This window comes from Schistocerca piceifrons, chromosome 2, assembly GCF_021461385.2.
Source record: "Schistocerca piceifrons isolate TAMUIC-IGC-003096 chromosome 2, iqSchPice1.1, whole genome shotgun sequence".
NCBI lineage: Eukaryota > Metazoa > Arthropoda > Insecta > Orthoptera > Acrididae > Schistocerca > Schistocerca piceifrons.
Genome location: NC_060139.1, coordinates 929,028,976 through 929,277,731, shown reverse-complemented (window position 1 = coordinate 929,277,731; position 248,756 = coordinate 929,028,976). Strand labels below are relative to the sequence as shown.

At 42.3% G+C, this 248,756-nt stretch overlaps 1 protein-coding gene across 2 annotated transcripts; it reads left to right on the top strand.

Moving 5' to 3' along the window:
* The first annotated feature begins 106,487 nt into the window (after positions 1–106,487).
* Positions 106,488–247,453, top strand: LOC124776843. 2 transcript variants are annotated; one of them, XM_047252007.1, is made up of 9 exons: positions 106,488–106,581; positions 154,696–154,815; positions 165,289–165,463; positions 202,616–202,735; positions 202,817–202,961; positions 241,734–241,841; positions 242,077–242,227; positions 242,316–242,440; positions 245,892–247,453. In XM_047252007.1, exons 1-8 carry the CDS (start codon positions 106,577–106,579, stop codon positions 242,425–242,427), a joined length of 936 nt encoding a protein of 311 aa, XP_047107963.1. In that variant the 5' UTR covers positions 106,488–106,576; the 3' UTR covers positions 242,428–242,440; positions 245,892–247,453. The 2 variants fall into 2 exon arrangements, with proteins under 2 accessions (XP_047107963.1, XP_047107962.1); XM_047252006.1 differs by lacking the exon at positions 106,488–106,581 and adding an exon at positions 149,586–149,608.
* Positions 247,454–248,756: the final 1,303 nt, after the last annotated feature.

Genomic DNA, 248,756 nt, shown 5'->3' with positions numbered 1-248,756 from the left:
CTGCTTTATCTACTGTGCTGAACAGCGTATTTCAGAATGACGATACGAAGAATGAGCTGGTAGCTCAAACCTATGATGGTGCTTTGATTCTGATAGAATTAAATGGCCTGCAAGCTAAGGTTCAAAAAATTGTCCCTTCCCAAAATGTTTTTACTCATTGTTCTGCACATTGTTTAAAATTGGTTTTGTAATAGAACTGTTCTTGTATTTTTTCCACACTTCGGAGTATTCTTGCTTTCTTCCAAGAGTGTTCCAAACACACAGTAATATTATTGGTACACACATTTGTCAGAATATCTGCTATTTATGAAAACTGTCTGGGGGCTAACTGACATTTTAAGTGAAATACACAGTCCAGACTTTACTGCAATGACTATGAGGATTGTGGCTTCAAGACATCTCTCCTAGACTCTGACTTTGTATCTCTTATGTTTTTCAAAGCATATGGTCTTACTGTTAAAGACTGAACTGCTTTTTAACATTCTTCAGAAAAAACCAGTGATGTACTGTTTTGCAGCAATGCTGTCTCAGAATGCATGGCTTACATGAAAATCTTAAGAAATGAAGATGAATTAACTTTTAAATCGCATGAAATACAAAAACTGAATCTTCCCTGAAGAGTTGAAATGATGGATCAGTGCATCAGCAACCCATTTACACAGAAGTGACAAAAGCCACGGGATACCTCATAATATAGTGTTGGATTTCATTTTGCTCGGCATATTGCAACAACTCAATGTGGCATGGACTCGACAAGTCATTTAAAGTCCCCTGTAGAAATACTGAGCCACATTGCTTCTGTAGCTGTCCATAATTGTGGAAGTGCTGCCAGTGCAGGATTTTGTGTATGAAATGACCTCTTTCTTATGTCCCATAAATGTTAGGTGGATCCATGTTGGGAGATCTTGGCAGCCAAACATTTGCTTGAACTGACCAGAATGTTGTTCAAACAAATTGTGCAAAATTCTGGCCTGGTGACATGGTGCATTGCCATTCATAGAAATTCCATCATTATTTGGTAACACGAGGTCCATGAGTGGCTGATAACGGTGGCAAATGTATAACTAGCAAAGGCACTCATGTTGGTCATCTGTTGTCATAGTCCATCAACACTAAATTTTGCGACTCTACCCTAATGTGTATGTTCATCGTACATCCCACATTGATTTCTGTGGTTATTTTATGCAGAGTTGTGTTTCTGTTAGTACTGAGTAATCTATGCAAATGCTGCTGCTGTTGGTCGTTAAGTGAAGGCCACTGGCCCCTGCATTGTCCATGGCGAAAGATAATGCCTGGACTTTGGTATTCTTGGCACTCTCTTGACACCGTGGATCTTGAAATATTGAATTCCATAATAATTTCTGCAATGTGTCTCCCATGTATCTAACTCCAAATACCATTCTGCATTCCAAATCTTTTAATTCCTGTGAGGACTTTCTAATTCATGCTGTTTTTAATTTGTTCTGTGAGACATTGCACCTGGTTTGGGTACTACTGTAAATTACTCTTCAAAACACAGTTTAAATAAAGTTGAGAAATTACATAATTTTAGATTTATATTTGTTACTTTAAACACTTCATCAGAACATTGGTTTATTTGTTCCCTTGAAAAATCTCGCATTTGTGCTTTTGATACGACTTTTAGGCCTGGAATTAGGAATTTTTTTCATGTCTTATTGTACTGTTGTTTAGCAGAAATTATCTAACGGACAAAAAACTATTCCCTGTCACCAATGTTCTCAATCGGATGATTGTATAAAAACATGTTATGTGACAATAAAGTATCTTATCTAATCTAATATGGTTGATTACCAGTTGTCATAATTATCTTTGTTGTACTGTTAATCAATAGAGATGTACTGAAGCTTTAAGGATATTTGTGGGTTGTTACTCACTGCACCTGTGATAAATTTGTTCATCGCTATATAAAACTGATAACTTTTGTGGTAGAGAATGCATTCAGAACTTGTTTATTCTTTAAAAATGTATCCATATTACCACTAGATTACTGGCAAACACACAATGATATTTTCTTGTCGATTCCAAGCCCTGTTAAGGTGTCTGCCACACACATAGTGGTGGATATTTCACCACCAGGCAATGCACTGAGCGAGGTGGCGCAATGGTTAGCACACTGGACTCTCATTCGGGAGGACGACGGTTCAATCCAGTCTCCAGCCATCCTGATTTAGGTTTTCCGTGATTTCCCTAAATCGTTTCAGGCAAATGCCGGGATGGTTCCTTTGAACGGGCACAGCTGATTTCCTTCCCCATCCTTCCCTAACCCGAGCTTGTGCTCCGTCTCTAATGACCTCGTTGTCGATGGGACGTTAAACAACACTAACCTAACCTAACCACCAGGCAATCGGTTACACGGTACCTCACAAGGGGCTCTGCAATGGCCTCTGGCACCTTCATGGCAGTTAACATTTTAAATCAATAGCTGATGTTTCCAAATGATTGTGTTAACTGTACTAGAATCTAATCTCAGTTAAATTGTGCCCTTTCCTGGCTTAAATGTCAAAACTAGTAAGTTACATTTTATGATAGTTAAAAAATTAAAATATATAAATGCAACATTTGTCTGTCAAAACAAGTGTTAAGTGGCACTCATTATTGTGCAGTGCAAAGGTTCAAGCTCAACTTCAAGTTGCAGTTGTATATTTTCTGTTCATTGCAAATTTTGGTGAAAAATTAAATACCTATAATGTCCCAACAATTTCTATTTCTATTAATTTATTTTTATTTATGACAACTGTTTCATGGTGTGCAAGTGTGTCAGGTGCAATCTTGCTGTGTATTTGTTAAACTGATGGAGACAGTCTTTATCACATTGACTGCCATGAGGTGGTCAGCTGCCACAGCAGTGGCTGACAGATGGGATTGGGATTTGGATTGGATTTAATCGAAACAATCATCACTATGCATTTGGCAGTCAACAAAGTAAGCACTGGCACCTGTTGTCATACTTTACTGTAAAAAAAGGCCTTCTCCTCAAACCTACACCTTGCTGCGTCAACTACAATAAGTGTCATGATAAAGAAATTGACCAACTTCGCAATCTTCTGACTGTATGTGCATTTGCATAATCAATACATATTGTATGAGCAAGTGCAGACAGAATAAGCAAAGTTTATTATTTCTACTTTACTTTGTGGTCATCGTAATTGTCATTTGACTGTTTGTCTAGATAGTAGATTCTTCTTCCTGCAAGATAATAGTTGGGTTGTTATTTGGAAATGTGTACACTGAAATATTATCTTCAGATGATCTTTTTAATGAACATCAAACATGTTTTAACACCATGTAACACATACTAGCTTTAAAATACCTGGTTTGCAACAGTAGCTGAGTTACAAGATTCTCCCACCACTTCTTGACAATTACAAAGGTGTGCAAAGCTTATGTGTAAAGACACGTGAAGTTGATGTAGCCAATGTTTCTTAACCAGACAAACGGTTAATTAATGCTTCATAAACAAAAGCATTTTCCATCACTTATCTTTCTCAATAATTATGAGAAATAGTAAGTATTATTTTAATACTGAATTTAAATATTTGTAACTTGAAATTATAGTGCACTGCTGACTTCTAACTTCACAAAAGAAAGTATGTTGACTGAATCCCTTACACTGATGACTAGAACACTTGTTTGACCATGTTTCAGTAATGAATTGTACCAGTCACTACAATCCCTGCCCTACTGAGGCTTATGTTAACCAGTGAAACATCACCTATCAACAGACCCAAAGGGTGCCAGCTGAGTATGTGTGAAGGCATTAGTGCCATTAATCAGCCCACAGTTTATCTGCCAATAATAAATGCAAAATTGATAATCTTATAATAATTAATCCTTATGATCATTTGCAGTACATTGTACTACACAGTGGGTATTTGACTTAAATCAAGTGGTTGAAAGGACAGGTACTTAGGTTCAAATGTATATGTACTACAAATAATACATCAGTTTATTTGACAGAAGTGAAGTTATGTGCTGTTGAGTTCAGGTAGCTCTTGGATGGGTCACTGTTGGGTGTGCCAAGCACTGTTGGCAACTGGGGTGCAAACAGCCCTTATGAGGCCAACGGAGGAGCTACTTGACTCAGAAGTTGTGGCTCTGGTCACCGAAACTGACAGTGGCCAGGAGAGTAGTGCACTGATCACATGTCCTCCATCTCCACATCCAGTGACACCTATTGGATGAGGATGACACGGCAGTCAGTTGGTGACAGTTAGCCTACCTAGGCCTGTTAGGATGGAGTTCAGTATTGGATAGAAGCAATGGTGCTCACCATATTCCATAATAGATTTCTCCAATGCATTACTTACTATTAGTTTCGTATACTGTAGGAATTTATGAAATTAAATTCCTGTACACAATTTTCAGGAACATCCTTGCATTGGCTGAAATAATAATAAACTTTTTTATTTATGTTTTGTGATAATTATTGTGTGTTCTCATTCTACCACACCTGTTAAATTTTTTATTTAAATTGATGTGAACAATGAGTGGCAATTGTAGCAGATTCAGGGCTTTAAACAAAGGTTACTTTGTCACATCATCTGATAACACTGGCAATGTAATTGCAGGATAAGGAAAGCAGTGCTTAGTGGAGGGATACATGTGAAACATTGAATAGGCATCAAATAAGTGCATTCATTAATGAATAGAATAATTAGATAAGTGGTAACTAGATCCAAGAAGCAAGTAATTAATGATTTTTTTTCACATAATTCATTCTCAAGAAGCTACTAAACTATTAATTACTATGGATCTGCTATTTAGGGACCAAACTACTAGGTCATCAGTTCCTTTTTCCTACGAAAGACAGGTCTACATGACAGTATCAGAGATGGCCTATTATGCAAAACCCAGGGGAAGAAATCCCCAAGGTCTACCATAGGTCAAAGAAGGCTAGATAAGGGACAAAAAGAAGGGAGATCTATGAAGAAAGCCAGGTTATGTGCTCCATCTAGGGTGCAGCCAGAAGCCCCAAAAGCAGAGCGCAATGAGGGGACATACATCCCCTACACCCCCTCTCCATTCTCCACCACTTACCAGAGATACCGCACTCAGAAATTTCCTATGAAACACTAGTAACAGACCATGCAAGAGGTAGGGTGAAGGCAGAGATGGACCACAAAGTGCAGACAGTCACAGCCCAGTCTAGGCAGATGAGGCTACAGAGTATTCCAGCATCCCCTAATGGGCAGTTAAGGTTATGTGGCCCTCTCTTAAAGACAGTGTTAAAACCTCCATTCACAAATATAACATAAAACATTCAGTTGATTAAGCATCATCTCCTAACACAAGAGGGTAGTGAGTCGGGGAGATTGAGAGTCCCCCACAGGGAGGGTGGATTAAGTTGGGACAGTACAGCAAAGTCTGGACCACCATCAAACAGAAACCATGACAGTGAAATTAGTCCTTCCGACAGAGCAGATGACTATAAGTCAGCCAAGTAATCCCCCCCCCCCCTCCCCTCTAGGGGCTCGCCACGCTTTGGTGGGTTCATGATTGGCTACCATGGTGTCCCAGCCTTTGCAGCATCTTTCCCCTTCCGTGCTGCACGTCTATCCTCTTGTTGTTCTTTTTCCTCTCCCTCGGGGAACTTGTCTGTATTGTGTTATTGGAATGATCTTTATTGTCTGTCACTGACATAAGAACAGTCTCACCTGTGGTTTTTTTCCCCCCCCCTCCACTTTGGCATTGGAAGTTCCTCTGTTTCTTCTTCCTCCCTGTGCACTCCTGAGGGTTGGGCCATGCAACTGACACATAACAGGTGACTAGGTAATGTGTAATTCCCAGCCCCGGGTCCACAGGTAGGGTTTGCATGTACCCCTGGTATAGGTCAGGCCCAGGGAAGGGTGATTGCCTGAAATGCTACATTCCCAAATTGCCAATTGGTCCTGTCAGGTGTTTGGGAGGTGTGACCTGACGTGTGGACAGTCACCTAAGGCAGGTGCACCCCCTTGTGAAGGGAGCCCCCAGTTGGATGGAACACACCATTGGAAATGCTAGCAGTCACGGGCGATTTTCGCGCAATGAGCCAATCATCTTCACAATCAAAGACTACGAAATGCAAACATAATGAGGCTAACAATTCAAAGACCCTTCCCACTGCACCACAGTTCCTTGTGGTCTCACGTACTGAAGGCGGTCAGTCCTTTGCCACAGTAAATCCATTTACTATTCAGAAAGGTGTTGATGCGGTTGCCGGCCCTGTGAAATCCTGCTCTCGTTTATGGAAGGGCACTTTGCTTTTGGATACTACTTCTAACTCTTGAGCACAACAACTGCTTGCCACCTCACTTCTCCATGGCTACCCTGTTCGTGTCAACACCCATAGAACTTTGAATTCTTCCTGTGGTATTATTAACACTAGGCTGCTCGATGGTCTAACCAAGGCTGACATCCAGTCTTAACTCTCTGATCAGGGTGTCACTGCCATCTGTCGGGTGATGAAAAAGGTAGAGTCCTCCTTAGCGCCCACCTGCACTATTTTTCTCACCTTTGATAGAGTAGTGCATCTGTCGAAGATCAAAGCAGACTATGAAATTATCATAGTCTGGCCATACATTCCAAACCCAATGCGCTGCTACCAGTGTTATTGTTTCAACCACGCTAGAATGTCTTTTCAACACCCCCAAAGTGTAACCTGTGGTAGGGATGCGCACGAGGGTGATTGTCCGCTTCCTTCTCTCTGCTGTATCAACTGCAATGGCAACCATGCTGCCGCCTCTTGGAATTTTCCGGTGTATAAAGATGAATGGGCTGTCCAAGAGATCCAGGTCAAGGAAAAAGTGCCTTACCTTGTCGCTCGCAAGTTATTGGCTAGTTGCAAACCCTGCAATCTCCCATCTGGCACCTACCGTTCTGTTCTTGTTACCCCTCACTCCATGAAGGACATGGCCACGCAGACATGTGACCTCAAATTCAGCTCCGAGGTTGTTAAATCGCCCAGTGTCAAGGTAGCATTGCCATGCCCCCGTCCAGCTGTGCAACAAGCCACATAACTCTTGCCTCAAGGGGCAAAGCCACCAGCCACACAACCAGCAGATCGGAGAAGACAGAAGGAGTACTCCCGTGAAGACTTCCTACGTGCCTCCAGCCAAACAACACCCAAGCCTGCCTCTAAACAGAAAGGCTCAAAGAAGTCCACCAAAGGCAGTCTTCTCCTTTGCCAACTCGAAGATCCTCTTCAATGGTGTTGCCACATGATACCTTAGCAGAGCTGGAATCCGTGTCACCGGTGCACACCACCAACCATTTTTCAGTGTTGGACTCCACAGACTGACAGCACAAGCAAGCTGATGCTTCTGTGGACACCATGGAGCAGGATCCTCCTGCTTCTGTGCCCAGCAGCAGCGACTCTTCACAGGCTATCACTCGACAGCTGCCAAGGTGATACCCCTTCTCCTCTTCATCATCATGACTCTCCTCTCATGGCCTTCAGTGCCACAAAGAGGATTTGTGGCTGCTTTTAGCATCACGGTGTCCACTTGTACTCTGCCTTCAGGAAACGAAATTGCATCCTCACAACCACTTCGAGCTTTCATATTTCTTCCCGGTTTGTTTTGACCTTCCACCTGAGGTCGGCACCCAACCCCAAGGGAGTGTCACGCCACTCATAAGGGATGGCCTTCATTGTCAACCCATCTCCCTGACTATCCATTTTCAAGCTGTTGCAGTTCAGTTTTTCCTTCCGTCTGTACCATTTATGTACCTCCATCATTCAGTGTCACCTGGGCAGACTTCCTTCAGCTTATTGGGCAGCTTCCTCCCCCATTTCTGCTACTTGGTGACTTTAAAGTGCATCATCCTCTTTGAGGTTCTCCCAGAACCTGTCGGAGAGGTGCCCTCTTGGCTGATATTCTTAATGAACTTAACCTCTTCTGCCTTAACTCTGGAACACCCACATTCCTTTCTGACTCCTTGCACACCTATTCCCATTTGGACCTATTCTTCTGCACTGCCCAGCTTGCCCATCATCTTGAGTGGTCTGTTCTTTCTGACACCTACTCGAGTGACAATTTCCCATGTGCTATCTGTTTGCTGACTCCTACACCATCTGTGTGTACACCCAAATGGCAGCTTACTAAGGTTGACTGGCAGCTTTACTCCTCCCTGGCAACCTTCAAAGAACACGATTTCTCCAGTTGTAATGAGCAAGTGTTCTTGCTATAGCAAACTTGGCAATGAGTGAGGGTTATGTTTTCTCTGCCTGTTAGTGTCGGTGCCAAGTCACCTGACAAACGTCTTGATGGAAGAAATACTCCGTCTCAGTGTTCAGCAGCAAGCTTTTGCAGAACAACACCGGGATCTCATCACCACTCTAAATCAAGTGGCATCTGCATGTTTGTGGTAGGTTACTCTCCCATCAGTGCAACCATCACCCTTTCAAACATACAATCACACAGTTGTGCCAGTATTTCCAGCTTTTGTCACGTAGATGATGCAAACTTGTGTAGGGCATTCTTTCTCTGCTGACTTTTGCCATGCATTTATCAGTTGCTGTGCTAACTTGCACCTTTGCAAGAACCAGCCAGCTTATCATTTGATTAAATGTGCATGCTCCTCTCAACCTATTACTATGACAGAAACACATGTCACTGCAACACTTATAGAATTTTACCACTGTAAGAAATTCTCAAATCAACCTTAAAATGCCTGGGTTGCAGAATTATTTGGGTTGTCATTGTCATTAATTTGTCACTAGTGCCCATCGAGAACCCTGTGCTGATCACAGGGTGCATGATGTTACTATTCGTCTGTGCCCACATATGGAAGTGAGCACTTCAGTGTGAGAATCTGATGCTTATTGATGTGTTCAACATAGCCCAGTCCTTTGAAGTGTCACAGTCTACAGACAGTCGGATTGCTGCATGGGGTGAGGTATCAGAAGTTGCTCAGTCAACTCCTGTTAGGTATGCTGCAAGTATTCAGGATGAAAAGGAAGTCATTGCAGCGGTAAAACTTTCGGCTCAGCATCACATGGGACAGCATCAGTTATGGCCACAGCAGCAACAGGCCATGTCACAACAGCAGCATCATGCCCCATCCTGTCTTGCCTCTACTGCTTCAACCAACATGAGCGTGCTGCCCTAAGCATCAGGCTATGTGCAACAAGTGTCGAGAGAAAGATCACATCGCACCAGTGTGTAACTTCTCTTCAAATGTGGTGGACAAAGTAGTACTAATGGATGTAAACTGTGTCTGTACTATGGCTATCTCCCCAAACAAATCATTTATTGACTTGCATGTGGCTAAGAAACTGCTAAGAATGTAAGTGGACACAGGAGCTGCAGTCATTTTACTCAATGCACAAATGTATGTGGACTTGGACTCCCTTCCCTTCACGCAGATTTCGTGGATGGTAGTTAGCTACAATAAACAGCAGATTTTGATCCTATGTCAGTTCTCTGCTCCTGTCTCCAACAAACCTGTTGTTTGCCCTATCAATTTCCTTGTTGTGGATCATTCCCATACCACAGACCTGTTCCAGTTTAATCCTTTCAATTTCTCCATTGCCAATGAGGTAAATTTAGTGTCAGTTAAAGTTAATTATCAGTAATTGGAGTCTCTCTGCTCTGAGTTTTCATCTTTATTTTCTTGGCTCAGTTATGTTACTGGTTTTCAGGCCCACATCGCCATGAAAGAGTCCACCCGTCCTCATTGCTTTCAGGTAGCGCAGGTGCCTGTCATGTTGCGCAACTCTGTCAAGTCTGAAATGGATTACCTGACATCACTCAATGTCATTCAGCCCATTTCTTCCAGTGAATGGGCTACACCACTGGTCATCATTAAGAAGCCAAAGGGTAAGCTTCACCTCTGTGATGATTTCAGTGTCATGAGTAATGCACAGTCCATGATAGAAATATGCCCTTTGCTCCATCCTGATGAGTTGCTCACAAAATGATCAGGCAGTCATTACTTTTCTAAGATTGATTTGTCAGGAATGTACCTTCAGGTCACTGGGCTCCTTGTTGTCAATACGTCTTTCAGCCTATACCAGTATTAATGCTTACATTTTGATGTCACTAGGGAGCCCAAATTTTTTCAGCATTTGTTAGGATAACTGACAGCATCTGTGCCTGGCTTTATCGATTACCTCAATGATATCACTGTTTTGGGTTCTTCCACTGAAGACCACCTTAGCAATCTCTGACTTGTTTTCTGTTTTGCAATCTGCAGACGGTTGCCAAATCTCAATTTTTTCAGCCATCAATTGAGTATCTAGACTTAGGTTTTGAGGTTTCTCACACATAGGTCAAGCCATTGCATCATGATGTTGATACAACTGCACCTTTGCCGTGGCCAACCTCCATCAAGGAACTGCAGGCGTTTCTAGGTAATGATGTGTACTACCATAGGCTTTTGTCAGATACAGCCACTGTTGCCCAGCATGCATTTATGTAAAAGTGTGCCTTTTTCTGGTCCCCAGCTTGTGAAAGAGCATTCACCTTGCTTAAATCTAAGCTTCAATCTGCCCTGTGTCTGGCCACTTTTCAGCTGTGTTAGCATCTTGTTTGGCTACAGATGCCTCTCAGCACAGTCTTGGCATGGTGTTGGAGCACAAATATGCAATGGGTCTGAACACCCCATTGCTTATGCTTCTAAGACTAACTCCCACTCCATAGCAGTATTCTCAGATTGAAAAGGAGGTTTTAGAGACTGTGTTCACCCACAAAAAATTTGATGTCTTCTTGTAAGGTTCTAAGTTCCATTAAATCATGGATTGCAAGACATTGGTTGCTCTTTTGAACACTTCAGCTTCCGTGCCAGACAAGGCAGTACACTGTGTACAGTAGTGAGCTCTCTTCCCCCCCTGTTATCATTATTGGATTCATTACCAGCAGACAGTACAACATCCCAATGCCAGTGCATTATCTCACCTTCCAATTGGACCTGTCACTTAATCAGGATGATTTGCTTTATTTCTATTTTTATGCTGAGAACAAGAATGCGGTCAATGGTTTTCCCATCACTAAAGCCATAATAGCATCAGATGTCGCCACGAATATTGTACTTAGTCAGGTCCTCTCTTTTGTGAAGCACAGTTGATCAGAAAAACACCTGGGCCACACCTCAGATCCTTTGCATAATTATTTATCCCTCCAGCACCACTTTTCTGTCTTTGATGGAGTTCTTTTGTTAGCTATGGAAGACTCTGCTCCCCAGGTTGTGATTCCCGCTTCCTTATGCCACAAAGTACTGCGGCTTCTGCACGTCAGTCATAGGGGGATCTCTAACACTGAAGCTTTGGCCTGCTGGCATGTGTATTGGCTGTATTGCCACTTGCATTCACTGTGTTCAGCAAGAGGTGACCCTGCGGATGTCTTTTCCTCCTGGACAATGCCCCAGTGCCCGTAGGAGCATCTACATGTCAATTGTACTGAGCCCTTTCTAAATCAGTATTGGCTAATTGTAGTGGATGCCTATTCCAAGTTTCCCTATGTGGCGCATCGTCCATCCCTGTCTGCAACAACCACTATTTCAGCTCTAAGTTTTTAGCAATTGAAGGACCACCATATACCATGGTTACCAATAATGCTCTACCCCAGTTTGTTTCTTGACAATTTGCATATTTTTGTCAATTTAGTGATTTTTTTCCACCTCTTAGCCCTCCATTTCATCCTCAATCTAATGGTGAGGCCGAACACATCGTACAGATGTTTAAAACACAGTTGCAAAAGTTTGTGTCCAGAAGGTCCCCTGAAGCTGTATAGACCATTTTCTGAGTTCATACGATTTCACTCAGATGGAGGACAACAACCCAATGGAGCTGCTATGTGGATGCCAACCGTGGATTCCCCTTCACCTGCTGCATCTGACGTTGTGTCCACCAGCATCGCCAACTCCACAATGGTTCCCACTGGGTCCACCTTTCTGGACTTGTGGTTTTGCCTGTCAGCTGAACTGGGTTCCTTCCATCATCAAGTGTTGCTGGGGCCAGTGCCTGTGCATCTTCCACACTCCAGACAGGTGAACGTCTCATCACCAGCTGTGGCCAAGTGCAGTGGGGTTGGTTCTGGAGGGTCCACCACCACTTTCACAAATGCTGCCGCTGATGCCTGTTCCTGTGTCACAGACAGTTCATTTTGGCAGCACAGTGGGGGTCTCTGCCTGGCAGATCGCTGTCTGGGGTTCCTGCCTCCACCCCCATTCCTCAACTGCCGTCACCAGTGCAGCCCCCATTGCATCTGACATTGCAGCAGCTGCCACCTCCTTTGCACGGTCCTGTGTAGTGGTCATCTCTGATGCCCCCACTGACGCTTCCGGCACCAACCACTGTCCTCTACAAGGACGTCGCTATAGGGGATGACATGCCAAACTGCCCCTCATCACTTCCACCCCTACTTGTCCATGCCTGCCGCCAAATGCTGCAGCAGCCACCATGGTTGGACAATGAAATGGAGGTCAGCTCTGTCACTGGTGTTTTCTGTGACTCATAATCTCAGTGTCTTGTGAGACCAGTGCTTCATATTTGTTCATACTATAGCAAAACCATTTCTAGTGGTGTGCAAGATGTACAGACAGGCAAAATACCCTCAGACTTAAAGAAGAATGTAAGAATTTCAACTCCACAGAAAGCAAGTGTTGACAGATGTGAATATTACCTGACTCAGTTTAATAAGTCATAGTTGCAAAACACTGTCACAAATTATTTGTGGAAGAATGAAAAAACAGGTAGAAGCTGCCTTGGGGTGATCAGTTTGGATTCAAGATAAATGTAGGGACATGAGTGGCAGGACTGAACTGATGACTTATATAAGTCATAAGATAAGTTAAAGAAAGACAAACCTATGGTTACAAATTTTAGACTTGGAGAAAGTTTTTGACAATGTTTACTAGAATATACTCTTTGAAATTCTGAAGGTAGCAGGGGTAAAATACAGGCAGTGAAAGGTTATTTGCAACTTGCACAGAAACCAGATGGCAGCTATGAGTTTAGGGTCATGAAAGGAAAGCAGTGTTTGAGAAGGGAATCAAACGGGGTTGTAGCCTAGCCCCACTGTTATTCAATCTATACATCAAGTAAGCAGTAAAGGAAACCACGAGCAGAGAGAGTAAAGGACTGGGGATATCTGTTGGATGGAATGGACAGTGTCTTGAAAGGAAGATATAAGATGAACATCAAAGAAAGCAAAAATAGGATAAGGGAATGTAGTCAGACTAAATCACGTGATGCTGAGAGAAATGATGCACTAAAAGTAGTAGATTAGTTTTCTTATTTGGGCAGTAAAAACATGATGGCCAAAGTAGAGAGGATATAAAGTGTAGACTGATAGTTGCAAGAAATGAGTTTCTCAAGAAAAGAAATTTGTTAACATTGAGTATGAATTGTAGTGTTAAGAAGTATTTTGTGTAGGTATTTGTCTGTAGTGACGCTTTTGAAATGTGGTTCTACTGAAGAATGCCAAAGTTTAGAGTGGCAAATAAGTAACGAATAGAACTGGAGAGAAAAAAAATGTATGGCGTAGCTTGAGTAAGAGAACAAAACAGTTTATAGGACTCAGTTTTAGACATCAAGCAATCATCAGTTTAGTATTGGGGGGAATTGTGTGGGAAGGGGGAGGGTTGTAAAGAACGATCACGAAGGCCTGAATATAGTAAGCAGGATCAAACAGCTGTAGGTTGCAGTAGCTGCTCGGAGACGAAGAGGCTTGCACAGAATAGAGTAGCCTGGAGAGCTGCATCAAACAATCTGAAAGATTCCCTTTAAATCAGTTCTGGAGGGTGGAAGATGAAGAGTTGGAACAGCACAAGTCTTCAACAGTTCACCTTTCAAATTCCTTTCATAATCTCAATCAGTGAAATGTATTGAGGAAACATAAGCATTAGCAACCAAAAGTGAATCAGCAAATGTAAAAGCAAGTATCCGTTCATGCTTCTATCATTGTTCTCATGTGTTACCAATGATCTAGGGGTGTCCAGATGGCTTGGTGGTCAGAGCAGTTAGCCATCAGTGATGGAGCGGCGAGGACGCATGCTTGATGTCCCGCCTGTCTAGTGGCGTATGTGAGTTTGTTTACCTCGCACGAGTGCGAGGCAATTATTACAAGCTCACTGCAGTAACATGGCAAACTACTCTAGGAAGAACACTATCAAGATTATCTTCCAAGCCAAATATCTGAGAATGCGAGCATATGAAGAAGAAAACTCCTTGTGTGATGAACTACGTCTAGATCCACAGGTCATAATTGGTATTCACTTTTCGATCGTGGCCAGTGTAGTCAGTGTTAAGATGATTAATGAAGAAACATGCATGAAGGTGGTAAACCACAGTTTAGGCACTCAGATGGACATGTCAGTGATGTTACTGCAGAACATGCTGACCTAGGCATGAGAACCCTTTGGGTATATGAGCTACCTTTTGAAGTACCTGCCGAGTCTGTTATCTCCGCTCTTAAGGCATATAGGACTGTCATTAACCATGTGGCTGAGAAGAGGCAGACTCTTACAACATATCTCATGCTCAACAGAGTAAGACAGGTCAAAACAGAACTGATGAAGCATGTTCCTCCATTGATTCTACCCATTGCTTATGCACAAGTGACGGCACCAATGATGTCTGGCGCACAAGTGGCGGCACTTGCGACATCGGGCGTTGAGGATCAAGATTGGTTACTACTGCAGACAGGAGGACACATTGATGAGGCACATACTGTCCACTCTATGCAGATGGAGTCACCAGATAAAGCCAAACAGCAACTGCCACCACACAATGAGCGGATGGATGTTGATACACGAGTCGTACCAAACTGAGCTCTCCTCTCTGAAGGCACAGAGGAGTCGGATCTACACTCACATTCTGACATGGAAACACATGTCCGGAAGAAGTGTTCACCCTGCAAGCACAAGAAACAGCAACAGACACCATCTGACGACTGTCTCTTGCGGACAGATACAAATGATCATACTGATTTTGATAGTGTCGGGGATGCCCGCGCTCTGGAGATGTTGACCAACACTGCTCACTCTTTAAGAACTGAGACAATGGACTTTTCTCCTCCTGGACACCCATATGGAGATGGAGGGGACAATGGAACACCATAACAGCTGCAAGGAATCACAAGAAGGGCCTCTTTGGTAGCCGATGAACCACACAGACAACCTCTCCCCAGTAACTCATGGGCGGACGATGTGGAAGATAATTCTTTGGCGCTAACATCATATACAGAAGAGGGGGGAGTAATATAATCCTCCCCACCTCCTGCAGACAGCATGATAATGGAAATGTCAGGGTGGCGTGGGGGTGACCAAACCTGTCGCCACTGCGTACACTGATGACTGCCGCTGCCTTAAAGGGTGAATGACAGTCATATCAATTCGCGACAATTAACATCAATACCACCCGGTCGAATGAAAAGCTCTCATTACTACGCAACACACTATATGCAGCTGATACTGATGTGGCCTTATTGTATGAGGTATATGTTCTTGGCTTCCAGGACATCATGGGATACACAACATGTATATCACACATGTAGGATATGGGCAGTGGCATAGCAATACTTATCAAAGAAGGGTTAATAGTCACTGGTATTTGTTACCTACCAGATGCCAGGGGCATGGCACTTACGGTCCAAGGGATACGCCTCATAAATGTTTACACACTGTCCGGTACCAGAAAGAAGTGTGAATGTTCACTATTCTTTACTGAGGAATTAACACAATTATGCCAAGGCAGGCTAGACGACATGGTGATTGGGGGCAACTTTAATTATACACAGTCTCTCAAGGACCACATTCCTCAGCATTCACCATACCCACCACTTGGTGCTGTCATTCGCGAGCTTGGTTTGGTGGACACTTGGAACACCATCTATGCTGACAGACAGTGTTTCACGCACTTTACAGAACATTTGTCAAGCAGAATTGATAGGATATATGCCTCCCACTCTCTCAGGGATGCTGTCACAGCAGCCAAGCTGTGGCCAACAGCATTTACTGGCCACACTGCTTACATCTGTACCACCCCCCTGCGGGTCCGGGGATTAGAATAGGCCCGAGGTATTCCTGCCTGTCGTAAGAGGTGACTAAAAGGAGTCCCACCCCCTCAAGGGGGTCGTTAGCGCCTGCGTCCGGAGACGGACGGTTCCACGACCTCTATTTGCGGTCATTTTGGTTTTTCACTTCTCGTTTCTTCCTTCCTTTGGTTGGTTCCTTTCTTTGCTCTTTTCCACCTCACTGTCTTCCTTACTCTTTCCCTTGCCTTCTCCTCCTTGCCTTCTCATTGCCTTCTCCTCCTTGCCTTCTCCTTGCCTTCTTCTCCTTGCCTTCTCATTGCCTTCTCCTTGCCTTCTCATTGCCTTCTCCTTGCCTTCTCATTGCCTTCTTCTCCTTGCCTTCTCTGGTCTCCGCCTCGGCGTTTGAGACAGTCTGTCCTCTCTCTCCCTCTCTCTCCTCCTTTTCCTCTTCTTCCTTCCTCCCTGTGCGTGCCTGAAGGCCGACCCACGCGTCCGCACGCGTAGCCGGTGACGGGGTAACGCATAATTCCCCGCCCTGGGTAGACATGTAAGGCACGCGCGTACCCCCTGGTAAAGGCCAGGCCCGGGGAGGGGTGATTGCCTGAGCTGATACCTTCTGACCATGCCGATTGGTCCCTCCGTCTGGTTCTCGGGAGGTGTGACCTGAGGTGTAAACATTCACCTAAGGCGGGAGTGCCCTCTGTGAGGGTCCCCACAAGGAAGGAGCGCGCCATCGGAGACGCTGGCAATCATGGGGGATTCCTCCGCAATGGATTTCACTCCATCTGTCTCGACTTCTGCCCAAAAACAGAAACGTGACCAGCCATCAGTGACAAAAGTACTACCGCCTGCCCCACAATTCCTCGTCGTTTCTCGATCTGAAGACGGAAAGGATTTTTCCTCTGTCAACCCTTTTGTTATCCAGAAGGGTGTCGATGCCATAGCCGGATCTGTCAAATCTTGTACTAGGTTGTGTAATGGTACCTTATTACTAGAAACTGAGAGCGCCTTTCAGGCACAAAAACTGCTTCGGGCCACACTCTTGTACACGTTCCCTGTGCGAGTGGAGGCTCACCGAACCTTGAATTCGTCTCGTGGTGTGGTCTATACTAGCTCCCTCGATGGACTGACTGACGAGGAGATTCAATCTTTCCTCGCTGAGCAGGGCGTGACGGCTGTCCATAGGGTCATGAAAAAGGTCAACAATGACCTTGTACCGACCCGGACACTTTTCTTGATCTTCGATAGTGTTAAGCTGCCATCGCGCATCAAGGCGGGCTACGAGGTTATTTCTGTTCGCCCCTATGTCCCGACACCTACGCGCTGTTACCAGTGTCAGCGTTTCAATCACACTCGACAGTCTTGTTCCAATGCGGCTAAATGTGTCACTTGTGGCAGGGATGCCCATGAGGGTGACTGTCCACCTCCGTCTCCTCATTGTGTGAACTGTCAGGGTGACCATGCCGCATCCTCCCGTGACTGTCCTGTCTATAAGGAAGAACGCTGTATCCAAGAAATTCAGGTCAAAGAGAAAGTGTCCACCTCGGCTGCTCGCAAGCTATTGGCTAGTAGGAAGCCCACGCTGCTCCCAGCGGGGAAATACAGTACTGTCCTCGCCTCTCCTCGGACTACCAGGGAGGTGGCAACCCAGACATGCGATCTGACCTTCAGCACCACGGTCGTCCGTTCGGCCAGTGCTAAGATCGCGCGGTCGGCGTCTCCTCTTCCTCCCATCACCCCACAGACACCAGCCCCTTCATCAGCTTCTGCTAAGACGAAGACCCAGAAGTCAGAAGCACGGGCCTTCAAGAAGGAACCGTCCCGTGCAGACTTCCAACGTACCTCGACCACCCAGCCATTGACTGGTACTTCCACCAAACGACATTCCAAGAAGGCTCCTAGGAAGCACAGTTCTCCTTCTCCGCCACGGCGCATTTCTTCTCCTGCGCCACCCAGCGGTTGCTGCCCCAGGCCGTCATCCGTTTCGCCTGGCCGCACCGCTGGTAGCCGAACATCTGGCCGTTCCCCGGTGGAGGAAGCCCCCCCCTCCCGGCCATCCTCCCAAGATGGCCGATGAACCTATAGACCCAATGGACGAATACTGTCCGCCTACTGATAGCGGCGGCAGTGCTCGCTCGAAGCCAGGCCCTCCGCGGCCTTCGAGGTGACCCCTTCTTTTATCTTCCTTTTCTTACGATGGCACTTATTCACTGGAATATTCGCAGCATTCGCTCCAATCGAGAGGACTTGAAGTTGCTGCTCCGCTTGCACCGTCCGCTCGTCGTAGCCCTCCAGGAAACGAAGCTACGCCCATGCGATCAAATTGCCTTGGCACACTACACCTCTGTGCATTTTGACCTACCCCCTGTAGTGGGTATCCCGGCTCATGGAGGGGTTATGTTGCTGGTCCGTGATGATATTTACTATGATCCCATCACGTTGCACACCGGCCTGCAGGCAGTTGCCATCCGCATTACTCTCCCCACTTTTACATTTTCCATTTGTACCGTTTACACTCCATCGTCATCTGCCGTTACCAGGGCAGACATGATGCAACTTATTGCTCAGCTACCTGCACCATTTTTGTTAACTGGAGACTTTAATGCCCACCATCCCCTTTGGGGCTCTCCAGCATCCTGCCCGAGTGGCTCCCTGTTAGCAGACCTTTTCAACCAGCTCAACCTTGTCTGCCTCAATACTGGCGCCCCTACTTTTCTTTCGGACACATCTCACACCTATTCCCATTTAGACCTTTCTATATGTACTCCCCAACTTGCACGCCGGTTTGAATGGTATGCACTTTCTGATACATATTCGAGCGACCACTTCCCGTGTGTTATCCATCTCCTGCAGCATACCCCCTCTCCATGCTCCTCTAGTTGGACCATCTCCAAGGCAGACTGGGGGCTCTTCTCTTCCAGGGCGACCTTTCAGGATCAAACCTTCACAAGCTGCGATCGTCAGGTCACACACCTCACGGAAGTCATTCTCGCTGCTGCTGAATATTCCATCCCTCACCCTACTTCTTCTCCACGTCGCGTACCGGTCCCCTGGTGGACTGCAGCATGTAGAGACGCTTTACGTGCTCATCGACGTGCTTTACGCACCTTTAAACGCCACCCTACAGTGGCGAATTGTATCAATTATAAACGATTACGTGCTCAGTGTCGTCGTGTTATTAAAGAAAGCAAGAAAGCCAGCTGGGCTGCTTTCACAAGCACCTTCAACAGTTTTACTCCTTCTTCTGTTGTCTGGGGTAGCCTGCGCCGGCTATCTGGCACTAAGGTTCACTCACCAGTTTCTGGCTTGACGGTCGCGAATGACGTCCTTGTGGCCCCTGAGGATGTCTCCAATGCCTTCGGCCGCTTTTTCGCCGAGGTTTCGAGCTCCGCTCATTACCACCCTGCCTTCCTCCCCCGCAAACAGGCAGAGGAGGCTAGGCCACCTAACTTCCGCTCCTCGAATCGTGAAAATTATAATGCCCCATTCACCATGCGGGAACCCGAAAACGCACTTGGCCGATCACGGTCCTCCACTCCAGGGCCTGATTCTATTCATATTCAGATGCTGAAGAACCTTTCTCCTGCGGGTAAAGGTTTTCTTCTTCGTACTTACAATCGCATCTGGATTGAGGGACATGTTCCCGCATGCTGGCGCGAGTCTATTGTTGTCACGATTCCTAAGCCGGGGAAGGACAAGCACTTGCCTTCCAGTTATCGACCCATCTCGCTTACCAGCTGTGTCTGTAAAGTGATGGAGCGAATGGTTAACTCTCGATTGGTTTGGCTGCTCGAGTCTCGACGCCTACTTACCAATGTACAATGTGGATTTCGTAGGCGCCGCTCTGCTGTCGACCATCTGGTTACCTTGTCGACCTTCATTATGAATAACTTCTTGCGGAAGCGCCCGACCGCGGCTGTGTTCTTTGATTTGGAGAAGGCTTACGACACCTGTTGGAGGGTGGGCATTCTTCGCACCATGCATACATGGGGCCTTCGCGGTCGCCTCCCTGTTTTTATTCGTTCTTTTTTAATGGATCGACGGTTCAGGGTACATGTGGGTTCTGTCCTGTCAGACACCTTTCGCCAGGAGAATGGTGTGCCACAGGGCTCAGTTTTGAGCGTCGCTCTCTTCCCCATCGCGATCAATCCAATAATGGATTGCCTCCCAGCTGACGTATCAGGCTCCCTTTTCGTGGACGATTTTACCATCTATTGCAGCGCGCAGTGTACACGTGTCCTGGAGCGCTGTCTTCAGCGTTCTCTTGACCGTCTTTACTCCTGGAGTGTCGCCAATGGCTTCCGTTTTTCTGCCGAGAAGACGGTCTGTATTAACTTCTGGCGCTACAAAGAGTTTCTCCCACCGTCCTTAAGACTCGGTCCCATTGCTCTCCCATTCGTGGAGACAACAAAATTTTTAGGTCTTACATTTGACAGGAAACTTAGTTGGTCTCCACATGTGTCATATTTGGCTGCCCGTTGTACCCGTTCTCTAAATGTCCTCCGTGTTCTCAGTGGTATGTCGTGGGGAGCGGATCGAACCGTCCTGCTTCGTCTATATCGGTCGATCGTCCGCTCCAAGCTGGATTATGGGAGCTTCGTATATTCCTCTGCGCGGCCATCCATCTTACGCCGCCTCAACTCCATACAACATCGGGGTTTACGACTTGCGATCGGAGCGTTTTATACTAGTCCCGTCAAGAGTCTTCATGCTGACGCTGGTGAGTTGCCACTCACCTACCGGCGCGATATACTGCTTTGTCGGTATGCCTGTCGGCTACTGGCAATGCCTGACCACCCGTCTTATCGTTCCTTTTTTGATGACTCTCTCGACAGTCAATACGGGTTGTATGTCTCTGCCCTGCTACCCCCTGGAGTTCGCTTTCGTCGCCTCCTTCAACACCTTAATTTTTCACTCCCTGCAACCTTTCGAGTGGGCGAGAGCCACACGCCACCTTGGCTCCAGGATCAGGTTCGCGTCCACCTTGACCTCTGCTCGCTCCCGAAGGAGATTACCCCTGGTTCAGTCTACCACTCCCGTTTTATCGCACTTCGTTCGAAGTTCATTAATATGACCTTCATTTATACAGACGGCTCTAAGACCAATGACGGGGTTGGGTGTTCCTTTATTGTCGGGGCACAAAGTTTCAAATACCGGCTCCATGGCCTTTGTTCGGTCTTCACAGCTGAGCTCTTTGCCCTCTACCAGGCTGTCCTTTACATCTGCCGCCACAGACATTCTGCATATGTCATCTGCTCCGATTCCCTGAGCGCTATCCAGAGCCTCCGTGATCCGTACCTGGTTCACCCTTTCGTGCACCGGATCCAACACTCTCTTCAGCAGCTGGTGGACGTCGGTTCCCCGGTTAGCTTTATGTGGGTTCCTGGCCATGTCGGTCTCCCTGGGAACGAAGCTGCAGATGCCGCAGCCAAGGCTGCGGTCCTCCAGCCTCGGACAGCATCTTGTTGTGTCCCTTCGTCAGATTGTAGCAGGGTCATTTGTCGGCGCATTTTATCGCAGTGGCATGCCGATTGGGCTGCACTTCCGGACAACAAACTTCGGGCCCTGAAACCTCTTCCCGTGGCTTGGACGTCCTCCTCACGTCCTCCTCACGCCCTTCTCGGCGGGAGGAGGTCGTTTTGGCCCGGTTACGAATTGGCCACTGCCGGTTCAGCCATCGCCATCTGCTGACGGGTGCGCCGGCGCCGTTCTGCCCCTGTGGGCAATTGCTGACGGTCTGCCATATTTTAACGGTCTGTCCAGATTTTAACACCCTGCGTCTTGATCTTGGCCTGCCTTGTACTGTAGAATCCATTTTAGCAGATGACCCACGAGCAGCTGCTCGCGTTCTTCATTGTATCAATTTGACAACCCTCTCAAAGGACATTTGATTCTACTGTCTTCCTTTTTTAATCCTATGCCTGTTAGTCTGTCCTTTATCGTGTTTTCAGTTTCGTTGCTGTTTTAAACTTGTGACTCGCGGTGCATTCCTCACGTAGTCTGGGCGCTAATGACCGTTGAAGTTGTGCACCCTAAAACCACAAAAAAAAAAAAAAAAAAAAAAATATCTGTACCATCATGCTTCGATGCCAACAAGTGTGGTGAAGCTGCAGCCAGTGAAAACTTAACACTGTTCACTTGGCTTCACCGGAATGTCAAGTGTCAGTGGGAGACACATGGAGACTGTGCCTATTATGACAAGGAGCATATACATCTGCTTTGCAGTGGTGGCTGGACTGTGTCAAGCTGAGCCTTCAACGTACCTTGAAGATTTTTAGTAGGGCAGCTGCAGCGTGGAGGTGCAACACTACAGAGTTCTACTACAGCATCCTCAGGGAGTGTTCCATTGTGTCCCCATCACCAGACTACCAGATGACTGTCAACCAAGCAAAAGCAAAGATTTCGAAGTTTACACATCAACACCTGGAAAGGACCGTCCTTTGTACACGACAAACGGTTGGTATCGCCAATGAATGGCCCTCCATGTACCATAGCCATGGAAAGAAAGCGCAGACACAGAACATTGATCCATGAGGTGACAACAGAAGATGGCATCTGTCACATCACTCAAAGAGACATAATCAATTTGTACTTCATCCATTATTCTCAACTGTATGCGGAGAAGAGATCTGACCCAGAGATCATCACTGCTGTCACTGGTTTGATGCACACAACGGTTACTCCGACACTCCAACAGAAACTGCGAGAACTGGTGACTGAAGAAGGTGTTGGATGCCACAGAAAAAGGTGCACCCAATAAGTCACCAGGACTGGATGGGTTACCCCTGGAGTTTTATAAGATGTTCTGGTGTCTATTGGTGCTGTACTGGACTACTATATGTCAAAAGTTCATGACACCAGAGGTACAACTTCCGGCTGTATTTGTGGAAGGTATCATCATTCCAATACGTAAACCGCATGGAGGTTCACGTATTACATATTACCAGTCATTAACTTTGTTGAACTATGATATGAAAATCACACATCTACTGGCAGCTCGAATCTGGCACCCTATCAGTGGGGTTGGGTTGGGCTGGGTTGTTTGGGGGAGGAGACCAGACAGCGAGGTCATCAGTCTCATCGGATTAGGGAAGGACGAGGAAGGAAGTTGGCCGTGCCCTTTCAAAGGAACCATCCCGGCATTTGCCTGGAGTGATTTAGGGAAATCGCAGAAAAACTAAATCAGGATGGCCGGACGCGGGATTGAACTGTCGTCCTCCCGAATGCAAGTCCAGTGTTCTAGCCACTGCGCCACTCATCCTATCAGTGGATCAGGCATCGATGGGAGGGATAGATAATATCCTCTCTGCCCTGTGCCACTACAGGGACCCGATTGCTCTTGTTAATGTGCATTGTGTACCAGGAGCTCTGGCTGCGATAGACTTCAGTCAAGCATTTGATTACATCAGTCATATGTACTTAACTGCTGTTCTTCAGAATGTGCATTCCCCGGGCACTTTTGTCAACGGGGTACTCCGTCTCCTATGTGGCACAACACTAAAAGTGCTTGTCAACAGTAGATTGTCAAACAACTAAAAAATTTACCACTCCATTAGGCAGGGATGCCCATTATCAACAGTACTGTACATTTTAGCATTAGAACCTCTGTTGTGCGGGCTGCGACACCGCCCCATGGGTTTGTCTCTTGGTATTATCAAAAATACTGTACTCTTTAGCATTAGAACCTTTGTTGTGCAGGCTGCGACACTGCCTCATGGGTTTGTCTCTTGGTGGCTTTGTCTCTTGGTGGCTTTGTTTTTAGGTGCATTGCGTATGCTGATGATCTGATGTTAACGCTTCATGGTGAACATAATGTTCACAGAGCCTTGGATTTGTTAGCCACTTATGGTGAAGCTTCAGGGAGCCATATAAATGTACATAATATGTTGGATTTGAATATTGGCACTGTGATGATGCCTTCAAGTGTTGCCCCACTCAGACTGCACGACAAAATCTGCTGTCTTGGTATCAACTTCACGTACGACATCTAACGCACAATGACCATTAATTATTGGAGCCTCTTGCAACACATTCGGGCTGGACTTGTGGATCATCATCTTCATGCATTGCACCTCCATCAATGGACTGAATTTAACATCTATAGGGCATCATGAATTCTGCATACAGCGCAAAAACTATTGATGCCTAAACACATAGCTCAGAGCATCGTGGTGGGATTCAGTTCCTTTGCTGGCGCTGGAATGATATTTAAGGTTCAATAGGACTTCCTCATTCTTCCTAAAGAATGAAGTGGACTTGGCCTTGTCAATGTTAATGATTGAGCAGTATCTCTATACGTTAGTATGCACCTCAAGCTTTGGCAACGATGCCCGATGAGCCTCACTGGCCTTCTCATGGAGGCTCTGGCACCATATTCCCTTGACTCTCTTGTGGCACTTACCGAGATATTGGTGCCCTTTTCCTACTTTCGGATGTTTTATCTGGAGTAGTTACCTACGGGACGTTCTCCTGTCTCTCACTTACCAACGGCCAATGACATTTACTGCACACTAATTCGCCTAATGTCTTTGAACTGACATTTCCTACCATGCACTGGAACATAGTATGGCACACTGTCAATGTGGCACCGCTCGATTCAGATGTACGTCCAACCTGATACTTGACAGTGAACAGATAACAAATTACTCAAGAGAAACTCCATAGGATCCACTTCCAGATTCGCCTTTCTGTGTGAACTGCAACATCCAGGATACAGATGAATACCAGCTCCATTGTGGGCCAGCGGAAAAGATCTGGTATTTTGAGCATCAAATTTTGGCTCTTTTTTTACGAATGTCACCCTCTTATGTAAATTTCCACACTATACTCTAACCGGACAATGCTTATTATCTGAGGACAAAACACAAATGTCATGTGGATCATAGGTCATGTGATTCATTATTTATTTGGAGGTGGTGTCATAGAACCCATGCTTTTTGGAACTATTTAAATGATCGTCATTGGGCTATTGTGAAAACCCTAAGTACAGTCAATACTTTTCGAACTTCTTGCGGAGTATCTTCCATGATCCACCCCATTGCTGAATTGTTCATCACAGGAGATACATTTGATAAATATACACAAGGAGATGAACAGATAAGTATCTACCTGACATTACAAGAAGACATGCCACGAAAATGGGGCGGCGGCATCCGTGAAGTATCAACGCCACATATGCTTGTTACAGAAGTGTAGATTTTTGTTTATTTTTCTTTCTTTCAGAAACAAGTCATGGAAAAGGCAGATTTATTTTTTGCCCATAAATAAATGAGTATTCTCCCAAAAAAAGAAAAAAAAAGGTGTATTCTTGACTAGCAATCAAAACATACTGGGTCCCAGGTTCAAACCTAGGCATTGCTGAAATTTTGCATAAAAATCACCAACAATGGTGACTGACTGACTTCTGATATAAGAAGTCACCTTTCTTATGCCAATGGCCTTGTCAAAGGGTATGAAGGCGCAGACAAAAGTTCAGAGCCCTCTCTTGCCCTTGGGGGTGCGAAACTGCCACTAAAAGGTGGAAAGATCAGTGATGATCAATACATGAGGATACAAAAGGCAATGGAAATCACTGAACTGAAGACACACAATGTGTATCCACAGGATAGATGGTCTGTAATTGATAGTGTCATGATGATCTCTCCCTTGACAAAAGATTCTGGACTAGTCACTCATTTGGATCACCGTGAGGGGACTGCCGAGGAAGAGGTGACCATAAGAAAAGGATTGAGTAATGAGCAAAAGGAATGTTCTAAAAGTCAGGGTGTGAAACATCAGAAATTTGAATGTGGCAGGGAAACTAGAAAATCTGAAAAGGGAAAGGGTAAGGCTCAGTATAGATACAATGGGTGTCAGTGAAGTGAAATGGAAGGAAGACAAGGATTTCTGGCCAGACAACTGCAGGGGAATATCACAAGCAGCAGGAAAATATCAAAAGCAGCAGGAAAATGGTGTAATGGGAGCAGGCTTCTAGGGAAAAGGGTAAGTTACTGTGAACAGTTCAGTGGTAGGGTTGTTCTCATCAGAACCAACAGCAAACCAACACCAACAACAATAGTTCAGTTATACATGCTGATGCCACAAACAAAAGATGAAGAGACAGAGAAAGTGCATCAGGATATTGAATGGGTAATTTGGTACATAAAGGGAGATGAAAATCTAAGTCGTACGGGATTGTAGTGCGGTTGTTGGAGAAGGAGTAGAAGTAAGGGTTACAGAAGAATATGGGCTTGGTAGTAGGAATGAGAGAGGAAAATGATTAATTTTCTGCAATAAATTTCAGTTAGTAATAGTGAATACTCAGTTCAAGACCTGCAAGAGGAAGAGGTGAGCTTGGAAAAGGCTAGAAGATACAGGAAGATTCTGGTTAGGCTGGTTAGGTGTGTGTGTGTGTGTGTGTGTGTATGTGTGTGTGTGTGTGTGTCAAGCAGTTGTAAGCACAGTGGTGAAGGCTGTATGGAAAATCTAGCAACACACAGACAGAGAAGCTCGTCTCTCTCTATCACTAGAAGCACTAGAAGAGTCATGAAGTCATCTAATTGGTTGATTGGTGCCCACAGAACTGACCCACAAGAGCTATGCAATGTGACCCAATGATGGGTGATTCAGCTGTATTGTTCTTCACTGCAATCTGCAGTTTTGTTCATTTTTATATTCTTTCTCATTTCATATCTGCACACTGTGAATTATATTTCATTACATCTTCATTATAATAGGATTGTATACTTAAAATTTCAGAAGCTTTACGACTGAACTGGAGACAGTTGCTGCTGAAAAAAATGTTCAAAATTAATACTGAGATAAGTTACCTGATTTGCAGTATTTTAATTATGTATAATTGAAATGCATTATCTTTTATAACAAATTAAGCTGTGCAGCTTCTTTTCATTTATTTAAATATGATTGATGTGGCATTAACATTTGTTCTAGTGAAAGTAATTAAGAATTTTAAGGATTTTCAGAATATTTAACATGAGAAATTGACACTGAAATACTCCTCTAAATTCCTTGGCTGTTCTCCTGGATATCATGTAGGTTCAATGGAGAAAGTTAACAACAAGGATTTCTACAGGTTTCCCAAACAATCTCAAGCATTGATTCTGAACTAGGGTCTGTGCATTCTAACCTGATGTGAACGATGCTAGTGCTTTTGTTTGTGAGGACCATTTCTCTGAAGAAGACTTTATGCATGAAACTTGGCATTGGCTAAACTCAGGTGTGTTTCTAGAACATCTGACAGGTGTTCATTATGTACCTGCTAATATCAGAAGTGGATCAGGTGAAACAGGTGTTAGTGAATTACCAAGCACTAGCTGTGCTGAACAGCCTAATTTTTTGACTAATACACATCACAAATTTTTAAGTTCTCTATAAAACAATACATCCACAGAGGGTGAGTATGCATGTTTCGCTGAAACATCTTTTAATGAGGAAATTGAAGTTTTGGCTATTGGAGTTTCAAAAGCAGACTTAAATCCCAGAAAATTGAAAATATATAAGATTCATAGGAATACTTTAACAAGGCTAGCAAAACTTACAGCAAAGCTGCATAATGGGAGAAATGAGACAAAAGCACTCCAAGATTTATAGGACAGCAATACTTCCTCTTTCATAGAATTTAAGTTCTATTGCCAGAGGTTTCACAAACAGCCAGTGAAAGAGTTCCCATCAACCAGCTAATGCAAGGTATTTGCTCAGTCCTTATACAGGGAGAGCCCTTGCCTACACAGGTATTTCAGTTCATTTTTCCCAACCTTCTGTGAGGCATCTGAACTGTCGTCTGCTGTACCTTTTGAGCCAGGTTGAATCCTGCCGTGATGAATGTAATAAACACAAAAGTTGAGGCAATATTCCACAATGATAAATATTGTGCTTGTTGTTTGATGAAATGTCTTTGGAAAGAGGCTTGTGTTATGATTTGAGAAAGCAACAAATCACAGGGTGTCAGGATTTAGGACATAAATTCCAGTTGAATGCATATGTAGACCATGGTCAGAGGCATACATAAAAGTAGGAACCAGACTGTTGCATATTACTTCACTCAGAAGTTGGTTTCAACTACTACTTCAAAAACTCTGGTTACCTGTGTTATACAGCATTGGCAAAAAGCAGGACTGAGGAGAGATAGTACAGTTTGTGATCAGGGTGCAACCAAATAGAGAGCATTGAAGGAACTCTGCAGTGAGAAATCAACTGAATCTAGTCAGTTTCATTTTTTAGATAGTTATGATGCTATCGCAATGATTTATGATATCCCAAAACTATTAAAGAATATCAGAAATGTTCTACTAGGAAATAAAATACAATTTGGGTTTAAAACAGAGGCAACTTTCGAATTTATTCAGAGGGCTTTTCTTCTGGATCAGTAGATGATGTTTAAGACTTTGTCAAAATTGCAGAGGAGTCATTCTGACTTTAAGGATTCTTTTACTAAAATGAAAGTTAAGATAGCTGCAGCCCAGATTAGTCATACAGTAGCTGCAGTTATTGAGACCTACATAGCATTTAATATTTTACCTGCAGAGGCAATATGCACTGCAGAATTTGTTGGAAAAATAGACTGCTTATACAATTCACCAAACAGCTCCCATTATTATCCACAAGATGAGAAATCCTGTAAGTGTGCCCTCTCTGCAAAGTCACCACATTTTGATATGTGTTACAGTGTATTAAAGGAACTGAAAAGTGGAAAGTGTTGGAGCTAGGAACAGGGAGAGAGAACACAAAACTGTTAAATTTCATAAGTGGGTGGCAAACTAACCATAAGATTACTGATATTCATTTGGAACAGATTAGAAAAAAGCTTAAATTTTTTAGTGTGAGGACCTTCAATCAAGTCCCACAGGAAAATGTTGTTTGTTGTGTGAGGCAACATGGTGCTTCAAACACCAACCCAACCTGCTTTATGCTCAACACAGCAATGAAAACAGTTTTCAGTAACATGTCCCTACCTATAAATTCATCAGGTCATTGTGAGGATGATAAATGCATGCCCTGAAGCAATTTAAGGCAATTTCTAGGGTCTTTTAATGATAAATTTCTTGACTTTGCAAAAGATGATTTCATGGTTGATTAAAATGTTTTAGTTAGTGTCCTTGCTGATAATAAAGCTGGTGATGGTGACGGTGGTGATTAAGAAGCTGTTGTAAGGAATGACAGACAAGCATTGACATATGTAGCTGGTCACATTCTGAGAAACATGGGTGGAACACCTGAATCCAACTCTAAAGACTGTAAAATGACTCTTTTTTTTACCAATACCCACAGAGGACCATATATTTACAAGTTCCTGGAAATTTGATGCCTTAAACAATCATTGTATGCAGTTACAGCCTAATTTCCTTTTTAATAAACGTTCAGTCAGTTGTATGTATCTTTAGATAAATACGGGCAACAGAAAATATTGAATGATAAATTCTATTCTCTGTTTAGATTTCCAGAACAGATAACATTTTGCAAAGACCACTTTTCTGAACAAATAATAGAAAATTTAGGATGGAATATTGTCAGTATTATGACAAAAATAGATTGCTACTTACCATATAGCAGAGATGTTCAGCCACAGACAGGTGCAACAAAAAGACTACTTTCAGCCAGAAGGCATCCTTCTGAAACACACACACACACCAAAAAAAACCACTGTCTCTGGCTGCCGGGGCCGGACAGTGCCCGTGTGTGTGTGTGTGTGTGTGTGTGTGTGTGTGTGTGTGTGAATCTGACACTTAGTTATTTCTATTGATTGTGTCTGAATGCATTTTGCATGGCATGTAATATAGTCAATAAAATAACAGTTTCAGGCAAAGTATCATTCCTTGTTTTGGCAAAAACAGGCCATTACACATGTTGCAGCATCCTTTTTTCAGTAGAAGCTTATGGGTCATTCCATGTCAAGTCGCCCAGGCCTTGGCACCAACCATGTCAGATTTTGATGAAACTTGGTACAATTACTACTTTTATCATCCTGAAAGCACTTGTAAAAATTTTTTGCTCTATCTCTTATAGTTTTTTTTATAAATTTTTAAAGTTTTTAGATTTGGCTTTGTTTCAGCAGTCGGAAATTGTAACTTAAACGTGTCCTTACAACTAAAACAATTTGTATATTAAAGAATACTCAAGATATCAGTATGAAATTTTGGAATAAGTTTGTGTATTATATCTAAATGTTAAAAAAATTACGATAAAGATATATTAAAGTCTTCCAAATGAAAAAAAAATTATAAGTTTTTTATTTTTTTTTAGCTAATGGATGTTTAGTTTTACAAAAACTGCAATATCTAGAGTCTCAGACCTGATAGAAAGCTCAAATTTGTTTTAAAATACTCTTAATTGTATAGGCTATTAGATAAAAGAAAAATTATGTTGGCTTTTTAACCTGTTTAATAGTTATCTAATTTTTAAAATAATATTAATTATATTTTAAAAATAAAAAATGACAAGTGACTTAGACACCGAAAATAAGTTTTTGTCTTCTTGGAGTAACAATGTACACTTGGATTTTGTATTGTTACTCCCGTGTTTTGAAGTAAAAAATTATTACAGTGTTAAATAGTGCTTGGATAGTATTTTATTAAGTTTATTCGAACTCTCAGTAAGTACTGTTGCTTAGTTTACAGAGATTCTTTTCCAATATCCTACAAAAGTAACCAGAACAGTAATCAGACCAAAAGTGAAATCAGTATGTCAGATATTCAAACCTGTAGTGTAGGGTTATTTAAAAAATCTGACTGTTTCCAAACAACCTACACACCGCTTGATAGGTTCTCGGGACTTACGCCGGATAATATTGTAGAAGCCGCACAATATTTCAGCGAGACAACTGCCCGCCATCTTCAGGTGCTACTGTCGCGTCGCTGAGAAACGCGCTAATTTATATGCTGGCTTTCTAGAACAGCGCAGGCGCCAGCGGGGCATAACGTCATCAAAGACCAATCGTAGGCAGCGTCGAATACCAGAGTCCTCTGCTGGAGAAACGGGTCGCGGTCTGCGGAAGCGCGCCGCGGCGCGGGAAATGCGGCCGGGAGCGACGGACCCCGTTCGTGCGCGCGCGAGGTGTTGGCGCCCGATTTAAGCATCTGCGCTAAGGCTTCCCATCTGCGTTGACTCAGTGCGGTTGCTAATCTGTGGCTGACGGTTCCTTAGTGCCGACAAGGCTGGTTCCCAGGCTTTGCTCAGGTGAAACCCCGTGTCTCTGTTTATTAGCTCACTGCTTATACGTATTTCGACCGCCTCTTTGATGATGGAGTCCCAGTATGTGGAAGCATGCGAGAGGATCTTGGTTTCTTCGTAATTCATGCCGTGTCCCGTGTCAAGGCAATGTTCAGCAACCGCAGATTTCTCTGGCTGACCCAACCTCGTGTGACGTTTATGTTCGTCGCATCTGTCTTTGACCGTACGACACGTCTGGCCAATATAAGATTTCCCACACTGGCACGGGATTTTGTATATTCCTGGTCTCCTCAGGCCGAGGTTGTCTTTAACAGAGCCCAGCATCGATTTCACTTTTGGTGGAGGCCGGAAAACACATTTAATACGGTGTTTCTTGAAAATTCTGCCCACCTTAAAAGACACGCCACCGACATACGGTAGAAAAACCAACCCTGTGGTGTTATCTGCTTCTTCAGGTTGTTCTTGAGGTTTGGAGCGTGCTGGTCGAAAGGCGTTCCGGATCTGCTTCTCGGAGTACCCGTTCTGGGCAAATACAGAGCGGAGATGGTTGAGCTCTGCCGATAAGCTGTCCTGATCTGAGATGGCTCTAGCCCTATGCACTAGTGTCCGTAATACACCGCTGCGCTGTGAGGGGTGATGACAGCTCGTAGCTTGTAAATACAAGTCTGTGTGCGTAGGCTTCCGGAACACACTGTGACCCAAGGAGCCGTCACCTTTTCTACGCACCAAAACATCCAGAAACGGGAGCTCACCATCTTTTTCTACCTCCATGGTAAAACAGATACTTGGATGGATGGAGTTCAAATGTTCCAGGAAAGAAGGAAGCGTTGCTGTCCCATGCGGCCATACCACAAACGTATCATCTACATATCTCCAAAAACATTTGGGTTTCAGAACCGCCGTCTGAAGTGCTTTGTCCTCGAAATCTTCCATAAAAAGATTTGCTACTATAGGAGACAAAGGGCTACCCATAGCAACACCGTCAGTCTGCTCGAAATACTGGTTGTTAAATAAAAAAATAAGTAGAGGTAAGCACATGTTTGAAAAGGTGTAAGACGTCCCCTTCCAGCTTGGCTCCTATAAGTTGTAATGAGTCCATCAGAGGCACCCGTGTGAACAAGGAAACCACATCGAAACTCACTAGTAAGTCTGTAGATTCAAGACGCAAGTTCTTCATTCGCCGTATAAAATCTTCTGAGTTTCGAATATGGTGTTCACATTTCCCCATCATGGGACTCAGAAGAGAAGCCAGATGTTTAGCCAGATCAGGACAGCTTATCGGCAGAGCTCAACCATCTCCGCTCTGTATTTGCCCAGAACGGGTACTCCGAGAAGCAGATCCGGAACGCCTTTCGACCAGCACGCTCCAAACCTCAAGAACAACCTGAAGAAGCAGATAACACCACAGGGTTGGTTTTTCTACCGTATGTCGGTGGTGTGTCTTTTAAGGTGGGCAGAATTTTCAAGAAACACCGTATTAAATGTGTTTTCCGGCCTCCAGCAAAAGTGAAATCGATGCTGGGCTCTGTTAAAGACAACCTCGGCCTGAGGAGACCAGGAATATACAAAATCCCGTGCCAGTGTGGGAAATCTTATATTGGCCAGACGTGTCGTACGGTCAAAGACAGATGCGACGAACATAAACGTCACACGAGGTTGGGTCAGCCAGAGAAATCTGCGGTTGCTGAACATTGCCTTGACACGGGACACGGCATGAATTATGAAGAAACCAAGATCCTCTCGCATGCTTCCACATACTGGGACTCCATCATCAAAGAGGCGGTCGAAATACGTATAAGCAGTGAGCTAATAAACAGAGACACGGGGTTTCACCTGAGCAAAGCCTGGGAACCAGCCTTGTCGGCACTAAGGAACCGTCAGCCACAGATTAGCAACCGCACCGAGTCAACGCAGATGGGAAGCCTTAGCGCAGATGCTTAAATCGGGCGCCAACACCTCGTGCGCGCGAACGGGGTCCGTCGCTCCCGGCTGCATTTCCCGCGCCGCGGCGCGCTTCCGTAGACCACGACCCGTTTCTCCAGCAGAGGACTCTGGTATTCGACGCTGCCTACGATTGGTCTTTGATGACGTTATGCCCCGCTGGCGCCTGCGCTGTTCTAGAAAGCCAGCATATAAATTAGCGCGTTTCTCAGCGACGCGACAGTAGCACCTGAAGATGGCGGGCAGTTGTCTCGCTGAAATATTGTGCGGCTTCTACAATATTATCCGGCGTAAGTCCCGAGAACCTATCAAGCAGATGCAGCGCCGGGAAAGCCTCAAACAGCACAACCTACACACCTTCAAAAAAGTTACAACCGGTATCAGAATTGAGTGAGGAAGAAAAAGATTTGATCCACTTATGATCTGGAATTAATCTGTGTGAATTTAAGAATATATGTTCACACCACAGCTACTACTTTTTAAATGTTTTTGAAAAGTATCAAACAACATGTGTAGACCCCACTAAAAAAACACAAAAAGCCCATCAAAAAATCGTTGAGAAGTGTAGGCTTGGATCTTTCTAAACAATTACTGACAAAAAAATATTAGCATAAAACCTGGACAAAAGCTTTGCTCAACATGCCGTAACTTTTGTGAGGAAAAATTAAGAGTTGAAGTCGATGAAAGTGAAACAGATGATGAAGTCATGGTTGAATTAGAATCATTGGAATCCAGAAATGAATCCCTCGTACAAACAAACATTGCTCTTGATTATTTAGGTTTAACACCGATAAAGCTTCATGGCTTGTCAGAACAAAGTAAAGGGTCTTATTTTAAAAGGAAGGTTAGCAGTATTGAAAAGACTGCAAAAAAAGGCGGTTTCAAAAGCATTAAAATATGATGCACCAAGTTCTGATGATGACGAAGAAGATAAAAGTGTGGTTGAGAAAGCAAAGGATTTTGATGTAATGATTTCTCTTATGAAAGAGAAGATTTCATCTGTTGGAAGGTCTAGAAAAATCCAGATTCTGACCTTGGCTCCAGATTCTTGGACTCGAAATAAAGTGATGAAAGAATTTAATGTAAGTGAGTACATGGTGCGACAAGCTAGAAAGCTAAAATCTGAGAAGGGTATTTTGGAAACTCCTGGTCCAAAAAAGGTAAAACTCTTTCTGAAAATACAGTAAGACTTGTAACAGATTTTTATGAAAAGGATGAAAGTTCCAGAGTGCTACCTGGAACAAAAGACAAAGTAAGTGTTCAAAAAAATGTGTACATGCAAAAAAGACTGATTTTGTGTAACTTGAGAGAACTCTATTATTCTTTCAAATGGGAGAATCCCGAGGTAGAAGTAGGATTTTCAAAATTTTGTTTCTTGAGACCTAAATGGTGTATCCTTGCTGGTGCTGCAGGCACACACACTGTGTGTGTATGCAGTATCCACCAGAATGTTAAACTATTACTGGATGCTGTGAAAATTGAAGAATCTTATAAAGACCTAATTAAGATGCTTGTGTGCAACACAGAAAACCAAAACTGCATGCTACATCATTGCAACAGCTGTCCTGCAAATACTGCACTAACAGAGTGCTTAACTGAAAACCTAAGTGAAGATTATGATTTAGAAGAAGAAATTGTAATCAGTCAGTGGGTTAACACAGACAGGGCAGAAATGGTCAGACAGTCTATCAGTGTTGAAGACTAAATTTCTTTATTGGTTAGGTCATTGGAAAAGCTCACCCCACACTTGTTTATAGCAAAATCCCAATCAGCAGCCTTTAAAAGATTGAAAGAAGACCCACCACCCAAAACAGCAATTATTGTGATGGATTTCAGTGAAAATTATTCCTTTGTTATACAAAATGAGATCCAAAGTTACCACTGGAATAGAGGTGGTTGTACTCTACACCCAGTTGGAGTTTTTCTAAGAAATGAGGAAAACAATGTTTTTGTTTCCAACCACTGTTTTATTAGTGATGACCAAGAACATGACACTGGTTTTGTTAACTTTGTACAAAAAGAAATTACAAAGTGGCTGTCATTACATCATACTGACATTGACTCAGTTCACTACTTTACAGATGGTTGTGCTGGGCAGTACAAAAATAGAAACAGTTTTAAAAATTTGACTGAACACTTGAGAGACTTTAATTTGAAGGCCCAACACACTTTTTTTTTTGCAACAAGTCAAATAAAGTTGCAGAATTTTGTCAGATAGGCCTAAAATTAATGGACGAAGATTGTATTAGTTTAGATTTTTCATTTTTTTGTAAGTTACTTCAGGTGTCTTCTTTTTTTTAAAAAAAAAAATTCTCCTTTTCCTTTCCTTCCAGGTTCTTGGGTATATGGGGTTCCATACAGACAATAGCCTTCAGCCTTCAGAAAGGTCCCTCTACAGTGCATATGATTTTCTATGAAGTATGCCAGGCAGTTATTGATACCATGCTCAATGTTGTAATTCCCCCACCTATAAGAAAGCAGTGGCTCACAAATGCAGATGAATTTAGGAAATTATGAAATTTCCCCCATTACGTTAGTGCAGTTGATGGAAAGCATGTGCACATAGTTGCACTTCCAAATACTGGCTCCCTTTTCCATAATTACAAGCACCTCTTTTCTGTGTTGTTGCTAGCACTTGTGGATGCAAATCATAAAAATGGCTCTGAGCACTATGGGACTTAACATCTGAGGTCATCAGCCCCTAGAACTTAGAACTACTTAAACCTTACTAGCCTACGAACATAACACACATCCATGCCCAAGGCAGGATTCGAACCTGCGACCGTAGCAGTCGCGTGGTTCCAGACTGAAGTGCCTAGAACCGCTCAGCAACAGTGTGCAAATTACAAATTCATTGCAGTGGATATAGGAGTATACGGCAAAAACAATGAGGGAAGGATCTACGCTCAGTCAGATCTAGGCAAAGGAATCTGCCTGGTATAGACATACAAGCACCCTTTGTGATTGTGAGAGACAAGGCTTTCCCTCTTAAAAAATATCTGATGGGGCCATATCATCCAGTACACCTGAGTGACAGCCCAGAAAACAAAACGGTTGAGTTTCTGGAACTGTGTTTGGTCAGTTAGCATAAAAGTTCAGGATATATTTTAGGAAAATATTTTTCGTTTGCATCGGGAAGTAAACTGATTTTGTGACATATTGCAAGTTTTTTATCAGGAGCAAATTATTTAGTCTCATCTGAGTGCTTTGGTAGTTCAGTTTTTGAATCACTGTGTATTAATTGAATTTATTGAACATGCATTTTCCTCCATGACTACAGTAGAGTTATGTAGCACATGTTGATTGTCCTTGTTTGATTGTGTAGTGTAGTTTTCCAAGTCTTTAGTATGGATAGGGACTATGATTTTAGTGCGAAGATGTGAGCTGAGGTGGTGACACTTCGCTCTCAGCTCCTGGCTGTGACAGATTCACTTACCCAGTCTGAAGCTGCAGTGGACAAATATCACTGTTGTGGGCCAGCTGTGGGATCCAACAGATGTCCAGCACATCTGAGTCCATGATTGGTCCACACTGATTGACAGTGCAATTACTGCTCACACAGAGGTTGACCCCTCACCTGTGGACGAGTGGGAGGTCGCATTGGGGCGTTGCAGCCAGTGAAAGGCTTCCCAGCTGGCCATACATCAGGCCTCCCCAGTTAGTCTGACAAACAGATTCCAGGTGCTGTCTGTGGCTGACACTGTCCCTCAGCCAGATGCAGTTGCTTGTCCTGTTTCACAGGAAACCTCTCAGCCTGCAAGATCTGGGCAGTCACAGAGAGTGGGATTATTGGTAGTTGGGAGCTCCAACATTAGGTGCATTAGGGGGCCCCTTAGGGACATGGCCACCAAGGAGGGGAAGATATGCAATATGCACTCCGTGTGCATACCAGGTGGAATTGTTACAGACATGGAACGGGTCCTTCCCGAAGCCATGAAGAGCACAGGGTGCAGCCAACTGCAGGTGGTGGCTCATGTCAGTACCAGCAACGTGTTGCTCTTGATTAGAAGAGATTCTCTCTGGTTTTGAGCAGCTAATGGAAGTGGTAAAGGTTGCCATTCTTGCTTGCAAAACGAAAGAAGTGCTCACCATTTGCAACATAGTCGACAGCACCAATTGCCGACCTCTTGTACAGAGCTGACTGGAGGGTCTGAATCAGAGGCTGAGATGGTTCTGCAACCATGTAGGCTGCTGACTCCTCGACTTGCGCCATTGGGTGGTTGGGTTTCGTGTTCTGCTGATTTGGCCAAGAGTCCTTTACACACAGGATGTGGGTATGCGGGTAGCAGGTTCTATTGGCATGGCATGGCATGGCATGGCATGGACTGGTCTGTTTTTACGTTAGTGTCTCGGGGAAACACAAAAAGGGCTTCAGTCTCAATGGATGCAGGTCGGACACAAGAAGATACGGGGGCCATTGGTATAACAGTTGTAAACTGTAGTAGCTGCGTTGGGAAAGTACTAGAGCTCCAAGCACTAATACAAAGCACTGATACTCAAATCGTTATAAGCACTAAAAGCTGGCTAAAGCCAGAGATAAGTACAGTCGAAATTTTTGCGAAAAACCTAATGGTGTTCTGAAACAGGCTAAACACAGTTTCTGGCAGAATGTTTGTTGCTGTTAGAAGTAGTTAATCTTGTAGCGAAATGGAAGTAGATACCTCCTGTGAATTAGTATGGGCATTGGTCATTCTTAGTAACAGGAAAAAATAATAATTGGATCCTTTTACCGACCTCCCAGCTCAGTTGATAAATTGCTGAAAGGGTCAAAGAAAACTTGTCTAATTTCAGAGACATACCCACCTCATACAATTATAGTTGGTGGTGACTGGTATTTACTCTCGATATGTTGGCGGAAATACGTGTTTAAATCCGGGCGTATGCATAAAACATCATCCGAAACTGTGCTAAAAGAATTTTCTGAAAAATTATTTTGTGCAGTGACCCTCAAGCAAATAGCAAACGGTCGTGAAAACGCACTTGACCTCTAACACCCAAACCTCCAGACGTCAGACACTCAGATCTTCATCAAACGTTGTATATCAATACCGTAGCAACCAAAACTCTTAATTTAGTTCCTGCTGACTGCCGTCGTCCTGTACAGCACGCGTAAGCGGTAACTAAAACTAACACCAGAACTACGGAGCAAAGGAGAAGGTAATTTGTCAGAGAATAACTTGATCTCGCGTAGGTGAGTTGGTTTATTTTTATCAAAGGTACCGGGTTCAAACCTCACTGATGACGATTTTTAACTGTTTCGTGTAAAACCGTTATGGTGAAGAACATTTCCCTTACATGTAATAGGACTTTTCGGAGTTTGTAGCAATGTGTTTTTGCCAGTATGCTTTCGTTTCGTTAGCTGAAAGTGGCAAACCCATAGATCACATTTGGATCAGTATTGTTGAAAGTTTTTTAATTAAAGGGAAGCTGATATATCGATTTTTTAAAAGATAGCTTTTTCGGCTATCGATATATCGGAAAAGGTATCGATATATGGACAGAAAAATATCGACTGCACACTATAAATATACTGCAGATTTTATAGCCGTATATTTAAGCATTTATTTATTATTAAATATTCTGTAAATCAACAAGCTAGCAGCCTGCCTATTCCCCTTAGAGCAGGCTGTTCCAGCTCGTCGGCTCCGTAGTGAGCCACGGAGCGCTCCCTGCTCCAGGGAGCCGTATCACCCGCTGTGACCATTCAAGTGGGCCGGCAAGCCGGCACGTGGCACGGCTGGCTGAGGCAGGCGGCAAGGCAAGCGTTTTGATGTGCCAACTGCGTCTTACAAGATCGACAGCCTCATACTCTTAGCTGCTAAGACGTGGCGACATGCTACACCAGTAAATACGATGTTCAGGAAATAAATAAGAAACAACTATTTTACAAGAAATTGCATACTAAATTTATTGGGCCTCTGTAGCTTGACATTTTCTTTTCATTACAAGTTCGGAAATATCAGACGTCAAAGTGTTCACAGCTTTAATGAGGAGGATGGCCTTCATTGTTGCAACCTGAAGAAACGATCGTTCTGTAATTTTTACTCTTTTCATTGCTGAGAAAAGCTGCTCACAACAATACATGGATCCAAACATGCACATGATCTGAGCGGCATTGTTGTGAAGCTTGGGAAATGTTTCTTGCTGTAATGAATGACACCATCATGACAAATCCAACGTGTTGTAGTACCTCTCTTTCAACAAAGTTCGATTTTGCAAATCGATAATCTCCAATTGAAGTGACGATGACAAATCATCAGAGAAAACTAAAAAAGGAGTGCTGAACACCTTAAGTTCCATTTCCAAACTAGTGAGGTCTCGGAATCGTGTTTCAAATGACGTGATGAGCTGCTTTAACTTTGTTCGGTAATCGCCGAAAGTAGTACCTTCAGGTAGTTTTAAAGAAGCAAGACGATTGAAGAACGTTAAATGTCCATTACTCATCTGCCTCTCAAATAAACGTAACTTTTCCATGAATGCTTTGATCTGGTTGTGCATGTCAACGATTAGCTGTCCTTTGCCCTGCAATGACAGATTGAAATTATTCAGATGCATAGTTATGTCAGCTAGGAACGCCAGGACTGATATCCATTTTATATCTTTCAGACAACGCATTTCTTCCCTTTTCATTTCGAGAAAAAGGGATATTTCCTCACGAATGGCAAAGAAAACATCAAGAATTTTCCTCAACTCAGCCAACGAACTGTACTATGGTGAGGTATATCCCCATACTTCGCTTCCATATCTTTCAGGAATCCTTTGAATTGGCGATGATTCATACCGTGATGCCGCACAAAATTCACACACTTCACGACATCTTTCATTACGCCACCTAGCTCTACTGTTTCAGCACACAGTGACTCTTGGTGAATAAAACAATGAAGAGTCAAAATGTCTTTCCCGAATTCATCCCTGAGTTTTTTTAAACGAGAAACAAAACCTTGGTGACGCCCAATCATTTGTGGTGCACCATCTGTCGCTTCAGAATGGAACTTATCCCAAGGCAAATTAATATTGTCCACTGATTCACACACAGCTTAAAAAATGTCACGTCCTGTTGCGGCGTAATCAAGTGATACCACATCCAAGAGCTCTTCAGTTACTTGCAGCTCCATGTCGACACCACGCACAAAGACTGCAAGCTGAGTACAGTCCAATATGTCGGTACTTTCGTCAAGCGCTAGCGAAAATGCAACAAAGCTATCCGCCTTTTTCCCGAGCTGTGTCTCTAAATCCGCTGCCATGTCCAGGATTCGACGAGACATTGTTTGCTTCAACAGGCAAACCCCTTCAATTGGCTGCACCTCCATTGGAAACAAACATTCTGCAACTGCTACCATGTACGATTTTACGAGTGATCACACCCAAAACGGCTTGCCACTCGTCGCAATGATGTGAGCAACCCTGTAACTTGCTTGAATTGCAAATTAAGTAGTGTTTTCTCCGCTCTCATTCACTTGAAAATTATAAACGGATTACAGAACACGAACTGTGTTGCATGTTTTGATACCCTCCGTATTACGAAACCGTTTTTAAAATTACGTCTCCTGGTATGTCGTTCTTAAGCCTGGCTACCAGTTCTCTGCGTGAAACGCCTTCTACCTGATCGTAGTGCGCTGTGTGAAGACGTGTATGATGTCGTTGTATGCTGTACCTCTTCGCAGAATTAAATACTTTATGACATACAAGACACTGCGGACAACCATCCATCTCAATGAATAGAAAGGTATCCTCCAATAGAGGTAGAGGGCTCCCGCGGCTAGTCATAGCTGTCACTGAACGCGTATTATTGCGTCAGTTGCAGCTGCATGCGGCCAGGGGGCAGTGAGGTCGCTTTCCCTCTCCACACAGGCTCCGAGCTGCTGCAGTGAACGCTCCGGAGCGCTCCGGCTCCCTGGAGCTCGGTTGGAACAGCCTGCCTTAGAGCAAGAACTGAAAGTAAAACGACGCACGTTCACACTTGGCGGCAACCACTTTGCTAACAATGGTAGCTGCACGTAAGCGGCACAAAAAAAATAGGTATCCGATGAGCCAGTTCTTCGGTTTCGATATATAGCGGATTTGTCCGAAACACTTCATGTCAACTTCCCTTGTTTCTGCCAAAGCCAGCGAATTAGCAGTTGTAGTGTCAAAACAGGGTGATGAAGTTCATCGTTGCAGTTTCTATTGCTACCGCCGAGCCCCCATAACGTCACCATTCCCCATAAACGTCTGTCCGCAGCTCGTGGTATAGTGGCTAGCGTTGCTGCCTCTGGATTACGGGGTGTGGGGTTCGATTCCCAGCAGGGTGGAGGTTTTCTCTGCCCAGGGAGTGGGTGTTTGTGTTGTCGTCATCATCAACATCATCATCATCATTCGTGATAGTGGCTAGATTGGACTGCATAAAAAAATTTGAATTAGGAAAGAAATTGGGACATTGTACGGGCTCTGATGGTCGCGCAGTTGAGTGACTCACAAACCAAACATCATCATACACTTTTCTGCCCACCGCAAAGACCATTCTGGTCATTTAGATTTTTGTTCATCATTTTCAGCAATTGTTTCTGAAGAATGCCGATGTGAAGAAATAGTACACTAACTGCGTTAAAAATTGTTTGCAACAAGTGTAATATTTCTTTACATCGGGAATCTTGTTGTTCCATTCACAGCATCACACTTACTCTTCATGCCACCTATGCTTGCTTCACACAGTCAAAGAGAAACACTGGACGCGATGAAACCCCGAAAAGTGAGAAGACTCCTTCACTCAGTAAAAGTAAAATTATGTTCTACTACAATTTGCAAACAACAATTTCAAGTATTTACCGAAAATTGTGAATAAATTATATTATAAAATAATAATATCGGCACTAGATACTGCCTTTTTGGCATCGATTTATCGGTGGAAGAATATTACCTATATGTCGTCATTTTTGGCAAATATGTCGATTTTATCAACAGCCCAAATTTATATAGATAGGTGTGATGTTCTGTCGGCTGTGTGACGGAACACTACACCTCTCTATACAAATGTACTCAATATGTTTGCTACTTTCAGCTGATGAAGCGAAGACTGCCAAAAGAATATTGCTACGAACTCCGGACAGTCCTTTTACATCCAAAGAAAAAAAAGTCTGCAGCTCGTGGTCTAGTGGCTAGTGTTGCTGCCCCTGGTTCACGAGGTCCCAGGTTCGATTCCTGGCCGTGTTGGGGATTTTCTTTGTCCGGGGATGGGGTGTTTGTGTTGTCTTCATCATCATTGTAACTTCGTACGGGCACCGACGACCGCGCAGTTGAGCACCCCACAAACCAAACATCATCTGAGGAAAATGTTCCCCCATACAACTGTTTCATATTTAAAAAGGTTAAAAAATCGTCATCGGTGAGGTTTGAAAGCAAGACCTTTGGTGGATGACCTCACGCTCTACTAACTCACCTATGCGAGATCTATTTAGCATTCGCTCACAGATAAGCTTTTCCTTTGTTCCATAGTTCTGGTGTTACTTTTAATTACCGTGTGCGCATGTTCTACTGGACGACAGCACACAGCACAAAATAAATCGGTGTTTTGGTTGATACTGTATCGACATACAACGTTTGGTAACGATTTGAGTGTCTGACATCTGGAGATTTGCGTGTTAACAACAAATAATCCTGCACTAATAACCAGCACCCAAATGGATACAGGGGACACAGGGTTGTCGTAGCGAGACTGAATACTGTAACCCCAAATCCTCCAAAAATAAACGAAAAATATACCTATTCAAAAAATCAGATAAAAATTCACTTGACTCCTACCTGAGAGACAATTTCCACTACTTTCAAATTTACAAGGTAAGTGTAGACCAGATGTGGCCTGAATTCAGAGAAATAGTATCGACAACAATCGAGAGATTTATACCAAATAAGTTAACAAACAACGGATCTGATCCCCTTTTGTACGCAAAACGGTGAGAACACTGTTGCAGAAACAACGAAAAAGGCATGCCAAATTTAAACCAACGCAAAATCTCCAAGATTGGCGCTCTTTTAAAGAGGCTCTAAATTTAGTGTGGATTTCTATGAGAGATGCTTAAAAAAGTCTTCAAACCTGGCAGAAAGTCTAAAGAGGTTCAGGTCGTGTGCAAAGTATACTAGCGATAAGACATAATCACTGCCTTCTCTGCGCGATAACAATGGAAATATTGTCGATGACAGTGCTGCCAAAGCAGAGTTACTGAACGCAGCCTGTCGAAGTTTTTCACTACAGAATGCGAAGTAAATATCCCAGAATTCGTATTAAGTACACCTGCTAACGCAAGTAACTTAAAAGTGGATATCCTCGAAGTAGTGAAGAAGCCCAGATCATTTAATAAAAGCTAGTCTACTGGTCCAGACTGTATACCAACTAGGTTCCTTTCAGAGTATGTTGATGCATTAGCTCCATACCTAACAGTCATATACAACCGCTTGCTCGACGAAAGCTCTGTCCTCACAGACAGGACAGTTGCACAGGTCACACCACTATTCTGGAAAGGTAGTAGGAATAACTCACTAAATTACAGGTCCATATTACTAACGTCGATACACAGCAGGATTATGGAGCATATATTGTGTTCAAACATTATGAATTACCTCGAAAAGAACGGTCTATTGACGGACAGTTAACACTGATTTAGAAAACATCACTATTGTGAAACACAGCTAGCCCTTTACTCACACGAAGTGTTGTGCTATTCAAAAGGGATTTCAAATTGATTCCATATTTCCAGAAGACTTTTGAGACTGTTTCACACAAGTGGCTTGTAGTGAAATTGTATGCTTATGGAATATCTTCTCAATAATGTCATTGGATTCATGATTTCCTGTCACACAAGTCAGTTTGTAGTAATTGACAGGAAGTCATGGTGTAAAACAAAAGTGATTTCTGTCTTTCCTCAAGGCAATGTTATAGGCCCTCCGCTGTTCCTTACCTGTATAAATGATTTTGGAGACAATCTGAGTGTGATTTGCAGTGTAACCGTGTAGATATAGACACTTCCTGAAAATGTAGATACAATAATGTTGAATACATATATTCTGCATAATTACATTAAATATAATGTAATAGATTGCCATACTGACACACCAGATGAACACCTAATATTGCATCAAGTTTGAGGACAGGGAGGAAGTGCTTGTGATGCAGCATTTTGGGGTACGCCAAAAATTCAGACTTTCTTAATTTCCCCAATGGCTCAGTTCCATGGAGGTAATGTATAATTGTTTTTTTTTAAGCGGTTGAAAAACCACCCAACCAGTTGCAAATGAAAGGTTTATTTAGCCCTTCACCTAGATTTCGAAATATCAAAAAAATACCTTCTTCAGAAGGAGTGGACCCTAAAAATATGTATACCCAGTTACAAAAATTATCTTACATACATAAACAATATTAAAAATATTTGGGAGATAAGCGTAGCCAGAGACAAAGGCCAACTGTTCAAAGATACAGGCTCAAGCAACTAAGAAAAATTGAGCAGCAGAGGGTGCTAAATACATGGGCGTAAGGACTAGCTCTTGCTTGTGTTGAATAACTGCATTTTACATTTAAGTAATAATGAAATTTCCTGTACAGGCCTACGAAAATTCAATGAATTTACAGCTCTGAGTTGCATATAAAATTTCTAATATATTTGCTGACATAGTAATACTGTACATAAATTCAGTGTGCAGCAGCTAGTTCTGTTTACAAAAGACCACTGTGACAAGTGCATGGGGAAAGAAGAGCAAATATGAGCTAAAACAACTTCACTAAAAAGGAAAACTTCTGCTTAACACTAGAGGCTCAAGCCCCCATATAAATGAAACTAGAAAGCGGTGGGTGCTGTATACATGCCCATAAGCGCTGTGTCTTGTTGCTGTTAAGTAACGAAATTTTACTTTAAAGAAAAATGACAATCTGTTATAGAAAACCAGTAATAAATGCAATAATTTTAGAGATATACATTCAATATAAAGTCATCTGTAAGATATTTATGTAGCAGAGTGACACTGCTAATTTTAGTATACAGAACAATTCCATTACAAAAAAAGTACTTATATTACAAAAAGGTGGAGCAAAAAATAAAATGCGTAAAGTTACACCATAACGTAAAAATGAGAACATTACGCTTAACTGTAAAACTATAATTTTTTGGAAAACCAACTGTAGGAACCTGTGTTGAAAAGGCCACGAAATACGAACCCAGTGATATGAAATGTCAGTAGCTCGACAGCAGAGAGGAAATATTTTAAGGAAAATATGGCAGAGATCGCTAAACACACACATGTGGCTGTGAGCAGTGGTCTACATCTACCATGAGTTCCACCTGATCGTTCAAAATGCTATCGTGTTACAACTTTCAAGTTCTTCTAATAAATCTAATTTCCAGCCTTTTATTTCCTTACACAAAATTGCGACTCCTTTTAATTCCCTCAGAGAATGGTATGAAATAAGTAAATGTTTAGCAAAGGAAGAATTATGAACATTTTCCCCTTCCTTACCCAACAGATACCCCATATATCTGGCTTTAATAGCTTCACCATTCTGCCCTACATAATACCAAGGGCAACTTTTACAGATGATTATATAGAGGCCTGAATTTGTAAAGGATCTTGTTCAGTATTTAAAGTATGCACCAAATTTTTCTTGAAACTGTTGTTGGTAGAAAAGGTAACTTTACAACCGTACTTTCTAGTCAGAAGATGGCCAATCCTGTAGGGCATAGTACCTGAAAATTACACTGAAGTGAAATTGCCTTTCCCTCACCATTACTCTTCACTTTGTTGTCATCTAGTATTGAAAATTACCTATTTTCCCCTTTTGTTACTAAGTATCTGGTCGAAGACGTCTTGTTTATAATCATTATTGCTAGCAATAGTCTTAAACAAATTAATTTCTTTCTGAAAATCATATGGGGAAAGTGACGTTCTTAAAGTGTGATTTATTGCTGAATGGAAAAATGCAGCTTTAAGAGTGTGTGGGTGGGAAGAATCTGATGGAAAAATATTATCGTAGTAGGTGGTTTTATGATGAAAATCGAAAGTGATACTGCCATTCTGCATGCGTAATTTTGGATCAATATAATTTAGGTCACCTTTCTCATTTTGAATTTATTTTGTAAATTTAATTTCTTGTGGAAGCCCTTAAAGTTGTTAAGAAATAAGTGTAATTCTTGGTCAGTTCTGTCCAATACAAAAATTAAGTCATATACTTAAAGTGCATAAAACCACATTTCACTCACTACTTTTGATGAAGCTATCTTCAGGAGGGATAATTAAAATGTCAGTTAAGGGCTTACCCATCGCAAGACCAAAGGGTTGAACATACAATTATTTTATTTTTAACAGTAAATTGTATTTGAGCACTGCCTTCCATAACCTCATCAGTTCTGTAATTTACATCTGTTAGCTTTTTATACAGTAATAGGTTCTCTTCAACGATTTCAAGTTTCACATCAACAGGAACATTCGTGTAAAGGCTTGTAATATCAAAGGACAAAAACTTAGTACAAGGATTGCATTTGAGCATTTTATTTTACTAATCAAATCTTGCTTAGTTTTAATGTAAAAATTACACTCAAAAGTAAAAGATACCTTGAGTTGACCTTGCAAATGCCTAGCTAACTTCTGGTGAGCACTCTCTATACTATTTGCGATCTGGAGAATCAGATGCTGGTTCTTGTGAAACAAATGGGCTTCTTAAAATGGGGGGGGGGCTTTCGATTCAAGTTAGTAACGATATTTTTCTGAAATTTCCAGAACAAGTTTTGAGCATTATTTAAACAATTCCATGTTTCTTTTTGCTGGTTAACCGTGGGATTTTGTACTAATTTCAGTGATGCCAATTTTCTTAAAAAATTGTAATGTTTCATCTACATACACATTATCATAGGCTATTACAACTATATGGCCTTTATCAGCTTCAGTTATTAAAGCTTCATTATTTTCCAGTTTTCGATTAATGTTATAAACCACTTTTGTTTCTTTTGTGTAAATGCTGCTCAGTCACCATTTCTTTTTCTGTGGTGTTGTTACATGCATGAGCTATCCTAACTTGTTGGACCTTATCTACTTTGGCATTGTCCAGACCAATTTTAAAGTCAACCATAAAATCGTCCATTACTGTAGTATCAGTAAGCCTAGGGGCTACATTGTACTTTAACCTTTTTGTAAAATCGCATCTGCTTCCTCCAAAAAGTTAATTTGAGTTTTGTTTAATACTCTTTCAAAAAGTTGATGCTGCGTTATGTTATTTACTGTAACTTTAGTAATATTTATCAGTATCCTGTTCTTCAGTTTTGACAATTTCTTTTTGTGTCTAATTTCAATTTCAGATTTATCATACAACTTATCATTGATAGTGTTCCAGATAACATAAATTAGAAAAATTAAATTTTCTCTAAAACCTTTAGTTAAAACAAGATGTAAATCGTAAGCTTCTAGATTCAACCTATATTCTCTCTTATACAGCTCCACTGTTCCGTCAGCTAAAACTTGTTGCACTAATTTCTTCTTAACTGAAGGCCTTTTCTCACACTGCTTAATGTTCCTGAAAGATTTAACATAGTCTGGCAACAGGCTAAACTTTTTACATTGTTTATTAAAATGAATGGCAATATCACTTTTTAAAATTTTGAAACTAATATCCATATACTCAGTGACAACCGTTGATACCTGGCAGGCACATATTTCAAAATTTTAAATATGGATTCGAATTAGCAACTCTATAAATTTGAACAAGTTGAAAAAATCAATCAAACAATTGGAAACCAAAGGTTTATTTGGGGAGTTACCAAAGTTTTCGTATTTCTAAACATATCTTCTTCAGAACGAGTGGGCCCTTTTTTCCCTTGTAATTACAACATAGGCAGAATAGACTGGACATTGCAGTTAATACTACTCTAGAACTGCTGAACAAAACACTTTATTCATGTTTCAGAATTTTTATCTATAGTTTTATATAATTCTGATTCTATGCAGTTTTCATTAACACGGCAATTTCATGCTAGCAGATGTGACATACATATAGGCTACATTAGGACAACACACACTAGAAAACAAGGAAAGCAGGATTGCGCAGTTACAAGCATCAGATTACATGGTTGAATAAGTAGTCTGGTGTGAATGATCTGCCTGGTGATGCTTGAATGTAAACAGAAATAAGAAGTCATATCTTTAATTTTAGGTGTAATACTAACTCATCTTTCCCTTGTTCTAAAAATTAAAATATTTGTATGAAAATAAAGTTTATTACACGCAATTAAATGAACTACTAGCCAATGGTAGATATAGTTATCTATAGACCTTCAACCAAATTAAATCTGTAATCTTGAAACTTGTGGTTCTTCAGACAGCTATGTATGACACCCTATTTTCTTTCAGTATTGAAGTAGAAAGAAGGGTGATACAGAATAACAATTCAGGTAAAGAAACCTTTAACGAGTATTAGCTGTTTTTAACTGAAGCACCAACAAGTATCAGGCTGAAAACCACATAAGTTTCATGTACACCAAATATTGCAGTGTTTGATCTTGTGTATACCTCCAACAGTGTTACTGTACTGGAATGTTCTGTTTTGCTATAACACTTTCATACTTTATATTCTTGTCACACCTATCAAAGCAAATGCTCCAGGTCTACTGTTTCTGAAACCTTAATACCTGAAACATATGAGCAATCTTCTCACCCAACACTGCAGTCCTTTGCACAGCAGATATGCACAAAGGACCATTTGATGGGGCAAGATAATCCTCATGGTAATAAACTGTACTGATAAATCACATCAACACTGGCTTTCAAATATTTTGAAAATATTGCTTGCTTTCAAATAGGCCTACCATTTATTTGTACTGTAACACATGAGAAGAAAGGCAAATATGAATGTCCATCATTAAATCATTAGCAACTTCGAAGAAGTCAATGAATTTCAGTTTTTATTAGATTTTGCATCATCCCTCTCCTATTTGTACAAGTTACTAACGCACTCTTCATATGACAGAACAATAGGCCTCATAGGGCAACCACCAATTAGTTTAAAATGCAATAATTACCAAGTACATGTTTTTGTTACTTGTTAGGACAATAGCCTACCTTCATTGCTGATGGCCGGCCGAAGTGGCCGTGCGGTTAAAGGCGCTGCAGCCTGGAACCGCAAGACCGCTACGGTCACAGGTTCGAATCCTGCCTCGGGCATGGATGTTTGTGAAGTCCTTAGGTTAGTTAGGTTTAAATAGTTCTAAGTTCTAGGAGACTAATGACCTCAGCAGTTGAGTCCCATAGTGCTCAGAGCCATTTGAACCATTTTTCATTGCTGATGGCCTGGTCGTAAATGTTTTAATTTTCTTTTAGCATTGTTTACCACATCTAAATTTGAAACCTAACCTGATGTTCTCATAGGCATGTCTAACATTAAATGGGTGTGCAACGTGCCACACAGACTTCCGCAACATTTTACATAAGGTAATCCACCTACATTGAATAGAGATATTTATACAATTCTACAGCACCATGCCTCTATCAGGAATAAATTGTTGATAGTAAAAAAGGGAGACAATCACTTCTTACCATAGTGTTTAAAACTGGAGAGAAACCCTTTACATTTTGAAATTTGCCATCATAATATCTGTAACAGTCTGACCTTCTGGAACATCCTTATCAACACAGAAGTAAATCCTTTACAACTGTTAATAAATCAACCTAGATATAGTCAGAAACAAATTTCAAAACTTCACCTCCTGGTGGCACTTTATTTGAAATAACATAATAGCTGATTTTGACACTGTTCAACATAACCAATCTTAAGAACAATATCTCCCAAATTACTAATATTTCCCGCAACATTATGGCATATACATGTATACACTCAAATACAAGTAATCAAAGTAATAAACCATCAGAACAATTTTAGTGGTAAAAAATGGCAGAAAGCCTTTAAATTAGATTTGAACATCCCTCGGTAATGTACTGCAGCATAAATAATTTCCTGAAAGGTCTGCAAAACGACGAGAGAATGTACTTCATGAGGAATACATCTGAAGAGAATAATAATTTATTTACAAATATTTTTACAGTTTAAGAATACATTGTGTAACAATGATCAAAGTTATTTGGCGTGTTTGGATTCCTTCTCACTTCTTGGATTTCCAGTTCACTTATGTATGATCTGAAAAATTTTCTTTTTCTCCTCCATTTGGCACATTGACGAAAATTTTGCTGCTGTCTCTGTGACACTCAAGAAGAACTGTTTTAGTCCACCTGTGTCACTTTTTCATTTTTTTAACAAATACTGCATAAGACAACTTGAGGCACTTATTTGTTCATGTTGTTTGTCTATATTTTTCCTATGTGTGGGAGTCCCCACAATTGATTCTGAAATGTTATATAGAGGGCTATTTAAATCAAATATACAGCATTCATCATCTTCGAATGTCTCTACTTCTTGTATATATGGCACATTTGAATGTCTCACGCTCTTTGAAATATGGTTTCAGAAATCTCATCTGTTTTTTTTTTTATATTTCCATTCCTTCTCTGAAGCAGCATCCTGCCCACTCTCTATTTTGTTTCGAATGACCTTCCTGACCTGGTCTAAAGAGAGACCCTCTGGCGACTACATTTAATTCCTGTAACCATAAATAAAATATAAACGTAGATTTAATGAAGTAGAATACATGCATTTTCATTTACAAACATTGATAGCATCATAAAGGAACCACTGATGTCTGTTATAAGATAGTGTGGGTGTCTGTTGGTGTATCATACAATAGTTGTCTGTTATAAAATGCTGCAACATACAGGTTTTCTATTTGTTTCCACACAAGTACATGGAATTTGAGTTTCACTGGTAACACTATTTTATCTTCTAGGTTTTTGACTAATTGGAATACCTGTACATAATAAAGCATGTAGCTTCAGGCTGGGACATAAGAAACAGTTCAAATAGGCCTAATTATTTAATTGGACTGCCAGTGTTTCGTGTTGTGTTGAATTTTAGTTATAAACTATTCTGGTAAAGTGTGGTGAAAACTATCACACACTCAGTGATAGATATAAGGTATTATACATGAAAAAGCAGTGGTAGTAGCACTTGCACTATAAACTATCTTGCCTAAGCAAATGTAACTTGCCAGGTACTGCAGAGCCAGCTGCATAGAGTACCTGAATATGTGAGACATTGAACTTATTATTGCAATTGTATTTTAATACATAATTTCTGTACAGAATTGTGAGGGAGATGTAGTAACAGAAAGTATGTAAACAAATACTACACACAACTAAATAAATAATCAAAATGACTGTGTAGTGTACAATATTCATTTTTCCTTCCGAATGATAAGCATTACACATAAGCGTGGTTGCAATGAATGTTTATGACTTGCGAAATGAGAAAAATAATTGTGATTTTGTAAAGAAGGGAGGCTCTGCTGTCACTGTATTTTTTGTTTTATAGTGGGGTAACTGCTTCATTGTGGGGACGCTCTGTGAAGGCATCTTTCAAGTTAACTTTTGTTTCTGATGAGTACATAAACATATGCATGTGTGATATTATACATCTACATTAATTACACACCAACATTAATACAATCTGTTGTTGGCCTACTACTTTAATTAAGTTATTTACCTGAGCGACTGATAACTAGTCCAGTTTCCTTCCACATGTCTTCCTTCAGCAAGGTGTCACTGTACTTTGTCCTGCTCATATCATAGAGCTCCACCTTAACATTTCGTCGTTCATTTTTTAAAAGCTCAGTAATGATGAAGGTAATGAAAAATACTTGAAATGCAAAGAACTCAGTTGCGAATCAAACACAGGCCATGTAAGTAGCCACAAAACAAACAAAATCGTAACAACCAACCGTAATGACTGACAGGTAAATTGACAGACGTCTAGTGCTAACAGAAATTGGGATACTCGGCTACCGATCAACATGATAAATGCCTCTGCGGTCAAGCTACCATGATCGTTAGCGATTCCAGGGTACCCATTTCTAGCTAGTAGCTCTAGCTACTGTTCAACTTGGGGAGTCAAGGTGCCAATTCGAAAGAACGGGCCACTGAAGATTTGTTACAAATGCATCACCCTTTTTTACGATTTTTTATAAATACATTTTCAGTTAATGACCTATTGGTGTTAAAAAGCTTTCAGTTCATCACTTTCTAGTTGTCACTTCACTTGCTGTGCCTCTGGCATACAAACTCTTCAAAACTCAAAGCATCCATTACAAAAACTCCAGTAGTCGATTATAATATTGTAAAGAAATAGCTGCAACAATCAGCTGTATTCAAAGTGGGGTCGCAGTGATTGATTTAAGGAAGGCATTAAATGAGAGTCTATTGAGGTGTGGAAAGTCAAGTGTTATCAATAAATTATAGGCTACATAAGTGAAAGAAATGTATTTATTTGTATTCTAAATAACCTACTCTGAAAAAACTGGGTTGTTTTGGAAATAAGCCTTATGCAAACACAGTTAATTCATCTTCTGTGGCTGAATTTTTTTTTAATTTCTTAAAATTACATCGCTGACTGAACTGTATTATTATATATCGATTTTAGTGTTTGTTTTTTTTTTTTTTTTTTTTTGACAGCATGTCATCTGCAAAAAGTTCCATCCTGTTCCGTGTACCTGGTTGGTGTCTCAATCAGCTGCTATTTAGTCCATTGCTTCCACTCAGTTCTTCACAAATTTCCGCTCACTACTTCACCTCACATGCACTTACACAAAATGTGACGAAATATGATCTGAGCAGACACTTCTGACAACACGCTTTCATAAATACCTCCTTAAGTGATATACATTTTGGTTCACATGTTTCTGGGAGAAAACGTAAAATGGTACTGTGGGTTTCAAGTTCTATACTGCAAACTGGAACAGCCTTCACCTCTTGCTAAAAATCTGAACCTAACCATAAGATGATCTTAGGGAGAAATGGCGTTCATGGTTTAAAAGGGGAACCCATGACCAGTTACGTATTTTTACATGCTTAGCATGAAGCGTTTGAAGTTTTTATTCTCACAATCAAGTAAAAATATTTGCATATGTATTTTTTGTGATAAATCTATCCTGTTTTCTGGTTGCAGTAAACCATAATAAGACAACTGCAGGGCCAGAGAGGCAGAACAACACCAATACAGGGTATTACAACAAGGAACGGCCAAACTTTCAGGAAACATTCCTCACACACAAAGAAAGAAAATATGTTATGTGGACATGTGTCCGGAAACGCTTACTTTCCATGTTAGAGCTCATTTTATTACTTCTCTTCAAATCACATTAATCATGGAATGAAAACACACAGCAACAGAACGTACCAGCGTGACTTCAAACACTTTTTTACAGGAAATGTTCAAAATGTCCTCCGTTAGCGAGGATACATGCATCCACCCTCCGTCGCATGGAATCCCTGATGAGCTAATGCAGCCACAATACGAGCACGAAGAGTCTCTACATTTGGTACCGGGGTTGCGTAGACAAGAGCTTTCAAATACCCCCATAAATGAAAGTCAAGAGGGTTGAGGTCAGGAGAACGTGTAGGCCATGGAATTGGTCCGCCTCTACCAATCCATCGGTCACCGAATCTGTTGTTGAGAAGTATACGAACACTTCGACTGAAATGTGCCGTAGCTCCATCGTGCATGAACCACATGTTGTGTCGTACTTGTAAAGGCACATGTTCTAGCAGCACAGGTAGAGTATCCCGTATGAAATCATGATAACGTGCTCCATTGAGCATAGGTGGAAGAACATGGGCTCAATCAAGACATCACCAAAAATGCCTGCCCAAACGTTCACAGAAAATCTGTGTTGATGACGTGATTACACAATTGCGTGCGGATTCTCGTCAGCCCACACATGTTGATTGTGAAAATTTACAATGTGATCATGTTGGAATGAAGACTCATCCGTAAAGAGAACATTTGCACTGAAATGAGGATTGACACATTGTTGGATGAACCATTCGCAGAAGTGTACCCGTGGAGGCCAATCAGCTGCTGATAGTGCCTGCACACGCTGTACATGGTACGGAAACAACTGGTTCTCCCATAGCACTCACCATACAGTGACGTGGTCAACGTTACCTTGTACAGCAGCAACTTCTCTGACACTAACATTAGGATTATCGTAAACTGCACGAAGAATTGCCTCGTCCATTGCAGGTGTCCTCGTCGTTCTAGGTCTTCCCCAGTCGCGAGTCATAGGCTGGAATGTTCTGTGCTCCCTAAGACGCCGATCAATTGCTTCGAACGTCTTCCTGTCGGGACACCTTCGTTCTGGAAATCTGTCTCGATACAAACGTACCGCGCCACGGCTATTGCCCCGTGCTAATCCATACATCAAATGGGCATCTGCCAACTCCGCATTTGTAAACATTGCACTGACTGCAAAACCATGTTCGTGATGAACACTAACCTGTGATGCTACGTACTGATGTGCTTGATGCTAGTACTGTAGAGCAATGAGTCGCATGTCAACACAAGCACCGAAGTCAACATTACCTTCCTTCAATTGGGTCAACTGGCGGTGAATCGAGGAAGTACAGTACAGTACATACTGACAAAACTAAAATGAGCTCTAACATGGAAATTAAGCGTTTCCGGACACATGTCCACATAACATCTTTTCTTTATTTGTGTGCGAGGAATGTTTCCTGAAAGTTGGGACGTACCTTTTTGCAACACCCTGTATAAACATCACGCAAAGTACTTATGTAAATATTTGCTCTTGATAATGAGAGTAATTTCTCGGAATACGTCATGTTAAGCTTCAAATGATGAGTAATTAGTGCAGTCTTTCATTATTTAAATCATGAATGACAGTTGCAGGCCTTCCAGAAACTTTGATTATGATGAATGAAATAAAGAAATGACATTTATTAAAGGGATGCCTTGTTTGGAAATATGGGGCTACTGTCATAAGAGCAAATTGAAATGTTTATTCAGCCTTCTCAAATGATTTTGTAGTTCTTTATGTCCTCACACAGTCGTTCATGGACCTAATTCTGGTGAACATTTTGTCGTCTTCTTGATATCCATGGTTACATTCACAATTGTTTCCATTTCTCTTTCTTTTCAAGCAATGTGCTCGCCACCAACAATAAATTAATTGCTGTTGTACAGACGATTAACCATTCGGTAACCATTCCCGAGCAACTATGACGAAATACGTTATCACAGTGTAGCTCCAGGGGAGTGATTTGATAAAGTAATTTGACAAAATGTTTGACAAAGATCTCGTAAAAAAGTGTTTGTGACAAATCTTCAATGCACTGTTGGTTTTAATTGGCTGTTCCCTCCTTTCCAAGCTGAACAGCAGAAGCGAGCACCCTGTACTCGCAAAGGATCATGGTAGTGTGACTGCAGAGAAATTTATCAGATTGATTGGTAGTCGAGTGTCCCCATTTCTGTTAGCTCTAGACCTCTCTCAGTTTGACTGCTGGTCAGTATGCTTCGAAATAATCGTTTACCAGTTTACAAGTTTTCAAGATGGCAGGAATAGTGATAGATGCAGTTGCAGATAGCAGGAGAAGGAAGTTAGACGACGCCGATTCCAAATTTATATCCAGATTTCGCTTATCAAAGGGAGTTTGTACTTCATCTTTTCAATCTTGTTCGCGAGAAACTGGAACATATGAGAGACAGGTAACACTATTCCTCTGTTTCTAAAATAATACTGTTTATTTGTAGTAATATGCATTTGATTTCAGTACTCTGTGAATTCAGTCGTGATATTTATTGACACAGGCACATTACAATGACGATCGTATCTGGCGTGTGTTACAATTCCTACAGTAGTGAAAAGAAGTGTTTAGTTTTATTTACGAGTGTCTTAATAAACTTAACCAGTTGGGTGTAATATTTGTACATTACATTAGTGCTTGTTCCGTAGATCATGAATACAACATTATGTAATGACGCGGAGCATGCCAGATTAACATAAGTTTTCTTTTCACGATCTTTTTTTTTTACAGTTACTACTTCATATCAAAAACTTCTTTTAGTAAGTAGGAGGAGTTGTCATTCATAAATTCTTTTAATTTGTTTTTAAATATTTGTTAGCCATCTGTCAGACTTTTAATGCTATTTGGCAAATGACCAAGATTTTTGTGGCAGCATAATTCACCCCTTTCTGTGCCAAAGTCTGATTTAACCCAGAATAGTGAAAATCATCCATTCTTCTAATGCCATGTGAAAGCAGTGAATGAAAATAGACATAGTAGGCTAACTTACTGGTGTGCATTAACAGCTGTTCCAAATTTAGACAAAAACATTGATCTTTCATGTTGCAAAACGTTTTGATAAAACGGTAGAGTTCCACTTTCAATCAGCCTCATTATGTCAATAGCAGAAAATGTTGTTGCACTCCATTTTCTGTTGGGAATGACCATTTTTGTAAACACCACAACAGTGTCAGAACACTTTCCTTGTATCTTCCATCTGCTGTACGAATAATTGCAGCCAAACATGATGCATGTATTTGTGGAGACACAAGCTCTATGGATTTCTGTTACCAAGAATATCGCTGCAAAAACAGTATCTGTGGCACAGGGTTGCCAAATGTACGCGGTTCCTTGTACAAACACGAGATTTAGGTCTGCTGTATGAGGTACAAGGACACGTTCTGACTTGTACAGTTGTGTATGAGATTCCGACAAAGGAAATTTTATAACATGTTTTTTATTGTGGGCAACAGTTTATAGTGTAATTGGGTCTTTACCTTTGGCTACATTGGGTGTGCTACATGAAAAGTAGATGCATTGGGTATGTTTGTGGATGTTTTTTTTTTTCATTTTAATGTACCTTTTAAAGAATTCCTAGTTCCCTTAGCTTCCTCAGAGCTCGTTGGCAAAGTCCAGAACGTTCCATAGTTCTACAGACTGCTGCCATCAAATGCGATTTGCAATGTGCAGCACTACAAAGAACAGATATTCAGCATGCTATGGACATGAAAGTGTTAATGACGATGATAGTGATGATGATGATGATGACACTGAAATCTAGAGTCCAGAAGAATGCAGTGCCTGCAACTGACTTGATAGTGATTATATCTGTTCTGAGTATTAAAATAAATTTTTACATCGTTTTCAGTGTAATTCGTGTTTCGCCCATTGAATAACTGTGTCACATCCTGATTTACTGTTTTCTATATTTTATATTCATTGAAATGTAAAAGTACCATAGCTTAATATTAACTTGCATAAATACACTCTTTCAGCAACTGTGTTTACTTTTGTGCTGTTTACACCCCAATAAGCGGCCACTGCATGCCCGTTGGCAATACTGTGAAGAAGCCATTCCGCTGTTATGTGTTGGCTTCTACTTTCGTTCCTCCTTGCCGAGCGCTTCCCCCTCATCCCAGGAAACTAGAAAAACTTTTAAAGAAATAGTGGCCCATGCCTATGCATATTACAAACTGTACATCTAATTTGCATGGAAATGACACATGCGCAACAGATTGTTACTCAGCAATTAAAAACTTGTTAAATGTAATACTAAAGAAGAGTAGATCTATTCTCCATGGTAATACATTAGACTCGTACATTTCCTAAACAGTCCACAATGTTCTCTACAATTAGCGCTTCTGTTAGTAGATATTTGTACTTTTTAGTTACTATTTAAATTTCTAAAATTTTGATATAAATGCAACATGCTTCTGACTTTCCTATTACCAAAGAAATTAAATGTTTTATTGTAATAATGACATTAATCAATCTTTATTTATTTGCAATTCATAAAAAAATAGTTAGTTGATAAAGCCTATCTCTGGAAGTCATTCTAACCAAGTTTCGAAGTTGGTATACTACAGTACGTGACAATGAGCACGAGAAAGTCCAATGGACATAAAATAATTTTTTTCTCATTGATATTAATTTTCGTTTCAATGGTCTTAAGTCACACAAAAATTGATGAAACAAAATCCTGTATTGAAAGACTAGTCTAAGCTATCCCTAAATAAGCATCACTTAAAAGAAAAAACAGTCTTCTCTGTGACTGGTTAGCCAGGAATCCGCGAGGAACAAATTCCGTTCTTCATATTTGTCATCTCTATCACGAAAGTGAAAGTACTGTACGTATTTCATAATGAAGTAGCCACACATACGCAACGCTCTTTAATGAAATCAGGCGAACGTTACGCTCTCTGAACTCACAGTGCATCAATAGATCAGTGTTTCTGGCACTGGCAATAGCCCGCCTCGCCGTATTTAGTATCTGCTATTCTCTGTTCCATACGTATGGTATTGTGTCTCTAGTGTAGTTGTTTGTGCTATATATTTAGCTACAATTATGAGTGATTGTGAGGAGGACAGTGACCGTTTGTGTACTCTTACTCCATCAAGAAAAATACCCAAACAAGGCGGCTGGGTAAGAAAAAAGGAAGGTAACACACCATCACAGCATCGCTCACAAAATTTTAGACATCAGTGGCTAAAGGATCCGGTTTTTAAGGACTGACTTTTGCCAGACACCAATGACTCAACTCAAGCTAATTGTGAATTTTGCCCAAGAACATCGATGGTAGCTCAAATATCTAATTTGAAAACTCACGCAACTACCAAAAAACATAAAAATAACAAACCTGGTTGTAGTGTAAAAACGCAAACATTAACATCGCTTGGATTCCAAGAAGAGTAACTCTACAAAATAAGGAAAACGGACGTGCAGAAATTAAAGTTGCTGCTTTTTTTGTGCAGAGAATAACGTTGCATTTTCGGTTGCTGACCTTTATTAAAAGAAGTTGTGACGGATTCCAATTTAATTAAAGAAGCAGAGTTCAAACGAATTAAGGTAACAGCAGTGGTAAAGAACGTTGTTGGAGAAGGTCATAAAGCAGAATTAGCCCAACAACTACAATAAAATAAATTTTCAGTCGTGACGGGCGAGACAACCGACATTTCAACGGTCGAAAACTGCTTGCGTTGTGGTACGCTATTTTGATCAAGAAGTTCAAAAAAATATGTAGCCCATTTTGGGAGTTGCACAAAGTTTTTAAGGAAAGAAATCGATGCTGATGATATTCCCACAGCCAGTGCCGAGATTTTATACAGATATCTTACGATTCATTCATCAGCTGTAATGTCCCGCTGAAAAATGTTATAGGCTTTGGCTCAGATGGGGGTAACGTCATGACGGGTGAAAATGGCTCCGTAAAAAGTAGATTACAACGTAATTTTAAAGGAATCACAATAGTGTGCCAGCGAAGCATGTCAACAGTTTACCTGAAAATGAAGGGCAACTCTCTCGTGATATTTATAACTTTTTTAAACGCAGTGATAAGCGCCAGTTTGATTTTCGTTAACTTCCAGTCATTTGTTGAGGTGGAGCCCCACAAAATTCTTAAGCCATCTCAGACAAGAGCAGTGGCTGAAAGAATATTAGAGCAGTGAGAAGCCCAACGTCTAGTTTTTATCGATTTCACGACAAATCGAGTACATAAAGCCAAAGTCGATGTGCAAAATCGGGCAGTATTTATTTCTGAGAAACTCGGCAATCCACTCCACAAACATTATTTCTGTTTCCTTAAATGGTCCCTCCCTTTATTTAATAAATTCAATCTGGAATTTCAAAGTGAGAAAGTAGTTATTTACAATCTACGCGAGAAAATACGTGCACTCTACCAGGAAATCCTACTGCGTTATTTACAACGCGAATATGTCATGAAGCCAAAACTAGGTGAAATAGACTCTGAAAGTCAGCGACATCAACTCCATAACACCGAACTGTATCTTGGCGTCAAAGTGTACGAGCTATTAAAACATCCAGATGTGCTCAGACATACTGCAGATATTGAACAATTCTTCTCATGCTGCAAAAATTTCTACAAAGTTGCTGCCACAGAAAAAAAAAACGATACAACATGGAGGACCCTGTCTTGTCACACTTACAAGTTTTCAAACCTGAATCAGAGCTCTCTCACAATTTCAGGAGATGTTTCCCAACGCTGAACTCCTACTGAAACGGTTCCGTTTATAATTGCACTAGATGAGCAAGAGAAAAAAAAGAAAAATAGACGTCAGTGGAGACGGTTGCCAAACGCACAAGCTCGGTATCCTGAAGGATTTAATGACATTAGTGAGCCAAATACCTTTTGGGATCTTGTGCTGAAAACTGAAGCTTTTTCTGAGCTCACTCTTTTTTCTCTCACTGCACAGTCCCTACCTCATACAAATGCTGACTGCAAGCGAGTTTTCAGTAAGGTTGATTTGATAAAAACAGACATAAGAAACCGGGTAACTATGGAAAGTGTGAAAGGAACACTGCTTGCTGCAGAGAGCGTAAAATGACCAACACGTACTGGAAATTGCATCAAATTTGGTCAAACAAAAGACATGTATAGCCATATGACTAGAGAAAAATTATACAGGATCGTAAATAAGAACGATGTCAGTGAGGCTGAGGGTGTACCTGATATTTTATTTGGAGACATAAACGAAGACTAGAAAATACCACAAAAAATTTCATAGTTGTACGCAAACGTAGGTTAGATGGCGCCACAGTTGAGTAATCTGTGGCGGTGTCGTGGCCTAAATCGCACCTCTAATGGCAGACCAGGAATGAAAAACGCTTCAACATCACCAAAAACTTGCCAAAGCGACGAAGAGGCTTTTCCCGCCAATGAGGGGGGAGTATATTCCACTCAGCTAACAATACAGTTAACTAAAGTGCCTTAAAGATCGTCTAAATAATAATAATAATATATCATGTACCTGTATAATTTTATAAACTAATAAATTATCACCTAATTATTATATCTCATGGTGAAATTATTTAGTAATGTACATTGTCATTTAACCTCAATGTATAATGCGCTTTTGTGAATCCTTGTTACTTCTGACAGAGAAATAAAATTATATCATAGTTGTTAATAGATATTAAGCATTCACGCATTCCAGTCTGTCCCATCTCACAGTCTCTAATGTGTTCAAAATTTGGGTCTAGAAAATATGGCCACTGTAACGTTTTATTTGGTTAATTCAAAATTTATAAGTTAACAAATGCCTGGTAAATTCGCACTCATTTAATATGTCTTATTTTTGGTTTTATAACATTTTAAATGCTTGATAAATGTACGAGGTTTGAAAGCCAAAGTACGAGATTTTTAGTTGATTATGTACGAGGAAAAAAGTACTATGGCTGGCAACCCTGCTGTGGACCTTGGGCAGTGTGTTCTGAGACACCAAGTGTTTAAGTTGTATCTGTCCGTATAATGTTGATAAATAAATACAGTGTACGTGAATCGGTAACTTTGAGAGCCATTACACATCATGAACATCGTGTTCGTTACGCAAACTCTACATTGGTGACGCCGTTTTTTTTGACAACCGCGCGGCGACGTTTTCGTGTTACCCGTTCGTTGTTCCACCTCCACCCGACGTGAGGATCCAACATCTTACCGACGTGGATCCTACACACACAGACGTCAGCCAGCTACGGTCAACGATAGCAAGTGTTGCGAGCTTTTATCTAACGTCTTTTCACCGCTACAAGATGGAAATTGTAATACTTCTGTGTTTAATACTCGTACAACAATGCAGCCATTGTCACACTTAAGGACTAAGATATTGAACTTCCACCAACCACACTGCCTTTAACAAACAATGAAAATAGTGCTATGAGTGCTTATGTGGACACTAACCTCATCAGACTATATAACGAAGGGACGACGACGATCGCGATAATGAACAATGGCGTTATCCTGCCGCCCCCACCATCCACGAGTGCAATATTCCAATTGATATACATTCATCTAGTACTAACGCTACTCGAAAGTCTCCCTATCAGCCGAATGACTCAACCACTATTGAGATGTCAGGCATTGACGGGCTAATTACAGACACCAACCACAGTGATGTAACAAACGCCGAACAATCAGTGACAACAAACGAACTTGCAGGTCACTGTATTTGATGGTCTCAGGGACAGATAGTGCCGGTTATCAGTGATTTTGAACAGAATAACATATTTCCGCAAATCGCTTTCGCTCTCACACTCCACGCGGTTGATGTTACAACAGCTGTGCTGCCTACCATGATACACCTCGGGCGTGGCGTTACGGCCCCGCCGGTCGTACCACTCCTCATAACCCAGCTCGCACTGGAATACGCTGATGCCTGCCACATGCTGGTATGGATGCACGACACGACCGTTTCACCACGACCACACATCAACAGCTATCAGGATGCCACAACAGACGCAACAATAGCACTACGACCACAAGATATTAGAATTACAACCTGACTGCTACACCACCCGCACTGACAACGAAGGGCGTCAGGTTCGAGCCAGACATCACTGCCACGCCTACAGTGAACCCCACAACACGTGGGCCGACGATACACCACGAATTTATCCAGCCAACGATGATTACGCGACACGCCGCCGATCCTATGGGCACACCGCACGGACTTCCCGCGCCGCAATGGCCTCTGACTGACTGTGACTGCACCCTACCTACCGCGCCGCGCGTTACGACAGAAGGGTGCGGTGCCGTTAAAACGGATTTACTTGCTGCACCACTCACGCCGTGCGCTACGTTTCGCTACACCGACCTCACCACAGCAAACGCGACAGCGGCGATGCAACTAATGGAACAGTGTGCACAGTCGCCACATGCACAAACACCGCCAGAAAACAGCGATATCCAACAGAGCTACACTCCTGGAAATGGAAAAAAGAACACATTGACACCGGTGTGTCAGACCCACCATACTTGCTCCGGACACTGCGAGAGGGCTGTACAAGCAATGATCACACGCACGGCACAGCGGACACACCAGGAACCGCGGTGTTGGCCGTCGAATGGCGCTAGCTGCGCAGCATTTGTGCACCGCCGCCGTCAGTGTCAGCCAGTTTGCCGTGGCATACGGAGCTCCATCGCAGTCTTTAACACTGGTAGCATGCCGCGACAGCGTGGACGTGAACCGTATGTGCAGTTGACGGACTTTGAGCGAGGGCGTATAGTGGGCATGCGGGAGGCCGGGTGGACGTACCGCCGAATTGCTCAACACGTGGGGCGTGAGGTCTCCACAGTACATCGATGTTGTCGCCAGTGGTCGGCGGAAGGTGCACGTGCCCGTCGACCTGGGACCGGACCGCAGCGACGCACGGATGCACGCCAAGACCGTAGGATCCTACGCAGTGCCGTAGGGGACCGCACCGCCACTTCCCAGCAAATTAGGGACACTGTTGCTCCTGGGGTATCGGCGAGGACCATTCGCAACCGTCTCCATGAAGCTGGGCTACGGTCCCGCACACCGTTAGGCCGTCTTCCGCTCACGCCCCAACATCGTGCAGCCCGCCTCCAGTGGTGTCACGACAGGCGTGAATGGAGGGACGAATGGAGACGTGTCGTCTTCAGCGATGAGAGTCGCTTCTGCCTTGGTGCCAATGATGGTCGTATGCGTGTTTGGCGCCGTGCGGGTGAGCGCCACAATCAGGACTGCATACGACCGAGGCACACAGGGCCAACACTCGGCATCATGGTGTGGGGAGCGATCTCCTACACTGGCCGTACACCACTGGTGATCGTCGAGGGGACACTGAATAGTGCACGGTACATCCAAACCGTCATCGAACCCATCGTTCTACCATTCCTAGACCGGCAAGGGAACTTGCTGTTCCAACAGGACAATGCACGTCCGCATGTATCCCGTGCCACCCAACGTGCTCTAGAAGGTGTAAGTCAACTACCCTGGCCAGCAAGATCTCCGGATCTGTCCCCCATTGAGCATGTTTGGGACTGGATGAAGCGTCGTCTCACGCGGTCTGCACGTCCAGCACGAACGCTGGTCCAACTGAGGCGCCAGGTGGAAATGGCATGGCAAGCCGTTCCACAGGACTACATCCAGCATCTCTACAATCGTCTCCATGGGAGAATAGCAGCCTGCATTGCTGCGAAAGGTGGATATACACTGTACTAGTGCCGACATTGTGCATGCTCTGTTGCCTGTGTCTATGTGCCTGTGGTTCTGTCAGTGTGATCATGTGATGTATCTGACCCCAGGAATGTGTCAATAAAGTTTCCCCTTCCTGAGACAATGAATTCACGGTGTTCTTATTTCAATTTCCAGGAGTGTATATTTCTCCACTGTCCGCCAATGCCTCTGTGCGTCACAGGGATGACAGCATAGAGATATCAGCTGCGCCGCGACACTCGCCACTCATGGGCTTGATGTCACCGCCCGGCCGGCCGCGCCACACGCCGGACCACAGCCCCAACCGCAATATCACACCTCACCATGGCGACAGGTAGAACAAACGGTGGCCATACCTCACAGGCCACCACAGTCGGTCCGAGCAACACACTGCAACTACTTCACGGCGAGAACTCAGTGGGACCAACACAAAACGACCACGAAAAGAGCCACCGACGGTCTATCAAACTCCACCTGCTGCCCATTCACACAGACTCACCAGAAATGTGGTTTGCTTTATGTGAGTGTATGATGAGGACAGCAGGGATCGAGGACGGTCAGAGCAAGCTGTTAATACTTCTCAACCATCTCGGTGAACAAGCGGATCTATTGCTAAGTACTCGGACTGTGCACAAGGATGAGGTGATGTAGTCACTAATATTGCAACGATTATCACACACCCCAGAGCAACAACTGCACCTTACCATCAACGAGACGACGCTGGGCCACGATACACCATCGGCGTTATGGCACAAACTACAGCTAAAAATTGATAAGAACCTACTACCAGACTGGGCCCTATGGTCGTTGTTGCTACTCAAGCTCTAAGAGCAAATGCGGACAGTACTTCTAGTACATGCGGACACACCATTAGAAACGCACCTACAACTGGCCAATAGGATGCTGGAGCTCACACGCCACTGTACACTGAAATGAAATGAAATGATCGTATGGCACTGTTGGTCGGGAGGCCCCATGAGGGGAAGTTCGGCCGCCATATTACAAGTCCTTTTCAGCTGACGCCACTTCGGCGACTTGCGAGTCAATGATGATGAAATGATGATGAAGAACACACAACACCCAGTCATCACGAGGCAGAGAAAATCCCTGACCCACCGGGAATCGAACCCGGGACCCCGTGCGCAGGAAGCGAGAACGCTACCGCAAGACCACGAGCTGCGGACACTGTACACTGATTAGGTTAGTTAGGTTTAAGTAGTTCTAAGTCTAGGGGACTGATGACCTCAAGTATTAAGTCCCATAGTTCTTAGAGCCATTTGACCCATTTTCTGCCACTGCTGTCGTCCTTGTCTGTTGTGCTCCGTATCCATCGCAGGTGTGGTGATCGTAGATAGGTGTCCTGGCACTCATCAGTGTACAGTGCCAGGACACCTATCTACGATCACCACGCTTGCGATGGGTACGGAGCACAACAGACAAGGACGACAGCAGTGGCAGAAAATGGGTCAAATGGCTCTAAGAACTATGGGACTTAATACCCAAGGTCATCAGTCCCCGAATCTTAGAACTACTTACACCTAATAACCTAAGGACATCACACACAACCAAGCCTGAGGCAGAATTCGAACAGGCGCGCGGTTCCCGACTGAAGTGCCTAGAACCGCTCGGCCAGCAGTGGCAGACACGGCACTAAACACTGCGCGCAGATCCTGGGCAACCTCCTCCTGCCCTGCAACTGCACCCCAGTCGCCTCGCAGGCCACGACCACTGCAGCGCCGAAACAATCACGGGACACAGACTCAGCTCCTATAAGAAATAACAAACAAGGGAGATGGCCGACGCCCGGGCCGCCACAACACAGCCCAGCCAAATCAAAACGACAAGCGTCTACTGTTGGTTTCACGCGCGATTCGGCGCCGACAGCAGAGAGGCTACCCAAACTACGATGATGGACTGGCCTGGGCGCACCAGCCCACTCCCCTACAACAAGCTGCCTTTCTCCTGGAGATACCACAGCACGTAACATGCCACACACACACAGACAGATGGCATGCGACTATTTGTTTACGACCGCCGACTACACCAGTACCTGCTGGACTATATGGGCGCAGACATCAGCACGCCAAACCCACATCTCACCACCGGAGATTACAAGCCCTCAACCGTTACAGCTCCGAGCATCAAATGATTCAATAATACCGGTAATGGGGATAACCTCCGCAACGCTCTGGCTAGACGACCACACACTACATCCATGGACTTTCTTTGTGGCTGAAATGGTAGAACCAGTGCTCGGAGCAGACTTCCTCCGTCATTACCGCCTCATCCCAGATCTCAGCAGGGGTCTGTTATTACAAGGCAGTGGACTACACCCTATAGGGGGCGTCTGCAGTGACAGTCTGCCATCCACCACACACCCTCCCACTCCACCACTAGACAAGGAGACCACAGCCGATCTTGCATTACAACGTGCAAGACTGTGTGACTGACTCCACAAAAACATCTGCAAAGAGAACAACAAAACATGTACAGAGAACGAGAAGCTGTGCAGCCACCATCACGAACTGGACAGCCAACTACAACGAACCTGGCAGCCATTACAGACGGCCCAGGGCGCCCAAGAACCACAGGACAACTGTACAACACTAGCATGGATACACAGGTTAGTACGTGCCTGTTATATTTGGTGATGCAACAGACGTGAGCGTGTTGAACAGTGAAAGCGTTTACGCTCTCATGAGCGGGTTGAATAGCGACAGTGTTTCTGCTCTCACGAGTGGATTACCCAGCGACAAGGCTACCACCCTTGTGGACAGATTAGACAACAGGATTCCACCCCCTGGACCACCCTTACCAAACAAAACAGTTAGCACAGTTACAGATGGCACTGTCCACAGATGGCTCAGCGCACCTGAGAACCACAGGACAACTGTCAACTACTAGCACAAATACACAGCTTAGTACAGTGCCTATTATACTTGGAGATGCAACTGTCACAGGCATGTTGAACAGTGACAGTGTTTACCCTCTTGTGAGCAGGTCGAATAGCGACAGTGTTTCTGCTCTCACGAGCGGGCTACCCAGCGACAAGACTACCATCCCTGCAGACAGATCAGACAGCAGTATTCCAACCCCCGGACCACCCTTACCAAACAAAAGAGCATAGTTACAGATGGCACCATCCGCAGAATTAATACGAATCTGGGACCGCCCATACGCCACTGCCCCCACCACATAGCCCCCCACAAACTCAAGGCAGCCAAGGTAGTCACTGAAGAATTTCTCCAGGATGGTATAATCAGATCTTTGGAGATTGCATGGGCATCACCTATCACTATGCGACCAAAGAAAGATGGTAAATGGCGCCTCTGCAGCGACTACCGGTACCTCAACGCCAGGACGATTATAGATAGCTACTCGGTCCTGAATATACAAGATTTTGCACGTGAGTTGTCAGGGGCAACCATCTTTAGCGTACTGAACAGTAAAAGAGCGTACTCTCAAACACCTGTGGTCCTGGAAGACATTCATGAAACGACCATTATCACTCCATTCAGTTTATATGAATTCTTATTAATGCCGTTTGGGTTAGAAAACGCCTCACACAGGTGGCAAAGATTCATTGATGGATTGTTTCTCAACGTGCCCCACTGTTACTGCTATTTAGACGATTTAATTATATTCTCAAAATCCACAGAGGAACACAAACGACACCTGCGTGGGGCATACGACAAGCTGTCACAACATGGGGTGGAAATTAAGACTGACAAATGACAACTGCAACACCTTTGCATCACGTTCATTGGCCATCTAGTCAACACAACAGGCATATGGCCACATAGGACAACATTGAGCAGATTACTAACTGGTCCCCTCCCAGAAATTACCAAGAACTAGATAAATTTCTTGTCTTTGTCAATATCTACTGACGACATCTACCCCATGCAGCTGAACATTTACTTCCCATAACAGAAGCTCTACAGGGGGAGAATACGTTGGGAAAGAGGAAGTTAACATGGACAGCCGAAATGCAAACTGAATTCTACAGTATTAAAGCTCAAGTAGCCCACACCATCACACTCGCACTACCTTCACCAGATGCACATCTTATCATTACATCAGACACGAGCGACCAAGCGAGAGATGCTGTATTACAGCAGGAAGTACCAGGGATGATACAACCTCTCCGTTTTTCTCAAGGAAACTGACAAACTCTCAAAGGAAGTGGTCGACCTTTGACCACGAAGTACTGTCTGTGTACAAAGCGGTGCGACGATATTGAAGGGGGACCACTTACTATCTATACAGACTGTCGATCATTAGCTGACGCAGTAAAGAGTTCGTCTGCCAACGCCACACCACACAGGTTTAGGCACTTGGACCACATCTCACAATTCACAACAGACATTCACATGTGTGCAGAGCGGACAGTATGGTTGTCGACTACATGTCCCGCCTAGCACGCATGACCACTCAACTGGATTTCAATAACCTCATGGACACACAGGCAACAGATATGGACCTAGAACGATTCTTGCTGGGCGACGACACGGGATTGCAACTATGACAATGCCTAGTGCTGGGAACCAACAAACTAGTTTGGTGCAATGTGTCAATGGGGAGGCAACCACCTTTCATCCCTGCCTACCATCACTGAACAATGTTCGACTTCCTCCATAACTTAACTCACCCCAGAGTGTACCCCACGACGAAAATAGCTTTGGAGCATAATGTGTGGCTGAACATGAAGAGGGATTGTGCCACTTGGACATGAGCATGCATTTCTTGCCAGATGGCGAAGACAGTACGACACAACCAGCCGCCAGTAGGGAGCTTCCCTGTCCCAAAGGCCTATTTTTGCTGTGCATATATAGACTGAGCGGGGCTACTACCTGAATCTAACTGATTTCGTTATATCCTATCGGTCGTCCACCGAACGACTCGGCGGGTGGAGGCCTCTCTGCTCAGGGACCTATCAGCAGAGACAGTGGCGAGATTTGGCTTCCCTGAGTCGCTAACAATCGATCAAGGCAGACAATTCGAATCGACCCTGTTTACTGAATTGTGCCACTTCTGCAGCTGCCACCAATTCCATTCCACAGCCTCCCATCCACAGGGCCTAATGGAACAGTGGCACCACACACTGAAAACAGCGCTTGTGTGCCACCACGAATGGTCAGAGGTCCTGCCCTGGGTGCTGCTGGGTATCAGAATGGCCTCGATCCTTCACTAGCAGAGATCCTCTACGGCGAAGCAATTAGTCTCCTAGTGGAATTTGTCACACAGACAATGGACGAAGGCAATAAGGACCTCCCAGGTCTCATACAATGGGTCAGAGAATGGTTATGCAGCATCAGAGTCCCACTGCAGTCGTACCACACAACACCCACCGTATGTGTGCACAAAAACCTACAGACTTGCACTCATGTAATGCTATGCTCAGACGCCATCAAGCCAATGCTGCACCCAGCGCGCAATGGACCATATGAAGTACTAAGATGGGGACCCAACACATTCGAAATAGTGCTAGCTGGCAAACTCACTACTGTGTCCATCAATAGACTGGACTTTGGTGGAGACGCTGGGGAACAATACTGCCCCTTTGACTTCAAGCCCTAACACAACCCCCTTTTCTAACATAGTCGCTGTGAAGCACTACCTTCCAGAAGATATCACAGTATCTCTATATGACACAATGATTGTGGTATCTGCCACATTCGAAAACCGACAGGCCAGCAGCAGTATGGTGTCGTGATCACTGCACCACTCCACACTGATACCACAGCCACTCTATACAGCTGCACTGTTGTCCACGCTATCCAGTGATGGCATCCTACATGTGTCAGCCCCTGACCACAACACAGAAAACCAGACACAGGATCTGTCTACACACCCACCACAGTATCACCAACAACCACCAGCGGACGACCTAACAATGGCACCTCCAGTACCACCAACTTAGCCAGTACCGACATCACAAACAGGCAGACTGCTGCATGGACCAAGACATGTAGGCAAGTACGAGCTAGACAGCATCTCCAGAGATGACCCACAACCCACTGAAACACAACTTCAGCACTCCATGCCTTTGGGGGGGGGGGGGGGGGGGGTCGGGGAGAGCTCTGTGGGCGGACAACCTCTATGGACTTCCGTCCCCAAGAATATCGCTGCAAAAACAGTATCTCTGGACCTTGGGCAATGTGCTCTGTGACACCAAGCATTTAAGTTGTATCTGTCCGTATAATTTGTATAAATAAATATAGTGTATGTGAGTGAGTAACGTTGACAGTCATTAAACATCATGAACATCGCGTTCGTTACCCAAATCCTACATATTTAACATTATGTCGAAACCTTAAAGGTAAAGTAGATGTACCAGTTCATCCCAATGTATTACGACTGTTTTATCAGTAAACAAACTGCTGTTTACACGTCCTTTGCGTTCACCATCATGTTAAAATTCTAGGTGCTGGCTTCAGTGACACAAATGACAGTCTATACGGGATTCCCTATGGAGGAGAAAAGAGAATGGAGCTGGCACTACAGACTTACGCTGTACGTTATTTTGAAGACAGAGTGGGCTGGGCCTGGTGCCATTTTAAGTAGCCCAAAACATTACCAGATTGCTGTTTACGATTGCTTCTTGTTCATTACGTCTGCCATGAGCACGCTGAAACTGTTTTAAATACTAAAATTTATAGAGCTTACAGGAATAACATAGTGCCAGGAAGGCAATTTCGAACCTTTCTTCTGTTCTTAAATGTGTATTTGCTCTAGTAATACAACAGAGTCAGAGTGACGTATGGGGAAGTGTCACCACAGGTAACTATGGGGGAATGAATGCGGCGAACCCTAATGTTTTGGGCTAGATATGCCGGAGAACACTGGCTTCAAGTTTGTGGCGTAATGCCATCTCCCCTCTTTTTCGACCTTCATGAGTTTAGCAGTCTAGCAATGTATGTCTGTGATCTACCCGCTCTGCCGCACTGTTTTGTTTTTCAAGCGCGAACTGTTGTTAGTTTTGTTTATTGTACGTGTTTGGTGTTTTATGTGGTGATGGAGTGGTTGGATGAAAACGTACTTCTATTGATGGAAGAGTAGAGACCCCACAGGTGCTTGTGGTATCCTAAAAATCCACAGCATAAAAAAAGAAAACCAATGCTTGGTAAGAAATTACCGAAGTGCAGTCAGTGCCAGCTGAGAAAGTTAATAAGGAAATGAACTCACTACTATATTCTTTTAAGCGTGAAACCTCTAAACGCTGCGTAGTCTCGGGAATGGGTGCAGTCGAAAAGTATAATCCCAAATGGTTTGCCTTCAAATTGCTGTGTTATAACTGCCCTGAGATCAGCTTCGTTTTTCCCTGAGGAACAGTAAAACTGGCAGGCATAAAACGACTCTCTATAAACTGTTGAACATATCGAAGCTTAAGAGTACATTTCCAACGAAATACAGGTTGTTTATAAATGAATATCGAGGTCTTAAAGCCTTATAATATTTATTACATTAAACTTACAGTTATAAATGATATGTCAAATGAAAGGGCAACTCCAACAGTATTGTTTGGCACCAGTGTGCATGCGCAGCGCCCAATGTTTCCGCCGCAATCCCCTAGACACCGGTAGTAGCGAAGATGGCGACTAGTGAACAGAAAGCGTTTTGTGTTTTGCAGTTTGCAAAGACCGAATCTGTAGTTACTGTGCAACGTTCGAACCGGCTGAAGTTAGGTTGTGATCCTCCAAGTGATGAAAACATTCGTAGACGGTATCATCAATTTGAAGATACCAGCTGCCTGTGTAAAGGGAAGACCACAGGACGACCAAAAGTTAGTGAAGAGACTGTTGAGCGAGTGAGAGAGTCGTTCACTCGAAAGAAATCAGTCCGAAAGGCTGACCGTGAATTATAAGTTCCCGTGGGGGCTATTTGGAAAGTTTTAGGAAAACGTGTACCACTATGTCCTTACCGTTTACAGTTATTACAGGCTCTAAAGCCGGCAGACCATGGATTACGTGCCAACTTCGCAAACGAAATGTTGTTTCATGACGATAAAGATTTTCTGGATTATGTTGTCTTCAGTGATGAATCGACCTTTCACCTTAGTGGACATGTTAACACTCACAATGTGCGCATTTGGGGCTCAGAAAATCCTCACGAGGTGATACAAAAGTAATGAGATTCACCTAAAGTGACTGTTTCTTGTGCCGTATCCCAGCGGAAAGTTTATGGGCCTATCAATTTTGGTGAACCTGCTGAAACTGGCACTTCTTACCTTGATTCACTAGAGCAATGGCTCTTACCTCAGTTGGAAGAAGATGAGCCAGAGAACTTCATTTTCCAGCAAGATGGTGCGCCACCTCACTGTCATAGCGAAGTACACAACCGGTTGAACTTCACTGTACCCAAACGCTGGATACGCCGCAGGGGGCCCAATGACACGGCTTGCTTTGCGTGGCCTCCACGTTCACCCGCCCTAACGCCATGCGATTTTTTTCCTTTGGGGCTTCTTCAAGGATCGTGTGTATGTGCCTCCGCTACCAGCAGACCTCCCTGAATTAAGAAATCGTATTGAAGCAGCTGTTGCTACAATCACTGAAGACACAATTATCAACGTTTTGGAAGAACTCGGCTATCGACTTGATGTGTGCCATATGACAAGTGGTGCTGACATTGAACATTTATAAGGTTCTTGGCAAAACCGTTCGAATTGCTCTTTCATTTTACATATCATTTATACCTGTAAGTTTAATACAATAAATATTATAAAGCGTTAAAACCCCGATATTCATTTATAAACACCCTGTACTTAGTTAACAGAAGGAACAGAATCGTTGCCACACAAACATAGTTGAAACGTAAAACAATTTTCAAACGAAACCTATCGAACGTACAAGAAGATACACATCCAGGTACAGTATTCACCAGATATTACATTCGGATAGCTGTAACCACAAAATTACAATACCACAAACTGAATCCGGCGTCCGTGGAATACTCAGTCTTCACTATAGTGTGAAAAAGAAACTATGTTAACGAGACAACTAAAACGTACCGGTAACAAAATACTGAAGAACCAACAGGATGTCCTCTATCGATGTCCCAATTTGGAGAGCAATAACTCAATAAATATCCGCTGCCGCAGTATCCCACTTGGAGCATCCAGTGAACACTCGTTCTTTAGCTGAATAACAAAACATGAAACCAGATTAACGGTTCCATTAGGCTATATGAGCAGCTGAATATGGCATAAAATACGCGCTTGGTGCCTTCGGCTGCTTTCTTCGAAACTTAACAATTCAATAAGTATTCGGATTCGAAATATCACACTTTCAGCATCCAGAGAACACTCCTAATCGGACAGTTAATCTCTGTTCATGTTTTGTTATTTATACCGATATTTACTTAGTTATTGACCCCCGAAATTAGCGACCGAAAGCCCCATCATGTATTTTCTGCGATATTCGGTTGCTTCATGTACTGCTGTCAACTAAAGAGGAAGTACACTGTACACACCGCAAGCAGCATATTGCTACGATGGATATCAATTTAATTATGGGTTTCTGAACTTGGGAGCTGCAGTCGCGCGGCTCGGAACGCGGTCGAGAATAATCCGCGATCAGTCACTCACACGCGTTGAAACCCCTACCCCCAGGAAGCGAAAACAAATCTGAAAACAAAGCTAATTTCAGGTCAGTGTTGTTCACCTTCTTCCCCCTCCATAACTACAGATATTGCATAAGTAACAGATAATGAGGAGACGGGGGGGGGGGGGGCGATAAGGGGTTTGAACCCATCAAAAATATTGACAAAGCTACATAAAGGAGGGGGACATATGATCATAAAATAACTCCATTGTACTCAAACCGCGGCTATGATGAGCCAGTGTTGGCGACAATATTAGCACCAGTGTGTGGACTGAGATTCAAAGGAATGATGTTGTTTGTAGCACTGCCCATGCGTAAGACTACTCTGTTTATCAGTTGCTGAGGATCGGTACAGTGAGAAGACATGCATTCTCAAGTCAGAAGCTTACAGCCTTGACGTCCTGAAAATTGCGGAAATTGTTGTTATTGTCGTGGTATTGTTTATGTGTTATTTGTAGTTAGCGTTATGTAGGAGAGCGTGGCGATTGGTGTGAGCATTAGGATAATCTCTCTGGTTTTCTTTTTTTGCACTTGCTTTTCTACATTTAGATGATTAATCGAATGTCTAAGGATAGACCCCGCCCACCATGAACCATGGACCTTGCCGTTGGTGGGGAGGCTTGCGTGCCTCAGCAATACAGATAGCCGTACCGTAGGTGCAACCACAACGGAGGGGTATCTGTTGAGAGACCAGACAAACGTGTGGTTCCTGAAGAGGGGCAGCAGCCTTTTCAGTAGTTGCAGGGGCAACAGTCTGGATGATTGACTGACCTGGTCCTGTAACACTAACCAAAACGGCCTTGCTGTTGTGGTACTGCAAACGGCTGAAAGCAAGGGGAAACTACAGCCGTAATTTTTCCCGAGGGCATGCTGCTTTACTGTATGATTAAATGATGATGGCGTCCTCTTGGGTAAAACATTCCGGAGGTAAAATAGTCCCCCATTCGGACCTCCGGGCGGGGGCTACGCAGGAGGACATCGTTATCAGGAGAAAGAAAACTGGCGCATGGAATGTCAGATCCCTTAATCGGGTACGTAGGTTAGAAAATTTAAAAATGGAAATGGATAGGTTAAAGTTAGATATAGTGGGAATTAGTGAAGTTTGGTGGCAGGAGGAACAAGACTTTTGGTCAAGTAAATACAGGGTTATAAATACAAAATCAAATAGTGGTAATGTCGGAGTAGGTTTAATAATGAATAAAAAAATAGGAGTGCGGGTTAGCTACTACAAACAGCATAGTGAACGCATTATTGTGGCCAACATAGACATGAAGCCTGTAATGACACATTCCTATGCAGAGACATACAATATCTTAAAAGCTGCGCCAAAGATAAATTGAGAGGCATGTATATTATAATCTTTGTAAAGTTCACATTGGATTCTCTTTTGTTTGATACTCCAAGGAGCTAAGGGACACTTTCGATTGTTGCCTCGTGGAGGATGGACGTGATTTTTGGACTGTGCGGAAAGGCAGCCATATGGTTGGTAATTATGGTTTGTGCGACGAGCACAGCAAGTCTTATTGTGTTGTGAATAAAAAATAGTGAAAAGTATCGAAGTGTTACGAAAATTATTTAAAGCAACGTAGCATAGTATTCCTTGGTTTCCACCGTCTTCGTGAAGTGAACCGATGCCGACTCATGATGGTACACACGGTCAACAAAGAGAAGAACATCGATGGCGACTAATGAATTAATATTGTAGCAGAAGGACTAATTCTACATCTAAGGTGAGAACTCTGATTAAATCAACAATGACGTGGAATTTAAAATATAAAATGTTTTTTATTTATTTCGCCACACTGGCGACCGCTGACAGGGACAGTGCTGGTGGAACAAAGAGTAAGTACTTCATTGTTGTGCTACAAATGTACTTGTACTAATTACTGTTTCTCTGTTACATGACGCACATGGAAAATGACGGATAAAGTGAAACAATATTAACTGTATAAAAGGATGGCACAATAACCAGAAGGAACAAGGACAAGGATTTACAAAACTAACGTAATCGTGAGTGACGCAGCTCAGCCGGAATTAAGGTAGGAAAGCGCAAACGCATGCAGTGGCTGCACCTTGGCTTAGCTCCACTTAAAGCAGAACCTTTTCCTGTCCATATTAAAATCCTGGTAGTGTTTGTGGCAACACACAATTACACTTTGATAATTACTTTTTTATGTTCAACAATCGCAGAATTAGAAGACGTAGTGCGCCATCTTGTAAATTTCCGACGCGCAACAAATAACAATCGCGAGATATTTTTATTAATTCAACTGCGAGAGAATTTAAAGATTTAGATTAACAGTAAAGCACAGATAAAAATAATATCTTCACAATGGAATCGAAGAACTTTAATTTGAAAAATGTTCATGGACACGTCACCGATTCTGACAATAGTGACGTAAATGATGACGCAATTAGTTTTTCAGCACAACATAATGTAGAAGTAAATACAATTCAATTGCACTCCACAGGGATTAACAATAACGAACCACTTGCAAATGAAACCTTGTGCACAGTCGATGAAGCATCGATTACCAGATCAGATGAAAATATTTCGCGTGGAATCAGTGAACCTAGCCCGGTTTCGATTCAATCAGACCGTGACAGAGAAACAATGGCAACAAATAATGGCATAAATACAAACACACAAGCTTCGTCAGTTACGCTTGAGGCATTATATAGTCTGATGTCAAACGTGAGCGAGAAACTGGCGAATCTAGAAATCAGCCACAACATGACAAACACAAAATTGTCAAACATGGAAATTGGGTTCCAACAGCAGTTTTCAAGTGTAAACACGCAATTTGAAAACATACACAGACATTTCGATCAACGCTTAAATAAACTCAACAATGAAATCGATCAAAAGATCGAAGACAAAGTCATCAAAACCGTCAATAGTGTATACAATGTATTGGCAAATGACTTAGAAAAGAAATTGTCAGATCTTACAAACAAACAGGAACAGGAACTGTCAGAAATAGCAGAAACACACAATCAAACACAAACTGTACAAAAAGAAATACATGAAAACGTACAGGTTATTCAATTAAATTTAACAAGAGTACAGTCCGCATGTGAAGAAATACCTGACCAAGTTAATAAAGTTAACGAAGAAGTCGGTTTTCTGAAACGGGAGACTCGACGTATCAACGCGGACATTGTCAAAATAAATGAAACTTTAGAAAACGGTAATGTAAATGGACCAATAACTGACCGGGAAACAAAACTTTTTGAAAAATTAGGCAATGAAATCAAAGTAGCCGAGGACAGAATACGCAAGGAAATTGCTGGTAGACTGAATGTTTCAAATGACTTGCCTACGTCAGGCAGCGCGACACTTATTCGTCCGTGCCAGATTACGATGTCAATAACGCAGAACATCAGGAGCCCAGTCCGGCGTATGTGCACGCACCGGCACGGGCAAAACAATGGCTATTCGCCAAACGCGGTGCTGCAACAGGCAGTAGGCGTGTCGCCTTGCATCTCGACGATTCTAGTCGATGAGAGCCTGTTGAAACATAGACAGTTTCCAGTTTTCTCCACAGAATCCAGAAAAACTCATCCAGTCGTATTCGTAAGAGAATTTAAAAATGTCTTACCAAGAAACTGGACTGAGGCACAGAAGATTAGATATGTAGTAGGCTTCACACAAGGCGACGCACTTTTGTGGGCCACTGACATGGCTGAACAGTGCGTCACCTACGAACAATTTGAACGGGCTTTCTTGGAGAAATATTGGTCTGCTGGGGTCCAAGAAAGACTGCGCCGTGAGGTATTCAACCCACAACCGTTCAACCTCAAAAGCGGCGGGTTGAGAAAGTATTTCGAAAAGTACTTGAATAAGACGCGCTATTGGAACAATCCAATACCGCACGTAGATGTTCTCAAAATTCTGAAAAACAAACTACCCGCGAACTTACGCGAAAAATTGGTAACCATACCGGAGAACGACCTTGAATACTTTCTTTCCGTGCTTGACTCAATTGATCTAATATACGAAGAAGAGCCGAGCACAAGTAATCGGAATGAATATTCCGGAACCAATCAAAACAACGGTAACGGATATCATTTTAATGGCAGTGGACAAAACCCACACAGTTGGCATCCGTATGCGACAAGGCCAAATAATGGAACCTGGAATTACGGAAATCGGAGGAATTCGGCGCCACAGAGACGTGAAGACCGAAGGTATAGTACAGATTACGGTCCACGCCGGTATGGAAATGATAGAAATCACGTGAATGATTGGTCAGGCCCGCGTGATGAAAGGCGGCACACAAATGAAAATTACAATAGTTACAGTAATAGGAATGATAGACCAAGGAGGAATAGCGACGGCCGGTCGCAAGAAAATGTTGCACGCAGCAGTCCGGAAACTAATTGGCGACAGAATAACCACTCAGTACACTTTGTAGAGGTAACGGGCAGTACTGAAGCAACGCCTTTGTCTCCCCCGGTAAACAACAATCGGTCGTAATGAGCCCCCACCGGCCGACCGATTTGACAACAGGGGGCACAGACAAGCACACATTACATCTTAGACAATTATTTTTAAGATATGATCAGGATGCGACCGTAGAAGATGATCTATGTGAAGAAGAGATGAAAGCACCGGACAAGGTAAGTGACCTCGTGCAGGCTGTAATAACAGCAAAGATAGGAACTATAATTACCAACGTAATTTTAGATACAGGCGCATCTACGAATATTATTTCTAACAGTTTATTTTAAGAAGTTTCGAAAGTATTAAAAGTACCAGTGTTGCCAACGGAAAATTGTAAAATCTTGACAGCTATAGGCAACAAGTCAAAAAGTATTAAGTGGCAGACGCAAATACCTGTTACCATTAGCGATGTCACGATAAACTGTACATTCTTAATCGTTGACAAGTTAATCGTCAATTGTATTTTAGGCATGGAAGTTTTCCGGCAGTATAAAGTGAACATCGACATAGGCAGTGGACTTTGCTATTTCCGAGTGGGCAGTCGTAGTGTGAAGGTCAATCTTGTAAAGTCAACAATAGATCGTAACGGCCAATCACAGAAACAAGCTGAAGTAAAATTAGTTTACCCACAAGTTTTATGGATAGATATTCCTTTCCCCGAACAATTAGACACGGAAATAATTAACGAACAGGCCGCCCACGAGAAGGTAGGAAAATCCACTTATCTTTCAGAAACTCAACAAGATGAACTAGCAGATCTTATTTATGAATACCGAGACATTTTTAGAAAACAGCCGACAATAATCAAAAAGTATGAATACAAAATGGAAGTCTACCCACATAAAACGTACTGCCATAAATCATATGCGATACCATGGGCAAAGAAGGAAGCGGTTCACAAAGAAATAGATAGAATGGTTCTGTGGAAGGTGATAGAACCTTCACATTCACCGTACTGCAGTCCCATCCTAGCTGTTAGCAAACCTGACGGATCAGTCAGATTAGTACTTGATGCGCGGGAAATTAATAAGATCATCGTACCAATACGCGCTAGGCTGGAGAACTTAGATGAGCAATTGCTTAAATTTCATGGAGTGAAGTATTTAACATCCGTTGACATGAAGGCTTCGTATTGGCAAATAGCCCTACATAGTGATAGCAGAAAATATACTGCGTTCATTCATGCTGGCAGAAGCTATCAATTCCAAGTACTGCCATTTGGACTCAACGTGAGTGCTGGGGTGTTTATAGAGGCTTTAGACAGAGTATTGGGTCCAGAACTGATTAGCAAAGTGACGTTGTATGTAGACGATCTCTTGATAGCCACGGACACCTGGCAAGAGCATGTAGAATTGGTACACAAGGTGTTCCAAAATTTCCGAGAATATGACGTCACAGCAAATTTTAAGAAGTCCGAATTCGGAAGGGATCAAATAAAATTTTTAGGCCACATTATTTCACCAGGCGGAATTTTACCAGATCCAAAAAAGCTTGATGCCATAGAATATTTCCCCTCACCACAAACACGTAAACAATTGAAAGAGTTTCTGGGGCTCACGTCATTTTTTCGAAAATTCGTGCCCAAACAGTTACTGAATAGTGATTCCCTACTCAACCTTTTAAGGAAAAACCACACATGGTTGTGGACAGTGAAATGTGAGGAAGATTTCGTAAAAATCAAACAGGCACTCATAAACGCACCCATTTTGAAGCATCCTAACATGAACTACAACTTTTGCTTGAGCACGGACGCATCATGTCAGGGATTAGGCTCTTGTCTGTTCCAATTAGTAAATGACAATGGAGAACAGAAAGTAAACATAATTAGTTTTGCCAGTAGAACGTTAACGGAATGTGAAAGAGCCTATTCGGCAACTGAACTTGAAGCGTTAGCTGTAGTGTGGGCTTTCCGCAAGTTCCAATACTATCTCTGGGGAAGGCCTACACGAGTGTTTTGTGACCATCAAGCACTATCGTTTTTACTCACATGCAAATTGTTGCACAAACGGATTGCACGTTGGTGTTTATTCCTCCAGGAATTTTATTTCGAGATAGTTTATATCAAGGGTGAACAGAATGTAATTGCCGACGCATTATCGCGCTTGCCACAAGGTTTGAGCGAGTTCAATGAATTGATCGAACAGACTTCCAATTTTAGAGTTTTTCTGATGCATGATGGCACATTTCAACCATATTACAGAAAGATGTGTAAAGACATGAGCAAACTACAAAAGGAAGACAATAGATGGAGACAAGTTATGCAAAAACTGCAGGCAGATGACAATAGTACATTGAAACAATATTACACAATGTCAAACGATGTTCTTTTCTACAGGCGCAATCCACAATCCAACACCAGGTGTGTCTGCATACTGGAAGAATACATAGACAATTTGATAAGACACACACATAGAGTATGGGGACACTATGGGGTATCAAAATGTACAGCGAAAATATCAACGTATTGTTACTTCCCAAATCTCAGACGCAGGATTGAACAAATAATAAAAAAGTGTACAATATGTCAGAAGGTTAAACATCTTAATAGATCTTGTTTGGACGTATTACACCCTATCATTCCAACTAGACCAAGAGAACTAGTTTCCGTGGACGCAGCAGGACCATATCCACGAGCTAGGGGAGGAGTTAGATATGTGATCACATTTTATGATGTCTTTACAAAGTATTTAAAAATGTATGCTATAAAGGCAGTACTGTCGGGATCAATAATCAAACGCATGATAGAAGACTACATACCACTAGTGGGAAAACCGAAAATTATATTAACTGATAATGCAACAAACTTCACTAGTAATAAATGGAAAACATTTCTCGAATCTCAAAACATAAAACATATATTGGTATCCAAATTTCACCCAGAATCGAGCCCGATTGAGAGAAATTTTAAAGAATTTAATCGCTTTATAAGAACTTATGTACCAAATAAACAGACAAAATGGGTAGAATACATAGCTCCATTTCAGCATATTGTAAATAATTTAATTCATACTTCAACAGGCTTTACTCCTACATAGTTAATGTTTCAAGGCACGGAACTTGACGAATGGGCTAAACCTTTGCCTAAATTAGCCACAAAGGAAATAACACTAGGCGAAAAGGTACGTCAAGCATTACTACAGATGGAAGAACAAGCAGAAATAAGGAGAAAGCAGTTCAACAAAAGGATAAGAAAGGTTACAGAATTTAACATTGGACAGGAAGTACTATTACGTACCCACCCAAAATCCTCTAAAATTAAGGCATTAAACAAAAAGTGGCAGTTGTTGTATGATGGCCCTTTCATTATAATAGACAAACCTCACCCAGGGTGTTATCTGTTAGGTAACACACGAACGAGCAAGGTGAAAGGGTTATACCCTCACAAGGACATCAAGGAATTTTTTCATTAGAGGTTATATGTTATTTTAGCAAAATTGAAATTGTACAACCTTGGATCACATAGTAAAATTGCTGTCATTAACCTAAGAAACTTGCGAACAACTGGGGGCATATGCCAGCTTAAAAACGCATATTTAACCAAACCTAATGAAACATTTGTTACTGTGAGTCTTAACTTTATAAAATAAACCATACGGTACTTTTGTAGTCTAACTCAGTTATTTAAGAGAGGGGAACAAAGACAAATTAGCGCGAAGGTCAGAGTTTGTTCGCTTGAGACGAGCAACAAACCACACGTCGAAGTTGCAATCCAACGCTCAGCTCATGAGCATGCGATAGCTGCATGTCAAGACGAGGTCATTGGCCGCGCTGTAGGCAGCGAGCCGGGGAGAAATCTTCCCCCCTTCCATGTCCGATCAGCTGAGCGTATACAAAGCGCGAAGGCGCATGCACGGTCGAGTCCAGGTGTCACGTGACTATTACACGATGGTGGCTATCACGAATAATGTTCACCAACAATGCAGTTTTCCCCGCGCCTACAGTCCAGTCGTGGTACGTAAGCGCGCATGCGCGGAACGTTTAAAAGTTTTGAGACCACTCTTACTATGAGACACAGAGACGAAAGTCATTCAAAAACAAGAAATGAAAGGGTTCACAAGTCTTGTAAATAGTAACTTAGAAAATTTAATTATAAGCTGGTATTACGTAATAAAAGTGAACATACAAGTACATACTGGTCATGGACGGTATTGTAATACTATATTATACTGAGTAAAATCTTAGCCTGTACGGAAGGAGAAAGAAAATAGAAAATAAATAAATAAATAATGCAGATATTTAACCGGAAGAAAGGCTATGTACACGAGAACAACACACAATTACATATAGGGAAAAAGCAGCAAAGAGGAAATCAAAGAGATAACGCATACATTTACATTACACAGTAGCTAGCGATTTTCAGAATGAACAACAAGGTAAAAGCGGGAATTTTTGTGACTAAGGAAAAGAGTGACACAAGCTTTAAAATAGGATAATAATAAACACATCTATGCAGCGTGAGTAATGAACTGAATCGCTCTCAAAACAAATACCTAGGGTTTATAGAGAGAGAGACACACATTAACGTTAGGAAACATCTGAAGCACTCAGCAAACACATTTGTAGAATATATAAGCTATACACGAGGGTACATGTACGAAAGCTAAAGTGTAAAGGAGGAAAATAGGGAATGTTGCACATTAATGGACTGTAAGGCAGTTATGTATGTAAGAAGAAATATTTAGTTGTAAGTATTATTAGTATAGGGGACGATGCTCAGCACACCCTGAATTATTTTGGAATATTGAAGGAATGGTGCAGGGTACCGAAAAAGGGCCCCACCAGCAAAGTGTATACTATAGTGGTAGATATTTTTTTGTGTATAAACGTATGTATGAATGTGTGAAAGGCGAAAGAAGCTCTGTACATGTACGGAACTTAAACAACGTAGAAGTGTATAAGGAAAATTAAACTCTAAGACAACCTCTTATAAACATGTATACCTAACATCAAGAAACAACTTAATTAAACCGTAAGACTCGACGAGTTTACGAGAAAATACGAAAAACCTGATACAAAGTGCAACATTAGCGATGCTTCACTCATGTATGCAGAAGGAAGGTATGAATTACTTTACCCACTTGAAACATGAAAGGATAAATCATGTTAAAATTATATCTTTCATACATATAACGATTTACGGTCACAAAGAATGAAAATGACATCGCCGCTATACGAGAAACAGGTAAGTAGTGTGATCGACGGCCTGTAAGCAAAGGAATCGTCTATAAAATAAACTATGAAAAAAAAAGTCATACAGAATTTCATGCTGCACTGAAGCTATGAAAGTGTGATTATTCGTGTACATAGATTTTCATGACAACCGATGCATTAAAATGTCTATTTTTTCTCCCATGATAACACAAGACGCCTATAAGCGCACTTTAATTGAAAATGATACACGCACACAAGGGCGTGCCGCTATTATGAAACACTGTACATATTAATAGTAGCTACACCCTGAACTTCAAGATTGTATGTTTATTGTCTATGTTAATGTAGGAAATTTTATTAGAGGTAATGATTTACAAGCACACCAGAACGTGCTTAAGCACAAAACACTGTACATATTAGGGTTATGCTGCATATAAATGATTATTTCGTGCATTTTCAGATTTTAAACGTAAAAAACCGTAGCATACACGAAGTCGTTGCCACTACCCTAAGTAGAAGGTAGAAAATTCCCTTCCCAAGCTTCAGTGGAGCGGCTACAGGTGTACTCTCTGCATGCTGATGCATGTCGTTGCGTATGGAGAATACGTAACGGAGGTAACCTTAACTTATACTCGAGTTCAAGAGGGAAAACAAAGGACTTGTTCCTTCTAACAGATTAATGGAAAAAGGCGAGTGTGTGTGTCAGTAAAATCCAAGACGAAGAAGCCATTATGAGTGGTCAAAAATTTTTTCAATTTTAGTCGATAGTTTTTTCCTGTAGTTAATGTAAACAATGTATTGTATGTATTATATGTTATTCCATTGTATGTGATGTATTTTATATTTCATGCCAAGTCCCGTGACACACAAATTATGTACATTGACCAGAAGTATTGAGGGGAATGAATCTCAGTACAATAGGTAAAAGGGGTTAATGTGAAGAAAAAAAAGTGTAGTGAAAAGGAAGTTTCGATCCCAATACTCGCGGTTAAAGTGGTGTGTGTAGAAATTAAAATTGTGCAAAGTAGTGCTACGTTGCAAGTGTCAGCGAACCTAAACAAGTGACATCGAAAATTGAAGCTTGTATCGTCAAACGACCCATGGCGTCACAATAGGAAAGGACAATGCCAAACAAGTTTGACATGGTACGCTTCTTACCTGGAGTTGCATCGACGGGATCGTCCTCCGCCTCGCACATAGTGTGGTGTGTTCTTCGGGGCACATATTCCAATGTACCTCGTCGTATCCAGTCTAAGTACTGGAAGGAACTACAAAAAGCACACGCATACTGAGGTTCGGAAGTGTCGACGGTACCCGCACGTCGGTGTATATTCAGTGCACTGGCTCGCGCATTCAACCAACGTCGCCCGCTAACGGACGACCAAACAATCAGGCGCGCGTATCACCCGCCCATATTCAACACGGGCTAGCGAACAAAGCTCGTCACCCCAGAATAAATACAGAAAGCAATACAAGGACTTAATTTTCACCTCTGATGAGGAAGAAAACATTTGTATGTAACGTTGTATTCAGTGTATATTTTATTGTACAAAGTTTACTACATGATGTCATTTTCTCAGTATTAACCAGAACTTTGTATATTAGGATTAAGGTTTGTAAATATTAGCATAAGTATACCAAAAAACTGACACACACTCAGAAATACCAAAGAATTCACAGTGCCATGAAAATGAGACAATAAAAATAAAGTGTGTAAATAAAAGACCCCCAAACCTATCAATTGCAAGGTCGACTACTGTATCCTGTCAATCAAATAAAATTTTCTAGTGACAGTATACAGTATGGGGGCAGTTGTAATGACACATTCCTATGCAGAGACATACAATATCTTAAAAGCTGCGCCAAAGATAAATTGAGAGGCATGTATATTATAATCTTTGTAAAGTTCACATTGGATTCTATTTTGTTTGATACTCCAAGGAGCTAAGGAACACTTTCGATTGTTGCCTTGTGGAGGATGGACGTGATTTTTGGACTGTGTGGAAAGGCAGCCATTTGGTTGGTAATTATGGTTTGTGCGACGAGCACAGCAAGTCTTATTGTGTTGTGAATAAAAAATAGTGAAAAGTATCGAAGTGTTACGAAAATTATTTAAAGCAACGTAGCATAGTATTCCTTGGTTTCCACCGTCTTCGTGAAGTGAACCGATGCCGACTCATGATGGTACACACGGTCAACAAAGAGAAGAACATCGATGGCGACTAATGAATTAATATTGTGGCAGAAGGACTAATTCTACATCTAAGGTGAGAACTCTGATTAAATCAACAATGACGTGGAATTTAAAATATAAAATGTTTTTTATTTATTTCGCCACAAGCCCATGCCTACTACAGTAGTACAAGTTTATATGCCAACTTGCTCAGCAGATGATGAAGAAATTGAAGAAATGTAAGTACCTGTGGACTAGGGGTAGCGTCTTTGATTCATAATCAAAACGTCTTCGGTCCCGGGTTCGATCCCCGCCACTGCCTAAATTTTGATAAATAATCAGCATTGGCGGCCGAAGACTTCCGGCATAAGAAGTCAGCCTCATTATGCCAACGGCCTTGTCAAAGAGGGCGGAGGAGCGGATAGAGGTTCAGGGCACTCTCTTGTCCTAGGGGTGGGAAATTGCCCCTAAAGGTGGAAGAATCAGCAATGATCAACGACATGAGGATGCAGAAGGCAATGGAAACCACTGCATTAAAGACACGTAACGTGTATCCACAGGACATGTGGCCTGTAATTGAAGAAGTGTCATGATGATCTCTCCATTGGCAAAAGATTCCGGAATAGTCCCCCATTCGGAGCTCCGGGAGGGGACTGCCAAAGGGGAGGTTACCATGAGAAAAAGATTGAATAATCAACGAAAGGATAACGTTCTACGAGTCGGGGCGTGGAATGTCAGAAGCTTGAATGTGGTAGGGAAACTAGAAAATCTGAAAAGGGAAATGCAAAGGCTCAATCTAGATATAGCAGGGGTCAGTGAAGTGAAGTGGAAGGAAGACAAGGCTTTCTGGTCAGATGAGTATCGGGTAATATCAACAGCAGCAGAAAATGGTATAACAGGTGTAGGATTCGTTATGAATAGGAAGGTAGGGCAGAGGGTGTGTTACTGTGAACAGTTCAGTGACTGGGTTGTTCTAATCAGAATCGACAGCAGACCAACACCGACAACGATAGTTCAGGTATACATGCCGACGTCGCAAGCTGAAGATGAACAGATAGAGAAAGTGCATGAGGATATTGAAAGGGTAATGCAGTATGTAAAGGGGGACGAAAATCTAATAGTCATGGGCGACTGGAATGCAGTTGTAGGGGAAGGAGTAGAAGAAACGGTTACAGGAGAATATGGGCTTGGGACAAGGAATGAAAGAGGAGAAAGACTAACTGAGTTCTGTAACAAGTCTCAGCTAGTAATAGCGAATACCCTGTTCAAGAATCACAAGAGGAGGAGGTATACTTGGAAAAGGCCGGGAGATACGGGAAGATTTCAATTAGATTACATCATGGTCAGACAGAGATTCCGAAATCAGATACTGGATTGTAAGGCGTACCCAGGAGCAGATATAGACTCAGATCACAATATAGTAGTGATGAAGAGTAGGCTGAAGTTCAAAACATTAGTCAGGAAGAATCAATACGTAAAGAAGTGGGATACGGAAGTACTAAGGAATGACGAGATACGTTTGAAGTTCTCTAACGCTATAGATACAGCAATAAGGAACAGCGCAGTAGGCAGTACAGTTGAAGAGGAATGGACATCTCTAAAAATGGCCATCACAGAAGTTGGGAAGGAAAACATAGGTACAGAGAAGGTAGCTGCGAAGAAACCATGGGTAACAGAAGAAATACTTCAGTTGATTGATGAAAGGAGGAAGTACAAACATGTTCCAGGAAAATCAGGAATACAGAAATACAAGTCGCTGAGGAATGAAATAAATAGGAAGTGCAGGGAAGCTAAGACGAAATGGTTGCAGGAAAAATGTGAAGACATCGAAAAAGATATGATTGTCGGAAGGACAGACTCAGCATACAGGAAAATCAAAACAACCTTTGGTGACATTAAAAGCAACGGTGGTAACATTAAGAGTGCAACGGGAATTCCACTGTTAAATGCAGAGGAGAGAGCAGATAGGTGGAAAGAATACATTGAAAGTCTCAATGAGGGTGAAGATTTGTCTGATGTGATAGAAGAAGAAACAGGAGTCGGTTTAGAAGAGATAGGGGATCCAGTATCAGAATCGGAATTTAAAAGAGCTTTGGAGGACTTACGGTCAAATAAGGCTGAAGGGATAGATAACATTCCATCAGAATTTCTAAAATCATTGGGGGAAGTGGCAACAAAACGACTATTCACGTTGGTGTGTAGAATATATGAGTCTGGCGATATACCATCTGACTTTCGGAAAAGCATCATCCAGACAATTCCGAAGACGGCTAGAGCTGACAAGTGCGAGAATTATCGCACAATCAGCTTAACAGCTCATGCATCGAAGCTGCTTACAAGAATAATATACAGAAGAATGGAAAAGAAAATTGAGAATGCGCTAGGTGACGATCAGTTTGGCTTTAGGAAAAGTAAAGGGATGAGAGAGGCAATTCTGGCGTTACGGCTAATAATGGAAGTAAGGCTAAAGAAAAATCAAGACACTTTCATAGGATTTGTCGACCTGGAAAAAGCGTTCGACACTATAAAATGGTGCAAACTGTTCAAGATTCTGAAAAAAGTAGGGGTAAGCTACAGGGAGAGACGGGTCATATACAATATGTACAACAACCAAGAGGGAATAATAAGAGTGGACGATCAAGAACGAAGTGCTCGTATTAAGAAGGGTGTAAGACAAGGCTGTAGCCTTTCGCCCCTACTCTTCAATCTGTACATCGAGGAAGCAATGATGGAAATAAAAGAAAGGTTCAGGAGTGGAATTAAAATACAAGGTGGAAGGATATCAATGATACGATTCGCTGATGACATTGCTAACCTGAGTGAAAGTGTGAATGGGGGCTTAATTAAATATATGAATGCAAATACTTTTTATTTTTTTAGTAGCTGTATGTCCGATTACGAAGTCTCGTAAACGGTTGGCCCTGATTAGTATTAGTACGCAATCTGGCTGCATAGAATAACAACAAAGAATGAGAGAAAACTTCCATTAACACAATTAATTAATTAAGTCCCCAGCAACTATAAAACCTACGAAACAACAAAACACAAGTGTAGCTGTTCTGTGTGTGGAAGTGTGATTCAACGTACACATCTGGCACGGTTCTTCCTCAATAAGACCAGATATTTTAAACACCATTTATACTGAAGTAATTAAAAAAAACCAGAAATACTATAACTGCACATAGAAACCAGAAATACAGTCTAATACAAGAACACGAGCCAGATGCTTTGTTGACTGAACCTGTAACCAATAGGCATTATTGTTTAAGACATTGAAATAATACAAAAAAAGGAATTTTTTTACCTTCATATATATCGACGAAAAGCACACTCTGATCATTACAGCATCTCCAATCCAACAATATCTGGTGTCTAGCCCATCAAAACAATATGACAACATCTGAACAAGCACTCTCCATGGGAACCTCTCAACAACGACTCACCACTGCTACATCTCAATAAGCACTCTCCACCACGACTTCTCGACAAGAACTGTCAGTGGAGGCGGCTGAATAATACTCTTTGGCGCAATCTCTGGCGCTGTGGCTCAGTGTAGCCACCTTTAAAGTGAAGAAGAATCAAATGATCTGCTAAACGGAATGAACAGTCTAATGAGTACACAGTATGTTTTGAGAGTAAATCGGAGAAAGACGAAGGTAATGAGAAGTAGTAGAAATGAGAACAGCGAGAAACTTAACACCAGGATTGATGGTCACGAAGTCAATGAAGTTAAGGAATTCTGCTACCTAGGCAGTAAAATAACCAATGACGGATGGAACAAGGAGGACATCAAAAGCAGACTTGCTATGGCAAAAAAGGCATTTCTGGCCAAGAGAAGTCTACTAATATCAAATACCGGCCTTAATTTGAGGAAGAAATTTCTGAGGATGTACGTCTGGAGAACAGCATTGTATGGTAGTGAAACATGGACTGTGGGAAAACCGTAACAGAAGAGAATCGAAGCATTTGAGATGTGGTGCTATAGACGAATGTTGAAAATTAGGTGGACTGATAAGGTAAGGAATGAGGAGGTTCTACGCAGAATCGGAGAGGAAAAGAATATGTGGAAAACACTGATAAGGAGAAGGGACAGGATGATAGGACATCTGCTAAGACATGAGGGAATGACTTCCATGGTACTAGAGGGAGCTGTAGAGGGCAAAAACTGTAGAGGAAGACAGAGATTGGAATACGTCAAGCAAATAATTGAGGACGTGGGTTGCAAGTGCTACTCTGAGATGAAGAGGTTAGCACAGGAAAGGAATTCGTGGCGGGCCGCATCAAACCAGTCAGTAGACTGATGACAAAAAAAAAAAAAAAAAAAAAGATGAGATAAAACAAATTATTCAGGTAGTGAAGGGAGACGAAAATTTAATAGTCATGAGTGACTGGAATTCGAGAGTAGGAAAAGGGAGAGAAGGAAACATAGTAGGTGAATAAGGATTGGGGCTACGAAATGAAAGAGGAAGCCACCTTGTAGAATTTTGCACAGAGTATAATTTAATCATAGCTAACACTTGGTTCAAAAATCATGAAAGAAGGTTGTATACATGGAAGAACCCTGGAGATACTAGGAGGTTTCAGATAGATTATATAATGGTAACACAGAGATTTAGGAACCAGGCTTTAAATTGTAAGACATTTCCAGGGGCAGATGTGGACTCTGACCACGATTTATTGGCTATGAACTGTATATTAAAACTGAAGAAACTGCAAAAAGGTGGGAATTTAAGTAGATGGGACCTGGATAAACTGAAAGAACCAGAGGTTGTACAGAGTTTCAGGGAGAGCATAAGGGGACAATTGACAGGAATGGGGGAAAGAAATACAGTAGAAGAAGAATGGGTAGCTTTGAGGAATGAAATAGTAAAGGCAGCAGAGGATCAAGTAGGTAAAAAGACGAGGGCTAGTAGAAATCCTTGGGTAACAGAAGAGATACTGAATTTAATTGATGAAAGGAGAAGATATAAAAATGCATTAAGTGAAGCAGGCAAAAAGGAATACAAACGTCTCAAAAATGAGATCGGCAGGAAGTGCAAAATGGCTAAGCAGGGATGGCTAGAGGACAAATGTAAGGATGTAGAGGCTTGTCTCACCAGGGGTAAGATAGATACTGCCTACAGGAAAATTAAAGAGACCTTTGGAGAAAAGAGAACCACTTGCATGAATATCAAGAGCTCAGATGGACACCCAGTTGTAAGCAAAGAAGGGAAAGCAGAAAGGTGGAAGGAGTATATACAGGGTCCATACAGGGGCGATGTTCTTGAGGACAATATTATGGAAACGGTAGAGGATGTAGATGAAGATGAAATGGGAGATATGATACTGCATGAAGAGTTTGACAGAGCACTGAAAGATCTAAGGCGAAACAAGGCCCCGGGTGTAGACAACATTCCATTAGAACTACTGACAACCTTGAGAGAGCCAGTCCTGACAAAACTCTACCATCTGGTGAGCAAGATGTATGAGACAGGCGAAATTCCCTCAGACTTCAAGAAAAATATAATAATTTCAATCCCAAGAAAAGCAGGTGTTGACAGATGTGGAAATTACCGAACCATCAGTTTAATAAGTCACGGCTGCAAAATACTAACGCGAATTCTTCACAGACGAATGGAAAAACTAGTAGAAGCCAACCTCGGGGAAGATCAGTTTGGATTCTGTAGAAATATTGGAACACGTGAGGCAATATTGACCCTACGACTTATCTTAGAAGAAAGATTAAGGAAAGGCAAACGTACGCTTCTAGCATTTGTAGACTTAGAGAAAGCTTTTGACAATGTTGACTGGAATACTCTCTTTCAAATTCTGAAGGTGGCAGGGGTAAAATACAGGGAGCGAAAGGCTATTTACAATTTGTACAGAAACCAGATGGCAGTTATAAGAGTCGAGGGACATGAAAGGGGAGCAGTGGTTGGGAAGGGAGTGAGACAGGGTTGTAGCCTCTCCCCAAAGCTATTCAATCTGTATATTGAGCAAGCAGTAAAGGAAACAAAAGAAAAGTTCGGTGTAGGTATTAAAATCCATGGAGAATAAATAAAAACTTTGAGGTTCGTCTATGACATTGTAATTCTGTCAGAGACAGCAAAGAACTTGGATGAGCAGTTGAACGGAATGGACAGTGTCTTGAAAGGAGGGTATAAGATAAACATCAACAAAAGCAAAACGAAGATAATGGAATGTAGTCGAATTAAGTCAGGTGATGCTGAGGGAATTAGATTAGGAAATGAGACACTTAAAGTAGTAAAGGAGTTTTGCTATTTGGGGAGCAAAATAACTGATGATGGTAGAAGTAGAGAGGATATAAAATGTAGACTGGCATTGTCAAGGAAAGCGTTTCTGAAGAAGAGAAGTTTGTTAACATCGAGTATAGATTTCAGTGTCAGGAAGTCGTTTCTGAAAGTATTTGTATGGAGTGTAGCCATGTATGGAAGTGAAACGTGGACGATAAATAGTTTAGAGAAGAAGATAATAAAAACTTTCGAAATGTGGTGCTACAGAAGAATGCTGAAGATTAGATGGGTAGATCACGTAACTAATGAGGAGGTATTGGATAGAATTGGGGAGAAGAGAAGTTTGTGGCACAACTAGACTAGAAGAAGGGATCGGTTGGTAGGACATCTTGTGAGGCATCAAAGGATCACCAATTTAGTAATGGAGGGCAGTGTGGAGGGTAAAAATGGTAGAGGGAGACCAAGAGATGAATACACTAAGCAGATTCAGAAGGATGTAGGCTGCAGTAGGTACTGGGAGATGAAGAAGCTTGCACAGGATAGAGTAGCATGGAGAGCTGCATCAAACCAGTCTCAGGACTGAAGACCACAACAAACAACAAGAATAGACCAATTTGATGCCAAATGATGGAAGAGAAAAGTTGTAGAATATCAAACTGGCTTTTCAAAAAGCATAGGAAAGTAACAGAATATATCGCCACTGAACCGTTAAATAGAAATTGCATGCATCAAAATAGTAGTTTTGGGAACAATAAAATTAACGGAATGAGATTAAGTAAAGGGCAAAAAGTTTATTTACATCAATAGTGGAATATTTTTTATTAATTTTGACCATATGGGTGTCCACATTGTTGAACATAAACTGGATAAATGAAATGTCTTTGCAATTTTTTACTGCATTTTGGATTCTGGGTAGTTCAAAACGTCTGACATGATTATATCATTAATTCTAAAGCTGATAGTACATCTGTAGTGGTGTCCAAAATTAAAGCAACAAACCACTATCCATAACATGTAAGCTTTCATGACCGACGTCTTCATTAATTAAAACTTCTAGGCTGAATTGCCATGGTCCAAATGAAACCTCTATTTTCCCAACCTGTATCTAATTCACAATAAAATCCTACAAACTGTCAACCAGTTGTCTGTACATACTTCTTCTGCACAGAAGATGGCATTCCAGTCAACGGACAACAACGCCAACGATGACGTCAGTAGCAGGGCAATAAGGACGATGATGCCAAATTTAATCCAGATGGCGCGTCCAAGATGGCGGCCATTGATATGGCAATGTCGCAATAACGTCATGGCGGCAAGGTCGAATTTTGGCGGAAAAATAGGTCAATTGGGCTACCTCCACTAACTTAACCCCCTCTCCTCTGCCCTCCCCACTCCGCCATTCCCACCCCCAGAAAAAGGCGAGAAGTTCAAATTTTGGCAGGGGAAAAGAGCAATTGGGCTACCTCCACTAATCTAAGAAAATGGCGGGAAAATAGGTCCCTTGGGCTGCCTCCAATAACCTAAGACATCCGGCCGCCACCTCTTCCTAGGAATTGGTGGGAAAAAGACTCAGCGTGTGCTGGACTGCTGGATAGGATGGATGTAAGTCTTTATTTTGCAGGCAGTCTTTATTTAAACAATCTGAGGCAGTACTTCCATCCAGTGTGTTCACCCTAAGGTCTGGAGTCCAACTGACCTAGTACACAGTACTGCCACCAGAGAACACTGTCGTCCCATGGTGGTCTGGGGGGGGGGGGGGGGAATGGCGGAAAAGGAGTCAGCCTGTTCTCAGCTGCTGGAGAGAGAAAGGAGTGTACTTTATTTATTTTGGAACAATTTATTTAGCGATGGATTTCACGTAGTTTATTTATTATACTGATACAAAACACTCGCTCTGACATGCATGGGTCACAATACAGAGCCTAAAGACCTGCAAACTATTCATAAATTATCTAAATAATGCAGTAAACTGATGAACAGACACGCAAACAACTCGTAAATTACCGAAATAATGCAGTACACAGCATACAGACACGCAGACTACCCGTAAATCACCAAAATAATGGAGCACACTGACGTACACATTCGAAAACAACTCGTAAATTATCAATATAACGCATATAAAACGCTCTACAGACACGCTCACTAATTCTGAACTGTCCAAATAATGTATTACATAGCATACAAACCTGCAAACTACTCGTAAATCACCGAAATCATGCATATATAGCACTCTGCCAACACGCTCACAACGTTTAAACAGCCGAAAATATTGTAGTGCACAAACACTCAGTGCACATAAAAAATGCTTTCGAACTATCGTCAACCGCAGCGTATCAGAGGCTCCAATGTGCGTACATGACAATGGTGCTGCGAGCCTCCGCCGCACAGACGAGTGCAGCGGCACGAGCCATTCCTCTCAGGCCGCTATCACCTACAGGCAGCAGGTGAAAGTTTCGTCTGTTTTCGAATACACAGTTAGAGTTCTTCGAGTGTTATACTGATGTCACATGTCTATTTAAATAAGAGCCAAGTCACCCTTGAGCCACATGTGCGTATTTACCGTTGCTGGCGCGATACCTCTCTACCTGTGGATACTGCCATCACAGGCCACACTAAAGAAATCTGTTCCAATGCTTTCCAGAATAGCACAGCGTACATTGTTCCTAGCGATCCTAACGGTACATTTGAGCTGCATCTAGCCGCACACACATGTTTACCTGCCCAGTGTGGCTGGCACATCACCGCGAAATGTTAGAATAGCGACTCACCACCGCAGGTGCATCTAAAAGGGTCTCAGTGTTATACTGATGTCACATGGCTATGTAAATGAGAGCCAAGTCGACTTCATGGAAATTGTAAGGTGTCACAGAAATAGTTAACGGTCGCTTTTGTAGGAGCTTTGGTGATGTCTCAGCTTGTCTGCATGGAAATTCTTATCCTAATAGGACCTGTTAACGAAAATAGCCCAGAATAACGCCGAATCCATTCCTCCTGATGGTTCTAATGCTGCACCCCGACCATCGCATACTACCCTTCCTGCTTTCAACAAGCATCTCTGAAACACAAACATTCCCACTGCTATGTAGAGGCTCCTACACCCCAGCACAAAGGTGGTCTTGTGAATGAATGGGGTATTGTGATTGGCTCTTACTGAATTTACCAGCCAAATTTCTGTTGCTGTGTTGTGGAAGCGCTGTCTGCCTTTTTCTTTCTGCAGACGAGAGTTTCAGCAACAAAACCATTTTGTACAGACCACCCTATTGCACTGATAGTTAAACTTTGCAAAAGTGGCCTACATATCGTCAAATATAGAAAGACTCTTGCTCAATTAAACTACTGTGTCACTGATGACAGAAGCTTGAATATTAGAGTGTGAAACAAATTTCACCGCGTACCATGTCGATGTAGTAAACATACAATTTGTGTCCTGCGCCATGGCCCCTTTTGCATCATGCATATAGCTACCGACCGCCAGACACTCGTACATATACCACAAAGACTATTGTACAAAGCTGGATCGGTTCCTCTCGGCACAAAGTCATCACCGTTTCTGATCCCAAACTGCTTGCTTGTTTTCTACACCTATCTCCAGACTCTGGGCTCACAAGATCACATGTATTTTCACATGGCTTGCCAGAATATTACACCATTTACGCGATATTTCTCGATATCAAGCACATAGCAATATCGCTTGCATACCAGTATCGATCACACAACATAATTCCAAAAATATAAAGTGGAAATTATTTCTATAAAAACCCGAAAGTTTAGCGAGGTGGAGCGTGCCGTAAACCACTGGGTAACTCGAAACTTATACCGTCTGTGAAGAACTTTATGCGAAAATTCGAAAAAAATGGAGGAAGCTGATACTTCCACTCGCGAATACCATTGTCGGTGATGTAGCAGATTCCAAATCATCCCTATAATTTACAAAGGCAGCTAAGGTGTTTCTCATGTCTAGAGAACCAGCAAACATGTCTTCCACCCGTCTTTCGTCTGCTACATGCGTACACCACAGTCGATGTTCTCTCAACTAAATAAAGACGTTAAACGTGCAGAAGCAGTCAATCGGACAATTTACATGGGAGGGAATAATGGTCCAGTGCAAACGCACAGCCGTATTGAAACTTCTCAAATTTCCACCCTATGATGAAAGCTGTCCAATACATACTAAGTATTAGTTCGCTAATCGGCCGTCTAGAGGACGACACGGCTAAGTCTGCTACATTCTTGCATCCCAGCAGCTCCCTCAATTTGGACAGCTCCCACCGTTAGGCAGAAACGTGAATTATTCTCACCACAGGCAATCGGCGCTGCGCGGCATGCACCCCCACTCAGAATCATCCTATGTGACCAGTCACATATATATTTTATCACTGTACTTACAATTAAATGTTGCGATCACAGTATCAATTGGATGACATTCGAGAGTGAGTGAAGTATTGGAAATACATCCTGCTGACCACTGTGACTCTGGAAATAGAAATATCTGTACCATTCTTATGACATGACATAATCTTCCCATTGCTGTCACAGTATTCAAAATCAAATCAATACCTTCCTTACGATAGGACATAGTCACTTCGTCTGCACATGTCAGAACACACACACATACTTTGTAAGCGTGATGCTGAAGGCGAACCTATCACGTATTCCCTACTACTAAGTATAATACTTGGCAAATAACTGATTGCAGGCGATATGAAATAATACTGGCCGAAAATCAGCGATGGTTGGACATTTCTCATAAGTTTTTCTTGCGAGTGTACCACTGTGCTTTAGAAAGAGAGGCATAATTGTTTTACAAACCACCATATGTTAAAAAAACATGATCGCAATCACCATATTACTATCACAATCGGTCTTGGTTCTACAGGTGCACACAAGTACCATGTTATAAGCTATACGGGCTTTATAAATCGAGGTGTGGCTTACCTCCGAATGAAATGGTTTTTCCTGACAAATACCGCGACGCTGAATATAGATGGTGATCGCTGGAGTTTATATTATCAGACAAACAGTGTGGTTACGAGTAACAGATGGTGCAATCTCGTGATAAAATCACAGAATTTAGTAAGTGATTCAGCTAAGGAACGTGGTATGAAACTGGTATTTGTAACTCCCTCATGCCACTGCTAGATATTTCTCTAGTATTTGTAATGCATTCTGTCTCTATGCAATGTCAGAGGTTCTGTGATATATCCACTGGGTTATAGGCGAAGGTTGATTGAGAAGGATCGCAAACAGTAGATGGTGTGCTGATTGAGGTCGTAAGAAAAGTACACAGGCTTTTCAGATCTCTAGTGTTACACTCTCCGGTAGAAATGATGTCTATGATTTGGAATCCAGTCTTTCCATTCAACCATATACCTGCATTGTATCCGATGGAGAAGCCCTTTAATGATTAAAGCGACTGTGAATTATATTTCTGGCACTCTCATATCTCAAAACGAGTAACTTTTTTCGAACCTGCTTGCTATAGTAAAATGCCTAATGCAACTGCTGCCATTTCTGCAGCTTTGCACATCGTTCCACTTTAAGTAGGAACTGAGTAGAAGTCTGAGAGAGACGTCTCTACCACCTTCTGCAACCTGTGTAGACACAGAGTGATCTGAGTTAGTGCGACAGGACCATGTTTGGACAATTCTGTGGAAATGGGAACATGTTGTCGTAGCTCTGCCAACAGTCTACAATGTGTAAGGTCAGTGCCAAGTGAAGCCTGCTCCCACAACACGAGATAGTATAAAAGACAGTATGGGAACTGGGGGGAAGGACATGGATTTAGCTGCTGCATTGTGGTGTGTCCGCAAACTACATACAAGTACTGCTGTCCGAAACGGATCCAAGTCCCTCAGGGCCCATTCAAGTCTATAACCCCAACATGCTATATTCGTTACTCTGTATCATCCAACAGAGAAAAATTACGAACTATAAAAGCTCCACTAACTTCATCCGATAGGGAACTCAATAAGATTTTTACTACATCTCTTTCCTCCCATATATCGAAAACAAATACCGTCTGCGTGCCAGCATCGAGCGCACCTGACGATCCTATTAAATATATAGTTATTGATCCACTGCATGGACCAGTGTAAAGTTGTATCGTCTGTACTGTTGGAGGATGACCGAATCCCGCAAACTATACTATAAGTTGAAGATACCCTCCGTGTGACCCTGTGTCGTCGTATGAAACATTGTTTTTTTCTGCTGTAACACGCTTTGTACACTGCCATACATTTTGTTTTTCCTGCAACAACTTTGAGGTCTGTGTCAGGTTCTAAACTGACATTAACAAGTTCTGATCCATTGCTTCTCACAGAAAACTATATGTTGCACGGTATAAGTCATGTTGTTACTGCTTCTACCACAACACACCACACATACTGGATGATTTTAAATAAAAGACAGTTACAACATAAAGAAACTGGGAGTATTTGGCAGCGTTGTGGTGAGTTTCCAAACCGCTGTCTGAAGACGACTGATGACCTCTACATTTAAATTCATCTGTCAGAGTGACAGAATAGCTGATGGCTCTGCATTCCATTTCGACTGCTTCCTCATATTGCAGTCACGTACACGATAACTGTTTTGGTGCTAGCCATCCCCAGAATGTGCTGTCACACCACCAAAACTCTTTCTCCAACCCAAACAAGCGATGTCAGTCAATCATTATGTGGTAACCAACAGTGTATCAATGGATGGATGGGATGGAGAAGACACCGTCAATATACTGTAATAATAAGCATCACAGTTGAGAGTGAGAATAATTTTAGGGCAATTTTACAGTAATTTCAACATCGACCAATGATGCTACAGCATGTTTCCCAATTTCAGTATCATAGCTAAACCGCCCCTTCTCTACTTTGCGAGTATCATTTCGAATGTAAATAGATAACAATGCCGTACATCCATTCGTTGTTAGTGTTATGTGTGGTGGACCTGTCTCTGAACATCGATCTGGATATATAGTGCGTGGCAGATACACACTCAAACGCTAACTCAGATGTGGTATATTGCGGATCTGCATCCCAACATCCCTCCGTACATTGTACATGGTAGATCCACCTTCAAACTCTATCCCGGACATGGCACGTTGTGGATCCGTATCCCAACATTACTCCAGATATAAAGCTCAGCGGATTCATACTCGAACGCTAACTCGGGTCTACTGTGGGCCCTGGTAGCCATCTGCGACACATGCACATACACAGACATACAGAAAACAGAGCAGATGCTCTGCAATGTGAAATATGTTGGGCGGTGACTGGAGACAGTAGAGTACAGTGCTATACTATGCCCCCCTATCAGTGCATTTGTGCTAGATGTTGGTAGCTGTACTACATTTACAAGCAATTTTAGAACATGAAACAAGACGTTATGTCGTGATCGCATGGGTAGAACTGACATAAAAAATCGATAGAACTGCGGAAAATACGTATAAATTGAGGGAATATTCACCAAAATGCGGAGAAATTGAGGAAGTACTTGCATGTCTTCTGGTTGGTGCAGAACAGTTTGTACATGGGAACAAGCATGCATCAGAAAGAAGAATCCTAGAAAACGTCGACATGAAAGTGAAGAGAACCAGGGAAACATTCACTTTTTTCTGTCAAGGCAGCATTCTACTGTATGTCTATTGAGGTAACAGTGATACACGGAGTTGACTACAGTATTTGTGGCTTTTTAGGTAGACAGAGAACCATTTGCCTCTAAACTTACTTGCATCTGCATTAAAGGAAGACATAGAGTGGATGGAGTGGTCGGTTGAGATGGAGTTGTAACGAGGTACGATTTAATGGTTGGCTGATGATGCCTTCTAGAGAGAGAGAGAGAGGGAGAAATTGCTGCAGGTCATTTGACCATTTTTTCCTGATGCTCTGTCAGGATGCATCAGTTGTGTGTCATGGACTGCTTTCGATTCGTATACAGCCACGTGTTCTGTGTGGGTCTTAGAGCAGTGTCTACTTGCGATCATTAACAGTAAACCTCTGGGTCATCAGAGGACTTCCATCTCATGTGTGATGAAGCATGATACATTCCTCTAAACAAACGAAGATTTATGCGATGTACTCCATACCACTGTCGCATCTTGGGTGTAAAATCGATACTTTAGTTTCATAATTAAGTTAGCAATAGGTGTTTGTGAGACACTGCAATCTCCGTGCATACATCTGCTTGACAGATGTGTTGTTTACAGAGTTAGAGGCGGCATGACTTGTAATTTCACATGTTGGGCGCTGCTGCTACGCGTTTATCTGTTTCCTCATACGAGGTATTCTCCGTTACTAACGATCATTTTATATAGGACTGATGGGAACATAGTATAATTTCTGAACCGTGATAGAATGTGAACAGTTGAAGCTATACATCTCTGGAAAGCTATATTGCGCATGTATCACACAGAGCCACTGTTTTAAGAAAGTAGTTTTTCGTTTTACAATTTGTTATCATAGTTTATAGAAGAGAAACCTGCAAGAAGGATGTATGTCATGCGCTGGAAATATATTTCCTAGATTGGGATACTAATAGCGCTGCATTCCGCATGACTGATAGGTTGGAAACTCAAGTGATCTAACATTAGAGCCTGTTTTAAGTGTAGAAGCATGCAGCCTTAGGAATGCTTGTGTTTATGTTTTCTCTTACCAATAATCCGATCCCAGACACTATAACAATACTTTAAAATTGATAGCATGGTTGATTTGAGTAAAAATGCTTCGAACTCCATCAATCTGGAGCTTCAACATGCACAAAAATCACCCATTCCTTGTTCTTCTTAACTGTCTGCTATTACATCACAACACTTTCAAATCTGTTACTATACATCGATAACGCGTTCCGTTACGGTCGCTAGGCAGAAAGCAGTCGGTGTTATTCCGGCTATTTTCGTTAACAGGTCCTGTTAGGACCAGAATTTCCATGCAGACAAGCTGAGACATTACCAAAGCACCTACAAAAGCGACTGTTAACTATTTCTGTGACACCTTACAATTTCCGTGAACTCTACTTGGCTCTCATTTACCTAGCCATGTGACACCGGTATAATACTGAGACCCTTTTAGATGCACCTGCGGTGGTGAGTCGCTATTCTAACATTTCGCGGTGATGCGTCAGCCACACTGGGCAGGTAAACATGTGTGTGCGGCTATACACAGCTCGAATGTCCCGTTAGAATCTCTAGGAACAGGATACTTTTGTTTACTATTCTCTGTGCAGTTCTCCTGCCGACACACGCTTCTGCAGTACGCTCTTGTGGCTTCAGAATGTCAAGAATAGGATTCGCGCTTTCAGACCGCTAATGTTTACAGTGTATATAAATGATCCACTAGAAAGCGTCCCAAGCTCTGTTCGCAGATGATGCGGTTGTCTATAACAAAATAGCAACGCCAGAAGACAGTATTGATTTGGAGAATGACATACAGAGGATTGATGAATGGTGCAGTCGACCCTGAACGTGAATAAATGGAACATATTGCGCACACGCAGGAAAAGAAATATATTATTGTACAGCTACGCTACTGATTTGAAACTGCAGCAAACTATATCTACCGTAAAATATCTAGGAGTAATTATCCAGTGCGACTTTATGTGCAATGACCACATAGAACAAGTAGTGGGGAAAGCAGATGCCAGACTCGTGTCATAGGAAGAATCTTGAGTATAATGTAACTCATCCACCAAGAAGCGGCTTATAAGGGTCTTGCTCGACTGATCCTTGAGTATTGTTCATCAGTCTAGGATCCGTACCATGTAGGACTGACGGAAGAGATAAAGATCCAACGAAGAGCGGCGCGTTTCGTCACGGCACCGTTTAGCCGCCGCGAGAGCTAACAAAGATGCTCAACAAACTCCATTGGCAGACGTTACAAAAGAGGCGTTGTGCATCACGGAGAGATTTACAACAGAAATTTCGAGAGAACACTTCCCAGGAAGAGTCGGTAAACATATTACTTCCTCCCACACACGTCTCGTGAAAAGACCACGACGAGAACTTTTGAGAAATTAGAGCCAAAAGAGGCCAGCGGCCTTACCATCAGTTCCCTCCGGGTCATCGTAGCTATGCACTGAAACCAATATTATGAGCAAACGGAAGGTGTAGCTATGGGCAGCCCACTGTCCCCTGTGGTTGCCAACATGTTTATGGAGATTTTTGAGGAGAGGGCATTGGAGACAGCCACATTTAAACCCACATGCTTCTTTAGGTATGTGGATGACACCTTCGTGATCTGGCCACATGGGATGGACAGGCTCAATGAGTTTCTTGAACATCTTAACTCATGCCACCCTAATATCGAGTTCACCATGGAACTGGAGAAGAATGGCCAGCTGCCATTTCTGGATGTACTAGTCCAGAGGAAAGCAGATGGATCAATTGGCCACAGTGTGTACCGAAAACCAACACACACTGATTTATATCTGCAGGCCAGCAGCTGTCACCACCCTGCACAGAAGAACGGGGTTCTGAAGACTTTGGTCCACAGAGCACGGGCCCTGTCAGACCAAGAGAATCTACCTATAGAGATAGAACGTCTCAAAACAGTTTTCTCCAAGAATCGATACACGGACAGACAAATTGAGAGGGCACTCCAACCAGCCACTATACCACAGGTTCCTGAAGAAGACCAAGATGAAGCAAAGAAGGTGGCATATCTGCCCTATGCTGGCTCTATTTCTGCCAGAATCAGTAGGATCCTCCGTAAACACAATATCAAGTGTGTTTTCTGTCCATCCAACAAGGTCAGGGGACTGCTGGGAAGTGTCAAAGACGACCTGGGGTTACGAAAACCAGGGATTTACAATATACCTTGTCAATGTGGCATGTCCTACATTGGCCAGACGACGAGAATTGTGGAGATCAGGTGCAAAGAACATCAGAGGCACACTAGATTAAGACAGGTGACTAAGTCAGCCGTTGTTGAACACTGTCTAGGACTAGATCATGCCATGAAGTATGAGGATACCAAGATTCTAGCACAAACACCCAGATTTTGGGACAGTGTTATTAGAGAATCGATAGAAATTAAAATGGCTGACGATCTTATGAACTGTGACACAGGGTACCAGCTAAGCAGAGCCTGGTATCCGGCTCTGGAATTGTTAAAGGAGCAATGGGGCTAGCTGCAACACTACACAAACAGAAGAACCAGAGACATGGAGATGGAAAACGAGCCCCTGACGGACTGCCAGGCGCACCAGACCGAAGATGGAACACCCAGAAGTGGGACTGGTGGGCGCGGACCGCAGAGGGAACATCCAGAGCCGCAGCGGACGAAAAACGGAGCGGCAACGCTCCAACAGGTCGTGGTGAGCGGGCGCGGACCGCAGGGGGAACGCTTGGTACCCCAGACCGTAGATGAAACCCCCAGGAGCGGGTTTGGTGGGCGCGGACCGCAGAGGGAACACCTAGAACCGCAGCGGACGGAAAATGGAGCAGCAACGCTCCAGCAGGTCGCAGGGAATGGGTGCGGACCACAGAGGAAGCGCCTGCAGCCAGGGGGAAGGCCATAGGCATAAATACTGGACCAGGTCCACTCGAGGAGCAGCCTCAGGTCGCACCTGATGAAGGTTACGGGCTATGTGACCGAAATATCGTGCAAGTACGACGCTGATATCCGGCAGAACACCCGACAACCCAAGATGTCAATATCTTTACAAATTTTTTTCTATGTGCAAATCATATGAATCTATCTTATGTTTAATACAATATACAATTAATAAGTGTTCCTTGATGTTGTGATTTCGTTTGTCACATTTATGATATCATAAATTCTTATACAGTTGAGCAGAGCTATTCACTTATACTGTACTGACATTTGCTAATCATGTGGTTCTTAATCTTCTTATGTGCTTGATAGACATATTCATTGATGTAATTTCATTTGTCACATTAACGTAAACATATATTCTTATACAATTGCACAGAGGTATTCACTTATGCTGAAATAACATATGTCAAGCATGTCGTTTTTTACATTCTAATACAGTTGAGCCTAGAAAATCACTTACACTGTAATAACATTTGTCAAGCATGTGATTCTTTATAACAGTTTTAAATTTATCCTCATTTTCCAACTCTTTGATTTTTTTTGGTAGTGCATTAAAAAGTTTGATGCCTTGATTACATGCATGTTTCTGACTTCAGGTCCTTGTTACAACTTGTAAGTGGAGATCTGTACATTGTCGTGCATCATAATTATGGCAGTCTGTATTAGTTTTCATTTTGTTCTGATTTCTTTTGATCACCAACAGACATTTCAGAATGTATAATGATGGAATTGTTAAACTTTTCAGTACTTTAAAAAGGGGCCTACAATGTGTTTGAGGTGGGCTCTGGGTCATTATCTGAATAGTGTGTTTTTGTAATTTGAAAATCTCGTTTAGACAACAATTTGTTTTTCCCCTAAATACTATCCCATAGGATGCAATGGACTGGAAATAGCCAAAATATACTTATCTGCTACAGTCGTTACTACAAACTCTTAAAATTATTCTAAGTACAAAACATGATGAATTTAGTTTTAGTGCTAAGCTCACCACATGGTCCTTCCAGTTCATCTTCTCATCAATGTGCATACCTAGGAATTTTGCGCACTGTACTTTTTCAAGTTGCTTGCCCTCCATGGTGGCATTTAGGTCGTCATGTTCACTTATTTTTCCATCTTGCACATAATTAGTTTTTTTTTGCATTCAGTGTTAGCTTGTTTGCACTAAACCAGGGCTTCCCAATGTGTGGTCCGCGGACCCCTTAGGAGTCCGCCGGTTCTTTCTAAGGGGTCCGCGGCCACCCTTCACCAAATCGTGTAAAATAATAAGTAAAATTATTGAATGAAAATGTGAAAATCAAATTCATCACTTTTTTTCGTGTGAAAAACATGTGTTCATTTACTTCAGGTCGTATTCCCAAGCAGCCTTTGCGGTTCGTAAGTGAGAAAGCATACACAGTTTAGTGCCATAGAATGCGGCTTCTCTGATTGTTTCGCAACAATACGGGGGTCGTTTGTGCGCCGGCTCACAGCGGTAGAAGCGCTAAAACCTGTTACGCATGCGTGGAGCGAGCTTTGTTGTCGACCAATCACAGCGCTCGCTGGTACGTATGCGGCCCCAGGCATCATTAAATGTTAAACTTGCTTTGTCAGTGCACTACCTATTTCATAAGTCGATTTTTGACCTTCAAGTTGTTTTCATTCATCTCTAAACCAAAGATTTTTGATACTTCGGGGGGGGGGGGGGGGGGGGGGATCATTGGGAACATGGAACTTGCATTAAGAAGCTTTCAGTTCCCAAGAGTTTCGCTCTGAAATTTTAAGTTACTGTGCTCTTGACTGACTAGGGGTCCGCCATGGATTTTCGACTGAAGAAGGGGTCCACTTGCTGAAAAGGTTGGGAAGCCCTGCACTAAACCATTTTTGTATATCTTGTAGGACATGGTCCACAGTACTGTGCAATGACTGCTTCATATCACTAACTATTAAACTAGTATCATCAGCAATTAACACGATTCTAGCTTTTCTCTCTGACACATGAATATCATAAATGTAAATGAGGAACAGTAAGGGGCCTAATACACTTCCTTGGGGTACTCCTACTGTGACCTCCCTTGAATCTGATCTTATTTTAATTTTTTGGTTAATATTTGGTGCTGTAATTTCAACCACCTGCATCCTCTTTTCCAGATACGACTCAAACCACTTTTTTACTGGTCCTCTGCTACCTATAGCTTCAAACTTTTCCAAACGTATGCTGTGGTTAACAGTGTCAAAGGCTTTTGACAAATCTACATTTATCCCGACTACACTTTTTCCCTGTCCCAATTTATTGATTATTTCTTTTGTGTATTCCAGTACAGCTGTTTCGGCACTTCTCCCAGCTTGAAATCCATGCTGATTGTTGTTATCAGATTGTGAATATTAAGATAAAGTCTGACTCTATATTTCATTAGTATCTCTAAAACCTTAGAGAAAGTTGGGAGAAGTGAGACAGATCTGTAGGTTTCTATTTTAAGCTTATAACCCTTTTTCAACAAGGGAACGACTTTAGAAATGTTCAGTTTCTGTGGAAACACGCCCCTCAGCCATTGACAAGTATGTTACGTGCGCCAATGGTTTCGCTATTTGATTAGCTGTTTTCTTTACTAGTATTATTGGCACCTCATCTACTCCAGCTGACATCTTGGACTTCAGACTTTTAATCACTTTTAAAACTTCGTTGAGTGTTACTTTACTCTATCACACTATACTGAATGTAGCTTAAGCAACTTTACCGCGACAACGTTTTAGCTCTGCAAAACGAAACCACATTGTATGCTTTCTCTTCCGTATGCTCTAGGGTAAACGCTAATTCGCATTCCCTTACGTTCGCTCGTGTACCCTTCGGTGTAAAGGGGGCTTTTTAATACGTGATCGTTTAAATAAGTTCGAGATAGATCGTTATGCTACTCGTACAAGTACCTCAAAAGTTTAGTTACATGTTTTGCGCTGGTCTTTTCGCTGCTTGAGACATCTTTAGTTTTCTTGTTTTTACTTCGCTCTTGCACTCATTTGGAGCACTGACCACCCTCAAAGTATCCTCAAGCCTATCGCTCATGTTAAATACGCTGTTTCTACTGACGACGGTTAAATAAATGTGAAATGAAATACGCGAGAATACTCAGCGTGATCTTCATTTGTCGTCAAATTAACTAGAGGGGAACGCTACTGCAGCTATAACTAACCGGGGAAAAAAGGTGCTGTTGTACAACGCGCACACCAAGGACGTTGTGAAGCAATTCTTCGGGATCCTTCAGACGTACGTGGAAAGAATCAAAGAAAGAATGGCTTTGTTCAAAGAACAGCATCGTTTCAAATCTAGCAGCATTCCGGATTGACTGCGGGGCCCTCTAGTTGCACCAGTTGAAAATAATGCTATCGACTGAATGCCTTATCTTCGACGCGTCAAGAGATTTGATTTCTTTGACATATTGACTAAATTCGAACTTTGGGCGCCAACGTGTGTGTTTCGTCTAGAAAATGAGGTTCGTATAAACATAAAAATAAGTTGAATAATCTATATAAGTGTCCCTATTATATTTTTTGTAGAAGCGTTGTATGACGTTTTGTGAGAAAGTAGAATGGCGAATGTGAATCCTGCTCGAAACATCAGTTGCATCTACATAAATATCTGACTGGTTTTATGCTGGATGTTTACCTAAAATAGATGCAGTCTAAATGAGATACACCTGTCGGCAAAGAATCATTGAAGTCGGTAGGTACGTCGGGCAGAGCACAGTCACTACAGTTGCTCAAATTTCAGATTAATTTCCATCACTATTTTAAAAATAGATCGTTATCGCATCTGTGATATGCTGCTGCCATAAACTAGACGTTTAAATGACTCCTGTTTATAAGTTTCTGTGCTCCATTATGAGCCGCTTTCTATAGGCGATATTGTTTTATATCAGTCGTATGCCTTGATCGTAGATTTTCCAGAATTATCAAAAGAAAAAGTTCTGAAATTAGTTGGAAGAATTGTTTCCCATGTAAAGTGGTGTATCATGTTCTGTCGAAATCCCTCCTTTTCGCTGTGATAGCCCCTTTTGGCTTTGTTATTGAAATTGACTTCCGAAATATTTGTGACCCATTTGTAAATCAAGTTGTGTGACAACATTTGAGTCCTGCAGATCTAACATTGTGAAGATTTATAAATTGTTTGTTCACCTGGTAATGTGACATGCAACAATTTTTGTTAAATATCGAATTAGCAGACGTTTCGTCTGTAACAACTTCCATAACAGGCGGAATTAGCAGCACACATGACACTGGAATGGAAGCCATGCTGGACATGCCTCCCCTACACCTTTGGGTCAGGATGGAGGCAGCAGCTGGGGCATACAGACTTAAAACTCTCAAAAACTGGGTCTCATTCAGATATCCAGAATCACACACTAACATAGTGAGTGAGATAAATATAGGAATGGCTGGGGAAATGCCTGCTGACTATATAACAACTCCCAACTGCTTCAGCATGCCTTACAATATAATAATTGGAAGGAGGGAGCAGTGGGAAAAAAACAGTTCGACATCATACGGCAGACATTGTTTGGTTCACCAATGGGTTGAAATCAGACCAAGGGGCAGGGGTGTACAGGGTATAGCCAAGACTGGAGGGCATCATCTCTCAGAAAATTGGCGTCTGTATTCCAAACTGAAATTACTGCAGTCATGGTTTATTGCCACATGGCTATGGTGGAGCGAGGGGGAAGCAATAGGGTAAACCTAGTGTAGGTCCCTGGCCACTCAGGGATCTGTGGCAATGAACAAGCTGACAGATTGGACCAGAACCTGTCCTGACAATCACCAAGGCTTTGATCAAACTAGAACTATGGGGCTGACATAGGAAACAGTACGTAGAATATTGGACCAAGGTCCATAAATAAAAACATGGTGAGGTAAAAATGCCCAAGCCATGTTTTAAAAGAAGCTCTGCAATCCTGGGATTGAACAGGAAAGAGATCAAACTAATGACTGGACTGATGACAGGTCATGTGAATTTCAAAAAGCACCTTCACACAATGGGTATAATGGAAGAAGGCCCTAAATGTAGGATCTGTGAAGGGTGAAAAAACTGCATCACACCTAATATTTGAATGCATTGCATTGGAGAGCAAAAGATATCGAATCTTCGGGACAACTAGAACTCTGCAGACATATTGGAACACGGTAAAATGTCTTTGCCCACCACAGAACGTAACTAACAGTCATTTCACAGGCTGCTTCTTCAGATTCCTTCAGTATGTCAACATCATTCTAGCTATCTCATTTGCAATGCCTCAGATGTTACTGTTGATGGAATCTTCTTGTGCCTTTAGATTTTTTTCTTTGCTTTCTCAAGAATCTGGCTTGGAAGGTGATGGTAAATTAGTTTGGCAAGATATTGATATGGAAGTGCATGAAATTTTTATAGGATGACCTTCACTAGAGGATGTGTAAGTTGCCTGAAAGTGCATTAGTATAGTCCTAATCATTTGATGTTGACCTGGAAGTGTATTGAGTTACTGCCAGATGACCTTCATGAAAGGCTACTGGATCCCATGGTGTTCCTACACCTATAGGCCTATTATTTTGTGCTTCTAGAACATCATTCGGAACTTCTACTTGTAGAACTTCCTTGTGTGTAGTTGTATATAGTTCAAAAAGTTGAGTGTCTTGTAGACCATTCCGTGCAATGCAGGGTGCAATTTGTGCTTTTACCAGTGGGGGGGGGGGGGATGTCTTAGGGGGTTAGTAGTATTATATATGTTACTAGCTTGGACCGTGGCGTTACGCATGGTTAAACAGCTATTTATAAATAGATGTTAATGCCGAAACTCACTATTGACGCGCATGCACTATCAGAAAAGCCATCCCTTGTTATATCTTTAAAAGTACATTATAGGTAAAGCTTATTTACAAAATCATCTACATACGGGTACAGATATATGAGAGGAATTCAAAAAGTAGAGGCACATTTGTACTTATTCTGATGATAGAAAACTGAAACATATTAATAGTAAGACTTATTAAAAACTTTCAGTGTTCGGCTTCACAAATTTAAATTATATGTAAAGTTTTATTCCAGTGCGTGGGAAATAAACATCCCAGGTTGGGATGCATAAACTAAAACCAGAGGAGGGGATGGTCTGATGCAGAGGGGGGGGAAATCCCCCATTCGCCCCTGCAAATCGCACACTGATGCAATGTCATTCGAGTGATTTTGGGAATAAATCACTTTCTGTTCAGATATTTTTGATTCTATAAACTTAAAGCCATCTTGAGAGTTATGCACAAGACTTCTGGGTTGTGATGATACAATCGAAGGAACTATCAGCTCTCTGGGAGCTGTCTTATTGAAGTTTACATTGTCAGCATTAAACGGGCAGAGACCACTTGCTCAGAATAGATTTGTTTGAATAACATTAGTTTCCTGTAGGCCTGCTGTCAAGTTACAGTCCTATGGAGCCCAGAACTTTCCATGCTGAGTTAAGGGTTAGATCAAGTAGTGGTTTATCAATGCACTTTAGTCCAATGAGAGTTAACTGCAAGGCTCCATGAATAGACAGCAGTTAAGATGATCTATGATTATGACTGCAATGGAAGTAGTTTTTACAAAGGCAAATGCAGTTTGACATGTGCGGAAGACTGTATAAGTTATTGACTGAAAGGTTTAATGGACCCACTGTTATGTCCAAAATTCATAGAGAGAGTGGCTCAAAGACTGCTGGATGGAGGGAGTCAGCAGAATACTTTCTGATGACAAGAAACAGATGCTTAAATAAACACACACAGCTATGACATGAACTAAGTAATGAATACGACAATCAGATGTTGATGTTACCTTCCACTCAAGAGGAGCTATTGGAGTTTTCGAACTCATTACTGGTAGGGCATATATCCTGAATTTGTGTGGGTGGTAGGTCCACTGATAGTGCCTTATTTGACAGCATTACTAAATGAGGCATTGCGAATAAATAGATCCTGGCAAACTGGGAAACAGCTAGGGCAGTAGTGATGAAAAAGGAAAAGAATAAAGAGTGAAAAGCCATAAATCCATTTGCTTATTAAATGTCATTCTATATCCATACTCTACAAACCACCAAGAGGTGCATGGCAGAAGGTATGTCCCATTGTATGCTCAGAGTTCAGGAATATCTACATTGTGACTAGGTGCAGACACACATGGAGCTCTTTGGTCTGAACCAGTATAAGCATGGATTGAGAACAGGGAAGTTTATTGATAGTGCGGTTAATAGAGCTTCTCAGGTAATAGAAAATTTGAAGTATGCAGATGTGTTAATGACAGAGACTGCAGGTGCATTTGGTAGTCTTTGGTGGCCTGCACTCTTTGCACACCTCACAGACCTCGGAGTCCAAAAATGTTTGTCCAAGAGCGTTGTCAATTATTGTTGTGTGCAAAGTGTCCAGTGGCTTGCAGGACAGAGTAAGGTAATCAAGAGGATTATCAGTGGCTGTCCTCAAGGCTCCGTAAGTGAGCCATCATTCTGGGATGGTAGTATTGCACACCTATTACATCTGTAGATGGGGTAGATACATAGATGACATCCTAATAATTGTGTCCGCGGACCCTGGGAGACTTGAAGATGAATTAAGTGTTTTTACAGATGCAGCAGTGATGCACGGGCAACAGACTGACTATAGATGTTCATAAAATCATATACATATTTCTGAAGGGAAGACTTTCTCTTACCAGAAATCCTTCCTTGAGGCATGAGGGAATCGTTATAAAATGGGGCACTGTTTGTAGGTGTCTAATTACCATAGTACATAGTGCAGTCACATCGCGAAGCTATCTTCAACACTCTTGTGGGCTTCGCTGCCAACGTTTGGATGCTTTGTCTTAGACTGGAGAGCTACAGAAAAACACTGCGATGAATTTAGCAAAGCACATGTCTGAGGCTCATCAGTGCATTTTGTACTACACCTGTTGAGGGTTTACTGCTGATACTTGAGATGTGTCTAGTGGATATCATGGTATGTTACAGGGCATTTGGTAGTCTTTGGTGGCCTGCACTCTTTGCACACCTCAGAGACCTTGGAGTCCAAAAATGTTTGTACAAGAGCTTGGAAGTTAGATGAATGACAGTCTGACTGGGATACTAGAAGCAATGCAGTATATAGGTAACAGTATATTCCCAAGCATTAGGAATAGGCTCAAATTGTACCTTCCTACTGAAGGTATTGTGTACCAGGTCATGTTCCAAATTTCAAATGCATCAAGTGGAATGTAGTAACACATCAATCTGTGAATGTGAAGAGGAAGGTTCTGCCGATCATGATGTTTTCAGTTGCCCCCGTATCAGGGTAGAGAGAGAATGCAGGCAATTAAACTGTGATCCGCAAACAACTGTAAGTGACCAAACCTACTCAACTTTGTCTATATAAGGTTCGTTGCCATGCAATGTCAACAGATCACAAAGTGTTTCTACGTCTACACACACTCTGCGATCCACCCTATGGTGCACGGAGGAGTGTACCTTGTACCACTACTGGTCACTTACTTTCCTGTTCCACTTGCAAATAGAGTGAGGGAAAAATGACTGTCTATATGCTTCTATACAAGTCTTAGTTTCTCTTGCCTTGTCTTCAAGGTCCTTACAAGAAATCTACATTGGCAACAGTAGAATCGTTCTGCAGTCGACTTCAAATGCAGGGTCTCTAAGTTTCCTCAACAGTGTTCCTCGAAAAGAACTTCACCTTCTCTCCAGGAATTCCCATTTTAGTTCCCAAAGCATCTCTCTTAACAAATCTAGCTGCCTGCCTCTGAATTGCTTTGATGCCTTCCTTTAATCCGACTTTGTGAGATCCCAGATTCTCCCGCAGTACTTAAGAATGGGTTGCACTAGTGTCCTATATGGGGGTCTCCTTTACAGATGATCACACTTTCGTAAAATTCTCAGAATAAACTGAAGTCGACTATTCATGTTCCCCCCTACAATCCTTATATGCTGGTCCCATTTCATATTGCTTTTTAAAACATTTCTTCTAAGCAAGTTTTAATGGACAAAAAGCGACAGATAAATAGTGGGTATCAAATGGGATGAATTCAAAAGACAGAATTACTATATTTTCAGAACAAAACTGTGACATGTGTACTGTCACCTGGCATCAGTGAAAAAGTTTGTGGCATTGCAGTGATTTTCAGCCAGCAGTGGGAGAAACAAATTTGTTATATACCGAAAGAAAGTGGCACCACACATCCAGCCACTCTCTGAATGACCTGTACGCTACAATTTTGGAGTACTATGAGCAGCATGACCTGATATTTGCACATACTGAAAACCTGTCAACTTCAAATGCAGGGTCTCTAAGTTTCCTCAACAGTGTTCCTCGAAAAGAACTTCACCTTCTCTCCAGGAATTCCCATTTTAGTTCCCAAAGCATCTCTCTTAATAAATCTAGCTGCCTGCCTCTGAATTGCTTTGATGCCTTCCTTTAATCCGACTTTGTGAGATCCCAGACTCTCCCGCAGTACTTAAGAATGGGTTGCACTAGTGTCCTATATGGGGGTCTCCTTTACAGATGATCACACTTTCGTAAAATTCTCAGAATAAACCGAAGTCGACTATTCATGTTCCCCTCTACAATCCTTATATGCTGGTCCCATTTCATATTGCTTTGCAGCAGTATGCCTTGATATTTAATTGGCATTATTGTGTTAAGTGTCTCATTACTAATGCTGTATTTGAACATTACGGGATTGTTTTTGCTACTCATCCATATTAACTTAATTTTTTTTACATTCGGACTTGGCTGTCATTCATCACTCCAACTAGAAATTTTGTCACAATCATCTAGTGTCCTCCTACAGTCACTCAGTGACAAGGGGTAATTACCTTGATTCATAGCAAGAGGTGATTGTAATTTCTCTTCTAAAGAAAGACAAGATTTTGACATCATATTGTTAGCATGGTGTTTCTTTGATAAGAAACGTAAGGAGAACACTGAAACTAATGGGGAACCATCATGTGGTAAGTGTTCTGGAAATGGTGTTCAGAGGCTACTGTTCAACTCTTGAAAATCTGGCTCAGTTGGAGGCTGTGATACAGAAGTCAATATTTTGCTCAACATGCCATTGGGTTCTTTATTAACATTAAGAAAACTTAGATTTGTCAGAGATATAATTCTCTGAGAAAACTTCTCAGCTGGGATTCTCATGGACAGGTGCCAACATTTTAAAAATATTTCTTTCCCAATAGATTCTTCTGCTACAAAGATTGGAATTCCCTTTCAGCTGAACTGATCTAGGAAAGTAACATATCTAGGGCTGTGGTCCTTAATCTTTCATACACTGTTACACCTGAATAAGATCAGATACCAGCCAATACTTGCTTTTTACAATCTTTTCCCACTTATTTTAATTTCAAGAATGAAAATAACGTTCAGAGTTCAGTCACTTCCTCATTTTTGTGTTCATTGCTACCATAGTCGAAACTCCACTTTCACACCTACATGTTGTGGTGATTGGAAACAGTATTCTTAAGGATTTTCCTGAAAATAATGGGTGCTAGCCATGGGCCGGCCGCGGTGGTCTCGCGGTTCTAGGCGTGCAGTCCGGAACCGCGCGACTGCTACGGTCGCAGGTTCGAATCCTGCCTCGGGCATGGATGTGTGTGATGTCCTTAGGTTAGTTAGGTTTAAGTAGTTCTAAGTTCTAGGGGACTGATGACCACAGATGTTAAGTCCCATAGTGCTCAGAGCCATTTGAACCATTTTTTTGCTAGCCATGATCCTTTTGCCAAAATGTTTCCAGTTCTGTTACAGCCTACCATATGCTGTGTTCTGTATAGCTCAAGATCTTGAGCTTTGGCTTGGTTTTTGCCATATGAGAAGATTCTTCTACGTACTGAAAATTTACTTATAATCCAGGCATTTTCTTTAAATTTTCTGTATCAGCAAAGTATTTGCTAATTAGTTCATTGTTTGTGAAGCAAGTGCAGACTTAATTCATCTGTGAATAACCATTTTTTCATGCGAAGAAAACTGGAAATCTTACTTCTGTCTAAGTCTTGATTCATTGATCCTATCCTATAATGGTTGTTCCTTCACTAATTCCCTGAGCTTATCATTCTGTAGCCTGTGCCTCGTCACTTTAGTACTATTCCTCAAGAATCTCATCTCACTAGCTTGTATTTTGCTCCTCTCTTTTCCTTTTGTTATCATTATTTCTATGTTCCAGGATGGTGCCACTCTGTTCATTGTGTCATCCATTACCACAATGAAGGGCAGTGGGGAAAATGCACTTTCCTTCTACTTCTGTTGCAGTCAGTTGTATCTCCTCCCCCCCCCCCCCCCTTCTTCGACAGCTCAAACTCTGTTGTACATGTGTCTTATCCTCCATATAGTCTGATTTTGTATTCCTCCGTTCTCCAGGGACATTCGTCCCTTGTTACTGCATACAGTATCATACGCGTTTTCTGTCCCCAGAAAGGCCATCAAGTACATCTATTCCTTGTTCGTAGTGGTGTCTCTGTAACTGTCTTACAGTGAAAATTAAATGTAGTGTGCATCTTTGTACCTTTAACCCATGTTGTTCTTCCCTCATCATACCTTCTGTTTTTGTCCAAATTCACATTTTCAAAACTTCCTCATATTTTGCTCAGCGGCTCATCGATGTGATTCGCTGATAGTTTTTATACTATTTCCTATTACTTCTCTTGAAGACTGGGGCAACTATTCCTTTCTTCCAGTCTTCTGTGGTTCTTCTTTCTTTCCACGAAATTTTCATCATTCAATATGCCCGTTGTAAGCCCACATCTCCTGGTGCTCTCACCATCTATACACTTACTTCATCAAAATTTGGTGCCTTACCTCCTTTCATCTTTTTCGTTGCACCTTCCCCTTCCCACTACAATAAGTCCTTTTCTGTTTGAGCTCCTCTTCTTCCTCCTTGTACAGGTATCCATTAGGGTTTAAGAACTTGTGAAAACAATCCTTCCACATGATCTTGAGTTCCTTAGTACTTTCTATATCTTGGCCACTTCTATTTGCCATTCAAACATAGTCCATCATATCATTCTGCCTCTTACTTTTAAGCATTCCATATAAGACAATTTTTGAAACTTCACTATCGTCCTCTATCATTCTAGTCTGCTGTTTCATGCACCACTCTTTTTGTTCTATCTTGTCTGGTACTCTTCTCTCATCTGTACTTTCGTATTCTATAATCATACGATGTAGGCTCAATTCTGCTTCTGCACTGTATCTTTCATTTCTTCATTCCACCATGGTGTTTCCTTCCATCTCTTTTTGTTGCTTCTCCTACCACAAACTACTTCTGCTACACTTACTAGTATCTTCACCCCATGCAGGATTGAGGGTTAGAATAGGGCCAAGGTTTTCCTGCCTGTCGTAAGAGGCGACTAAAAGGAGTCTCTCACTTTTTGCCCTATGAGTTCAGGTCCCATTCTGTGGTTTGACCTGCCACTTTCAAAATTCTACAGAAGTGAGGGCCATATGGGGAAGGATGCCTTACGTGGCGCACAAGTTATCCATAGTGCCCTTAGATTCGATCTCCTGAATCTCTCGCCATGGCTTTGCATCTCCACCTGCGATTCAACTATTTGGGCGAGGACACTTTCCGGGGTATGTCATCTTCTTCCATTGTCTCCTGTGCTCTTTCGCCCCCATAACAATATTGGATTTCTCTGCGCCCAATATCCAGCACGCTAGCCAGTCCGTTGTGGTGGGGTTGTCATGTACCCATTTGGTGGTAGCCCCCTGACAGCACGGGGACCACACTGCTGATGCCTGAGCTGTAAACTCCCCACGTATACCAAGAAGTAGATGCCTGTCTTCCTGGGGCATCAGGACTCCCGGCAACTGCCATCATGCCAGTTGGCCTTTGCTGTGGCTGGGTGGCGCCCGTGGGGAGAGCCCCTGATCGGAGTGGGTGGCATCAGGGCGGATGACCCACAGTAAAGCGGACTAAGTCATCTCTTGCTGGTGACTGCGCGGCACCAGCAGTCTCTAAGAAGTGCAAGATAGAATAAAATGCCAATAGGTATGACCCTAAACTGTTTCCCTCCCTCGCTACACCATGAAAGAAACATAGGGCTACAGAACGGCGAGAGCCATATTCGCCTCGATTTTTAGTCTTGCGGAACTGATGAGGACTCCTTTCTACCTACGAAGCCTCAGTTTTTTGTTGAACACCTTGAGGATAAGTTTGGAGAAGTGACAGCGCTGTCCAAGATGCAAAATGGTGCAATCTTGATGCAGACAGCATCCCCAGCCCAACCCCCAGCATTACTCGCCTGCGACAAGCTGGGTGATATTCCTGGTTCCGTCACTTCCCATAAAAGCCTCAACTTGGTCCAGGGAATCATTTTCCATCGCGATCTCCTCTTGCAGTCTGACGACAAGCTCTGCGCCAATTTAGAATGGCGGGGTGTTCATTTCATCCGGCGCGTTTACAGGAGACCCAAAGGCAACAGGGTTTCTATCAGTGTCTTCATCTTGGTCTTTGAGGGTGATTCATTGCCTGAAAAGGTCAACATGATGGTTTACTGCTGTGACATTAAACCACACAAGCCTCCCCCTATGCGGTGCTTTAAGTGCTGGAAGTTTGGACACGTCTTCCCACTGCACGTCCAGCACCACACATCGAGGCTGTGGACATCCACTGCACCCAGATACTCCATGTGCACCTCCTCCCACTTGCATCAACTGTGGAGAGCACCACACCCCCTGCTCGCCAGACTGCCCAGTACTCTAAAAGGAGTGGAAAATGGAGAAAATGGAGTACAAGACCCTGAACTGGTTGACTTACACAGAGGCTAAACATAAATTTGAAAGATTACACCCCATTCAGTTGATGTCGACATATGCTGCAGCTACGTCACCATCGCTCTCCCCAGTGCCAGTGGTTCCTCACTCTGCGCCGCGAACAGTGGTCCCTCCGGTCCACCAGAATACATCCGCCCCCTTGGTAGTTGGGGCAACTCTTCCTCTGTTGCCCCCAAAGCACCTTCTTCAGGAGCAAGCACCCCCCCCCCCCCCCAACGCGGGGGAATCAGTCCCCTACCCAGTGCCAGAAAAACAACAGCCTCCTCTCCTCCGGCTCCTATCGTGTGGAAGGGGTCCTTTGGGACCCTCTCTCTCAAGGTCTCCACTAATGCCACAGCAGACACTCGCCAGTGGCTCGAGGAGCCAAAAGCTGCTGGACGAAGAGCTTCATGGTCTTACTCCATGCCTGAAGCTGCTTTGGAGAAATCTTTCCAGCAAGCCCCTAAAGAGAAGCGATAGAGCAAGCAAACTAAGAAGAAGTCTGCTAAGAAACAGGACCCTCTGGCGGCCCCAACACCACCACTCCCTATCAGTTCTGCATCTGAGGATGCGGTGGAGATCTTAGTGTCCCCTGAGGACCTGGATCTCACTGATGCCTCATCCACCATAGAAATGGCTACAAATACTCAATCGGTGGCAGCAGGTGACCCTGAGGAATAACGTGCCTCCTTGTGCGCTTCATGCCTTCCCAACCTCACAATAACATCATCCTCCAGTGGAATTGCGGCGGTTTTTTCCACCACCTGGCTGAGCTACGGCAATTCTTCAGCTTTGCACCTGCTTTCTGCATTGCCCTTCAGCACACATGGTTCCCGGAAATGCGGACTCCTGCCCTCCGTGGCTGTAGGGATATTACAAGAACCATAGTGGCTATAATTGAGTGTCAGGTGGAGTTTGTGTCTATGACCTGAACTCAGCATGCAGTGAACCTGTGCCCCTTCAAACCCCTATTGAAGCTGTGGCTGTCAGGACAAGGACGACACAGGAAATAACTGTCTGCAACGAATATCTTCCTCCAAATGGTGCAGTACCTCTGAATGCGTTGGCTGCTCTGATTGATCAATTCCCTAAACCTTTCCTACTTTTGGGAGATTTTAACACTCATAACCCCCTTTTGGGGTAGCACTGTGCTTACTGGCCGAGGCAGAGATGTCGGAAATTTACTGTCACAACTCAACCACTGCCTCTTCAATACACGTGCCCCCACACGTGGCACATGGCACATATTCGTCCATTGATCTCTCGGTCTACAGTCCTGGCCTTCTCCCATCTATCCACTGGAGAGCACATGACGACCTGTGTGGCAGTGAACACTTCTCCATCTTCCTATCACTGCCCAGGCGTCAGGCCCACGGATGCGTGCCCACATGGGCTTTAAACAAGGCAGATGCTTTCGCCTCTGCTGTCACCGTTGAATCTCCCCCACATGGTAACATCGATGTGGTGATTGAGCAGGTAACTACAGACAATCCTTTCAGCGGCTGAAAATGCCATCCCTCGTTCTTTATGGTGCCCCCAGCAAAAGACAGTCCCTTGGTGGTCACCGGAATTTGCTAAAGTAATTAAGGAGCTCTACAGCGGCATAAATGGCACCCTTCCCTGGAACACCTCATAGCCTTTAAATGGCTCGGTGCCCGTGTTCGCCAGCTAATCAAAAGATGGAAACAGGAGTGTTGGAAGAGATATGTCTCAACCATTGGGTGCCATACGTCACCTTCCCAAGCCTGGGCAAAGATCAAACGAGTTTTTGGGTACCAGACCCCAACAGGTGTTAACATAAATGGCGTGTTATCTACCGACGCAAACGCGATTGCTGAGCACTGTACTCACGCCTCTGCGTCGGAGAATTACCCCCCAGCCTTTTGCAATCTCAAACGGCGGCTGGAAAGGAAAGTCCTCTCATTTACTACATGCCACAATGAACCCTATAATGCCCCATTTATGGAGTGGGAGCTCCTCAATGCCCTTGCACATTGCCCCGACACAGCTCCTGGGCCAGATTGGATCCATGGACTGATGATTAAACATCTCTCATCTGACTACAAGTGACGTCTCCTCATCATCTTCAACCATATCTGGTGTGACGGCGTCTTTCCATCGCACTGGCGGGAGAGCACCAACATACCAGTGCTCAAACACGGCAAAAACCTGCTTGATGTTGATAGCTGTCAGCCCATCAGCCTCACCAATGTTCTTTGTAAGCTGCTGGAATGGGTGGTGTGTCAGAGGTTGGGTTAGGTCCTGGAGTCGTGGCCTACTTGTTCATGTCAGGGCAATTTCCACCTGGGTCACTCTACCACTGATAATCTTGTGTCCCTCGAGTCTGCCATCCGAATAGCCTTTACCAGATGCCGTTGCCATCTTTTTTGATTTACAAAAGTACACTACCTGGCTACATCATATCCTTGCCACATTGTATGATTTTTATCCAGAATTTCGTGTCGCTTCATGCTTTCAATGTCCAAGTTCTTGCCTCCCATAGTTCCCCCCATATCCAGGAGAATGGGGTCCTTCAGGGCTCTGTGTTGAGTGTATCTCTATTTTTAGTGGACATTAACAGTCTAGCAACAGCCTTATGGTCGTCCTTCTCACCCTCACTGTGTGCAGATGACTTCTCCATTTCTTACTGCTCCACCAGTACTGGTGTAGCTGAGCGGCACCTACAGGGAGCCATCCACAAGGCAGTCATGGGCTCTAGCCCACGGCTTCCAGTTTTCAGCTGCAAAGTCATGTGTAGTGCACTTCTGTCGGTGTCGTACATTCATCTGGAACCAGAACTTTACCTTACTGACGATCCACACACTGTAGTGGAGATACATCAATTTTTAGGACTGGTTTACGACGCCCAATTGACTTGGCTTCCTCACCTTCATCAGCTTAAGTGGAAGTGCTGGCAGCGCCTCAATGCCCTCCGCTGCCTGAGCAACACCAACTGGGGTGCAGATTGCTCTAGGCTGCTGCAGCTGTACAGAGCCCTTGTTCAATCCCACCTTGACTATGGGAATGTGGTTTAAGGTTCGGCGGCACCCTCAGCATTGCGTTTACTCGACCCAGTGCACCACTGTGGAGTTCACCTACTGACAGGAGCATTTAGGATGAGTCCAGTGACCAGCTTCCTTATGGAGGTTGGAGTCCCTCCATTGCAGGTCAGACATGCACAACTGCTCGCCAGTTACGTTGCACATGTTCGTAGTTCTGCTGCACATCCAAATTACTGTCTCCTTTTCCCACGCACGGCGGTTCACCTCCCGCATCGGCGGCCCAGGTAGTCCTTGCTTTTACCACCTGTACTCGAGGTCCATTCGCGTACACCTCCTTGGTGTACACCTAAGCCGCAGCTTCACCTGGATATTTCACATGGCCCAAAGGACTCAGTTCATCCTGCGGCTCTCCGCTGTCACTTCCTCTAGATTCTTGACATATACCAAGGCCATGAAGCGGTTTACACCGACGGCTCGATGGCTGATGGCCACGTCAGCTTTGCATATGTCTATGGAGGACATATTGAACAGCATTCCTTGCCTGATGGCTGCAGTGTTTCCACTGCAGAGCTGCTGGCTATTTCTCGTGCTCTTGAGCACATCCGTTCATGCCCTTGGGAGTCGTTTCTTCTGTGTACTGACTCCTTGAGCAGCCTACAAGCTATCGACCAGTGCTACCTTTGTCATCCTTTGGTAGCAACCATCCAGGAGTCCATCTGTGCCCTGGAATGGTCTGGTTATTCAGTGGTGTTTGTGTGGACCCATGTTGGAATCCCAGGAAACGAACTTGCTGACAGGCTGGCCAAGCAGGCTACACAGAAACTGCTTATGGAGATCGGCATTCCAGTAACTGGCCAGCGTTCGTTTTTATGCCGCCAGGTTTTTCGGCTTTGGGAGACAGAATAGCATAGTCTCAGTACGCACAACAAAATGCGTGCCATTAAGGAGACTAAAAATGTGTGGCAGTCCTCCATATGGGCCTCTCACAGGTACTTTGTGGTTCTCTGTCGGCTCCACATTGGCCACGCTTGGGCGACCTCCTCGGCCATGAAGACTCACCTCAGTGTCGATGCAGCGCCCAGTTGACAGTGGCCCATATTCTGGTGCACTGTCCCACTTTGACTGCCCTGCAATGAAATGTTTTGTTATCGGACTCGTTGCCACTACTTTTATCTGACAACACTTCATCGGCTGATTTAGTTTTACGTTTTATTCGTGAGGGTGGGTTTTATCATTTGATCTAAGTTTTAGCACATGTTCTTTGTCCTTCTGTGTCTTCCATCCTAGTGCATTTAGGGTGGAGGTTTTAATGTGTTGCAGAGTGGCTGGCTTCTCCTTTTTATTCTCATGGTCAGCCAGTCCTGGTAATCTGTTTTGTCGTTTTAATCTCTTCTACCTGTTTCTTGCGTTGCTGTGGTTTTCTTCTCCCCTTTTGTCCATTTAAGTGTTTGTTGCCCTTCCATCGTTCTTGGGGTTTTCCCTTTCTCTCCGTTTTGTGATGTCAGTCTCGCTTGATTTATTCTCAGCCTAGTGGGTTTGTTTCATTCAGAACAAGGGACCGACGACCTAGCAGTTCGGTCCCTTCCCCCTCCTCTTTTAAACAAACCAATCAACCAACTAGTGTCCTCTTAAATCTACCCCATTCCTGTCTGCCATTTTTGGTTTATCCATTGTGAGATTTTCTTCATTATTCTGAGGTAGTATACCCTGCTCTCTTCTTCTTTCAGCTTCATATCTGCATATGCCCATTCTAGTTTTCTGTCCCTTTCTTATCCTTAGCCTCTCTCAGATTCATTGTTTGCAGTCAGACGCTCCGGCTGTTTTGTGAGTTTGTGCATGCCGCACATGTGGCCCCGAGCTATTGCAGCCTTTCTTCCTTCCTGGGGTGCATTCCCTTCCCTGCATCCCTTTCTACCTGTCCTCTCTTCCATCTTTTACTCAACACCATAGTCCTATTAATGCTACATAGCCAGCACAATAGCCAGTCCAGGTGGTAGAATGATGATGTGCCCTGTGGTTGAGCCCCCTGACAACACAGGGATCACACTTCCGATATCTGAGATGCTACCTGCCTGTGTATGCCCAGGAGTGGTTGTTTATCATCATAGATCCTTGGAATGCCGGGCAATGGCCACCGTGCCACATGACCCTTGCTGTGGCTGGATGGAGCACATGAGGGGAGCCGCTGATCGGAGTGGGTGGTATCAGGTGGATGCTTTGTGTATGAAATGCACAAAGCTCCAAGAAGCTGGCTGTTCTTCTACAGCTGCGTCTTTAGTTGGAGCAGATACCTTAATCTTGCTTCTTATGATCCTATGGCAGTCTCTTCCCTGGCTACGCCATGCGAAGATAGCCAGGCTTGCCGGTTTGGGGTGAAACCCATCCCCTCTCTACCTGGTCTGCACCAGGACTGATAGAGGACTTTAATTGCTACAAAGCCATTATTTTTCATAGAAACTATCAAAGAGAAGATTGGCGAAGTGGATTGTCTGAGTAAGGTGTGGTCACGTTCACTGTTGATCAAAACTCCGGCCACCCAAAATCTGTGGCTCTTCATGGCTATGACCATCTTTGTGACATTTCAGTGTCCATTACTCCTATCAAGTCTTTGAATATGGTTTAGGGAGTCATTTTCCATACGGACTTCATCCTTCAAACACATGAGGAATGCGAGACCAATCTGGCATGGCAGGACATTCATTTTGCTCGGCATGCTCAGAAAGGCCATAAGGATGATAGCATCGATATTGTTGCCTTTTTACTGACATTGGAGGGGTATACGATTCCAGAGAAGGTTAAGATTATGGTTTGTCTGTGTGACATGAAGCTGTACGTCCTTCCACTCATGAGGTGTTTTAGTGTTTGTTTTCAGGGCACACGTCTTCCCTCTGTATAGCAGATACTCTATGCAGTGAATGTGGTAACCCTCTCCATAAGGGGAGTTCCTGTGTTTCGCTACCCGTGTGCATTAATTGTCACAAACACCACTCTTAATGCTTTTCAGGCTGCCCGCTTTACAAGAAGGAAAGGAAAATATGTAATATAAGTCCCTTGATCATTTCTCTTACACTGAGATTCATCAGAAATGAGACTGTCTGCACCCTGTGTCTGTCTGACACCTACCTTAGCTTATGTTATGTCCTTTCCCACTCTTTCCTCCATATTATCCCTGTCATGCACTGCCCCCCTCCCCCTCCGGCCTCTTACAGACAGGAGGCTTGCTGCCTCATGTCAGCTGAGGGCCCCATACTCCCTCCCTCCCTCCCTCCCTCCCTCCCTCCCTCCCTCCCTCCCTTCCTCCCTCCCTCCCTTCCTCCCTCCCCCCCCCATTCCAGATTTTGCTGAAGCTCTCCAGTCCCTGCCCTTTTTCACCTGTGAAGGAGAAGGAGAAGGAGAAGAAATGTAAGTCCCTGGGAAAGGCCTCTCCCATAGGTACTGAATCCCCCCATGCAACCTGAGCCCAACCTCTTGTTTATGGATGTCACTCTATCCTTGTTGGTGATGGTTGGTGACCTGGCAGCATGAATAGCTTCAGCCTTTTTGCCTCTTGTTTGGCTTCTTTGCTTATTCAGCAGAACTGTAACAGATACTACTGTCACCTTCTAGAGCTACAATTCCTTATATCCTTTTACTCCGCAGCGTACGTCATTCTACATGAATCTCCTTTTACTGATGCTCACTCACTGACCCTTCACGGGTTCCATAATTTTCTGGAACCGAGCAGCCCTTTGAGGGCTTCTGTTGGCATTTGCACATTGGTCAATATAGATACAGTTAGTACATGGACACCCTATGCACCACATTGGAAGTGGTTGCTGTCCTGGTCCACTTGGACTCTGTATGCAATCTCTATCTCCATCCTGACAGGCCACATATATCCACTGCCCTAACTGCCCACCTTCAGCAACTCCTCCCCCCTTCACTCCTCCTTGGGGATTTTAATGCCAATCTCCCATTCTGGGGCAGAGCGTTTTTTGCATAGTCAGGGTCTCTTCATAGATCAGTTTCTTGCAGACCATGACCTGTGCCTTCTTAATGGTGGTTTCCCTAGCTGTTTTAGTGCCACGTAGGGCATATTCCCTGCCACTGAGCTTTTGCTCACTCCCCCTCCGCTTCTCCCGTCATTACATAGTTAGCTGCACAATGGTCTTTGCGATAGTCACCATTTTCCTTTGATTCTCTCGACCCCTTTTTGCTTACTAATGGCCAGGTTACCCCACTGGGCTTTCCATCGTGTTAATTGGCCTCTATCTATCTCCCAGGTCTGTTTGCTCCATCTTTGTCAGGTAGTATTGATGAAGACATGTCCAAAATGACTATTTGTGTCAGTGGCATTGCGGTCACCTGCTCATTGGGCCCCTTTCACCACTGTCTGGTCCTGAGTTGTAGCACAGCCATTGCCATTGCCTTCCATGATCACTAACAAGCCTTGCAATGCCTTAAGCAGCATCTTGTCATCCTCTAGTCTTATTACCTTTAAATGCTTTCACGCCAAAGCCTGTTAACAAATCAAACAGAGCAAGTGCTAGTGTTAGAAACACTTTGTCTCCTCCCTAGTTTCTTCTGACCCTCCGACAGGGGTGTGGGCTAAGCTTCCACCCTCCAAGGTTGCGAACGGTCATCTTCCTTCCCGGGCCTTACCCTCCCGGGTGGCTTTTGTGTGGCCAGTTCTCGCTGAACGCCTTGTGCACCTTTTTGTGATTGCATCAGCGTCAGGTCTTACTCAGCTGCCTTCCTCCATCAGAAACAGTGGCCCGAAGCTTCCCACTTAAGTTTTACCCCTTATCAGATGGAATCCTACAATGAAATTTTTGCTGAATGCAAACTACTTATGGACCTCTCCTCTTCCAACAATTCAGCTCCTGGCCCAATTCCATCCATAACCAACTGCTTCAACACCTCAGTTCTCCCCAATGACACCGACTCTTTGGGGGGTCACCCCCCTCCCTCCCCAAATCCCCTTTCTAATAAACGTCGTGTGATTAAGGGGACTCCCACCATGTGGTATTGTTCCTTCCGTGTCTCAAGTGGGAATCTACCAACCCTGCTGTCTTTGTATTGACCATACCAGGTTGACCCATAGCCTTATGTTCCATAAAGAGCTGCCCCCCCCCATTCACCTTTGTAGTGCCCCCTCCCCCCCTCACAGTGATCCATAGTTTGCAGGACTGTCCCCAGCTTTCGGTCCTTCGCACTAATACACTCTCCTTGCCACAGGTGTTAGCGGATGACTCTGGCATTTTACATCCACCCTCGGTTTTCTTTGCAAAAGTGATTTGTCCTCCCAGATTTAAGTACTGGAATTTCCTTCTGGAAAGTCCCTCAGTTAGCATTGAGCATTGTTGATCCTCCATCCTTTTCCAGTGTTTTGTGTGGTCTTATGTGCCATTTTGTCCCCCTTTTCTTGTGCCTTCTTGTTGTCCTCACTGTCTCACAACCTTAGTATGGTATGGTATTGGTATCAGGGTGGGTCGGCAGTAGTGTCAGCGCCATGTTGTGTGTAGTTTCTGTGGGGCCTGCTGCTCTCACCCCCTCCTCCCCTCCTTTTTTTTACTTTTCCTGTCTTCCTATGTTTGCCTGTTTTCCTTTCCCATTGGCTGGACTGTCTCATTGGTGTTGTTCCTCCCTTAGTTCCTGCCACTGTGGATCATGAGACTGAAAACCGCACTGTTGGTCCCCTCTTGCCTCCCCCCTCCCTCTCCCCCCCCCCCCCCCCAACAAACTAACCATTAGCAGTTGATGGGTGCCATCCAAGGCCTTTAATGGTATTGCCTTGACATCAGTGATATTCCTATTCATTTCCTTATCACAGAAGATATAGTCAAGCTGATGTTAAGCATATTTATTTCTACAAAGGAATCCACAAGACATATCTTTTTGGAAATAAAGAGGTTTTTGTTATTGTGGCTCAGTCGGCAACTGAACAATAGACTTGCAAAACAATGAGGAACTAGTGAGACAACACCTTGGTTGCAGGTTGCAGTAATTTTTCATTGCAGACTCAGAACAAATTTTAAGTAATACTGTTCCTACATTCATTTTATAAGCTGTGGTTTTTACTGTCTCATGTCATTTGTTAGTGGTCATATTTGAAAATGTTTGATAAGCACTAGCTAATTATAAATAGTAGTCTAGTGAAATAATGGTAGTAAAAATGACTCTTTTTTATGATGATGTAACTGTCGAAATACATAATGGTAGCAATAAAGACTTGAAAGCTCTGTATTGAGGCCACTGAGAACTTATGTTCTATAATTTATCAGTGCCACGTAGATCATGCTGTTATAGTTTTATAAAAGACCTTTAAGGTTCCACCTACTATAGTTGTCAGTTACAGATCCATTGCACAGACAATATGAAAATACTATGTCTGTGTTCATCACTTAAAGTTAGTTACAGAGACCTACAAAGTAACCTCTGCACTACTACTTAGAATATACAGGGTAGTCATAATCGTGATCTATTTCTAAGAAATAATGGATTTACGTAACACGCATGTATGTTTGTTGTCAATCTAGGCATACACTTTCATCATACTTCAACATGGCCACTGTGCACTTTGAAGCATTGCCCCCATTGTTGAAGAGCAGACCTGAGTATGTCCTGAAACATATCCTGTGAAATAGCCGATGCTGGATCCCAGATTCCAGCCCTTTGATCCTGAATACCATTTACCTTTTTTTTACGCCCTAGACTTTGCGTGCCACCCCTCTCCCCCCATGAAGAAATTAAAGGGTGTCAAATGAGGCGAACATGATGGTCACAGTCTTGTTGAACCTCTGTGTACCAATCTGCTGGTGACTCTTTAATTTAGATACTTCCCTATAGCAAGCACAAAATGAAGTGGTGCTCCATTTTGTCGGAACACTAGCAATGCCTTCTTGCTGAAGCTGTGGTTCCAGAAATTTCTCCAGCATATAAATGTAAATGTTTCCGGACTGTAAATGTCTCCTCCGCAAAAATGAAGGGTGTATGTATCCTGTTGGATCGCCAAATAAGATAAACAGTGCAATCAAGCACTAACAGCTGTCACATATTTTTCTGTTGTGGGCATTTTTCTCAATTATCCTCTAAATGAAACAACATGCCACATGATCACATAATTATGCGTTATGTAGATGCACCCATGATTTCTTAGAAATGGATCGAGAATTTGTGACTGCCCTGTATTGTTACAGGTTGTGCAGTGTCCACCTTGGTAACTAGTGACCTGTAGGTTCCAGTTTGATTACCAGTACCTGTAGTACAGAAGGAAATTTTGCTATGCAGGAGAGTGTGTGCTGATGAGAAGCTTCTTGGCAGATTAAAACTGTGTGCCAGGCCGAGGCGTAAACTCGGGACCAATGCCGTTCCTTTCAAAGGCAAGGGTCCAGAGTTCGGGTCTTGGTCTGGTACACAGTTTTTATCTGTCAGGAAGTTTCAGCACATGCATTATTTATAACTTAAAATTTGTGATTTTTGGAGATTCTGTGACTTTCTTATTTATGGAATAATGGATATCACTATTCTACAGTGATAAACATTTCAACTCTTTGTTTATGCAGTAAACATGGTTTCATGTGAAGTGTTAATTGTTGTTGATGATGGTTTCATTAATTTTTAGTTCTGGGTTCTGTGTGAAATAATCAGGTGGAGACGCCACATCTGTCACATAACTAACAGAGTGGCTCCAATAAGGCTGTTACACAGCCTTTGCCTTCTTGGGTAGCATCCTGAGTACAATAAATAGATTTCTCTGATCTGCGTTGCCTAGGTACCAATGGATACAAAAGCATCAATGAGTCAGATGCACTTTTGGCATCCAGCATTTATTGACATCTACTTTTACTTGGATGGTGCAGAGATTAAGGAAAAGTTCAATAGTTGGGACAGATTTCAGCTGGAAATGAAGTAGGAATTTGGCTACAATCCAACAACCTGGCCACATAAATGAAGAACTGTAGCACAGAGGCCAATGCCAGGAGGAGACAACAGTCATATAGTGTTGTAAAGTTGTCAATTGAATGTGATGGAAGCCAACAAAGTTTCACACGTAACAGAAGGCATGGAAGAGGATATCTGTAAAGCACAGCACTTCCTTTAATTCAAGAGTAACTGTAGTAGGGACAGTGCTTGTCACATGTTTTATTGTTGTACGGTATTGTTGTTCTGTGCTGCTTCTGGTTCACTCTTGTGGTGAGTTATGTTTTGTATCAGGTGTGGTTCGAGTGACACACATTTTGCTATGGCTCTGTCAAGAAAAACAACAGTCAGTATGTGCAAACGCAGCTAATTTTGAAAGTTTTGTCACTCAGTGATATGAAGAAGCTGATTTTTCAAAGAAGGAAGTATCTTTAAAGACAGAAATATTGAATCGAAATGTTCTGGAAGATTACAGTACTTCAGATAATACTACTTCATCAGAGTCTGAAAATGAAGGTTTACATCAGCTACTCAGAGATGACAATACATATTACATTAATCACAATGGAGCCATTTGGAATTCAGATCCTCCTTCAACTTCTTGTTCGCCTATTCACAATAACATAAAGAAGGCAGTCGATTCAGCTTGTGAATTGAAAATTTGTAAACTTAAGGGTGCCTGGACTGTTTCCTCTTCAGCAAAATAGTACATGAAGTCACCAACTGCACAAATGTAAAAGGCAGAAGAATGGCTGCTTTAGCTGGTGAAACTTGGAAAAACATTTCACTTGTTGAGATGGAGAATTTTCTTGGTCTTTTCCTACTTGCTGGTGTTGAGAAGAGCTGGGTTATGCCTGTAAGATAATTATTCATGGGTGAAAAAGCAAATCCTACATATAAGGCCTCATTGTCAGTAAATAGATTTGAGAATATAAGGAGAATAATAAGATTCAATGACTGGTGCACATGTAAAGCTCAGTCTGCAGCTGTTTGCTGTGTATTGGAATTGTTTCTCGGCAAGTTTAGAGCAGAATGATTCCTAATGATTCACTCACAGCTGCATAAAGATATTTTGGTTATGTGATGCTACATTTGCATGTGGTTAAGATGGAATTATGTGCACAGGAAGGAAGCCGCGTGAACATGTTCAGAAAAATCTGGCATTGAATGTGGTGAAAGCCCTTGCTAAAAGCAAAGGAGAAACATCCAGAAACATTACTCTTAACATCACTAGTATTCAGCCGACAGAAGAGATGCTTCAGAAGCAAATTACTGTGGCAGGGGCAATCAAACAAAATAAACCAGAAATCCCTAATGAGGCAGAACCGTCCACTTCAAGAGCAATGCATTCCTCATTATTTACCTATAGAGGTGCAGTCACAATTGTGAGTTATGTTGCCAAAAAGAAAAAAAAAAATACAGTAGTTCTTAGTAGCGCATTGCATCACTACAAAGTAGCACAGTGCATCACTACAAAGATGTCAAAATCAAACTCAGGCAATGAATAAACCAGAGTATAATAAAGTTCTATAACTCCACTAAGGGTAGATTAGATCAAATGGATCACAAGGTTCGCTCTTACACCACAAAGAAACAAACGATGAGATGGCCATTGGAATTTTGGATGAATATGAAGGATCTTGCAGTGATGAAACATGATATTTTATTTTCTGACCACCATCTGACATACCATAGTGGAAGATACGATGGAAAGAATTTGTTCCCAGAGATTTAGTAGAGGAAATTGTAAGTCCACCAATGTAGCTCTGAATTCAGATCGCTAATCTCTCAAACAAAACAGCTGATGCCACAAACAAATGTGGTGTGCAAGAAGATTTCTTATTGCTGAGCCAATTAGCTGCACCAGTGAAGAGAAAAAGATGCAGATATGGTAACAAACATAGGAAAGGCACCATGATATCTATGAACTGTAAAAAATGTGTAAAGAACATAGTGGCATTTCTTGTGCTTCTCGTTTGCCAATGTTGTAAACTAAGAAAAATGCAGAATTTTATGGTAAACACTTAATTGTTTGTGAAAATATAGCTTATAATTACTATATTGTGGGCTATAAGGGTATTGTAAGGTAAGGAATTGTACTTAATAACTCTTATGACACGTAGCACTGCAACTTATAAGTGCATTAATACAATTACTTACATGTGTTGTACATGAGTGACTGTAACTGATAAAAATAAACTCTGAGAGTTCTTTATTTAAAAAATGATAAAATATTATTAAGGCCCACCATATTCTTGTAGTAATATTTAAGAACATTTCAGTATCTCAATAAATTTTAAACAAATAAAGTCACTTCCAGAAGATGGGTATATGAAAAGAGAACATTTTCAACACCATCCATCCTAGAGTTAAAATATGTCACCACAGCAGAGGACATCATCCAGTGGTGCCAGCACATCAGAATAGTGGTTGTGAAAAGATCTTCTGAATGTTCTATTGATGGTATAGCTGCTGAAGACCATGAGGACCTTGTATGGCTAATACGTCAAATACATGGGTTTAAAACATCTGTTATTGTGGAATCCATAAAATGGGGGGGGGGGGGGGGAGGAGGGTAGCTGCATCAAATTTTGAACTCACATGGGAGAAGGTAGCGTAGGAGTGATTTGAAAGTCATTAGCGTCAATCTGTACAAGCCATATTAAAAGTGAAGAACAGAGATGGAAACCTGGACTTACATTAAAACTGCCAGACAGCAACCAATGGTCTCACAGTCAGTAACGCAGACAGCCTCCCTGCATATTTGATTGTCATCCAGAAAAATTGACATTTGGAGATCCAGTATTTTTCCACAGTGAATGTCCTGGGCCTGCTGTTTGCTTCTGAAAGTAAAGAAAAGTGCATTCAGTGACTGTTACACCACAAGACTGTAAACTACAGGACATTTCTATATCTGCCAGGCATCAGAAGAGGGTTACAGCCACCCTTCAGTATGAAGCCCATCATTGCAGTGTGATTGAGCTTACTCTCCAATGCTCCACATTGCTGTGCACAGATTCCAGTATAAGGTGGCACCAATTCTGGCTTATATTGTTTCACTTTTAATCTTAAATAATTATTCTTTTCTTCCAAACAATCTTAAACAATACAAATGACTATTAACTTTTATTAGGGATATAATTACAAATATCTGTCTTGAGAAGGGACTTTTGCAAATGCTCATTGCCAGTTTTGTAAAGGCCTCGTCCCTACTGCTGTGGAGGCCGAGTTACCACTGTTGTTACAATAGGCCGAGTTTATGAGTTCGTGAACGGCTTCTGGTGCAGTACACCACTAAAACAATTTCTCCCTGCCACTATTACACAGCTATGCCCCAGGGTCAGGTGACAGGATAGGAGAATGAAGGTTCTACAACACTCCAACAAATTAGTATTTAAGCCTCACAAATGAGTTAAAAAGTTTTACTTTTATGATTTGTGGAATAATGAAGTCTGCAACACTGCATGTAATACAACACACAAAAAGACCTCAATGGCTAAGTGCAAATAATTGTGTGTAAACTTACCAGTACACAGCAGATGCAATTTACAGCTACTGTCTGTTCACTTCTAAGAGTTCACTATCAGCTCTGATCAATGCTCTATAACCAAATGGATGAGAGCTGCTCTTCTATCTTCCGAGTAGGCTTCTGTCCATTGTCGTCTGGTCATTGGCAGATTGCGCTTGGCCAGCAGTTGGCTAAGGCAAAGTCTATATCTTCATCCTCAGCATCCCCCCTTGGCACCGGCACCAGCTAGCATAATTGTGTCTCTGGTGCTTTTGCCCTGGCTGTGTCTTGTTTGGACGACATGGCAGAGACTAGGCGGAAACTGAAACTAAAGCTTTTATTATGTTTGTCATCCATAACAAGCAATATTCTGAGGCCCTCCTGGACAACCCGTATGGCATTTGCAGCTCCATGCAGCACCTGCTGTGACATAGGGACGTCCACTGACAAACATCTGCCACATGCTGCCTAAGGAGTACCTCAAACAAATAATAAAATATAAAATAAATATTTGAACATATATAGTATATCAGCTACATACAAACATCTCTGGGGACTTGCTAATTGCCATAGAAATTATAATAAAATTAGTTGGAGACACGCTTGCTCAGTTGTAAACAATGAATTTTGCAAGTCTATCATGAACTTAGTTTATCTAAATTCTGTACCCTCACATCAGATGCCAAAGTGAAGGAAACTAAAAATAGCAACCATCTAGCTAGGTAAAGCTGCTGCTGATGACAAAATTCAGTGGGGAACAATTGTCAAGATGTTGGAGAATCACATTGATGTCATCATCAACGAAAAACTAATCACATCCGAGGCATCATCATCTGTGATACTGGATGATTATTATTGCTAACTGAAGAAGACTATGTTCAGAGATTTGAAGGCTATTGAGCCAAAAGTTGCTGATTGCAAATACATCCACCTGCAGCAACTGTTCTGAGGATAATAAGATAATTAATGACAGAAACAGTATTCTGAATTTGTAGTTTTCCCACAACATTGTCATGATCTTGCCACTGGGTGGGGCATCTTCCAGACATCTCAAGCAGTCATAGACTGTGGAAGATTGGAGCTGCAACTGACAAAGCTACTGCAGCTAGTTCATGCAACGAAATTGCTCTGGCCGATCATTTAGCATTCAAGACACACTTATCCCATTGTAACAATAAAACAAGTTCTAGTCAAGTCTGGACTCTCATTAAAACTGTGAAACCTAGTAGAATGAAAAAAGGTACTCTGCCTCAGGAAAGAGATCTATAAGCTATTGAGTGGTCAAGGAGAGCTTAGAGTCACCAAATGCCATGAACAGCCTCAAGTTGTCAAGGCTGTGTGCATGGGAAAGTCAAACTATCCAGGAAGGTCAGCACTGCCATCAATGGAGAATACAGCTACTCTGCCATCAGAGGAATCTGCTATCCAACTTGCAATAGGCCCTGATGTGACCGAGGAACAACACTGGTAAGAGTTGGCCATTCTGTGTCAGTTTTCGGGTTTGTTCAAGCCCTGGAGTGGAGATGAGGCAGATCAGATCGCCAAGTGATGAACATTGGGGAACATCCCCACCCCCAGAAAAATAAATTTGGGTGCTCATTTAATGTGCCTTTTGCTGAATGACTGATAATTTAGATGGAAGTGGAGAGTATGCTGCAAGACAATGAAAGTAAATGGCAGAGTCCTCGGTCCTGCCCTGTGGTTCTCATAAAGGAAAAAAGATGACAAATGGTTTGTCAGTGTCTGTTACCTGCAGCTGAACAGTCACTAAAAATGTACACACATTGTTACGAACTGATAACACCATGGACAGTATAAAGTTACAATGTTTAGTCTGTCTAACATACCATCCACTTCTGATCTCATGATGTACAACATGTTTAGACATCTGAAAGGACGGTGTGCAGTTGCTACCTAGCTGACACTGTTGTTTCTTGAAGACATTTAAGAGCCTCTAAGCCACTTGACAACTGTGCTGAAGTGTGTTCTGAGAAAATGTGTATTTGTCACCCAAGAAATAAAATTTTGGGTACGTATGTTAAAATAATCAGTAGTGATTCAGAAAAAGTAAGAACAAATTTTCCAGCTCTCTGGCATATTACTGATGGGAGGCTTTTCCAGAACTGCATGTGATACATGAAAGATTTCAGATGCAGAGCATGACATAACTACAAAAACTGCTGCAGGAAGACACACAATTTTCTTTGACTGATGAATGATAGAGATCTTTCTATACCATTAGGAGGCACTGACTTTTTCCACTGTTCTAGCACTTTTTGGCATGAATGCCAGGATAGAAATAAACATTGATGCTATTGGTTATGGGATAGAGCAGTTGTAGTGAAAATTCAGGAAGGTGCTGAAAGAGGGATTGCTTCTTACACTGCATTGCCAGGTGCCAGCTGAAGATGATTGGGTTTCCTCTTGTCAGGGCCACTACTCAGGAGCCATGTGGTACTGGATTGCCCACAGTGCTAGAGGGAATGGTGATTCGGAGCAGCACAGGTGATGGTGAAGTCCAGACTCAATGTCCAAGAACCTTCAAATGAACATCCGCTGCCCAGCAGATGGCAGTGGTGGCTGGTAGGGTATGAGTAAATAGCATATTTTATTTGAACAAGGGATAGGAGCCTATTTTGAATACTACGAAGGTTTTTTTATGCATTTGGGATTAACTTGTGTGAATATAAGTAACCTGCAGGCAGAAGAATATGAGGTTACCTTTAAATTGTGGAAATCGGGCTTGCATCCTTCTGAGCAATGAAGAGTGAAGTAACTTCCTACCCTGGTTACAGGGCAGACTGGTCACTGTTATGAGTGACCACCAGTCTTCATGATTGACTAACGTGAAGGGTGCATCAGAATGATTGGCAAGGTGACCACTGAAACTTCTGAACTGTGTTGTCATGTTGTTGTTGTGGTCGTCAGTCCAGAGACTGGTTTGATGCATCTCTCCATGCTACACTATCCTGTGCAAGCTTCTTCATCTCCAAGTAACTACTGCACTATCTGAATAATTTCTTTAATCTCATCATACATTTCTTCAATCTCTGTCATCTGTGGAGCCAGTTAGCGTACAATCTTGTACTACTGTGGTAGGTGTGGGCTTCATGTCTATCTTGGCTACAATAGTGCATTCATTATGCTGTTTGTAGTAGCTCATCTGCACCTCTATTTTTTTTATTCATTATTAAGCCTACCCCTGCATTATCCTTATTTAATTTTGTATTTATAACCCTGTATTCATCTGACCAGAAGTGTTGTTCCTCCTGCCACTGAACTTCACTAATTCCCACTGTATCTAAATTTAATCTGTCCATTTCTCTCTTTAAATTTTCTAACCTACGTACCCGATTAAGGGATCTGACATTCCACACTTTGATCTGTGGAATGCCAGTTTCGTTTCACCTGATAACGACGTTGTCCTGAGCAGAGTCTGCCCGGAGATCCAAATGGGGGAGTATTTTACCTCCGGAATATTTTACCCAAGAGGATGCCATCATCATTTAACCATACAGTAAAGCTGCATGCCCTCGGGAAAATTATGGCTGTAGTTTCTCCTTGCTTTCAGCCATTCGCAGTATCAGCACAGAAAGGCTGTTTTGGTTAATGTTACAGGGCCAGCTCAATCAACCATCCAGACTGTTGCCCCTGCAATTGCTGAAAAGGCTGTTGCCCCTCTTGAGAAACCACACGTTTGTCTGGCCTCTCAGCTGTAACCCCTCCGTTGTGGTAGCACCTACGGTATGGCTATTTGTATCGCTAAGGCACGCAAGCCTCCCCACCAACGACAAAGTCCATAGTTCATGGGGGAAGGGGGGGCATGGTGTCATAATAGTATAAAAAACCAGGTTAGTGCCAATAGGACTTGTGCTCTGTGGGTTCCATACAAATTTAATTATGTATATAGATTATAATGACGATGATAATTTTGTGTAGCTCAATGGGTTGGTGCAAGTCTTTCTATTGGCCGCCACTTCGGCGATTTGTGTGTCCCTAACCTACTCCATTTATCCAACAGGGAAAAGACCTACAGTTTAATGTGGACTCCAAACCAAGTGTTATTTCCGGCATCTCCTCACACCATAGAGAGGTGAAGGCTAGGCTAGAATGAAGACTGAAAAATCTGTGATACAAACCAGATTCGATCCCGCGACCTCTCGGTGTCCAGGCATGTGCTTTACTGCTAGACCACTGATCTTGACATGTATCTAGATAGTTCATATCTAGGTTTTGATAACTGAGTTTGCAAATATCAAAATATGACATATATGGCCGTATCTTTTGATTGCATTGACTTAAAAGTTTAAATTACTTATACTGACAAAGGACCGTTGACCTTAGTATTTAACGTGATACCTGAGAAAAAAAGGGTCTTGACGGTTTGACAGATTGTTAGACAGATGGGTGGACACAAAAGTGATCCTATAAGAGTTCCGTTTTTACCATTGAGGTACAGAACCCTAGAAATGGATAAAAGTACAAACACTCCCATCCCCCCACCTCGCCCCCCCCCCCCCCCCCCCACACACACACAGTATCCATTGGAGAAACATAACAACACTGATAACATCCCAGTCATCACTCCACTAACAAATATTTCAGCTGAACAACAGACAAAGGGGAATCCAACACTATGAAAGACCATAGATGCTTTAGAGTAGAAAGAAGCGGTCATATGAGAACCCAAATTACTGGAGCACATATTTAGATCCCCCAGGACATTTGGTACCAATTCCTCCTCCTGTTGCTCCATTTCACTGGATTTGAATAGACATCTCAGGGAGGTTTCCCAAGTCACCAAATAAGAAAAAAACGGATAATAGTGTGCACCTCACATGCTTTAGAGTCACTGAAGCTGTACTCAAGGATGAAGCTCCAGAAATCACCACTTTTATTGCATAAAACATATTCAGTGTCATCACAGAACAGAGAGACTGGTGTGTGTGATACTGCCTATTGTGACACACACACGTAACACAGCAAAATAGACTGCAAATTGCATGCCTCATTTTTCTGTTCTGCAATCAAGTGGCTGGAAATTGGATATTTAGTATCAATTTCAACCCAATAATGCTCAGGATGATTACATAAAAAAGCTCATCAACAGATGGTATGCTTACTGACATTGACTGAATTGAATAAGAACTGTGAAGATTACGTCAAACACTGACCTTTATATCACAAACAAGGTGACCTAGTATTCATTTTTACACCAGTGCAGGAGGTCGCACTATCAGTGAAATTATTAAAGCTCTACTTTGATCTGCATTGAATCCTGTGTTGCTTGTTGACCAGTGAAGTGAAGGTTAATGATCCTGCATTGGGGAGACAAACATGCAGACAGAGGCAATGTCTGTGGCCTTCACATGGAGCTCCATCATAGACCATAAGAGCGGATCGATGATAGGCCTTCCCAAACAAGGTACACACGAGCATGGCTGATAATCCTGGCAGCTGAATGAAAATACCACCAGATGAATGCCACAGTGACCATGAAGCTGTGACATGACAACACAAGGATCTGCCAGTGCCAACATAAAAATGACCATTGACTAAATCTGGATCCAGGAAGTTCCAGATCAGTCTAAAATAGTGGGTCAGTTTTGGAAGGTGGTGCAACAGTGCCACGTGCTGTGCTTTATTCACTGTAGTGTAGTGATTGTAGTCATTGGCTAGTGACATGAAGGTTACCAGGTTGATTTCCACCTTCTACAGTATTTAACATTCATGATTTCTGGAACTTATTTGTGGTACGTGGGAATTTGCTATAATAAACTGTGTGTATTGAATCAGAAGCACACTCTGCTGAGACAAGCATTGCCACTTGTCACAGGATCTTTGCCTGATATTTGTTTAGTGGTTTTTCTAACATCTCCCCCTCTTGAGTAGCTAGCGTTGTCGAACTTTCACCACCTCCATATTTGAAGAAAAGAGGATTACAATTTTGTTGAGCACATTCTTGCAGTAGCTGAAAATTTGCTGCTGATATCCTTATTCAGTCTCTGGCCCATTATTTGCTGGTAGTTTTCAAAATTATCAAATTATTGCAGGAAGTACAAATCAAATTTGGCAAAAAATATGTCCAGAAAGTTGTTCAATTTGATGTGTTCCTCATTATCACTGTCTATGGATTATGTTTAAGGACTTTACTAAATTTTTTTCAAGTATCTATTGCAAGATGCCATTTGGATTTGTCTTTTTTGTTTATTTCCTTTTTGTATTTATTATTTGGTCCTGTTTAAACAGTTAGACTGTAAGTGCTCAGGTAAGCTTGTAACTATAATCTGTCATAGGTCCCTCGAACAAAAAACCCTGCCCAGTTATTGGAAAAAGGAACAGGTTACAAACATCTATAAGAAGGGTAGTAGAAGTTGGTTGGTTGATTTATGGGAGGGTACCAAACAGAGAGGTCATTGGTCCCATCAGATTAGGAAAGTATGAGGAAGGCGGTCATCCATGCCATTTCAAAGGAACCATCCTGATATTTGCCTGAAGCAATCCAGGGAAATCACGGAAAACCTAAATTAGGATGGTCAGACACAGGTTTGAACCATCGCCCTCCCGAATGCAAGTCCATTGTGCAAACCACTGTGCCACTTCAGTTGGCGTAGTAGAAGTGATCCACAAAAGTACCGTCCAATACCCTTGACATCAGTTTGTTGCAGAATCTTGGAACATATTCTGAGCTCAAACATAATGACGTATCTTGAACAGCATGATCTACTCAGTGCCAACCAGCATGAATTTCGTAAACATCAATCGTGTGAAACCCAACTTGCGCTGTTCTCACGTAACATGCTGGAAGTTTCGGATCAAGGAAATCAGGGAGATGTAGTACTTCTTGATTTCTGAAAAGCACTTGACTCACTATCATCTCTATGTTTATTGTCTAAAGTACAATCATATGGATTATCGAGTGTAATTAGTGACTGGATTGAGTACTTTTAGGTAGGGATGACAAAGCATGTTATTGTGAATGGAGTAACTTGAGGTGTGTTGGGGCCCTTGCTGTTCATGGTGTATATTAATGCAGATGATGCAGTTATCTATAAGCATTACTATGTGAAAGAAGCTGCATAAATATTCAGTCACATCTTGATAAGAGTTCAAAGTGGTGTAGAGATTGGCAACTTACATTAAATGTTCAGAAATGTAAAATTTTGCAATTCACTAAATAGAAAAAATGTAGTGTCCTATGACTATAATATGAATGAGTCACTGTTGGAATCGGCCAACTCATACAAATACATGGATGAAACAATTTGTAGGAACATGAAATGGAATGATCACATTTGTTCAGTCATGGGTAAAGCAGACCGTTCATTGGTAGAACTCTGGGGAAGTGCAATCAGTTTACAAAGGAGATTGCGTACAAATCACTTTTGCGACCAGTTTTAGAACATTGCTCAAGCGAGTGGGACCTGCAACAGATATGACTAACAGGGGTATTGAACGTATCCAAAGAAGGGCAGCACGAATGGTCACAGCTTCATTCAATCCATGAGTGAGTGTCACAGAGATACTGAAGGGACTGAAATGGAAGTCTCTTGAAGATAGATATAAACTATTCTGAGGAAATCTATTAACAAAGCTTCAAGAACTGACTTTAAATGAAGACTTCGAATATACCAAAATTCTGTATGTATTGCTCTCATAGGGACAGTGAAGATAATATTAGAATAATTACTTCACACACAGAGGCAATCAATCAATGATTCTTCCCATTCTTCTTAAGTGAATGGAACAGGAAGAAATCCTAGTAACTAGTACAAACGGACGTACTGTCTGCCATGCACCTCACCGTGGTTTGCAGAGTGTAGATGTAGATGTAGATGAGATGAAATAAGATTAAATGCTGAAAAAATGCCTCCACTTGACTGCTGTTGACGCTAGTGCCCTATATTAATTGTTGTTGCAGTTGCTCCTACATTCACATTGAAGCTGCTATTAATTTCCTCGAGTTTCAATCTTCAAGGAAAGTATGTATTTAAATCATTTTTTAGGAATCAAAAGATTAAAATTCTTACTAAAATCACCACCTAGAATAATTTTTTTTTTTTTTTTTCAGGGCAATATCTACACCATAACTGTGGCCCCAGTATAAACTTACACTTTTGTTTTTGGGTTATTAAATTTGCTTACTGTTGATTAAAGTAGTTTTGGGCATGCATTCAACATTGTTGATAGTATATACAGTGTTATGTCTTAGAAGTACATGCACCAATTAATCGGCATTCTGCAATGTTATCTTGTTCAGTTCGTTACTGTTCTAATGCATGTATTAAACCTGTCTTTTCTGAGTCGATAATGGTCTGTTAAGTGGAGATACCTGTCTAGTTGTTTACAGCAACTAGTTCATGAACTGATCACACATTGACATTATTTTAGCATTTAGTTCTACATACTTCTTCATTCAAAATCTTCCATAACAACACCAGTTGCAGCTCTGAATAAAAACTATTCTTGGTACTGTCAATACTGCTACAGGTGTAATTGAATTCGCGAGGGGGTGGGGTGGGGGTTTGTATGAACTCTACATCTGTGGATTCTGATAAGCCATGCATGCATACTGGGTTGTTCCCAGTGCGCACCCTAGTTAACGTGGCCAGTGTATGTCAGGTACAGATCTGGTGAGCCTGGGATGCCCAAGCCAGGACTGCTAGTGTCACCAGTCCTTAATAACCATACACTCTGTGCCCACTGCAGTCACTACCATCGAGTAATTATTGTAATGTTGCTCTCACTAATTGCATGAGGAAGACCTTGGAATTGGTGGTGAACTGTCACCTTGCCTGGGTCTTAGAATCCAGGCAGTTCCTCTGTCGCAATATGCTTATTTCAATGCTACTCTTTGACAGTGCTGCAAGCAGAGAAGAAAGGAAGAAAATGGATCCTACGGTTGGAGTTTTGGAACTATTTTTGAAGTTTGCGCATAATTGCCAAACTACTTATACCAAAGGTACCTCATCATGCACTGATGAGATACTTTTGTTGTAGGTGTAAGTTCAAATTATGCATGCTAAAAAACCTGCTGAATATGGCATAAAACTGATGTGTCTTTCAGATTCTAGAAATAGATATGAATGGATGTAGCTGTGTTGTTAAAGATTTAGATCAGGGACAGTCATGGCCTGTTGATTGGTTAACTGATGTAATCCGGAAAGCATAGACAAAAAAAAAAACTGTAAATTTGTGATTGATTATAAGCATAGAAATAAGTGTAATATAGTATACCTTTGAAAAGTGTTCAATAAACTAAAACTTACAAATAATGGTATAGATGACGAAATGAGAGGAGGAACTATGCGGGTCAACTCACAGAGACTTGGTGGGAAGTTACGGAATATGGAAGCAAATCATGTTTGCGATGAGGTAGAAAGCAAACATTGTAATTGGAATTGATAGCATGAGGGAGTGAATGGATGTTACACTTTATTTGATGACTGGAGATTTAAAATACAAATGTTCAAAAGTGCAGATGATTATTTCATTTCAGTGATTAATCAGTCTTTGAGAATTGCTCCCTCAGTAGATGTTCTCCATAAAAACCAGATCTGTGGACATTACGTTATACAGGTACCTATATAAGAGGAGGGCGAAGCCAAGTTCATGACTTATCAGCTAAGCAAAAAGTTACATTTTAGTAAAGTGAATATATTGTTGCGACCTGTTGGTGCAATGTGGTGTGGTGCAATGGGCATAGTGAACAGTTTTTATATATATATATATATATATATATATATATATATATATATATATATATATATATATATATATATCTAAAAAGAAAGATGATGAAACTTACCAAACAAAAGCGCTGGCAGGTCGATAGACACACAAACATACACACAAAATTCTAGCTTTCGCAACCAATGGTTGCCTCGTCAGGAAAGAGGGAAGGAGAAGGAAAGACAAAAGGATATGGGTTTTAAGGGAGAGGGTAAGGAGTCATTCCAATCCCGGGAAGATTGTTGCAGAGGATGATCAGAGACAAAATTGAAGCTGAATTTTTGGAAGAAGGGAGGAGTATTGTAATGCAGGATAATTTTGGTGTATATGCATAAATCTTTTAAAATTCTACTCACTGAGCTCAGAGCTGAGGCAGCCAGCTTGGGGCCAGTGTGCCAATCAAAATTTCAACACAGCAAACCACCAGTGTAGTGGAAGACAGGGTACCAGGCAAGCATTGCCACACAACCTCTGAGTGAGGGTAGCAAAAGAGCAAACAGGTCAGTATTGAGTAACACTCATGCACCAGAGCACCACTGCAATAGTAAATGTTGCAGAGAGACCGGGCCTCAGTGACCCAGAATAATTATTGAACCACCACTGTGAGGCAAGAAGTGCTGCAAGGCCAATGACCAACAGTAAATTTGATCATGCACCCTAAGCCGCTGTGTCATAGATGTGGATTCGGCTCTTTAAATAACGGAACTTTTGAGGCTCAAAGACACATCCAGTCATGCCGCCATTCTGTCACTGTCACTAGAACCAGAAAGAATCATGTCTATTGAGTTTCATTGAAGCCATGACAAGCTGATCAATAATGGTTTGCCTGTGCTACCTGCTTGCTCTCTTCAACACCGAGCCTTAGCTGACCTAACGCAAACCCACAGCTGTGGTCTGCCATTGCTGCTTACTGGGGCGTCATGGATGGGTAGAAGACTGGTGGGCTGTCAGCCTTGCCCCCACTGATGGTCCATCACAAATGATCTTCAAGTTGTCATCTCCACACCACCCATGCATGGCATTTTCACACAGCCCACTTGTCAACTCATGGAGATCTGTTGTGGTCTTGGTTGATCCATTGATCCATGGTGAATGATCAGGGCCTAACCTTCATGACAACTGACATCCTGGACCACAACTGTTTATTCTCACCTAAGCACATGACGGTCTGTCTATGAGAGCAATGAGATCTGTACTGTACCGCAGAACGTCAGGAGTGGGCAAAGCATGCTCAGCCCCTCACTACTGCCTCAACAACACGACTGATGGATACTGACGTGCAGCTGAGACTTCATGGCGGGGCATGTCAACGCAACTTTATTTCATCTGCTGATATCCAGCTGCCGTACGATGCACTGAAGCAACTTTATAACTCTGTAAACTTACCCTGGCAAATAAATGTTACTACAGCTACCGCTGTGTCAGTAACGCCTCTGGCCATATTCTGGACCACTCTTCCACACTCCATGCTCAGTGTCCTGCAACAAAGTGACCCCAGCTCCACAAGTCGTAACAATATATTAACTATACTAAAACCCCCTGCGGGTTCGGGGGTTAGAATTGGCCCGCGGTATTCCTGCCTGTCGTAAGAGGCGACTAAAAGGAGTCTCAAACGTTTCGGCCTTATGTGATGGCCCCCGGTCGGGTTTGACCTCCATATCTCAAAATTTTTTCCGAAGAGCGAGCCGATTGGGGAAGGGCACCTTACTTGGTGCATTGTGTCCGTGTTGTGTTGAGAACTTTCGCTATCTTATTCGTCGTTGCATTGCAGTCTTGCCCACTCTCCATCCCTTGGGCATGGATGCGCTCCTGCGTGCACTTTCTGCCGACCACTGTGCAGGGCCATTTTCTGCACTGACGACGCCCATGGACCACATGTCACCTAACATCCAGCACGGTAGCCAGTCCGTTGTGGTGGGGCCGCCATGTACCCTCTTGGTTGTAGCCCCCTGACAACACAGGGATCGCTCTACTGATGCCTGCGCCGTTCACTCCCCACGTATGCCAAGGAGTGGATGCCCATCTCCTTGGGGTATCAGGACTCCCGGCAATGGCCATCCTGCCAGGTGGCTATTGCTGTGGCTGGGTGGCGCCCGTGGGGAGGGCCCTTGGTCGGAGTAGGTGGCATCAGGGCGGATGACCCACAATGAAGCGTGGTACATCATCTATCGCTGGTGGGCCTCCACCAGCAGTCTCTAAGCGATCGAGGTCTAACCTCAACGGGAAGAAATTTGATCAGAGATCGTTTCCCTCTCTAGCTACTCCATGGGAGGAACGTCTTGCTAAAGAAGGCGGTGGAGAATATTCACCCCGGTACCTCGTGTGTACGCGGGTTGATGGTGAATCATTCATGTCGACCAAGCCCCAGTTTTTTGTGGAGCATTTAGAGGACAAGTTCGGGGAGGTGGAGGGCCTGTCCAAGATGCGCTCTGGTTCTGTGCTCATCAAAACGGCATCCTCTGCCCAGTCACGGAGGTTGCTCAATTGTGACAAGTTGGGGGATGTTTCCGTTAGCATCACGCCGCATAAGTGTCTCAACATGGTCCAGGGTATTATATTCCACAGGGATCTTCTTCTGCAGTCTGACGATGAATTACGCGCCAACCTCGAACGACGAGGTGTTCACTTCGTCCGGCGCGTCCATCGGGGTCCGAGGGATAATCAGGTAGCCACCGGTGCCTTCATCTTGGCCTTTGAGGGTGATGTCTTACCCGAAAAGGTTAAGGTGATGATTTACCGTTGTGACGTGAAACCATATATCCCTCCTCCGATGCGATGTTTTAAATGCTGGAAGTTCGGGCACATGTCATCTCGCTGTACTTCCAGCATCACGTGTCGGGATTGCGGACATCCTTCGCATCCTGATACTCCATGTGCTCCGCCTCCCATTTGTGTTAACTGTGGAGAACACCATTCCCCCTGCTCACCGGACTGTCAGATCTTCCAGAAGGAAAGGAAGATAATGGAATATAAGACCCTGGACCGCCTGACCTACACCGAGGCAAGGCGTAAATATGAGCGGCTACATCCCGTGCCCATGACATCCACCTATGCCGCTGCTGCACAAGCAGTCCGATCCTCTCCCGTGTCGTTACGTACTGTTGCCTCTCAGCTATGTCTCAATGAACCAGCCCCCTTGGTTGTGGGGGGCACTTCGCCCACTGTTGCTCCATCTACTCCAGGAGCAACACCACCCCAACCATCGGGGACATTCGTCCCCCCTTCCCAGCCGGAGAAGCGTAGGGCTTCTTCGGCTACTCTAGCCAGGAAAGGGTCCCTTGGGGCCCTCCCTTCCCAGGCTTTGCCCAGTGTCAAAGCGGACACCCGCAAAGTTTTGAAACAACAACCGGTCGCTGGTCATAGGGCTTCACGGTCGTCGTCCGTCCCTGAGACTGACCCAGTGGGGCCCTCCCAGCCAGACCCTCCCAAGGCACAGCGTGCGAAGCCGTTGAAGAAAAAGGCTCCCAAGCATCCTGACATTGCGGTGGCACCTGTCCTACCGCAACCTTCAAACTCTGCGTCTGAGGACGAGGTGGAGATCCTGGCGTCCGCTGAGGACCTCGATCTCGCCAGTCCCTCCGACGCCATGGAAAGCACTGGCACAGGTGCTCACTTGGAGGCAGCAGGTGACCCAGCGGCGTAATCTGCCTTCCCCGACCCGTCACGCGTTTCCCAGCCATGGCCAATACCATCCTCCAGTGGAACTGCAGCGGTTTCTTCCACCATTTAGCTGAGCCCCGCCAACTTCTCAGCCTTCGCCCTTTCTTCTGCATTGCTCTCCAGGAAACTTGGTTTCCAGCGATGCGAACCCCCGCCCTCCGTGGCTATCGGGGTTATTATAAGAACCGAGCAGCTTATGAAAGGGTGTCTGGTGGCGTCTGCATATATGTCCTTCACACTCTGCACAGCGAGTCTGTCCCTCTCCAGACGCCTTTAGAGGCTGTCGCTGTACGCGTGTGGACGCCACAGGCTGTTACCGTCTGCAGTCTTTACATTCCACCGGATGGTGATGTCTCGGGGCATGTCCTGGCTGCACTGGTCGCCCAATTGCCGCCACCTTTCTTGCTATTGGGCGACTTCAATGCCCATAACCCTCTGTGGGGTGGGTCAGTGGCCACAGGTCGAGGCGCCATCGTTGAGCATTTATTGTCGCAGCTCGATCTCTCGCTGTTAAATGATGGCGCCTTCACACACTTCAGTGTGGCGCATGGCACCTACTCCGCCATTGACCTTTCCATCTGTAGCCATAGCCTCTTACCGTCTGTCCAATGGAGTGTGCATGACGACCTGTGTGGTAGTGACCACTTTCCGCTCTTTTTGTCACTACCACAGCGTCACTCTTCTCATAGCCCTAGCAGATGGGCTATGAATAAGGCTGACTGGGATTTGTTCTCCTCCACTGCCGCTTTTGCGCCTCTCTCTACTGATGACATTGATGCGGTGGTTCAATCGGTCACCACCGGAATCGTTACTGCCGCCGAATCTGCCATTCCCCGTTCTTCTGGGTCCCCTCGGCGGAAGGCTGTGCCTTGGTGGTCGCCTGAGATCGCTGAAGCGATTAAAGATCGCCGGCGGGCGCTCCAGCGTCACAAGCGACATCCCTCCTTAGCCCACCTTATCGCCTTCAAACGACTGCGTGCGCGGGCCCGCCTCCTTATCCGCCAAGGCAAGGAGGAGTGCTGGGAGCGGTATGTGTCCACTATTGGCCTCCATGTCACTCCCTCGCAGGTCTGGGCCAAGATTCGACGCGTCTACGGCTATCGGACCCCTGCCAGCGTCCCTGCGCTCTCACTGAATGGACCCGTTTGTACTGACTCCGACGTCATTGCAAATCGCTTAGCAGAGCATTTTGCTATGAGTTCCGCTTCTGAGAATTACCCCCAGGCCTTCCGCTCCATTAAAGAGCGGCTGGAACGTCGGAGCCTTTCGTTTCGCACCAACCACCCGGAATCTTACAATGCTCCATTCAGTGAGTGGGAATTTCGCAGTGCCCTAGCTGCTTGCCCTGATACCGCTCCTGGGCCAGATGGCATCCACTGTCAGATGCTGAAACACCTTTCAGTGGACTGCCAGCGGCGCCTTCTCTATCTTTACAACCGTCTTTGGGTCGAGGGGGCGTTTCCGTCGCAATGGCGGGAAGGCGTTGTCATCCCCGTTTTGAAACCTGGAAAGACCCCTCTGGAGGTGGACAGCTACCGTCCCATTAGCCTCACCAACGTTCTTTGTAAGTTGCTTGAACGGATGGTGAGCCGGCGCTTGCATTGGGTACTGGAGTCTCGGGGCCTTCTGGCTCCGTCTCAGGGTGGGTTCCGTAAAGGCCGCTCCGCCACCGACAATCTGGTGAGCCTGGAGTCGGCCATCCGTACTGCTTTTGCCCGCCGTCAGCACCTGGTCGTTGTCTTTTTCGACATGCAGAAGGCGTACGATACGACATGGCGTCATCACATTCTTTCTACGCTTCATGGGTGGGGTCTTCGGGGTCCTCTGCCGATTTTTATCCGCAATTTTCTGTCGTGTCGTACCTTCCGCTTGCAAGTCGCGGCCTCGTATAGTTCCTCCCACGTCCAGGAGAACGGTGTGCCACAGGGCTCTGTTTTAAGTGTCTGTCTGTTTTTAATAGCCATTAACGGGCTTGCTGCGGCCGTGGGAACTTCTGTCTCCGCTTCCCTGTATGCTGACGACTTCTGCCTTTACTACAGCTCTACTGGCATTGCAGCTGTTGAACGTCAGCTACAGAGCGCTATCCGTAAGGCGCAGTCTTGGGCTGTAGCGCATGGGTTTCAGTTTTCGGCCGCCAAGACCCGCGTTATGCATTTCTGCCGGCGCCGAACAGTCCATCCTGAGCCGCGGCTTTATCTTGCCGACGAACTCCTTGCTGTGGTGGAGACCCACAGGTTTTTGGGGGTGGTTTTCGATGCCCGGTTGACTTGGCTGCCTCATATCCGGCAGCTGAAACAGACGTGTTGGCGGCATCTAAACGCTCTGAGATGCTTGAGCCACACCCGCTGCGGCTCTACCAGGCGTTAATCCAGTCCCGTCTGGATTATGGGAGCCTGGCTTATGGCTCAGCATCCCCATCTGCGTTACGGGTGCTGGACCCAATTCTCCCCAGCGGGATACGCCTTGCCACTGGTGCTTTCCGCACCAGCCCTGTGGACAGCGTACTAGTGGAGGCAGGTGTACCTCCACTGCGGGTACGACACCAACAATTACTGGCTGCTTATGCTGCCCATGTTTTTAGTTTGCCCGGGCATCCCAATTACCGTGTCCTGTTCCCGCAGTCGGTCGTCCATCTGCCGGACCGTCGGCCCCGGTCGGGTTGTCCGATCGCCGTACGCGTCAAGGAGCTTCTCTCCGGGCTTGGGTTTTTCCCTGTTCCGCCTCCTTTCCAGGCGCCTCTGCGTACACCCCCGTGGTGTGTTCCTCGCCCTTGCCTTCGGCTCGACTTGGCACAGGGCTCGAAGGACTCGGTCCCTCCAGAGGCCTTCCGCCGCCGCTTTTATTCCATCCTTGCCACGTATCAGGGCTCTGGAATTGTTTACACCGACGGTTCGATGGTTGCTGGTCGTGTCGGGTATGCGCTAACTCTAGGGGACCATTCCGAACAACGGTCCTTGGCGGCTGGCTGCAGCGTTTACATTGCTGAGCTAGTCGTCTTCTTTCGAGCCCTAGAGTATATCCGCTCCTGCTCAGGTGAGTCCTTCGTGATCTGTAGCGATTCTCTGAGCGGTTTACGAGCTCTCGACCAGTGTTTTCCTCGTTCTCGTCTGGTGATGGCTATCCATGAGTCCCTGCATACTCTTGCGCGTTGCGGCTGCTCTGTGGTCTTTGTGTGGACCCCCGGTCATGTCGGTATCCCGGGCAATGAACATGTTGACCGCCTGGCGAAAGAGGCCACGTGTAAACCATCTCTGGATGTTGGCCTCCCAGAGACTGATTTGCGGGCAGTCCTCCGCCGAAAAGTTTTTGCGCTTTGGGACGCTGAATGGCGCGATCGGATTACACCCAATAAACTCCGTGCCATTAAGGAGACGACGACTGTGTGGCGGTCATCCATGCGAGCCAACCGCAGGGACTCCGTCGTCCTTTGTCGGCTCCGCATTGGCCACTCCCGGCTAACACACAGTTATTTACTGCGCCGGGAGGACCCTCCTCTGTGTCGCTGTGGGGCAGCTTTGACAGTGGCCCACATTCTGTTGGCCTGCCCCCTTTTAGCTGTGGTCAGGCAGACATTTGCGCTGCCTGATACGCTCCCTGCCCTTTTAATGGACGACTCCACTATGGCTGACTTAGTTTTACGTTTTATTCGGGCAGGGGGATTTTATCATTTAATCTGAGTGTTTCTGTTTTATTTTATTGTTTTGTGTTGATTCTGGCCTTTGGCCTATGATTTTAAACTGCTTTTTAATGTGTTTCTAAGTGGTTGGCTTTTCCTTTTTTATTTCTATGGTCGGCCAACCACCGTCACACTCTGTGTGCTTTAATTCGTTTTGTCTTGTCTTTGTCTCAATTTCTCTTCTTCTGTATCGTCTGTGATCTCTTCTGTTCCTCGTTTTTATTCTCTGTGGGTGTTCTTTGTCTTTGGAAAAAGGGACCGATGACCATAGCAGTCTGGTCCCTTTAATCCCCCAAACCAAACCAAACCAAACTATACTAAAATACAACTTTTTGTCTAGCTGATAGTTGTGAAGTTGGCTTCGCCCTTCTCTTATATAGGTACCTGTATGATATAATGTCAACTGGTCTGGTTTGTATGGAGAACATCTACTGAGGGCGCGTTTCTCAAAGACTGATGAATCAGTAACTCTGAAATGAAATAATCATCTGTACTTTTGAATATTTGTGTTTAAAATCTTCAAACATCACATAACAAAGTATAACATCCATTCAATTCCTTGCACTATCAATTCCGATTACAATGTCTGCTTTATACCTCATCAGGAACATGATTTGCCTTTGCACTCCACAATTTCCCACCAAGTCCACAAAGACAAAGTATGAAGCATTTCAAGCAAAGAGGTTTACATGGCCTCAAAGACATTAACTGATCAATATTTAGCAAAACTTAGAAGATTAAAATTTACAGATTTTTTATGTTTTAACTTCATAAAATACAAATAACTATGTAAGAAATAATAAATTTGAGTGGGGATGGTTTTATAAGGCCGTTTTGATTTATAAAATGAAATTAGTGATACCCATTGACACCGAATAATTCAGAATATGTCTCAGGCGTGATTACATTGAGGTCCATCATATCAAAACCTCACTACAGACAACACATTCTCCTCATCAACATTGCATATGACAATGTTCTTTATTACTGTATGTGTTCTTATTTTGCACAAAACTTCGCTCCTGTTCCAGTACTTGATAAATGCCTTAAAGTATGAATTGTGTGATTAGTAGAAATTGTTTTACGTTTTAAATCTTCCCAATAAGTTTGATGACACATCTGCTCTTCCAAAGGAATGACTATTAGACACTGACGTAATAATTATTGCTTGTTTGTAGAAACAACAAGTCTGACTTCCCCTGTCCCTCCATTTTCTGGCTTCATCATAATTACACTTTTACGACACACAGCAAAATGATTGTGTAAGTATAACTCAGATACATAACAAAATGTGCTGACAAGCCACACGGAGCATAATCAAATTGTAAAAGATTTATCAGTTCAAATAGAAACATAATTGTTACGATACATATATGTAGTATTAAATTCCAAAGATCCAGATTGATTTTCTTTAATTAAGCATAATGTCTTCCAATTCTGTAACCATATCATACCATACCATATCATATTATGTTAACACACTAAAACGTCCTTACAGTTAAATTTTCATAAAAATGCCCATTTGTTAAACGTAATGTATTTGAATTTTAGTAACTTTGAGTTCGCACAATATTAAACCATGTAAACTTTGAAATAATTAACTCATGACTGCAAACTAATGGAAAATTGATAGAATACCAGTGAAAGATAGCTTTGGCAGATTGACAGGATGGAAGGAGAAAGATGCAGTTCAGAAAACAAAACTGGAAATAGTGCCACAACAACTGAACGCTCTCTGCACGCCAGGCATAACATGAAGTGTGATGTCCAACAGAGGCTTCACAGGAAATAGTCTCTTCAGATTATAGCAAAATTAAATGTCGTACGACGACAAAGTAAAAACCAAGTACTTAGATTGAAGCTCTACCAAAATACAGAACGTCGCACAGTTATGACATCATAAAGTCATCATAATTTAACATTATCCCTGGCATGAAATTGTACACAGTAAAATTAGTATGTCTTTCAGCAAAAATGACAGATCATAGACTAAAGCATTAAATAACCATGATATGACATCAGTTGTAGTACAATATAGCCTGAAGCATCAAATAATCATTAGGTACTCAGAGTGCAGCGTAAATCTTAGCATGAACCATAATATCGCAAAAATTGAAAGGTAATTCAGTAAATAAAGCAAAGAAAAAGGTTTTTGATTCTCCCTTGGAAAAACAATAGTGATGTATACAAATTTGTCTCTGTCATTCTTTAAATTATCTGGTAGTTTTTCGACTCTTTTAATTAATACTTTGTGTGACACCTTTTCCATAACAATTTCGTAACTAAACACAATCTTACTTCTACGTTTTAAAATTATTTCCCTTGAATCAATAAAAAAAAGCTGTAACTTGTGAACAGAGACCTTTATATTCAAATATTTCAGTTACTTCTTACCTTAATGAAATTGATAAGACTAACTTGAGAATTTCGCATAAATAAGTATCATTATGAAAAGGATACACTGCCAGTCACCATATAGAAAAGACATGTTGCAGAGAGGTGGGGAGCTTTCGGCAAAGACACAGCAACTGTGCCTCATAGGACAAGCAATTTGTGGGTAACGAGGGTATGGAGGAGGCTGGAGCAGGAAGGGGGATGGATACCAGTGAAGGGAAAGGTATAATTCTGCTTGTAGGAGCATGCAAGAACATAGTGAAGACAAGATAGGGCTGCTAGGTGCAGTTGGGAAGTTTGGGGGGGAGTTAGGTGAGTGAATGTTACAGACAACCAAAGGTTGAGGTCAGAGGGGATTCAGGAATGCAGGACCTGTTTCAGGAAGATTTGACTTCATCACAGTCCAGAAAAGCTTGTGTTTTTGGAAGGATCCAAATGGCACAGGCTGTGAAGCAATCATTGAAGAGAAGAACATTGTGTTGGACAACATGTTCAACAATTGGGTGGTCCAACTGTCTCTTGGCCACAGTTTGTTGGCGGACATTAATGTGGACAGACAACTTTTTAGTTTTCATGCCCACAAAGATAGCACCACAGTGGCTGCAGCGTACTTTGTAGATCACATGACTACTTCTACAGGTAGCCTGCCTTTGATGGGAAAGGTGATGCCTGTGACCATAATGGAGTTTGTGGTGGTGGGGGGATGATGTATGGGTCAGATCCTACCCTACCCTACACCCTACCCTAACCTAACTTCCGCTCCCCTCCCTCCACATTTCTGGAATGGAGTCACTGTAGACAAATCTGAAAGCTGGCAGAGTCTCTCTGTCAGGTAGTCCCTGCGGTTCAAAACCACAATGGTGGAGCCTTTGTTGGCAGGTAGGATTATAAGGTCACAACCAGTTTTTAGGTGGTGAATTTTGGTTCTTTCTTGGGATGTAATGTTAATTCCCACATTGAGGGATTTGTGGTTAAAAAATTCTGGAATTTCCCTTGTGACTCAGTATCATCCTGGACTGGAGCAACTGAATGACATTTTCTGCCAGGTTTTTGACTACCTGTCGTTGTACCCTGAAATGAATATCCACCCACTATTCTTCCCATCCCTGCCACAGTGGTATTGTACCACCCACTAATCCTATGCAGTCTCCTTGTCCATCCGTACTCCACCACCTGCTTCCAATCCCTTGCCTCATGGCTCATATCTCAGTAGAAGATCTAGGTGCAAGACCTGTTCCATACATCCTCCCACCATCGTTTACTTCATTCCAGACACAGGCATCACCTATCCTGTCAAAGGCAGGGCTACGTGTGAAAGCAGTTGTGTGAGATACAAACTAAGCTGCAACCGCTATTGTACTGTCTGTGTGGGCATGACAACTGACAAGCTGCCTGTCCGCATGAATGGCTACCAAGTAACAGCTGAACCACCCAGTTACTGAGTATGCTGCCAGCACAATACTCTTCTCTTCAATTACTGCTTCACAACCTGCGCCATCTGGATCCTTCCAACCAGCACCATCTTTTCTGAATTGCACAGGTGGAAACTCTTCCTTAAATATATCCTACTTTCCCATAATGCCCCTGGTCTCAGCCTTTGGTTGTCTCTAACCTTCACTCACTTAGCCTCCTTTCCATCTCCCACTTCAGTGCTTCACAGCTTTCTATTCCACCAATTCAACCACTAGTCTTTTTCTCCTGCTCTACTTGTCTCCTTTTCCACGTCCCTCTCCCCAAACCTCCCAAATGCACCTAGCAGCCCTACCCTGTCTTCACCTAGACCTCGCATCATTCAACAAGCAGCACTACACCTTCCCCTTACCCTACCCTGTTATCCCTCCTTCTCCCCACACCAGCCTCCTCCACATCCCCACCACCCACAAACTGCTTCTCCCAATATGCACATTTGTTGTTTGAAGTCCTTCAGAGACGTGTGTGTGTGTGTGTGTTTGTTTGTTTGTTTGTTTGTTTGTTTGTTTTTGTTCTACTTTAGGAGAAGGTGTCTTACCTGAAATCTCAAATTTATAGCAGTTTTTTCATTGTGCCTGTGTGTGACTGAGTGTCTTTTCTATATTATGTGTAGCACTCTATCCTTCTCATAATACTGTCATTATTCCATCCTGGATTTTCCATTTTTGAAATAAATAATCTTCATTTACTACATTACCACATAATTGTTCCCAGTTACCTTTAAACTATTTATAAAAATCATTCTGACACATCTCCCAACAGTCACGCTGCAGTTTTCAAAATTTAGATAATTTTTGCCAAAACAGTTGCTTTGAATTTTTCATGCATTTTGGTGAAAATCCATCTGCTTTTAACAACTCAAACACAACACTTTCACTTTCCTCTGACAAATACTCGTCATTTCAGAATGATGAGATACTTCACTCAGAACACTGACTTACACACAACCATCATGTCAATTAATTACACCATCATTAATTTTAACTACATAGGGCACACAAAAGTTGTTAATATAAGTTATTTTCTTAGTTTCTAACCCACTTCCATCAGAGCATTAGACTTTTTCTCCCTGATTCAACAGTCGCTTTTAATTCTGGGATTACTAAATCACAATGAATATTATTGTTCTCAAGTTCATTTGTTAATTTGCTGGTTACGTGCAAAATTCTGTCATTTGTTTCAGCTATGAGATTACTCAGTTCACTTTTTGTTTCATCTGTTCTGTTATTCATTTCCTCTACCATATAACGCAGTTCATTTTTTGTTTCATCAATTTTGCTGTTTTCATTAGCCATTTGTTTCTTTCTTTTCTAATTCTATTAGCAAATCTTTTGTTTCCCTCAATCCTTTGAGTATTTCAATTTCCTTTCGAGTCAATCCAAAATTATCTTTCCTCATTGTTTTTGGAATGACTCCTTACCCTCTCCCTTAAAACCCACATCCTTTTGTCTTTCCCTCTCCTTCCCTCTTTCCTGACGAAGCAACCGTTGGTTGCGAAAGCTTGAATTTTGTGTGTATGTTTGTGTTTGTTTGTGTGTCTATCGACCTGCCAGCACTTTCGTTTGGTAAGTCACATCATCTTTGTATTTAGATATATAATTTGTTTATATACACACAATCCTAAATTGTTCCAAATAAATTAAATAATGACTAATAAATATAAAATATGGTCATATAATAATTCAATAGAGTGTATCATGTAATACACCAAAAACTGTTAATCGCCTGCTCCTATACATAATCAAAGGCTGTTAAGTTACTCTGCACAAAAGTGCAGTGTATGGATGCCCCTAAGTAAATTTTGGTCCTCTTTGTTGCATGTTGATAAATATGTTATGTGGTACAGCTTGCTTGTTATTATTAACAAGTAAAAAGGCTGTTAAGATTTGGATACCATAAACCAAAACAAAATCTTGCCTATTTACACCATAATTTTGTTCTTCATAGTGTGCTGGAACTAATTGTTGCCAAATGGTCCTTCCTTCTATACACGCACACAACTTACATGACACTTGGGTCAGTCTGATGCTAATTTTGAAGTTCTGTGGAGTATCAGGACTGCTTTTTATAGCAAGAGGGAAGAAACTGCAGTGTTAAAGCCTGTATCATCCTTTCTATCTATCAGCCAGCTGCTTTTATGTTTCACTGTTTGTGGTGTCTTTGTATCCCTATTTTGTTGAGGTTTAAGAAACTATCAACCCACCAATAGAACTAACTCCGTACATTTTTGATTGGATTTAACAAAAGTGTTTTGATAGAATTAAAGTATTTGGTATTCTATATGTTATCTTTCTCTTATTTATTTTACTCACACTCATTTTTCCAATTATCCTTTTGTTTAGAATGTAAATTGGTTATGGAAATTACACAAATTGGAGAGTTTGAAATGTATTTTCCTGGGAGATTGAAATTTCTGTTCCAACCATTTTATTAGTTTCCTTTTGTTAGTCACGTTGTATGACTTTTATTAATTTTCTGCTCACAGCTGTCCATCCAAAGCCAGGAAGGCCTTCAGTAGCAACAGCAAGAGCAAGAGCAAGAACAATAGCAACAGTAGTAGTAGTAGCAGTAGCAACAGTAGCAGTTGCAGCAGCAGTGCTGTTGGGTGAGTTATCATATTCTTTTGGTTGCCAGAATTATCCACGAAGTAATAGCTATTGTTCAATTAAAATACGGACAGCTTATATTTTTTTCAGGAAGCAAATGTAGTATACATTTCAGTCTTAATTACCTCTCTCCTTAGTTTCTTTTTTCTGAGGGCCTTTGTCCCGGGTCACTCGAGGTCAGCTGTGTTACTGTTGATTTGGCAGTGTTAGTTGCAGAGGCTGACCGGGTGCCCTTCCTGCCGCCACCCTGAACCCCCCCACGGACTGAAGTAATGTACCCAAGCTGTCTGTGTCTAGTGGAAGCCATGGATGAGTGCAAACGTTTTCAAATATCTGCGAGTCGTGTAGCTGAGGCGGAACGTGTGGACCAACCTGATATCCACCTAGTGGGATGTGGAAAACTGCCTAAAAACCACATCTAGGCTGGCCAGCATACTGGCCCTCATTGTTAATCCACCGGGCGGATTCAATCCGGGGCCGGTGTGCATACCGAGTCCGGGAAGCAGTGGATTAGCTCTCTCAGCTCTACCCTGGCGGGTCAATTACCTCTCTCTCCCAAGTTACCATGAACAAATAAAGGCATTTTGGGTGCATATTTCATATAACCCCCTATGAACCATGGAGCACAACTGAGAACTACCTGCGGAGAGGCCAGAATACCTACGGCTCCTGAAGAGAAGTGACAGTCATTTCAGAAGTTGCAGAGGCAGCTATTTGAACGACTGACTTATCTGGCCCCATAATATTAGCCATCATTGCCTGCTCTGCTTATACTGCGAATGTCGAAAGTAAGGGAGGAGAAACTACTGCTATTATTTTCCCCAACGGCAAGCAGCTCTACTGTATGCGTGTTATGAAATTGCACACTAAATGTAGTAGACGAGTTCTCAAGGATTTTCGCTGTTTGGGCAGTAAAATAACTGGTGATGGCTGACACACAAACAGTACAAAATGCAGGGTGGCTATAGAACATAAACAGTTTCATAAATGGATGAATTTCGTAAAATTTAATATAGATTTAAGTTTTAGGAAGTCTTTCCTGAATGAATTTGTCTAGAGTGCAGCTTCATACAAAAGTAAAATGTGGACAATAATCAATTAAATAGCCAAGAAAACAGTACCAGTAGAAACTTTCGAAATGTAGTGCTACAGAAGACTGCTCAAGATTAGATGGGTTGACGGAGTGATTATGTAATACTGAGCAAAATTGAGGAAGAAAGAAATTTATGGCAGAACTTTACTAAAGGAAGGAATATGTGGAGAGGAGGGTAAAAATTGTAGAGAGAGGCTGAAGGATGAGTGTAGTAAGCAGGTTCAAGTGAAAGTAGGCTGCAGTAGTTCGTGGAGATGAAAAAGTCTGTGCAGGATAGGGTAGTGTGATGGGTGGTATCAAATCAGTCTTTGGACAGAAGACGACGACAATGACAACACCCCGTATTTTCATACTGCTCAGCAACCAAGGTTCCAAGATGAATAGTGATTGCTTCTTTGAAGTTTTCATCACTGGGGAGGGAGAAAAACTACCACTGGTTTGCAGCACAGAGGATAAAACATTCCCAGCTAAACAGTGGCAGTAGTTGTTTTTGTTGCAACATGATGATTAAAACTGGTTTGAGAAATTGATACCAGATGGCAAAATCATTACCATGAATTCTGAATTCCATGCTCATACGCCTCAGTATGCATTAGTATAGATGGTGGTGACTTAAGGCATAAAATAATTTCACATGAAATTACAATGCCTCAGGGACAGTTTATTTTATTATAGTAACGCTAAAGTAGTGTGCTGGGGAAGGGGGCTGTCATCCCAGTCATTAGTTATGGATAAATCTGTAACACTACCATAGACTATCATAAGTAAGTGTAGACTGTGGTATTTTTGTAGTAGCCTTGGTTACTTAAGATCATACCCGTGTTACCTGTGAGTTAGGTATGTTGCATACCTATTGGGCATTACATCAAACCAACTGCTTTGGATTCCCCAAGAGACCGGAAGAAGTGAGTCATCTAGAAAAAGAGTGGGAATATGTAAAAGACTGTGTAACCTAGAGATTTTTGTTCTACGTAGCTACGTTCTGCCTGCTACCTAAAAATTAACAATATTTAGATTTAAATTGAATCTGCCAGTGTTAAATTTGGGTTTTATTTGAAAATTTTTGATTTGTAACATGGAACAGAGGGCTGTTTTGGAAAAAGTAAAAACAATACATATCTATCACATAGCACTAGAAAAGACACTTTCCTTAAAAGAGGCGCAAAACAAAAATGTATCAAACATTGCCTTAGTACTTCATTGAGCTAATGTAAAACATGTTTCATTATTTAAAAACAGCTTTCTCATTTATCAATAATAACAGGAAACTCTTGCCTTCAGTCATTATGAAGTACATTCTATTGAGTACAAAATAACAACAATAATTATATAGGTTTTTTTTATGTTTGTGCATTCAAACTGTACTTGCGTCAAAAGTAGTTGCTTTGATTACATAAAAGTGCAATATTTATGAGATCAATTAATTTTTATGACAATAAAATGCAGTTTATATTTTTTAAGGATATAAAATACACGGTGGACTAACATTGAATGATATGCGGATCTAATTATGTGTAAAACAATAATCAGGCAGATAAACAAACAAGGAGAAGTAATCATCTTTCTTACACATTCATTTATGTTTATTTCCCTACCATGCACCAGTAATCCTACCATTTACTATGTCTTTTATGTACTGTACTGAAACTACCAAACTGTAGCTTTGGTAGACTGCAACTTTAGTTATGGATATTCTTCCCCTTGAGTTACTTAAACTATGTTTAGCATATGATATATCAGTAAAAAGTCTCACTAAATATCTCTGATAGTTTTCAACATTATTTGGGTATTCAATGGGGGTGGGGGTGTCATCTGGCATGTGCGATATTTTGACAAGCCAACTTCGTACTGTCTTCAGGCATTCTTGATGACTGGATTTCTGCTGGGTACTAGCTTTAAATCCTCCCTCAACCCCATTTTGCCAGCTCCAGACATTGATCTAGTGTGGTGGTCTGGGAAGCATGAAGTTGGAGCTTGAGCCAATGTCCTTAGTTGCACCACAGCCGGCACTCAATTCTGGTCTATACCTGCATGGCAACAATGTGCACTCATCTTCTTTAAGTACCCTGATGGAAACAGATTTCCACATAGAATGCCATTGTGCTTTGACCATGATGGTTCCCAAGCCTTGCTTAATTGAAAGTGGCTGTCTTTATTTATTCTCCCCTGTGATGTCGGGGGCAGACTCGTGGTTATTCCATACCTGTCGTAAGATTCAGTTAGTCTTCCACGTAGTCAACCTTTTACATTGATGATTGGGCTATTATTAGGATGCCTGTCAGTGTTAGCTCATCTCCCAGCGTTCCTGTCAAACTTCTAACCTTATTACTTTAAGTCCCCTTTAAGGGTTTGAGATCCGCTTTTCTAAATTTTACAGAAGTGCGGCTGTCATTTCTACTCAAATCGTAGATTCATTATGAACCCTCCCTTTGTATATTTTAACACCTACATTGGACCACTTGAATCAATGCATACACACTTAAGTCTTCCAGGTAGAGATTTGGCTTTTCAGCTTTCTCTTCTACTCACAGAAACATTCCATTTTGATTGGTGAAGCTAGCCCAAATTCTTTTAAAAAGTGTTATTGTAATGCCATAACCAGTTTTGGGCATTCATGCCCATCTACACGACTAACTTTTCAAATTACATTGTTTTCTTGAGTGGCATGTTATCCACTCCTGCACTACACAGGTGTATTCGAACATTTAGCACTACTGCATATGTTGTTTGTGTAGTAAAAGCATGCTAAATGTGTCTGCATTTGATTAGATATAAAACGAAACAGTTTTATCTTCTGGTGGATGGTACTACTTCTTGCTTTGGTCCTTCTGCATTTCAGGATGATTCACAAACTGTATCCAAAGAAAGTCCACATTGCTTGTGTAAGGGACAATCTTTATATCTCCATAATAATTTTACAATCTTGGACATTGTCATTTTTGCACAGTTACACCAATATCTTGCCATGAATATGATGAGTATATACAAGTAGCAAATTGGATACTGTTAGATAAACTTTTACTCCCACTAATATACTATAGAGTTACTACTGATAAGAGTTCAGAATCTGATGGACTGAGCTCCTGTGAACGTGCCGGTACGGAGATCCGTACGCTATGGCTGCTCAGGGGAACTGGGTTCGGTCGCGGCGGCGGCCGATTTAAATACCCTCCGCACACTGATCTGTATTTGCACGCATACAGCTGCCACCACCCCTCACAGAGGAATGGGGTACTTAAGACTCTAGTACATAGGACGTGCACTATCTCTGACACAGAGAGTCTACCCCAGGAATTGAAACATCTGAGAACTGAATTTCGAAAAAATGGGTACTCAGAGTGGCAGATTCAATGTGCTCTCCAACCAATACAGCACAACCTGTGGAGATGGATGAAATCATGAGGGAAGAGGTAGGCACTGCGTTTATTCCATATACAGGCGCACTCTCGGGGGAAAAAGTCCGCATTTTGAAGAAACACCGGGTCGGAACTGTGTTTTGTCCTCTGACTAAAACTCTTGCACTGGTGGGGAGCGCCAAAGATGACCTCGGTTTGAGGAAGGCCAGCGTGTACCAGATTCCATGTCAATGTGGCAAGTCGTATATTTGTCAGATGATGCGTACCATCGAGGATCGATGCTGTGAACACCAGAGGCACACTCGACTGATGTATCTGAGCAAGTCGGCGGTCGCTGAACATTGTTTGTCGGAAAATCACGCTATGGAGTATGAACGCACGAGTATTCTGGTACAGACGTCGAGATACTGGGACAGCGTTGTTAGAGAGGCCATCGAAATTCGCACCAATGACGACCTCTTAAACCGTGACTGTGGCTGTAATCTTAGCAAGGCTTGGGAACCAGCGATTGGGTTAATCAAGAGTAAATCGAGCAAATGTATAGTTGTGACGACCACGGCGGACAGAGCCATCACACCGACGTCATCTCAGACGCCGTCGCAATCTGTTCCACCGCACGACCATGCCGCCAGGCGTGGACGGCGGAGGGAGTGCGCCACGGGCGGAGGTAGGAACAGCCATAGCATATGGATGTCCGTACCGGCACGTTCAGAGGAGCTCAGTCCGTCAGTTCACCTGATGATGGCGAAATGTATGATTGCCGAAATATTGTGCCCGTTGGACACTGTAGACCGGCAGTACACCCGTGGATATTTTAATTATCATGAAGGAATTCGCCATATGCCATTTCAGAAACAAAGTTCTTCACCTAGTGTCACGGGTATTCCCAGAACAAATAAAGAAAAAAATTTATTGTTTTCAGACTGAAAGACATGATTATTTTCCAGTTTATGTATGCTAGTAGCTAAATGACTCTAGCTCCAGTTTGAGAGAGATACATAGGCAGAGAGATTTCATTGTGTTGCTGTGTGATTTAGTCTATTGATAGTGTCCTCAAAACTAAGTGACATGGTGCAACAGTAACTTGTTGATATGCTTAAAATAAATTTAGTTCAACACTCAATATGGACACTCTAATTTAGGTTTCACATTTTTCGTTAATCCTCCTTAGCAGTATTTGTGTTATATAGTTTGCTACAGCACAACTTTAGTTGAGGAGGATTTCAGGAGAAAACTATCAGTAACTAATTCAAGCTTTCATCATTGATATTAGTGATATTAGCTAAACCTATAATGGATGCAGTAAGGCTTTGAATATATGCTGACCACAGAAAATTTGAAAGAATTAGGATCAATGCTTCTGTCTGGTGGGTTTTTAAACACTTTGTCATATCTATTTTAAGGCAAACTAGTACTCCTTTGTGGCAAAATGGTGAATTACACATTATGATAGTGCGTTCTAGTGGACAGATAGAGAACTGTATGCTGTGAATTTAGCACAGTGATCCAGTGTCTGATGGCCAACATCATCATCTCTTTAGGAAAATGACAATATAATTCTCCTCACTGTCATTGGAAATGTATTTTGTCCACAGTCACCTTTTTAAAATATTCTTTCTTATGAAATTTTAATTTCATTGTGATGTTTCTAAAACACTGACAAACATTTGGTATCGTAGCTAATGGAATAAAGCACTCCTGAATCAAAGAAATTAGCTCTAGTAAATTGATGCATAATACCTGTGACAATGCTATACATGAATTATATTACAGTGATATAATGACAGTGGAAAATTCTGGATAGAGAATACAAGCAGTGCTGTGAGTGAGGTGGGCAGCTCATCTTATAGAGGAATAGTGGAATAGTGTAGGTACACACATAAATGAGGAATGGAACACTGAGGTTCATCTTACTAACATTCAGTATTCTCATAATTAATAAAACATTTGGTGCTAATATGCTGTGTTCAGATGGATTTCACCCTCAACAAAATAAAAGCATCATAAAAACATCAGCGAATAGAGCAAGGAACACTTCACCAATGTATTGCTGAAGAACAGTTATTTGTCCACTCAGGTAAAAGAGCATTAAGACTGCCATGCAAAAATCATAGTGGTGCACGAGTGCCTGTGAAATTGAAAGTTTTCCTGCCTTTCGGTAAGGACGTTATTTATTGCAGAGGAAAAATCTTGATGAAATGGAACATTGTGATAATCTACAAACATAGGTTGCAGATACGCGATGAATAAAAGTTCTACTCAGAAAATACAGGATCACCTAAAATTGCCCAAGGATAGTCACAAACACCTGGAGAAAACAGGAATTTATAGGATTCTGTATAATTGTGGGGAGCTGTACATTGGTACTACGAAAAGAACAGTCAAAAGAAAACCAGCACAAGGGCAACTGTAAAAGGTGCCAGATTGACAGATCAGCTGTTGTGGAACATGCTTTGCAACCAGGAGACCACCACATTCATTTTGATAGGACTCAAGTACTGGCAGCCACAAGCAAGTACCGTGAAAGGCTATGCTGGGAGGCCGTAGGGATCGTTAAACACCCGAGGAAGGAAGAGGGCATGAGGTGAAACTGAAAGACATCTGGATCCTGGTACTGAAGAAGATATGTATAATGTTACCATCATGGGGTGACAGTAACAGTGGATGATGGGAAATAAAAATGACCAGTTGCACTCGTTTTTTCAGAGCATGTGACTTCATGCCACTGCAAGGGAGCACATATAAACATAATTTTGCTGCAGTCAGTAATGAGCCAAGATATAAATCAGACACCCAAAGAAGCTATGATCGCTCTTGAAAATGTCGTCTGCAGAGGGGGACAAAACATATGGTTTCAATGTAAAATCCATTCAACAAAGGCTTAATAGCCCGGAATATTTTATTAATTGTGACATTTCTGGTTGTTAGAGTTTACATTTTTCCTTTAGTATTCTTCAGCACACACAATACAGCAGACAAAAAATAAGACTAATAAAGTATTGTTTTGCCCTAATAGGGCAATAATTGAATTTTACAGTATTTTGTTGGTTGGTGTTGATACATTTGGAACTTATTCTGTAAAGCAGTTGACCTTACTTTAACACACAAATTGACCTCAGGTTAAGCTGAATTCAGGTATCTATGTTATAAAAATGTCAATCTCAGAATTTTATCATCATAATGTAGGATCATCTTCAACTAGCAAAATTTTGCCAATCAAGATGAGTTCAGCTGCAATCATCAGATCAAAACATAGTGGCGTTGTAAAACAGTGCTTATGCTGTGCGAAAATAAGAGTTAAAAAGAAGTAAATAATAAAGAAGTTATTAGCACAAAAATATGAAGCAAATATCTGAATATGCCACCCACACAATGCTGAACCTTGAAATACTTTTTTAAATGAGTAATGTCCAGTTAAGAAATTATTGGGTACGTGACCAACGAGTGCAGATAACAACTAACCTTGTAACAATTCTTTGAAATGACTAATAATTATTATGATTGGTGTAAGGCATTGAATGAGGAGCTTGAAACGGGTTGCACTGTATTTTATAGAAATCTGTGAAGCATTTCCAGTATGTACAGAAAAGGAGTTAACAGGAGTCACGATACCATGTGTGGGAATTTATTAACAGTGAATTTACATAAAAACAGTTACAAAATTGAAATAAATTTACAAAGGATCAATATAAAAGCCTGATTTGCTTTTCACTTAAATCTGAATCTAAAAAGAAATAAGCAAGAACATCACAAATAATATTGTAAACCACTGTTATGCCACCAGTTCATCTCATAAACATTAATCAGAATATATTAAAATGTACATACTACAAAGCACTACGTATCGCTGCAGGATGAAAATCAGCATTGTCATTGCAGGGACTGCAAATGAGAATAAATTGTAAGTTCAGGGCTACAATTAGCTTATGTCCTCTTTTGGTAACAGTAAGCCTGACAGAATTGCTGCTTTCAGTTCTATGCATTCCAACCATGAAAAGTTATGACATTGTTTTTGGCCCAGTTTACATAGCATGTGTAATTTCGTTAAGGTGGCATGTGATAATTGTAAAGTGCTTCTTAAAATTATAGCTTGTCATGTGCAATTTTTTTCTTGGCCCATATTTTCAAACTTTTTCACTCACAATTTGCCCCTATGTTCTGTGAATTAAAAGCAAGAAATTCCTTTCCGTGCCTTTTCTTTGTTGCCCGTACAACTATCAGTTCTTTTGTCTTTTATTGTATCTCTGTATTGACCTCATAAGATTTCCAGCAGTAAATCTTTGTCACTTATGAAGAAGTTTGAAGGTCATAACCTTATGTTTTTCCATCTTTACAACATGATACCTTCGATAATACAAGGGAAGATAGGTAAGTAACGCACAATAATTTTACTGCTAAAATGTTTAATAGGTAACAAAGCAAAAAAAATCACAAATGAACTTTCATCTTTTACCCACTTTTCTACATAGTTACCAATCTTCTCAACACTTTTCTTCTAGTGTGGTACCAGTTTCAATGTGCCCTGTTTGTAGAAGTCTGTCTGGTTGGAGAACAGCCATCTGCAGACAGCTGATTTCATGTCCCCATCTGTTGCAAAGCATTGGCCAAACAGGAATTTCTTTGTAGGACCAAACAGATGAGTCCAACAGTGCAAAGTCCTGACTGTATGGTGGATGCTGAAGCACCTCCCACCTAAACTTGATGATTTTCTCACAAACAGGAACAGCAATATGGAGTTGAGCAGTGTCACGGAGAAGTTTGACGCTATTGGCATTAATGTTGTGGCATTTGTCGTGAAGGGCATGATGCAACTTAATCAAAGTTTTAATGTAAGCTGCAGCATTCACAGTGATCCCGTGTTCAGCAAAGTCCACCAGTAACACACCTTGCATATCCAGAATACGGTCACAAGTGCTTTGCTAGCAGAGTGAGTCACTTCGAATTTTTTTTACTGGGAAATCAGCATGTTTCCACACCATAGGGGTCTGCTTGGTTTCGGGCATGTAGTGGTATGCCCACAATTCATCACCAGAGACGATTCTTTTCATACAGTCATGCTCTTCTCTGGCAAAACCCATTTACTGATCCAAGCTTATCATTCGCTGGCCCTTGTGGTTGTTTGTCAGGCTCTTAGGCACCCAGCAACCACTAATTTCACGAAATTTCAATGTGTCATAAACAATATCGTACACCACACCATAGTAAATGTTGAATTGCTGTGATACGGCTTACAGTTGCACATGCTGGTCGTTCAAAAATTGCTGCCTCAATGGCTCCAACATTCTGTGGGGTTGCAGCTATTACCAGCCACTCGCAGCATGGCGAATCACTAAGGTTCACACAGCCCTCTTGGAAAAATGGGCACCACCTGGAGACATTGCTACGGTCCAGACAGTTGTCCCCATACACACCACTCATGTCCCAGTAAATTTCACTCAGTTTATTCCCTTTGGCCTACAAATGTCAAACTACACTTTCCTGCTCATCGCAAGTTGACGACAGTAATATGCACACCATGTTTGTTTTGTAGTTCAGGCTTCTCTCACTAGAGCTGCACGTGAAAACAAAAGACCTTCTATTGCACAAAGTTCAAACTATTTTGTCATGAGATTTCAACATTTCAAATGCCAATACCAGGGGATAAACAAAATTTCTGTGCGCCACTTTCCAACTCTCCCTCATAAATACAGTGTATCCATGATGTGTAACCGATATGTGCAATCAAAATGTGATAATCTTGTCAGTAGTTGATTTTAACAGTGTTGCCAAGCATGTTTTGCACTTACTTAGATCAACATTGAACCTCCTTCATTGGATCCAGCTTAAGTGTTACACAATAGAGCAGAGTCATGAACAGAGTTCAGTTTCTGAACTAAGGTCAGAATTGATCTCCAGTCAGTGATGTTTATACAATCTGCCCTTAATCAAATAATACATTTGATAATGGTTCTGTATAAAACTTGTGCCTTTAATTATTTACTGGATTTGCAAAATGTGCTTTTAATGCTGATTTTGAAAAACAGGTCCAAAGTGGGGTCCATTTGTGGAAAGAAGGCAGATCAGATATTATCATCAACAGCCAATTCCTCAGTAGGGAGCAGTACTACAGACTTGATGTGTGACGTCAGTGATATAGAGAAGCCTCACATAAGGAACCAAACTCAGTGCCCCAAAAGCCAAGATAAAGAAGCAAAGAAGGTATGAAATTTTATTTCCATTTGACTGATAAAGTCATTTGAAAGGTATGCGACTATCTGGCCTTGGTGTGTAGCAAATCCATGGTAGCACCTCAATTTCTAAAAACTTTATTTATGTTGCATTTCGATAAACAGTGTTTGTACAGGTCTTGGAAACAATGAAATTCATGAAAAAGTAATGAAAATTAACAGGTGGTCATGCAAGGAATGAAATGAAATGGTAATGAAATTGAGTGGGCGCTCATGAATATTTTTTTGGGTGTCAGTCAGGCACAGTTCAGGTGCACATGTGGAGAAATTTGAGAGTGTGACTTCATTGTGTCAAAAAAACATGATTCCAAAAGGAGCTGACGTAGTGAAAAAAGAATACTTTAAATTATGTGAATATTCTGAAAAACAACTGAAACAGATCAATCCTAAGAAGGATGAATTTGATCACTTTATGATGTATTTACTGCAAATTGCGAACCTTGACTTCACCAAGTTCATGCAGAAATTGTTATGCATGTTTCATGGGAATGTTGCAGTTGAAAGAGGCTTTTTTGTTAACAAAGAAAATTTAGTTGAAAACCTAGAACAAGACACAGGTGTTGCAGAAAGAAGTGTTTACAATGCAATACAATTATTAGGTTGTTTACTTAAAAGTGAGAAACAACTGAATGTGGAAATTATAAAATCAGTTATACTAGCTGTGAAGAATGCTTCATCAAATGAATAGAAACCTTAAAAAGGAATAAATCTGTTGAAAATGAAGTGGCCAATCTTAAAAGAAGAACAGTTCAAGAAATAAAATAGCACAAAAATAAAAAAGAGCTGTTATAGAAAGGTAAAAGAAGAAGCTGAAATTTCATGTTTAGCTAAGAAACTTAAACACTGAATATTTTTCTTGTAAGCTCAACATTTGACATAAATTTTGCATCTTAAAAATTATTTCTTGTCTTAAGGAGAACTGTAAGTTTTAACCTATGTAGGACTTAAATGTTTTTATAACATATGATGAATGGTGTACCATAAGTAATATGTAATTACATTATTGATGCTAACATACAGTTCAAGTGATATAAGAATTATTACATTCAGCTTTCATTTCAGCCAGCTTTCACATTCATAAAAATGTATTTTTGTCATTGTATACCACATATTTTAAGAGGTCATGAATATAACTAAATAAGTAATCATGATATGAATATAATAGAGGGAAACATTCCACGTGGGAAAAATATATCTAAAAAGAAAGATGATGAAACTTACCAAACAAAAGCGCTGGCAGGTCGATAGACACACAAACAAACACAAACATACACACAAAATTCTAGCTTTCGCAACCAATGGTTGCCTCGTCAGGAAAGAGGGAAGGAGAAGGAAAGACAAAAGGATATGGGTTTTAAGGGAGAGGGTAAGGAGTCATTCCAATCCCGGGAGCGGAAAGACTTACCTTAGGGGGAAAAAAGGACAGGTATACACTCGCACACACACACATATCCATCCACACATACACAGACACAAGCAGACATTTGTAAAGGCAAAGAGTTTGGGCAGAGATGTCAGTCGGGGCGGATGTACAGAGGCAAAGATGAAGTTGAAAGACAGGTGAGGTATGAGCGGCGGCAAATTGAAATTAGAAATTAGCGGAGATTGAGGCCTGGCGGATAGCGAGAAGAAAGGATATGCTGAAGGGCAAGTTCCCATCTCCGGAGTTCTGACAGGTTGGTGTTAGTGGGAAGTATCCAGATAACCCGGACGGTGTAACACTGTGCCAAGATGTGCTGGCCGTGCACCAAGGCATGTTTAGCCACAGGGTGGTCCTCATTACCAACAAACACTGTCTGCCTGTGTCCATTCATGCGAATGGACAGTTTGTTGCTGGTCATTCCCACATAGAACGCTTCACAGTGTAGGCAGGTCAGTTGGTAAATCACGTGGGTGCTTTCACACGTGGCTCTGCCTTTGATCGTGTACACCTTCCGGGTTACAGGACTGGAATAGGTGGTGGTGGGAGGGTGCATGGGACAGGTTTTACACCGGGGGCGGTTACAGGGGTAGGAGCCAGAGGGTAGGGAAGGTGGTTTGGGGATTTCATAGGGATGAACTAAGAGGTTGCGAAGGTTAGGTGGACGGCGGAAAGACACTCTTGGTGGAGTGGGGAGGATTTCATGAAGGATGGATCTCATTTCAGGGCAGGATTTGAGGAAGTCGTATCCCTGCTGGAGAGCCACATTCAGAATCTGATCCAGTCCCGGAAAGTATCCTGTCACAAGTGGGGCACTTTTGGGGTTCTTCTGTGGAAGGTTCCGGGTTTGAGGAGATGAGGATGTGGCTCTGGTTATTTGCTTCTGTACCAGGTCGGGAGGGTAGTTACGGGATGCTAAAGCTGTTTTCAGGTTGTTGGTGTAATGGTTCAAGGATTCCGGACTGGAGCAGATTCGTTTGCCACGAAGACCTAGGCTGTAGGGAAGGGACCGTTTGATGTGGAATGGGTGGCAGCTGTCATAATGGAGGTACTGTTGCTTGTTGGTGGGTTTAATGTGGACGGACGTGTGAAGCTGGCCATTGGACAGGTGGAGGTCAACGTCAAGGAAAGTGGCATGGGATTTGGAGTAGGACCAGGTGAATCTGATGGAACCAAAGGAGTTGAGGTTGGAGAGGAAATTCTGGAGTTCTTCTTCACTGTGAGTCCAGATCACGAAAATGTCATCAATAAATCTGTACCAAACTTCGGGTTGGCAGGCCTGGGTAACCAAGAAGGCTTCCTCTAAGCGACCCATGAATAGGTTGGCATACGAGGGGGCCATCCTGGTACCCATGGCTGTTCCCTTTAATTGTTGGTATGTCCGGCCTTCAAAAGTGAAGAAGTTGTGGGTCAGGATGAAGCTGGCTAAGGTAATGAGGAAAGAGGTTTTAGGTAGGGCGGCAGGTGATCGGCGTGAAAGGAAGTGCTCCATCGCAGCGAGGCCCTGGACATGCGGAATATTTGTGTATAAGGAAGTGGCATCAATGGTTACAAGGATGGTTTCCGGGGGTAACAGACTGGGTAGGGATTCCAGGCGTAGGGATTCCAGGCGTTTCTGACTTCCAGCCTTGCCTCTCAATCCTTCTTAAAAAACCTTAATCCTACTCCCAACATCACCACTGCTGAAGCCCAGGCTATCCGTGATCTGAAGGCTGACCGATCCATCGTCATTCTTCCGGCGGACAAGGGTTCCACAACTGTGGTACTTGATCGTCGGGAGTATGTGGCTGAGGGACTGCGTCAGCTTTCAGACAACACTACTTACAAAGTTTGCCAAGGCAATCCCATTCCTGATGTCCAGGCGGAGCTTCAAGGAATCCTCAGAACCTTAGGCCCCCTACAAAACCTTTCACCCGACTCCATCAACCTCCTGACCCCACCAACACCCCGCACCCCTACCTTCTACCTTCTTCCCAAAATTCACAAACCCAATCATCCCGGCCGTCCCATTGTAGCTGGTTACCAAGCCCCCACCGAACGCATCTCTGCCTACGTAGATCAACACCTTCAGCCCATTACATGCAGTCTCCCATCCTCCATCAAAGACACCAACCACTTTCTCAAACGCCTGGAATCCCTACCCAGTCTGTTACCCCCGGAAACCATCCTTGTAACCATTGATGCCACTTCCTTATACACAAATATTCCGCATGTCCAGGGCCTCGCTGCGATGGAGCACTTCCTTTCACGCCGATCACCTGCCGCCCTACCTAAAACCTCTTTCCTCATTACCTTAGCCAGCTTCATCCTGACCCACAACTTCTTCACTTTTGAAGGCCGGACATACCAACAATTAAAGGGAACAGCCATGGGTACCAGGATGGCCCCCTCGTATGCCAACCTATTCATGGGTCGCTTAGAGGAAGCCTTCCTGGTTACCCAGGCCTGCCAACCCGAAGTTTGGTACAGATTTATTGATGACATTTTCGTGATCTGGACTCACAGTGAAGAAGAACTCCAGAATTTCCTCTCCAACCTCAACTCCTTTGGTTCCATCAGATTCACCTGGTCCTACTCCAAATCCCATGCCACTTTCCTTGACGTTGACCTCCACCTGTCCAATGGCCAGCTTCACACGTCCGTCCACATTAAACCCACCAACAAGCAACAGTACCTCCATTATGACAGCTGCCACCCATTCCACATCAAACGGTCCCTTCCCTACAGCCTAGGTCTTCGTGGCAAACGAATCTGCTCCAGTCCGGAATCCTTGAACCATTACACCAACAACCTGAAAACAGCTTTAGCATCCCGTAACTACCCTCCCGACCTGGTACAGAAGCAAATAACCAGAGCCACATCCTCATCTCCTCAAACCCGGAACCTTCCACAGAAGAACCCCAAAAGTGCCCCACTTGTGACAGGATACTTTCCGGGACTGGATCAGATTCTGAATGTGGCTCTCCAGCAGGGATATGACTTCCTCAAATCCTGCCCTGAAATGAGATCCATCCTTCATGAAATCCTCCCCACTCCACCAAGAGTGTCTTTCCGCCGTCCACCTAACCTTCGCAACCTCTTAGTTCATCCCTATGAAATCCCCAAACCACCTTCCCTACCCTCTGGCTCCTACCCCTGTAACCGCCCCCGGTGTAAAACCTGTCCCATGCACCCTCCCACCACCACCTATTCCAGTCCTGTAACCCGGAAGGTGTACACGATCAAAGGCAGAGCCACGTGTGAAAGCACCCACGTGATTTACCAACTGACCTGCCTACACTGTGAAGCGTTCTATGTGGGAATGACCAGCAACAAACTGTCCATTCGCATGAATGGACACAGGCAGACAGTGTTTGTTGGTAATGAGGATCACCCTGTGGCTAAACATGCCTTGGTGCACGGCCAGCACATCTTGGCACAGTGTTACACCGTCCGGGTTATCTGGATACTTCCCACTAACACCAACCTGTCAGAACTCCGGAGATGGGAACTTGCCCTTCAGCATATCCTTTCTTCTCGCTATCCGCCAGGCCTCAATCTCCGCTAATTTCTAATTTCAATTTGCCGCCGCTCATACCTCACCTGTCTTTCAACTTCATCTTTGCCTCTGCACATCCGCCCCGACTGACATCTCTGCCCAAACTCTTTGCCTTTACAAATGTCTGCTTGTGTCTGTGTATGTGTGGATGGATATGTGTGTGTGTGCGAGTTTATACCTGTCCTTTTTTCCCCCTAAGGTAAGTCTTTCCGCTCCCGGGATTGGAATGACTCCTTACCCTCTCCCTTAAAACCCATATCCTTTTGTCTTTCCTTCTCCTTCCCTCTTTCCTGACGAGGCAACCATTGGTTGCGAAAGCTAGAATTTTGTGTGTATGTTTGTGTTTGTTTGTGTGTCTATCGACCTGCCAGCGCTTTTGTTTGGTAAGTTTCATCATCTTTCTTTTTAGATATAAATAAGTAATCAAAAAGTCATGAATTTTATCCTCTGAAAATCTGCAGACACCTTGATGAACTTTTTAGCAATCAAAATGTTTCCATGGAATTACTACATGCTAGGAAATTTTACTGTCTGTCTTGGCAGTATTTTTGAGTATTGCCATTTATTGCGGCTATTCCTCAGTAATCGTACATTTCATTTTAATATTCAGTGTTTTTTTTAATGATACTAAAATAAGCTATGAAAATTCGCGTGAAAGAAATCCAAACTGAAATAACTGTAAAAGATAGCAACAATGTACCTTTGAGATGTTACTGTTACAAATTGCAACTAAGTAAACTTGGTGAATGCATCACTGATACTTAAATGTGGTTGTATACTTTGCAAATCGATGCAAGAGACCCAGTACAATGCATGTGGTAACGATATAGTGGCTCACTCTCTTTGAATAAGGGGTGAGAAGGCGTAGAGTTCTTAGTCACTTTAAAACATTTTGTACAATTAAGGATAATTCATTTCACCTTGTTGGCCAAATCTGGAATATAATATTGTTTTAATCGCTTTTCTGCATGCAGGGTTGATGATTTCATATTGCATAGCAAATTTTCTCTTTGTTGTTAAACTTGCAGCTCTTGCTAAAAAGCTTTGAGCATGTTTCTGATTGTTGTTAACTGGTAATCCTTATCTGGGCTTCCCTGCTGCTCACTACTAAACTGTCTGTGTAACCAAACAGTATCTTCTCTGTGACATGGTGTCTACATGAATCATTGTTGGCTGGTTTAGTATTACTTTTCTAGGACTAAGACCTATCTTGCTGTTCTTGCTAGTAGACCATCCTTAGCTGAGGTATTTTTGAGTGCATCATGGTTCTGTGCAATTTTAATATTTACCTAAAATAAATATATCCAGGATTTCTATGAGATACTGACAACAGGTAAGACTGGAATTCATAGCTTCTGTACTTTCTTCTTCAAGTGCCTTTTTTTTTAGTTCATGTAAGCTGGTTGAAATTTATTATGATACACAGATTTTCATAATAACACAGCTGTGAGGCCTTCATTGCTTGAATCTGTATGCAGTTCAGTTTTGTATTTTTAGTTGTAGACGCTTAAAACCTGGTCCAGTGAAAGAACACCTTTGATTGTCTCAAACGGTAGGATCTCTTTTTATTTGGTCTTATATTTCTGTTAATTCCTAAATATATCACTCATGAGTTATGCGCTAGAAGAACAGTTCTGGACAAACTTCCTAAAGTATCCAGTTAGTGCTAGGAAACATTGTGTTGCTGTGATCAGCTTTGCTTGTGGGCAATTATAAATGGCTTCTAACTTCACAGAAGAGGGCTGTCTTTGTACATACTATGCAACATCTCCAAGAAACCAAACATTTACCTTCAAGAACTGGAATTTTGCTAAACTTAATTCTCAGTCCATATTCTGTTCCAGTTTTCATCAACAAATCAAGCCAGTGAAAAGCTTCAATCTCTCTATTTGCTGGTATTAAATTTTTGTCCATGTATGTATATAAAGTGTTTGAAAAGTAAGTGTATCCTTGTGTGACGTGGATTGCTCATATAATTTTCTGCCATCAGAAGCAGCTTGTCACGTCTCTACTTTAAAATCTTGTGTTAGTATACAGTTTAGAACATTGCTTTGGAGTTTGCATATTTATTTCTTGCAGTACCTTTGGGTAAGCAAACTTTCTAGTAAAAAGCAACTGTTCATATATCCATTTCCAGTAGAGAAATTTTTATCTGTTTTAAGAGCTTACAGAGCTTGCGGACTCAAGCTATAAATAAGAACACAGCAGGACAAATTTTAGTGATTGTTTATTCTCCTCGTTACATTTTGGGTACATTTAAACCTCAGTAACACCAGTCAGATAATTTTCTCTTTTGCAAGGTGTGCTAGTAATTTCTGTGTTAATCTTGACTGATTTATTTTTTTAAGATCTTATATTGATTTTTTACACAGTATGATATGGCTAGGGATTGTGTTTTTCATGAGCAGACACTAAGAGAATAGGCTGTTTTCTGAAAACAGCTGAAAGCTGCATTGGCTACGGTCCACAGGCTTGTGGCTAATGCTGAAAACTGCAGTGACGTTGAGGTGTCAGTGACTAGACCTGTGACACCTTTGGTGCCATTGGAATCCCTCATGACATCATTGTTGTTGTGTCTTCAGATACTCGCATTCGGGAGGACGACGGTTCAATCCCATGTCCGGCCATCCTGATTTAGGTTTTCCATGTTTTCCCTACATCACTTCAGGCAAATGCCGGGATGGTTCCTTTGAAAGGGCACGGCCGATTTCCTTCCCCATCCTTCCCTAATCCGAGCTTGTGCTCCGTCTCTAATGACCTCGTTGTCGACGGGACGTTAAACACTAATTTCCTCCTCCCTCCTCCTCCTCTTCAGATACACCAACATCTGACCAGTCCATCCTCACTCAAGAGTGAGTGGCAGGTAGTTCTGGTTTCATGTGTCACTGGGAAAAAGGTGAAAGAGGGAACAGACCATATGGCTGGCTCCTTATACCTTAGCAACAGAAACAAGATGCTACCCGGTGTTGATAATAATTTTTAGCCAGCATGAGATGTGTCTTTTGTTGAACAAGTGGTGAATTTTCCTGCCCAGTCCGGACAAGTGCAGAGGGTGGGTTTGCTATTCATTGGGAGCTACAACTTTAGATGGGTGATGGTGCCCCTCAGGGAAATAGCAAGCAGGTCCAAAAAGAATGTGAGTGTGCATCAGTATGTTTGCTGGGACAGATCTCATCTGCAATGTGGAGGAGAACTTGTTGGTGGCTGTTGAGCACACTGGATGCAGTTGGCTGCAAATAGTGACAAATGACACCTGTTGGCACAAATGACGCCTGCCATCCTCCACTTCATGTGGATGGCTGATTTGATGACGGCAACTAGCATTGCATGTGGGGTGCACACTAAGCTGTCTGTAGCATCGTACCTAGGTTCGTTCACGGTCCTCTGGTTTGGAACAGAGCAAAAGGTCTACATCAGAGGCTCAGATGACTCTATTGTGTTGGGCAGTATTGAATGCGAATTACTCGACTCGCTATCAGGTGGAGAATTTTGGAGTTCCCTTTAATAGGTCGCGTGCACACTACATGCAGGAAATGGCTACAAGAGTAGCGGAGTACATGTGGCATGTGAATTGGGGTTTTTTGTGTTGTTATAGAGATACCCCCAATTCAGATCACAAAGAATTTCCGGCCTTAATTGAAGTTACATTAACCACAGTGTTCTCAGCGAATGTAGATCAGATGTGGAAAATGTTAATATGGTATCAGTAAATGGCAGGAGCATCCAAGGAAAGGTCCCATAATTAGTATCATTTATTGAAGGTTATGATGCCCAGATAATAGTGTACAAATGGCTTATTGCACGTTACAACCTTAACTCAATGACGAACACTGACCATGACTCTTCGTGCACTTTGTCATATGACTGCTACCTTACTCAAAAAGACCGCCATTCTAATTTTCGGCATTAAATATCACACATGTACATGCCAAAACAGAACAAATTTTTATAGTTAGTTTGCAACCTCAAAATAAAACTGTTACATTACTTTAATTACTACAATGACATTAAAGTCTCTTCACATCCTTTGCTGCAGTGTATTTCTAGTCAAACAACGAACTTGAATATATTATAAACAATGAATTATGGTTAATTAAACATATGAATCAGTTGAATAATGGACTGGTTACTTGTGCTGATCTCATAATGTGTATTCATATGGAGGAATCTGTAGTTATGGCAGTGTTTGCATATAATTAATTAAATTGGTTATAATTAAGGACAAATTTAATACCACAAGGAACTTGTGATTGCTGGCGTCACTGACTTTCGTATGACTTACCATAAACACAAATTGAGTGATAGGTTCAGTAGTTTTAAATTTTATAAACTGTAATAATTGCAAATGGTAATAACTTTTTAAATAATGTTTTTACAAACAACATTCAGTTTGCATTGCCACATTGCCACAATTCATGTATTGAATGTAAGACATTTTATGTAATTTCCACAGATATTACACTTAACTTTCATATTCTGAATCACTGGAGCCACCATCCTCCTGCTCTCAGTAAGCTCACCACCTTATTCACACCCTCAGGAGTTTCCTGTTGACTGGACACTTCCTGCCTGCACTAGCCACCTCCACATCTTGTGTTAACCTATCTGGCTGTTCTGTGCCCTGTTTGCCCATGGCCGCGGTACCATAACTTTTGTGACCCACCACTGAACACCTTTTTGCACTGGTAGTGAATACTCTACAGTCTGAAGATGCCAGCTCATTGTGTACATTCCCTGAGTTTCTTAATGTGACACACTGTGTTTTTTGTTGGGTGAAAACCAGTTTTCAGCAGCATGTATGCTACCAGATATTTGAGCTTCTCTAGGAGAATACTTGAAGGTGCACATCGAATGCATTTGACAAGTAAACAAAAGTACCAGTTTGCAGTATTTTGTCACATAAATTATGTGTAATGTCATTTGCTAATAGAAAAATAAAATGTTCTGTGGAGATACCCTTTCAAATCCAAATTGAGAAAGTGTTTTATTTTGGGAGAGGTCTGCATACCTAAATTTGCCCAGTGCTCTTGAGGAGGAGGTAACTAGTGAGACTAGTCAGTAATTATTTAAATCTGTCTTACTATCATATTTGTAAGGAAGTCTGACAAAAACATGTTTCTTTCTGTCTTGCAATATCCCCTGTGATAGCAATTAGATGCATATGTGACTGAATACATAGCATATATGTAAAGAATTGGAATTTATCGCTTTACTTGAGATATTATAAATCCCACAGGAGTTTTCAATTTTGAGAGTGTTAATGGCATCCTTAATTTCTGTGTCTTAGCATGGAGTAATTGTACTTTGTATGTATGAGGCATTGATTCTTGCATATATCCTATTGTTTTATCCCTAAAACTGTTCATGCCAATTTCCTGAGCTACCTCAAGGAAATAACAGAATATATCGATAAAGAAATCAGTTTTTGAAAATAGAGTGTAATTGTTTAGATAAAAAATCTTCTCACCAAGCTGTACCGTGAGAAAATACATATAAAGGTATAGAAATTTGCAAACTTTCAGAGCCAGTGGATCATTCTTCTGGCAGAAGGCTTGAAGGGTAAGGAGGAGCTGGGAAGGAAAAGCACTGGTGAGGTTCGGGAAAAGGGGGAAAATGTGGAAAAGTAGCCCAGAACCCTGGGTGAGGGGAGACTTATTGAACGGGGTGAGAAAGAAAAACTGATTACTAGGGACTGCATCAGATGAGACTTCAAAGCCTGAGCTTAAAGATGGAAGATAGGGTAACATGCAAAACAGAGATTACTGACAAAATATTGTCCACAAATTGATAAGAGCAGAAAGCTAATTGCATTGTATGTGGTAAAGGGGGAGGGGGGAGGAATCAACAGATCATCGAATAAAAGGAAGCGAATAAAGGTATTCTGAGACCGAAGAAATTAAAGTAAATTCAGGCCAGGTAGGTGGCAAGAGCCGAGGACATCTTGTAACACCAGTTCCTACCTGTGGAGTTCTGGGAACTGGTATCTGGGGGAAGAATCCAGATGGCACATCTCAGTGAAGCAGGCACCAAGATCACGACTGTCATGTTTTAGAGCATGGCTGTGCAACAGGATATTGTGTGTTGCCAGTATACACCCTCTGCCTATGCCTATTCATCTTAACTGATAGCTTGTTGGTAGTTATGCCAGGCTCTCCCTTTGATACTATATGTTTTATCAGTTATAGGGCTTTTATAGGTGGTGGTAGGAGGGTGCATATGGCAAGTCTTACAGCAGGGACAGTCACAAGGGGAGGAGCCATAGGGTGGGGACATATGTGCAGGGTGGGGGGAAATCTGACAAGGATATTAAGGAGATTGAGAGGGTAATGGGAAGTTATTCTAGGTTTCTGCGGTACGTGGGGAAGGTTTGGAGGTTGTTGTAGAGGTGGCAGACAGTGGTGTTCCAAGGCGGGAGTAGGAAGCGAGCAGGGTGGAGAGTTTTTTGAGGTGGTGTTGTGCATGTTGCTCTAGTTTCTCGAGGGATGGAGTTTCAGTGTGTGTTATGGGTTCCAGGAAATTGCAGTTACGTAGCAAGAGAATTTAAGGATGGAGAGAAGGTATTGCAAGAGGTTTAGGCTTGATTTGATATGGTTTTGCAGGAGTATATTGGTTAGGGCTAAGAATTGGCAGAACAGATGGAGGTCATTGTGAAAGGAATGGTGGCAGCCAGAGATGGACAGGCATGATGTCAGGAAGACTGCACCTCATTTCAGTTATAGTGCCTTATTGAAGTAGCTGATTAATACACTCAAAACCAGGGTAATACTAAGTGACAAGAGGTGTACTCATAAGTTGTGTTTGAAGGGATCAGTAGAAACAGCAACTGATGTGATGACCTGGAAAATCTGCTTTTGAAATAGGCTGATGCAGTAACTCTGTCCTGTGAAGGCTATAAAGAGCTTGCAGACAACACATTTGCTTTGAATATCAAGGCTGTTTGGGAGGAAATGTTTGACATAGAAAGGATGGAAACTGTCAAAATGTAAGTACCATTATGAAAAGGATAGCTGCTACTCGTACACACGACCACAGTCTCTGGCAGCTGAAGCCAGACTACGAGCAGCAGCAGCAGCGCATGATAGGAGAGGGAACTAGGTGGGGGTAAGGAGGAGGCTAGGGCGGGGAAAGGGAGGGTAACAGGGTAGGGATGGGTGACGGTGAAGCGATGCTGGGAAGCACGCAAGGACAAGTCAGAGAGAGGGTAGGGCAGCAAGGTGTAGTCGGGAGGTTAGCTGTAGGATGGTGGATCCTTGCCACCAACACCAGCTTTTCTGAACTGTGCAGGTGGGAACTCTCTTGCAATATATCCTATGTCCCCATAAACCTCTGGCATCAGCCTTCGTTAGTCATTTCCTCACCCATCTAACCTCTTCCCTGTCCTCTTCCAGCACTACACAGCACTCTATGCCACCAATGCACGCAGTCTTTTTACTTCTTGCCTTTCTACCTTTCCCACAACCCCCCCCCCCCTCCCCAACCTCTCCCCCCTGCCCACCATCCAACCTCACAAGTGCACCTAGCTGACCTACCCTCTCGCCACCTTATCCCTGCACATTCCCCATCAGCACTTCGCTGTCCCCCACCCCTGCCCTGCTATCCTTTCTGGTCCTTTCTGGAAGTTCCCGGCGACTAGAGGAAGCAATGTGGTGCTAGTGTGCAAGACTCACACGTCCCCTTCTTCATTGGATTTACTTGGAGTTGCTTTGCTGATCTTCTTCTCAGGATAGCCAACTGCGACGATATGCCCAACTTCTTCTCCAAAGATGTGATGCTGTTTGCAGGAATTTTCTCTACTCTTAAAATTATTGCGTACACTCAGGATACTTTTAAATCAACCCTCCTATATTTCACTTCCACAAACAGAGCACCACATAACAGTTTCACACCAATGAATCATATTACGTAAATCCAATGACTGCCAGTCCGTCAGAAGCTATTGATTACTTTTACAATAAATACAGTTCCAAAAAATCTCTCAAGGTTTTCACCAGTCCACCATCTGCAACTCTAGAGAGTCAGTAAGTAATTAAGTAAAAGTAAGTGTCTTGTCTTTTCTTTTACTCAATTCAACTGTTCCTAATAATGACTGATGTAGCACCATCACGGAGTAAGGCGTGCTTGCTCCTAGTGCTGGTCATGTAACTTCTGTGACGAGACAGGCAACCACTTGCCCGTGCCAATCAACCATTCTCCTTGTGCCATTCTCTTGACACACGTCCACCCTGCGCACACAAAAAACCGGTGCGAGATAGACGTTCTGCCATTTTTCATGCTCATATGTAAAATATCGGAAGTTCAAGACGGTGGAAAGTGGAGGGTCTCTAGAATTTGCGTCCAGATGTCTGCTTGTGTCTGTATATGTGCGGATGGATATATGTGTGTGTGTGTGTGTGTGTGTGTGTGTGTGTGGGGGGGGGGGCACGCGCGCGTGCGCAACCGTGTGTTGTGAAAGCTCGAAATTTGTGTGTGTGTTTGTGTTTGTTATTGTCTCTGTCAACGTACCAACGCTGTCGTTTGGTAAGTTACAGAAACATTTTATCCTTCACCTTTAATCCTTCAAGCTACTCCTTCCTTTGTTCATACGGACTAGTACTATCCTATACAACTTTCTGTGGTCTGGAGGAACTCGGGAGAAAATTTATGAGCCGGTTCTTTCCAGCATCCATAAATCTTAATAACGCTAGAGGTATTAAGAATTCAAACTTACCAGGATAATTACTATGTGATTTCTATCAGTATACTTCCCTTTTTCCCTTAGGAACAGTACTTATCCCTTACCTATGGGTTGATCCTGTGGGTAACCTTTCTTTTTCCTATATTCTATAGTATAGGTCAGTCCCCTTCTTGGTGCCCCTGCCCGCACAGTATAGGTCAGCCTCTCTTTGGTCTGCCTATCTGCCCTTTTTTCCATTCACTAAAAGCTGGGTGGGTGTCCCCCCCCTCCCCCCCTTCATCCTTTGTGAGTAGGCCCCATGGTTCATCGCCCTAGTATACATCTTCACGTGTACTGTTGTTGTTGTGGTCTTCAGTCCTGAGACTGGTTTGATGCAGCTCTCCATGCTACTCTATCCTGTGCAAACTTCTTCATCTCCCAGTACTTACTGCAACCTACGTCCTTCTGAATCTGCTTAGTGTATTCATCTCTTGGTCTCCCTCTATGATTTTTACCCTCCACACTGCCCTCTAATGCTAAATTTGTGATCCCTTGATGCCTCAGAACATGTCCTACCAACCGGTCCCTTCTTCTTATCAAGTTGTGCCACAAACTCCTCTTCTCCCCAATTCTATTCAATACCTCCTCATTAGTTATGTGATCCACTCATCTAATGTTCAGCATTCTTCTGTAGCACCACATTTTGAAAGCTTCTATTCTCTTCTTGTCTAAACTATTTATCGTCCATGTTTCACTTCCATACATGGCTACACTCCATACAAATACTTTCAGAAATGACTTCCTGACACTTAAATTTATACTCGATGTTAACAAATTTCTCTTCTTCAGAAACGCTTTTCTTGCCATTGCCAGTCTACATTTTATATCCTCTCTACTTCGACCATCATCAGTTATTTTGCTCCCCAAATAGCAAAACTCCTTTACTACTTTAAGTGTCTCATTTCCTAATCTAATTCCCTCAGCATCACCAGATTTAATCCGACTACATTCCATTATCCTTGTTTTGCTTTTGTTGATGTTCATCTTGTATCCTCCTTTCAAGACACTGTCCATTCCATTCAACTGCTCTTCCAAGTCCTTTGCTGTCTCTGACAGAATTACAATGTCATCGGCGAACCTCAAAGTTTTTATTTCTTCTCCCTGGATTTTAATACCTACTCCGAATTTTTCTTTTGTTTCCTTTACTGCTTGCTCAATATACAGATTGAACAACATCGGGGAGAGGCTACAACCCTGTCTCACTCCCTTCCCAACTACTGCTTCCCTTTCATACTCCTCGACTCTTATAACTGCCATCTGGTTTCTGTACAAATTGTAAATAGCCTTTCGCTCCCTGTATTTTACCCCTGCCACCTTCAGAATTTGAAAGAGAGTATTCCAGTCAACTTTGTCAAAAGCTTTCTCTAAGTCTACAAATGCTAGAAACGTAGGTTTGCCTTTCCTTAATCTTTCTTCTAAGATAAGTCGTAGGGTCAATATTGCCTCACATGTTCCTATATTTCTACGGAATCCAAACTGATCTTCCCCAAGGTTGGCTTCTACTAGTTTTTCCATTTGTCTGTAAAGAATTCGTGTTAGTATTTTGCAGCCGTGACTTATTAAACTGATAGTTCGGTAATTTTCACATCTGTCAACACCTGCCTTCTTTGGGATTGGAATTATTATATTCTACTTGAAGTCTGAGGGTATTTTGCTTGTCTCATATATCTTGCTCACCAGCTGGTAGAGTTTTGTCAGGACTGGCTCTCCCGAGGCTGTCAGTAGTTCTAATGGAATGTTGTCTACTCCCGGGGCCTTGTTTCGACTCAGGTCTCTCAGTGCTATGTCAAACTCTTCACGCAGTATCATATCTCCCATTTCATCTTCATCTACATCCTCTTCCATTTCCATAATATTGTCCTCAAGTACATCACCCTTGTATAGACCCTCTATATACTCCTTCCACCTTTCAGCTTTCCCTTCTTTGCTTAGAACTGGGTTTCCATCTGAGCTCTTGATATTCATACAAGTGGTTCTCTTTTCTCCAAAGGTCTCTTTAATTTTCCTGTAGGCAGTATCTATCTTACCCCTAGTTAGATAAGCCTCTACATCCTTATGTTTCTCCTTGCTTAGCCATTTTGCACTTCCTCTCAATCTCATTTTTGAGACGTCTGTATTCCTTTTTGCCTGCTTCATTTACTGAATTTTTATATCAATAAATATTATCCGGTAAAATTAAAAATCTACTTCAATTTCCAATATTGCTTATTAATAAATTATTTTGTATCCTAGAGTCCTCCTTTAATTTTCAACCTCTCTACCATACCTCTCTATACCATTCGTTTCTTATTGTATATACTTGGCTTATCAAAGGTTATATCATCTTTACTTAGGTTATCAGAGAGCCCCACTATTCAACAAGTTGTCAAGTCATTCTTATTTATATACATATATATTTTTAGAATCAGTCAATGCAAAACCATCACCTATAATACCATGTGCTCATGCTTTCCCATGTGGACGTACTTTCCCCCTACAACATTTGATGGTTCTTACAAGCTCTCAAACTGTACTTTTCTTGTTTGTTTCTTTGTGTGTATGTCGATGTGTGTTCGTGCAGCCTGATTCTTCGGCCTACTTATTTGAAATAAATTGAGGGTTATAAGGAACCACGTAGAATTAAGGACTTAAGCAATAGAAGTTTATGCATATGGAAAGAGGGAAAGATAGACCAGTACTCAGATGAGAAGTAAGAAAGGAAAAAATATATAGATGGTTGCTAAGATCAAAGGAGAAAAAGAAGACAGCCCCAAAGACTTGGAAAACCCTTCCCACCCCTCTTCCCCAGGATCCCTACCTTGCCGGTACTTGAGTGAGAAGCCGGAGGTGGTATGATGTTAAACGTCTCCTACAGAATGGACATTCTCACCTTCACCTTTGAAGTCCCCGAAGAAAGACCTTAGCAACTCCTATGGAATGGCAAATGGTGAAGAATCAGTTCCACTTGTCTGCGAGGGTTGTCTGTGAAAGGTGTGGTGTGTCTGTAGTGTCAGTCATGTTTGTACCTACACTACCCACCCTTTCCAAAAGTGATGCAAACCCTCCCATTTGTCTTACATCTCACAAAAGGTATAAAATTATTCTACAAAAATAGAAAATTATACACTACGATAACATAGCTGTTTAATTATTCAATTTATACTATTTTTCATACACACATAAAGTACTCTGTTCAGTTTATGACATCTAGATATTACTTTGTTGGAATAGTACCACGATATTACCTTTATACTAGTACTATTTTCTATTTGTTTCATTCCATGTTTAGACCGAGCAAACTGGTGCAGTGGTTAGACACTGGACTCGCATTCGGGAGGACGACGGTTCAATCCCGCATCCTGCCATCCTGATTTAGGTTTTCTGTGATTTCCCTAAATCACTCCAGGCAAATGCCAGGATGGTTCCTCTGAAAGGGCATGGCCGACTTCCTTCCCCATCCTTCCCTAATCCGATGAGACCGATGACCATGCTGTCTGGTCTCCTTCCCCAAACAACCAACCAACCAACCAGTCCATGTTTAGAGACCACTGTTTATCCGCGAGTCTCTTAAATATGTCTCAATCTTGTAGTCATATCCGGTTTTTTACTTACTTATATAGTAGGATAGTTTAAGAATTCAAGAATAGATTTTAGAATAGTTGAAGAATTGAAGGGAACTCGGTGTAGGAAAACCAATGTGGAAGTAACACAGAAAAAAACTCAGGATCTGATGGTCGTCACCCCACCAGTTAACACAGAATGTTAACATCCTTGGGGTACAGATGTGACTCTGCCGAGATCCCATGGATCTGACATTAACTTCACTTGAGGAAATGCGAACCAGTACTTTTCATTAAATTTTGTGTGAAAGTCTCCCCACAACAAAACAATCACCACTTTACTACGTAACCAAACAGCAGTCAAAGTTATTCTATTTTCTACTTTGTCATAGACAAGTTTGAATTCTTCGTCCATAACCTTTCTGTCGTCATTAAGTTTGGAAAAAGCAATAGTTGCAACATTTCCGGATATTATATTCTTGGAAATTTCTCGTTCTATAATTTGCTCAAAAGGTTCCGACAGACTACTTACATTTATAATGTCGAAGTCGCCTATTTTTTCTTTGAAACTTTGTTCTACATTATTTACTCGTGAACTGACAGTCATATACTAACACCTGTAATTTTTGATTGAATAATGGCTATTAATTCCGTAGGTTGATCTGCACTCTCTTTCAAGATATTCATTTTCTGTCTTACAGAATTACATTTAACATTACGTACATTTTCACAAGATTCTAATTTTTCAATAAGGTCGGGGTCATTATTATTATATTTAGTGTCAAATTAAGTTTGCAAAGACGTACAACGAATCCATGTTTATTGTTTGGCTTTTTCGAATTTCATTCGGAGCATGCAACTGAGAACTTACGGAGTCTGCCTCTTTACTTAGAGTTGCACATAAAACTTTTGTCTGAGCTTTTATAATTTCAGTCTGGGTATCTATTTTAGTACCTATTGAGTGTATCAAGTCTAGGGTTTTCTTGAAATTATTGTCTATTTTATCTTCTGAAGTTTTGATCAAATTCACTAACTCAGACCAGTCAGGCCCTTCTTTAGCAATTCTAATAGCCATGGCTGGTTCTGACTTCTCCCCAACTGATTGTATACTGTCCATGTTTTTATAGACTTTCACTCTTGTGAGGATCTAATATTAATTTCAATTATACCAATTACACAGTAAAAGTTCACCCCACAGTATTTTGTAACACCTCTTACTAGAATAATAAAGTTTTTATTTCACACTCACCCGGCGTAGAATTGTATGCTGCATCGCCAAGGAGGTGTAGAATCGGCACCAGTGAATAGCACAGGCGCTGGCAGCGTCGAATGATGGTTGCGGCTACAGCATCGGTGAGTGGACATGAGGTCAGCAATGGTGAATGGCAGTTGCAGATGGCGACGGCGGCTGCTTACCCAACATTGTACAAAAACGAATTTTCTTTCCAGTCACCCACCATCTCTCGAAGTCCCACCATCTGGCCACAGGGGAGCATTTTCCTCGTAGCTCAGTACCACCCAGGACTGGAGCAACTGAATTACTTTCTCCGCCAGGATTTTGACTACCTCTCATCGTGCCCTGAAATGGGAGGTGTCCTGCCCACTATACTCCCCCCCTCCCGCATGCGCGATTGCACGCGCGTGCCCTGACACACACACACACACACACACACACACACACACACACACACACACACACACACACACGTATTCCGCCATCCACCAAACGTACACCATATCCGTGCCCATCCCTATACAGCTCCTTCTCCGAATTCCTTGTCTCATGGCTCATATCCCTGTAAAAGACCTTGCTGCAAGACCTGTCCCATAGATCCTCCCACCACCACCTACTCCAGTCCAGTCACAAACTTCACCTATCCCATCCAAGGCAGGACTACCTGTGAAACCAGTCATATGATCTACCATTTAAACTGCCTCACTGTGCTGCATTGTATGTGGGCATGGCCACCAACAGTCTGTGGCTAAGAAGCAACTGGACCACCCTTTGCGAGCACACTGCCAAACACGACGTTCTTCATTTCAACTACTGTTTCACAGCCTGTTCCATATGGATCCTTCCCACCAACACCAGCTTTTCTGAATTGTGCAGGTGGGAACTCTCCCTGCAATATATCCAAAAACTAGTACCTTCTTTGTTCTCGTTCCCGCACTACGAAGCCCTCTATTCAACCAACGCATCTTGTCTTTTGACTTCTGTGTGTGTGTGTGTGTGCGTGTGTGTGTGTGTGTGTGTGTGTGTGTGTGTGTGTGTGTGTGTGTGTGTGTATTTTTGACAAAGGCCTTGTTGACTGAAAGCTTATTGTGTGACAGTCTTTTTGTTGTGCCTATGTGCGACTCAGGTTTTCAGACCTCATCTGGCGCAGATCCCAAAAACCAGTCTTCCCTTCTCGTCCCACCCAGTATCTCCCCTCACCTGGGTTTCTAGGCAACATTTCTAAGTTCTCGCCAATTCCTAAATCTCACTTGTCCTTATTCTTCACCCCTCTTTCTTCCCATTCAGCCCTTCTCCCAAGAGGAGGAGCCACTGGCTCAGAAAGCTTGCAGAATTCTATTCCTTTTTATGTGTACTTTTCCTGCCACCACTCGGTGAGTATATTTTTTGTTCTACCCAATTACATAATATTTTCAAATAACATAACATGTCAGTTACATAACTGCTGTCATTTATTATTTTGTTGTTTTCTTTAATAACATTATCCTCACATTGATAACTGATTTCCTGGTTTCTCTTTTTTAACTATTACCCATATGGAAACAATTTTATCTCAGTTACTGATTTCATTCATTTTGCAGAGGGTTTTTGATTGTTAACCACTTTTTAAGACAACACAGTACTTCGTGTAGTATGTAATCAGCTCTGCATCTCTGTTTTTTGTAATAATCTGTTTCCTCTTCCTTGCATATGACATTTTGCATCACCTTGAAACTTGCTAAGATGGGGTGGTTGTGTGTGCCTCTAAGATAAAGATGGCCCTACTGTATGTGCGTCATGTTGGAGAGAGATCTGTGGAGAGATTAGATAAACATTTATTCTTGCATTTTCCATTCTGGTAAAGATATGAACATGACAGCTGATACACTTTTGTTGCATGGAGTGAATATTTCTTCTCTTTACTTTGAAATTAATTCCAAACAACTGTATTTGATGAAGATACAGGAGACAATCCGAGTAGCCGCCTTAGGTTGTTTGCAGATGATGCTGTTATTTATCCTCGAGTAAACTCATCAGAAGATCAAAACAAATTAGAAAAGATATCTGGCTGATGCAAAAATTGGTAATTGATCCTAAATAATGAAAAGTGTGAGTTCATCCACGAGGGCTAAAAAGAGTCTGTTAAACTTCAGTTACACTGTAAATCAGTCCAATCTAAAAGCTGTAAATTCAGCTAAATACCTGGGAATTACAATTACGAACAACTGAAAGTGGAAAAAAACACACAGAAAATACTAAAATGTAGACTTTCACGGGCGGAAATATCATGTCCATTATAATTATCTGGGCTGTTATGCTGTGGTCGGTTGATGAATTCTGTGGTGATTCCCAACGTTTTGTCTCCGACTGCGGGAGACATCTTCAAGGGGGTCCGTAGCTCGATGGAAGGTCCAACACACACACTGAAATTCAAGGCTAGAAGAATGTGTTGGTGGAAACTTATCTAAAGAACAAATAACTCCAGTTCTGATTTGTGCTAACACAGATGGAACTGAGAAGAACAAGTTTCTTACCATAGGTAAATCAAAAAATGTTAGGTGTTTCAAGCATGTAAAAAGTTTGTCAGTGCACTATAATGCTAATAAAAAGCCCTAGATGACATTCAATCTCTTTGAACTGGAAATAGGGTGTTGGGATTGGGAGCTTAGAAATCAGAAAAGGAAGATACTGGTTGGTTCAAATGGCTCTGAGCACTATGGGACTCAACTGCTGTGGTCATTAGTCCCCTAGAACTTAGAACTACTTAAACCTAACTAACCTAAGGACACGCCGGTAAACAGGCGCCAAAGGGGGCGACCCAAGGTCGGAGTAAGTTTGTGCATTCAACAAAGAAACTGCTACACCCATATCTACTTGCAGTTGTAATCGGCGCGACCGAACCGACACCTCGATAAAGAGTTTGTGGGCCGATGTGTCGGGAGCCTGGCCCGATGAAACTTCCTGAATGTCAACATCCATGTCCTCTGTAACTGCTTCCTTTGATTCTTTCGAGACTGAGCGGCAAACTTTAGCAATGTGTCGTTTTTTATTACATTTGCGACAAACGGCCCAACGCTGGGGGCACTCTGACCGATCGTGATGTATGTGGTACGACGCACAGGACGGTAACAGGGGCCGGCAGCCGGAACTCTGTCTATGCACTGTGCAGGAGTGGCCGTAAAGGCCGGATTGTACCACTCGCATGTCGTCCACCCCGGATGCAGTGGACGTGGCCACGCCGCCCTGAACCGCGGCGACGTCGCACCACGCTTCCAACTGTTGACCGGTGGCATGAGAGACTTCATACGATTGAGCAATGGACAGGAAGGGTCTTCTAACTGCAGGGCCCGTTGCTGGACCTCCCTATCAGGGGCTGAACGAACAATGACGTCGCGCACCATAATGTGGGCATATGACTCTCACGACTGCTCTGTGACAAAATGACACTTGCGATTAAGACCGTGCGGGGTAGCGGCCCACGCCCGATAAGACTGATGGGGCTGCTTCTTGCATTGATAGAACTCGACCCTAGCCGCCACAACATGCGTGCGGCGGCGATAATATGAAGACAGTAATGAACACAATGTGTCAAAAGACAATGACGAGGGTTCCTGCAATGGCGCTAGCTGCCGCAAAACTTGATACAGCGAGGGAGATATCCAAGACAAGAAAAGAGCACGACATACCTCCGCATCGGCAACATGAAACGCCTGGAAATGCTGCCGAAGGCGATGTTCATACGCTTCCCAATCCTCCGCCGTCTCGTCATACGGGGGAAGGGAGGAGGGAACGGCGCTGGAGCAGACGGCGTGGAGAGCAACGCCGGAAGCACTTGTTTCATGGTGGCCATGAGCTCCGTCTGCTGCTCAACCAAAACCCGCACTAAATCCTCCATGCCGCGGATAAGCTGCGAAACCGGAACGATGACGCAACACGCGAAAGAACGACCCTACTCGTCGCCAATTGTGTAGTAACACGGTTCACGTTTTCCGACGCACTTCAGAGTAGACCGGGAACTGTCTCATAGGCATGCCCGATGTGAACTGACTGGGCACGGCCCGTGCTGCCTGAGTTGTTGTTGTTGTTGTTCCGCTAGCAGAGATCGCTGCCGAATTCCCGCGTGCCCTCTGGTGGACGGGACTCTATTTGCGGCAACTACTGTCTGTGACGTGCTGTGCCGATGTGCGCCTCCCACCATCTTTCTGCTGGCTACTGCACCTCCTGTAACATTGTATAGGCCTCAGCTGAAGATTTGTTGAGACGAAAGGAGAATTTCAAAGCCACATATTGTTCCTCACGTGTTACCTCCATTGCAGCAGTAGGCGATACTGAACATGTCTGACCTTGCCTGCCTGTCACAGGTGGGAACCAGGAGTCCCAACAATGAAACTAATACAACATGTTTGTTGCTCATTAATCTAACAGATTGACATGAGATTAAATTTTAGCGCAAGAAATTATGACGATAAAAAATTATGATCATTCTTTATTGAACAGCTGTCCTAAAACTGGAATGGATAGGTTAAGTTTTGTATAGTGGGAACTGGTGAAGTGTGGTAGGACTTTGGATCAGGTCAGTACAGGCTTATCAGCACATAATCAAATAGGGGTGATTCCATATTAGGTGTAATGAAGAATAAGGAAATAGGAATGTGAGTAAGCTGCTATTAACTGCATAGCGAACTCATTATTTTAGCCTAGACAGACACAAAGCCAACACCCACTCCAGTAGTAAATGTTTATATGCTCTGTATAAGATGGAGAACGTTGACAGGGGAAAAGAAATGTAAGGGGACCCACCTGGTAGAATTGCAGCCAGTGCATAATTTAATCATGCCTACTACTGGTTTAAGAATCATTTTAAGGAAGTTGTATATGTGGAAGAGACCTGAAGAACGTAAATGGTAAGACAATGATTTCGAAACCATATTTTAAATGGTAAAACATTTCCAGGGGAACTCAGATGTTAATTTATTGGTTATGAGATGCAGAAAATCCAAAATGGCTACACTGGAATGGCTAGAGAAAAAAATGCAAAGCTGTAGAAGCATGCATTACTATGGGACAGATAGACTCAGTGTATAGGAAAATTAAAGAGACAGACAGATAAAAGAGAAGCACATGCGTGAGTAACAAGAGCTCAGATGGCAAGTTCATACTAAGCTACAAAGAGAAGGCTGAAAGATGGAAACGGCTGTTCAAAGGAAATTGATTTGAAGACAACATTGTAGGAACACAGGACAAAGTAGATGAAGATGAGTTTGGAGATACAATACTATGAGAAGAATTTGACAGTGCACTGAAATACCTAAGTCAAAACAAGTTCTATGGAGTAGACAACATTCCCTCAGTATTATTGAGATCCTTGGGAGAGCCAACTGCAACAAAATTATTTCATCCAGTGCGCAATATATGAGACAGGCAAAGTGGTCCTAGATTTCAACAAGAATGTAATAACCCCCACTCCAAAGAAGGCAGGTGGTGTCAGGTGTGATTACTATCAAACATCAGTTTATTAAGTCACGGTTGCAAAATACTGTCACAAATTATTTACGGAAGAATGGAAAACCTGCTAGAAGCTGATCTCTGAGAAAATCACTTTGGCTTCCAGATAAATCTAGGAACATATGAAGCCATAGTGGCTGCACGGCTTACATTAGAAGGTAGAATGAAGAAAAGTTAACCAACATCCATAGCATTGCAAATGTGGACAGAACTTCTGATATTGTTGACTGAAAAACACTCCTTGAAATTCAACAATATTATGAGAAGGAAAGTTGCTACTCACCATGTAGCGGAGATGCTGAGTCGCAGATAGGCACAACAAAAAGACTTTCACAATCAAAGCTTTTGGCCATTGACCTTCATCAACAACAGACACACACACACACACACACACACACACACACACACACGTGCAAACACAACACACACACGATTGCAGTCTCAGGCAACTTAAAACGCACTGCGAGCAGTAGCACCAGTTCATGGTGGGAGTGACGACTACATGGGGGTAAGGTTGTGAGGGGTGTTTTTTTTTTTTTTTTGTGTGTGTGTGTGTGTGTGTGTGTGTGTGTGTGTGTGTGGTGTTGACGAAGACCAATGGCCAAAAGCTTTAATTGTGAAAGTCTTTTTGTTGTGCCTATCTGTGACTCAGCATCTCCACTATATGGTGAGTAGCAACTTTTCGTCTCATAATATTGTTTCATTCCATCCTGGGTTTTCCATTGTTTGTCTCCTTGAAATTTGGGAGGTAGCAGGAATAAAATACAGGGGCAAAAAATCTACAACATGTTCAGAAACCAAACTGCAGTTACAAGAGTTGGACACGAAAGGGGAGCCATAGTTAAGAACATGTACTCTGTGGAAGCAATAAAGGAAGCCAAGGAGAAATTTCTGAAAAAGAATTAAATTTCAGAGGGTGAAATAAAAACTTTGGGGCTTACTGATGACACTAATTCTGATGGCAAAGTACTTGGAAGACCAATGAATGGAATGGATAGTGTGTCAAAAATGGGTTATAAGATGAATACATGAATAACTAATGAAGAGGTACTGAATCAGATTGGGAGAAAAGAAGTTTATGGCGCAACTAGACTAAAAAAGAACCAGTTAACAGGGCACATCCTGAGGCATCAAGGAATAGTCAGTTTGAAACTACCTGGCAGATTAAAACTATGTGCCCGACCGAGACTCCAACTTGGGACCTTTGCCTTTCGCGGGCAAGTGCTCTACCACCAGTAAAGCTGTGAGTACCGGGCGTGAGTCGTGCTTCGGTAGCTCAGATGGTAGAGCACTTGCCCGCGAAAGGCAAAGGTCCTGAGTTCGAGTCTCGGTCGGGCACACAGTTTTAATCTGCCAGGAAGTTTCATATCAGCGCACACTCCGCTGCAGAGTGAAAATCTCATTCTGGAAACATCCCCCAGGCTGTGGCTAACCCATGTCTCCGCAGTATCCTTTCTTTCAGGAGTGCTAGTTCTGCAAGGTTTGCAGGAGAGCTTCTGTAAAGTTTGGAAGGTGGGATATGAGATACCGGCAGAAGTAAAGCTGTGAGTACCGGGCGTGAGTCGTGCTTTGGTAGCTCAGATGGTAGAGCACTTGCCCGCGAAAGGCAAAGGTCCCGAGTTCGAGTCTCGGTCGGGCACACAGTTTTAATCTGCCAGGAAGTTTCATATCAGCGCACACTCCGCTGCAGAGTGAAAATCTCATTCTGGAAACATCCCCCAGGCTGTGGCTAACCCATGTCTCCGCAGTATCCTTTCTTTCAGGAGTGCTAGTTCTGCAAGGTTTGCAGGAGAGCTTCTGTAAAGTTTGGAAGGTGGGATATGAGATACCGGCAGAAGTAAAGCTGTGAGTACCGGGCGTGAGTCGTGCTTTGGTAGCTCAGATGGTAGAGCACTTGCCCGCGAAAGGCAAAGGTCCCGAGTTCGAGTCTCGGTCGGGCACTCAGGTTTAATCTGCCAGGAAGTTTCATATCAGCGCATACTCCGCTGCAGAGTGAAAATCTCATTCTGAATAGTCAGTTTGGGTATGGGAGGGAGTGGGAGCAGGGGGATTATAGAAGGTGACGAGCCGAGGGTTTCCTGTTGTATGCGGATTCTAATATTTGTAGGTTTTGGTAGTTATGCAAAGATGAAGTGATTTGCTCAGTTTAAACTTGCATGGAAAGCTGCATCAAACCTGTTTTCGGACTGAAGAACAGAACATGGTATTTAAATTACATTTTTCATGTCTTATTAGTATCAGTCTTACTATTTTCTTGGGCAGTCAGCTATTGCATATTATAGAAACCTGTGTATTAATATAATATTAATTTAGGAACAAAGGAAAGTTCAGGTTGGAGCATCAACTACTGTGAAAAGGATAGATCACTACTCACCATAAAGATGACTCACTGAGTTGCAGACAGGCACAAAGAAAAGACTGTTACACACTGAGCTTTTGGCCAAAGCCTCCTTCAGAAAAGAAAGGAAAACACACATTCATTCACACAAGCAGGCACTCCTCATGCGTATATGATGGCTATTTCTTACCGCTGTGGCCAGAGGCATCAAAAGCTGCAGCCACTCATAGCCTCCAAAATCGCATGCAGCTATCTTCCATCTTGTTAACTTTGTGCTTTGTGACTTATGTGCTGTGAAGTTACTCAAAAATTAAAATAATCAGGGTTGTTGACTAGGTTGCTATAGTCAACTGATCTTCTTTACGTCGAATGTCATAATAATTCGTACTTATTTGGTTGTTGTCAAACCAGAAATACTTTTTCTTAAATATTATAACTACTCTCAGCGACGCACCACTGTGTACACGTATTTATTTTACTATTATTATGTTTACTTATTTGCTCCTGGCAACATCCTACAAACTTCTGATATTTTGTCAAATTCTTCTTTATAACATAAAAGCTTTCTTATTTTACAATCTGTGTATTCGCATCCTTCACCTGGGGTGCCATAATGAAGTGGTACGGTTCACTCGTGTTTGTATTTGCATTCCAGACAGTACCTACTTCATGAATTAATCTGATGCCATTATCTGTTTACAATTAGTGTTACTGTATTCCAACTTGATGATTCACTTCTCATAGCATTCTCAATGCAGTGGTCCTCCTACACAGCACCACTAATTGTGCCACGGCACTACTTTCCTTTCTGCAGAGGGGCAAGGGCTCATATCTATACCCTCTAGCTATGAAATAGGTAATTACTCTTTAAAGACCTCTGGTGTATTTATCACCAATAGCAACATTGAGTGAACAGATCATTTACGTACTACATGCTCGTAACCAGTCAGGACCTGGTGGCTCACTGAATGACTGTTGGTAAGTAAGAGATTACATGATATAGCTTTCTTTCTTCTGGGGCTAGACTGTTGTCATCAGGGCCCTTCTTCTCTAGAGTCCACAGAAACCCCAAAGTGTGACTGCAAAGTGTAAACAACTTTCCCCTCACAAGTGAAGACACTCGCTCATCGTCATGTCTTGTTGTTCCCATTTTGCCCTTCAGATCTGCACATAAATCTAAAAAATGTGCACACAGTGTGATGTTCTTCCTACACTACTAATTAAGGTCATGTTTCTCCATGAGCATCTTCCGCCATTACAGTTGATATGTTGCTATATTAAGAAAAATCATATACCACAGTATGAAATGTTACATAAATAATTTTGGTGCCAGATGGACTACTGTAATCTCTTTAGATGTGTTAAGGTTGATCTTGTTTTGTCACATTCTGGTATCTTCACTTTTTAGTGTTGAATAGAGCTTGAGCAGATGAGAGTATGTCCATTGACTATTTATTAATAACCATTCACATGAAGAAATCGGTATACATAACTATTATTGTCCTATGGTACTTTTTACTGTAGAGAAGGCAAAGAAGTTTATCGAGGTTTATATATTGTGAAAAGAGCTAAGTGAAATTGGATTAGTTTCTGGCTGGCTTGCACTGTGTCAAAATGGCCACTTGCATGGTACATAAAAATTAAGAGAGAGTAATTCTCACCCTTTCCAAGAGCTTGCAGTCTTTAACTTTCCGATTTCACGGTCGAAACTTAAAAGGAATGGCTTGGCTGTCATTTCACCTTTAATCGTTCTGCTACTGCTAATTGCCATTAAATTGTGAAGTGAATTTTCTTTGGATGGATCCTTATTGTTAACCCACAAGCCACACAGTTTGAGGTGCCATGTCACAGATTGCGCGGCCCCTCCTGCCCAAGGTTCGAGTCCTCCCACAGGCATGGGTGTATGTGTTGTTCTTAGCATAAGTTAGTTGATGTAGTGTGTAAGTCTAGGCACCGATGACCTCAGCAGTTTGATCCCTTAGGAATTTTCTCTCTCTCTCTCTCTCTCTCTCTCTCTCTCTCTCTCTCTCTCTCTCTCTCACACACACACACACACACACACACACACACACACACAAGCGCGCGCTTAATCCACAATATCACTTGTCACTGTGCAGACAAATGGTTGAGAAATGTCATTGCAGCAGTCTTGCTGTGGCCACCTCAGTGTGCACTTGTATGTTATGTGTATCAGTCCACTCTAGGTGAATGATTGCCTTTCCCTTATTTTACATGTTGTTGCTAACATTATAGGTTATTTTGCAAAAAAACTGCAGTGTCACTGACTCAATTCACCATAGCAGACCCCAAATTAAAGGCAAAGAGACAGTTCTCAGTTCACATACTTTTTATTGCTAGAAAAGCTTCATATGAAAGTAATAAACAAAACAAAAGAACAGTCTAAAGCAAATCTTGTCTATATTTTGCAACCTCGCAACAGAAATTGATATTGTATTTGTCTCCTCAATGGCAATATTCAGCTTCTGTGTCGCATGACCTGTCTCACTGAGAAAACCTTCAAATTCTCCATCAGATTCCTAAGGAATTTTATTCAACATTTCAGTTACACCATCAATTTTCAATAGAACAGCTATTTCACAAGTTTCCTCACGCGATTAATGCAGCCTGATGTTTCTATTAGTGAGATTACATGTGTGGGTAATTTATATATCTTTCCCTAAATAAACTATTACCACATACTGGCTGACTGCATGGTCATTCTATAGTGTATTTTCATTAGTTCCCCTATTATCTTACTTCACACTGCTTAATACAGTCCGAAAAGTAAAAAATTCTGATTGTCAGTCTGCTGGCTTGTGTACTGCTGTGGAAAAGCCAAACCATAAGCTTATGAACACTTATCCACAATAATAATAATGGCGTGTAACGAGGGCCTCCCGTAGGGTAGACTGCTCGCCTGGTGCAAGTCTTTAGATTTAACGCCACTTCGGCAACTTGCGCGTCGATGTGGATGAAATGATGATGATAAACACAGTCATCACGAGGTAGAGAAAAATCCCTGACCCCGCCGGGAATCGAACCCGGGACCCCATGCGCAGGAAGCAAGAACGCTACCGCAAGACCACGAGCTACGGACCACAATAATGTAGTGGATCATCTTTGGGTTAGGACTTTGGCATATCTTGTGTATATGTTTGTCTCTGTTTAGACAAATTGTGGTAGTTTATAGTCTGCTTGGCAAAGAAGTCTTCCTGTACCTATGATAACCTACTGTTACATGTATATGAAGTAATATCAATTAAGGCATCTGTCATTGTGAAAAGTCTTGTCAGCATTTTACATAGCCTTTGTAAAAATTCTCCATGATTGTCAATCATATCAAGTATTTGTAGTGTCAACACCCAACTGACTGCATTTGTGGGTTTCTGTTTCTATAACGAAATGCAATGTACTTTCTGTCATATGAATTTAACTTGACTTCAGTGGCCTCAAATATGTGGCCTTTTATATTCAGCACATGCCATCTGGAGTTTTTAATGCTGTATTTTTAGGTTATTAAGTTTTGTCACTTTTTGGCTTCATTATCCCATTATCCTTGCAGTACAGTGCAGTATCACTAGCAGCTATGGATTGAGAAGTCACTGGCAGAAAATATGTCGATATTTCATTTAATTGATATGGTAGGTTGACTATAATATGTATTTGTAATGTAAGTGTAACCACCACTCATAGATTAGGCCTTAGGCCTCTTCCAACTGGCCGACTAGGCAGTATGATCGTGGGACATGTGATCAGCATGTTACCAATCCCTCCACCTGTTATTGGCAGTAAATGAATCCTGCTAATGTCGTCCCTTCTTCATGCAAGCAGCTCCACATTTAGCCTCACAAGGGGTGAGTGATTCCTGTACCGGACCTCCGTACCCCAGAAAACAATGGAGGAGGTACCAGGAATTGAACCTGAGTCTTTCCATACCAAAAGCAGCGACACTGACCATTTGACACCTGAGGCTGTCATAATGTGCACCTATTTCCGTAAGGCTCACAAGTCTCCAGGGTTTACTTTGTCATGATGATGTTATCTGTTTTTGCATCTCAGATCTTTTCTTTGTATGTCTTCAGAGCAGTTTCATATCATGACCGTTTCTTGGGGAAGTGCTGTGTCTTAAGACATACCAAAGACATACAGCTACCCCACAGTAATTGATAAACTAGTGAAAGATATTGTACCTTTCACATTTCATGCTTTTAAATATTTTTCCTATTTAAGAAGTTAAATTTGAAGAGTTCTTGTCGATTTACATTTTATACACACAAACGAAATTCCCCCATGTATATACTGTATATATTTATTTTGCAAGGCTGTTTCAGAAAATTATTGCGCATTTGGGAAGCCTGCAACTGTGTCATTCATGACTTAAATAATGAAATACTACAGCAACTGTGTATTTTTTTTCCATGCTTAACACAACATGTTTCAAGAATTTATTCTTATTGTCAAGTGCATTTGTTTCCAGCAACACTGCTTCTGTAATCAAAACATGTTACAGAGATATGACAGTATTGTTTCACAAAGAGCTTGTATACACTAAGAGGTGTTACATTTTATGTGAGTAATTATAAAATTTATTTTACTATTATTGACGGGTGAATTATCGATTATGTTTGTATTCTGTTTTGTTGTAGATGTTGGGTACAGTCTATGAGAAAATGAACGTGTTTATGGTAATGACTACAGTAATCATATACAGGGGAAACTTTTGAAAGAAATTTACTGATTCACTATCTAGTTTGTCATTGAGAACTCCTCTCCCCCTCTCCCTTGCTTCTAGTGGAGATACAAAAATTTCCAGCTTCTTAATTAAGTCCATTTCATTTTTGGAAGTATCTTAAGATTTATGTTTTCAAATAGGTGTCCAATGTTTATGTGTATTGGTATTGCTATTGCCGATTTTATGAATTGGTTGTGCGTGTAACAGGTGATGTTTTCAGTGTACCTAATTTGAAAGTTCCTGCTGGCCGTACATTTGAATTGTGTTACTGTTTTCTTCTAAGGAGCCAGGAATTGCTTCCTTCTTTTTGGTATTTGTTTCTACATTTTGTCTGTCATTTAGCTGAGGAAGTCTTTAGCAGTGTAGTTTTCTTAATGATGTGTAATTATTTCTCCTTGTCCTCTTCGTTCAATGGAATTTTGTTTGCCCTGTGTACCAAAGTTTTGTATGCAGCTTTCTTGTGTACGTCTGGATAACATGATCTGGCAGATATTCTGCTACTCATGTTATCTTTATGTCTGTCTGTGATTTTCTACCCACAAATGTAGAAAATTAATTTTGTGTGTGTGTGTGTGTGTGTGTGTGTGTGTGTGTGTGTGTGGGTGCACGTGTACTTCAGCTGTGAAATTTATTTACTTGTGGGCATTATTAAACAGGTATATGATACTATGGGTGTCATTAGTGTCACCTTCTGCTACACATTGCTGAGGAAATACCACGTGACAACAACCCTGTTGTGCATGTTTTAATTTAATATGGAGGTGAAATTTTATATTTTATTGATGCCTTTTGGCTATATTTTAATGTGCCTCTGCCACAATATGTAATCCAGTTGTCTGTACTTCCCTCTGAAGAAGACGTTTTTGTAAACGTTAAAACCCTGGTAAAGGAGTTTTAATAAACCTTCTCAATTTGCAGCTGATTGGCTGTTTACTATTTTTACAAGAGGACTTCATTCTGTGGTTGGTGTTTGAGCCATGTACAAAATTTTAAGGCTTTGAAGGTCTTGTTTACGGAGAGTACTTGTTACTATACCTGTGTGTAAAACCCAAGTTTCATGAGGAGGTAGACGCCTGGAGAAGTGAAGCCGTGAGCGCGTGTTGTCTTGTGCTGTATAGCTCAGTAAAGTACAACATTTCCCAAGAAAGACATGGTTCTAATCCAGCACCCAGTGTTGATTACCGGTACTAGGGAGTTTCGAAACATTGCATGCTCCAGTGCAGATTGAAAGATTCGTTCTGAAAATAATGCTAGTTTTTAGGATATGAAACATAATTTAACTACTAACTTTAACATTTCTTTCTGTTTCAGTAGGTTGCTGCTGATTTAGTAGCAATGAGCTTATAAACTCATTTTACCTCATCAGTAAATAATAATATTGTTGATTCATAGAAGTTTGTCGACCAGTAGTGCAACTTAATTCAGGAATCAGCTTTGTGCCTTCACTCTGTCTTTAGTTTTAAAGTAAATGTACATGATATGGGTCTTTCAGTAGAATAAATTGTGCATGAGATGTGAGGGAGCATCAGATGAACACTTAATTTTAATATTATTCATGTATTGACATGGTACATAGATGTCATTGTACTGTATAATTTCCCTTGTGCTAAATGCACTTACAAAGTACCTGAATTTGATCAGAAAAGTATTGAGTTGAGAGTTTTCACAACCATTACACTAACTATGTGTTTTCACTGTTTTGTATCCATTTTTTGCTTTCATTTGACTTTCTGTCATAGTTATCTGATTACTTGAAGGAGCTCCTACAATAAGTTGCTTCGAATTTGCATTATGTGGATGTCAACTACTTTTAGATGTTACTATAATAGAGCACTTAGAAGGGGACCTTCCGCTCTCAGAAATTCAGTTCAGAATGAGACTTTGAATGTTGGTAGTATACCTCAAGGGCGTCTTAAAGGCACTATCCAGAAATTTTTTTTTAAAAAAAGGGCTCTAGAGTTTTAATTGTAGCTCATAATCACCTAATATAGGGTCAGAAGTGGCATTCAGGTGTACAGGTGAAGTTGCTAAGTTGCTCAGTGAGAAGTGTGCTGGAATGTCATACAGACGATCCAGGTTTGATCCTACCTGCACGCTCAATTTTTATTTTGTTTTCTTAATTGTTTAAAAATTATAAAAACTTTAATTAAATTTATTGACCTAAATTGTTATCAATAAATTATAAATAACTTTATTTTATTTATTAAATGGCTGTCACAGGCTACTTAAAATGTGAATTACACTTGTAAATAGCTTCTTTTTAAAATGTTAAATAGTTTCAAAATGCATTTTAATGGAGGTAAATTAAATCATTAATTTCTGTGATTATAATGTTACTACAAAATTGGATGGTATTATAAGTTGTGAAAGATTATAAATATGCATTGTTAATTCAAGGAACCAGTTTCTTCGTGGAAAAGCAGAATATAGCTGTTACTGTACTGTATATACATTCAGACTGTCAGGGAAGTGTTAAGGCCCTCACAGAACTTGTCAGACAATGAGCCTTACCTGCTACAGTGCCTGTTCATTCCTGATTCTTGCAGAGATTGGAGTGTTCTGTACTGCTAAATATTATTGGAATTTTTACAATATAGTGAATTAAAAATGTCTGCCAGTGAAAACATCGTGAAAGTATCAGAAGCTGCAGATTCATTATACAGTGAAGCGTCTAAGGTGACTTTAAAAGATGCGGATATTTAAAATGAAAGCTTACTTGCTGCAAATAATTTGACTGCATCAGAATCTTCAATGACAATTTCTCTTGAAACAATGTTAATAGGTGAAGAAATTTACAGACATAATGTGGACATGTTGGCTGAAAAAATACTTACGACTGATGATTGACATGCTACAGACATGAAAACTGTGAAAGTGAACCTTTCGAAAACTACGAAGACCACAGCTCATCTGGTGAATGTGAACCAGAAGAAAAGAAAGCAAGAGAAGTAGACCATCTTCCTTTGGATTACAAAATTAACATTGTTAATGTAGCATTGGCTCACCCCATGTGGAAACTACAAATATAATAAGAATGGGAAGAAGAAATAAAATAGGAGGCAATCAGTTTGATAAGTACACAGCAATTAGTCCTGGACGAGTGACCGTTTTGTTGAATCCTGAGAGAATAATCAGCAAATGGTGACAAGGAATTTACAACAGTGGGCTTTAGCAGCAGCACAACAGTTCACAGATTTTGAATTTACACTTGTGACAGATGCGTTCATAGATTCAAAAATAAGCACGAAATTCATCAGAGAAAAGTGACAATGTTTGTTTCAAGAAAGGAAGCAGTGACAATCAAAAAACCTTGGCTGCTTCAGACACTTTTCGAACCTAGACGTTAAAATTGATAACGAATTTCAACAAAGCTTTTGTTATTAACATTGACCAGGCTGGTATTTATTGCAAGGTATTCTAAAATTCATTTTGCTTTCTATTTTTATGATTCTGTGACAAAATGTTCAATTTCGGTTGTTTTTTCCTTCCAAGATGTCAGTATCAGTCGGTGTACAACAGAACTCTGGCTGTCAAAGGAAGCAAAACTATTTTTGTCAAGAGAGATAACATGAATAAAGTAATGCATACATATACTGCTCAATACACACTCACTCTGTCTGGAAACAACCTACGTCAAGTGTTTGTTTACAAGAGACAACCAGTAACTTTGGTCCCTGAGTTAAAGTAAAAGATTATGAGCAAAATTATAAAAATGTTGGAATGTCTTCCAAATCTGGGAAGCTAATGACAGAACTGTATACTGATTTTCTCAAACAATGTTCGAAGTCTTATATGGGTCAAGAATGGTTTCTGTTAATTATTGACTCTTGGGGTAGAAAAGCACAGCCTGAATTATACGACAAAATCTTTCAGGATGACAAGAAATCGCCAATCTGTACAATTAAAGTGATTTCTTGGAACTGTGCTCCACTTGTTCAACCATGTGACATATTTTTATATAAAAGTAAAAAAATCTGATAAAGCGTGTACAAAATTGTGCTTATCTTATTGAAAACAATAGAGAAATAAATTTTCGAGGAGGCTGTATAAAAATACAATCAATAGTGCAGTATGAGGGATGCATGCTACTGTTTACAGTTTTGAAATACACCCTTGTATTTTCTTTTACAAGGGCTAATCAGAGAGTAGGGAATGTTTCCGTGTGATGTCGCTAGGCACCCGCCGATCGCGTATATTTTGATATGTACGTGCTCGGCAGCTCAGTCGGTATCCATCAGTGACAGCGGGAATGTCTCTGCACATCTGGTTTTTTCGATATTCAAATTTGAAATGTGTGCTGCAATCAAAAATCTCACAAGTTGTGTGTGTGGTCTGTGATACGTGATACGGTTTTTGTTGGCAAAAAACCTAAAACCCATAGAAATTTATTGTGAACTGTGCAATGTGTACGGAAACAAAGTAATGAGTGGATGTTCTGTCCGGAAATGGTGCATTTGGTTTAAAAATGGCCGAACCAACGTTCATGATGAAGAGAAGAGTGGACACCCGAGCATTGTGACTGACGATCTTGTTGCTAAAGTTGATGAAACAATTCATGAAAACTGTTGCTTCATAATAACGGAGCTTCTGCTTTCTTTTCCACAAATTTCACGGACTTTGTTGTTTGAAATTATCACTCCAAAGCTCGGCTACCACAAATTTTGTGCATGATGTCTGCCCAAAATGCTTACAGAGTGCCGTAAAGAACAGCAAATGGGGGCAAAGTTGACATTTCTGGAGGCCTACCACAAACATAGTGATTCATTACTGGATCAAATCGTAACCGGTGATGAGTCTTGGGTGAAACACGTCAATTGTGAGACAAAATTACAGTCCATGGAGTGGGGGCACACAAGGTCCCCCCAAAAACCAAGAAAATGTTTTCAAACCTTGTCAGCAAGGAAGTTGATGGTGACAATGTTTTGGGATAGGCAAGGTGTGCTTCTTATTGATTTTCTTGAACGTGGAGCAACCATAAATCCTACCCAGTACTGTCAAATCTGCACAGCCTTAGAAGAGCAGTTCAAAATAAATGCCGAGGAAAGCTGACGTCCAAAATTTTGTTTTTGCATGACAGGGCCTGATCTCTCACGGCAAACTGCACTAAAGAACTCCTTAATTCATTCAAATGGGAAATTTTCCCTCATCCACCCTACAGTCCCGATCTTGCACCAAGCGACTTCCACTTGTTTCCCAAGATGAAGAACTGGCTTGCAACACAGCGCTTTGATGATGACACGTAATCCAGGCGGGCATGACTCACTGGCTGAAGTCTCAGGCGGCAGAATTTTATGGTGATGGTCTTTCAAAGCTTGTCCACCAATATGATAAGTGCCTGAATGTTTGGTGTCTATGTGGAAAAGTAGTAGGTCAGTCACTCTTTTAGATGTATATGATAAAATGTCTTTCTTGTACTTAGTTTTTATTTATTTTTATTATTTAATGTCAAAACTTTCCCTACTTTCTGAATAGCCCTCATATTAAGGCGTGTGTATTCAGGGTATTTCTGGAGCTTGATGTAAACCTCAGGCTGTGCAGCTGTCATTGTGAGTTAACTGTAAAGAACTTTTCAAAGCTCAAGACTTCTGTAGCACGTCACTACCGTATTTTCAGTATCACAAGGCTTTCGCAGGGACGTATTGGATGCTGGTGAAGCATATAAAATTCAGTCTCTTTATTAGCTTCAGGTCTAGGATGGAATGTAACAATACTAGAGAAGGAAAGTTGCTACTCACCGTATAGCGGAGGTTTCAGTTCTCTGTGACTGTAGACGTGTGTGCAAGTTGCGTTTGCGTGCGTGCGTGCGTGCGTGCGTGCGTGCGTGTGTGTGTGTGTGTGTGTGTGTGTGTGTCTACTGCTGACAAAGGCCTTAATGGCTGAAAGCTATACATCCGTGAATCTTTTTGTTGTGCCTATCATGACTCAGCATCGCCGCTGTATAGTGAGTAGCAACTTTCCTTCTCTGGTACTGTTAGCTTCAGATCTTGTTGTTTTCAGAATATCAATTTTTTTTTTTTTTGTTATCATTACAGAGTGTTAGTTCTGTGCTCAAAGTGGGTCAAAATTTTATCCTTCAGTGCGGTAGCCCCAACATTTTATTTTTATTTTTTTATTATTTTTTTTAGGTGGTACCCAAGCCAAAAGCTATGACATTCACAGAAAAATCTGAGATCGCATATGCATCCTATATCCAGAAGTTGTATTTCTGCAGCTTGCAGACTCGGAGAATAAAATCTGAAACTGAGGTAGGAATAAACTGCAGCTTTCTATTTGTTGGTACTGAGAGGGAAATAGATGTTCAATTAATACATTATATTTTTGAAAAGATTTGTTTCAGTGATCTAGAAGCTGAAAAACTTAAGCTAGATAATGAGATTTCCACTGTTAAACGATGGTTGAAGGAAGTGTCTTCTTTGCAAGAGAGTGAATCCAGGACTGAAGAACTAGAAAATATGTTTATGGAAGTGAAAGGTGAGATTTACCTGCATGTCATGAATTAAGACTGCCTTGGCTGATTGCTGATGGAAGTTGTCCATATCTTGCTGTTCACAAACAGCAGTACAACCTGTGTAAGAGATGTTGGATTGGTTGGTTATCTTCATTGGCAGCTGCTGTTAAATAACAGTTATTATTATTGTTTTCTTTTCTGTCATTAGTGTATTATAAATTAGAAAAAGTTTTCACCTGAAATTTTCCACTTATTTGTGAAACATTGCTATTGGTAAAAAGCTGAAAAAACTGAATAGAGGAAGAGAAAGCAAGCTTTTGCTGACAGCAACCTCTGCTAACGATGAGCAGAAAAAACATTTGTTTTCAAAGCCTGTAGAGGGTAAATAAATGCCCATTACCAATAGCAATGGGCATTTATTTACCCTCTACAGGCTTTGAAAACAAATGTTTTTTCTGCTCATCGTTAGCAGAGGTTGCTGTCAGCAAAAGCTTGCTTTCTCTTCCTCTATTCAGTTTTTTCAGCTTTTTTCACTGTTCTAGATGTTGGGCAACTTGCTCAATTGAATCTTTGTATTTTTCCCAGTGTGCCTTTTTTTGTTTTTGAAGGAGATAGTAAATGAATACACAAAGTTCCCTTCCCCACACACTATAAGATGCCTTTTGGTATATAGATGTACTGTCCGTAATTAACTATCCTGATTGTACATTAAATCTCTTGGTTACTATACCTTGAGTCACCTGTGTAAACGTATCACTTCTGTGTTTTTCCTGTATTCATATTGATACTCTTGTTAAGGCTCATACCACATTTTCCTACAGCAATATGCAATGACAAATTAATTCAATCAAATTTATGGTCAAAATTCCCTGAAAATTACTATCATTCGTGCAAATACTACCAATAACTAACACACATAACAAACTACTCAAAAACCTCTCATGTTCTTTTATGTTTATATTTTTTTCAGTTACTAGTTCTTTTGGGAGTGTGTTGAAAATATTAAATAGGTTTGTTGCTTACAATAAATTGCTGGTCATGAAATTCAAGAATCAGTAATTGTTACTCTGTTATCAATAACGTAATGAAAACTGATTTTGTTGTAAATAGGTCTCTGAAAAAATGAAAATGATACAAAAATTTTCACTGTTACATTAAGTCTGTCCAGTTTTTCCTCCTTGATGTCTGTTTAACAATAGATTATTGTACAATAGCAGTTATCGAAAGAAACTGAAAGCTGCCGGCTGGCACCATTATAACAATAATTATTTCAGTTCACATATTTTTGTTAGTAATTAACTTCCTTAAATATAGTCACAATTTACTTCATTTAACAAAGAAATAACGTACACAAAATGCATCAAATCACACTCATGATTCCTTATATGAATGTCTCCCAAATTGCAGACCAACTACTTCACACATCTTCTCTCTTGCAAATAGTGTAATCCCCTACTGTCCTCTCAATAGTACCTAGACCATAGTTTGTCATGTGCTGCTGCCATCCAGTCACAAAAGCAAGAGTCGTCTGCATAAAGTAAAAATGTCATAGTCTGTTTCAAGTCCTTCATTTTTTAATGCTATTGAAGCAATATCTATTTTTATTTCATTCAGTATACATAGTAAGTATTCAGTATTGCTTATCCTCGTTTCATTCCATCTCATGATTTTAAAATTATATTTTACGGTAAAACTATTGTCCCCTTTTCATTCCTGGTTTTTGCAGGTAGCAAAAGACTTCATTGTTAGAATTGCTAGTAAATAAAGTGTCCCTCAACAACATTATGGGTACGGCACAAGATTAACCCTTTTCGTGGAGCTGCCACCGAAATGTCTTCAGGTTGGTATGATTTTCTCTCGGGGTTTATTCCCTAGGCTTTGAAGACCTGTCTTCCTTGCGGGACAGCAGTGCCCCTCAGCCAACTTCTCAATTCCATAGGTGCTTCATCGAGATGTTCACCACACCCCTGTTTGTTGCTACTTCTTGAGGTTGCTGTTGGACCTTCATAGTGACTGTATCAGCCTTGGAACACAGAGTCCCCAATGCAAGCAATACCACTGCAGGCAGTGCTTTACTTCATGCCATTTCCCATATCCCACTCGTGGATAATGAGTGGAGGTAATGGGAGACTCATTGTAACACAAAGTAATAATGCCATCCAAAAAAGGAGCTATGCTGTACACTGTTTCTTCAGCTACACTAGTGACTGCCTCCTCATGGGATGGTGAAAAGGTACAAAGAAGTGTAGGCTGAGCAAATAGACTCCCAGTTAACTAGACAAGAAATCACCCATATTGTCTGAAGGGTGTGAAGATGGTGAGTTGCAGATAGGCACAACAAAAAGATTTTCACACTTAAAGCTTTCTGCCAATGGCTTTTGTCAACAATACACACACATATGCACCCACACACTCAGCAAATGCAACTCACACAAACGACTACAGTCTCAGGCAACTGAAACCACACTGTGAGCAGCAGCACCAGTGCGTGATGGGAGTGGTGATTGGGTGGGGCAAAGGAGGAGGCTGGGGCAGGGAGGGGGAGGGATAGTATGGTGGGGATGGCAGACAGTGAAGTGCTGCAGGTTGGGCAGTGGGCAGTGGGGGGAGGGAGGGGGAGGAAGTAGCAGAAAAGGAGAGAAATAAAATAAAGAAAAAAAAGACTGGGTGTGGTGGTGGAATGACAGCTGTGTAGTGCTGGAATGAGAGCAGGGAAGTGCCTGGATGGGTGAGGACAGCAGCTAACAAAGGTTGAGGCCAGGAGAGTTATGGGAACATAGGAATTATTGCAGGAAAAGTTCCCACCTGTGCAATTCAGAAAAGCTGGTGTTGGTGGGGAGGATCCATATGATACAGGCTGTGAAACAACCATTGAAATGAAGGATATCATGTTTGGCAGCATATTCAGCAACAGGGTGGTCCACTTGTTTCTTGACCACTGTTTGTTGGTGGCCATTCATGCAGACAGACAGCTTGTTGGTTGTCATGCCTACATACAATGCAGCACATTGGTTGCAGCTTATCTTGTACACCACATGACTGGTTTCACAGCTAGGTGATGTTAGCGACTGTACTGGAGTAGGTGGTGGTGGCAGGATGTATGGGACAGGTCTTGCATGTAGGTCTATTACAGGGGTATGAGCCATGAGGTAAGGGATTGGGAGCAGGGGTTGTGTAAGGATGGACGAGTATATTGTGTAGGTTCAGTGGAATCCCACTGTGGGAGGGGTGGGAAGGATAGTGGGCAGGACATTTCTCTTTTCAGGGCACGATGAGAGGTAATCGAAACCCTGGCGGAGAATGTAATTCAGTTGCTCCAGTCCTGGGTGGTACTAAGTTATGAGGGGAATGCTTCTCTATGGCCGGACAGTGGGGCTTTGGGAGGCGGTGGGAGACAGGAAAGATAAGGCCAGGAGATTTGTTTCTGTACAAGGTTTGGAGGATAATTACGGTCAGTGAAGGCTTCAGTGAGACCTTCGGTATATTTCGAGAGGGACTGCTCATCACTGCAGATGCGACGACCACGGGTCGCTAGACTTGTGGCTTGTTGGATTGGGTTGAGTAGGACCATGTGAAGCAAATGGGGGAGAAGTTATTGAGGTTCTGGAGGCTTGTGGATAGGGTGTCCTCTCCTTTGATCCAGATAACAAAGATGTCATCAGTGAATCTGAACCAGAGGAGGGGTTTAGGACGCTGGGTGTTTAGGAAGGATTCCTCTAGATGGCTCATGAATAGGTTAGCGTAGAATGGTGCCATGCAGGTGTCCATGGGTTTACCCCCGGATTTGTTTTTAGCCTGACTGCTTTTCTACAATCCTAACCCAGTGCTGTTCTCCTTTGTTATTATTTTCTTTTGCATCACCATACTCAATGTTCGTCCTCATTCTTTTCTTTCCTGTGTTTCTCTTGTTGCCTAACAGCACTGCATGCTCTACTTAAAAGCCACACTGTATCAACTGTCTTGGCCGTGCGCAACAGACAGCTACAAAACCACGCTGATTGTTGGTGCAGCATCTTATGTCCCTAATTACTTCCGCCAATATAATTAATCTTCTACTTTCAAATTGATCACTATCCTTGCATTTCATACATTTTTGTGTGTTTACTTCCGCACCTTTCCAGTGCCACACGATATTGTATCTCATCCTATGAACCCTTCCCCATCCCCAACACTCTCCCCTGCGAGTCGAGGGTTAGAATAGGCCTGACGTATTCCTGCCTGTTGTAAGAGGGGATGTTTATGTAACCGTCACACCCCATAAGAGCTTAAATATGGTCCAGGGTATCATATTTCACAGGGACCTTCTTTTGCTGTCCGACGATGAGCTGCTCGCCAGTTCAGAGCGGTGAGGTGTACATTTCATCCAGCGTGTCAACCAGGGTCCAAGGGATAATCAAGTTGCCTGCGGTGCCTTCATCTTGGCCTTTGAGGGTGATACAATGCCCGAGAATGTCAAGGTGATGGTCTACAGCTGTGATGTAAAGCCCTATATCCCTCCTCCAATGTGGTGCTTTAAGTGCAGAAAGTTTGGCCATATGTCTTCCTGCTGTACTTCCAGCGTCACATGTCGAGACTGCGGACACCCATCACATCCCAATACTCCATGTGCCCCGCCTCCCATCTGTGTCAACTGTGGAGAGCACCATTCACCTTGCTCGCCAGACTGCAGGATTCTCCAGAAAGAAAGGAAAATCATGGAGTAGAAGACCCTGGACCAACTGACATACACTGCGGCTAAGAGAAAATTTGAATGCCTGCATCCTGTGCATTTGACATCGTCTTACGCCACCACTACACAGTTCTGGCACAGTCAGCTCCGCCAACCCAAGTGACTTCTCAAAGCCGGAAGACTACACCTGCCCCCTTGATTGTGGGGGGCATTTCCCTCCCTATTGTTCCTGCACCACCTACTTCGGGAGCAAACCCCCTCCCCGCTAACCATCGGGGTCGTCTGTCCCCACTTCTAAGCCAGAGAAGCGTAAGTCTTCTTTGGCTTCTCTCGCTAAGAAGGGGTCCATTGGGTCACTCCCTTCCCAGGTTTCTGCTAGTGGGAAAGACGACACCCGCCAGTGGCTGAAGAATCCAAAAGCCGCTGGCCGTAGGGCTTCATGCACATCCTCAGTCCCGGAGCCGGAGCCAGTGAAGTCCTCCCAGCCAGGAAAACTCAAGGAGCAGCGAGAGAAATCCAAAAAGATAACCCCTAAGACCAAGGAAATTTCAGTCGTACCCACACTACCTACAAGCTCTGTGTCTGAGGATGGGGTGGAGATATTGGAGTCTGCGAAGGACCTAGATTTTACCAGACCCTCAGACACAATGGATATAGACTGCTCACGCAATAAGTCAGTGACGGCAGATGACTCTGAGGCGTAAACTGCCTCATTGAATGTTCCATGCCTTCCCAGTCTCACGATGTCATCCTCCAGTGGAATTGTGGTTTTTTCCACTGCCTGACTGAGCCATAACAACTGTTAAGTTTTACACCTGCTATCTGCATTGCCCTCCAGAAAACTTGGTTGCCGGCAGTTGATGTGGACCCCAGCCCTCTGTGGCTAGAAGGATATTACAGGAACCGTAGCTACTATAATCGAGTGTGAGGTGGAGTTCGCATTTATGTCCTAAACTCAGTCTGTAGTGAACATGTGCCCCTTCAAACCCCTCTTGAAGCTGTGGCTGTCAGGATAAGGACGATGCAGGAAATAACTGTCTGCAAAGTATATCTTCCTCCAGATGATGCAGTACCCCTGAATGTATTAGCTGCACTGATTGATCAACTCCCTAAACCTTTCCTACTTTTGAGAGATTTTAATGCCCATAACCCCTTGTGGGGTGGTACCGTGCTTACTGGCTGAGGCAGAGATGTCGAAACTTTACTGTCTCAGTTCGACCTCTGCCTCTTAAACACTGCGGCCGACACACATTTCAGTGTGGCCCATGGTAGTTACTCGGCCATTGATTTATCAATTAGAAGCCCAGGACTTCTCCCATCTATCAACTGGAGAGCACATGACGACCTGTATGGTAGTGACCACTTTCCCATCTACCTGTCACTGCCCCAGCATCAGGCCCACAGACACCTGCCCAGATGGGCTTTAAACAAGGCTGACTGGGAAACTTTCACCATTGAATCTCCCCCACATGGGAACATCGATGTGATGGTTGAGCAGGTGACTACAACAATTGTTTATGTGGCAGAAAACGCGATCCCTCACTCTTTAGGGTGCCCGAGGCATAAGGCAGTCCCTTGGTGGTCGCCGGAAGTCGCTGAAGCAATTACGGAGCATCGGCGAGCTCTACAGTGGCATAAGCAGCACCCTTCCGTGGAGCACCTCATAGCTTTTTAACAGCTCTGTGCCCATGTTCGCTACCTTATCAAACAACGGAAGCAGGAGTGTTGGGGGAGAGAGAACCATTGGGTGCCATACATCACCTTCCAAAGTCTGGGCAAAGATCAATCACCTTTTCGGGTACCAGGCCCCAACAGGTGTCCCCGGTGTTCCCATAAATGGCGTGTTATCTACCAATCCAAACGCGATTGCCGAGCACTTTGCTCGAGCCTCTACGTCGGAGAATTATCCTCCAGCATTTCGCACACTCCAACGGCAGCTGGAAGGGAACGACCTCTCATTCACTACACGCCACAGTGAATCCTATAATGCCCCATTTATAGAGTGGGAGCTCCTGACACAGCCCCTGGGCCTGATCAGATCCACAGCCAGATGATTAAACATCTCTCATGTGACTACAGGTGACATCTCCTCGTCATCTTCAACCAGATCTGGTGCGATGGCGTCTTGCCATCGCAATGGCGAGAGAGCACCATCATTCTGATGCTCAAACCTGGTAAAAAACCACTTGATGTGAATAGCTATCATCCCATCAGCCTCACCAACATTCTTTCCAAGCTGCTGGAATGTACAGTATGTCGGCAGTTGGGTTGGGTTCTGGTGTCACGTGGCCTGCTGGCTCCATGTCAGGGCGGCTTCCACCAGGGTCGTTCTACCACTGATAATCTTGTGTCCATCGAGTCTGCCGTCCAAACAGCCTTTTCCAGACGACAACACCTGGTTGCCGTCTTTTTTGACTTACGTAAAGCATACGACACAACCTAGCAACATCATATCCTTGCCACATTGTATGAGTGGGGTCTCCGGGGCCCGCGCTCCGATTTTTATCCACAACTTCCTGTGGCTCTGTATTTCCCGTGTCCATGTTGGTGCCTCCTCTAGTTCCATCCATATCCAGGAGAATGGAGTCACGCAGGGCTCTGTATTAAGTGACACTCTATTTTTAGGGGCCATTAACAGTCTAGCAGCAGCTGTCGGGCCCTCCGTCTCACCTTCTCTGTATGCAGATGACTTCTGCATTTCGTACTGCTGCTCCAGTACTGGTGCTGCAGAGCGGCACCTACAGGGAGCCATCCACAAGGCGCAGTCATGGGCTCTAGCCCACAGCTTCCAGTTTTCAGTCGCAAAGTCATGTGTCGTGCACTTCTGTCGGCGTCATACCGTTCATCCGGAACCAGCAATTTACGTCAGTGACGATCCAATCACTGTACTGGAGACATATCAATTCCTAGGACTGGTTTTTGATGCTTGATTGACTTGCCACCCTCATCTTCATCAGCTTAAGCAGAAGTGCTGGCAGCACCTCAATGCGCCCCGTTGCCTGAGCAACACCAATTGGGGTGCAGATCGCTCTATGCTGCTGCAGCTCTACATAGCCCTTGTCCAATCCCGAATTTACTCGACCCTGTGCATCACTGCGGGGTTCGACTAGCGACAGGAGCTTTTAGGACGAGTCCGGTGACTTCCGTACTGGTGGAGGCTGGTATCCCTGCATTTGAGATCAGACATGCGCAATGGCTCACCAGTTACGCAGCACACATTCGTGGTTCCCCTGAGCATCCAAATTACCGTCTTCTTTTCCCACCCGCGGCAGTCCATCTCCCGCATCGGCGGCCCAATTCCGGGCCAACGATTGCAGTTCGCGTGTGGACCCTTCTCTCCGAACTGGAGTTCTTGCCTTTACCATCTCTACTTGCGGTTCGTTCATGTACACCTCCATGGTGTACGCCTTGGCCGCTACTTCGTGTGGACCTTTCATCTGACCCTATGGACTCCATTAACCCTGTGGCTCTCTGCTCTCACTTCCTCTAGATTCTTGACGTGTTCCGGGGCTCTGAAGTGGTTTACACCGACGGCTTGATGGCTGATGGTCGCGTTGGCTTTGCTTACGTGCACGGTAGCCATATTGAACAGCATTCCTTACCTGATGGCTGCAGTATATTCACTGCAGAGCTGGTGGCCATTTCTCGTGCATTTCAGTATCTCTGTTCGTGCCCTGGGGAGTCTTTTCTTTTATGTACTAACTCCTTGAGCAGCCTGGAAACTATTGACCAGTGCTACCCTCATCATCCGTTGGTAGCATCCATCCAGGAGTCCATCTATGCCCTGGAACGGTCCAGTCATTCAGTGGTGTTCGCCTGGTTCCCTGGTCACGTCGGAATCCCAGGAAATGAACTTACTGACAGGTTGGCCAAATAGGCTACACGGAAACCACTTATGGGCATCTCCGCAACTGACCTGTGTTCGTTATTACGCCACAAGGTTTTTCAGGTTTGGTAGATGGAATGGCAAAATCTCAGTACGCACAACAAACTGCGAGCCATTAAGGGGACCACGAATGTGTGGAAGTCCTTGATGAGGGTGTCTCGCAGGGACTCTGGACTTCTAGCAGATGAACGCCTCATCAGCTGATTTGGTTTTAGGTTTCATCTGTGAGGGTGAGTTTTACCATTCAATCTGAGTTTTAGCGCTTGTTCTTTGCCCCTCTGTGTTCTTTGCAGGCTCTGCATTGGCCATGCATGGACGACCCACCTCAGTGTCAGTGTGGCGCCCGGTTGGCAGCGGCCAATATTCTTCTACTATGTCCTCCTTTGGCTGCCCTGCGACTTCATCTTCGGTTGCTGGACTTTTTATCATTGATTTTAGTAGATTAATGCCTCAATAGCTGATTTGGTTTTACGTTACAACCGTAAGGGTGGGTTTTATCATTCAATCTGAGTTTTAGCGCCTGTCTTTCGTCACCTCTGTGTCCTCCACCCTAGGCTTTTAGGGTGAAGGTTTTAATGTGTTGCAGGGTGGGTTGGCTTTTCATTTTTATTTTCGTGGTCAGCCAGCCACTGCAATCTGCTTCCTTGTTTTACTCTCTTCTGTTTCTTGCATCTCTTTGTTGTTCTCATGCCCTCTTTTATTCCTTTTAGTGTTCGTTGCTTTTCCTTCGTTCTTGTGGTCTTTCCTGTCTTTCCGTTTTGTGTTATATGTCTTGTCTATTTTATTCTCATACTTGTGGCATTGTTTTATTAGGAACACAGGGTGTATACGACCCGGGACAACCGGGAGATCCGAGAAAAACCCGGGAATTTTTTAGAATTCTGAGAATTTTTGATTGTTTTAGTGTTTGGTTACATTTTGGTAACTTTGACTAATAAGAACCAATACTCTAACAAAGAATATTACTGTATCTCGCTACTGCATAATAATATACTGCAGCAACAAAACACGAACAAGAGAAAAAAAAACGAAAATAAAACCTATGTTGCGAAGGAAATGTGCCATATACAGGAACAAAACACAGTGCTCATACAAGCACCTGCCAACAGCAAAATGTGTCAAAGGCTTTAGGAAGACTGTGCAATGTTTCATAACAACAAATTGCCTCCGATGAGCGTGACGTCACAACTGTTCACATTAGATTCGTTTGAGTGGTTGCGAGCGAGCTTATGCGCATGTGCAGTTGAGTCGCGTATGAATAGTACCTTCTCCCGCTCCTGGCTACAGAAGTGTGGCAGTTAGCTGTATTAAGCAATAGCAGCAAGCAGCCAGATGCTACCCGGAAAAACTTTACTGGTGCACCAAACCGGCAGATTCATGTATGCGCAACAGACCCGGAACTAGGGGGTCGGGGCAAACTGGGGTGTCTATCTGTCCCGGGCGGAAGTTTCAGAGGGGTGGGGGTAGGGGTGGGAGGGGCACCAAATTCATATTATTGAGGAAAAAGATCTTGTTTCATAAAGCGCCTAGCATCCAGCGCACATTGGTCTATCGATTACTCATATGATTTTGAATGCGCCTGTGTTGGTTTTTGTACATTTTTGATCAAATTCTAAGTTGATTTCTGAATGAATCATAAGTTGATTTTTGAATGCGTGCATAGTGTATGAGATGCCTCTGCCTGGGGAATCCCCGTCGCATCTAGAAATAAACTTTCCTGCAGACAAAAGGGGACGGGTCTATACGAGCTGAGTGAATAAACCCGAAAGGGTGAATGACAATCGCTGTTTATGTGGTTGACTGGGTTTGAAAATGATCAGCGTTGTTATAATTACTAGCGAATTCCATAGATTCAGACTACCAGAGTGGAAATAAACTACCAACAGTAATAACAGGTAACTAAGATTACGTATTGTCTTCTCCTTGTATCCAAGAAAATGAAATTTTGACAGAAAATTGTTGGCCAGACCGGTACACTACTGAAGGCCCGTTATACAGTCCCCAGCTAACAGCCGCTAAAGTTCTATTCTGGGAGTAGCGTGGAAAACATGCTGTACGAACACTTAATAACGCCTAACCGGAGAACAAATGCGGGATAACTAAACCGGTGATTGTGGCAGGATTAGTGAAGTTAATCACAGAATAAATTTTGACACTGGCAGGAATAGTTACAGAATTAGTGATGACAAGATTGTTTGTTAGAACGTGGAAGGAGAAGAAACGGAGACTCTCACAAATTAGGGAAGAATATGACGATTCCAAATTTAAATAAAAATTTACTACTACTACTATTTCCTAACATAAAACCTTTTGCTTGTTGTAGGCCTAATAGGCATTTGATGTTGGTACTTCATGAATTATCTTCTGTTGTATTATAAAAATGACCATTTGTGCCAAAACAGTCTTGTTTATTTGGTGTGTGTAACAATTGCTGCAATATTAGGCAGGCCTATTTCGTTTTATCTAGCAGATAGTGACAAAATACACGTAATCACATCGAGAAACCACACCAGTCTTGGGTACTATTTGTATTAACAGCTTTCCTGCGTTTTTTCATGTAGCAAAACGTTGACGAACTTTGATGGCGTCATAGATTCTTTCCCAGAAAGGAAAGTACGCTATATAAAGCTGTGGCCAGATTATAGAGCTAGGACTTAAAGATTGAAGAAATGTGTACTGTCTTGCTTGTCTCTTGTCTTTACTCGTTTTATGTATCCTATATTTAATTTTATGTCACACAGAACAGCAAGTTATTAGCTGATAGGCAGTAAAGACTGAAAATTTTCTGAAGAGTTCTTGTCCTCTCATACACTACTAATTGCGAAATTTTTTTGAGAGGGCAGGATGTCAAACCGGCCGACTGGGACAGGAGAGGCACCACAGAACATTTTAATTTCCACTGTCCTGAATATAGTTTTATGGCATCCGTTACAAAATATTACACGTTTGAATTGCACAGAGCGAAATACAGATACATGCGATGGAAGAATTCTGTGAAAAGGCATGGCACTGCACTTCGGCACACTTAAGACCAAATAACATGTCTTACGTACCCTCGATCATATATGTTTTATGTATCAGACCCTTCAGAAAGATGTGCACTACAATATGAAGATATTTTTGAAAAGTCGATTTTTTAAATTTTTTGCCTCCTACCTCAAACGCTCAAGGGAGGGGGAGCGTCACTATCTAATATTGGCCCAGTTCGGAAATATCGTAGATCCGGACCTGATTCACAGAGCAGTCCGAGTTGTAGTGAGGAGGTGGTAGACTCCACGTGACCCGTGTTTACGTTAAGTGATTTTGCTGTTTCCTCTTCGTTTATTGCTCTCTCGTCAAATGAAAACAAAACGGATTTCTGTGGTCAGGAGCTATCAAGTGAATTAAAATATATTCACATAATTACGGAAGGCTAAAATAAGTTATTAGTTTCAGATTTTATTTTGTTTCTACCTTTCTGTCAGTCAAGTGTTAATCGCCTTGCAGGACAATGAAGTTATCTTTGACGGTTTGTTAAAGAAATTTGCCTTTTGTTAATCTTTTCTGCTGAGGCAGTCAATTTATTTGAAACGCAGTGTTTAATTCCACACTATTGCCTAGTTTCAGCTGTTCGCTACATTTCAAGTTCACGTTTTCATCGTTTAGCACGTATGGCATTATGCCATAATAAAGAACCAAACATGAGATAATGTGGTACTGGTACTCCAAGAAAATATGGACATACGAATGTGCACTTTAAGCCGAATTATGCATTTTAGTAGGGTTCACAAAATTCCCATGCTTTTGGAGTATCCTCTAACGTCTTGTTTCTTTTATGACATAAAGCAAGATCTTTTAACGTTTTACACGTATGAACATACGGGCTTCCTGTGTCATAGTAGGTGCGCAAGCACGGCGACGCCTGTCATCTGGTGCAACTGCTGAAACGAATCTAACAATTTGCGGGGAAAATATTCCGAATGGTTATTTGAAAAGCGTTACTTTCAGGTAAAGTAAATTTGCTTTTACACAAGATGAACTATGTCCGCCAATGTCCGATGAATTTCTTAAATCACAGAGCGTTAGACTCTCATTCAAAATTCAAATGGTTTAAAGCTATTTCACTTTGAAAAGACCAACTATATGCAGTTCAAGACCTGTAAGCGATTTCCTTCCAGTACGTGTATAACATAAGACGACAAGCAGATCGAAGAGATCGAATGTGTCAAATGTCCGAGATGACAACTCAAATTGAGAACGACCATTTAGAATATTTTCGAGCCCAGAAGATCAGGCATTTATGTCGTTCTTAAAAATTTTACAGGCACACTTGTGTGATGTATGTTAAAGTGTAACACACGCAAAAAAGATCAACATTATATATGAAAGCTTTGCTTCTCTTGCAGCTCATTAATCTCAGAGGCCAATATTATAGGCTACATGAAAGCTTTTCTTTTCTTTTCTTTTAGCAACACTATGTATATAAATTTAAACCATTACCTTTCCCTATTTGTGTGTTCGTGCTACTTATCAGTGATGTTGCTATTGACTGACTACATCACGTGTCCCATGTTCTGAATATCCGCTGTCATCGGCTGGCGAGATCGCTTGACTTGAGCTACGACTGGCTTACAAAAGCGCATCGCAATCTCGATCTCAATCCTTCAGAAAGTAACATGTGGTTTTTGGTGGAATTCGAATTTATACTTTCGTAATACGAAATATGCAGTGTACGTGGTGCTGCACATCAGACATCTCTCCAAACGTGTTTTTTCCCCCTAAGTTTCATTGTCTAAAATGCTGGGAAATTCTACGCCGGTGTATAAAACCACAACCATTGAAACTACTGATAAGTTTTACAGTTCTGAGGAAAAGTATACTGTTACTTAACACGGAAAAAGTGTATTTTCATCCGGGAGAAAGTGTATTTTTAACCGTGAAGTCCGGGAAAAACTCAGGAATTTTTTTTCCTCATCCACGTATACACCCTGGAACAAGGGATCGATGACCTCGTAGTTTGGTCCCTTTCCCCCTCTTTTAAACCAACCAACCCCCGACACTTACTCCATTCTATCCCAGTTCACACCCCATAATTCCACCATCCAGTCACATCTGCCATCCCCCTTTTTCACACTTATCCACCCACAGACATGGCTAACAACAGTAATGTATGTATTTTTTATCAGTTAATCTTTACTTTGATCCTTGTGACTTTCCTCCAATTTTAGCGAGTTTTCACATTTTGCTGTCATAAACTCCCTCAGATTTCATCTTGTTTCCCCCTTTTGGATCCTTTTCGTATATTTTCACATGTATTTGGGTTTAATTTGCGAAATTTTTTGAGTGTTATTCTACATTATTTACGTTATTTTTTGCATTTTTCCACCACCGTGGATCCTTGCTCCTTCCATCTGCATCAATACATAAGTCTCCTTATCCCTAGCTGGATCTCAGTCACACATACTGTTCCTGCATTGTTGCTAGACTCATGGAATCCCCCCTAATGGCCTTACCATCAAATTACCCATCTCTGGCTGCCACCCCTCCTTCCACAAAGACCTCCGCCTGTTCAAATTCTGCCAATCCTTAGCCTTCACCAACATGGTCCTGCAAAACGATATCAACCAAGCCCAAACATCCTTGCATTACCTTCTCTCCATCTGCAAGTTTCTCCTGCTATGCAATCCAAAATTCCTGGAACCCATAACACACATTGAAACCCTTGCCCTGCAGGATCTTGAATAACATGCACAATGCCACCTCAAAAAACTCTCCATCCTACTCACTTCCTACTCCCACCTCAGAGTACCACTGTCCACCACTTCTACAACCACCTCCAAACCTCCCCCATGTCCCCCCATAGCTGACAAACCGTGTCTCGCAGACCTACTACACTTATCCCACCCTCCAAAACAAAATTCCCTCCCACCACCACACACAATCCAAAACCTAAACAGACCCGCAAAACAATCACGAACCTTTCCTCCAAAAGCCTTAGCCCCACAGAAATATCAGTCCTTTCCAAAGGCCTCACCTTTTGCCCCACTCCCAAATTCAGTCATGCAGGACTTGTTAAAGACCTTCTCTCCTTCTCCCGGTCCCTACCGTGGAAACACTTTTTCGCTACCAGCCCTACCAATCAAACTCAACCAGAGACCAATATTGAACCATGGCTAACTTATTTCACTCCTCCATCCAACCGTGATCCATCCCCACTGCCCAAAAACCACCCCCTGTTAAATTTCCAGAGTTTCTTAACCTCAGACCTTGCCTCACGATCATTCCCCAAATCCCTCGACATGAAGGCTAACCTTCCATCCACAGAAAGAACCGCAGCCCACCATCTAAAAACTGATCACGACCTTGTAATCCACCTGTGGATCTGCGCTGTCAGCTACTTCCACCTACAAACCTTGCCACAGTGACCCCATTCCAGTAATGCAGCAGGATTTCCATCACTACCAAATCCTTAGGCCCATCCCAGAACCTCTTCCTGGAGTCCATCTCTACTCACACCTACCAGTCTCAGCACTCCTACCTTCTACATGCTTCCTAAAGTCCATAAACCTAACCACCCAGAATGCCCCATTGTGGCCAGTTACTGTACCCTCACTGAGAGAATCTGTGCTTTCTTAGACCAACATCTTCAACCTATTACCCAGAACATACCCCCAACCATTCCCCCCCCCCCCTCCCCCCCCCCCCCCCCCCCCCCCCCTCCACTGACTCTCCACAGTTCCTGCTCCTTTACCACACAGTGCCCAGCTCGTAACTATTGATGCCACCTCCCTGTACACTAACATTCCTAATGCCTGTGGCCTTAATGCTATTGAACACTACCTTTCCCAACATTCGACAGATTCCGAACCAACAACATCCTTCCTAGTCGCCTTGACCAACTATATCCTCACCTACAGTTACTTCTCCTTTGAAAGCATTACCTACTAACAAATCCAGGGTACGGCATGGGCACCGGCATGGCACCGTCCTATGCCAACCTGCTCATGTCTGATCTAGAGAAATCCTTCCTAAACACCCAGAATCCTAAACTCCTCACCTGATTCAGATTCATTGATGACATCTTCATTATCTGGATCAAAGGTGAAGACACCCTATCCACATTCCTCCAGAACCTCAACAACAAACTCCCCCTCCCCCCCCCATTTGCTTCACCTGGTCCTACTCAACCCAACAAGCCACCTTCCTAGATGTTGACCTCCACCTCGAAGATGGCTACATCAGTACCTCAGTCCATATCAAACCTACTAACCACCAGCAATACCTCCACTTAGACAGCTGCCACCAATTTCATACCAAGAAGTCCCTTCCGTACAGCCTAGCCACCCGTGGTCGCCACATCTTCAGTGATGAGCAGTCCCTCTCAAAATATACCGAGGGTCTCACTGAAGCCTTCACTGACCGTAATTATCCTCCAAACCTTGTACACAAATAAATCTCCTGTGTCTTATCTTTCCAGTCTCCCATGACCTCCCAAAGCCCCACTGCCTGGCCACAGAGGAGTATTCGCCTCGTAACTCAGTACCACCCAAGACTGGAGTAGCTGAATTAAATTCTCTGCCAGGGTTTCGATTACCTCTCATCGTGCCCTGAAATGAGAAATGTCCTGCCCACTATCCTTCCCATCCCTCCCACAGTGGTATTCCACCATTTACCGAACCTACACAATATACACGTCCATCCGTACACAACCCCTACTTCTAATCCCTTACCTCATAGCTCATACCCCTGTAATAGACCTACATGTAAGAACTGTCCCATACATCCTCCCACCACCACGTACTCCAGTCTGGTCACTAACATCACCTAGCTGTGAAACCAGTCATGTGGTGTACAAGCTAAGCGGCAACAAATGTGCTGCATTGTATGTAGGCATGACAACCAACAAGCTGTCTGTCTACATGAATGGCCACTGACAAACTGTGGCCAAGAAACAAGTGGGCCACACTGTTGCTGAACACACTGCCAAACCTGATATCTTTCATTTCAATTACTGCTTCACAGCATGTGCCATATGGATCCTCCACACCAACACCAGCTTTTCTGAATTGCGCAGGTGGGAACTTTCGCTGCAATACATCCTACCTTCCCGTAACCCTCCTGGCCTCAACCTTCTTTAGTCATTGTCCTCATCCCTCCATCCCCTTCCCTGCTGCCATTCCAGCACTACACAGCTGTCATTTCACCACAACACCCAATCTTTATTTATTTATTTATTTCTCTCCTTTTCAGCTACTTCCTCCTCTCTCCCCTCCCCACCTCTCCCCTGCCTGCCGCCCAACCTGCAGCACTTCACTGACCGCCATCCCAACCATACTCTCCCTCCCCCTCCCTGCCCCATCCTCCTTTGCCCCACCCAGCTGCACCACTCCCATCATGCAAAAAGGTCATTGGTCGACAGCTTTAAGTGTGAAAATCTTTTTGTTGTGCCTATCTGCGACTCAGCATCTCCGCTATATGGCGAGTAGCAACTTTCCTTCTCATAATATCAGTAGTACAAAGTGTTCCGGAAGGAACCTTGTATACCTACAACCAAACCACCATACACTGTGAATTCCCCACTTTGATTGAAAGACAGATGAAAAGAATACTCTCACCAGTGAAATTCCTCTCATGCCCAAGAGATTGTGAATGGGCTCAGGACTTGGAGAGGAACTGTTTCGTGGCACAGGGAGACCATTGTGCGGAGGGATTAAAGTCTTCACATGAAGGAGAGCCTCAGTGGCGGTGAGAGTTGGAGATGGAGTGGCGTTTGTCTGTGGCTAATACCTTACTGCTCCGCCCCCGGTAGCTGAGTGGTCAGCGTGACAGACTGTCAATCCAAAGGGCCCGGGTTCGATTCCCGGCTGGGTCGGAGATTTTCTCCGCTCAGGGACTGGGTGTTGTGTTGTCCTAATCATCATTTCATCCCCATCGACGCGCAGGTCGCCGAAGTGGCGTCAAATCGAAAGACCTGCACCAGGCGAACGGTCTGCCCGACGGGAGGTCCTAGCCACACGACATTTATTTATACCTTACTGTTCCTCTCTCTTAATGTTAGTTCACAAATAATTGTGACAGCAGTGCATGTGCTGATAGGGTAACGATTTTTTCCCTCTGTTTATGCCATCCAGGCCAACTACTTATCCTTCGCAGTGAATTTAACACATCTAATTTTCTACTGGGCTTGTAAGCCACCCTGACTACTTACCAGTAATAACTAGTGTGTAAAATAAATATTGAAAAAACACTGTTGCTGAATTCTACCTATTAAGCAAATAAATTCTATGCTGGACCAAGTTAATTTTAAAAAGTTTAGTAAATGCCAACAGAAAATAGTTTTCACTATTCACCTTGTTTTTAGATGGCAAGTGAAGAAACCAAGCAGTTTTTGTTGCAGTTCTTTTCTTCTTTGTCAAAATTTCAATAATTTTAAACAAATTAGTACCATTTGTGCCTTACCTGTGTAATATGTAGCCTCAGAGATTAGTCTCGCAAAGTGTTTAGCACAGGTAGCTCCATGTAGGCAGGGTATTATTCACCCACCCTGGATTGTATTTGTTCCAGCAGAATGTTACATCACCACTGCTCTGTGTGATGTCTAATTAACACTTGCACCCAGGCAGGGTGTAACTTGCAGCTGGAACATACTTGTTCCTTCTGTAAGCAGAAAGACATGTCTGTTCAGTAAACTAGATAAAAAATCTGTAGTGTTGTATCTCAGAGAGCAACCTGAAACTTTCAGCACAGAGCAGGAGTATGTAGAGGAAGTATGGCTCAAGTTCAAAAGAATGATTGACCATGCACTTGATAAGTATGTAACCAGTAGAGCAGTTCATAGATGTAGGGAACCTCCATGGTATACAGTCACTGTAAAGAAACTTCTAAATAAACAGAGAATACTGCCTAATAGGTGTAAGACAAAAATGTGTTTGGCTATCATGAGAGTAATGCACGAAATCTTCAGTGACTACCATAGCAGAACATTGCCATATGATCTTTCACAAAAACCAAAGAAGATAAATATTAGTGTCAGTTTTGTTGAGAAACAGCAGAAATCGTTAAAACTGAACAAAACTCAGGCACTAATGTAATCCCATCAGATTCTGTATTGATTTGCAGCTGAGTTAGCCCCTCTTCCCACTATACTCTAATGTAGACCCCTCGAACAAAAAACAGTGCCCAGTTCTTCCAAAAAAGCACAGGTCACACCAGTCTACAAGAGTTGTAGTAGAAGTGATCCAGGAAACCACTATCCAATATTGTTGATACTGATTTGTTGTAGAATGTTAGAACATCTTCTGAGCTCAATCATAACGAGGTGTCTCGAACAGAATGACCTCCTCCATGCCACGAATTCCAAAAACATCGATTATGTGAAACCCAACTGACTTTTCTCACATGACATACTGAAAGTTTTGGATCAAGGCAAGCAGGTACAGGGTGTTTCAAAAATGACCGGTATATTTGAAATGGCAATAAAAACTAAATGAGCAGCGATAGAAATACACCGTTTGTTGCAATATGCTTAGGACAATAGTACATTTTCAGGCGGACAAAGTTTCGAAATTACAGTAGTTACAATTTTCAACAACAGATGGCGCTGCAAGTGATGTGAAAGATATAGAAGACAACGCAGTCTGTGGGTGCACCATTCTGTACGTCGTCTTTCTGCTGTAAGCGTGTGCTGTTCACAACGTGCAAGTGTGCTGTAGACAACATGGTTTATTCCTTAGAACAGAGGATTTTTCTGGTGTTGGAATTCCACCGCCTAGAACACAGTGTTGTTGCAACAAGACGAAGTTTTCAACGGAGGTTTAATGTAACCAAAAGACCGAAAAGCGATACGATAAAGGATCTGTTTGAAAAATTTCAACGGACTGGGAACGTGACGGATGAACGTGCTGGAAAGGTAGGGTGACCGCGTACGGCAACCACAGAGGGCAACGTGCAGCTAGTGCAGCAGGTGATCCAACAGCGGCCTCAGGTTTCCGTTCGCCGTGTTGCAGCTGCGGTCCAAATAACGCCAACGTCCACATCGTCTCATGCGCCAGAGTTTACACCTCTATCCATACAAAATTCAAACGCGGCAACCCCTCAGCGCTGCTACCATTGCTGCACGAGAGACATTCGCTAACGATATAGTGCACAGGATTGATGACGGCAATATGCATGTGGGCAGCATTTGGTTTACTGACGAAGCTTATTTTTACCTGGACGGCTTTGTCAATAAACAGAACTGGCGCATATGGGGAACCGAAAAGCCCCATGTTGCAGTCCCATCGTCCCTGCATCCTCAAAAAGTACTGGTCTGGGCCGCCATTTCTTCCAAAGGAATCATTGGCCCATTTTTCAGATCCGAAACGATTACTGCATCACGCTATCTGGACATTCTTCGTGAATTTGTGGCGGTACAAAATGCCTTAGACGACACTGCGAACACCTCGTGGTTTATGCAAGATGGTGCCCGGCCACATCGCACGGCCGACGTCTTTAATTCCCTGAATGAATATTTCGATGATCGTGTGATTGCTTTGGGCTATCCGAAACATACAGGAGGCGGCGTGGATTGGACTCCCTATTCGCAAGACATGAACCCCTGTGACTTCTTTCTGTGGGGACACTTGAAAGACCAGGTGTACCGCCAGAATCCAGAAACAATTGAACAGCTGAAGCAGTACATCTCATCTGCATGTGAAGCCATTCCGCCAGACACATTGTCAAAGGTTTCGGGTAATTTCATTCAGAGACTACGCCATATTATTGCTACGCATGGTGGATATGTGGAAAATATCGTACTATAGAGTTTCCCAGACCGCAGCGCCATCTGTTGTTGAAAATTGTAACTACTGTAATTTCGAAAGTTTGTCTGCCTGAAAATGTACTGTTGTCCCAAGCATATTGCAACAAACGGTGTATTTCTATCGCTGCTCGTTTAGTTTTTATTGCCGTTTCAAATATACCGGTCATTTTTGAAACATCCTGTAGATGCAGTATTTCTAGATTTTCGAAAAACATTTCATCCAGTACCACACCTACGCTTATTGTCAAAATTATGATCATTTGGGGTATCGAGTGAAATTTATCTTGGATCATCATCAAATGTAGAATGAACTTGGGGTGTGCCCCAAGGAGAAGTTTTGGGATCCTTGCTGTTCGTATTGTATATTTATGAGCTAATAGTAACCTCGACTTTTGCAGAGAATGCAGTTATCTGTAATGAAGTACTGCCTGAAAAAAGTTGCAGAAATAGACAGATCTTGAAAAAATTTCAAAGTGGTGCAAAGAGTGCCAACTTGCTTTAAATGTTCCATAATCTAAAATTGTGCACTACACAAAAAGAAAAATATGTAGTAGCCTTTGATTATAATATCAGTAAGTGACTGCTGGAATTGGCCAACTCATATAAATATCTGTGTGTAACACTTTGTAGGGATCTGAAATGGAATGATCACATAGACTCAGTCCCAGATAAAGCAGGTAGTAGATATGGTTTACTGTTAGAATGCTGGGGAAGTGCAATCACTCTTGTGACCAGTTCTAGAATATTGCTCAAGTATGTGAGACCTGAACAGATAGAATTAATACGGGATACTGAACAAATACAGAGAAGGTTAGCACGAATGGTCACAGGTTTCTTTGATCCATGGGAAAGTGTTACAGAGATACTGAAGAAACTGAACTGGCAGACTTCTGAAGATAGACATAAACTATCCCGAGAAAGCATACTAACAAAATTTCAAGAACCGGCCTTTAATGATGACTATAATATACTGCGATCCCCCTACTCATCGGTCAAATAGGGATTGTGTGAGTAAGGTTAGAATAACAACAACACGCACAGAGGCATTCCAACAATCATTCCTCCCATGTTCCATACGTGAATCAAACAGGAAGCAACCCTAATAACTGGTACATGGGGACGTACCCTCTGCCATGTACTTCATGGCGGTTTACAGAGTACAGGTATAGGTGTGGGTGTAGGTGTACATGTAGAGCAGTTAACAGATGTTGGTTGATGAGTGCACAGCTGCACCACTGCATAAGCAATGCAACCATTTCAACATGGAAGCATGAAACATTTACAGATCCTAGTGTGCAGTGTGTTCTTGATAGCACTCCTGCACTTGCTTTTTATGTAAATGTGATGTACTAAATGTAAGAAATGAAAGTAACAAATGACCACAGTGCAATATTTGTGGTCATACTTCACATTTCAAAAAGACTGAGAGTAAGCTGAGAAAATATCTGGATCAAAGGCATCCAACTATAAGGTCATCAGTTCACAGATAAAGTGCTACAGGAATGTGAACTGTTTCACTGGTTTCAGTGTTCTTCATCACCTAAATGTACATACTAAACCATTAATAGGTTTCTGAAATTTATTACCTGGTTAGAACTGGAAAATTACAACCTATTACTCATAACTTATAATTTTTCCCATCTCTTCTACTGACAGCATACCTCATCGTGTAACAACTTCCCAGAATTCACAAAACTAATCCCTATAGAGCAGAGACATTGGTTAACAATGTTATTTTTGTACCCTGGTAAGCAAACATGTTTTAAGTCCACTTAACCTCCTGGTACAATTTTCTTACTCTTCAGTGTTGGCACAGCCCTATTATCATCTCTGTTTTGATTTCCAGATTTTCTTCTTTCTTGCAGAAAATGGTATTTGCTGTTATTTTTCAGGGGTGATGTAGGTATGCATTCAGTGAATATCACACTATTACAAAATAGATTTATGTTTTGCAATTCCAGATTAACGTCAATTGTTTGTGACAGATGAAAATTTGTACTGGACCAGGACCAATACGGATTTCCTGTTTCACGCAAGCAGTCACCTCAGCTACTTCAGCTATCAGAGCATGCCTCCAAGACTAATCCACATTTCCATATGCCACGGACTCCACTATCTGTCACAAACCGCTGATGTCAAAACGAATTCGCAAATATCAAATTAATTTCATAATATTTACAACAGTGGGAACAGTGTCTGTTCCTTCAGACATTAACACAGGTGAATGAAAATCACGCAATTTTAAGTTTACTTAGCCACATACATTATTTTGCTGTACGTTTTGTTAATACACAACTTCATCACTGGTGCTAAGCTCATTGTCAATGAAACCTGGTTGTCAAGGGAAGGCAGGATTCGGTTACGATTGTGCACAGGGCCATAATCAGTTACTATTGGTTGCCTTTCATGGTTACACACACTTATTTTTAAAACAGTAATTCCAGACTCAACAATAAGTAAAAAAAATACATGTTATTAATGAAGGAATAAACAACTGTGTAAATTATAGTGTTTTCAGTGGGTTACAACTTAGCAGATCACCATAAGATACAGGTAATGGTTGAAAGAAAGAAAAGCCACTGTGATCACAGCTGAAGGCCTTACACGCCAAGAATGGCAATAAATTAAAATTTTTTAAGAACTTGCTGCAATTACAACTTACAGGTATTGAAGTATTAAAATAGTAAGTGGCCACAAACACAGCAGAAGGTATCAGGTGCCAGGAATGGCAGTAAATAATGGTTTGAGGCTTACTGCTAAAATACAAATATTGAATTATTTTTTCAAAGCAAATGACCAGAATCACGGCTGAAGGCCTTACACGCCAGGAACGGCAGTTACATAAAACCTGCTGTAAAACAGCAAATACAAGCAATATTAATTAAAAGAAATAAGCAACTGACCACCAAACGGGTGAAATAAGATGATGGTAATCTTGTAACACAACTCTTACATTGCTATATTTATTCCAGAAGGTGACCAGAAGAATAAACTAGACAGACATAACCTTTAATGTAGGCAATACAAGGTATGGTAATAAATAACACAATAATGAAACACAAGGAACAGTCACAGTCAGTGCTCCAGGAATCGACCTCTGAGAAGGTCCGGCAACAAACACTTTTGTGAGCGATGAGATAGGCAGCCAAGAGCTGCATTCACTTCACAAGATGGTAATTCAGACTAGTGGCAGCCTAACGAATGACTAAAGACAATCTTGCTGAAGCTATCTGATGTCCAATAAACGAAAAGCAAGAATGGAACAATACGCCAAAGCCGGAACTGGCGGACTGCACTACACCCCCAGAATATTGTGCTTAGAGCACTCAGAACAAGAAAGGAATCACTACCACCAAAGTAGAAGAATCACAAATGGCCTTAAATCAAGAAAGCTGTCAAAACTACACGCGTTATCAGACAGCAGCGGCAAGGCGAGGAAACGTACACTGCCGTTACATACACTAACCGCAAGGCAGGTAACTGGGGTGTTAGCGGCCACCAGGCAAGAAAAATACCACAGGTTGAACTTAACAAATTGTAACAAGCTGAATGCAGTAAATAGTAGTAAGGAGTCGAGGAAAGCTAATCAGATCCACTTTCCCCAAGCACTCCACTCGCTGCTCTTCGCCTCGGCGACACTACGAGCAGCAACACGAACCCAAGTCACTGGAGAATAGCGAGATATGGCAATAGTGTAGGTTTCTATATTTGAATTGGAATGCACTCATCTTAAAGCCTGCAGGATCTTTTCTACGATGAGGACGTGCACCCTCGTGACCACAGCCCTTCCATCCAGCAGTCCATGCGTGCTGCCAGCGGTCCCGGCGCGTTCTTGCATTGCGCAGATTTTGCTCCTCCTGAGCCCCAATCGAACGGGGAGTAAACTTTCCAGGGTTGCCAACGCGCACCTCCCTCCCGGGAAAATTATGGACATACACCTGATCTCCCAGCTTACGCCTAAAGGCTCGCCGATTATGATTGTAACGACCAGCTTGTCTATTGTGGGCCCTGAGACTATTGCGCCTCGCACGATTCCAGTTTTCTTTGACGGCCTGAGGGGTTATCTCCACAGGGATTAGATCTTGAATTCCCCATAAGTTTGAAAGGGGGGAATTAACAGGATAAGCAAACATCAAGAAAACCAGAGTGGCCTTCAAAGCCTCATGGCTGGCGGTATTGAAGGCAAAGGCAGACTAAAATCCCACTTACTGGGAGAGTTCTGATGAAAGATAATCAGTGCGGATTTAAGGTTTTGATTGACCCTTTCCGCAAAAGACCCCTGCAGATAATATGGAGTGGTACTTACATGCTTAACACAGCTTTGAAAACAGAAGGCATTGAAGGGAGCCGACAAAAGGCTGGCGCATTATCATTAACGATTTGCTTAGGAGGTACAAAAACACTAAATAGGTTAGTTAAATGCGAAATGGTGGTGGCAGCAGTCAGATTACAACTCAGAAGAAGCCAGGTAAATCTCGAAAACATGTCAGTAATAACTAATACATACCAATGGCCTCTTTTGGTACAAGGTAAGGGGCTCACATAATTAATATAGAGTTTGTCCAGGGAGCAAGATTCACGCTCGGAACTAAGGAACCCCTGTTGAAGAGCGTTATTCGGTTTGGCCGCAGGACACAACTGACACCGAGAAACCATTTCTCTAACGTCTGGGTGAATAGACGGCCAAGTCAGATGCTCCTTAATCTTCTGCAAGATCTTTTAGGTTCCTAAATGCCTACCAATCAACAAGTTGTGAAAATAATGGAAAACGGGGTGCACTAGGGTGCCTGGTAGACAGATATTAATCTCCTTGGTAAGTCCCACCCTTTTACTGATTATGTAGTCATTCAAATGCTCCTCCACTGAAAGCTGTTTCTTAACGGGTCCCCAAGTGGGGTCCTGATCCTGATGGTTGGCAATGTCACTAAACAAATGAGGAATATCGCCTAACACGACACAACTAAAATTGCCTTCCGAAACCTCTTGGGCACCCTCACTAGATGGTTATTCAATAAACATACGAATGAGGACGTCTGCGAGCTTATTCTCAGTGCCTCTAATGTGCTTAACCTCGAACTGAAATGCTGAAATGCGTACTGCCCACATCGCGATATTGCCAGTTTTACATGGCCTGGCTAGCACCTAGCTTAAGGCTTGATTGTTGATCTCTAGCTGAAATACTCTGTGTTGGAGATAAAACTGGTACTTATCCAGCACGAACAAGACTGCCAATGCCTCACATTCGTGAACAGAATATTTACGCTCGGCGCTGGTTAATTGACGAGACGCGTATGCTAACGCCTGCCTTTGACCCTCAAACTCCTGGAGGAAGACTGCCTAAATCCCGCATTAGATGCATCGATTTGGACAATAAATTTCTTATTAAAATCAGGCGCTCCGAGAACGGGAGGATTGGCTATAACCGCCTTAATGTGCTTAAACACGGCCTCTTGAGCAGGCCCCCACTCAAAACGCATCCCTTTTCAGCGCAGTTCATTTAAAGGAGCCGCCAACTGAGCAAAATTAGGTACAAAATGCCTAAAATAATTCGCCATCCCTATGAACCTGGCAATTCCTCGCTTATCAGTGGGTGGCGGAAGGGCTCTCAAGGCCTTAGTCCACTCCTGATCAATGTGAATACTCTTGCCTGACACTAGGTGACCTAAGAAGGATACTTGCTGCTTGGCTAATGTCAGCTTATTGGGTTTAACAGTCAAACCCGCCCCCTGCAACGTAGCAGAAACTTGCTGGATATGTTCCAAATGCTCTTCAAACAAATGACTATAAATTAACAAATCGTCCAGGTAATTGTAAACGCAGACTAATTTCAAGTCTCCAAGAATATTATCCAGCTAACGTGTAAGACAGCTGCGCCAGTAGCTAAACCAAAGGGGACCCTATTAAACTCAAACAGATTTCAATCAGCACAAAATGCTAAGGGAATCTGATAATAGGCTTGATTCAGATCGAGCACAGTAAACCAATTAGCCCCGGCAAACCAAGTAAGAGTTATGAAGATCAGGTAAAGGAACCGATTTGAGGATGACCTTATTTAGGCGACGGTAGTGAACCACAGGCCAAGAGTCCAGCCCCTGATCCTTAGGAACGAGGAATATAGGGGAGTCATAAGCGGATATAGAAAGCCTAATAACTCCCTGCTCAAGCATTTTGGAGATCTTAACCCACTTAGTATCTTCATCTTAGGCGGTGAGAGACGATACGGGGTGTGCCTGACAGGAACATGGTCCGACAGACGAATATGGTAGTCAAGAACATCAGTAACCCCCAGTCTATCACAAAGAAGCTCTGGGAACCTCTCCAACAAACCCCTAATTCAGAGGCCTGCTGGAAAGAAAGATGGGTGAGGTCGAACTCGCTAACCTTAGCATCAACAACCAGCATTCCTGCATCTCGATGCACCTTATGCTTAGTACACTCACAGAACCCAAATTTATGACCAGAAGGGAACTTAAAGAAAAAGGTGTACCCTAAATAAACCAAGACAAGATCAGTTTTACTGATAAAATCACATCCCAAAATCAAATCGACCGGCAGCTCCTTAACCAAGGCCAAAGACAAGGGCCAAGAGAAATCCCCAACAGAGGTACTCCCTCAGACCCAACCAAGCAGAGGCAACACCTGCCCATTGGCAACCCCACATCTCTGCACCGAAGAAGGGCCCAGCCTAAGTCTCGCAAGATGACCAAACTCAAGAAACCATTCCAAGCTCAATAACGAAAAGGAGCTACCAAATCCAAAAGGGCACAAATAGGTTCGCCACCTACTCGAAAACAAATATAAGGCAGTGGGAGTGATGATGGAGCAGCAACACAGGCACACCAGGGTTTAAAGGCTCGACTCCGGGGTCGTCCAGCTGGGCAGTATTTTTTGACCCCGGCTGTCCGCGGCTGAACACAAGTACGAAATAAATGCCCTGTTCAGCCGCACCTGTAACAATGTTGCGATTCCCCTTTAGCAGACTCAGCTGATGTTGATAATCCGGAGTTCCCCTCAGTGATGCCCACGGGCTGAATTTTAACTTCACGCTGTGTATTGCCTGAGAGTGGCAACTCGGATATCGCTACAATGGCGGCACAAAGTTCCTCCCAAGTGGAGGGATGACCACAAAAAATAAAATGTGACTTATCTGCCACTCACATTCCTCTCAGGACAATTGAAACTAACTCCTGTTCTGGCAAGTTGACTAACAAGGCCAAACTCTTTCCATGTATTGATGCAACTCCTCCCTATCTTGCTGCAGCTGCCAAATATAGCAACACTCGAGCAGTTTACGAACTCCTGTGGTTAATCTTTCACTGATCACAAGCTCCCGCAACTGCTACAATGAAAACCCTTCTGCCATGGCCCTGGAGACCAGAGTTCTCAATTAGCCTCTAGTTAAAGGATACAATAGAGACAAAATTACCTGATACGAAACACCAAATACATCAAAACGAACCAATAACCATAACAACCTTTCAATTTGCTCCAGTCAGTCTATAGCTAATTATGTGATGTCTCGAAATAGATGCACTAGGGGATTAGGCAATTTAGCAAATGCCCCAGCTGTCCTCTCGGAGGACATACGGGCATCATTCTGGGGATTGCTGGCTCTCCGCCCGGAAGATAACAAATCCTGTTCCCCCATCCTCTTCCCATCAAGCTCTAAATGTGTTATCTCAAACTGCAATTTATTTACCAAGGACCCCATTTCAGTGGTTGATTCCTATCACAATCCTCTAACTTTAATGCCCTTAAATCAGATATCCGGTTAAGTGTATAAACTGTGCCCGCACCTTGTCTAACTGACTGCCACTAGGTTGAGTGCCCTCTAAAAAGCCGATGTTGTCCTCAAGACTCCTAACAGCTTTAAACCAAAACTCAGTGGCTGCCTTTGTCTCACCCACAACATCCGGCGTGGTGTCAACCGGCTGAAGAACGGTAGCACGCAAGCGGGCTGCTAAGTCCGAAAAACTACCCTCAGTAGGCTGACGTCGTATAGCCAGTGAGGTGGTCCTTCCCCAATAGGCTGATCCCTGGGCATTGCATGACCGCTATTCCCTGAAACAGAACACAATACCAAAGGCAGAAATCATACAACACTAACAGAGTTTAACAAATCAAACCAACAGTAACTGAAATGGCGATAGTACAATCATAACCATGCTCTGCTACCAGTTGAATTTTTAACAAATCAAACCAACAGTAACTGAAATGGCGATAGTACAATCATAATCATGCTCTGCTACCAGTTGAAACCTGGTTGTCAAGGGAAGGCAGGATTTGGTTACGATTGTGGACGGGGCCGTAATCAGTTACTATTGGTTGCCTTTTACAGTTACAAACATTTATTATTAAAACAGTAATCACAGACTCAACTTAAATAAAAAAAACCAAATATTATTAATGAAGGAATAAACAACTGTGTTAATAATAGTGTTTTCAATGGGTTACAATTTAGTAAATCACCATAAAATATAGATACAGATAAGGGGTGTTTTTTAAAAAAAAAGAAAGTCACTGCCGTCATGGCTGAAGGCCTTACATGCCAAGAATGGCAATAAAGTAAAAATGTTTAAGAACTTGCTGCAATTACAACTCACGGGTACTGAAATATTAAAAAAGTAAATGGCCACAAACACAGCAGAAGGTATCAGGTGCCAGGAATGGCAGTAAATAAGGTTTTAAGACTTACTGCTAAAATACAAATATGGAATTATTTTTTCAAAGCAAATGACCACAATCACAGCTGAAGGCCTTACACGCCAGGAACGGCAATTATATAAAACCTGCTGTAAAGCAGCAAATACAAGCAATATTAATTAAAAGAAACAAGCAACTGACCACCAAACGGGTGAAATAAGATGATGGTAACTTTGTAACACAACTCTTACACTGCTAGATTTATTCCAGAAGGTGACCAGAATAATAAACTAGACATACATAACCTTTAATGTAGGCAATACAAGGTATGGTAATAAATAACACAATAATAAAACACAAGGACCAGTCACAGACAGTGCTCCAGGAATTGACCTTTGAGAAGGTCCGGCAACAAACACTTTTGCAAGTGATGAGATAGGCAGCCAAGAGTTGCATTCACTTCACAAGATGGTAAGTCTGAGTAGTGGCAGTCTAACGAATGAGTAAAGACAATCTTGCTGAAACTACCTGACATCCAATAAACCAAATCCAAGAATGGAACAATACGCCAAATCCGGAACCTGCGGACTGCACTATGCCCCAGAATACTGTGCTTAGAGGGCCCAGAATGAGGAAGGAATCACTATCACCGGATTAGAAGAATCGCAAACGGCCTACAATCAAGAAAGCTGTCAAAACTACACTTCTTACCGAACAATAGCGGCAAGGCGAGGAAACATACACTGCCGTTACATACACTAACCCCCAGGGCAGGTTACTGGGGCGTTAGCAGCCACCAGGCAGGAAAAATACCACTGGTTGAACAAAACAAATTGTAACAATCTGAACGCAGTAAACAGTAATAAGACAGTGAGGAAAGCTAATCAGATCCGCTTTCCGCAAGCACTCGACTCCCTGCTCTTCGCCTCGGTGACACTACGAGCAGCAACACAAACCCAAGTCACTGGAGAATAGCGAGATATCACAATTGTGGAGGTTTTCTGTACTTGAATTGAAATGCACTCATCTTAAAGCCTGCAGGATCTGGTTTACGACGAGGACGTACACCCTCGTGACCACAGCCCCTTCCATCCAGCAGTCCATGCGTGCTGCCAGCAGTCCCGGCGTGTTCTCGCATTGCGCGGTCTTGGCTCCTCCTGAGTCCCCAACCGAACAGGCCCACTCACACGATCCGGAAACACGATGATGTCGCCCCAAAGACAGGGTAACAGTTACTACATATCGATAACTGCCGCTGCTGCCACTAGTGGACAGGCAACGCATGCGAAACGAGTGGTGCCAGTGAAGACAAGAAGCAGACAAACAACCGGAAACATGCCAACTAAAGGGTACGGTCTGGCCTCCAACAGAGGGCAGAAATCTACAAAGAGCACCAATGCAAGCTGCAGCATGGCTCAATCAAATCGTAAATGTATTAAACAAGATGTGCATCATGCTCATGCCTTACAGTACAAAGGACTTCGTTCTCGTCATCGTCCTCAGTCATAAAAATTGGTTTGAAGCAGCTCTCCATGCTAGCCTGCCTTGTGCAAGTTGCTTCATCTCTGCATAACTACTACGCCCTCTGTCTATTTTGAACATGCTTACTGCGCTCAAAACTTGTTCTGTTTCTACACCTCCCCCCCCCCTCTTCCTCCTTCCTCCCCTTATTTTAGTTACATTGTGCAACAAATTTCTTTTCTCCCTAATCCTATAAACATGTTTTCATTAGTTATCCAGTCTACCCATCTCATCTTCCGCAGTCTCCTAAAGCACCACACTAGTCCCTTCTTACCTCAACTGCTTATCATCCACATTCCATTTCATACAAGGCTATGCTCCAGACAAATACCGTCAGAGGAGACTTCCTAACACTTAAATTTGTCTTTCATGTTAACAAATTTCTCTTTCAGAAATGCTTGTTTTACTATTGCCAGTCAGCATTTTGTATAGTCTACCGTGTCAGTTTCTTGCAAATAGCAAAACTCTTTACTAGTTCTAATGTTTCATTTCCTAATCTAAATCTTTCAGCTTTGCCTGATTTAAATCAATGACATTCCATTGCCATTCTTTACATTTTTGATATTCATCTGGTAACCTTTCTTCAGGTCGCTGTGTGTTACATTCAACTAATCTTTCTTTGCTGTCTCTGACAGAATTACAGTGTCATTTGCAAACCTCAAAGTTTTTATTTCATCTCCTAGAACATAAATTTCTTTTCCAAATTTCTCCCCTATTTCCTTTACTGCTTGTTCAGTGCATAGATCGAATAATGTTGGGAATAGACTACAAGTCTGACTGACTTCCTTTTCCGCCTCTACCTTCCTTTAACATAATTCAACTCGTACAACTGCAGTGTGGTTTCTGTAAAGGTTATAGACAAACTTCCATTCCCCTGTTACCTTCAGAATTCGAAAGATTGTATATCAGTCAACAATGGCAAAAACTCTCTCTAAATCAACAAATTCTATAATGTCAGTTTGCTTTTTTTCAGCCTATATTTGAAGATAAGTCATAGATTCTGTATTGTGTGTCATATTTTTCCATTTCTCTGGAACCCAAGCTGGTCTTCCTCAATGTCAGTTTTTTCCAGTCTTTCCATTCTTCTGCAATCAATGCATATCAGTATTTTGGAACCATTACTTATTAAACTGAGGGTTTGAAAAATATTCACACCTATCAGCACTTACCTTCTTTGGAACTACAATTATTACATTCTTCCCTACAGTATGAAGTTATTTCACTTGTATCATATATCTTGCATACCAGGTAGAAGTTTTGTCATGGCTGTCTCTCCCAAGGCTCCTAATAATTGGGAAGAAATGTCATCTACTGCAGGTGCCTTGTCGTGACTTACATCTTTGCATTTTCTGTCAAACTCTCACAGTATCGTATCTCCCGTCCCATCATCATCTACTTAAATTACAAGTAGTAATATTTTTGTATCTCATTGCATTTTGTATTAATATGGACAGGGCCATATACTTACTATCATACTAATGACATGTCCGAATGTCTCTTGTACAAATAGCCACAGCTGATCTTAATATCTTACTGTGAATATGATTCTGAAGCAACTCTGTTAATCCAGTAACGGGGTACTTTTTGCTCGCAAAAAAACGACCTAGTAGATTTTATTTTGTAATCTTGTGTATATAGTTAAGTGTTTGTTTAATCGAAGTTTTCGACCTCCAAAACTCTTGGGACAACTTTTTCTGATCAAAAAACCAAGAAGTATTGGCACCTTTTTCAGGTTTTTGCCTAAGTCTTGGGAACAATGAATTCTACTGAAAAGTTACCTGTACCAAAATTAAAGAGTATTAAATTTTCGTCAAATGACGTATTTAGATGTCAAAATCGGTGGAGCTGTTAGCGGTCCGTTAAGAGATGTCAAAGTTTGTTCATTTTTACAAACTTGGCTAAAAAGTCGGCTCCAATGCCTGTATCTCAAAAATGGCTGCTCCAAATGAAAAGTATCAAGTTATCAAAGTTGTAGGTTATGAAATTTCATGTCACAAAGGAATCTAGTTTTTCAGTTTTATGTACTATTAAGTGTCCACTTACTTGAAAACCAAAGTAATTCCATTTTTTCTTTTAAGTGAAAATTACTCAGTGAAATGAAATTTCCAGTGGGAAGACTGCTCTCTAATGAGCACGTGTGTTCTCTATGTATATCCATGTGTATTTTTCTTTGTTTTTATCCGTGTCTTAATTGATAAGAGTGGGTTGCTAAAATGAAAACCAATTACATAGCAATGGCCAATATGTATTCACATTTGAGTAATATAAAATTTGCACAAATGAACAAATAAAAGGGCATGACAACATTAAAAACACAAATTAAATATCAAAGATTCACATTTTATTACAGTTCAATAAACCGAAATCATTTGGGAGACTATGGCAGGTCACAGTCCAGCATCAACTCTACAGGACCCATAGCGCCACCCTCAAAAACTATTTCATCCTTGTCATGCCCAATTTCTGGAGCATTCTCGCAGTATAAGCCACAACAGTCTTTGCACATTGAGGAGCAGTTCAATCGAAATTTGCGACATCCATACACTGCTGTGCATTCTGTATTGAATGCACAGGAAACTATCTTCAGCTGTGTGTGTGGTGCCGCATCTTTCATAATCATCACGGGAAACAAGCCTCAAGCCTGATGAGTTTTTCTTCCAGCCCCACTGGCATGAATCAGTTTTCTTCCCCAGCCAGGATTGCACTTAATGGTAGGATCACAATGAGTGTCATCTTGCTGTGTCTAATGTTGGCAGTTGTCTTTGATGTTTGAAAGTTTTTCTTGGGGTAGGTTTTACAGAAAGCTCATACCTAAGCTAGGCCAAAGTCATGTAGTTGGAATTCCTATACAGTGCTAACATCAGCTGTTCTCCTGCCTGAGCTATTAAGTCTTGAGAGACTGAGGGCTTAACAAGTTCAGCAGCTTGCACTTTGAGGTGTGCTTGTTGCTCCCTGCTCCCTAAGGTTTACTAATTTCCCTTTTCCTTGTTTTCCTTGCCGCACCTCCCCCCCCCCCCCCCCCCCCCCCCCCCCAAAAAAAAAAAAAAAAAATCAGGGCGTGGTATCACATCCTGTGAAGGCATGGCTGAAAGGCACAAATCCAGGATCAAAATTGAAAGAATTGCTGGAGTACCACACTCCTGCTGATTTCCCTCTTCCCGTGTTATGGAAGTACAGGTTGCTGGATTTGTTTCTTCGACCCATTAGAAGTACAAACACACCTATGTCCTCGCTTAAGACTGTCACAGTGTCAAACTCAGCAATTCAGGAAATAGCTGTTTCCACAAGTAATGAATCACCATCTTCTTTTGTCTGTAACACTTGAATACTTCCATCCTCAAATTTCTTTATGACCATAAAAATCAAGTGGTTCTTGTTGCTCTTATTTGTGAGAAACTTCTCCTGTGCAGACTGCAGCATTTGTATCTTCATCAAAAACGATGTCTGATGAAGACCCCAGTGTCTTTAAACAACAAGATCATTTGAATTTTGTTCCGCTTTGCAAAGCATCACTTGGGTAGACAAAACTTCAGAAGCTGAACGTCTTCTTTCCTGGTCAGTTTTCTTCTCAGACTCCATAGCTGTGCAGGTAAAGACTACCATGATTCCCCCCATGTAATGGAAAGTATTCAACCAGTCAGTCTTGCAGATGTTAAAAGCAATGTTACCAGAGATGAGCTGGATGAATCAGGTCATACAGTCGAGGACGTCTCAAAAGGGAAGCTTCCATATATGAAGCTGCGAATCCAATTGCACTAAGAGCATTGACAATAAGCCTTGATCTGAATCTTTGGTACATGAATGAGCTGAGTCCAGTCAACAGTGAAGATAGAAATGACCGTGGCCTTACTGCAGAAATTGCTGCATGTGAATGTTATATATATTTCCATCACAATATCCTTGGTAAAGAGAGGAGAGCAGTTCAGTGCTCTTATGACTGTTATTTGCCAGCTGCAACTCATCTTCAGAAGGTTAGTACAATTGACAATGAAAAGAAGACTTTACTTTTCCTTAGGCAAGTATGTCTGTATAGATTTCCACCGTTCAAGGCATATTTACATTTATCGCAAATGAGGGAGTCAATTGATGACAAGTTCACTTGACTACCACATATAAGGCACCTGAAGGCCGGAAGAATTAAGGCACTCAACATAGAAGTATTGAACATCATTGCTTCAGTCCTGTAAAGCATTTGTGCCATCTCAACTGGATTATGGATATGAGGTATAAGGACCAGCAAGACTAGTATATCCAAAGATAATCATTAATCATCATCTAAATCAGTACTTTACTAACTACTGTGAAGTGCATGACTGAGGGTATTTCTCATTTTACCACATATTAGTTTCTAGCCATGCTGTTTCCGTGTGGAGCACAGGAAGAATGGCATCTTAAATGCATTTCAGTAACACACTCCCAAGAGTTAAACATGCGTTTGTGCTGCCCTTCTTTGAATACTTTGAATATCTCTTGGTGGTCCTCTTATGGATCTCTCAGACCTCAGTAATACTCTGCACTCAGCCACAGGAGTATTTTGTGAACATTCTCCTTTGTAGAGTGATTGCATTTTCCAAGTGTCTTACCACTGAACCAAATTCTATCAAACATATTTGAGCTGCAGAATTCATCCTCTGCTCTTGCTCCCTGAATCCACTACATGCCACATAGAGCATTTACCCAGCAAGGTAATTTTTCATATTCGTCCAAGACACCCTTTTCGTACTTTACCTGCTGAAGGCGATAATATTCTGCTGGATACAAATGCATATGGGAACTTGTTGCTATGAGCTACTAGAGAACACAACAGCCAAAGGGCCCTGCACGCACTGTACGTAGTATAGCATTGTTGAAAGCCATCTAAAAGCAGCACCCTCACTGTTCACACACTTATATACCATTGGGAGGATGAGTACCAGGAAGTAATGGGAAAGAAGTTGCGGCTGGTAAAACTTATTATGCAACATTTTAGCAGAATATGTTTCATATCATGACAAGGGCAGTATCCAATTTATTAGCTGATCTTCCTATTTGTCCTAGCAGGTGGAGGGACATAAGTGGTGCAACTATTAAGGTATTTTATTTTTAAACAGTTCTTAAATTGTTGGAGAAAATACTGTGTTGTTTCACAAGGGTGGGTGGCTCACGCAAACTAGCCCTGTCAATTTTCAATTATTGTCACTAAGTGTTGTACAGTATGTGACTGCATTTGAGGATGAGTAAGTAAATGAGTGAATTCACTTATTAAACTTCTATGTTGTTTCACTCCTTAAACTTCATTGTTTTGCCCATTTTAAATTTATATTATTTTAATGACATTTGTCTGACAGTTCTAGCAAGGGTGCTGATATTAGGGAATTGTTCAAAAGAAATGATTCAGTCTGTCTGTACTTCCATAACAAGAGTTTCGGTATATTTGAGTGAAAAATTATGTGTTTCCAAAATTTTTGCACACACATAAATGAAATACCATAATAAGAAGGAGATATTAAACGCAACGAGATCACTTGTACCTAACCCTGTGTAGGTCACAAGTAACAGCTACATAACTTAAGGTTGTTTTACAGTTGGTGTTAGCATCATTATAGAAAAGTATTGCTGTCACTTAAATCAATGACAAATTGTAGATGTTTGTATGTGCTGTTTTACAGAAGTTGAAGATAAAATTGGTACGTGCTTGTAGGACTATGTTGGGTGTACCAGGCAAGGTGACATAGTGGTCAGCACATTGGACTTGCATTCTGGAGGACAATGGCTCAAATCCACATCTGGCCTTGAAGCTTTCGATTTTCCATTTTTTCTGTAAATCACTCCAGGAAAAAGCCAGGATTGTTCCTTTGAAAGGGCACGGTCAATTTCCTTCCCCATCCTTGGAAACATTCCAAGTTTGTGCTCTGTCTCAAATGACCACGTTGATGGGATTTTAAACCCTAACATTTCTTCCTTTTTATGTTGGGCATCGTCAATAAAGTTGTCTGTTTTCTTCACCATATATTGATGTCCTTGTGAAACACACAGCAGACAGATAAGCAGTTGGTAGTCAACAATTATGTTCCTAAAAGTCATGCAAATCTCATAGGAGGTAATACTCACTCTGTCTGTAGCATTTGGCATTTGACAAGTTACGTGAACCTGTCCCACCCCCCTACCTGCTGCGCTGCTTGTGCCAGCCAAAAGGGGGGGGGGGGCACCTCAAAGAGCTCAAGATTTGTTTGTTGAGTACAGGCTTGGCATAGATCACTGCACAACACATTTTTTATGAGGTTTGACTGAAAAGTAATGCTTCCAACTTAGTAACTCTTGAATAGTTGGCAGCATTGGTATGCGGCAAGTACTGGCTTCTTCAGTAGCCTCTTCTCTATAGCTTCAGTTGGCAGGAAGCCTTAGCATTGAACAATTCTGTTGTTACAGTGTAAAGTATGGAACCCTGCGCAGACAGTCGATCAGTGTGATTTAAGCAATGTGCAGTCATTGAATTCTTGACAGCAGAGGGTGTCACCCCAAAAGAGAGTCATCAGAGAATGAAAGCAGTTTATGGGGACAGTTTTGATGTGAGTACTGTGCGTCATTGGGCAAGTAAGTTTAAAGATGTTGAAGCAGGAACGTCTGACCTGTGTGATAAACAGAGTTGAACATCCAGTGACAGCAACCACCGAGTTTCATAAGCAAAATGTTGACAGATTGATTCAGGATGATTGTCGTATAACTCAGAGAGAAATTTCAAGCACAATTGGCATTTCACAATAACGTGTGGGTCACATTATTGCTTTGCTTGGCAAACCACACGCTTCATGTGCCACCATAGCAGAACTTCAGACACAACCTCACCACCGTACGGCATCCTCCATACAGTCCAGATTTAGCACCCTCTGACTTCCATCTGTTCTCGATAATGAAAGACAATCTGCGAGGACATCATTATACATCTGATGTCAGAAGACGTTGAGGTAACTGAGAGACTGTGGTTGCGGAAACAGTGTGTTGACTTCTTCCGTGGCGGCTTCAGAAAACTTGCACATAGTTGGCAGAAATATATCCACTTGTCTGGTGATTATGTGGAAAAGTGAACATTGGTAACTGGAGATCACATTCTAAGGATTATTATGTGTTTGATTTATTAAAATATTCCCATCCAAACCCAATTAACAAAGGTGGAGGCGTTACTTTTCATTCAACCCTCGTATATTCAGACAAAGAGGGCAACAGCTTATTTGCTGACAGATTTGCTCTACTTCAGCTGACAGTCAAATGAATGTGGTAAGACTGGAAGGGTGCAAAATTTATGATTTGTTCCTTAAACTTTTAGGGAGAGGTTTTTAATCTGTCCTCAGAATGTGTAGCTTGTCCGTGTTCTTTTGTAAGTGGTCAGCCAGTCACGTGTCCTTGTGTAGTTATTTCAGCCTTCCTCTTATGTGACTTGTTTTAATTAAAAGTTTTAAAACATCTGCTCATTTATACACTATCTAACAGGATGTCAACTAGTGCAGTTGTGTGGATAACAGTGATTGAGGTTGGAGAAGAGTGCATCCTTTTTTTATGCTATTTTATTTTGACAATTGTTTCTACTAATGCACTGATAACCTATCTGCTGACAACCCCTCCCCTCCTTCCTGACCCAAATTACATTTGCATAAGTCTCACATAACTAGAGTTTCTATTTAATTCACAGTACATGAGTGTGAGGTGTTTTGCACACAATATCATTAAACATTACTATGTCAGTAGTGTCATACAAGTACATTTTCTGATAAGAATGTGATGTTCTCATTAGAATATATTTAAAACATATTTAAAACTGGATGGGAAAGAATTGCTGAAAATTGCAAAAAATTAATATTATCTGAAGTGAAACAAACACATGTCGTAAAATCTGTCACTTCAACGTAGAGTAATACATTGTTTACTCTTTGCCAACTAAATTGTAATATTTCTCCATAACAGTTCTAATATTGATGACCGAATTGTCATATAGCTCATTAAATAATACCAGTCAAGGATGTTTATTTCAGAGTTTAACTGCTTTGTCAGTAATACGACAAGAAAGAGTTATGGTTGGCTATCCTTGTGAGGTAATATGTTTATGTGATATAAGGAATCCTTTACTTCTAGCAAGGAGACAGCTTTCTCTCTCTCTCAAAAATCATAAGCTATAAATCTCTGTAATTAGAAATACCATTGCATTTCTGTGCATTTGTGAGAAAATTGAGGTTAATACTTATGTCTTGTTACTTTTGTATTGGATTATAGCTTAAAATTCTCAAACACTAAGTATTACAGTGACCTGACTTTTTTGCTTTCAGATGATACGTATCAGTTGCAGACAATGTTAAAAAAAGTAAATCTAGATATGAACATTGCAAGTGGGCAGGTGCCATTAACAGTCCTGAAAGTGACAGATGCATCAAGAGGTAACATTTTATGTTGTTGAGCTTAAAAATTAGCCCCCCCCCCCCCCTCTCTGTCTCTGTCTCTCTCTCTCTCTCTCTCTCTCTCTCTCTCTCTCTCTCTCTCTCTCTGTCGTGTGTGTGTCTGTCTGTCTGTCCGTCCGTCCTCCCCTGCCTGCTTCCTCTGTCTCTCATACTTAAATATTTCAGTGTTGTTAGCATGCAAGCAACCTTGAGATAAAATTCGCTTACTTTGCAGATGAATTTCTCTCCATTATTGATGAACTATCAAATGTTCGCAATGAAATAATTTCTCTTATGAAACCCCATGAAGGTGGTCAAAAGTATGCAGCACAAAATCTTGACTCTTGTGTGTCAACAGTTGTGCAGCTGAGAAGTCTTATCAAGGAGTAAGTTCAATTTTACTTGACAACATGAAGTAATGTCCAATGAATTGTGTACTTGGGAAAAGTAACAATGCTCTTAAAAATTTTTTAGTTGCTGTTCCAGCCTGCCTTCAGTAGTGAGCAGTTACTTCAGGGCACTTTCCCTCCAGTTATGTCTAATGCATCAAGATCAAGATTCCCAATTGAACAAAATTGGGTTTTAATTGGACACTGCAGGTTAGTAGATGATACAATGTAAATTAGCCAATTTAGGTCATTGGTGACATTTGTCTGTATGTATGTATACTTTTAAAGTAGAGTGGAATGAATTTTAATACACTGTACAAACAAAAGATCTGCAATATGGTTCAAAATTCAGTGCTGCAGTTTTGGTCAGGCATTTGTTTGCCACTTCCATTGTTCAGTTACACATAATGTTTTTTTGTGCATAATATCAAGTTGGGGGATGTTTTAGCTGAAAGGTTGGAAGTTGTGTGAGAAATTTGTATCAAATTGACACCAGTTAGCTGTGTAGTTTGCTGGGGTTAACAATAATCTGATAAATAAGGGTAAACGTCAAGCATAGTTCAGTTTTTTAACTAAAGCACTTTTCCATCCAAAAGATGCTGTGGCAGACTGTAAATTATGCAGGTAACATACAATGAGCTGCAGCGTTACGCAGAAACAAGTATGAGCTAACTGGTTTGTAATAAAAGAACAGACTTGACCAAAATGTTAGTTGCTTATTTTGTATAGAAAAGTATATTGTCTATACAACAATGTTAAATGGACAGATTGCTGCTCACCACAATGAGAAGTCATTTAGCAACAGACAGGCTCACTGAAGCCTGTAGGAGTGCAGAGGAAAATGGTGCAGGCAGGATGGAGAGCTGCTAGGTGCAGCATCTGGAGGTTGTGCAGGCGTAGAAAAAGTGAGGGGAGAAGGGGAAATGATAATACAGGTGGGCTAGGGGGGACAGCAGGCTTATGCAAAGGTGGAATGGTAGCAGAAAGAGGATAGGGGGGCAGGTAAGAACAAGGTGGAGATCGAGGAGGTTAAACCAATGAACAATGTGTTGTAGGGAGAGTTCCCACCTGCATAATTCAGGCAAACTAGTGTTGGTGGGAAGAATCTAGATGGCACATGCAGTGATGCAGTCATTGAAGTTTAGTACACTGTTTTGTGTGGCATGCTCGACAACTGAGTGTTTGATCTGTCTCTTGGCCACAGTTTGGCGGTGGCCCTTCATGCTGATAGACCATTTGCTGCTGGTCATGCCCATATAGAATGCCCCACAGTAGTTGCAGGTGCATTTTTAGACTATATAGTTGCTTTCACAGGTGGCACTGCCTTTTATGGGTAGCAGGTGCCTGTGATAGGACAGTGGATGGATGGATGGGACAGCTGCACCTATGATCTGTTCATCATAAGAATAAACCTGATGTAAACAAACGCAAATGCTATGGTTGGTCAGAAACTGTGGCACACGTACATTGGTGGTGTTATGCTCTTGGAAGTAGTTCGTACTTATGTAATAGATATTTTATTGCTAAGTTACATTAAATGAAGCTTTAAGATATTCAAATGTATTAACAGCCATCAACGTTTTTCTTAATTACACTTTAGCTATGTAGTTTTTATTTCAAAAATCGTGTACAGTCACAGCCTCTGCAGTGTTGTGCTCTGATTGTCGTGCTGTAAACGCGCAGTATAAAATTGACTGAGGCTGCTTTCTGTTCCATAGTGTAACACATACGTGGAACACAGTTAAAAAGTGCCAAGAAATAGACTGTTCATAATGTTTTTCATAAATTTACAGAGATAATCAGCTTTGAAGTTTTCCTAGCATTGTATGTAATGTAGATGTTGATTAAACTGACATTGAATGCGTAGTGCAGTTGGTAGCACAATGGCATGTGATCCAAGTGCGGTTATTCGGGTGTTGGTTCAAATCTCCCCTTTATCTTCTTCTTCTTCTTCTTCTTCTTCTTCTTCTTCTTCTTCCCCCCCCCCCCCCTCCCCCCTCCCCTGTTCAACTTGAAATACCTACATCTCATAATTATAAAATTAGTTGTCATTTTTTATGAATAATGAACGTCTTCTTGTTTCTAATTACATATTGGAAGGGAAATTCCTTTTTCCCTTTCAAATATAAATTCTTAATTATCGATGTTTTATGAAAGACTGCTCATAAAGGTTGTTTAAATTAAGAAAACATAACAATTCAATTTTTAGGGCAAAAATGAAAAACCAAATCCTCTTTATTTGGACTATGTCCATCATTCTATACCACAGAGGTAGATAACTATCATAGAAACATTAAACACAATCATTTTCACAGCATCAAGCACATCATACAAATGCTGCATTTTTACATTTGCTACTACACCATTACAATATGAGCCCAACAGAACCAACCTGGAGCCAAGCTGTGGGATTTGGCCTGAGAAGTAACAAGACTGTTAAGCTGCCAGACGTACTGGAACTAATGTATGCAGCTTTTTCACATGTCACTACCAAATGCTGGCAGGATATAGAACAGCTCGCCATAAAAGAAGAAGAGAAAATGCTGCGCCTGGTTGGCTTCGTGGATTCTGTTGTTCATACGCTCATTATCAACGTAGCAGGTGATACTCCAAGAACTGAAATTTATTGCTCAGATTCGGGTAAGGAAGGAGCTAAGAGATTACCAGACAACTGACTAAGTACTATCTTCAGTGGCTTCAATATTTAACTATGCGATGAAATTCTTCAATACTCTCTTATGTTACACACAGCTTATGCAGAAAGAGTATCCTGTGGTTAAGTCAGGAATTTTCATAATTCTTGTTTTTAATTACAATAGTACATTAGCTAAAAACAATAATGTGTTACGGTTTTCATCTAGTTTTCTAAGGAGCGTATTGTGTGAGATTTTCTGTGTATTATTTCATTCTGCTTAAAAATTAAATGACATTCGAAGCTGTATTGCTCCTCTGCTCGTCTCTTTTTACATGTGAACTGCAGCTGGCCACATCACTGCAGGCTAGCTGTACCAGCTGACTGGCCAGTGCTGTCCAAGTTAAATGCGCTGGTAACGCTGTTGTCCCGTATTATCGCTAAGTTGATGTGCGTGTAATGCACAACACAAAACATACCCTTATTATCGTACTGAACAGTACTTGAGACAGCTTGGCTACAGTCGCAGTTGAAATGGAAATCCAATGAGGTTCCAGCAAATGCAGAAGAATACATAGTGCAATGTTTACACCAGGTTTATTCTTATGATGAGCAGATTATAGCAGCCAACCATCCTGTCCACACCACAATTTTGCACTCTCCTGCAGTCAACCCTACAGCATCTTCTCCCACACCTGCCCTGTTGTCCCCCCTTCCCGACCTAAGCGTCTTCTGTACACACATTATGCACCCCAGTCAAGATCTCTGCTCACCCAAGTGGGCCATAATGCCTACAGAGATGACAGAGAGAGAGTATTCCTCTGAAGAGAGATTTTGATGGATAGCTAAAAGATAACCCTAATAGTATGTGTACCCCAAAAGTAGCCTGTTCACTGCTCGGCACTTCCTTGATGATGAACCGCAATCTATCTTAATTGATAATGTTCTGTTACCTGCAAACAGTAAACCCCCACTCTTTCTTACTTTCTTTCTGAGCAAATAATAAATGTCAATATTCACTGTTTATAGGACCAAGCTACAGGAAGGGCCAGTGATCGAAACAGTCTGCCAGCTGAGGATGCTAAATTTCCTGTCTGCTACTGAAAATAAATGGCAATTGTTCATAAATACTAGCAATGTGCTCTACATGTCTACATATACAAGTGAATGCAGATTTTTGACATCAAGAGGAAATGGAGAAGAAGAAATAAAACATGAACACTGTTGTCTATATCATTAGTATATCTTCTGCTTAGTCTCTCTAGGAAACAGTTGCAGGGAACTGAACAGAGGGAGTGTTCTCTCTCATTCATCACATCACATGTCCAACATTCAGGACAATCAAGAACTGTCGTTCTGTACAACAGAAAACAAAAGTAGACAGTACTGATGCACAAACTGTAATATTTTCAATTAATAAAGTTGTGTGATATATATCTTGTAGAAAATCAGAAGCATCTGCTGTTTTTGTCTTGTACATTACTCTTCCGCATGAGGGCTCTTAAGAGAGTAATCAAATTGATTTTTTGCCCGAGATTGGAAGTCTTGCCACCAGTCCACCCCTACAAATCTAAGTAAGTCAGGTAGTCTTGCCTCCCACATCAAATACCTCAAACTCAAACTAAGATGGAAGGCTCTCTTCCCTCCACCTCCCTATAAATCACTAGTTAATATAAAAGCTATCCTCCAGTTCCCATATTCAGCCATGTAGTCAAATTATTTTAATATATCTAACAGCCATTTCATACAACAACATTTTCCATACTACCAGTTCAACCGCCCAAAAAAAAAAAAAAAAAAAAAAAAAAAAAAAAAAAAAAAAAAAAAAAAAATCGAAATTTATACTTTTGTGCGGTGATTCTTAAAAATGATCAAAATGAATCATATGACACATAGTAGACATTGTTAGATGTAAACTACAGAAGTAACAAAAAAATATTGATCTTGCATCATCATTAATACGTGAGCAGTTTTGTTCATTATAACTGCTGTTTCTGGAAAGCCTGCGACTGCGTTGTTCATTATTTAAATCATGAATGAGGATGAGATACCTTGGCAGCACTTATGTCCTTTTGAGTTTTGATTACATTAGACACTGATTTGAGATTCCAGTAAAAAAGGTGAACGCATAATTTTGAACTTCAGCTGAAGTTTAGTGAACACCTGAGCATTACTTGCTTATGTACAAAAGTGAATTAAAATATGACTTGGAGTGAGCTCATTTGATGAACGTAGCTGCCAAAGTATTTGTACAGTCATAACAATCAAAACTAGCACACTTATTGTTAATTTTATAATTTTGAAGAATTTATCATAAAAACTAAACGTATATTTAATGTTTTGATTCCTTTGCTACCAATTACAGTATAATATAACACTGAATATTTCTATGTGACATATTTGTTTCGTCAGAAATAACCTGTGATCAGGAAATACAACAATGTTTACGGTAGTTCATTTAATGAGGTGTCAAATGATTCAGCGTCTACTATATGACGTTACCATACATAATTGTCTGTAGTTTTTGTTATTGTTACTTGGAATTGCATTTACTTAGAATGTATAGTAACTATATGTATGTATGTGTGAATAAAATGTAATAGATTAATGTCTTTCAACAGTATATGTTGTTTGCAATACATATTATGACTACTTCCCCTAAATTTAAAAATCCAGACCTGTAATTGTTTCGCAAAACCAAATGTCAGTTATGTCTTCATTTGTTAATTCATTTATAGCTGTCATTACGTAAAAATCAAACAATGGAAAATCCAGGATGGAATGCAACAATACCAGAGAAGGAAAGTTGCTACTCACCATATAGCGGAGATGCTGAGTCATGATAGGCACAATAAAAAGATTCACACAATTACAGCTTTCAGCCATTAAGGCCTTTGTCAGCAGTACACACACACACACACACACACACACACACACACACACACACACACAAACGCAACTTGCACACACATCTGCAGTCACACTGCAAACAGCAGATCCAGTGCATGATGGGAGTGGCAACTGCTTGGGGGTAAGGAGGAGGCTTGGGTGGGGAGGGATAGTATGGTGGGAGTGGCCGACAGTGTTGTAGTTTAGACGGAGGGCAGGAGGGAAGGTGTGGAGGGGGTAAGTAGCGGAAAGGAGAGAAATGAAAGAAATTAAAAGACTGGGTGTGGCGGTGAAATGACGGCTGTGTAGTGCTGGAATGTGAACAAGGAGGGGGCTGGATGGGCGAGGACAGTGACTAACGAAGGTTGAGCCAAGCAACAATGCAGGAACAGTATTTGTGTATATTTTTGCGTAATTTTTCGGACGTAATTCTACTTTCTTATGTTATTTTTCGGATTTTTTGTACCAACATGGATCCATGCTCTTTCCATCTGCATCAATACAGTAAAGTTTCCTTATTCCTAGCCAGATCCCAGTCCCACATACTGTTCCTGCATTGTTGCTTGGCTCATGAAATCCCCCCTAATGGCCTAACCATCAAATTACCCATCTCTGGTTGCCACCCCTCCTTCCACAATGATCTCCACCTGTTCAGAGTCCGCCAATCCTTAGCCCTCATCAACATAGTCCTGCGAAACCATATCAACCAACCCCAATCCTCCTCCTCTCCATCCGCAAAATTCTCCTACTATGCAATCTCAGATTCCTGGAACCCATAACACACATTGAAACCCTTGCCCTGCAGGATCTTGAACAACGTGCACAATGCCACCTCAAAAAGCTCTCCATCCTACTCACTTCCTACTCCCACCTCAGAGTACCACTGTCCACCACTTCTACAACCACCTCCAAACCTCTCCCACGTCCCCTCATAGCTGACAAACCCTGTCTCGCAAACCTACTACATTTACCCCACCCTCCAAAACTCCCTCCCGCCACCATACA

What these genes read in the sequence shown, in the direction of transcription:
- LOC124776843 (XM_047252006.1), top strand. An exon ending in TGCAGCAGCAGTGCTGTTGG is followed by an intron (nt 154,816 to 165,288) that starts GTGAGTTATCAT and finishes TTTGAAAAACAG; the next exon opens with GTCCAAAGTGGGGTCCATTT. An exon ending in GAATAAAATCTGAAACTGAG is followed by an intron (nt 202,736 to 202,816) that starts GTAGGAATAAAC and finishes ATTTTTGAAAAG; the next exon opens with ATTTGTTTCAGTGATCTAGA.